Source organism: Aythya ferina (assembly GCF_964211825.1).
Source record: "Aythya ferina genome assembly, contig: HAP1_SCAFFOLD_115, whole genome shotgun sequence".
In the NCBI taxonomy this organism is placed as follows: domain Eukaryota; kingdom Metazoa; phylum Chordata; class Aves; order Anseriformes; family Anatidae; genus Aythya; species Aythya ferina.
The window spans coordinates 68,680-352,194 of record NW_028181406.1 but is presented as its reverse complement, the minus strand read 5'-3'; the positions used below and the strand labels follow the sequence as shown (position 1 = coordinate 352,194).

The following is a 283,515-nucleotide window of genomic DNA, read 5'->3' as shown; positions in this document are numbered from 1 at the left end:
GGCTCCCGCAGCTGCTATCCCAGCAGCGCAGCAGCCAGCTGACAATGTGCTCGCCTGGAGGACAGCTGCAATCTTGTCCCATGGCTCGCAGCTCGCCCAGGGATGGGGATCACCTGCTTCCTGCTGCTTTTCTATCTAATCTCCTTTCCAACAGCCTCCTGTGCCCTGGGATGGCCCTACCTTGGGGTAGGCTGCCTCGCCTTCCTCTTGCTCCTTCCTCTTCTTGGGAGGACTTTCTGCCCTTCCGAAACGAGATGACTTCTGCATGCATTCCTTCCCCTTGTGTGTATTGGTGCCTGAGACAGCAGCGGTGTCGTCCCCGGAGCCAGCTGTAGGGCCTGTGCCAGGCTTGGAGGGGCTGCAGGGAACATGCCAGGGGCTGGAGGGGCTGCAGGGAACATGCCAGGGGCTCGAGGGGCCGCAGGGTGTGTGACAAGGCTTTGAGGGGCCTCAGGTCCTGCCGCAGTGGTTGAAGTCGATGCAGGGAACATCAGAGTTGTTGGAGGGGCTGCAGGTAAAATGCCAGGGCTTGCAGCAGCTGCAGGCTGCGTCACAGCTTTGCATCAGGTCAAGACGCATTTTCCTAGAACCATACATTTCCTCCTGAAGGGGCTGAAGAGCATGGAATGGTCTTCAAAATGCACAGAGCAGACCCCAGCAAATGTAGAGCTGCTGCTAGCAAGTAGGTAACTTTATTGTTCCTGTTGTTAATTTTGTTTCACAACAACAGATGCAAATATGTATCTTGAATGAGGGCAAAGGTGACCTTGGATCTGAAGCACACAGGCGTTCGCTAGTGTCCCCCCATCCGGAGTGAATCCAGAACGACTCGGAAGGAAAAATAAAATCCAAACCAGTGCGTTGTGATAAAGAGAGTTTAATAGGGTAGAAAAGGAATAAAAACCAACAAAATAATAAATAATGATACTTACAGTTTATAAGATATTAATATATAAAAATATTTAATGCTATTAAATACTTATAATTTTATAATAATAAAACAATGCCGTACTGTACAACACAGTCAATAAAGTGGATTTAATTAAATAAATAAGAAAACCAATAAATTAAATGAAAATTTTAAAATTTAAATTTAATACAAATAAAACCCATTTGTCCCATTCCAATGAATTGCTATCCCCATCATCACTTCCCATCCCACTGATCATTTGCTATCCCAAAGACCTCCCAGTTCTTATCCCCTTGGCATGCCAGTGCAAGAAGAAGTGCTCTGCAGGCAGAGGCCTTGCTGAGTGACCACCTAAGGAGAGGAATTTAATCCAGAAGGCAGGAAAGAAGAGCAATGCCCCGAAAGAAGAAGCAAGTCTTGTCTCTCAGCCCTTTGGTGTCCCAAGCAGCAGTTGCCATGGCCAAGCTTTCCCAGCCCAGCTGCTGCCAGCATCTCCCCAGCTTGCCATTGCCACCTTCCTGGGTGAGGCGCGCGCGCATTTGCCATTGGCGCTGTTGCCATCCCTGTGAGTGGCAAGCCCATCCCCTAGCTCCAGCACGAGAGAGGGGAGAGGGCAAGCGAGAGGGGCAAGGGCTGAGGAGCGTGGCTGAAGCTGGAGCAGGTGCCTGCAGAGGTCTCTGTGCCTGCCTGGGTGCTGCGGGGGCCGTCGAGGAGAAGCCCGAGGTCGGTCACGGGTGGCTGTAATAGTAGGCTATGGCGTGGTCCTTCTGCCGCTGCACGAAGAATTGCACGGGGCCGATCTTGGTCTGGTGGGCCGCCCGCTGCCGCTCCTCCTGGGCCAGCTTCTTCAGGCGCTCCCGCTCGGGACGCTGCTGCGGCGTGATGGGCACCGACTCCTCCTGCTCCTCCAGCGGCGTGGGCGCTGCGTCGCGGCCCGCCCAGGGCCCCACGCAGGGCACGTAGTCCACGCGGGGCTGCGCCGGACGCTGCAGCGTGCGCGGCTGCGTGGGCAGAGCCGGACGCTGCGCTTGGCCCCCTGCGGCTGGCAGGCCCCACACTCTGGGCGCCTGCTCTGGGGGAGCTCTCTGTGCTCCTGTGCTGCCTGGTGGTGCCAGCAGCGCCTGGGCCTTGTGGCCAGCTGGGGGCCGGGGGGCAGCGGGCACAGCGCTGGAGCCTGGCAGCGTCGGCCGGGCCCTGGGCATGCCGCTGGAGGTGGGCTGCGGCTGCACACAGGGCGGCTGGCGCACTGGCCCCAGCGCCTTGGCCCTGGCCCCCAGCGGCTGCAAAGTCTCGCTGGGGGTCTTTGTCCCCGGCTGCTGGCGCTGCAGCGTCTTGGCCCCGCTGGCTTGGGGCCGGAGCCTGTCCTGGGGCCGCACGGCACGGGCACGGGCACGGGCACGGGCACGGGCATGGGCACGGGGCTTCATGGGGAGGGGCTCCGGCAGCAGCCGCGCTCTGCAGAGAGGCGGCGCCGCTGCTTCTTGCCCCCCAGCAGCCCCCGGGCTTCGCGCTCTCTTGCTGGGCGCCCTGGTGCTGTCGCTCGCTGGCTGCTGCCTGCCGCTGCCCGCTTGGCTGCTGCTGCCAGGCAGCGCGCTGTGGCCAGCCGTCTTGCCCTGGCGCAGCGTCTTGGGGCCTTGGCCAGCCTGGCCCAGCAGCAGCGTCTTCTCCTTGCCGGGGGTCTTGTCCGTCGTGGGCCTCCTGTGCTGGGAGCTCTGCGCTGTGCTGGGGGTGCTGGTGGGCGCGGGGCGCTTGGCCCCCCACTTGGTGCCGGTGGGCGCAGGGGCAGGCGGGGGGCTCTGGAGGGGACTGCGAGGGGGACTGGGCAGGGCTCTCCTCAGGGCTGGGAGAAGTTGAGGCCTCTTGAGGGGAGCCAAGGGAGGCTGGGGCAGGGTTCTCTTGCGGGCAGGGATGAATTCCTGCTGGGGGGGCCTTTTGGGGAGAGGCTTGGGCAGGGGTCTCCTGCGGGCAGGGTCGGGGGGGCTCTGGAGGGGACTCAGGTGAGGCTTGGGCAGGGCTCTCCTGAGGGCAGTGAGGAAGTCAGGGTCAGGGGGGCTCTGGACAGGAGCCGAGGGAGGCTTGGGCAGGGGTCTCCTGCGGGCAGGGTCGGGGGGGCTCTGGAGGGGACTCAGGCGAGGCTTGGGCAAGGCTCTCCTGAGGGCAGTGAGGAAGTCAGGGTCGGGGGGGCTCTGGACGGGAGCCGAGGGAGGCTGGTGCAGGGTTCTCCTGCGGGCAGGGATGAATTCCTGCTGGGGGGGCCTTTTGGGCAGGGCTCTCCTGAGCTGGGGCCGGGCTGCAGGCTTGAGGGGGGAGCTGAGTGGCGGCACAGCAGCTGCAGGGGGCTGCAGCGCCCGCCCAGCCTGCACCTTGTCGGGGCGCAGCCCAGGGGTTGAGGGGACCTCACCCAGCGCTCTGGTGGCTGCCAGTCCCTGTGTGCTCGGCTCCTCGATGTCCTCGCAGAGGTCGGGCAGCTGCGAGAGGAAGCGGCTGAGGGCAGGACTGCTGGGCAAATCGGGGAAGGCGTCCTGGGGCTCCACGGCATCCAGGCAGCTGAGCTGCGCCTCCAAGCCGGAGCTGTCCAGATCGGCCGGGAGCTGGTCCTGCACGTGCTGCAGCTGCTGGCTGTCCCCTGCCAGCTGGGGAAAGGCCTCAGTGAAGGCATCGGGTCCCAGCTCCAGCAGCTCCAGGGGCTCCTCAGGCACCTCTGCAAGTGTCGCCGCTGAGGAAAAAGCAAGCCAATGCAATCCCCCAGGCATCCCCCGATGCCAGCTTTGCCATGGCTCCTGGGTGTGGGGCGCCCAGCGGCCGGCTGGGCCAGCCCCAAACTCACCGTCGGGCGTCGCCGTCTGGGTGCTGGCGGTCCTTGGAGCCTGGGCAGACTCGGGGGCAGTGGGGCCAAGCAGCGGGGGCCCCTGGTCCTCGCTGAGCCCCACGGCGTGCAAGCAGGGCTCCGGCAGCTGCCCCCGGCTGCTGCTCAGGGTGCGGGGCGCGGGGAGCGCCTGCGCCCACAGCGGAGGCCCCGGCACGAGGAGTGGGGGGGGGCCGGGGTGGGCAGGAGCCTGCAGCAGGCAGGTGCCTGCGGGGTGCAGGAGCTCCCCTTGGAGCACGGCCCTGGGCCCCAAGCAGAGGGGATCCTGGGGCACCAGCGTCTCCGTCAGCAGGGGCTGTCCCCACTGGGAGACACTGGGGGCACAGGGAGGAGCGGTGTGGGGGAGCTGCCCCACAGCAGGGAGCTGCCCCCCGGCGGGGAGCTGCCCAAGCTGCAGGTGGTGCCCCTGGGCTGGGAGGTGCCCCCCAGGTGGCAGCTGCACCCCGGCGGGGAGCTGCAGCACCTGCCCCTGGACCCCCGGCACCACGTGCCAGACGGTGGCCTGGGGCAGCGCGGAGGGGAGGGTGGGTACCTGCGGGGGCTGCAAGGGCAGCGCCGTCGCTCCGGGGAGGGAGGGCAGCAGCCAGGCAGCCACCGTTGGCGGCACGGCTGGGACGACGAAGGGGGAGTTTTGCGTCTGCGCAAGCCGCGGAAGCCGTCTGGGGAAACCCTCTGTGGGAAAAAGGCCGCTGGGCTGAGCTCTGGGGCGCTGGGCTCGCCAGCAGGGCCGCAGCCCCGGGAGGAGCGGGAGCCGGCTGCTGGACCTGCCATGGTGGCTGGAGAGTGGGGCGGTTGCTTGGGGAACCCGGGCAACGGGGGTTCCGTCCCAACGGCTCACCAGCCCCTCGCCGACATCTTGGGGAGGACTGCAGGCTTTGGACCCAAGCAGGCTGCCCAGCGCAAGACTTGGCCATCCCCAGCAGGCTTGCCCTCCCACGCAGCACTTGCCATGCCCACCACGCTTCCACACCGCCTCTTTTCCCTGGCATTTCCCATGCCAGGACCAGCTTTCATCCTCATGGTCATTTCCCATCCTGACAAGTTCACATGAGAACAGATTCCCAGACAAAAGATTTCCCATCAACACGAAGCGTTTCTTCATCCAAAGAGATCTCGTCCCAAAGAATTTCCCTCTCTTGGATGACTTTTCCAAGTATTTCCTTCCTCAGCGAATGTTACCCACCCCTTTCAAGACTTCCCATCCCAATGTTTTCCCATCCCAGGAGCGATTGCTCATCCCAATGCTTTTGCTTCCCAGTGCTTTCAAAGCCCGGGAACATTTCCCACCTCTCTCATTTCCTAGCCCAATGCCTTTCCACGCCAAGGAAACCTTCCCATCCCAGCAAGGATTTCTCGGCCCACTCAGCCTTCCCCATCCCAAGCGTTTCCCAGCTTCACCATCCAACACACAGCTTGGCCAGCCTACAGCTCTAGAGAGGGATTTGGACGATGCTGATAGACACAAGGTCACGGGGATTTGCTGTGCTGATGATTGCTCTTTATTACAGATCAACACAGATCCCCAGTCCCAAGGGTGCTAGGATGAATCTGGCAAATATGTAGATACGAGGCTCTTCCATTTCTTACCGGGAAAGAAAGAGATCTGTGCGTTTCTCTCTCTCCACCTTAGGAAAAACATAGGAAGGGGAGAGTACTAATGAACAGGAGCATGCTCAGCTCAGCCACCACGAAGGAGGCTGCCCGCTCCTCAGCACCTCTAAGCAGCAGCACCTTCAAGTCTCCTCCTGCAGCAGCAGCACATCAGTGTCTCTTGTCCCACCAGCAGGACAGTGGCGTCTCCCATTGCACCATGCCGACCTCCACGCCTCGAGTGCCAGCACCAGTCCTCAATGCGAGCTGGACGCTCAGGGCACTTGCGGCCACCCACCTTTGTGAGCTCCAAGCTGACAGTGACTCTCTGCTGAGCTCCCATGGCTCTCGGGCATCCCGGTGACAGAGCATTCGGCGCTAAGCTGACTGCCAGGAGAAAAGGCTGCCGTGAAATGGCTGCTCCACAATGCCAGGAGCAAGGTCTGCTGGGCTGGGGGTTCGCAGGGGAGCTCAGCCTTGGGCCTGGCAACTGCGCCTGGAAGCCAGGGACGGCCTTGGTGTGCAGCTGGACACCTGGGCCTGAGAAAGCAAGGGCTCTTTCCAGACACTTGGCACCATCGTCACCCAGTGGCTGTCTCAGGGGGACGAGAGAAATGCACAGCATCTCTTGCTGCCCTGCAGTGCTGCTGTCCTACGCCCTTGGGGGTCTGCGGGATAGAAAAAGGGATGGATTTTGACCCAAAACCCAGCTCCTTTATATCAAAAGGATCACGTCCTCCTGTCTTTCTTGTATTTGGCTATGACTTTAGGAATCCCTGCATTCCCTGCAGCTGTGTCCCCTGCCAGCTTCTTGTGTGCCCCAAGCATCCTCGCTTGCAGGGCAGTAGAAGATGCAGAAAAGGCCTTGCCTTAGTGGAAGCACTGCCCTGCAGGAGCTCCAACATCCCTCTCAGCAGCACGCTGTAGCCCCCAGACTCCCAAGAAACGGCACATTACAGCTACCCGGGCAACGGGGGTTCCGTCCCAGCGGCTCACCAGCCCCTCGCCGACATCTTGGGGAGGACTGCAGGCTTTGGACCCAAGCAGGCTGCCCAGCGCAAGACTTGGCCATGTTCATTAGAACATTACTAGCCTCTAAGCCTCATGGCATCACCTTCCATCTTGACTGCTGAACCTCCTTGCTCCCTACTATCTTCTTTGCCAAGATACAGCTGTCCACATTTACTTTTCCTACTTGGCTGGACTGAATTTAAGAAGATCTTGCATCTAAGAAAGGGAACAAAAGCTGCTGCCCAGCAGCGTCTGGCTCAGGGAGGAGTGAGAAAGCTCTGTGCAGCCCCCAAGGTCCGTGCAGCAGGAGGCAGGAGGTGCTCCAGGCTCCCAGCAGCAGTTCCCCTGCAGCCTGTGCAGGGAGAGGCCCCTGGTGGAGCAGGCTGTCCCCCTGCAGCCCATGGGTCCCCCGTGGAGCAGATCTCCACGCTGCAGCCCCCCTGTGGCTGGAGGAGCCCCCGGTGGAGCAGGTGGATCTGCCCTAGAGGAGGCTGCGACCTGTGGAGGACGCCCCAGAGGAGCAGGGTGTTCAAGGACAGGTTGGAGCTGGTGCTTAGGAACATGGTTTATTGGGTGACATTGGTAGTACAGTGATGACTAGACCGGACAAATGTGAAGGTCTCCTCTAACAATTGTGATTCTATGATACCTCCAGCACGTCCTCCTCCACCACTTCCTCCTCATCATCCACGGCCTTTTTCTTGTCCACTGCCTCCTCCTCATTCGCTGCCTCCTCCTTGTCTACCGCATCCTCCTCGTCCCCCGCCTGCTAATCCTATTTCTCATTTTCCTCCTCCTTCTCCTCCTTCCCTGCCTCTTGCACCTCCAACACCTCCTCCACCTCCACTGCCTCTTCCTCCTTCTCCTTCTCCAGCCCTACGGACTATTCCTCCTCCACAGCCTCCTCCACCTCGGCAGAAACTTCCTGGCCAACTTCCTCTGCATGCTCCTTGCTAAGGCATGCTGGTAGCAATGATGGTGAGCCCAGAGATGTCAGGAAAAGTTGCCACGAACCAGGTGTGCCAAGGCGGCTTCTCTGGGAGGCTCTGGTTGTGAGCGCTGCCCAGCGCTCCTAATTCGAGTTCCATTTGTCACCCCACAGGACCATGGCACCGTGGCCCTGTAAGGTAGCAGCTGGCGGCTCCTATCATCTTGATGACGCTCTGTGATGCGTTGCTTGTCGCCTGGGTAGCGATTGTTAGCTCTTATGCAAATGGCTTGTCATCAATCAGGGGTGTGGCTGCTCCTCCCTATAAAAGGGCCAAAGGGGGGCAGTGGGAGCCAGAGTGCTGGAGAGGGGAGATGGGAGAAGATGGAAACAGAAAAGGAGGACGATGAGGAAGAGGCATAGGTGGAAAAGGGGGGGGGGGTAAGAGGGGAAGGGGGCAGTGGAGGTGGTGGCGGAGAAGATTGAGGAGGTGGCGGAGAAGATTGAGGAGGTGGCGGCATTTCTGGAAAAGGAGACGGATGAGTACGAAGCGGTGACAAAAGAGGAGGTGAGCAAGGACTAGGCAGAGGGACACGATGGAGGTGGAAGAGGAGAGAAGAAGGTGGAGGAGAAATAGTAGAATGTGAGAGAAGGAAGTGGCAGCAAAAAAAAAAAAACAAAAAGGAGGAGGTGGAGGAGGACTAGGAGGTGGTGGAGGAGGAGGCCAAAAAAAAACAAAAAACAAAAGAGAAGGAGTAGAAGGTGGAGGAGGAGAAGGAGGTGGAGGAGGAGGTGGTTGAGGAGGAGGAGGCGGAGGACTCCAAAACAAAACACCCTCTCTGGCGCTGAGCGTTGACCACCGCTCCTAATTCTAGTTCTGTTTGTAATCCCACAGGACCATGGCACCGTAGCCCTGTAAGGTAGCAGCTGGCGGCTCCTAGCAACTTGATGACGCTCTGTGATGCATTGCTTGTGGCCTGGTTGCCTGGGTAGCGATTGTTAGCTATTATGCAAATAGCCTGTCATCAACCGGGGATGTGGCTGCTCCTCCCTATAAATGGAGAGGAGGAGGAGGTAGTGGAGGAGGTGGTGGTGGTGGAGGAGGAGGAGGAGGAGGAGGAGGCGGTGGAGGAGGAGGAGGAGGCGGTGGAGGAGGAGGAGGAGGCGGTGGAGGAGGAGGAGGAGGAGGCGGTGGAGGAGGAGGAGGAGGCGGTGGAGGAAGAGGAGGAGGCGGTGGAGGAGGAGGAGGAGGAGGCGGTGGAGGAGGAGGAGGAGGAGGCGGTGGAGGAGGAGGAGGAGGAGGCGGTGGAGGAGGAGGAGGAGGAGGCGGTGGAGGAGGAGGAGGAGGAGGCGGTGGAGGAGGAGGAGGAGGAGGCGGTGGAGGAGGAGGAGGAGGAGGCGGTGGAGGAGGAGGAGGAGGAGGCGGTGGAGGAGGAGGAGGAGGAGGAGGAGGCGGTGGAGGAGGAGGAGGAGGAGGCGGTGGAGGAGGAGGAGGAGGCGGTGGAGGAGGAGGAGGAGGCGGTGGAGGAGGAGGAGGAGGCGGTGGAGGAGGAGGAGGAGGCGGTGGAGGAGGAGGAGGAGGCGGTGGAGGAGGAGGAGGAGGCGGTGGAGGAGGAGGAGGAGGCGGTGGAGGAGGAGGAGGAGGCGGTGGAGGAGGCGGAGGACTCCAAAACAAAACACCCTCTCTGGTGCTGAGCGTTGACCACCGCTCCTAATTCTAGTTCTGTTTGTAATCCCACAGGACCATGGCACCGTAGCCCTGTAAGGTAGCAGCTGGCGGCTCCTAGCAACTTGATGACGCTCTCTGATGCATTGCTTGTGGCCTGGTTGCCTAGGTAGCGATTGTTAGCTATGATGCAAATAGCTTGTCATCAACCGGGGGTGTGGCTGCTCCTCCCTATAAATGGGGGGGAGGAGGAGGAGGAGGCGGCGGTGGAGGAGGAGGCGGCGGTGGTGGAGGAGGAGGAGGTGGTGGAGGAGGCGGCGGTGGACGAGGAGGCAAAAAAAATCGAAAAAATAACAAAATAATAGTAGGAGGACGTTGCGGAAGGAAAGGTGTTTGAGGTTGAGGCCAAAAAAAAAGAATCCAAACAAAAGAAGCATAGGTGGAGGAGGTGGCGGAGGAGAAGGTTCTGGAGGAGGAGTCCAAAATAATAATAAATAAAAAAAAAATATATATATATATAGTAGTATGTGGTGGAGGAGGAGGAGGAAGTGGTGGAGGAGGAGTTGAAAAGGAGGAAGAGGCCAAAATGTAAAAGACAAAAAAAGAGGAGGAGGAGGACGTGGAGGAGGAGGAGGAGGTTGTGGAGAAGGAGGCCAAAAAAATCACAAATACAAAAAAAGTGTGTGAGGAGAAGGAGGTGGGAGAGGAGGAGGCCAAAAAATAAAAAACAGAAAAATCCTAGAAAATGAGGAGGAGGAGGATGTGTTGGAGGAAGTGATGGTGGAGGAGGAGGCCCCAAATAAAATATATGAAAATATTTTAATTTGAAAAATGGATGGATTTGGACCCCAAAGCGAGCTCCTTTCTCTCGGAAGCATCACGTCCTCCTGTCTTTCTTGTATTTGGCTATGACTTTAGGAATCCCTGCAATCCCTGCAGATGTGTCCCCTGCCAGCTTCTTGTGTGCCCCAAGCATCCTCGCTTGCAGGGCAGTAGAAGATGCAGAAAAGGCCTTGCCTTAGTGGAAGCACTGCCCTGAAGGAGCTCCAACATCCCTCTCAGCAGCACGCTGTAGTCCCCAAATGCCCCCGAAAGGGCACATTTCAGCTACTGGGAAGGAAATGAGCTCGCTCAAGGTGAGCTACCCGCTCAAGGCCCAGGTGTCTGTGAGGCGGTGTTGGCAAGGAGTCCTGTTGTGTGAGTCCGTTCTTTGTGGGTGCTCCGTCCCCACAAGGCTTGCTTTTCAAGGCCCTGGAGAGTCTTGTGGGCACTGGCCTGGGGTCCCAGGCTGAGCCAGCTGCTGGCTGGCAATCAGGGAGGCTCGCTCGGTGTCTTGGCTTGGGTTTGCGTGGCCAGGCTGTGGGAGCGGGGGGCTGCAGGGGTGTCCTCTGTGAGGAGAATGCAGCAGCTGCCCCATGGGAGCTCAGGGCCGCTGCCAGGAGGCTCCTTCCAGGAGGGACCCACCCGCTGCTGCCCAGAACGCAGAGCAAAAGGATGATGTTTGCGCCTGGGGGAGAGCCCATCTAAGAAAGGGAACAAAAGCTGCTGCCCAGCAGCGTCTGGCTCAGGGAGGAGTGAGAAAGCTCTGTGCAGCCCCCAAGGTCCGTGCAGCAGGAGGCAGGAGGTGCTCCAGGCTCCCAGCAGCAGTTCCCCTGCGGCCTGTGCAGGGAGAGGCCCCTGGTGGAGCAGGCTGTCCCCCTGCAGCCCATGGGTCCCCCGTGGAGCAGATCTCCACGCTGCAGCCCCCCTGTGGCTGGAGGAGCCCCCGGTGGAGCAGGTGGCTGTGGCCTGGAGGAGGCCGCGGCCTGTGGAGAGCCCCCGCAGGAGCAGGCCCCGGGCTGGACTGGAACAGGCTGTGCTGAGCCTGCTTTGCCCGTGACGCTCCTTGTGGAGTGATCTCCCTGTCCTTCTGGCAGCCCTTGAGCCCTTGCCAGCCTCTTTTCTCCCCTTGGCGTTGGAGGAGGGGCAGGGAGAGAGCGCTTGTGCTGGAGCTCAGCTGCCCAGCTGAGGAAAACCACCACGGCTCTGTCTTGCCGCTGCTGCAGCACGCTGGTAGCAGCCAGCACCGTCTGTTCTTCGAGCCTCAGCAAGCCCACAGCATCTTCCCAGAAGGGATCCCTTTCCTTCACGCCTCCAGAGGCTGAGGGCTTGTGCCCTGTTTTCAAGCGCTTTCTCAGTGCCCCCTTCCCCAGAGAAGGATCCCAGCTGCTTGGCTTCCCTGGCCTCTGCTGCCAGGCTCCCACAGCTGCTATCCCAGCAGCGCAGCAGCCAGCTGACAATGTGCTCGCCTGGAGGACAGCTGCAATCTTGTCCCATGGCTCGCAGCTCGCCCAGGGATGGGGATCACCTGCTTCCTGCTGCTTTTCTATCTAATCTCCTTTCCAACAGCCTCCTGTGCCCTGGGATGGCCCTACCTTGGGGTAGGCTGCCTCGCCTTCCTCTTGCTCCTTCCCCTTCTTGGGAGGACTTTCTGCCCTTCCGAAACGAGATGACTTCTGCATGCATTCCTTCCCCTTGTGTGTATTGGTGCGTGAGACAGCAACGGGGTCGTCCCCGGAGCCAGCTGTAGGGCCTGTGCCAGGCTTGGAGGGTCTGCAGGGAACATGCCAGGGGCTGGAGGGGCTGCAGGGAACATGCCAGGGGCTCGAGGGGCCGCAGGGTGTGTGACAAGGGTTTGAGGGGCCTCAGGTCCTGCCGCAGTGGTTGAAGTCGATGCAGGGAACATCAGAGTTGTTGGAGGGGCTGCAGGTAAAATGCCAGGGCTTGCAGCAGCTGCAGGCTGCGTCACAGCTTTGCATCAGGTCAAGACGCATTTTCCTAGAACCATACATTTCCTCCTGAAGGGGCTGAAGAGCATGGAATGGTCTTCAAAATGCACAGAGCAGACCCCAGCAAATGTAGAGCTGCTGCTAGCAAGTAGGTAACTTTATTGTTCCTGTTGTTAATTTTGTTTCACAACAACAGATGCAAATATGTATCTTGAATGAGGGCAAAGGTGACCTTGGATCTGAAGCACACAGGCGTTCGCTAGTGTCCCCCCATCCGGAGTGAATCCAGAACGACTCGGAAGGAAAAATAAAATCCAAACCAGTGCGTTGTGATAAAGAGAGTTTAATAGGGTAGAAAAGGAATAAAAACCAACAAAATAATAAATAATGATACTTACAGTTTATAAGATATTAATATATAAAAATATTTAATGCTATTAAATACTTATAATTTTATAATAATAAAACAATGCCATACCGTACAACACAGTCAATAAAGTGGATTTAATTAAATAAATAGGAAAACCAACAAATTAAATGAAAATTTAAAAATTTAAATTTAATACAAATAAAACCCATTTGTCCCATTCCAATGAATTGCTATCCCCATCATCACTTCCCATCCCACTGATCATTTGCTGTCCCCAAAACCTCCCAGTTCTTATCCCCTTGGCATGCCAGTGCAAGAAGAAGTGCTCTGCAGGCAGAGGCCTTGCTGAGTGACCACCTAAGGAGAGGAATTTAATCCAGAAGGCAGGAAAGAAGAGCAATGCCCCGAAAGAAGAAGCAAGTCTTGTCTCTCAGCCCTTTGGTGTCCCAAGCAGCAGTTGCCATGGCCAAGCTTTCCCAGCCCAGCTGCTGCCAGCATCTCCCCAGCTTGCCATTGCCACCTTCCTGGGTGAGGCGCGCGCGCATTTGCCATTGGCGCTGTTGCCATCCCTGTGAGTGGCAAGCCCATCCCCTAGCTCCAGCACGAGAGAGGGGAGAGGGCAAGCGAGAGGGGCAAGGGCTGAGGAGCGTGGCTGAAGCTGGAGCAGGTGCCTGCAGAGGTCTCTGTGCCTGCCTGGGTGCTGCGGGGGCCGTCGAGGAGAAGCCCGAGGTCGGTCACGGGTAGCTGGAGCCTGGCACTGTCGGCGGGGCGCTGGGCATGCTGCTGGGGCTGCTGGAGGTGGGCTGCGGCTTCACACAGGCCAGCTGGCACGCTGGCCCCAGCGCCTTGGCCCTGGCCCCCAGTGGCTGCAAAGTCTCACTGGGGGTCTTTGTCCCCGGCTGCTGGCGCTGCAGCGTCCTGGCCCCGCTGGCCTGGGGACAGAGCCTGTCCTGGGGCCGCACGGCACGGGGCTCCCCACTCGGAGTCTCCGGCAGCAGCCGCGCTCTGCGGGGAGGTGGCGCCGCTGCTCCTTGCCCCCCTGCAGCCCCCGGGCTTCGCGCTCTCTTGCTGGGTGCCGTGGTGCTGTTGATCGCCAGCTGCTGCCCGCTGCTGCCTGCTTCCCTGCTGCTGCCAGCCACCGTGCTGCTGCCACCCGTCTTCCCCTGGCACGGTCTCTTGCGGCCTTGGCCAGCCTGGCCCAGCAGCGTCTTCCTCTCCTTGCCGGGGGGGTTCTCTGTCGTCGGCCTCCTGTGCTGGCAGCTCTGCGCTGTCCCGGGGGTGCTGCTGGGCGCAGGGCGCTTGGCCCCCCGCTTGGTGCCGGTGGACGCAGGGGCAGGCGGGGGGCTCTTGAGGGGACCCAGGGGGCGTTTGGGCAGGGGTCTCCTATGGTCAGTGCGGCCCTTGGGGTTGGGGCGTTTCTTGGGGGAACTCGGGGGGGATTTGGGCTGGGGTCTACTAAGGGCACTGGGGACCTTGGGGTTGGGGCGGGTCTTGAGGGAACGCTGGGGGGGTTGGGGCAGGGGTCTACTAAGGGCACTGAGGAGCTGGGTGTCAGGGAGGCTCCTGGGGGGACTCAGGGGTGGACTGGGTAGGGGGCTCCTAAGCGCACTGGGCAGGGGACTGGCTGCAGGGCTGAGCGGGGGGCTCACTGCTGGCACGACGGGGGACTGCAGCGACAGCCCACCCTCAAGCTTCTCGGGGCGCAGCCCAGGGGTTGAGGGGACCTCACCGAGGGCTCCTGTGGCTTCCAGTCCCTGCGTGCTCGGCTCCTCAATGTCCTCGCAGAGGTCGGGCAGCTGCGAGAGGAAGCGGCTGAGGGCAGGACTGCTGGGCAAATCGGGGAAGGCGTCCTGGGGCTCCACGGCATCGAGCCAGCTGAGCAGCTCCTCCATGCCGGGGATGGGGATGTCCAGGTCGGCCAGGAGCTCGTCCTGCATGTGCTGCAGCTGCTGGCTGTCCCCTGCCAGCTCTGGAAAGGCCTCGGCAAAGGCATCAGGGCCCAGCTCGGGCAGCTGCGGGGGCTCCTCAGGCACCTGCGGGGCTGTCGCCGCTGAGGACGAAGCAAGAAAATCCCCCAAGACGGGCGATGTCAGCTTTCCCATGGCCCCTGGGTGTGGGGCGCCCAGCGGCCGGCTGTGCCAGCCCCAAACTCACCGTCAGGCGTCGCCGTCTGGGTGCTGGCGGTCCTTGGAGCCTGGGCAGGCTTGGGGGCAGTGGGGCTGGGCAGCGGGGGCCCCTGGTCCTCGCTGAGCCCCACGGCGTGCAAGCAGGGCTCCGGCAGCTGCCCCCGGCTGCTGCTCAGGGTGCGGGGCGTGGGGAGCGCCTGCCCCCGCAGCGGAGGCCCCGGGACGAGGGGTGGCGGGGGGTTGCGCTGGGCGGGGGCCTGCAACAGGCAGGTGCCTGCAGGGTGCAGGAGCTCCCCATGGAGCACGGACCTGGGCCCCAGCCCCAGCGCATGGTGGGGTACCAGTGTCCCCGTCACCATGGGCTGTCCCCACTGATGGACGGGGGCACAGGGAGGAGCGGTGTGGGGGAGCTGCCCCCCGGCGGGGAGCTGCACCAGCTGCAGCTGGTGCCCCATGGTTGGGAGCTGCACCAGCTGCAGGTTTTGCTCCACAGCGGGGAGCTGCACCAGCTGCAGGTTTTGCCCCACAGCGGGGAGCTGCACCAGCTGCAGCTGGTGCCCCCCGGTGGGGAGCTGCCCCACAGCAGGGAGCTGCCCCCCGGCGGGGAGCTGCCCAAGCTGCAGGTGGTGCCCCTGGGCTGGGAGGTGCCCCCCAGGTGGCAGCTGCACCCCGGCGGGGAGCTGCAGCACCTGCCCCTGGACCCCCGGCACCACGTGCCAGACGGTGGCCTGGGGCAGCGCGGAGGGGAGGGTGGGTACCTGCGGGGGCTGCAAGGGCAGCGCCGTCGCTCCGGGGAGGGAGGGCAGCAGCCAGGCAGCCACCGTTGGCGGCACGGCTGGGACGACGAAGGGGGAGTTTTGCGTCTGCGCAAGCCGCGGAAGCCGTCTGGGGAAACCCTCTGTGGGAAAAAGGCCGCTGGGCTGAGCTCTGGGGCGCTGGGCTCGCCAGCAGGGCCGCAGCCCCGGGAGGAGCGGGAGCCGGCTGCTGGACCTGCCATGGTGGCTGGAGAGTGGGGCGGTTGCTTGGGGAACCCGGGCAACGGGGGTTCCGTCCCAACGGCTCACCAGCCCCTCGCCGACATCTTGGGGAGGACTGCAGGCTTTGGACCCAAGCAGGCTGCCCAGCGCAAGACTTGGCCATGTTCATTAGAACATTACTAGCCTCTAAGCCTCATGGCATCACCTTCCATCTTGACTGCTGAACCTCCTTGCTCCCTACTATCTTCTTTGCCAAGATACAGCTGTCCGTCCACATTTACTTTTCCTACTTGGCTGGACTGAATTTAAGAAGGGAGCTTGCAACTCTTCCTCTTGTTTGCCACTTCATCATCAAACCAAATGAAAACCATTTGCCTTTAACCTCTTTATTTCAGGCCTTCTTTCCTAGTGGCCATTCAAAACTGGGAATAAAATAGTCTACCAAGTGGGGTTTTTTTTTGATTTGATAATAAATCTGCAGACTGTTAAGTCATCAAGCACTTCAAGACTGTTTGAAATAATCTCGAGATTAATATAAAAGGAATTCCTCACACACGCTGCGGCCGCTTACCTTTAGTATAGTCGTTGGATGCGATGGAGCAGTATTTCTTGCTTTCGCCTGCACTGGAAGTCTTCCCTTCCTTGTAAGGTTGTTTACTGCTCTCACTTCTGCATTATTCACATGAAGAGCCATCTGGAGGATGGGATTCTTCCTTCTCTTCACTGATCAACCTAACAACATGATCCCCAGCCAGCTGGTGCTATCTAAATAATTTAAAAACTACCAGAAAAAAAAAAAAAAAAAAAAAAAATAAGGAAGACATGAGAAGCACCCAGAAAAGAATTAGGATAAAAAATGCGGAGTATGCTGGAATCCTTGCTTACTTGGAATCCTTCTCTCCATCTTTATCCTTAGACTTCTTTTTCTTCCAGAACTTGTGATATTTTTGCATTTTTTTCACCACCTACAAGCTCCTTTTCTATCTTTCTGTCTTTCCTTTCTATTTCACTTTCACTACCTTCTGCATGGGTATATTTTCTTTTTCTGTTTCCTTCTGTTTCAGTTTTCTGGCGACAGTTCTCCAAATGAGCTGACACAGGTGGAAGCGCATGTCTTTCACGAGAATGTCTTCTGGAATGTTGCTGAGGTACCGAGCAACGATGCAAGTCTGCTCGGGGTGTGCTAAAGCGACGTACATCTTCCTCTCTCAAGAGGGAACCGTGAGGCCATCCGCTTTTGTAATGATAATGCTTATGTGACCTGCTGTAGTAAGTTGCAGTCAATCTGTCAAAGGCTGAATCGCCGTGAGAGAACTTTCTCTCTCTACTGTCTCCTGTCGCATGAGGTGAATAGTAATCCTTGTAATAGCCACATCTTTCCCATCTCCGTGCTTCGTCTCGATAGTATCTTTCTCTGCTCCAACTTCTTTCCCCTTTGGATCGGTAGTACCTATTGCTACCTTGTTCTGATCTTCCTCCGCTGCCAGATCTGTACTTTGAATATTTGACTGCTCTTCTGCCATTCTCAGGGCTGTTTCTTTCACGAGGGAAAGATCTGTACCTGCTTCCCTCCCAGTACTCCTGCTTGTGACTCTTTTGCTCAACAAATTCCACGCTCTGAGAACACCTCCTCTTGCTGGAAGGACCTGCTTTTTGACTCTCCTTCTCTTCACTAGGAGCATGTTCCCTCTTTCTTTGGTAATGCTCTTTCTCAGTGGTTTTAGTCTTGTCCTTTGTATCTTGGCGTCTATCTGCAATAGCTAAGGAAGAAAGATTGTTAGAGCTACATTCAGTGTCAGACTTGAGAGAGGAAGTTTGCCGCAATTTCTCACCAGGCTCACAAGACTCTTTGCCGGACAAAACATTTTCTTTTGAAATGAGGTCACGTTCTTTTGATCTTCTTGGTTTCTCCTTGTCTCCACAGTCATCACATTGGTACTGGGCGAGGTATTCATCATTCCCAGGAGATTTCGGAGGTTCCGCAACACTGCATAAAATAAAAACCCATTTCTCACTTCTGCTGAAGGACGTGAATATTAAGAGTAAAACCTTCCAACGTCGAGCAAACAAACAAAAACCTCCGGACTACAGGAACCCTCGCAAAGATATGCCATTTAGAAACCTCTCCTGTGATTAAGACACCTTCTTCAGCTCCCAGAGAAAGTGCTTTTTCCCCTCTTGCTTCTGAAGCCATTGCACTAAAAAAGCAAACGCATCTGTCTCCTTCCACCTGCTGCTCTGAGAAAAAAGGCATAGGGGCGAGCGGGGAACAGCCAGTGTTTCTCCAGACAGTGGAGAAAAATGGAAAAACATTCTATAAAGGAACACAAGTTCTCCTTGAGGCACCAACCTGCATCAGAGTGATATGCTCAGTGCTGATCATTAGTTCTGTTCGTGACACTGGACACACAGTATGGAATTGTACTAATTTAAATCCTTCCATTAAATACTATTAGTAGACAGATAAAACTGTAACGAACTTCCATAAAGTCTTGTCTTAATCAGACTGTGCTCATTTTACCTCATTTCCTCTGACAAGCTGTTCAGCTGGCTGGCTCTGAAGGACTCCGTGATGACTTCTCGATTGACTGAAGGCATAGCTTCAGGCATCTGCAATTAAAACGCACAAGTCAGCAGACAAAAAAATACTATTTGTAGTAGTACTGAGGACTAGTCTTGTCAGAATGTCTCCATTAAATGGTAAGCAAGACCGCTGTCAGTTGTATGCATTATCTACACTTCAAAGATAACCCCAACTCACCCCCCAAAATCTACTTTATGAAACTTAGGAATTTTTATCTCAGCTGAGCTTAAGTTGACAAGTTCTAATGTAAGCTCAGGTCTGCAAATTCTAAGGGGATAATACCACAAAGCCTTACGATCACATGTGTGCTGTGTTTTCTCAGTATTTCACCTGAATTAGGAACACAATAAACACTCCCGAATACATCGTAGGTGAGAAATTCTCGATGGAGCAAATCTATGTTTCAAGCGATCCATTTGTCTTAGAAAAGAACATCTCAGAAGGTTTAACAGGTTCAACTCGGCAAGTGGAATCATCAAGTTTCAGTCCGTTTTCTTTAGATTCATTAACTAACCTAATAGCACCATTTAGTGAATCTGTTTTTGGCAGCTCATGCTGGGATCTTCCTTTGTCAGCATTCTGACAGGAAGAATTGGAATGCTGCAATGTACGGACTACCTTTCCAACCAAAATTCCATTAGAGGACATTGCATTGCAATTCCTTTGAAATAAGCCCTTTGACTCCTCCTCAGATTTTCCTGAAGATTCTGCACCATAAGGGACTGTGTTATCAGAGCTGAGTTTAGGATTTTCATTCACTGTTGGCTCCACAAAAATTTCATCAGAAACTTTTTTGTTTGTTTGCATTTGCTTCATTTGCATTACCGAATTTGTAATTGTGGATGAAGGAACAGCCTGGTAGAGATCTTCATCCTCCACAGCACTGCTAAGACAGTCAGGCTGTGACACAGTCTGACGAGCAGGCAATTTATTGTGAATACTGATGGTGATCTTCTGTTTTCTTGACGTATCAGTCATTGAAGGCCTGGTAATTGCCTGGTTTTGAACACAGGCCATTGGTGGTGCTGAAGATGGCCTTTTTAGGGTGACACCAGTGGTCTTTGTGTCCTCTTTTATGGATCCATTTCCATTTAAACGGCTTGAATTCTGTATTTAAAAAGAAGAAATTGCAAGATGGATTAACGCAAACACTGCATGTAACATTTTGAAACACAAAACTCTCCTACTGAGTGTTTCTACAAATGGTCTTAACACCTAAAAAGATGCTTAAAACCAAACAAAAAACCCCACACCAAACCCCAAACCCACTAGCAGTTTGGTGCCGTTATCTGCCCTCCCGCTTCCCTGAATTACCTTAATCATATGAGGAAGAAGTCGTGGTCCCAGAAATCCAGCCTGCTTACTATTAGCCCCCTGCTGACCAGGAGGGAATGAACAGGGATAAGATGGTGCTGGCAAGTAAAACGCACGTTCTCCAAGTGTCAAATCATAGCGCCTTCAGAAAAGAGCAGTGATCGTAGTTTAGTTTTTCTTTCAGCCTACTCTTGGATTAAATCCCATCCTATCATTTTAGAGGAACAGCTCATACGATATGGAAGCCTTCTCTACAGAAGGCTTCGCCAAGACTACAGACTGAAAAGTAGAGAACAGTCTTCCTACTAAGACTATCACTTGCAGAGCAATAATTCATTCTTACACCACAGATGACCTTCATTTCTCTCCTTCTCTAAAGTAGCCAGCTACAGATAACACATAGATAGCAATTTACACAAGTGCTGCAGTTTAAGGCCAAGCAACAAAAGATAATAAACGACACAGAGAATTTCAGGTTAGACAGAACTGAATTAGACAAATAATAATCTTCTCCCGGGATAGCAAGAAAAACACTTGCAAAACAGAAAAATATCAATAACAGGAAAGGAAATCTCTTCTGAACACATTTTAAGATTTGTTATTACCTGATATAAAAAAGTATGTAAGCTTGCTGACCAAGAACTCTTTTAATGTCAGTACGCACTACTTTAGCATCATTCATCTGATACCAAAGTCCATTACCAGCCTGCAAATAAAGACAACGATTTCTTTAGGTGAATTGCACGTTTTCCACTTGAAATCACGGATAGGAACAAAATACACACATGTCAAATAAAAATATAATGAAATCTTTTTCCCTAGAAACAGTAGCTGCTAGTCATGCTTTAATTGGTTTGCCAGCACAACCTTTACCCTGTTAGAAATGCTGTTGACTTCTACCTTTACATAGCATATATAGTGTCCTGAGTGACAGCTGACACCGTGATGTACCAGCACCGCGTATAAGGCATAGAGCAGTGGTTCTCCCATTGACTGCGACATGTAGGCTCTCAGGTCCAAATACTCCGGATATTTCACCTCCTAAAGAGACATCAAGAAGATAGAAAAATTATCCCAGAGTACTTCATGGACTAGCCAGAGAAAAACACTTCCAAAAAACACAGACTAGAATTGATTTCTAGAATATATTTCTAGAATATATTTCTGATTCACTACAAATAAGTCTTCCCATAAACAACGGTTAAGACTAGAAGTTGCAGAGAACTGTTTCCTGATGAATCAGCCTTCTCAGAGGAAAGCATATGCTTCTTGTCAAGCGGGAACTTTATTGATATTAAGAGAAAGAATAAGCCATAGTCGTTAGTCTACAATTATTGTCTGAAAATATTAACAACTTTCAGCTTTGGGGGATGTCCCATTACACAATGATATAGTTGCATTACAGTGGTAAATATACCTTGTTGATCTTTCCACCTGTGAAATCTGCAAATCTTTTCAGTGATATTGTGAGAACCTTGGAAGAACGGTGTATGGTAAATCTCTTGGATGCAGGAACCATCTTTTTACACCTTAAAACCAAGCAGAGATAAGTGTTTGAAGGCATCTTCTTTTTTCGCCCCCAAAACAAACTCCTTTTAATGTCTCACGCATGCCTATGCTATTTGAATGATATTTACTTGCATAATAGGTTGGTCTTTTTTCTTTTCATAAACCCATGCACTGCGTGTCAGGTTTGTTAATACACAGAAGAAGGTCAATTTTCCCAACAACTCAGAGCATAGCGGGAACAGGAATCTCTCACAAAAGGGTATGACCAGGTTGGATGGCAAGGTACCATTTCTTGGTCTACAAAAGTGGCTATTTGAACTCCAATCCTGGAAACATTCTTTCAGCTTTCAAGGGGAATACAAATACTGAAAGCGGAACGAGAGAGCCTTGGTCCCCAGGGCTAGAAATTGCAAATAATCTCCAACATAGGTCGACTATCAACATCAAAAATACAACAGAAGCACATGGTCATTCTACAGGAGGGAGACATTTAACAGTAGGAAGTCTTCATGTACTGAGCTTGTCTGGAAAGACACTGAAACCATCTGCCATCCTTTGAAACAAAATAGTTCAGTTTGACACATTGCCCGCTCCAAGGTAGGACCTACGGTGTAAGCAGTGAAAATTAGCCACTAGCCCAGAGAACAACGGAAACTGGGCAGTTTACATCAAGAAAAGTACTGTCGAGAGCTAATAAATAGAAAGAACAAAAGTAGCCCTTTTTGAATTCTAATGGCAAAATAAGGCCAGAGAATTGCAAACCCATAGGGAATGCCTATGAACAAGACTTCCCCCTTCCAAAGAAACAAAAATCCAAGTCTTTTATAAACTTCCACAAAACTTGTAAGTAGATCCAAAGTTTAGAGGTAGTCCAACAGAGTCATGCAACATAGAAAACTGACATCTAGGATTAAGACCTAATTCATCAAAATCTTACTCGCTACATTTATAGCAATTCTCTCCATCCAGCTCTTCAGGTTTCACAAAGAGTTCCAGAGCTCTGCTAACAGACGAAACCGCCTAGAGCAGCGAGAAAGAAGAGCGCAAAGTCACCGTAATTCAGAATTCCAGAGACATACTAGTAGTTTATAAGAGAATCTTACTAACATACTCAAGCGATCTACTAGGAGCACTGTGAAGAAGGAGGCAGAAAGAGCATGCTCAGCATTGACCTCACCTGGAAGGCATTTGACTTTGGAACAAATACTTTTCCAGTAGCCTAGACAGCATCTACAGTGTGCTTTGTCATCAATACTGGGGACAAATTCATCAGTCTAACAATTAGATGTACATTGAGGTAGAACAACAAAGAAGTATGACAGCATTATAATTTTTGCAGAAAGAGAATTCTTTCCCCTTAAACCCAATGCAAATGTGGAGACTATTTACATGGGTTCCACGGAAGGACAAAGTCCAATCCACTTCCTTAGCACCACCAAGCTCTTACGTTTTAACATTATATGTGGTTTGGTTTTTTAAGTTAAACAAGTTTAATTTAGAAAGTTATGCATGTACTTAAACATCATGAATTATATTTAGAAAACATCTTACCTTTATATCCAAAGTGATATCAAGAAATGCCTCATACGTATCCGAAACTGCTTTGCAATTCAAGCACTTCACTGGAAACAAAATATAAATGCTTAACATTATGTGAAGGAGACTAACTGTCCAAATTCAAGTTGTTGACAGATACTAATTTAGACAAACTACAGACTGCTTTACTACCGACAAAAGTCACAGATCAGTTCTAAGGACAGGAATATTTTTTCAAGTACCTCTCGATCTTAGAAATCCTCCAAATATTTGATGAATGATGGTGGTAGCTTGAGAAGATCTGTCCAATCTGGAAATAAATTATAATCAGACCTCAGAAGATTTAAGGCACAGAATTAACTCTTCAAAGAGTTTGATGAAAACCAAGGATGATGTAGACTTGCGTTGCTGATAGTAAATAAGGCACTAAAAGGTGCTAGAGATCATTTTTGAGAGTAAATAAAGGACTAGAAGGTGCTAGAGAATGTATGAAAGTGAACTTGTTTATGCTTACTCGGTGCTTCCGTTCAAGCACGCTTCCTGCATAGCATCAACAGTATAGCGCAAGAACTCGTGTGCGTCTTCTTGACTGCCAAAACGGAAATGTTGTCCTATTCCTAAATAAGAAGATGATAGTATTGACCTCATTTAAAAATGAAATCATTCTTGTATTTCTAAAATCTCTCTTCATTGGAGTGTTAAAACCACTTAGACACATCAAATAATTATTTGAAGATTACAAGCTATCGAAAAGAAACACATCTGAAGCCACTTACGACTGAGATTACTGATAACATGCGTAGGCTCGATGGCATCAACAGTGCAACGCAGGGCCTGGTTAATGTGAGTCTCCATCGTGCACATCATGCAAAAATCTTGTTCATGACCTGAAGAGTGAAAGAGCAAAGCATCCCAGTCCAGCGAAATATCCAGAACTACAAACATCTAAGTACAATTTAAACTATAGATACAATATCCACTCTCCTTGCTACATTCTATTCTCCCAAGATGCCAATGTCCCAACAGTCTTGTAACATTTCATTTCACACAACTTGACAGAAGAAAAATATCCACTAAGCCTGTATTCAAATGCATGTTGTGATGAGAAATCTAAAAGACTACTGCAAAGTCGCAGTTGTAAAGGCTGACAGGAATGTGAACTCCACAGGCTGCAAAATGTATTACTCTCTAAAATTACTACCAAATGCATTACTGTCCAATGCACTTCATTATTCCCATGAAGCAATAAATGATCCTTTAATAAACAAACAAACAAACAAACAAACAAATAACTAAATAAATAAATAAAACATGGTGCATTAATTGCACTCCATATGCTATTCGGAGCCCACTGCTAATACAGTGCTCAAAGCCAGCTGCTACAGGTAAAATCAGGCAAATAAGCTTATCTCACAGAATCACTGCTGTTCTTTCACCTTCAGAGCTATCCAACAGATTCAAAATACTGTTAGAAAGTACTCACATGACTGGCTGTGCTCAAGAGAAAGCATGTAATTGGCAAGTCGGGGTGTGTAGGTCAAACACTGTAGAGTAGCATTAAGAAAACATGTGTTGCCAAGATTGTAGAGGCCAACTCCAACACTTCGTGTTTCTCGCCAATCCATACAAATCTTCTCAGGTGGAAAAAGAATGCTCTGTGGCGGAGCAATTCCATCATTAACGACTGCAAGAAAGTTAAATTTAAAAAGAGATCTTGTTTGTTTGTTTCGAAGAAAGGTATTTAAAAAAATACTATTCTGCAGGAGCACCTAGAGGAGCTAGCTACAATCCAAACCAGAAAAACTTATTGCAGACAGCTTTAATACCACCAAATTCAAATTGGCTGGTCAACACAATGTTTTGGGGGAAAAAAAAAAAAAAAAAAACAACTTTAGTCAACCATTTTAGTTTTTCTAAGGCAAGGCTAACTGCCATTCTGTTTGTAGCACCTAATGCCAAGTTCCTCTCCATCTATAATCTTTAACCTGATTAACTCAACTACTGTTTTTTTCCTTATTATAACTTAAACCACAAACTTAGACTTGAAATTATACGGTAAAAACGTAAAAACTAGGAACTAGGAATGACGGTACCCCTACAGATACCAGATTTTTTCCTGAGCAATGTTATCCTTCAAAAAACCTGTGAAAAATGGAAGCTGTGAATAGCAACAATCAAACACTTTTCTCTGCAAAACAGAAAAGACATGGAGGAATCTGTGCATTACAAAAAGCTCCCCGTATTTCTCTGTTGACTGTAAATATATCAAAATTAATTTCTGTAACATCAGTCACTTCAGTTGCCTTAGGGGATTCGCTTTTGAAGTCTTTCTTCACAGTAGTCCCCTTCTCTATCAGTGCAACAAGTAAGAACTGCATTTTCTACTTTTGCTTTGAAGACAATGGAGGCAGGATAGAACGCACACTTACTTAGATCTCTTGGGGCAAAAGCCTTAGATTTTTCAGATGATCTACAGTAAATAGCACCTCCACGTCCTTGGGCCACAGAGACTTGGCTTGAATCTTCTGCAGGCACTATCCGGCCCCAGTTGGCGGTGCGTGACATCAGTATTTTAGGACTTGGTTTCTTGGATTTGCCAGACCGCCTTGAAGAGGGCTTTTTAGGCTTTGAAGATTTGGGCTTCTTAGCTACGGTCATTGTTCACATCTGCGACAGAGACAGAAGTTCTGGTTGACGTAAGACTATCAAGAAGCACTCCAAGAAGAAAAGAGTAACAGAAGTCCTGTCACTTAATCTCAAAGAAACAGCCTTAAGAACTAAATCGCTGGTATGAATGATTTAAAAAGAATCCCCAAACTAAACACACAAAGTGAAAATTTCCATCTAAACTCTATCAGTATTACTTTTCGCTTCTGCAGAACTAGTGGCTGATGCCATTTCTTTCCCTTCCGTAGGATTTTAATCCATTACAACTCTGGAGTCTTTTTAATATAAAAATGTAGAAGACATTCTCTGAGGGGAATCAGTTATTTATTGATTTCCGGAGTTGCGCAATTATCTGTTAATTAGTACCTATGATCTAATAGATAATTGTTGCAATTATCTATTGCTGGCATTAGTAACGGAACACTATTACTTCACTGCCTGCGTTTTTCTGTTTCGTCTGCACAAAGGTACCCAGAACTCACTGCTACTTTTCTTCTGTCTTTCCAGGGCTCGCCCTCTACCTCACTGTCTACTGCACCAGTCATGAGGGGTTTGTTGTGATTCTATAATGAGCCTAGCTTTTAAATACAGCTTTCATGGGCGTCACTTGGTGACGGCAAGTTAATCTGTGAGGGCTCCTCAGTCTACATCATGCGGTCGCTTTTTCCAGGTGAAAAAGCGGAGCTGTAAGTGGCAGTACACCAAAGCCCTGGCATGCTGAGATCCAAGAGGAGAGATGTTTGGCCCTCCTTTTCACTCCTGGGAACCATATACCTCAAAACCCACAGAGGATGGGCTATATCTCAGAGAAATCTTCGGAAAGGAGAGCATGAAGAGCATGTTTGCAAATTTATTTCTCCCTGGGCTTCTTCTGCTTCTCCAAGAAAGACGAGTTTGAATATAACTTTGGCAGCAGTACTTCTGGTGTTTTACTCCTACCACATTTAAAACTCCTACGACAAACTGAAAAGTTAGACTAAAAAGCAGCTCTTTCCGTTCTACTTTGTCAAGTTGCACGCTTTCCTCATGCAAAACAACAGGGGAATGTAAGCTAGAAACGGAAATGCTGAATGTAAAACAAAACAAAACAAACCTCAGCCCTCCAGGACAAAAGCCAATAACTGCTACAAAGTCCTTTTTAAAATGCTGATTAGGTTTCAAGGTGATACCGCTTTAAATAAGCGTAGTTGTGTGTCCATAGGCAGAAGCTGAATAATGACAGGATGAACTTCTATACTTCATGTTTTGTTACTGTCTTACTGTAGCACACAGGGACTTGTTACCTTTAGGGAAACCACTAACCTCATGGAGGGTTTAAAACATAAGCTAGTTTGTTATACCAAAATGACGGAGAGAACAAAGCATAAAGTGCTTTCAGATTTCTAGCACGCCTTGATTGCTGTCCATTAAACTTCAGACACGTTAAACAAAACACAGTAAATAAGAAAACTCCTAGTCCCACAGCTGGCAAATTGTGTGCAGAGGTTGTAATTAGAACTTTTTTGCCTTGACGTTTTACATTTAAAATTGATTTTAAATCCATTCTATACACACTTTCCATTCCTGAAAAAACAATACGCAAACCTGACAAATGCATTTACATGAGAAATGAAGTCGTCCTTGTCCGACTGGAAGAATAAGGTGACAGCTCCTGGGCTCAGGGATAAGCTCCGATCTTCACCAGTGACAGCTCCTTTTTTAGGATTGAAAGGGAAAATGTTTCAGCAACACATTGGAAACATACTTAAGGGACAAGAAACAAAATCAAGACTGCAGTGAGAAGGAGAACAGAAAAACAATACTGGGGAAAATGGGAAGGGAAGGGAAGGGAAGGGAAGGGAAGGGAAGGGAAGGGAAGGGAAGGGAAGGGAAGGGAAGGGAAGGGAAGGGAAGGGAAGGGAAGGGAAGGGAAGGGAAGGGAAGGGAAGGGAAGGGAAGGGAAGGGAAGGGAAGGGAAGGGAAGGGAAGGGAAGGGAAGGGAAGGGAAGGGAAGGGAAGACCTTGATCTTTATACTGACCAATGAGATAAGCCTTACACATTTTTAAGTTTATTTTTGACAACTGATTGAGGTGTTACCAGCTATTAAGTACGATTCAAGAGCAAATATTAACACTAGAAAGAAGAAATCCGATCCACCACCACTGTTTCAAAATACATCCATTTCTCATTTGGAGATGACGTCTCTCTGGCAAGGTAGTAGAAAAACTGTAAATACCGATAGAGCTTCCTCTCCCGATGTTCCATATACATACCGATGCTGTTCCTACACCTACGCTCTGAGCATAAATTTATGTTGACATGAGTGACAAGAGAGGGTGTTACTCCTCTCTTTGTTTGCCTTGAGAGACACACCTCTTGTCCATTGAAAAGTAAATTCAAGATTCCAGATCACTTAAGACAGTTGCTATCCCCCCATTCAGAGTTCTGCAGCAGCACTCTTCAGATGTGTTTAGCAGTCTCTTTAGAAAATGTTATCACTTAGGACCTGCTTCTCAGTAGGTCCACGTTTGGCCTCCGCTTAGCAGAGAGTCAATCCCAGCTTAAGCTTTCGTACAAGAGCCCCTTCACGAAACGGAGTTGAACCCTGACATAACTGAGTTGAACCTTTAACCTTGAAGCTTCCTTAAAGAAGAAAGCAGCACCCAGGCCAGGAAATAGAAATTAATCGTCACTTTACCCTGAAACGCAGTGGGCTATTCTGTGCTGGCAGGATTGCTGCCGGGCTGGCCGACGAGGCGGCGGGCAGCTCCCCGGGGCCACAGGGCCTGGCACAGGGAGCCGCCGGGGGTCTCCAAGGTCCGGGAACAGCGGCAACAGCGGCAACAGCAGGGACAGAGGGGACAGCAGCGACAGCAGCAGCCACCTCAGCCGGGGCCGTCTCCACAACCGCCACAACGGCCTCGGAACGCCGCCGAACTCGGAGCTCCAGCGTGACGCCTTGTGAACCTGGCCGCGCAGCTCATGGCTAAAACCAGAGCGTTTCCTCCGGCGTGTGTTTACTGTCGGTGCCGGATCGGCCCTCACCCCGAGCTCTCCCTGCCGGGAGGGCTTTGGGGTTGGGGTTTCCCTCCCGCCGCCGCCGCGGGCAGGCCCCGCGCGCAAGGGGTCCGCGCTGGGGAGCAGCATCTCACCCGCGGCGAGAGACCGAGGGCACGACATGAAAAAGCCCCGACACAAAAATGCCACGACATGCGGCCGAGGCGGCGGGGAGACGGCTCTGAGGGAGCTGCCACTTCGCCCCGCCGTCCTCCCCTCCCGGGCCGCCCCGCCGAGCCCCGTGCGCCTCAGGTGCTGCGCTGAGGGGGTGGCTGGCTACTGAGACAGCTGCCCAGGGCACTGCTCATGGCACCGAGCCTGACGGAGGTCAACAAGTGTTGAACAATGCTCTCAGACATCGGGTCTCACTTTGGGGTGGTCCTGTGTGGAGCCACGAGTTGGACTTGGTGATTATTGGGAGTCCTTTCCACCTTGGGATGTTCTCTGATTCTAGGTCAGCAATCCAGTAGCTGATGAGAAGTGTGGAGTCATTCAAAGGGAAGAGAGAGCACAACACTTCTCGTTTGCAGAAGCGGCTATTTGGTAACCAAACCGATGATTCCTTTGCTTCTAGAGCAACTAACAGCAGGGATCCGCTTTACAATGGAGGGAAAAGAGTCGTTGGCATGTCATGTGAAGTAACCTTCAAATCCCAGAGGATGATTTTGTTGGAACTTTATTCAGCTGAAAACACGGAAGCCTTGCTTCTGCTTGTGTTAGTTACAGCTCCAGTTTATTTTGGTTGGGAGGGAAGGCATTCCAGGCTAATGTGCTGTACCTGTTCCTTCAGCTCATTGTCCATAAACGGAGGAGCAAATGAAATCAGTTTAATCTCCATTAAATGCAGCAGACAAAGCGGAGTAGAGGGCGATCTAGCACTTAATTTTTCCTGTAAGCAGGAAACCCAGAACTCAACAACACTTTTCAAATCTTGTCCTGCAGTAAATGACCAGCTGAGTGAAGCTTGCATTTAGAGGATGTGCTCCTCCAGTAGACGGAAATAGCTTTTCCTCTTCACAAGTGCAACTGAGTGGTGGACTGGCAGCTACGTGGTTAACTAGTTGTGCCAAAGGGGTTGTGTTGAATGCACAGAAAAATATGCAGGTCCCAACAGTAAAGGGTTGTCTGTAGGCATGACACCGAGTACAGATGTTGTCTGCAGGTTCGTGCAGAGTGCACCGCGCCAATAAGCACCCAGAGTCGGAATGCACACGAAGGTCTTTTAATTATATAATTACTTATAGAACTCTGCAGAGTCAGGTACTTGGCCATCTTTCGCAAAGCAAGCACACCTCTGACTCGAATCACCGTCATTTATACACAGGAAACTTGTGAAAACTCTCTCTTTGGCTCCTTTGGATTGGTTATTACAGCTCACCTAACTTATCTCCACTGAGCTTGTGCATTACAGAGGAATACCGGGGGGGAGGGGGAACAGGAGAGGGGGGACACACACCGAATCCCACATTAGCATAGATTAGCATTTTGACAGGTGTGATTTTTAATGTGCTAATGACCCTTAATGAGAAAAAGGTTACTATAGGTCAGTCTGGAGCTGGTGTTCTCCTTCCTGTTTTTTCCCTTTTAGCCCTTCTCTTCCTTGCTTCTGCTAGCTCAAGGCTACCTGTCTCTCTCCTTCTTTATTTTCTCAGCTAAAAGACTGCACAAGCTACACGCCTCCCTATTTGCTTCAACATTTCCTTGTTTTGTTTTTTTTTTTTCCCAGCTCTGGGACGACACAGGTGTGGTTTGATATTTGCCAGTATAGCTAAAACTCACGCCAGTCTGCTCACGCACAATAAGTAGTAAGATTTAAGGACTGGTTTCATCGGCTTCTTCCATACTAACATCCTTCTTATGTTTTAGATATGCTGGAGTTAAATCAACACTAAGTTACTACTTGTGGAGTAATCGCCTTAAGCGACTAGGCATCATAAGCACACCTCCATCCCAAAAGCTACCCGCCTCCAAGGTGCAACCACCCCTCACTGAGCACGCCCTCGGAATTTCTCAGAGCCTGTACCTTTAAACGCAAGTGAGATCATTTCTACCAAGCACAACCAAGATATGCATGACTAGAGTCACTCAAGCTCCACCTTAAAGATAGAAAATAATACCAATTGCTTTAAGAGAAAGGGGATGTTAGGGAAGATACTATCAGGAAGGATTCCTTCTGACATCACTCGACAGGCTGAGCCTCTCACTCCCCCACCCCCACTCCATTGGGACGCCGTGGGGTAAGATCTGAACGCTTGCTTATACCAGGCGTCTCTGTGGAATCTTAGAAATCTCTAGAGTTTTGATGCTTTTTAATGTCTTAATACCTAGGCTGTGTACCTGTGCATTTCATGCATGCTAGCTTGCTTTTGCAGACAGTGAATTTATCACTGACAATCCAAAGAACCTGTGTACCTGTCGCCGTAACAAATTGCACTTAATTGCATTCTTCCTAGCTGTGAGAGTTCTCCTTGAATGCGACTAGAGCGAGGCCGTACTGCGTTGTTGGTGAATCCGTGACCGTGATAGTTCAGCACCCTGAATCCGACGGGACCCATGACGGTCAATCGGCTACACCCCTTAACGCGACACTACTAGACGAAGAAGATGACAGGGCTTGCATGCACTGCATTAGGCTTTGCATGTGAAAACACCCCCAAATAATTTCACGTGCATTTAACGTTTTTAAAGGGAAAAAAACAGGAAGGTGTAGTCTCTCTGTAAGCTACAGCCCTACATAGTTAAGGCATCAGCATTCATTCCTTTGCTTGATAGCAAAGTATGAACATACAGAAGAGTTAAATATTTTCTTTGCATTCTTAAAGGCGATTTTTCAGACTTGGGCTTCAGTTGTTGGAGTTGAAGAGATCAGTAGACATCCTTACTTTTACGTTAAGACCAAAATCTTTATCTAAGATTGTGTTATCGAACGCAACTAAACTCCCACCCCCACATGTTTTTTTTTGTAACTTCGCAATGATCTTGCTGCAGTCCCACTCTGATGGTCTTTCAATAACATGCAAACTGCCGTGGCAGATTCTGTTACAGTGCTTTTCTATTGACAGTGTGCCTAACACTCAAGGTAAAGCCCCTCATTTCGCAGTGGGGACATAAAGTGTTTCTTTGGACCCTGCTGCTTCTGTTAGTACTCATTTTTTCACAAACTTGTTGAACCTGAGCCGTGCCTACTGAGCCAACGAATGCTTTGATGACACAGTATTTTGTCAAAGCAGTTTTGCTTCTTGGAGCTACAGAAGCAGCTCTGGCTACGTGATAGCGAATTGTGCTGCATTGGCAAAACCAGACTTAGCTACAGACTTACAACACTTGCTAACTCGATCTATTTCAAATCTCATTTTAACTTTAAAGGACAATCAGTTTTGTGGCTCCTGTCTTACTAATTTGCCTTGTTTTGCATGGAAGGGCAGCCTGTGAATGTTTTGCTTTATTGCATGCTTCAAAAAAAGGCTGAGGAAGAGACTGGAGGAACCTTTTCTATTCTATGGACTTTCCCCCGAGAGCGTGGAATTGCAGGCTACTTGGATGAATGTTCCAATGTGAGTAAGGGAGCAGACCTCAGCCAAAGGAGGTGGAATCCTTGCTTAATAGTAAGTATCAGTGTGGGGACATCTTTGCTTAACGGGAGCCATTTAAACTCTTCATAGAAACAAAATAAGCTGGACATCTTATGCTTGGAAAGCAGTATGGTTACACAGCGGCTAACATAATGACTTGAGTCTTCTGCTCTGCAACTTCAGGTTTTGTTTTCAAGCAGTGCATACATCAGTTTAAGCTTTGGACAAGGAGATTTGCAATGCAAATAGTGATAAACCAGAATCAGCGGCGCTGACGAGTGTAATGGTGAAATGCAGCAAATCAAGTATTCCTGGAGAAATGTGAGATTACAAAACTAGTAAGCCATGAAGCACTTTTGTTGTTGTTGTTGGTTGTTTTTTAAATCAATTCTTATATGCTGAAATAGCACCTTCAAGAAAATCTGTTTATCTAGCCAGGTAACGGTGTCTCCCTGTAAACAGGAAGGAAATGCCAGGAGCAGCCATACCTCTTTGCTGTCAAAATAAAGAGCAAGTCGAGGCCAACATCATGCCATAGTGCAAAGGCTTGCTAAGAAAGATCATTCTAAGAGGTCTGCAAGAAAAGATGACTTACTTTGTCATAAGTTTGTCAAATAGAATGGACGAGTTAGTAGTCGAGTACCGACTGTGTCCGACTCTACAGCTGCGGCGCAGCTCCAAGTCCCTGTTTTCTCCGTGGACTCGTCTCACAGTTTTTGCACCAGCTCTACTCCTCAATGTTCTGGTGACTGAAACGCAGAAACAAAGGATTTTGAAACAGTGAAGATGGGATTCTCCTTATTTCACCGTTGCTCTTGTAAAATGGAAACAGACAGACAAAAAAGGCACCCTGAAGTGGATTGAGTTTTCTTTACATTTCAGGTCAGAAGTTGGTGTCACAACCACTGCATTCCACTTCTTTATCGCTCTGCACGTTTAAACTGTCTACTTAAAACTGGGACCTGTAGGGAAATTTTTAAAGAGACTGAAAGCTAGCCAGACAAAAACAAACGTGCAACTTTTGTTCCATGCAGGAGGGAAATCTACTCCACTTATTTCTGTCTTGGAAAAGTGAGAACAATCAACACCTTTCTCTAAGGTGTTTTCACTCCATTCATGTCAAACTGTATCTAACAGTGCTCAAAACAAACACTAGGACATTGCAAGCCTCTTCCTAAGAGGTGTATGTTTGATTACTCTGTTTATGCATGCAGCACTTCCATTTCCTGCATTAGGATCTAACAGCTCAAGGAGGGAAGAATCGTTTCAAGAGAAACACCCAAACACCACATAACTCAAACTCGTGCTTTTTAGAAAAAAGCCTGCCCATTGTTTGCCATACAGCACCCTTTGGCACAGGTTGGTTGCTTGCACTGTCATTAAAAGAGCCAAGAGGACAAGGGGAAGGGAAGAGCTACACCGCTGTGCTGCTAGGATCACAGCTAAGGTTTACTTTTGTGCTTGCCAGCTATAAAACTGAGTTTGAACTTATCAAGTGTCGATTTACTTTGCACAATTAGAACAGTTTGCTTTGTGCCTACCAAGCTGCAATTCACACTGCTCCCTCCCCAAGGAATTCATAAAATCTCCTATTTGCACCTACCTCTCTTCACAGAAAAGTCACTGAGGAGTGAATTCAGCTGACTACAGAAGGCTTTGGGGCCAAATGAAAGCCATGGAGTGACCAAGTGCCATCCTCTTCAGTAACCTGCGCAAATAGGTATCCCGGGGACTTACAGCCACTTACCTGTGCTATATTCTTTTTTTCGTTCCAATTTTGGCTTTCTCAACTGCCTACATTAAGAAAGAGGACACGGCAGAGAAGGGAGAAAAGACTTGTTGTATTAGACCCATCAAGGATGGGAAATTTCACCATGTTTACAAGCCAGTGCTCCATGGTATACAAAGAGAAGCCTGTAGGCCTCACGCAGGATCCACATCCCAAGTCTGTTGCGTGCCATATACACGCGGTTCTGTATGTACCCACATTTCCTAGCTTGCTCATGTTGAATTCTCAAAATTATGAGCAATAGCACCCAAGTGGAAAAGATACATGTCCTGGTTTCAGTTAGGACAGCGTTAGTTCTCCTCCTAGTAGCGGGTAGGTTGCTATGTTTTGGCTTAGAATGTGTGAAAGGATGTTTAGAAGATTGCTGATACCACCCCGATGTTTCAATTGCTGCAGAGCAGTACTTACAACAAGCCAAGGACCTTTCGGTGTCTCACTGTCCTACTGGCGATCAGAATCGGCGCACAGCAACAGCTGCGAGGGGACAGACTCAGGATGGCCGACCCCAACTGGCCAAAGAATTCTATGCCTTATGGCAACACGCTGCACCATGGATAGGGCGGGGCAGCCGGGCTGCTAGGGGTTACGCTGGGCACTGGTCAGCGGGTAGTGAGCAACTGCATTGTACATCACTTGTTTTGTACACATTACTAGTAGCAGTACTATCATCATCACCATCATTATTATTATTTTCCTGTCTTAATAAACTGCCTTTATCTCAACTCGCGGGCTTCACTGTCCCGTTTCTCTCCCCCATCCCAGAGAGGGAGGTGGGAGGGTTGCAGAAGGGCTGTGTGGTGTTTAGCTGCCGGCCGGGTTAAACCACAACAACACCTCAAAGGGGTTGGGGAAAAAAAACAGGTTTTTTTAGAAAAGCAGAAGACTTTCACTGAGAAGAGGGATTCTAGTTTTAAGGTACTGGTACGCCATCAGCATGCTCATAGGCCTCTGCTGATTTTAGCCGGAGGTTTATCAGGCCACAACTCACTGCACATGCTTTCTCTCTTGCTTTTCAATCTACAAATCGAACAGAGATTGAACATATAGAAATACAGTACCTTGAAAAGCATCTTCTCTTGACATTTCCCCTCAGTATCGCCATACTTTCTTCAAAGCTGGAGACTGAACACCGCAGGATGCTTTTGCTCATTGATCTTAAACGGTGTCCGTTGAAACATTCAATACTGGGAGAAGAATAATCCTAGGGAAAGAAGGAAACAAGAATATATTTATGTGAACCATGTAGATTCAGATAAAGAAATTCTGCCTCACGCAAGTTTAATTGACCCTCCTGACTTGGTAGTGGGGCAACTAATGGCAGGCAGACACTGAAACGCTGCTGTGCTCAAGAAAAACCTGGAGAGAAAAACAAAAAAAAAGCTTTCAAAACTAAAGCTTCCCTTTCCCCACCGTTTTCTTGTGGATAACTTAAGCTTAATATCCTTGGCAAAAAGATATTGCAGCAAAACCTTTCACATAAACTTAGTGTTTCGTGAAAAACAACAACAACAAAAAAAAACTTTATATTCAATTGAATTTAAATTAAAAAAATAAACTAATTAATTTAAATTAAAAAAAATTGAATTCAATTGACTGTTCAGAGGAACAGTCAAGCTTGACATTATACATCCTAGAATTAAAATCTAGTTTGAGTTTTTCTCCCATCTCCAGACCTTGCTAAAGATGCTTATTAGGAGCTCTGTCAAAAAAAGTGTAAGGCTTGTTATATCAAAGCTTCGAACCCTTCTTACTGCCCTCGACCTTCTTCACATTGCTGCTCCTACAAGGGTGAGCACTATCATTTTTAGTACGGGAGGGAAGCTGTCATATCCTTGAGTGGGGGGTCGTTCTGTTTACAAAATGAAGTTCCAGTAAGAGTACATCAAATGAACCAACTTTCTTTGAACTTTAATTCATCACTATATTGAATGAATGACCTCTGGATTTCTCTCTCCCATTTGGAAGTCAATTTGAAAACAAAATACCTCTGCCATAAAGAGCCAGGCATCAGAGACACCTGTTGCGCCTCAAGAACGGAGAAGGTATGAACGACAAGTGCAGCTGAATAAAATGCAACTTGCCATTAGAAATGGGTGTACTGGCATCTACAGGTGCCGCTGGCATCTCCTCATTTTCATTACTCTCTTTATCTGGTTTCTCGTCTTCAGTAGCAGGGTTCTGCTGTGGTGACTTGGAGTTGTCGCATGGAGCACACGCTGCAGAGATGCGACCTTGCAAGAAAGAATAGATACCAAAGATCTTCGTCGTGCATTTTCAGTTACAAATGCAGAGACAAGTCTTCAAATCCTTAGCGTTAAAGCACGTACCTCTTTTCTCACGATATTCTTTAATTTGTTCACAAAGTCGTCCAAACTCTGTATCCATTTCGTTCCTCACCATTGAATATGCAGTGCCTTCCAAAACATAGGCGCTGTGACGATCTGAAATTTTACAGACTTTACCTGAATGTTGTCTACCAACCAATGAAACTGTTTTGATCACAGAAAAAAATTGCTTTCTTCATAGGTTGGTTCCGAAAGCTTATCTCAGTGAATATTTTCAGCATAACAACATCGAAGTTAATTAAAACAAAAGCACAAGTTCCTTGGGAACACTTATATCACAATTCCATGCCCAAGTAGCAAAATGATAAAATATTTACAGTCTGGACGTCCAAAATCATCTAATCCATCCGAAGTCTATTGTGCGCACACAGCATTTATCCATCTATATGTTTGACAGATTTTTTAAACTAGGGCTAAAAAGCACATCCTCACCTGTAGATCTTTGATCCGGGTAGTACTCTAAGGCATTGTTACAGATTAGATCGATGTCCTTCAGTTAGTCTCCTGCAGCGAGGTACTGGCGCGAGTCAATTTGAGTCAGAACTGTTGAAAGATCCATCGGCTCTTTAATCCTTGTGGCATAGTCAGGTACCTGCAGATCAAATACAAGCATTCAGAGGTTTTCTTAACCTTGCACACTGTCTACCAAAATTATTCTGAAGACTTTAAATAAACGACTTCCTAAAAACCCTGAACATTTGCGATGCATCAGAAGATGTTGAAATTAACCAGTTTGCTTCTCAAAAATGGAAGGGCTTTTTCATTTTTCATTAGAGCGGCCACGAGAGGACAACAAGAAGTAGGGAGGTCAGAAGCACGTGCATGGTAGAGAAGAAACACTGAGGGTGGGAGATTCATTTCACTTTGCTTCAGAAAATCACAACAGTGAAAGCTGAGCAAGCCATCCGGCATTCTCTTTGTTGTCGACATTGAGGAAAAGGTGCATGAATTGCACCTGTGAAGTACCTGTTGCAGGCATCTACTTTAGAATGAGATAACTGGACCCTGAGGTGTTCATTTCTTCCCTCAGACCAGAAGAGGAGACTAATGACCAGTTCAGATGAGGACATATGTATCTGTCTAGATTTTTCACAGCTCAAGAACCTAGGAGAAAAGGGGAAGAAAAGCCAGTGGAGGCCAACAAGAAGAGGACTTTGCTGATCCCCAGGTATATTCAAGTTACATCTGTCTTTGAAATATACGCCCCTAGTTTAGGCTTATCTCATAAATTAAGGAGAAAAAGACATCTAAGCAGCCAATTGGAGGAAAAAGAAAACACACTGCACTTATGGTTGATTCCTATTGAGAAGTTCCAGATGAAACAGAGAACAGGATCTCAAAACTTATTTTTACAAACTGCTGCTCCTATTCCTGTTCCCACAGGAACTGACAGTCCAATAAAGGGCTTTAGACTTCATTCAAGTAGTCCTGTAAATACTGTTTGTCATTATAAGGAAAGATCTCTGTGCTTTTCAGTGCTGTGACACGCCTACATATCAAAGCTTTTTCACGAGCAAACTGTGTTGGCATTTGGACTAGCCTTTTAGAATGAAACCAGGGCTTTCAGCGAATAATCCCATAAGACACATTTGAGAGTCAGCAGAAGTAAAAGCACTGCCTCTGCTTCTTGCAAAATCCTTACAGTGCAGCCCTAAAAACAAAGTTGAACCTTCCCCAAAACGCTGAGAAGTACGAACACTGAGAAGTTACAGACACACACGGATCAGCACTACTTTACCTTCTGTGGGTCAACGGGCTTTGCAAATTCCCTGAAACGTCTGTCAGTGGCAAGTCTGTGAGTAACGTCCCTCAAGAAAATTCTAAGGTCACGCAAGGTATCCTTCTCTTCCTCCTCCAGCATCTTTACTTCTTCCTCTTGTGGCTTCTGAGGCTCAGCTGGTGGTGCTACAGGCACAACTTCCAATGTCCGATCAACTTCAATTCATCAGGAAAAATTAGCCAATTTACAGTACTCAAATACAAGCATATGACAAATTACTGACAGAAAATGACCACCAAAGCAAAGACCAACAAGCTAGTAACTTCGATAGGAAAGTTTTAGATGTACTTCTCATATCCTCCTCACCTCTTTTCTTTACAGGAGGCTTAGCCACTTCATTTAGAATTAGGTCCTCAAAAAAAGGCTGCTCTCTCTGCCCTACCAGGCAACTCAATATTGCACACTTCTCCAAATTCCGTATTAAATCATTTTTGCATCTAAAGCAGAAGGAGGAGAGACATTTCAGATTTAAGGCCACAAAAAACTCATCTTCGATTCCAAAAAGACGAGTACCTTTTCAAATTAATTATAACCTGAAGAACACAAACTGAAAAAAGTTATCTTCCTGGCCTTAAAACGCTACATTTTCACAGGTTGGCACGGCAAATTCAAATATCACCTTTAAGAATCACCTGTAGAATTAAAGCTCGCTGAAGGGATTGTACGCTACACTGGTAAAGTAATGGCTTTCACCACATCCAACAGCGCCTCCTTTGTATTTACTTGCCTTGCTGCAGCCTTTACTTAGAACCTTTATGGCTATCGAGGGAAGAGACAGGCTTCAGCAGACAAGTGAGGGCTTTTTGCTGAGTTTTTATTTCTCTACCAAAAGGTGTCTGAAGTAGCTAGTACCTCTACGTCTTCCTCCATTTTCAAGTTCTAGTATTAAAAGGTAGGTGAGGAATTTCACTACTTATTTTAGAAGGAATTTACAGCCTGTACAAAAACTTCTGTGGGAACTCAAGCACTTTCAAAGCAGTTGATAATAAACACGTCTAGGTAAGACCCGTTCTCTTCCAGCATGCATAACAGCATGCATTTAAGAAAGCACAGCATTTTGATGCTGAAAGCATTCATAAATTACAAGACACTGAAGAAATAGTAAGGAAAGTATTGACAAATACCTCTTCTGGGAGATCTGAGTGACGTACATCAGACGGAGCAAGCAGAAAAACTGGCAAAAATGCTGGAATGTTAAGTAGTAGAGTTAGAAAAGTAAGTTTCAAGACAGGTCCAGCGTTGTCCCACCATAAATGGATATCTGGGACATAAATTGTGCTTGGTGCTGTCTTCTGAGCATTTCGGATCAGCTAGTGAAAAGGAAAGCTTGCGTAAGAAAACTAAAACACGTACAAGAACCTGTTAATACATAGCTACATAGCCATCTGACTGCCCCATGAAATGAAACTACGTGAACAGAGTGGCAAGCATCCTTTCACATAAGGAATTTCTCTGTGCACCCTTTCAGATTATCAGTATTCGGAGAACTCTAGTCAGAAGATGGGAAGGATATATTCAGGCAGTGGCTAGACACCGTAGCTATATGGCCACAGCCACAATCATCGCATAACAAAGAAAGGAAATGTCCCTCTTAAGGGACACATCAGTATTCAGTCGTGTAACATGTCTGTCCTTACTTGTATGGCTCTCAAACGTTTCCACTAAAGGTAAAAATATTTTAAGGTAGTGATGCCAAACAAGAAAATGGATTTCCTGCCTAAAAGTAAAAACACCAAATCTGGTCATTTTTTCTAGTTAAAACCACATCACTGTGCAAATGAAGTGTTTTCTGAATGTTAATGCTTTTATTGCACATACTGCAACAGCACAAGTTGTGTATGTCCGTGCGAAAACAAAATAAACAGAAGCCCCAAACCTCGGTTGCCTTACTAATATAATTTAGAAGAAGCCTACAAAAAGTAGCCGACATGCAGTCTGATACAGAGCCATCTACTGGGAGCACACAGTCTTAGGAGGCAATGAGAACTACTTTCTGGATCCCAGTGACATGAACAGCATTTCTTTCCACAAAGAGATGTTTATTAGCAACACCGCCCAGCTTCCTGAGCTGCTAGCAACAGCCTCACTGTAAAACTGGGTATGGAAAATGTGGACATGTACAACATCCAGATTGTTTGTGGTGCTGTCTAAAAGAAAAGGGGATTTTCAGACAGAAGCAAACATCCCAGCGCATTAAAACAAGGCCACCTCCATTACCAATTAATTTTGCTCACCTTACTTGCAACTCGATTGATCCTTTACATACAGTCAGTGAATCCGATGAGAAGAAAAAGAAAAAAAGGTACCTGTCCGCAGATTTCTTCTGGCGGTGCAACGTTTGTAAGCAGAACAGAAAGGTCCAGGGTGTGAACAGAAAACTTCTCCAAAGCGTGCAACACCACGGGTGCCACGTAAGAAACCTGGCCATACCCTTCTTTTCCTGCTATTAGCAGACGGGGCTGGCATGATGTTGGTTCGCAGAAAGCACTCCTAGAACAAGAGTTCAGAAAACAAGTTTATAAATGAGGTGCTGAATAGACACACAGATGTTCCAAGTAATTTTCCTATAGACTTTCTTTTCCCTCCCCAAATAATCCAAATGGCAGCGGTACATTAAATACATGTAAGATTTCCAGTTAAGTTATTCACTCATTCCAATTGTTTCACCTTCTTCCCTTTGTTTCATCTTCTCCCCTTGTTTTTCCTATTCTTAACTAAACCAAGACTGCAAATTAATATCCCTGCAATCTTGCTTTACTACTAGGAAATAAATTGGTGAGGAGCATTTGTTTCCCCACTACAATCAGGCTGTACCTCTGCTGGCTTAAATCAAAGATGCTAGAGACTTAGCCTTGCTCTAAAGCACAGAAAATCATCTGGACAGCACAGCAATAGAAACGGAGAAAAATAACTGATCCAGCTGTGACAACATGATCTAACTTTCCAACTGTGGGCTTGCATGACTTCCATACTAAAATATCACAAGATTAACACAACTTGGTGGCTTAACAAATAAAGACACCATTCAATTTTTTCTCAAGGTGTTTTAACAAGCCATTTCTCAGTTTTCTTTCTGCTACATAATTCACTACTGGTTTAACAATCCTGGAAAACAGAAGGGCAAAAGGTGGCAACACAAACCCATAAAGTTGGGGTATTTTTAGCTAAAAGGACAGACTGCACATTTATGTGGTCTTGAGTCTTTCAAAGAATGCCATGGATTAAGTCAACGTGTTCTGGTAGTCTACGGATCACTTTGGCTTACGAAGAGAAGCCTGGGCTTTTCAATTTGGTCATTCAGAGCAACTTCATTATAACTTTAGTCCCTCCACCCTTTCTTCTTGTGAATACCAAGCACCCCTTCAACACACAAACTTGATGTTACCCCTTCGTCTACCACCCCTCGCACTTTTAACAGCTGGAAATGTTTACAAAAACTCAGCAGACCTGAGAATTTAAACGTAACAGGGATCTATCTTTCTTTACCTGCTGAAACAGAGGCGTTTTTTCTCTGGTCCGTTAGGCATTCCATCTTTTAATTCATCTCCAGAAACCAAGGATGCATCGTCATCACTGTCAAACATATCATCTTGTAAAATAGGACTGAAATGCTCTGAAAGGCAAAAGAGGTTTGTTAACTTTCCTGAATAGCCTTTGTCTCTTTCTCTTCCATTAATACAGCTTCTAAATCAGTGCCAAAACCCTTTCTTCATTTGAGAGCACACACTGAAAGCTATTTCCTAGAGTTCAGCCCACCACAGATCTAAGGAGATGGCACAAGGCCCTACAAAGCTCTACTAAGTCCCACTGATGTGTACATATAAGGTATGCTACTCTTGGTGATTTTTTTCTCCCCCTTAGAATAAAGGAGATTACAAACACTTTCTGCAGTTGCTAAATAGCTAAAAAAGAAACAAACAAGACCATTTCTTTCTGGAGGAGGTTCCCACAATGAAAGCACGGGGATAAAGGATGTGATGGCCACAGAATTCCATTCATCTAGTAAGTATCAATGCTAATTGATCTCACGTGTATAGTACGATCCACAAACATTTAAATTAGGAGACTGGTTAAAAATGATGATAGCTAAAACAATATTTAGCTTAGACCAGTTATACTTGTATCCTGGTCCTGACATTCTTCAGAAAGGAATTAGAAACATTGACCTAGAAATGCTTCCCCTCCAAAGATCTGAGTTTTGATTTTTTAAAGAAAAATAGGTGCCTTATACTTCAAACCTCAAGTCAACCTCTACAAATGCTAATTATCTCAGCTGCCCTCAGAAGCAGCATGCTTCAGTAGAGAACGCATCATCCTTTACTGTGTATTGATCATTCAGAGCTTCCATTTGGCATTTCAGTTTCGAATCCACAATAAAACCTATGCGTTATATTCCAGACTTGCCCAAAAAAAAGACACGCACATGCAAATAATAAAATTCTACCACCATTATGTCTGAAAGGTTTAAGTTGATTGCACAAACCACAAGTTTTTGCTTTAGCAGAATTATAAAGAAGTGGATGCTGTGGTTATACCTTGCTGTCGGTCCTCCTTTAGTGCAAGCTGTGCATGCGGGAAGATCTTCTGCACAACTTGTAAAATATTCTCTACTGATCTTTGAAAAAGTGGCTTGAAAATGGGTGAGAGTGCTTGTACGGGCGAAGTCTCGATCCTGTTTGAAGCTGGAACAACCTTCTTCATAGCCATGAAAAAGTCCTTCGCTTTTATTTTAATAGAATTAACATCTAGCTGCAATTTCTCCCTACTTGCATAAATCTGAGGATAGCATCGGCGTAGAGAGCACAGCGCAGCTTCAGTACAGAGGGATTTGATATCTGCACCACAGTATCCTAACAAACAAAAATCAAACGTTACATCAGTCAAGGCCCAGGTTTACAACATGCAACATTTAAAGAATTTGTAAGGCCAAAACCAAACAGCTTAACAGGGAATTCAAAGTGCTACCGCTCTGCAGGGAAGTTTCATGTTGCTCACTGCCTGATATCCTGCGCTTATGCAGCTGAAGCAGACTCCTCATCAAAAACTATACTCTTGAGGAAGATGCCCCAGAATCATTTAACGTTCTTAGACAACAAGAGGAACGACAACAAAGAGTAAATAGATGAAAGCATCTCACTCTGATTGCTATGAAGGCGTGCCAGCTGCCTCGTTGACTAGTTGTGCAGCAAGGCACAAGAGCATGGGTACTGCCTGGTACAAGCTAAGGTTCTTTACAACTTGGTCACAAGCAAGAATCCGTTTCTGTTTCAGTCTTACCAATGCATTTCTCAGCAAGTTCATCAAGCAACATGTCCGGTGGCTGAGGGGTCCAGTCACGAGTATGAATCTTGACAATTTCTTTTCTAGCCTGGAAGCAAAATCATTGCATTTTAGCTTGTCCCAAGTTTTCCTTAAAAATACCAACAAGAAACAAACAAACCAAAAAGCAAACAAACAAACAACAAAAAACAAAACAGTCCTCCCTCAAAACCCCTCATCTATTAATACGCTTTTCTTACTTGCTCAACTTTCAAGTATTTTACAGTTATTTAATATACACTCTGCATTGTCAACCAGGAAATTGAATAGTTCTTATTTGTTATACTGAACTTTTTCTAGGAACCTACAGTGAAAGAAAAGGCATTTATAGCTTCAATAACAAGTTTCCAAACTACGAGACCTAAGGACCCAGAGGAAAATACTGTAATGAAAAATTTATCCAGAAACATTTCTTTGCTGTCCAAAAAACTTCTCTAAAACTTAGCAAGCTTTCATTGGGACAGTCTCATTACTTCATCACATTTGCTTTCCAGTCAGTAAATTCACAGAAAGCACTTCTGGCACAATGCTTCCAATTGCTACAATTACTATAAAGAAGAAAAGAATTATGACTCAAACTACTACCACCGAGCAGGGGCACAATCAAATGCAAACACGTCCCCTATTCATTCATAAGCGAAGGATTGAGACCAAAAACACAACTTCATGATGAAAACACCCAAGTGGACTAAATAATTAAGCAAACAGGTACACCTTGGGGAATGAAAGGTTTGATTATAGAACTAACTACTTGGTGGTATCATCCTGACCATATATATCCAGTACCAGATTTGCCCTCCATGGAACAACGCAGTGTCTCCACGTATCACTCTTTTGTTCAAGTTGTCAATTATTTTTTTCCTATAAAGTTGGACTTTGCCATGGTAGCACTTACATTGAATTTAAGTTCTCACCTCTTTATCTGGCAAGTTGAAGAGGAAGTGTCTGCCAAAGCGTCCTGGTCTTCGTAAAGCAGGATCTATAGAATCCAGTCTGTTAGTAGCTCCGATTACCACGATCTCCCCTCTGTTATCTATGCCATCCATAAGCGTCTGAAGAGTTGAAACAATGGAAATAATAGAAAAATATAAGTTTTACTTACTGGTTCAGTACATTTTGTTACATTCCACATGACTTTCTTGATGCCGGAATAACCTTCTTCCTAGTGGTCATTCAAAACTGGGAAAAAAATAGTCTACCAAGTCGGGGTTTTTTTGATTTGATAATAAATCTGCAGACTGTTAAGTCATCAAGCACTTCAAGACTGTTTGAAATAATCTCTACGTTAATATAAAAGGAGTACCGCACACTTCTGCTCAGGAAGAAAATCACGGAAAATGTCAACTTTGATTTTAGATGTTGAATTTGTTGCAGTGAGATCTTCCTCATCGCACGATTCTATTTGGATTTAAACCATATTATCTATGGAGAGACCAAGATTAGGACAAGAACAGCACAGAGTTCAGCATGAAGCCAATCAGGAGCTCAAGTTTGTATTCTTTGTATTCCACTTTATCCTTCTCTTGCTGGAAGGACCTGCTTTTTGAGTCTCCTTCTCTTCACTAGGAGCATGCTCCCTCTTGCTTTGGTAATGCTCTTTCTCAGTGGTTTTAGTCTTGTCCTCTGTATCTTGGCATCTCTCTGTAACAGCTGAGGAGGAAAGGTTTTTAGAGCTACATTCAGTGTCAGACTCGAGAGAGGAAGTATGCCGCAATTTCTCACCAGGCTCACAAGACTCTTTGCCGTACAAAACGCTTTCTTTTGAAATGAGGTCACGTTCTTTTGATCTTCTTGGTTTCTCCTTGTCTCCACCGTCATCACATTGGTACTATGCGAGGTATTCATCGTTCCCAGGAGATTTCGGAGGGTCCACGACACTGCACAAAATAAAATCACATTTCTCACCTCTGCTGAAGGACGTGAATATTAAGACTAAAACCTTCCAAAGGCAAACAAACAAACAAAAACGTCCGGACTACAGGAACCCTCGCAAAGATATGCCATTTAGAAACCTCTCCTGTGATTAGGACACCTTCTTCAGCTCCCAGAGAAAGTGCTTTTGCCCCTCTTGCTTCTGAAGCCATTGCACTAAAAAAGCAAACGCATCTGTCTCCCTCCACATGCTGCTCTGAATAAGAGCCAGAATATTCAAAACCACTCTATTTGTTCTCCCCACATAGCCGAAAAAACACCAGTTGAAACAGTTTTCTACCTCTCTCCACGAATTTACATTCACATATCCTATGACTGCAAAAATAGAAGGCAGGGCTCAGGGAACAGCAAATGTTGGAAATGAAAAAAAAGCAGCCTGTTTCTTCAGAGTCTTAAGCCTATGCTGCTAGGAAAACAAAACAAAACAAAACAAAACAAAACAAGAGGAGAGGAGAACAACAGCGGGAAATTCACCTATTCTCCAGGTGTTCAATTGCAAAGCCTCCTCTGGAGGATCAATAGCTGCGAATTCAGCGTGCTTAGGAGAAATCAGATCTACATCTGAATCATAACTATTTCAGTAGTATCACTAACTTCTGTTACTCTGAAGAAGCAGTCAGCACCATTTCTATGATAGCAAAGAGCTGGATAGAGTCTGTTATTCACATCAAGTAGTCAGGCAGGTTTCTTTAGGAAGGCTGGGTTTCACTAGAACATTACTAGCCTGTAAGCCTCATGGCATCACCTTCCATCTTGACTGCTGGACCTCCTTGCTCCCTACTATCTTCTTTGCCAAGATACAGCTGTCCACATTTACTTTTCCTACTTGGCTGGACTGAATTTAAGAAGATCTTGCATCTAAGAAAGGGAACAAAAGCTGCTGCCCAGCAGCGTGTGGCTCAGGGAGGAGTGAGAAAGCTCTGTGCAGCCCCCAAGGTCCGTGCAGCAGGAGGCAGGAGGTGCTCCAGGCTCCCAGCAGCAGTTCCCCTGCGGCCTGTGCAGGGAGAGGCCCCTGGTGGAGCAGGCTGTCCCCCTGCAGCCCATGGGTCCCCCGTGGAGCAGATCTCCACGCTGCAGCCCCCCTGTGGCTGGAGGAGCCCCCGGTGGAGCAGGTGGCTGTGGCCTGGAGGAGGCCGCGGCCTGTGGAGAGCCCCCGCAGGAGCAGGCCCCGGGCTGGACTGGAACAGGCTGTGCTGAGCCTGCTTTGCCCGTGACGCTCCTTGTGGAGTGATCTCCCTGTCCTTCTGGCAGCCCTTGAGCCCTTGCCAGCCTCTTTTCTCCCCTTGGCGTTGGAGGAGGGGCAGGGAGAGAGCGCTTGTGCTGGAGCTCAGCTGCCCAGCTGAGGAAAACCACCACGGCTCTGTCTTGCCGCTGCTGCAGCACGCTGGTAGCAGCCAGCACCGTCTGTTCTTCGAGCCTCAGCAAGCCCACAGCATCTTCCCAGAAGGGATCCCTTTCCTTCACGCCTCCAGAGGCTGAGGGCTTGTGCCCTGTTTTCAAGTGCTTTCTCAGTGCCCCCTTCCCCAGAGAAGGATCCCAGCTGCTTGGCTTCCCTGCCGTCTGCTGCCAGGCTCCCGCAGCTGCTATCCCAGCAGCGCAGCAGCCAGCTGACAATGTGCTCGCCTGGAGGACAGCTGCAATCTTGTCCCATGGCTCGCAGCTCGCCCAGGGATGGGGATCACCTGCTTCCTGCTGCTTTTCTATCTAATCTCCTTTCCAACAGCCTCCTGTGCCCTGGGATGGCCCTACCTTGGGATAGGCTGCCTCGCCTTCCTCTTGCTCCTTCCCCTTCTTGGGAGGACTTTCTGCCCTTCCGAAACGAGATGACTTCTGCATGCATTCCTTCCCCTTGTGTGTATTGGTGCCTGAGACAGCAACGGGGTCGTCCCCGGAGCCAGCTGTAGGGCCTGTGCCAGGCTTGGAGGTGCTGCAGGGAACATGCCAGGGGCTGGAGTGGCTGGATGTGAAGTACTATCAGTAAAGAATTTCTTCCTAACATATATCAGAAATCTAACTTTTCAGTGTAAAGCTATTAGTCCATGTCCTGTCACTCCAGGCCCTGATAAAGACCCCCTCCCCAGCTTTCCTATAGGTTGCCTTTAAGTACAGGAAGGCTCTCAGCCTGGCACACAGTAAAAGTGATGGCAGATCATTCACTATATTATTTGAATTTCACGGAAATAGAACAGACTATCAACTTACTTAGGAGAAGTAATACAATTTCAGAACTATTCAAAACCAAAGGCATTTCAAACTAAGTTTAAGTTCAGAGGAAATCCAAAGAAAAAAACTAATTTTGAAACTAATAATCAGAGACCATAATCTTCTTCAAATGATAGATTTTCCTCCTGTACTGGGTAATATTGGTCTGTGCTTAGAGATTCTCAACCAAGAGTGTTTTTTTTTGTTTGTTTGTTTGTTTGTTTGTTTGTTTTTGTCATGTTTGCTATATGGCAGTCAGGAGTTTGAAATAAACAATAAAACAACAAAACCCCATGTTCATGCACTGTTAACAGAAGAACTGAAAAAGTTAAGTGGTTATATGATGTGTATGGCTATTCTTTTTTTTTTTTTTCTCCAGTATAAATACACCTGACAGGGCAGCCCTGCCACACATTTAAGACATGAGGCAAAATTCTGCCACTTGTATTCACATTGAACTTAGGAGGAAGTGTTCAGAAGACAGAAGGAACAAGTTGCCTATTGTGTGGAAGGGAATTAAAGGACATCATTCTGCTCAGCCAGATGCCAGTTGAGAGAAAAATATGATGTCTCTGTGAAAATGCATTTCTTGAGTAAATATCAAGGAGAATTAGGAAATGTGTAAGTTGGGAGATACATCTGAAATGATGATTGCAGTTGGCTTATGAGGAACTTTGGACAGGAAATTGGTAGAAACTTCCCATTTTAAGAATAAAGTGCACCATAGATATGAAGTCAGCATTCACCTAAAGAGTAGAGGCCAACTCAAAGCCCCCACAACAAAGCAGTGGACAAACCAGAACACTAACATGTTGTGGTCTAGAGTCACACAGATATACATAAGTTTACTATACCTAAACATCTGAGGGGTTCCTTTGAGAGGCGGAGGGCTTGTGCCCCATTTCCATTTCCACTCTCAGTGTCCCCTGCCTCAGAGAAGGATCCCAGCTGCTTGGCTTCCCTGGCCTCTGATGCCAGGCTACCAGAGCAGGTATCCCAGCATCGCAGCAAACAGGTGACAATTTGAGTGCCACAGCAGTCCTCAATGCTAGCTGGACACTCAGGGCACTTGTGGCCACCCACCTTTGTGAGCTCCAAGGCTGACAGTGACTCTCTGCTGAGCTGCCACAACTCTCAGGCATCCCGGTGACAGAGCTTTCGGCGCTAAGCTGACTGCCAGGAGAAAAGGCTGCCGTGAAATGGCTGCTCCACAATGCCAGGAGCAAGGTCTGCTGGGTTGGGGGTTCGCAGGGGAGCTCAGCCTTGGGCCTGGCAACTGTGCCTGGAAGACAGGGATGGCCTTGGTGTGCAGCTGGACACCTGGGCCTGAGAAAGCAAGGTCTCTTTCCAGACACTTGGCACCATCGTCACCCAGTGGCTGTCTCAGGGGGATGAGAGAAATGCACAGAATCTCTTGCTTTCCTGAAAAAGGGATGCATTTTGACCTCAAAGTGAGCTCCTTTCTCTCGGAAGCATCACGTCCTCCTGTCTTTCTTGTATTTGGCTATGACTTTAGGAATCCCTGCAATCCCTGCAGCTGTGTCCCCTGCCAGCTTCTTGTGTGCCCCAAGCATCCTCGCTTGCAGGGCAGTAGAAGATGCAGAAAAGGCCTTGCCTTAGTGGAAGCACTGCCCTGCAGGAGCTCCAACATCCCTCTCAGCAGCACGCTGTAGCCCCCAAATGCCCTCGAAATGGCACATTTCAGCTACTGGGAAGGAAATGAGCTCGCTCAAGGTGAGCTACCCGCTCAAGGCCCAGGTGTCTGTGAGGCGGTGTTGGCAAGGAGTCCTGTTGTGTGAGTCCATTCTTTGTGGGTGCTCCGTCCCCACAAGGCTTGCTTTTCAAGGCCCAGGAGAGTCTTGTGGGCACTGGCCTGGGGTCCCAGGCTGAGCCAGCTGCTGCCTGGCAATCAGGGAGGCTCGCTTGGTGTCTTGGCTTGGGTTTGCGTGGCCAGGCTGTGGGAGCGGGGGGCTGCAAGGGGTGTCCTCTGTGAGGAGAATGCAGCAGCTGCCCCATGGGAGCTCAGGGCCGCTGCCAGGAGGCTCCTTCCAGGAGGGACCCACCCGCTGCTGCCCAGAACGCAGAGCAAAAGGATGATGTTTGCGCCTGGGGGAGAGCCCATCTAAGAAAGGGAACAAAAGCTGCTGCCCAGCAGCGTCTGGCTCAGGGAGGAGTGAGAAAGCTCTGTGCAGCCCCCAAGGTCCGTGCAGCAGGAGGTGCTCCAGGCTCCCAGCAGCAGTTCCCCTGCGGCCTGTGCAGGGAGAGGCCCCTGGTGGAGCAGGCTGTCCCCCTGCAGCCCATGGGTCCCCCGTGGAGCAGATCTCCACGCTGCAGCCCCCCTGTGGCTGGAGGAGGCCCCGGTGGAGCAGGTGGCTGTGGCCTGGAGGAGGCCGCGGCCTGTGGAGAGCCCCCGCAGGAGCAGGCCCCGGGCTGGACTGGAACAGGCTGTGCTGAGCCTGCTTTGCCCGTGACGCTCCTTGTGGAGTGATCTCCCTGTCCTTCTGGCAGCCCTTGAGCCCTTGCCAGCCTCTTTTCTCCCCTTGGCGTTGGAGGAGGGGCAGGGAGAGAGCGCTTGTGCTGGAGCTCAGCTGCCCAGCTGAGGAAAACCACCACGGCTCTGTCTTGCCGCTGCTGCAGCACGCTGGTAGCAGCCAGCACCGTCTGTTCTTCGAGCCTCAGCAAGCCCACAGCATCTTCCCAGAAGGGATCCCTTTCCTTCACGCCTCCAGAGGCTGAGGGCTTGTGCCCTGTTTTCAAGTGCTTTCTCAGTGCCCCCTTCCCCAGAGAAGGATCCCAGCTGCTTGGCTTCCCTGCCCTCTGCTGCCAGGCTCCCGCAGCTGCTATCCCAGCAGCGCAGCAGCCAGCTGACAATGTGCTCGCCTGGAGGACAGCTGCAATCTTGTCCCATGGCTCGCAGCTCGCCCAGGGATGGGGATCACCTGCTTCCTGCTGCTTTTCTATCTAATCTCCTTTCCAACAGCCTCCTGTGCCCTGGGATGGCCCTACCTTGGGGTAGGCTGCCTCGCCTTCCTCTTGCTCCTTCCTCTTCTTGGGAGGACTTTCTGCCCTTCCGAAACGAGATGACTTCTGCATGCATTCCTTCCCCTTGTGTGTATTGGTGCCTGAGACAGCAACGGGGTCGTCCCCGGAGCCAGCTGTAGGGCCTGTGCCAGGCTTGGAGGGGCTGCAGGGAACATGCCAGGGGCTGGAGGGGCTGCAGGGAACATGCCAGGGGCTCGAGGGGCTGCAGGGAACATGCCAGGGGCTCGAGGGGCCGCAGGGTGTGTGACAAGGCTTTGAGGGGCCTCAGGTCCTGCCGCAGTGGTTGAAGTCGATGCAGGGAACATCAGAGTTGTTGGAGGGGCTGCAGGTAAAATGCCAGGGCTTGCAGCAGCTGCAGGCTGCGTCACAGCTTTGCATCAGGTCAAGACGCATTTTCCTAGAACCATACATTTCCTCCTGAAGGGGCTGAAGAGCATGGAATGGTCTTCAAAATGCACAGAGCAGACCCCAGCAAATGTAGAGCTGCTGCTAGCAAGTAGGTAACTTTATTGTTCCTGTTGTTAATTTTGTTTCACAACAACAGATGCAAATATGTATCTTGAATGAGGGCAAAGGTGACCTTGGATCTGAAGCACACAGGCGTTCGCTAGTGTCCCCCCATCCGGAGTGAATCCAGAACGACTCGGAAGGAAAAATAAAATCCAAACCAGTGCGTTGTGATAAAGAGAGTTTAATAGGGTAGAAAAGGAATAAAAACCAACAAAATAATAAATAATGATACTTACAGTTTATAAGATATTAATATATAAAAATATTTAATGCTATTAAATACTTATAATTTTATAATAATAAAACAATGCCATACTGTACAACACAGTCAATAAAGTGGATTTAATTAAATAAATAAGAAAACCAATAAATTAAATGAAAATTTTAAAATTTAAATTTAATACAAATAAAACCCATTTGTCCCATTCCAATGAATTGCTATCCCCATCATCACTTCCCATCCCACTGATCATTTGCTGTCCCCAAAACCTCCCAGTTCTTATCCCCTTGGCATGCCAGTGCAAGAAGAAGTGCTCTGCAGGCAGAGGCCTTGCTGAGTGACCACCTAAGGAGAGGAATTTAATCCAGAAGGCAGGAAAGAAGAGCAATGCCCCGAAAGAAGAAGCAAGTCTTGTCTCTCAGCCCTTTGGTGTCCCAAGCAGCAGTTGCCATGGCCAAGCTTTCCCAGCCCAGCTGCTGCCAGCATCTCCCCAGCTTGCCATTGCCACCTTCCTGGGTGAGGCGCGCGCGCATTTGCCATTGGCGCTGTTGCCATCCCTGTGAGTGGCAAGCCCATCCCCTAGCTCCAGCACGAGAGAGGGGAGAGGGCAAGCGAGAGGGGCAAGGGCTGAGGAGCGTGGCTGAAGCTGGAGCAGGTGCCTGCAGAGGTCTCTGTGCCTGCCTGGGTGCTGCGGGGGCCGTCGAGGAGAAGCCCGAGGTCGGTCACGGGTAGCTGGAGCCTGGCACTGTCGGCGGGGCGCTGGGCATGCTGCTGGGGCTGCTGGAGGTGGGCTGCGGCTGCACACAGGCCAGCTGGCACGCTGGCCCCAGCGCCTTGGCCCTGGCCCCCAGCGGCTGCAAAGTCTCGCTGGGGGTCTTTGTCCCCGGCTGCTGGCGCTGCAGCGTCCTGGCCCCGCTGGCCTGGGGACAGAGCCTGTCCTGGGGCCGCACGGCACGGGGCTCCCCACTCGGAGTCTCCGGCAGCAGCCGCGCTCTGCGGGGAGGTGGCGCCGCTGCTCCTTGCCCCCCTGCAGCCCCCGGGCTTCGCGCTCTCTTGCTGGGTGCCGTGGTGCTGTTGATCGCCAGCTGCTGCCCGCTGCTGCCTGCTTCCCTGCTGCTGCCAGCCACCGTGCTGCTGCCACCCGTCTTCCCCTGGCACGGTCTCTTGCGGCCTTGGCCAGCCTGGCCCAGCAGCGTCTTCCTCTCCTTGCCGGGGGGGTTCTCTGTCGTCGGCCTCCTGTGCTGGCAGCTCTGCGCTGTCCCGGGGGTGCTGCTGGGCGCAGGGCGCTTGGCCCCCCGCTTGGTGCCGGTGGACGCAGGGGCAGGCGGGGGGCTCTTGAGGGGACCCAGGGGGCGTTTGGGCAGGGGTCTCCTATGGTCAGTGCGGCCCTTGGGGTTGGGGCGTTTCTTGGGGGAACTCGGGGGGGATTTGGGCTGGGGTCTACTAAGGGCACTGGGGACCTTGGGGTTGGGGCGGGTCTTGAGGGAACGCTGGGGGGGTTGGGGCAGGGGTCTACTAAGGGCACTGAGGAGCTGGGTGTCAGGGAGGCTCCTGGGGGGACTCAGGGGTGGACTGGGTAGGGGGCTCCTAAGCGCACTGGGCAGGGGACTGGCTGCAGGGCTGAGCGGGGGGCTCACTGCTGGCACGACGGGGGACTGCAGCGACAGCCCACCCTCAAGCTTCTCGGGGCGCAGCCCAGGGGTTGAGGGGACCTCACCGAGGGCTCCTGTGGCTTCCAGTCCCTGCGTGCTCGGCTCCTCGATGTCCTCGCAGAGGTCGGGCAGCTGCGAGAGGAAGCGGCTGAGGGCAGGACTGCTGGGCAAATCGGGGAAGGCGTCCTGGGGCTCCACGGCATCGAGCCAGCTGAGCAGCTCCTCCATGCCGGGGATGGGGATGTCCAGGTCGGCCAGGAGCTCGTCCTGCATGTGCTGCAGCTGCTGGCTGTCCCCTGCCAGCTCTGGAAAGGCCTCGGCAAAGGCATCAGGGCCCAGCTCGGGCAGCTGCGGGGGCTCCTCAGGCACCTGCGGGGCTGTCGCCGCTGAGGACGAAGCAAGAAAATCCCCCAAGACGGGCGATGTCAGCTTTCCCATGGCCCCTGGGTGTGGGGCGCCCAGCGGCCGGCTGTGCCAGCCCCAAACTCACCGTCAGGCGTCGCCGTCTGGGTGCTGGCGGTCCTTGGAGCCTGGGCAGGCTTGGGGGCAGTGGGGCCGGGCAGCGGGGGCCCCTGGTCCTCGCTGAGCCCCACGGCGTGCAAGCAGGGCTCCGGCAGCTGCCCCCGGCTGCTGCTCAGGGTGCGGGGCGTGGGGAGCGCCTGCCCCCGCAGCGGAGGCCCCGGGACGAGGGGTGGCGGGGGGTTGCGCTGGGCGGGGGCCTGCAACAGGCAGGTGCCTGCGGGGTGCAGGAGCTCCCCATGGAGCACGGCCCTGGGCCCCAGCCCCAGCGCATGGTGGGGTACCAGTGTCCCCGTCACCATGGGCTGTCCCCACTGATGGACGGGGGCACAGGGAGGAGCGGTGTGGGGGAGCTGCCCCCCGGCGGGGAGCTGCACCAGCTGCAGCTGGTGCCCCATGCTTGGGAGCTGCACCAGCTGCAGGTTTTGCCCCACAGCGGGGAGCTGCACCAGCTGCAGCTGGTGCCCCACGGCGGGGAGCTGCCCCACAGCAGGGAGCTGCCCCCCGGCGGGGAGCTGCCCAAGCTGCAGGTGGTGCCCCTGGGCTGGGAGGTGCCCCCCAGGTGGCAGCTGCACCCCGGCGGGGAGCTGCAGCACCTGCCCCTGGACCCCCGGCACCACGTGCCAGACGGTGGCCTGGGGCAGCGCGGAGGGGAGGGTGGGTACCTGCGGGGGCTGCAAGGGCAGCGCCGTCGCTCCGGGGAGGGAGGGCAGCAGCCAGGCAGCCACCGTTGGCGGCACGGCTGGGACGACGAAGGGGGAGTTTTGCGTCTGCGCAAGCCGCGGAAGCCGTCTGGGGAAACCCTCTGTGGGAAAAAGGCCGCTGGGCTGAGCTCTGGGGCGCTGGGCTCGCCAGCAGGGCCGCAGCCCCGGGAGGAGCGGGAGCCGGCTGCTGGACCTGCCATGGTGGCTGGAGAGTGGGGCGGTTGCTTGGGGAACCCGGGCAACGGGGGTTCCGTCCCAGCGGCTCACCAGCCCCTCGCCGACATCTGAACTGACTGGAGAAGGCGGCTTCCAAAGTCCTCCCATTAAACGGACTACATTTGAATTCTATGCTAAAATTGGTGAGCTGTACAGAATAGTAGGACCAAGCTACCTGCTTTGATAGCAAACGGTTGACCTTAGGTAAGTTACAGTCATATGAAGGTTTGACTGGACGGCATCCTTGGTTTACTAGTGATCAAAGCTGACCAAATCCTAGCCACAGAACAGAAGCGTTCACTAACTTGCTAGAGAGAGCACTTAGGAATGCAGGAATTTAACTGCTTTAATGCTGCTCTTTCTCTCACGTATCTGCAATTTCCTTAAATCACAAATTGTCACTAGCTATCCTTGTTCATTTATTCAAAGGAACATGATTCCGGTTTAAAAGGCACTCTAACAAGTCCTCCGTTGCTCCTAGTCTGTCCCTAGCTTCTTTAAGAGGTTCAATACAGTAGAAAATTAAAAATAATAAACCAGCAAATAATTAACGTGTGGAAGTGGTCTTTTTTCAGATTAGATTCCACCATTCAGAAAATCCTGCTTAAGAGACATTTTTTCTTTGCTTTGAAAGACTGACCTTCCCCAAAAGGAAACTAATTAGTATCTTCAGGCTTGACGAAATACTTGAATTCCTCAATTTAACAGAATTGCTTTGCACAGCCCTCCTATCCTGCTTACCTTGCAAGCAGTGTATCCAAGTGGGGCGGGTACTGCTGTATTTATCAACGAACATCTCTTTCACGTATATAGCCCAGGGATCCCCATGCCCCGCACTTGTGTAATGCATGCAAGACGTTGACTTTCTTCCTCTACTTTGGACTGGTTTAGAGAGAACGAGTTCGCCATCTGCTGGCCAGAGAATTCACTGAAGCCTGAAGAGCAGTAGAGCAGAGGCATTTTCTTCTGTGCTCTTCCTGATTTTTCAGCTAGAAGAGATACTTCCAGTCTAGTACAATCAGGATTCTTTTGACATTAGTATCGTAAAAAGTCCATTTTTGCAACACTGGAATTTGAAAGACCTCCGTTCAGTCCCTAATTTTGTTCTTGATAATGGGACAGATTGCATGAATGCAAAACCATTTGCCTTTAACCTCTTTATTTCAGGCCTTCTTTCCTAGTGGCCATTCAAAACTGGGAAAAAAATAGTCTACCAAGTGGGGTTTTTTTTTGATTTGATAATAAATCTGCAGACTGTTAAGTCATCAAGCACTTCAAGACTGTTTGAAATAATCTCGAGATTAATATAAAAGGAATTCCTCACACACGCTGCGGCCGCTTACCTTTAGTATAGTCGTTGGATGCGATGGAGCAGTATTTCTTGCTTTCGCCTGCACTGGAAGTCTTCCCTTCCTTGTAAGGTTGTTTACTGCTCTCACTTCTGCATTATTCACATGAAGAGCCATCTGGAGGATGGGATTCTTCCTTCTTCTCCCGCGTTATCTTCTGGAAACGAGGATCTAAGTGTTCCAAGGAGCCTTTCGCTTTCCTGGTGTTTCTCCTTTTTCTTCTTTTTCTTCTCCTTTTTCTTCTTTTTCTTACGCTTGCGATTGGCATTGTCAAAGCGGAGCGCACAGAAACACAAATCATGAAGTCTGAAAGAAACATGCAAGTTAAAAAGGGAAAAAAAGATGTGGCACTTGTTGCCTATATGAAACCTGATTTATTTTACCACAGGTGATGATTTGCAGCATGTCAGCTATTTTGTGGTGCTTTGTGCACACGCAACTTACTTTAGATGCAGCAAACTTAAGCCGTCAGATTGAAGGACCATAGGTCCTGGTTTGTACACAGATCATTAACAACGGCTAGCTCTGGAATACGTGCAAGCAGAAAAAATCTTTTAACCTAATCTGGAATGGTGTACGGATGTGATTCGAACTATGTGGTCCAAAGCTAGTGCTCTGACACAATTCAGCAAGAGCTTTCCTGTCTTCTCTGATCAACCTAACAACATGATCCCCAGCCAGCTGGTGCTATCTGAAGAACTTAGAAACTACCAGAAAAAAAAAAAAAAAAAAAAAAAAAAAAAGACATGAGAAGCACCCAGAAAAGAATTAGGATAAAAAATGCGGAGTATGCTGGAATCCTTGCTTACTTGGAATCCTTCTCTCCATCTTTATCCTTAGACTTCTTTTTCTTCCAGAACTTGTGATATTTTTGCATTTTTTTCACCACCTACAAGCTCCTTTTCTATCTTTCTGTCTTTCCTTTCTATTTCACTTTCACTACCTTCTGCACAGGTATATTTTCTTTTTCTGTTTCCTTCTGTTTCAGTTTTCTGGCGACAGTTCTCCAAATGAGCTGACACAGGTGGAAGCGCATGTCTTTCACGAGAATGTCTTCTGGAATGTTGCTGAGGTACCGAGCAACAATGCAAGTCTGCTCGGGGTGTGCCAAAGCGACGTACATCTTCCTCTCTCAAGAGGGAACCGTGAGGCCATCCGCTTTTGTAATGATAATGCTTATGTGACCTGCTGTAGTGAGTTGCAGTCGATCTGTCAAAGGCTGAATCGCCGTGAGAGAACTTTCTCTCTCTACTGTCTCCTGTCGCATGAGGTGAATAGTAATCCTTGTAATAGCCACATCTTTCCCATCTCCGTGCTTCGTCTCGATAGTATCTTTCTCTGCTCCAACTTCTTTCCCCTTTGGATCGGTAGTACCTATTGCTACCTTGTTCTGATCTTCCTCCGCTGCCAGATCTGTACTTTGAATATTTGACTGCTCTTCTGCCATTCTCAGGGCTGTTTCTTTCACGAGGGAAAGATCTGTACCTGCTTCCCTCCCAGTACTCCTGCTTGTGACTCTTTTGCTCAACAAATTCCACGCTCTGAGAACACCTCCTCTTGCTGGAAGGACCTGCTTTTTGACTCTCCTTCTCTTCACTAGGAGCATGTTCCCTCTTGCTTCGGTAATGCTCTTTCTCAGTGGTTTTAGTCTTGTCCTTTGTATCTTGGCGTCTATCTGCAATAGCTAAGGAAGAAAGATTGTTAGAGCTACATTCAGTGTCAGACTCGAGAGAGGAAGTTTGCCGCAATTTCTCACCAGGCTCAGAAGAGTCTTTGCCGTACAAAACATTTTCTTTTGAAATGAGGTCACGTTCTTTTGATCTTCTTGGTTTCTCCTTGTCTCCACGGTCATCACATTGGTACTGGGCGAGGTATTCATCATTCCCAGGAGATTTCGGAGGTTCCGCAACACTGCATAAAATAAAAACCCATTTCTCACTTCTGCTGAAGGACGTGAATATTAAGAGTAAAACCTTCCAACGTCGAGCAAACAAACAAAAACCTCCGGACTACAGGAACGCTCGCAAAGATATGCCATTTAGAAACCTCTCCTGTGATTAGGACACCTTCTTCAGCTCCCAGAGAAAGTGCTTTTTCCCCTCTTGCTTCTGAAGCCATTGCACTAAAAAAGCAAACTCATCTGTCTCCTTCCACCTGCTGCTCTGAGAAAAAAGGCATAGGGGCGAGCGGGGAACAGCCAGTGTTTCTCCAGACAGTGGAGAAAAATGGAAAAACATTCTATAAAGGAACACAAGTTCTCCTTGAGGCACCAACCTGCATCAGAGTGATATGCTCAGTGCTGATCATTAGTTCTGTTCGTGACACTGGACACACAGTATGGAATTGTACTAATTTAAATCCTTCCATTAAATACTATTAGTAGACAGATAAAACTGTAACGAACTTCCATAAAGTCTTGTCTTAATCAGACTGTGCTCATTTTACCTCATTTCCTCTGACAAGCTGTTCAGCTGGCTGGCTCTGAAGGACTCCGTGATGACTTCTCGATTGACTGAAGGCATAGCTCCAGGCATCTGCAATTAAAACGCACAAGTCAGCAGACAAAAAAATACTATTTGTAGTAGTACTGAGGACTAGTCTTGTCAGAATGTCTCCATTAAATGGTAAGCAAGACCGCTGTCAGTTGTATGCATTATCTACACTTCAAAGATAACCCCAACTCACCCCCCAAAATCTACTTTATGAAACTTAGGAATTTTTATCTCAGCTGAGCTTAAGTTGACAAGTTCTAATGTAAGCTCAGGTCTGCAAATTCTAAGGGGATAATACCACAAAGCCTTACGATCACATGTGTGCTGTGTTTTCTCAGTATTTCACCTGAATTAGGAACACAATAAACACTCCCGAATACATCGTAGGTGAGAAATTCTCGATGGAGCAAATCTATGTTTCAAGCGATCCATTTGTTTTAGAAAAGAACATCTCAGAAGGTTTAACAGGTTCAACTCGGCAAGTGGAATCATCAAGTTTCAGTCCGTTTTCTTTAGATTCATTAACTAACCTAATAGCACCATTTAGTGAATCTGTTTTTGGCAGCTCATGCTGGGATCTTCCTTTGTCAGCATTCTGACAGGAAGAATCGGAATGCTGCAATGTACGGACTACCTTTCCAACCAAAATTCCATTAGAGGACATTGCATTGCATTTCAAATTCCTTTGAAATAAGCCCTTTGACTCCTCCTCAGATTTTCCTGAAGATTCTGCACCATAAGGGACTGTGTTATCAGAGCTGAGTTTAGGATTTTCATTCACTGTTGGCTCCACAAAAATTTCATCAGAAACTTTTTTGTTTGTTTGCATTTGCTTCATTTGCATTACCGAATTTGTAATTGTGGATGAAGGAACAGCCTGGTAGAGATCTTCATCCTCCACAGCACTGCTAAGAAAGTCAGGCTGTGACACAGTCTGACGAGCAGGCAATTTATTGTGAATACTGATGGTGATCTTCTGTTTTCTTGACGTATCAGTCATTGAAGGCCTGGTAATTGCCTGGTTTTGAACACAGGCCATTGGTGGTGCTGAAGATGGCCTTTTTAGGGTGACACCAGTGGTCTTTGTGTCCTCTTTTATGGATCCATTTCCATTTAAACGGCTTGAATTCTGTATTTAAAAAGAAGAAATTGCAAGATGGATTAACGCAAACACTGCATGTAACATTTTGAAACACAAAACTCTCCTACTGAGTGTTTCTACAAATGGTCTTAACACCTAAAAAGATGCTTAAAACCAAACAAAAAACCCCACACCAAACCCCAAACCCACTAGCAGTTTGGTGCCGTTATCTGCCCTCCCGCTTCCCTGAATTACCTTAATCATATGAGGAAGAAGTCGTGGTCCCAGAAATCCAGCCTGCTTACTATTAGCCCCCTGCTGACCAGGAGGGAATGAACAGGGATAAGATGGTGCTGGCAAGTAAAACGCACGTTCTCCAAGTGTCAAATCATAGCGCCTTCAGAAAAGAGCAGTGATCGTAGTTTAGTTTTTCTTTCAGCCTACTCTTGGATTAAATCCCATCCTATCATTTTAGAGGAACAGCTCATACGATATGGAAGCCTTCTCTACAGAAGGCTTCGCCAAGACTACAGACTGAAAAGTAGAGAACAGTCTTCCTACTAAGACTATCACTTGCAGAGCAATAATTCATTCTTACACCACAGATGACCTTCATTTCTCTCCTTCTCTAAAGTAGCCAGCTACAGATAACACATAGATAGCAATTTACACAAGTTCTGCAGTTTAAGGCCAAGCAACAAAAGATAATAAACGACACAGAGAATTTCAGGTTAGACAGAACTGAATTAGACAAATAATAATCTTCTCCTGGGATAGCAAGAAAAACACTTGCAAAACAGAAAAATATCAATAACAGGAAAGGAAATCTCTTCTGAACACAATTTAAGATTTGTTATTACCTGATATAAAAAAGTATGTAAGCTTGCTGACCAAGAACTCTTTTAATGTCAGTACGCACTACTTTAGCATCATTCATCTGATACCAAAGTCCATTACCAGCCTGCAAATAAAGACAATGATTTCTTTAGGTGAATTGCACGTTTTCCACTTGAAATCACGGATAGGAACAAAATACACACATGTCAAATAAAAATATAATGAAATCTTTTTCCCTAGAAACAGTAGCTGCTAGTCATGCTTTAATTGGTTTGCCAGCACAACCTTTACCCTGTTAGAAATGCTGTTGACTTCTACCTTTACATAGCATATATAGTGTCCTGAGTGACAGCTGACACCGTGATGTACCAGCACCGCGTATAAGGCATAGAGCAGTGGTTCTCCCATTGACTGCGACATGTAGGCTCTCAGGTCCAAATACTCCGGATATTTCACCTCCTAAAGAGACATCAAGAAGATAGAAAAATTATCCCAGAGTACTTCGTGGACTAGCCAGAGAAAAACACTTCCAAAAAACACAGACTAGAATTGATTTCTAGAATATATTTCTCGAATATATTTCTTGATTCACTACAAATAAGTCTTCCCATAAACAACGGTTAAGACTAGAAGTTGCAGAGAACTGTTTCCTGATGAATCAGCCTTCTCAGAGGAAAGCATATGCTTCTTGTCAAGCGGGAACTTTATTGATATTAAGAGAAAGAATAAGCCATAGTCGTTAGTCTACAATTATTGTCTGAAAATATTAACAACTTTCAGCTTTGGGGGATGTCCCATTACACAATGATATAGTTGCATTACAGTGGTAAATATACCTTGTTGATCTTTCCACCTGTGAAATCTGCAAATCTTTTCAGTGATATTGTGAGAACCTTGGAAGAACGGTGTATGGTAAATCTCTTGGATGCAGGAACCATCTTTTTACACCTTAAAACCAAGCAGAGATAAGTGTTTGAAGGCATCTTCTTTTTTCGCCCCCAAAACAAACTCCTTTTAATGTCTCACGCATGCCTATGCTATTTGAATGATATTTACTTGCATAATAGGTTGGTCTTTTTTCTTTTCATAAACCCATGCACTGCGTGTCAGGTTTGTTAATACACAGAAGAAGGTCAATTTTCCCAACAACTCAGAGCATAGCGGGAACAGGAATCTCTCACAAAAGGGTATGACCAGGTTGGATGGCAAGGTACCATTTCTTGGTCTACAAAAGTGGCTATTTGAACTCCAATCCTGGATACATTCTTTCAGCTTTCAAGGGAAATACAAATACTGAAAGCGGAACGAGAGAGCCTTGGTCCCCAGGGCTAGAAATTGCAAATAATCTCCAACATAGGTCGACTATCAACATCAAAAATACAACAGAAGCACATGGTCATTCTACAGGAGGGAGACATTTAACAGTAGGAAGTCTTCATGTACTGAGCTTGTCTGGAAAGACACTGAAACCATCTGCCATCCTTTGAAACAAAATAGTTCAGTTTGACACATTGCCCGCTCCAAGGTAGGACCTACGGTGTAAGCAGTGAAAATTAGCCACTAGCCCAGAGAACAACGGAAACTGGGCAGTTTACATCAAGAAAAGTACTGTCGAGAGCTAATAAATAGAAAGAACAAAAGTAGCTCTTTTTGAATTCTGATGGCAAAATACAAGCCAGAGAATTGCAAACCCATAGGGAATGCCTATGAACAAGACTTCCCCCCTCCAAGGAAACAAAAATCCAAGTCTTTTATAAACTTCCACAAAACTTGTAAGTAGATCCAAAGTTTAGAGGTAGTCCAACAGAGTCATGCAACATAGAAAACTGACATCTAGGATTAAGACCTAATTCGTCAAAATCTTACTCGCTACATTTATAGCAATTCTCTCCATCCAGCTCTTCAGGTTTCACAAAGAGTTCCAGAGCTCTGCTAACAGACGAAACCGCCTAGAGCAGCGAGAAAGAAGAGCGCAAAGTCACCGTAATTCAGAATTCCAGAGACATACTAGTAGTTTATAAGAGAATCTTACTAACATACTCAAGCGATCTACTAGGAGCACTGTGAAGAAGGAGGCAGAAAGAGCATGCTCAGCATTGACCTCACCTGGAAGGCATTTGACTTTGGAACAAATACTTTTCCAGTAGCCTACACAGCATCTACAGTGTGCTTTGTCATCAATACTGGGGACAAATTCATCAGTCTAACAATTAGATGTATATTGAGGTAGAACAACAAAGAAGTATGACAGCATTATAATTTTTGCAGAAAGAGAATTCTTTCCCCTTAAACCCAATGCAAATGTGGAGACTATTTACATGGGTTCCACGGAAGGACAAAGTCCAATCCACTTCCTTAGCACCACCAAGCTCTTACGTTTTAACATTATATGTGGTTTGGTTTTTTAAGTTAAACAAGTTTAATTTAGAAAGTTATGCATGTACTTAAACATCATGAATTATATTTAGAAAACATCTTACCTTTATATCCAAAGTGATATCAAGAAATGCCTCATACGTATCCGAAACTGCTTTGCAATTCAAGCACTTCACTGGAAACAAAATATAAATGCTTAACATTATGTGAAGGAGACTAACTGTCCAAATTCAAGTTGTTGACAGATACTACTTTAGACAAACTACAGACTGCTTTACTACCGACAAAAGACACAGATCAGTTCTAAGGACAGGAATATTTTTTCAAGTACCTCTCGATCTTAGAAATCCTCCAAATATTTGATGAATGATGGTGGTAGCTTGAGAAGATCTGTCCAATCTGGAAATAAATTATAATCAGACCTCAGAAGATTTAAGGCACAGAATTAACTCTTCAAAGAGTTTGATGAAAACCAAGGATGATGTAGACTTGCGTTGCTGATAGTAAATAAGGCACTAAAAGGTGCTAGAGATCATTTCTGAGAGTAAATAAAGGACTAGAAGGTGCTAGAGAATGTATGAAAGTGAACTTGTTTATGCTTACTCGGTGCTTCCGTTCAAGCACGCTTCCTGCATAGCATCAACAGTATAGCGCAAGAACTCGTGTGCGTCTTCTTGACTGCCAAAACGGAAATGTTGTCCTATTCCTAAATAAGAAGATGATAGTATTGACCTCATTTAAAAATGAAATCATTCTTGTATTTCTAAAATCTCTCTTCATTGGAGTGTTAAAACCACTTAGACACATCAAATAATTATTTGAAGATTACAAGCTATCGAAAAGAAACACATCTGAAGCCACTTACGACTGAGATTACTGATAACATGCGTAGGCTCGATGGCATCAACAGTGCAACGCAGGGCCTGGTTAATGTGAGTCTCCATCGTGCACATCATGCAAAAATCTTGTTCACGACCTGAAGAGTGAAAGAGCAAAGCATCCCAGTCCAGCGAAATATCCAGAACTACAAACATCTAAGTACAATTTAAACTATAGATACAATATCCACTCTCCTTGCTACATTCTATTCTCCCAAGATGCCAATGTCCCAACAGTCTTGTAACATTTCATTTCACACAACTTGACAGAAGAAAAATATCCACTAAGCCTGTATTCAAATGCATGTTGTGATGAGAAATCTAAAAGACTACTGCAAAGTCGCAGTTGTAAAGGCTGACAGGAATGTGAACTCCACAGGCTGCAAAATGTATTACTCTCTAAAATTACTACCAAATGCATTACTGTCCAATGCACTTCATTATTCCCATGAAGCAATAAATAATCCTTTAATAAACAAACAAACAAACAAACAAACAAATAACTAACTAAATAAATAAAACATGGTGCATTAATTGCACTCCATATGCTATTCGGAGCCCACTGCTAATACAGTGCTCAAAGCCAGCTGCTACAGGTAAAATCAGGCAAATAAGCTTATCTCACAGAATCACTGCTGTTCTTTCACCTTCAGAGCTATCCAACAGATTCAAAATACTGTTAGAAAGTACTCACATGACTGGCTGTGCTCAAGAGAAAGCATGTAATTGGCAAGTGGGGGTGTGTAGGTCAAACACTGTAGAGTAGCATTAAGAAAACATGTGTTGCCAAGATTGTACAGGCCAACTCCAACACTTTGTGTTTCTCGCCAATCCATACAAATCTTCTCAGGTGGAAAAAGAATGCTCTGTGGCGGAGCAATTCCATCATTAACGACTGCAAGAAAGTTAAATTTAAAAAGAGATCTTGTTTGTTTGTTTCGAAGAAAGGTATTTAAAAAAATACTATTCTGCAGGAGCACCTAGAGGAGCTAGCTACAATCCAAACCAGAAAAACTTATTGCAGACAGCTTTAATACCACCAAATTCAAATTGGCTGGTCAACACAATGTTTTGGGGAAAAAAAAAAAAAAACAAAAACAACTTTAGTCAACCATTTTAATTTTTCTAAGGCAAGGCTAACTGCCATTCTGTTTGTAGCACCTAATGCCAAGTTCCTCTCCATCTATAATCTTTAACCTGATTAACTCAACTACTGTTTTTTTCCTTATTATAACTTAAACCACAAACTTAGACTTGAAATTATACGGTAAAAACGTAAAAACTAGGAACTAGGAATGACGGTACCCCTACAGATACCAGATCTTTTCCTGAGCAATGTTATCCTTCAAAAAACCTGTGAAAAATGGAAGCTGTGAATAGCAACAATCAAACACTTTTCTCTGCAAAACAGAAAAGACATGGAGGAATCTGTGCATTACAAAAAGCTCCCCGTATTTCTCTGTTGACTGTAAATATATCAAAATTAATTTCTGTAACATCAGTCACTTCAGTTGCCTTAGGGGATTCGCTTTTCAAGTCTTTCTTCACAGTAGTCCCCTTCTCTATCAGTGCAACAAGTAAGAACTGCATTTTCTACTTTTGCTTTGAAGACAATGGAGGCAGGATAGAACGCACACTTACTTAGATCTCTTGGGGCAAAAGCCTTAGATTTTTCAGATGATCTACAGTAAATAGCACCTCCACGTCCTTGGGCCACAGAGACTTGGCTTGAATCTTCTGCAGGCACTATCCGGCCCCAGTTGGCGGTGCGTGACATCAGTATTTTAGGACTTGGTTTCTTGGATTTGCCAGACCGCCTTGAAGAGGGCTTTTTAGGCTTTGAAGATTTGGGCTTCTTAGCTACGGTCATTGTTCACATCTGCGACAGAGACAGAAGTTCTGGTTGACGTAAGACTATCAAGAAGCACTCCAAGAAGAAAAGAGTAACAGAAGTCCTGTCACTTAATCTCAAAGAAACAGCCTTAAGAACTAAATCGCTGGTATGAATGATTTAAAAAGAATCCCCAAACTAAACACACAAAGTGAAAATTTCCATCTAAACTCTATCAGTATTACTTTTCGCTTCTGCAGAACTAGTGGCTGATGCCATTTCTTTCCCTTCCGTAGGATTTTAATCCATTACAACTCTGGAGTCTTTTTAATATAAAAATGTAGAAGACATTCTCTGAGGGGAATCAGTTATTTATTGATTTCCGGAGTTGCGCAATTATCTGTTAATTAGTACCTATGATCTAATAGATAATTGTTGCAATTATCTATTGCTGGCATTAGTAACGGAACACTATTACTTCACTGCCTGCGTTTTTCTGTTTCGTCTGCACAAAGGTACCCAGAACTCACTGCTACTTTTCTTCTGTCTTTCCAGGGCTCGCCCTCTACCTCACTGTCTACTGCACCAGTCATGAGGGGTTTGTTGTGATTCTATAATGAGCCTAGCTTTTAAATACACCTTTCATGGGCGTCACTTGGTGACGGCAAGTTAATCTGTGAGGGCTCCTCAGTCTACATCATGCGGTCGCTTTTTCCAGGTGAAAAAGCGGAGCTGTAAGTGGCAGTACACCAAAGCCCTGGCATGCTGAGATCCAAGAGGAGAGATGTTTGGCCCTCCTTTTCACTCCTGGGAACCATATACCTCAAAACCCACAGAGGATGGGCTATATCTCAGAGAAATCTTCGGAAAGGAGAGCATGAAGAGCATGTTTGCAAATTTATTTCTCCCTGGGCTTCTTCTGCTTCTCCAAGAAAGACGAGTTTGAATATAACTTTGGCAGCAGTACTTCTGGTGTTTTACTCCTACCACATTTAAAACTCCTACGACAAACTGAAAAGTTAGACTAAAAAGCAGCTCTTTCCGTTCTACTTTGTCAAGTTGCACGCTTTCCTCATGCAAAACAACAGGGGAATGTAAGCTAGAAACGGAAATGCTGAATGTAAAACAAAACAAAACAAACCTCAGCCCTCCAGGACAAAAGCCAATAACTGCTACAAAGTCCTTTTTAAAATGCTGATTAGGTTTCAAGGTGATACCGCTTTAAATAAGCGTAGTTGTGTGTCCATAGGCAGAAGCTGAATAATGACAGGATGAACTTCTATACTTCATGTTTTGTTACTGTCTTACTGTAGCACACAGGGACTTGTTACCTTTAGGGAAACCACTAACCTCATGGAGGGTTTAAAACATAAGCTAGTTTGTTATACCAAAATGACGGAGAGAACAAAGCATAAAGTGCTTTCAGATTTCTAGCACGCCTTGATTGCTGTCCATTAAACTTCAGACACGTTAAACAAAACACAGTAAATAAGAAAACTCCTAGTCCCACAGCTGGCAAATTGTGTGCAGAGGTTGTAATTAGAACTTTTTTGCCTTGACGTTTTACATTTAAAATTGATTTTAAATCCATTCTATACACACTTTCCATTCCTGAAAAAACAATACGCAAACCTGACAAATGCATTTACATGAGAAATGAAGTCGTCCTTGTCCGATTGGAAGACTAAGGTGACAGCTCCTGGGCTCAGGGATAAGCTCCGATCTTCACCAGTGACAGCTCCTTTTTTAGGATTGAAAGGGAAAATGTTTCAGCAACACATTGGAAACATACTTAAGGGACAAGAAACAAAATCAAGACTGCAGTGAGAAGGAGAACAGAAAAACAATACTGGGGAAAATGGGAAGGGAAGGGAAGGGAAGGGAAGGGAAGGGAAGGGAAGGGAAGGGAAGGGAAGGGAAGGGAAGGGAAGGGAAGGGAAGGGAAGGGAAGGGAAGGGAAGGGAAGGGAAGGGAAGGGAAGGGAAGGGAAGGGAAGGGAAGGGAAGGGAAGGGAAGGGAAGGGAAGGGAAGGGAAGGGAAGGGAAGGGAAGGGAAGGGAAGGGAAGGGAAGGGAAGGGAAGACCTTGATCTTTATACTGACCAATGAGATAAGCCTTACACATTTTTAAGTTTATTTTTGACAACTGATTGAGGTGTTACCAGCTATTAAGTACGATTCAAGAGCAAATATTAACACTAGAAAGAAGAAATCCGATCCACCACCACTGTTTCAAAATACATCCATTTCTCATTTGGAGATGACGTCTCTCTGGCAAGGTAGTAGAAAAACTGTAAATACCGATAGAGCTTCCTCTCCCGATGTTCCATATACATACCGATGCTGTTCCTACACCTACGCTCTGAGCATAAATTTATGTTGACATGAGTGACAAGAGAGGGTGTTACTCCTCTCTTTGTTTGCCTTGAGAGACACACCTCTTGTCCATTGAAAAGTAAATTCAAGATTCCAGATCACTTAAGACAGTTGCTATCCCCCCATTCAGAGTTCTGCAGCAGCACTCTTCAGATGTGTTTAGCAGTCTCTTTAGAAAATGTTATCACTTAGGACCTGCTTCTCAGTAGGTCCACGTTTGGCCTCCGCTTAGCAGAGAGTCAATCCCAGCTTAAGCTTTCGTACAAGAGCCCCTTCACGAAACGGAGTTGAACCCTGACATAACTGAGTTGAACCTTTAACCTTGAAGCTTCCTTAAAGAAGAAAGCAGCACCCAGGCCAGGAAATAGAAATTAATCGTCACTTTACCCTGAAACGCAGTGGGCTATTCTGTGCTGGCAGGATTGCTGCCGGGCTGGCCGACGAGGCGGCGGGCAGCTCCCCGGGGCCACAGGGCCTGGCACAGGGAGCCGCCGGGGGTCTCCAAGGTCCGGGAACAGCGGCAACAGCGGCAACAGCAGGGACAGAGGGGACAGCAGCGACAGCAGCAGCCACCTCAGCCGGGGCCGTCTCCACAACCGCCACAACGGCCTCGGAACGCCGCCGAACTCGGAGCTCCAGCGTGACGCCTTGTGAACCTGGCCGCGCTGCTCATGGCTAAAACCAGAGCGTTTCCTCCGGCGTGTGTTTACTGTCGGTGCCGGATCGGCCCTCACCCCGAGCTCTCCCTGCCGGGAGGGCTTTGGGGTTGGGGTTTCCCTCCCGCCGCCGCCGCGGGCAGGCCCCGCGCGCAAGGGGTCTGCGCTGGGGAGCAGCATCTCACCCACGGCGAGAGACCGAGGGCACGACATGAAAAAGCCCCGACACGAAAAAGCCACGACATGCGGCCGAGGCGGCGGGGAGACGGCTCTGAGGGAGCTGCCACTTCGCCCCGCCGTCCTCCCCTCCCGGGCTGCCCCGCCGAGCCCCGTGCGCCTCAGGTGCTGCGCTGAGGGGGTGGCTGGCTACTGAGACAGCTGCCCAGGGCACTGCTCATGGCACCGAGCCTGACGGAGGTCAACAAGTGTTGAACAATGCTCTCAGACATCGGGTCTCACTTTGGGGTGGTCCTGTGTGGAGCCACGAGTTGGACTTGGTGATTATTGGGAGTCCTTTCCACCTTGGGATGTTCTCTGATTCTAGGTCAGCAATCCAGTAGCTGATGAGAAGTGTGGAGTCATTCAAAGGGAAGAGAGAGCACAACACTTCTCGTTTGCAGAAGCGGCTATTTGGTAACCAAACCGATGATTCCTTTGCTTCTAGAGCAACTAACAGCAGGGATCCGCTTTACAATGGAGGGAAAAGAGTCGTTGGCATGTCATGTGAAGTAACCTTCAAATCCCAGAGGATGATTTTGTTGGAACTTTATTCAGCTGAAAACACGGAAGCCTTGCTTCTGCTTGTGTTAGTTACAGCTCCAGTTTACTTTGGTTGGGAGGGAAGGCATTCCAGGCTAATGTGCTGTACCTGTTCCTTCAGCTCATTGTCCATAAACGGAGGAGCAAACGAAATCAGTTTAATCTCCATAAAATGCAGCAGACAAAGCGGAGTAGAGGGCGATCTAGCACTTAATTTTTCCTGTAAGCAGGAAACCCAGAACTCAACAACACTTTTCAAATCTTGTCCTGCAGTAAATGACCAGCTGAGTGAAGCTTGCATTTAGAGGATGTGCTCCTCCAGTAGACGGAAATAGCTTTTCCTCTTCACAAGTGCAACTGAGTGGTGGACTGGCAGCTACGTGGTTAACTAGTTGTGCCAAAGGGGTTGTGTTGAATGCACAGAAAAATATGCAGGTCCCAACAGTAAAGGGTTGTCTGTAGTCATGACACCGAGTACAGATGTTGTCTGCAGGTTCGTGCAGAGTGCACCGCGCCAATAAGCACCCAGAGTCGGAATGCACACGAAGGTCTTTTAATTATATAATTACTTATAGAACTCTGCAGAGTCAGGCACTTGGCCATCTTTCGCAAAGCAAGCAAACCTCTGACTCGAATCACCGTCATTTATACACAGGAAACTTGTGAAAACTCTCTCTTTGGCTCCTTTGGATTGGTTATTACAGCTCACCTAACTTATCTCCACTGAGCTTGTGCATTACAGAGGAATACCGGGGGGGAGGGGGAACAGGAGAGGGGGGACACACACCGAATCCCACATTAGCATAGATTAGCATTTTGACAGGTGTGATTTTTAATGTGCTAATGACCCTTAATGAGAAAAAGGTTACTATAGGTCAGTCTGGAGCTGGTGTTCTCCTTCCTGTTTTTTCCCTTTTAGCCCTTCTCTTCCTTGCTTCTGCTAGCTCAAGGCTACCTGTCTCTCTCCTTCTTTATTTTCTCAGCTAAAAGACTGCACAAGCTACACGCCTCCCTATTTGCTTCAACATTTCCTTGGTTTTGTTTTTGTTTTTTTCCCAGCTTTGGGACGACACAGGTGTGGTTTGATATTTGCCAGTATAGCTAAAACTCACGCCAGTCTGCTCACGCACAGTAAGTAGTAAGATTTAAGGACTGGTTTCATCGGCTTCTTCCATACTAACATCCTTCTTATGTTTTAGATATGCTGGAGTTAAATCAACACTAAGTTACTACTTGTGGAGTAATCGCCTTAAGCGACTAGGCATCATAAGCACACCTCCATCCCAAAAGCTACCCGCCTCCAAGGTGCAACCACCCCTCACTGAGCACGCCCTCGGAATTTCTCAGAGCCTGTACCTTTAAACGCAAGTGAGATCATTTCTACCAAGCACAACCAAGATATGCATGACTAGAGTCACTCAAGCTCCACCTTAAAGATAGAAAATAATACCAATTGCTTTAAGAGAAAGGGGATGTTAGGGAAGATACTATCAGGAAGGATTCCTTCTGACATCACTCGACAGGCTGAGCCTCTCACTCCCCCACCCCCACTCCATTGGGACGCCGTGGGGTAAGATCTGAACGCTTGCTTATACCAGGCGTCTCTGTGGAATCTTAGAAATCTCTAGAGTTTTGATGCTTTTTAATGTCTTAATACCTAGGCTGTGTACCTGTGCATTTCATGCATGCTAGCTTGCTTTTGCAGACAGTGAATTTATCACTGACAATCCAAAGAACCTGTGTACCTGTCGCCGTAACAAATTGCACTTAATTGCATTCTTCCTAGCTGTGAGAGTTCTCCTTGAATGCGACTAGAGCGAGGCCGTACTGCGTTGTTGGTGAATCCGTGACCGTGATAGTTCAGCACCCTGAATCCGACGGGACCCATGACGGTCAATCGGCTACACCCCTTAACGCGACACTACTAGACGAAGAAGATGACAGGGCTTGCATGCACTGCATTAGGCTTTGCATGTGAAAACACCCCCAAATAATTTCACGTACATTTAACGTTTTTAAAGGGAAAAAAACAGGAAGGTGTAGTCTCTCTGTAAGCTACAGCCCTACATAGTTAAGGCATCAGCATTCATTCCTTTGCTTGATAGCAAAGTATGAACATACAGAAGAGTTAAATATTTTCTTTGCATTCTTAAAGGCGATTTTTCAGACTTGGGCTTCAGTTGTTGGAGTTGAAGAGATCAGTAGACATCCTTACTTTTACGTTAAGACCAAAATCTTTATCTAAGATTGTGTTATCGAACGCAACTAAACTCCCACCCCCACATGTTTTTTTTTGTAACTTCGCAATGATCTTGCTGCAGTCCCACTCTGATGGTCTTTCAATAACATGCAAACTGCCGTGGCAGATTCTGTTACAGTGCTTTTCTATTGACAGTGTGCCTAACACTCAAGGTAAAGCCCCTCATTTCGCAGTGGGGACATAAAGTGTTTCTTTGGACCCTGCTGCTTCTGTTAGTACTCATTTTTTCACAAACTTGTTGAACCTGAGCCGTGCCTACTGAGCCAACGAATGCTTTGATGACACAGTATTTTGTCAAAGCAGTTTTGCTTCTTGGAGCTACAGAAGCAGCTCTGGCTACGTGATAGCGAATTGTGCTGCATTGGCAAAACCAGACTTAGCTACAGACTTACAACACTTGCTAACTCGATCTATTTCAAATCTCATTTTAACTTTAAAGGACAATCAGTTTTGTGGCTCCTGTCTTACTAATTTGCCTTGTTTTGCATGGAAGGGCAGCCTGTGAATGTTTTGCTTTATTGCATGCTTCAAAAAAAGGCTGAGGAAGAGACTGGAGGAACCTTTTCTATTCTATGGACTTTCCCCCGAGAGTGTGGAATTGCAGGCTACTTGGATGAATGTTCCAATGTGAGTAAGGGAGCAGACCTCAGCCAAAGGAGGTGGAATCCTTGCTTAATAGTAAGTATCAGTGTGGGGACATCTTTGCTTAACGGGAGCCATTTAAACTCTTCATAGAAACAAAATAAGCTGGACATCTTATGCTTGGAAAGCAGTATGGTTACACAGCGGCTAACATAATGACTTGAGTCTTCTGCTCTGCAACTTCAGGTTTTGTTTTCAAGCAGTGCATACATCAGTTTAAGCTTTGGACAAGGAGATTTGCAATGCAAATAGTGATAAACCAGAATCAGCGGCGCTGACGAGTGTAATGGTGAAATGCAGCAAATCAAGTATTCCTGGAGAAATGTGAGATTACAAAACTAGTAAGCCATGAAGCACTTTTGTTGTTGTTGTTGGTTGTTTTTTAAATCAATTCTTATATGCTGAAATAGCACCTTCAAGAAAATCTGTTTATCTAGCCAGGTAACGCTGTCTCCCTGTAAACAGGAAGGAAATGCCAGGAGCAGCCATACCTCTTTGCTGTCAAAATAAAGAGCAAGTCGAGGCCAACATCATGCCATAGTGCAAAGGCTTGCTAAGAAAGATCATTCTAAGAGGTCTGCAAGAAAAGATGACTTACTTTGTCATAAGTTTGTCAAATAGAATGGACGAGTTAGTAGTCGAGTACCGACTGTGTCCGACTCTACAGCTGCGGCGCAGCTCCAAGTCCCTGTTTTCTCCGTGGACTCGTCTCACAGTTTTTGCACCAGCTCTACTCCTCAATGTTCTGGTGACTGAAACGCAGAAACAAAGTCTTTTGAAACAGTGAAGATGGGATTCTCCTTATTTCACCGTTGCTCTTGTAAAATGGAAACAGACAGACAAAAAAGGCACCCTGAAGTGGATTGAGTTTTCTTTACATTTCAGGTCAGAAGTTGGTGTCACAACCACTGCATTCCACTAATTTATCGCTCTGCACGTTTAAACTGTCTACTTAAAACTGGGACCTGTAGGGAAATTTTTAAAGAGACTGAAAGCTAGCCAGACAAAAACAAACGTGCAACTTTTGTTCCATGCAGGAGGGAAATCTACTCCACTTATTTCTGTCTTGGAAAAGTGAGAACAATCAACACCTTTCTCTAAGGTGTTTTCACTCCATTCATGTCAAACTGTATCTAACAGTGCTCAAAACAAACACTAGGACATTGCAAGCCTCTTCCTAAGAGGTGTATGTTTGATTACTCTGTTTATGCATGCAGCACTTCCATTTCCTGCATTAGGATCTAACAGCTCAAGGAGGGAAGAATCGTTTCAAGAGAAACACCCAAACACCACATAACTCAAACTCGTGCTTTTTAGAAAAAAGCCTGCCCATTGTTTGCCATACAGCACCCTTTGGCACAGGTTGGTTGCTTGCACTGTCATTAAAAGAGCCAAGAGGACAAGGGGAAGGGAAGAGCTACACCGCTGTGCTGCTAGGATCACAGCTAAGGTTTACTTTTGTGCTTGCCAGCTATAAAACTGAGTTTGAACTTATCAAGTGTCGATTTACTTTGCACAATTAGAACAGTTTGCTTTGTGCCTACCAAGCTGCAATTCACACTGCTCCCTCCCCAAGGAATTCATAAAATCTCCTATTTGCACCTACCTCTCTTCACAGAAAAGTCACTGAGGAGTGAATTCAGCTGACTACAGAAGGCTTTGGGGCCAAATGAAAGCCATGGAGTGACCAAGTGCCATCCTCTTCAGTAACCTGCGCAAATAGGTATCCCGGGGACTTACAGCCACTTACCTGTGCTATATTCTTTTTTTCGTTCCAATTTTGGCTTTCTCAACTGCCTACATTAAGAAAGAGGACACGGCAGAGAAGGGAGAAAAGACTTGTTGTATTAGACCCATCAAGGATGGGAAATTTCACCATGTTTACAAGCCAGTGCTCCATGGTATACAAAGAGAAGCCTGTAGGCCTCACGCAGGATCCACATCCCAAGTCTGTTGCGTGCCATATACACGCGGTTCTGTATGTACCCACATTTCCTAGCTTGCTCATGTTGAATTCTCAAAATTATGAGCAATAGCACCCAAGTGGAAAAGATACATGTCCTGGTTTCAGTTAGGACAGCGTTAGTTCTCCTCCTAGTAGCGGGTAGGTTGCTATGTTTTGGCTTAGAATGTGTGAAAGGATGTTTAGAAGAGTGCTGATACCACCCCGATGTTTCAATTGCTGCAGAGCAGTACTTACAACAAGCCAAGGACCTTTCGGTGTCTCACTGTCCTACTGGCGATCAGAATCGGCGCACAGCAACAGCTGCGAGGGGACAGACTCAGGATGGCCGACCCCAACTGGCCAAAGAATTCTATGCCTTATGGCAACACGCTGCACCATGGATAGGGCGGGGCAGCCGGGCTGCTAGGGGTTACGCTGGGCACTGGTCAGCGGGTAGTGAGCAACTGCATTGTACATCACTTGTTTTGTACACATTACTAGTAGCAGTACTATCATCATCATCATCATTATCATTATTATTTTCCTGTCTTAATAAACTGTCTTTATCTCAACTCGCGGGCTTCACTGTCCCGTTTCTCTCCCCCATCCCAGAGAGGGAGGTGGGAGGGTTGCAGAAGGGCTGTGTGGTGTTTAGCTGCCGGCCGGGTTAAACCACAACAACACCTCAAAGGAGTTGGGGAAAAAAACAGGTTTTTTTAGAAAAGCGGAAGACTTTCACTGAGAAGAGGGATGCTAGTTTTAAGGTACTGGTACGCCATCAGCATGCTCATAGGCCTCTGCTGATTTTAGCCGGAGGTTTATCAGGCCACAACTCACTGCACATGCTTTCTCTCTTGCTTTTCAATCTACAAATCGAACAGAGATTGAACATATAGAAATACAGTACCTTGAAAAGCATCTTCTCTTGACATTTCCCCTCAGTATCGCCATACTTTCTTCAAAGCTGGAGACTGAACACCGCAGGATGCTTTTGCTCATTGATCTTAAACGGTGTCCGTTGAAACATTCAATACTGGGAGAAGAATAATCCTAGGGAAAGAAGGAAACAAAAATATATTTATGTGAACCACGTAGATTCAGATAAAGAAATTCTGCCTCACGCAAGTTTAATTGACCCTCCTGACTTGGTAGTGGGGCAACTAATGGCAGGCAGACACTGAAACGCTGCTGTGCTCAAGAAAAACCTGGAGAGAAAAAAAAAAAAAGCTTTCAAAACTAAAGCTTCCCTTTCCCCACCGTTTTCTTGTGGATAACTTAAGCTTAATATCCTTGGAAAAAAGATATTGCAGCAAAACCTTTCACATAAACTTAGTGTTTCGTGAAAAACAACAACAACAAAAAAACCTTTAAATTCATTTGGAATTTTTTTCAATAAATTCAATTGGAATTTAAATTCAAAACTTTAAATTCAATTGAATTTAAATTAAAAAAACTAAACTAATTAATTTAAATTAAAAAAAATTAAATTCAATTGACTGTTCAGAGGAACAGTCAAGCTTGACATTCTACATCCTAGAATTAAAATCTAGTTTGAGTTTTTCTCCCATCTCCAGACCTTGCTAAAGATCCTTATTAGGAGCTCTGTCAAAAAAAGTGTAAGGCTTGTTATATCAAAGCTTCGAACCCTTCTTACTGCCCTTGACCTTCTTCACATTGCTGCTCCTACAAGGGTGAGTACTATCATTTTTAGTACGGGAGGGAAGCTGTGATATCCTTGAGTGAGGGGTCGTTCTGTTTACAAAATGAAGTTCCAGTAAGAGTACATCAAATGAACCAACTTTCTTTGAACTTTAATTCATCACTATATTGAATGAATGACCTCTGGATTTCTCTCTCCCATTTGGAAGTCAATTTGAAAACAAAATACCTCTGCCATAAAGAGCCAGGCATCAGAGACACCTGTTGCGCCTCAAGAACAGAGAAGGTATGAACGACAAGTGCAGCTGAATAAAATGCAACTTGCCATTAGAAATGGGTGTACTGGCATCTACAGGTGCCGCTGGCATCTCCTCATTTTCATTACTCTCTTCATCTGGTTTCTCGTCTTCAGTAGCAGGGTTCTGCTGTGGTGACTTGGAGTTGTCGCATGGAGCACACGCTGCAGAGGTGCGACCTTGCAAGAAAGAATAGATACCAAAGATCTTCGTCGTGCATTTTCAGTTACAAATGCAGAGACAAGTCTTCAAATCCTTAGCGTTAAAGCACGTACCTCTTTTCTCACGAGATTCTTTAATTTGTTCACAAAGTCGTCTAAACTCTGTATCCATTTCGTTCCTCACCATTGAATATGCAGTGTCTTGCAAAACATAGGCGCTGTGACGATCTGAAATTTTACACACTTTACCTGAATGTTGTCTACCAACCAATGAAACTGTTTTGATCACAGAAGAAAATTGCTTTCTTTATAGGTTGGTTCCGAAAGGTTCTCTCAGTGAATATTTTCAGCATAACAACATCGAAGTTAATTAAAACAAAAGCACAAGTTCCTTGGGAACACTTATATCACAATTCCATGCCCAAGTAGCAAAATGATAAAATATTTACAATTTGGTAAGAGATGTTCTCTGTGGATGTCCAAAATCATCTAATCCATCCGAAGTCTATTGTGCGCACACAGCATTTATCCATCTATACGTTCGACAGATTTTTTAAACTAGGGCTAAAAAGCACATCCTCACCTGTAGATCTTTGATCCGGGTAGTACTCTAAGGCATTGTTACAGATTAGATCGATGTCCTTCAGCTAGTCTCCTGCAGCGAGGTACTGGCGCGAGTCAATTTGAGTCAGAACTGTTGAAAGATCCATCGGCTCTTTAATCCTTGTGGCATAGTCAGGTACCTGCAGATCAAATACAAGCATTCAGAGGTTTTCTTAACCTTGCACACTGTCTACCAAAATTATTCTGAAGACTTTAAATAAACGACTTCCTAAAAACTCTGAACATTTGCGATGCATCAGAAGATGCTGAAATTAACCAGTTTGCTTCTCAAAAATGGAAGGGCTTTTTCATTTTTCATTAGAGCGGCCACAAGAGGACAACAAGAAGTAGGGAGGTCAGAAGCACGTGCATGGTAGAGAAGAAACACTGAGGGTGGGAGATTCATTTCACTTTGCTTCAGAAAATCACAACAGTGAAAGCTGAGCAAGCCATCCGGCATTCTCTTTGTTGTCGACATTGAGGAAAAGGTGCATGAATTGCACCTGTGAAGTACCTATTGCAGGCATCTACTTTAGAATGAGATAACTGGGCCCTGAGGTGCTCATTTCTTCCCTCAGACCAGAAGAGGAGCCTAATGACCAGTTCAGATGAGGACATATGTATCTGTCTAGATTTTTCACAGCTCAAGAACCTAGGAGAAAAGGGGAAGAAAAGCCAGTGGAGGCCCACATGAAGACGACTTTGCTGATCCCCAGGTATATTCAAGTTACACCTGTCTTTGAAATATACGCCCCTAGTTTAGGCTTATCTCATAAATTAAGGAGAAAAAGGCATCTAAGCAGCCAATTGGAGGAAAAAGAAAACACACTGCACTTATGGTTGATTCCTATTGAGGAGTTCCAGATGAAACAGAGAACAGGATCTCAAAACTTATTTTTACAAACTGCTGCTCCTATTCCTGTTCCCACAGGAACTGACAGTCCAATAAAGGGCTTCAGACTTCACTCAAGTAGTCCTGTAAATACTGTTTGTAATTATAAGGAAAGATCTCTGTGCTTTTCAGTGCTGTGACACGCCTACGTATCAAAGCCTTTTCACGAGCAAACTGTGTTGGCATTTGGACTGGCTTTTTAGAATGAAACCAGGGCTTTCAGCGAATAATCCCATAAGAGACATTTGAGAGTCAGCAGAAGTAAAAGCACTGCCTCTGCTTCTTGCAAAATCCTTACAGTGCAGCCCTAAAAACAAAGTTGAACCTTCCCCAAAACGCTGAGAAATACGAACACTGACAAGTTACAGACACACACGGATCAGCACTACTTTACCTTCTGTGGGTCAACGGGCTTTGCAAATTCCCTGAAACGTCTGTCAGTGGCAAGTCTGCGAGTAACGTCCCTCAAGAAAATTCAAAGGTCACGCAAGGTATCCTCCACTTCCTCCTCCAGCATCCCTACTTCTTCCTCTTGTGGCTTCTGAGGCTCAGCTGGTGGTGCTACAGGCACGACTTCCAATGTCCAATCAACTTCAATTAATCAGTACTCAAATACAAGCATATGACAAATTACTGACAGAAAATGACCAACAAAGCAAAGCCCAAAGAGCTAGTAACTTCGATAGGAAAGTTTTAGATGTACTTCTCATATCCTCCTCACCTCTTTTCTTTACAGGAGGCTTAGCCACTTCATTTAGAATTAGGTCCTCAAAAAAAGGCTGCTCTCTCTGCCCTACCAGGCAACTCAATATTGCACACTTCTCCAAATTCCGTATTAAATAATTTTTGCATCTAAAGCAGAAGGAGGAGAGACATTTCAGATTTAAGGCCACAAAAATTCATCTTCTATTCCAAAAAGAAGAGTACCTTTTCAAATTAATTATAACCTGAAGAACACAAACTGAAAAAAGTTATCTTCCTGGCCTTAAAACGCTACATTTTCACAGGCTGGCACGGCAAATTCAAATATCACCTTTAAGAATCACCTGTAGAATTAAAGCTCGCTGAAGGGATTGTACACTACACTGGTAAAGTAATGGCTTTCACCACATCCAACAGCGCCTCCTTTGTATTTACTTGCCTTGCTGCAGCCTTTACTTAGAACCTTTATGGCTATAGAGGGAAGAGACAGGCTTCAGCAGACAAGTGAGGGCTTTTTGCTGAGTTTTTATTTCTCTATCAAAAGGTGTCTGAAGTAGCTAGTACCTCTACGTCTTCCTCCATTTTCAAGTTCTAGTATTAAAAGGTAGGTGAGGAATTTCACTACTTATTTTAGAAGGAATTTACAGCCTGTACAAAAACTTCTGTGGGAACTCAAGCACTTTCAAAGCAGTTGATAATAAACACGTCTAGGTAAGACCCGTTCTCTTCCCCCGATGACTGAGACCAAATCATCAGAATGACAACAGCATGGTCCTGTTTTGGGCACCTTCCCTTAATGTAAACTCTCAGAAGTCAATGAAGTTCTGCACGTACTTTTACTACAGTTTATTTAGGATTACAACTAGAATTCGATTCCAAAGTTACTTTAGCAGAAATTGGAACTCAGCTTTCCAGCTTGGAAAGCTTTGGCCTATATGAAGAAAGAAAATGATTTATTTATTTATTTTTTAATCAAAGTGTTTCAATTCTCTACTAAATTGCATTATTAGCAGTTTACCCAACATAGCATGGAATGGCAGACAGTCAGAAGAAATCTCTTCAGTAAAAACATCCTCTTGTCATTTCAAGCACTGCATATTCTTGACTGAACCACTTTGTAGCAATCAGAATTATTGTATTAATTTATTATTTGCATGCGTGAGAAAGGGGTGAAAGTCACTTGCTTGACTCAGAAAAACCCTTAAGCAGATGCTTTCACAGTATTCTTTTTCTCTAAGCAAATTTTAAGTGATTTGTTAGGGTGACTGAGTAATAACAGCATGCATTTAAGAAAGCACAGCATTTTGATGCTGAAAGCATTCATAAATTACAAGACACTGAAGAAATAGTAAGGAAAGTATTGACAAATACCTCTTCTGGGAGATCTGAGTGACGTACATCAGACGGAGCAAGCAGCAAAACTGGCAAAAATGCTGGAATGTTACGTAGTAGAGTTAGAAAAGTAAGTTTCAAGGCAGGTCCAGCGTTGTCCCACCATAAATGGATATCTGGGACATAAATTGTGCTTGGTGCTGTCTTCTGAGCATTTCGGATCAGCTAGTGAAAAGGAAAGCTTGCGTAAGAAAACTAAAACACGTACAAGAACCTGTTAATACATAGCTACATAGCCATCTGACTGCCCCATGAAATGAAACTACGTGAACAGAGTGGCAAGCATCCTTTCACATAAGGAATTTCTCTGTGCACCCTTTCAGATTATCAGTATTCGGACAACTCTAGTCAGAAGATGGGAAGGATATATTCAGGCAGTGGCTAGAAACCGTAGCTATATGGCCACAGCCACAATCATCGCATAACAAAGAAAGGAAATGTCCCTCTTAAGGGACACATCAGTATTCAGTCGTGTAACATGTCTGTCCTTACTTGTTTGACTCTCAAACGTTTCCACTAAAGGTAAAAATATTTTAAGGTAGTGATGCCAAACAAGAAAATGGATTTCCTGCCTAAAAGTAAAAACACCAAATCTGGTCATTTTTTCTAGTTAAAACCACATCACCGTGCAAATGAAGTGTTTTCTGAATGTTAATGCTTTTATTGCACATACTGCAACAGCACAAGTTGTGTATGTCCGTGCGAAAGCAAAATAAACAGAAGCCCCAAACCTCGGTTGCCTTACTAATATAATTTAGAAGAAGCCTACAAAAAGTAGCCGACATGCAGTCTGATACAGAGCCATCTACTGGGAGCACACAGTCTTAGGAGGCAATGAGAACTACTTTCTGGATCCCAGTGACATGAACAGCATTTCTTTCCACAAAGAGATGTTTATTAGCAACACCGCCCAGCTTCCTGAGCTGCTAGCAACAGCCTCACTGTAAAACTGGGTATGGAAAATGTGGACATGTACAACATCCAGATTGTTTGTGGTGCTGTCTAAAAGAAAAGGGGATTTTCAGACAGAAGCAAACATCCCAGCGCATTAAAACAAGGCCACCTCCATTACCAATTAATTTTGCTCACCTTACTTGCAACTCCATTGATCCTTTACATACAGTCAGTGAATCCGATGAGAAGAAAAAGAAAAAAAGGTACCTGTCCGCAGATTTCTTCTGGCGATGCAACGTTTGTAAGCAGAACAGAAAGGTCCAGGGTGTGAACGGGAAACTTCTCCAAAGCGTGCAACACCACGGGTGCCACGTAAGAAACCTGGCCGTACCCTTCTTTTCCTACTATTAGCAGACGGGGCTGGCATGATGTTGGTTCGCAGAAAGCACTCCTAGAACAAGAGTTAAGAAAACAAGCTTATAAATGAGGTGCTGAATAGACACACAGATGTTCCAAGTAATTTTCCTATAGACTTTCTTTTCCCTCCCCAAATAATCCAAATGGCAGCGGTACATTAAATACGTGTAAGATTTCCAGTTAAGTTATTCACTCATTCCAATTGTTTCACCTTCTTCCCTTGTGTTTCCTATTCTTTACTAAACCAAGACTGCAAATTAATATCCCTGCAATCTTGCTTTACTTTATTATAAATTTATTATTTATTATATATTTATTATTTACTTTATTATAAATTTATTTTTATTTAAAAATAAATTGGTGAGGAGCATTTGTTTCCCCACTACAATCAGGCTGTACCTCTGCTGGCTTAAATCAAAGATGCTAGAGACTTAGCCTTGCTCTAAAGCACAGAAAATCTTCTGGACAGCACAGCAATAGAAACGGAGAAAAATAACTGATCCAGCTGTGACAACATGATCTAACTTTCCAACTGTGGGCTTGCATGACTTCCACACTAAAATATCACAAGATTAACACAACTTGGTGGCTTAACAAATAAAGACACCATTCAATTTTTTCTCAAGGTGTTTTAACAAGCCATTTCTCAGTTTTCTTTCTGCTACATAATTCACTACTGGTTTAACAATCCTGGAAAACAGAAGGGCAAAAGGTGGCAACACAAACCCATAAAGTTGGGGTATTTTTAGCTAAAAAGACAGACAGCACATTTATGTGGTCTTGAGTCTTTCAAAGAATGCCATGGATTAAGTCAACGTGTTCTGGTAGTCTACTAATCACTTTGGCTTACGAAGAGAAGCCTGGGCTTTTCAATTTGGTCATTCAGAGCAACTTCATTACAACTTTAGTCCCTCCACCCTTTCTTCTTGTGAATACCAAGCACCCCTTCAACACACAAACTTGATGTTGCCCCTTCGTCTACCACCCCTCGCACTTTTAACAGCTGGAACTGTTCACAAAGACTCGGCAGACCTGAGAATTTAAACGTAACAGGGATCTATCTTTCTTTACCTGCTGAAACAGAGGCATTTTTTCTCTGGTCCGTCAGGCATTCCATCTTTTAATTCATCTCCAGAAACCAAGGATGCATCGTCATCACTGTCAAACATATCATCTTGTAAAATCGGATTGAAATGCTCTGAAAGGCAAAAGAGGTTTGTTAACTTTCCTGAATAGCCTTTGTCTCTTTCTCTTCCATTAATACAGCTTCTAAATCAGTGCCAAAACCCTTTCTTCATTTGAGAGCACACACTGAAAGCTATTTCCTAGAGTTCAGCCCACCACAGATCTAAGGAGATGGCACAAGGCCCTACAAAGCTGTACTAAATCCCACTGAAATATACATGTAAGGTACGCTACTCTTGGTGATTTTTTTCTCCCCCTTAGAATAAAGAAGATTACGAACAATTTCTACAGTTGCTAAATACCTTAAAAAGAAAACAACAAACAAGACCATTTCTTTCTGGAGGAGGTTCCCACAATGAAAGCACGGGGATAAAGGATGTGATGGCCACAGAATTCCATTCATCTAGTAAGTATCAATGCTAATTGATCTCACGTGTATAGTACGATCCACAAACATTTAAATTAGGAGACTGGTTAAAAATGATGATAGCTAAAACAATATTTAGCTTAGACCAGTTATACTTGTATCCTGGTTCTGACATTCTTCAGAAAGGAATTAGAAACATTGACCTAGAAATGCTTCCCCTCCAAAGATCTGAGTTTTGATTTTTAAAAGAAAAATAGGTGCATTATACTTCAAACCTCAAGTCAACCTCTACAAATGCTAATTATCTTAGCTGCCCTCAGAAGCAGGATGCTTCAGTAGAGAACGCATCTTCCTTTACTGTGTATTGAGTCATTCAGAGCTTCCATTTGGCATTTCAGTTTTGAATCCACAATAAAACCTATGTGTTATATTCCAGACTTGCCCAAAAAAAAGACACGCACATGCAAATAATAAAATTCTACCACCATTATGTCTGAAAGGTTTAAGTTGATTGCACAAACCACAAGTTTTTGCTTTAGCAGAATTATAAAGAAGTGGATGCTGTGGTTATACCTTGCTGTCGGTCCTCCTTTAGTGCAAGCTGTGCATGCGGGAAGATCTTCTGCACAACTTGTAAAATATTCTCTACTGATCTTTGAAAAAGTGGCTTGAAAATGGGTGAGAGTGCTTGTACGGGTGAAGCCTTGATCCGGTTTGAAGCTGGAACAACCTTCTTCATAGCCATGAAAAAGTCCTTTGCTTTTATTTTAATAGAATTAACGTCTAGTAGCAACTTCTCCCTACTTGCATAAATCTGAGGATAGCATCGGCGTAGAGAGCACAGCGCAGCTTCAGTACAGAGGGATTTGATATCTGCACCACAGTCTCCTAACAAACAAAAATCAAACGTTACATCAGTCAAGGCCCAGGTTTACAACATGCAACATTTAAAGAATTTGTAAGGCCAAAACCAAACAGCTTAACAGGGAATTCAAAGTGCTACCGCTCTGCAGGGAAGTTTCATGTTGCTCACTGCCTGATATCCTGCGCTTATGCAGCTGAAGCAGACTCCTCATCAAAAACTATACTCTTGAGGAAGATGCCCCAGAACCATTTAACGTTCTTAGACAACAAGAGGAACGACAACAAAGAGTAAATAGATGAAAGCATCTCACTCTGATTGCTATGAAGGTGTGCCAGCTGCCTCGTTGACTACTTGTGCAGCAAGGCACAAGAGCATGGGTACTGCCTGGTACAAGCTAAGGTTCTTTACAACTTGGTCACAAGCAAGAATCCGTTTCTGTTTCAGTCTTACCAATGCATTTCTCAGCTAGTTCATCAAGCAACATGTCCGGTGGCTGAGGGGTCCAGTCACGAGTATGAATCTTGACAATTTCTTTTCTAGCCTGGAAGCAAAATCATTGCATTTTAGCTTGTCCCAAGTTTTCCTTAAAAATACCAACAAGAAACAAACAAACCAAAAAGCAAACAAACAAACAACAAAAAACAAAACAGTCCTCCCTCAAAACCCCTCATCTATTAATACGCTTTTCTTACTTGCTCAACTTTCAAGTATTTTACAGTTATTTAATATACACTCTGCATTTTCAACCAGGAAATTGAATATTTCTTATTTGTTATACTGAACTTTTTCTAGGAACCTACAGTGAAAGAAAAGGCATTTATAGCTTCAATAACAAGTTTCCAAACTACGAGACCTAAGGACCCAGAGGAAAATACTGTAATGAAAAATTTATCCAGAAACATTTCTTTGCTGTCCAAAAAACTTCTCTAAAACTTAGCAAGCTTTCATTGGGACAGTCTCATTACTTCATCACATTTGATTTTCAGTCAGTAAATTCACAGAAAGCACTTCTGGCACAATGCTTCCAATTGCTACAATTACTATAAAGAAGAAAAGAATTATGACTCAAACTACTACCACCGAGCAGGGGCACAATCAAATGCAAACACATCCCCTATTCATTCATAAGCGAAGGATTGAGACCAAAAACACAACTTCATGATGAAAACACCCAAGTGGACTAAATAATTAAGCAAACAGGTACAACTTGGGGAATGAAAGGTTTGATTATAGAACTAACTACTTGATGGTATCATCCTGACCATATATATCCAGTACCAGATTTGCCCTCCATGGAACAATGCAGTGTCTCCACATATCACTCGTTTGTTCAAGTTGTCAATTATTTTTTTCCTATAAAGTTGGACTTTGCCATGGTAGCACTAACGTTGAATTTAAGTTCTCACCTCTTTATTTGGCAAGTTGAAGAAGAACTCTCTGCCAAAGCGTCCTGGTCTTTGTAAAGCAGGATCTATAGAATCCAGTCTGTTGGTAGCTCCGATTACCACAATCTCCCCTCTGTTATCTATGCCATCCATAAGCATCTGAAGAGTTGAAACAATGGAAATAATAGAAAAATATAAGTTTTACTTACTGGTTCAGTACATTTTGTTACATTCCACATGACTTTCTTGATGCTGGAACTACCTTCTTCCTAGTGGTCATTCAAAACTGGTAAAAAAATAGTCTCCCAAGTCGGGGTTTTTTTTGATTTGATAATAAATCTGCAGACTGTTAAGTCATCAAGCACTTCAAGACTGTTTGAAATAATCTCTACGTTAATATAAAAGGAGTACCGCACACTTCTGCTCAGGAAGAAAATCACGGAAAATGTCAACTTTGATTTTAGATGTTGAATTTGTTGCAGTGAGATCTTCCTCATCGCATGATTCTATTTGGATTTAAACCATATTATGTATGGAGAGACCAAGATTAGGACAAGAACAGCACAGAGTTCAGCATGAAGCCAATCAGGAGCTCAAGTTTGTATTCTTTGTATTCAACTTTACCCTTCTCTTGCTCGAAGGATCTGCTTTTTGACTCTCCTTCTCTTCACTAGGAGCATGTTCCCTCTTGCTTCGGTAATGCTTTTTCTCAGTGGTTTTAGTCTCGTCCTTTGTATCTTGGCATCTCTCTGTAACAGCTGAGGAGGAAAGGTTTTTAGAGCTACATTCAGTGTCAGACTTGAGAGAGGAAGTTTGCCGCAATTTCTCACCAGGCTCACAAGACTCTTTGCCGTACAAAACGGTTTCTTTTGAAATGAGGCCACGTTCTTTTGATCTTCTTGGTTTCTCCTTGTCTCCACCGTCATCACATTGGTACTATGCGAGGTATTCATCGTTCCCAGGAGATTTCGGAAGGTCCACGACACTGCACAAAATAAAATCACATTTCTCACTTCTGCTGAAGGATGTGAATATTAAGAGTAAAACCTTCCAACGTCAAACAAACAAACAAAAACCTCCGGACTACAGGAACCCTCGCAAAGATATGCCATTTAGAAACCTCTCCTGTGATTAGGACACCTTCTTCAGCTCCCAGAGAAAGTGCTTTTTCCCCTCTTGCTTCTGAAGCCATTGCACTAAAAAAGCAAATGCATCTGTCTCCCTCCACATGCTGCTCTGAATAAGAGCCAGAATATTCAAAGCCACTCTATTTGTTCTCCCCACATAGCCGAAAAAACACCAGTTGAAAGAGTTTTCTACCTCTCTCCACGAATTTACATTCACATATCCTATGACTGCAAAAATAGAAGGCGGGGCTCAGGAGGAACAGCCAGTGCTGGAAATGAAAAAAAGCAGCCTGTTTCTTCAGAGTCTTAAGCCTATGCTACTAGGAACAAAACAAAACAAAACAAAACAAGAGGAGAGGAGAACAACAGCGGGAAATTTACCTATTCTCCAGGTGTTCAATTGCAAAGCCTCCTCTGGAGGATCAACAGTTGTGAATTCAGTGTGCTTAGGAGAAATCAGATCTACATCTGAACCACAACTATTTCAGTAGTATCACGAACTTCTGTTACTCTGAAGAAGCAGTCAGCACCGTTTCTATGTTAGGAAAGAGCTGAACAGAGTCTGTTATTCACATCAAGTAGTCAGGCAGGTTTCTTCTTCTTCAGGCTGGGTTTCACTAGAACATGACTAGCCTGTAAGCCTCATGGCATCACCTTCCATCTTGACTGCTGAACCTCCTTGCTCCCTACTATCTTCTTTGCCAAGATACAGCTGTCCACATTTACTTTTCCTACTTGGCTGGACTGAATTTAAGAAGATCTTGCATCTAAGAAAGGGAACAAAAGCTGCTGCCCAGCAGCGTGTGGCTCAGGGAGGAGTGAGAAAGCTCTGTGCAGCCCCCAAGGTCCGTGCAGCAGGAGGCAGGAGGTGCTCCAGGCTCCCAGCAGCAGTTCCCCTGCGGCCTGTGCAGGGAGAGGCCCCTGGTGGAGCAGGCTGTCCCCCTGCAGCCCATGGGTCCCCCGTGGAGCAGATCTCCACGCTGCAGCCCCCCTGTGGCTGGAGGAGCCCCCGGTGGAGCAGGTGGCTGTGGCCTGGAGGAGGCCGCGGCCTGTGGAGAGCCCCCGCAGGAGCAGGCCCCGGGCTGGACTGGAACAGGCTGTGCTGAGCCTGCTTTGCCCGTGACGCTCCTTGTGGAGTGATCTCCCTGTCCTTCTGGCAGCCCTTGAGCCCTTGCCAGCCTCTTTTCTCCCCTTGGCGTTGGAGGAGGGGCAGGGAGAGAGCGCTTGTGCTGGAGCTCAGCTGCCCAGCTGAGGAAAACCACCACGGCTCTGTCTTGCCGCTGCTGCAGCACGCTGGTAGCAGCCAGCACCGTCTGTTCTTCGAGCCTCAGCAAGCCCACAGCATCTTCCCAGAAGGGATCCCTTTCCTTCACGCCTGACAGGCGCCGCCTCCAGAGGCTGAGGGCTTGTGCCCCGTTTGCAAGCGCTTTCTCAGTGCCCCCTTCCCCAGAGAAGGATCCCAGCTGCTTGGCTTCCCTGCCCTCTGCTGCCAGGCTCCCGCAGCTGCTATCCCAGCAGCGCAGCAGCCAGCTGACAATGTGCTCGCCTGGAGGACAGCTGCAATCTTGTCCCATGGCTCGCAGCTCGCCCAGGGATGGGGATCACCTGCTTCCTGCTGCTTTTCTATCTAATCTCCTTTCCAACAGCCTCCTGTGCCCTGGGATGGCCCTACCTTGGGGTAGGCTGCCTCGCCTTCCTCTTGCTCCTTCCCCTTCTTGGGAGGACTTTCTGCCCTTCCGAAACGAGATGACTTCTGCATGCATTCCTTCCCCTTGTGTGTATTGGTGCCTGAGACAGCAACGGGGTCGTCCCCAGAGCCAGCTGTAGGGCCTGTGCCAGGCTTGGAGGGGCTGCAGGGAACATGCCAGGGGCTGGAGTGGCTGGATGTGAAGTACCATCAGTAAAGAATTTCTTCCTAACATATATCAGAAATCTAACTTTTCAGTGTAAAGCTATTAGTCCATGTCCTGTCACTCCAGGCCCTGATAAAGACCCCCTCCCCAGCTTTCCTATAGGTTGCCTTTAAGTACAGGAAGGCTCTCAGCCTGGCACACAGTAAAAGTGATGGCAGATCATTCACTATATTATTTGAATTTCACGTAAATAGAACAGACTATCAACTTACTTAGGAGAAGTAATACAATTTCAGAACTATTCAAAACCAAAGGCATTTCAAACTAAGTTTAAGTTCAGAGGAAATCCAAAGAAAAAAACTAATTTTGAAACTAATAATCAGAGACCATAATCTTCTTCAAATGATAGATTTTCCTCCTGTACTGGGTAATTTTGATCTGTCTTTAATGATCATCCAGACATGGCTTTGACACCGAGTATCTTGCTTTGCCTCTGCATTAAGTCTTCTTCTCATGTGAGGTAAATGTCCTACTCTTATGGGATGGGCCTAGGAGACATACGCGCTGTGTCTCATGATGCTTGGATATCATCTTAATTCTGGGTGAAGATGAAAGGTCTCACTGCTTCCTGAACAGGGAAGTGGATGTCTGCAGTTAAGAACCCTCTGTCTAATCTAGAAACATGAAGGAAGGAGTTTGCTGGATTGCAAGTGACAGTGAAGAAAGCCACAGATGACATATCAAACTGATTAAAATGTTATTTAGCTCAGGGCATGGCTAATGAAGTGGAGCTGGAATAGTTTGACGACTGTAATTACACTCACTATCACTGTGTCTTGTTTATAGGATGGTAATGCCTAAAGGTCCCACTGGAGCCTGAAACAAGGTTGTGCTGGGTGCTGCACGTGCATATCTCAGTAGCGCTTTGATAGCTAGTGATACAAACAGACAAAACAGAGATTGAAAGGAGAAACGGGGGGACAGAGATAAGAAGATCTTCCTGCAGGTCATTTAGGGTATGAGCCAGGACTTCAGTGCATCCAGCTCTCTAGTGCTCTGCTGGCCCAGTGAGATGAATGGAAAACATTGCAGCCTTGGAAAAATAGTGCTTCTTCTAATTCTTTGGCCAGTTTTGATGATTTAGGACTGCTCTATTTATTTATTTATTTATTTTACTTTCCCCATTTGTGCTGGAGAAGGTGAACTTTTTAAATACCTATTCTGAATTCAAATATCATTTTCATTGTTATGTTTCTGTTTTGTTGGCACTATTCATAATGACTTCTACCCTTCAGTGGAAGCAAAAGCTTATCATACCATAAAACTGATAAAACAAAACATAAAACAAAACCAGGCTTAAAACGAAATTTTTGAGGCTTACAAATGCAAACTTTGAAATCTAAGGAAATGAATCATTGAGTCTGACTAAGCATCTCTGAGACTGGAGTGCAGAGAAGGCAGAGTTAAAATTCAAAATTCAGATGGGAAAAATGCAATGAGAAAAGGTACATTTCAGAGGTTAAAAACTGCAAAAATAAAGTACGAATGACCCAAAACCTCCTTCACGTAGGAAATTAAACAATAATAGTAAATGATACTTAAGCCACAGAAACCAGGGGGAACAAAGAGAACAAATTAGGACAGTTGCATACTCGAGGCAAAAATAGATCAAAAGTTAATGATGTCTCAAATGCTGCAAATCTTATTTCCTGCATCTAACAGCAACAACAATGTGATATTAAGGGCAGTGACAGGATTCCCATTGCAAATGAGGGTAGGGCACTAGGCACAACATCATCTGAGGTGAAATAAAAATCTACAGTGATTCAAGTGAAAAATGACAAGCTGATATCTACCTAGCCTATTAACAGCATTGGCACACAGAACAAGTCAAGTAGGAAAAATACATTACAACTGTGCAAATCAGGGATAGTCCCCAGAATGGGAGAGTAACAAATATACTTCTGTCCAGGAGAATGTAAAGAGTGATCCAGACAAGTGCAGGCCTGTTAGTTTGACATCAACGCTGGGCAAAGTTTTGTAGCAAGAAGAGATAAGACTAGGGAAGTAGCGGGTAATGTGGAATTTACAAGATAATTTATTAAAGCTAATTTGTTTCCAGAGAATTTAGTAGCTTGCCTTTGTAGGACCAGTGCTCCCCTACACAGGGGATGAACTACATCTATTTCACTTTCTGTGAGCTTCTGATACCTTATCTATTGATTTGGGCTTTGGGGCTGCAAGTGAATCAAGGGAGTTTGCAATTGTTCACACTGTTCGAAGAGGGAATTACCGGCAAAGGAGAGGTTCCCTGTAGTGATTCTCAGAGACAGTTCTGAAACTGCAGCTGCTAAGGAGGCAAAGACTCATGGAGAAATGTAGGCTGGAAGGGAGCTCTGAAAACCCAACCTCCTATTCAGAGCAGAGATGACTTCAAATTTAGGTATGTTCATATGGACATGGTGGCCGAAGACTAAAAATTACATATGAGCTTTGAGATTTCCAGGTGACATAAAGTTGGGAAGTACTACCGAGCCTGACAGAAGGATATCCCTTGTGATTGAAATGGTTCAGGTGAAGTGACATTTGATAATACAAAGTAGAGCCATGCTTAGAGATTCTCAACCAAGGATGTTTTTTTTTTTTATTTTATTTTATTTTTTTTTTTTATTTTTTGTCATGTTTGCTATATGGCAGTCAGGAGTTTAAAACAAACAATAAAACAACAAAACCCCATGTTCATGCACTGTTAACAGAAGAACTGAAAAAGTTAAGTGGTTATATGGTGTGTATGGCTATTCTTTTTTTTTTTTTTTTTTTTTCTCCAGTATAAATATACCTGACAGGGCAGCCCTGCCACACATATAAGACATGAGGCAAAATTCTGCCACTTGCATTCACATTGAACTTAGGAGGAAGTGTTCAGAAGACAGAAGGAACAAGTTGCCTATTGTGTGGAAGGGAATTAAAGGACATCATTCTGCTCAGCCAGATGCCAGTTGAGAGAAAAATATGATGTCTCTGTGAAAATGCATTTCTTGAGTAAATATCAAGGAGAATTAGGAAATGTGTAAGTTGGGAGATACATCTGAAATGATGATTGCAGTTGGCTTATGAGGAACTTTGGACAGGAAATTGGTAGAAACTTCCCATTTTAAGAATAAAGTGCACCATAGATATGAAGTCAGCATTCACCTAAAGAGTAGAGGCCAACTCAAAGCCCCCACAACAAAGCAGTGGACAAACCAGAACACTAACATGTTGTGGTCTAGAGTCACACAGATATACATAAGTTTACTATACCTAAACATCTGAGGGGTTCCTTTGAGAGGCGGAGGGCTTGTGCCCCATTTCCATTTCCACTCTCAGTGTCCCCTGCCTCAGAGAAGGATCCCAGCTGCTTGGCTTCCCTGGCCTCTGATGCCAGGCTACCAGAGCAGGTATCCCAGCATCGCAGCAAACAGGTGACAATTTGAGTGCCACAGCAGTCCTCATTGCGAGCTGGACGCTCAGGGCACTTGCGGCCACCCACCTTTGTGAGCTCCAAGGCTGACAGTGACTCTCTGCTGAGCTGCCACAGCTCTCGGGCATCCCGGTGACAGAGCATTCGGCGCTAAGCTGACTGCCAGGAGAAAAGGCTGCCGTGAAATGGCTGCTCCACAATGCCAGGAGCAAGGTCTGCTGGGCTGGGAGTTCGCAGGGGAGCTCAGCCTTGAGCCTGGCAACTGCGCCTGGAAGCCAGGTATGGCCTTGGTGTGCAGCTGGACACCTGGGCCTGAGAAAGCAAGGTCTCTTTCCAGACACTTGGCACCATCGTCACCCAGTGGCTGTCTCAGGGGGACGAGAGAAATGCACAGCATCTCTTGCTGCCCTGCAGTGCTGCTGTCCTACGCCCTTGGGGGTCTGCGGGATAGAAAAAGGGATGGATTTTGACCCAAAACCCAGCTCCTTTATATCAAAAGGATCACGTCCTCCTGTCTTTCTTGTATTTGGCTATGACTTTAGGAATCCCTGCATTCCCTGCAGCTGTGTCCCCTGCCAGCTTCTTGTGTGCCCCAAGCATCCTCGCTTGCAGGGCAGTAGAAGATGCAGAAAAGGCCTTGCCTTAGTGGAAGCACTGCCCTGCAGGAGCTCCAACATCCCTCTCAGCAGCACGCTGTAGCCCCCAGATGCCCCTGAAACGGCACATTTCAGCTACTGGGAAGGAAATGAGCTCGCTCAAGGTGAGCTACCTGCTCAAGGCCCAGGTGTCTGTGAGGCGGTATTGGCAAGGAGTCCTGTTGTGTGAGTCCGTTCTTTGTGGGTGCTCCGTCCCCACAAGGCTTGCTTTTCAAGGCCCAGGAGAGTCTTGTGGGCACTGGCCTGGGGTCCCAGGCTGAGCCAGCTGCTGGCTGGCAATCAGGGAGGCTCGCTCGGTGTCTTGGCTTGGGTTTGCGTGGCCAGGCTGTGGGAGCGGGGGGCTGCAGGGGTGTCCTCTGTGAGGAGAATGCAGCAGCTGCCCCATGGGAGCTCAGGGCCGCTGCCAGGAGGCTCCTTCCAGGAGGGACCCACCCGCTGCTGCCCAGAACGCAGAGCAAAAGGATGATGTTTGCGCCTGGGGGAGAGCCCATCTAAGAAAGGGAACAAAAGCTGCTGCCCAGCAGCGTGTGGCTCAGGGAGGAGTGAGAAAGCTCTGTGCAGCCCCCAAGGTCCGTGCAGCAGGAGGCAGGAGGTGCTCCAGGCTCCCAGCAGCAGTTCCCCTGCGGCCTGTGCAGGGAGAGGCCCCTGGTGGAGCAGGCTGTCCCCCTGCAGCCCATGGGTCCCCCGTGGAGCAGATCTCCACGCTGCAGCCCCCCTGCGGGTGGAGGAGCCCCCGGTGGAGCAGGCCCCGGGCTGGACTGGAACAGGCTGTGCTGAGCCTGCTTTGCCCGTGACGCTCCTTGTGGAGTGATCTCCCTGTCCTTCTGGCAGCCCTTGAGCCCTTGCCAGCCTCTTTTCTCCCCTTGGCGTTGCAGGAGGGGCAGGGAGAGAGCGCTTGTGCTGGAGCTCAGCTGCCCAGCTGAGGAAAACCACCACGGCTCTGTCTTGCCGCTGCTGCAGCACGCTGGTAGCAGCCAGCACCGTCTGTTCTTCGAGCCTCAGCAAGCCCACAGCATCTTCCCAGAAGGGATCCCTTTCCTTCACGCCTGACAGGCGCCGCCTCCAGAGGCTGAGGGCTTGTGCCCCGTTTGCAAGCGCTTTCTCAGTGCCCCCTTCCCCAGAGAAGGATCCCAGCTGCTTGGCTTCCCTGCCCTCTGCTGCCAGGCTCCCGCAGCTGCTATCCCAGCAGCGCAGCAGCCAGCTGACAATGTGCTCGCCTGGAGGACAGCTGCAATCTTGTCCCATGGCTCGCAGCTCGCCCAGGGATGGGGATCACCTGCTTCCTGCTGCTTTTCTATCTAATCTCCTTTCCAACAGCCTCCTGTGCCCTGGGATGGCCCTACCTTGGGGTAGGCTGCCTCGCCTTCCTCTTGCTCCTTCCCCTTCTTGGGAGGACTTTCTGCCCTTCCGAAACGAGATGACTTCTGCATGCATTCCTTCCCCTTGTGTGTATTGGTGCCTGAGACAGCAGCGGGGTCGTCCCCAGAGCCAGCTGTAGGGCCTGTGCCAGGCTTGGAGGGGCTGCAGGGAACATGCCAGGGGCTGGAGGGGCTGCAGGGAACATGCCAGGGGCTCGAGGGGCCGCAGGGTGTGTGACAAGGCTTTGAGGGGCCTCAGGTCCTGCCGCAGTGGTTGAAGTCGATGCAGGGAACATCAGAGTTGTTGGAGGGGCTGCAGGTAAAATGCCAGGGCTTGCAGCAGCTGCAGGCTGCGTCACAGCTTTGCATCAGGTCAAGACGCATTTTCCTAGAACCATACATTTCCTCCTGAAGGGGCTGAAGAGCATGGAATGGTCTTCAAAATGCACAGAGCAGACCCCAGCAAATGTAGAGCTGCTGCTAGCAAGTAGGTAACTTTATTGTTCCTGTTGTTAATTTTGTTTCACAACAACAGATGCAAATATGTATCTTGAATGAGGGCAAAGGTGACCTTGGATCTGAAGCACACAGGCGTTCGCTAGTGTCCCCCCATCCGGAGTGAATCCAGAACGACTCGGAAGGAAAAATAAAATCCAAACCAGTGCGTTGTGATAAAGAGAGTTTAATAGGGTAGAAAAGGAATAAAAACCAACAAAATAATAAATAATGATACTTACAGTTTATAAGATATTAATATATAAAAATATTTAATGCTATTAAATACTTATAATTTTATAATAATAAAACAATGCCATACTGTACAACACAGTCAATAAAGTGGATTTAATTAAAGAAATAAGAAAACCAATAAATTAAATGAAAATTTTAAAATTTAAATTTAATACAAATAAAACCCATTTGTCCCATTCCAATGAATTGCTATCCCCATCATCACTTCCCATCCCACTGATCATTTGCTGTCCCCAAAACCTCCCAGTTCTTATCCCCTTGGCATGCCAGTGCAAGAAGAAGTGCTCTGCAGGCAGAGGCCTTGCTGAGTGACCACCTAAGGAGAGGAATTTAATCCAGAAGGCAGGAAAGAAGAGCAATGCCCCGAAAGAAGAAGCAAGTCTTGTCTCTCAGCCCTTTGGTGTCCCAAGCAGCAGTTGCCATGGCCAAGCTTTCCCAGCCCAGCTGCTGCCAGCATCTCCCCAGCTTGCCATTGCCACCTTCCTGGGTGAGGCGCGCGCGCATTTGCCATTGGCGCTGTTGCCATCCCTGTGAGTGGCAAGCCCATCCCCTAGCTCCAGCACGAGAGAGGGGAGAGGGCAAGCGAGAGGGGCAAGGGCTGAGGAGCGTGGCTGAAGCTGGAGCAGGTGCCTGCAGAGGTCTCTGTGCCTGCCTGGGTGCTGCGGGGGCCGTCGAGGAGAAGCCCGAGGTCGGTCACGGGTAGCTGGAGCCTGGCACTGTCGGCGGGGCGCTGGGCATGCTGCTGGGGCTGCTGGAGGTGGGCTGCGGCTGCACACAGGCCAGCTGGCACGCTGGCCCCAGCGCCTTGGCCCTGGCCCCCAGCGGCTGCAAAGTCTCGCTGGGGGTCTTTGTCCCCGGCTGCTGGCGCTGCAGCGTCCTGGCCCCGCTGGCCTGGGGACAGAGCCTGTCCTGGGGCCGCACGGCACGGGGCTCCCCACTCGGAGTCTCCGGCAGCAGCCGCGCTCTGCGGGGAGGTGGCGCCGCTGCTCCTTGCCCCCCTGCAGCCCCCGGGCTTCGCGCTCTCTTGCTGGGTGCCGTGGTGCTGTTGATCGCCAGCTGCTGCCCGCTGCTGCCTGCTTCCCTGCTGCTGCCAGCCACCGTGCTGCTGCCACCCGTCTTCCCCTGGCACGGTCTCTTGCGGCCTTGGCCAGCCTGGCCCAGCAGCGTCTTCCTCTCCTTGCCGGGGGGGTTCTCTGTCGTCGGCCTCCTGTGCTGGCAGCTCTGCGCTGTCCCGGGGGTGCTGCTGGGCGCAGGGCGCTTGGCCCCCCGCTTGGTGCCGGTGGACGCAGGGGCAGGCGGGGGGCTCTTGAGGGGACCCAGGGGGCGTTTGGGCAGGGGTCTCCTATGGTCAGTGCGGCCCTTGGGGTTGGGGCGTTTCTTGGGGGAACTCGGGGGGGATTTGGGCTGGGGTCTACTAAGGGCACTGGGGACCTTGGGGTTGGGGCGGGTCTTGAGGGAACGCTGGGGGGGTTGGGGCAGGGGTCTACTAAGGGCACTGAGGAGCTGGGTGTCAGGGAGGCTCCTGGGGGGACTCAGGGGTGGACTGGGTAGGGGGCTCCTAAGCGCACTGGGCAGGGGACTGGCTGCAGGGCTGAGCGGGGGGCTCACTGCTGGCACGACGGGGGACTGCAGCGACAGCCCACCCTCAAGCTTCTCGGGGCGCAGCCCAGGGGTTGAGGGGACCTCACCGAGGGCTCCTGTGGCTTCCAGTCCCTGCGTGCTCGGCTCCTCGATGTCCTCGCAGAGGTCGGGCAGCTGCGAGAGGAAGCGGCTGAGGGCAGGACTGCTGGGCAAATCGGGGAAGGCGTCCTGGGGCTCCACGGCATCGAGCCAGCTGAGCAGCTCCTCCATGCCGGGGATGGGGATGTCCAGGTCGGCCAGGAGCTCGTCCTGCATGTGCTGCAGCTGCTGGCTGTCCCCTGCCAGCTCTGGAAAGGCCTCGGCAAAGGCATCAGGGCCCAGCTCGGGCAGCTGCGGGGGCTCCTCAGGCACCTGCGGGGCTGTCGCCGCTGAGGACGAAGCAAGAAAATCCCCCAAGACGGGCGATGTCAGCTTTCCCATGGCCCCTGGGTGTGGGGCGCCCAGCGGCCGGCTGTGCCAGCCCCAAACTCACCGCCAGGCGTCGCCGTCTGGGTGCTGGCGGTCCTTGGAGCCTGGGCAGGCTTGGGGGCAGTGGGGCCGGGCAGCGGGGGCCCCTGGTCCTCGCTGAGCCCCACGGCGTGCAAGCAGGGCTCCGGCAGCTGCCCCCGGCTGCTGCTCAGGGTGCGGGGCGTGGGGAGCGCCTGCCCCCGCAGCGGAGGCCCCGGGACGAGGGGTGGCGGGGGGTTGCGCTGGGCGGGGGCCTGCAACAGGCAGGTGCCTGCGGGGTGCAGGAGCTCCCCATGGAGCACGGCCCTGGGCCCCAGCCCCAGCGCATGGTGGGGTACCAGTGTCCCCGTCACCATGGGCTGTCCCCACTGATGGACGGGGGCACAGGGAGGAGCGGTGTGGGGGAGCTGCCCCCCGGCGGGGAGCTGCACCAGCTGCAGCTGGTGCCCCATGCTTGGGAGCTGCACCAGCTGCAGGTTTTGCCCCACAGCGGGGAGCTGCACCAGCTGCAGCTGGTGCCCCACGGCGGGGAGCTGCCCCACAGCAGGGAGCTGCCCCCCGGCGGGGAGCTGCCCAAGCTGCAGGTGGTGCCCCTGGGCTGGGAGGTGCCCCCCAGGTGGCAGCTGCACCCCGGCGGGGAGCTGCAGCACCTGCCCCTGGACCCCCGGCACCACGTGCCAGACGGTGGCCTGGGGCAGCGCGGAGGGGAGGGTGGGTACCTGCGGGGGCTGCAAGGGCAGCGCCGTCGCTCCGGGGAGGGAGGGCAGCAGCCAGGCAGCCACCGTTGGCGGCACGGCTGGGACGACGAAGGGGGAGTTTTGCGTCTGCGCAAGCCGCGGAAGCCGTCTGGGGAAACCCTCTGTGGGAAAAAGGCCGCTGGGCTGAGCTCTGGGGCGCTGGGCTCGCCAGCAGGGCCGCAGCCCCGGGAGGAGCGGGAGCCGGCTGCTGGACCTGCCATGGTGGCTGGAGAGTGGGGCGGTTGCTTGGGGAACCCGGGCAACGGGGGTTCCGTCCCAACGGCTCACCAGCCCCTCGCCGACATCTTGGGGAGGACTGCAGGCTTTGGACCCAAGCAGGCTGCCCAGCGCAAGACTTGGCCATGTTCATTAGAACATTACTAGCCTCTAAGCCTCATGGCATCACCTTCCATCTTGACTGCTGAACCTCCTTGCTCCCTACTATCTTCTTTGCCAAGATACAGCTGTCCGTCCACATTTACTTTTCCTACTTGGCTGGACTGAATTTAAGAAGGGAGCTTGCAACTCTTCCTCTTGTTTGCCACTTCATCATCAAACCAAATGAAAACCATTTGCCTTTAACCTCTTTATTTCAGGCCTTCTTTCCTAGTGGCCATTCAAAACTGGGAAAAAAATAGTCTACCAAGTGGGGTTTTTTTTTGATTTGATAATAAATCTGCAGACTGTTAAGTCATCAAGCACTTCAAGACTGTTTGAAATAATCTCGAGATTAATATAAAAGGAATTCCTCACACACGCTGCGGCCGCTTACCTTTAGTATAGTCGTTGGATGCGATGGAGCAGTATTTCTTGCTTTCGCCTGCACTGGAAGTCTTCCCTTCCTTGTAAGGTTGTTTACTGCTCTCACTTCTGCATTACTGACATGAAGAGCCATCTGGAGGATGGCATTCTTCCTTCTTCTCCCGCGTTATCTTCTGGAAACGAGGATCTAAGTGTTCCAAGGAGCCTTTTGCTTTCCTGGTGTTTCTCCTTTTTCTTCTTTTTCTTCTCCTTTTTCTTCTTTTTCTTACGCTTGCGATTGGCATTGTCAAAGCGGAGCGCACAGAAACACAAATCATGAAGTCTGAAAGAAACATGCAAGTTAAAAAGGGAAAAAAAGATGTGGCACTTGTTGCCTATATGAAACCTGATTTATTTTACCACAGGTGATGATTTGCAGCATGTCAGCTATTTTGTGGTGCTTTGTGCACACGCAACTTACTTTAGATGCAGCAAACTTAAGCCATCAGATTGAAGGACCATAGGTCCTGGTTTGTACACAGATCATTAACAACGGCTAGCTCTGGAATACGTGCAAGCAGAAAAAATCTTTTAACCTAATCTGGAATGGTGTACGGATGTGATTCGAACTATGTGGTCCAAAGCTAGTGCTCTGACACAATTCAGCAAGAGCTTTCCTGTCTTCACTGATCAACCTAACAACATGATCCCCAGCCAGCTGGTGCTATCTAAAGAACTTAGAAACTACCAGAAAAAAAAAAATAAATAAATAAAACAAAAGGAAGACATGAGAAGCACCCAGAAAAGAATTAGGATAAAAAATGCGGAGTATGCTGGAATCCTTGCTTACTTGGAATCCTTCTCTCCATCTTTATCCTTAGACTTCTTTTTCTTCCAGAACTTGTGATATTTTTGCATTTTTTTCACCACCTACAAGCTCCTTTTCTATCTTTCTGTCTTTCCTTTCTATTTCACTTTCACTACCTTCTGCACGGGTATATTTTCTTTTTCTGTTTCCTTCTGTTTCAGTTTTCTGGCGACAGTTCTCCAGATGAGCTGACACAGGTGGAAGCGCATGTCTTTCACGAGAATGTCTTCTGGAATGTTGCTGAGGTACCGAGCAACGATGCAAGTCTGCTCGGGGTGTGCCAAAGCGACGTACATCTTCCTCTCTCAAGAGGGAACCGTGAGGCCATCCGCTTTTGTAATGATAATGCTTATGTGACCTGCTGTAGTAAGTTGCAGTCGATCTGTCAAAGGCTGAATCGCCGTGAGAGAACTTTCTCTCTCTACTGTCTCCTGTCGCATGAGGTGAATAGTAATCCTTGTAATAGCCACATCTTTCCCATCTCCGTGCTTCGTCTCGATAGTATCTTTCTCTGCTCCAACTTCTTTCCCCTTTGGATCGGTAGTACCTATTGCTACCTTGTTCTGATCTTCCTCCGCTGCCAGATCTGTACTTTGAATATTTGACTGCTCTTCTGCCATTCTCAGGGCTGTTTCTTTCACGAGGGAAAGATCTGTACCTGCTTCCCTCCCAGTACTCCTGCTTGTGACTCTTTTGCTCAACAAATTCCATGCTCTGAGAACACCTCCTCTTGCTGGAAGGACCTGCTTTTTGACTCTCCTTCTCTTCACTAGGAGCATGTTCCCTCTTGCTTCGGTAATGCTCTTTCTCAGTGGTTTTAGTCTTGTCCTTTGTATCTTGGCGTCTATCTGCAATAGCTAAGGAAGAAAGATTGTTAGAGCTACATTCAGTGTCAGACTCGAGAGAGGAAGTTTGCCGCAATTTCTCACCAGGCTCACAAGACTCTTTGCCGGACAAAACATTTTCTTTTGAAATGAGGTCACGTTCTTTTGATCTTCTTGGTTTCTCCTTGTCTCCACGGTCATCACATTGGTACTGGGCGAGGTATTCATCATTCCCAGGAGATTTCGGAGGTTCCGCAACACTGCATAAAATAAAAACCCATTTCTCACTTCTGCTGAAGGACGTGAATATTAAGAGTAAAACCTTCCAACGTCGAGCAAACAAACAAAAACCTCCGGACTACAGGAACGCTCGCAAAGATATGCCATTTAGAAACCTCTCCTGTGATTAGGACACCTTCTTCAGCTCCCAGAGAAAGTGCTTTTGCCCCTCTTGCTTCTGAAGCCATTGCACTAAAAAAGCAAACGCATCTGTCTCCTTCCACCTGCTGCTCTGAGAAAAAAGGCATAGGGGCGAGCGGGGAACAGCCAGTGTTTCTCCAGACAGTGGAGAAAAATGGAAAAACATTCTATAAAGGAACACAAGTTCTCCTTGAGGCACCAACCTGCATCAGAGTGATATGCTCAGTGCTGATCATTAGTTCTGTTCGTGACACTGGACACACAGTATGGAATTGTACTAATTTAAATCCTTCCATTAAATACTATTAGTAGACAGATAAAACTGTAACGAACTTCCATAAAGTCTTGTCTTAATCAGACTGTGCTCATTTTACCTCATTTCCTCTGACAAGCTGTTCAGCTGGCTGGCTCTGAAGGACTCCGTGATGACTTCTCGATTGACTGAAGGCATAGCTCCAGGCATCTGCAATTAAAACGCACAAGTCAGCAGACAAAAAAATACTATTTGTAGTAGTACTGAGGACTAGTCTTGTCAGAATGTCTCCATTAAATGGTAAGCAAGACCGCTGTCAGTTGTATGCATTATCTACACTTCAAAGATAACCCCAACTCACCCCCCAAAATCTACTTTATGAAACTTAGGAATTTTTATCTCAGCTGAGCTTAAGTTGACAAGTTCTAATGTAAGCTCAGGTCTGCAAATTCTAAGGGGATAATACCACAAAGCCTTACGATCACATGTGTGCTGTGTTTTCTCAGTATTTCACCTGAATTAGGAACACAATAAACACTCCCGAATACATCGTAGGTGAGAAATTCTCGATGGAGCAAATCTATGTTTCAAGCGATCCATTTGTTTTAGAAAAGAACATCTCAGAAGGTTTAACAGGTTCAACTCGGCAAGTGGAATCATCAAGTTTCAGTCCGTTTTCTTTAGATTCATTAACTAACCTAATAGCACCATTTAGTGAATCTGTTTTTGGCAGCTCATGCTGGGATCTTCCTTTGTCAGCATTCTGACAGGAAGAATTGGAATGCTGCAATGTACGGACTACCTTTCCAACCAAAATTCCATTAGAGGACATTGCATTGCATTTCAAATTCCTTTGAAATAAGCCCTTTGACTCCTCCTCAGATTTTCCTGAAGATTCTGCACCATAAGGGACTGTGTTATCAGAGCTGAGTTTAGGATTTTCATTCACTGTTGGCTCCACAAAAATTTCATCAGAAACTTTTTTGTTTGTTTGCATTTGCTTCATTTGCATTACTGAATTTGTAATTGTGGATGAAGGAACAGCCTGGTAGAGATCTTCATCCTCCACAGCACTGCTAAGAAAGTCAGGCTGTGACACAGTCTGACGAGCAGGCAATTTATTGTGAATACTGATGGTGATCTTCTGTTTTCTTGACGTATCAGTCATTGAAGGCCTGGTAATTGCCTGGTTTTGAACACAGGCCATTGGTGGTGCTGAAGATGGCCTTTTTAGGGTGACACCAGTGGTCTTTGTGTCCTCTTTTATGGATCCATTTCCATTTAAACGGCTTGAATTCTGTATTTAAAAGAAGAAATTGCAAGATGGATTAACGCAAACACTGCATGTAACATTTTGAAACACAAAACTCTCCTACTGAGTGTTTCTACAAATGGTCTTAACACCTAAAAAGATGCTTAAAACCAAACAAAAAACCCCACACCAAACCCCAAACCCACTAGCAGTTTGGTGCCGTTATCTGCCCTCCCGCTTCCCTGAATTACCTTAATCATATGAGGAAGAAGTCGTGGTCCCAGAAATCCAGCCTGCTTACTATTAGCCCCCTGCTGACCAGGAGGGAATGAACAGGGATAAGATGGTGCTGGCAAGTAAAACGCACGTTCTCCAAGTGTCAAATCATAGCGCCTTCAGAAAAGAGCAGTGATCGTAGTTTAGTTTTTCTTTCAGCCTACTCTTGGATTAAATCCCATCCTATCATTTTAGAGGAACAGCTCATACGATATGGAAGCCTTCTCTACAGAAGGCTTCGCCAAGACTACAGACTGAAAAGTAGAGAACAGTCTTCCTACTAAGACTATCACTTGCAGAGCAATAATTCATTCTTACACCACAGATGACCTTCATTTCTCTCCTTCTCTAAAGTAGCCAGCTACAGATAACACATAGATAGCAATTTACACAAGTGCTGCAGTTTAAGGCCAAGCAACAAAAGATAATAAACGACACAGAATTTCAGGTTAGACAGAACTGAATTAGACAAATAATAATCTTCTCCTGGGATAGCAAGAAAAACACTTGCAAAACAGAAAAATATCAATAACAGGAAAGGAAATCTCTTCTGAACACAATTTAAGATTTGTTATTACCTGATATAAAAAAGTATGTAAGCTTGCTGACCAAGAACTCTTTTAATGTCAGTACGCACTACTTTAGCATCATTCATCTGATACCAAAGTCCATTACCAGCCTGCAAATAAAGACAATGATTTCTTTAGGTGAATTGCACGTTTTCCAATTGAAATCACGGATAGGAACAAAATACACACATGTCAAATAAAAATATAATGAAATCTTTTTCCCTAGAAACAGTAGCTGCTAGTCATGCTTTAATTGGTTTGCCAGCACAACCTTTACCCTGTTAGAAATGCTGTTGACTTCTACCTTTACATAGCATATATAGTGTCCTGAGTGACAGCTGACACCGTGATGTACCAGCACCGCGTATAAGGCATAGAGCAGTGGTTCTCCCATTGACTGCGACATGTAGGCTCTCAGGTCCAAATACTCCGGATATTTCACCTCCTAAAGAGACATCAAGAAGATAGAAAAATTATCCCAGAGTACTTCGTGGACTAGCCAGAGAAAAACACTTCCAAAAAACACAGACTAGAATTGATTTCTAGAATATATTTCTCGAATATATTTCTTGATTCACTACAAATAAGTCTTCCCATAAACAACGGTTAAGACTAGAAGTTGCAGAGAACTGTTTCCTGATGAATCAGCCTTCTCAGAGGAAAGCATATGCTTCTTGTCAAGCGGGAACTTTATTGATATTAAGAGAAAGAATAAGCCATAGTCGTTAGTCTACAATTATTGTCTGAAAATATTAACAACTTTCAGCTTTGGGGGATGTCCCATTACACAATGATATAGTTGCATTACAGTGGTAAATATACCTTGTTGATCTTTCCACCTGTGAAATCTGCAAATCTTTTCAGTGATATTGTGAGAACCTTGGAAGAACGGTGTATGGTAAATCTCTTGGATGCAGGAACCATCTTTTTACACCTTAAAACCAAGCAGAGATAAGTGTTTGAAGGCATCTTCTTTTTTCGCCCCCAAAACAAACTCCTTTTAATGTCTCACGCATGCCTATGCTATTTGAATGATATTTACTTGCATAATAGGTTGGTCTTTTTTCTTTTCATAAACCCATGCACTGCGTGTCAGGTTTGTTAATACACAGAAGAAGGTCAATTTTCCCAACAACTCAGAGCATAGCGGGAACAGGAATCTCTCACAAAAGGGTATGACCAGGTTGGATGGCAAGGTACCATTTCTTGGTCTACAAAAGTGGCTATTTGAACTCCAATCCTGGATACATTCTTTCAGCTTTCAAGGGAAATACAAATACTGAAAGCGGAACGAGAGAGCCTTGGTCCCCAGGGCTAGAAATTGCAAATAATCTCCAACATAGGTCGACTATCAACATCAAAAATACAACAGAAGCACATGGTCATTCTACAGGAGGGAGACATTTAACAGTAGGAAGTCTTCATGTACTGAGCTTGTCTGGAAAGACACTGAAACCATCTGCCATCCTTTGAAACAAAATAGTTCAGTTTGACACATTGCCCGCTCCAAGGTAGGACCTACGGTGTAAGCAGTGAAAATTAGCCACTAGCCCAGAGAACAACAGAAACTGGGCAGTTTACATCAAGAAAAGTACTGTCGAGAGCTAATAAATAGAAAGAACAAAAGTAGCTCTTTTTGAATTCTGATGGCAAAATACAAGCCAGAGAATTGCAAACCCATAGGGAATGCCTATGAACAAGACTTCCCCCCTCCAAGGAAACAAAAATCCAAGTCTTTTATAAACTTCCACAAAACTTGTAAGTAGATCCAAAGTTTAGAGGTAGTCCAACAGAGTCATGCAACATAGAAAACTGACATCTAGGATTAAGACCTAATTCGTCAAAATCTTACTCGCTACATTTATAGCAATTCTCTCCATCCAGCTCTTCAGGTTTCACAAAGAGTTCCAGAGCTCTGCTAACAGACGAAACCGCCTAGAGCAGCGAGAAAGAAGAGCGCAAAGTCACCGTAATTCAGAATTCCAGAGACATACTAGTAGTTTATAAGAGAATCTTACTAACATACTCAAGCGATCTACTAGGAGCACTGTGAAGAAGGAGGCAGAAAGAGCATGCTCAGCATTGACCTCACCTGGAAGGCATTTGACTTTGGAACAAATACTTTTCCAGTAGCCTACACAGCATCTACAGTGTGCTTTGTCATCAATACTGGGGACAAATTCATCAGTCTAACAATTAGATGTATATTGAGGTAGAACAACAAAGAAGTATGACAGCATTATAATTTTTGCAGAAAGAGAATTCTTTCCCCTTAAACCCAATGCAAATGTGGAGACTATTTACATGGGTTCCACGGAAGGACAAAGTCCAATCCACTTCCTTAGCACCACCAAGCTCTTACGTTTTAACATTATATGTGGTTTGGTTTTTTAAGTTAAACAAGTTTAATTTAGAAAGTTATGCATGTACTTAAACATCATGAATTATATTTAGAAAACATCTTACCTTTATATCCAAAGTGATATCAAGAAATGCCTCATACGTATCCGAAACTGCTTTGCAATTCAAGCACTTCACTGGAAGCAAAATATAAATGCTTAACATTATGTGAAGGAGACTAACTGTCCAAATTCAAGTTGTTGACAGATACTACTTTAGACAAACTACAGACTGCTTTACTACCGACAAAAGTCACAGATCAGTTCTAAGGACAGGAATATTTTTTCAAGTACCTCTCGATCTTAGAAATCCTCCAAATATTTGATGAATGATGGTGGTAGCTTGAGAAGATCTGTCCAATCTGGAAATAAATTATAATCAGACCTCAGAAGATTTAAGGCACAGAATTAACTCTTCAAAGAGTTTGATGAAAAACAAGGATGATGTAGACTTGCGTTGCTGATAGTAAATAAGGCACTAAAAGGTGCTAGAGATCATTTTTGAGAGTAAATAAAGGACTAGAAGGTGCTAGAGAATGTATGAAAGTGAACTTGTTTATGCTTACTCGGTGCTTCCGTTCAAGCACGCTTCCTGCATAGCATCAACAGTATAGCGCAAGAACTCGTGTGCGTCTTCTTGACTGCCAAAACGGAAATGTTGTCCTATTCCTAAATAAGAAGATGATAGTATTGACCTCATTTAAAAATGAAATCATTCTTGTATTTCTAAAATCTCTCTTCATTGGAGTGTTAAAACCACTTAGACACATCAAATAATTATTTGAAGATTACAAGCTATCGAAAAGAAACACATCTGAAGCCACTTACGACTGAGATTACTGATAACATGCGTAGGCTCGATGGCATCAACAGTGCAACGCAGGGCCTGGTTAATGTGAGTCTCCATCGTGCACATCATGCAAAAATCTTGTTCACGACCTGAAGAGTGAAAGAGCAAAGCATCCCAGTCCAGCGAAATATCCAGAACTACAAACATCTAAGTACAATTTAAACTATAGATACAATATCCACTCTCCTTGCTACATTCTATTCTCCCAAGATGCCAATGTCCCAACAGTCTTGTAACATTTCATTTCACACAACTTGACAGAAGAAAAATATCCACTAAGCCTGTATTCAAATGCATGTTGTGATGAGAAATCTAAAAGACTACTGCAAAGTCGCAGTTGTAAAGGCTGACAGGAATGTGAACTCCACAGGCTGCAAAATGTATTACTCTCTAAAATTACTACCAAATGCATTACTGTCCAATGCACTTCATTATTCCCATGAAGCAATAAATGATCCTTTAATAAACAAACAAACAAACAAATAACTAAATAAATAAAACATGGTGCATTAATTGCACTCCATATGCTATTCGGAGCCCACTGCTAATACAGTGCTCAAAGCCAGCTGCTACAGGTAAAATCAGGCAAATAAGCTTATCTCACAGAATCACTGCTGTTCTTTCACCTTCAGAGCTATCCAACAGATTCAAAATACTGTTAGAAAGTACTCACATGACTGGCTGTGCTCAAGAGAAAGCATGTAATTGGCAAGTGGGGGTGTGTAGGTCAAACACTGTAGAGTAGCATTAAGAAAACATGTGTTGCCAAGATTGTAGAGGCCAACTCCAACACTTCGTGTTTCTCGCCAATCCATACAAATCTTCTCAGGTGGAAAAAGAATGCTCTGTGGCGGAGCAATTCCATCATTAACGACTGCAAGAAAGTTAAATTTAAAAAGAGATCTTGTTTGTTTGTTTCGAAGAAAGGTATTTAAAAAAATACTATTCTGCAGGAGCACCTAGAGGAGCTAGCTACAATCCAAACCAGAAAAACTTATTGCAGACAGCTTTAATACCACCAAATTCAAATTGGCTGGTCAACACAATGTTTTGGGGGAAAAAAAAAAAAAAAAAACAACTTTAGTCAACCATTTTAGTTTTTCTAAGGCAAGGCTAACTGCCATTCTGTTTGTAGCACCTAATGCCAAGTTCCTCTCCATCTATAATCTTTAACCTGATTAACTCAACTACTGTTTTTTTCCTTATTATAACTTAAACCACAAACTTAGACTTGAAATTATACGGTAAAAACGTAAAAACTAGGAACTAGGAATGACGGTACCCCTACAGATACCAGATTTTTTCCTGAGCAATGTTATCCTTCAAAAAACCTGTGAAAAATGGAAGCTGTGAATAGCAACAATCAAACACTTTTCTCTGCAAAACAGAAAAGACATGGAGGAATCTGTGCATTACAAAAAGCTCCCCGTATTTCTCTGTTGACTGTAAATATATCAAAATTAATTTCTGTAACATCAGTCACTTCAGTTGCCTTAGGGGATTCGCTTTTCAAGTCTTTCTTCACAGTAGTCCCCTTCTCTATCAGTGCAACAAGTAAGAACTGCATTTTCTACTTTTGCTTTGAAGACAATGGAGGCAGGATAGAACGCACACTTACTTAGATCTCTTGGGGCAAAAGCCTTAGATTTTTCAGATGATCTACAGTAAATAGCACCTCCACGTCCTTGGGCCACAGAGACTTGGCTTGAATCTTCTGCAGGCACTATCCGGCCCCAGTTGGCGGTGCGTGACATCAGTATTTTAGGACTTGGTTTCTTGGATTTGCCAGACCGCCTTGAAGAGGGCTTTTTAGGCTTTGAAGATTTGGGCTTCTTAGCTACGGTCATTGTTCACATCTGCGACAGAGACAGAAGTTCTGGTTGACGTAAGACTATCAAGAAGCACTCCAAGAAGAAAAGAGTAACAGAAGTCCTGTCACTTAATCTCAAAGAAACAGCCTTAAGAACTAAATCGCTGGTATGAATGATTTAAAAAGAATCCCCAAACTAAACACACAAAGTGAAAATTTCCATCTAAACTCTATCAGTATTACTTTTCGCTTCTGCAGAACTAGTGGCTGATGCCATTTCTTTCCCTTCCGTAGGATTTTAATCCATTACAACTCTGGAGTCTTTTTAATATAAAAATGTAGAAGACATTCTCTGAGGGGAATCAGTTATTTATTGATTTCCGGAGTTGCGCAATTATCTGTTAATTAGTACCTATGATCTAATAGATAATTGTTGCAATTATCTATTGCTGGCATTAGTAACAGAACACTATTACTTCACTGCCTGCGTTTTTCTGTTTCGTCTGCACAAAGGTACCCAGAACTCACTGCTACTTTTCTTCTGTCTTTCCAGGGCTCGCCCTCTACCTCACTGTCTACTGCACCAGTCATGAGGGGTTTGTTGTGATTCTATAATGAGCCTAGCTTTTAAATACACCTTTCATGGGCGTCACTTGGTGACGGCAAGTTAATCTGTGAGGGCTCCTCAGTCTACATCATGCGGTCGCTTTTTCCAGGTGAAAAAGCGGAGCTGTAAGTGGCAGTACACCAAAGCCCTGGCATGCTGAGATCCAAGAGGAGAGATGTTTGGCCCTCCTTTTCACTCCTGGGAACCATATACCTCAAAACCCACAGAGGATGGGCTATATCTCAGAGAAATCTTCGGAAAGGAGAGCATGAAGAGCATGTTTGCAAATTTATTTCTCCCTGGGCTTCTTCTGCTTCTCCAAGAAAGACGAGTTTGAATATAACTTTGGCAGCAGTACTTCTGGTGTTTTACTCCTACCACATTTAAAACTCCTACGACAAACTGAAAAGTTAGACTAAAAAGCAGCTCTTTCCGTTCTACTTTGTCAAGTTGCACGCTTTCCTCATGCAAAACAACAGGGGAATGTAAGCTAGAAACGGAAATGCTGAATGTAAAACAAAACAAAACAAACCTCAGCCCTCCAGGACAAAAGCCAATAACTGCTACAAAGTCCTTTTTAAAATGCTGATTAGGTTTCAAGGTGATACCGCTTTAAATAAGCGTAGTTGTGTGTCCATAGGCAGAAGCTGAATAATGACAGGATGAACTTCTATACTTCATGTTTTGTTACTGTCTTACTGTAGCACACAGGGACTTGTTACCTTTAGGGAAACCACTAACCTCATGGAGGGTTTAAAACATAAGCTAGTTTGTTATACCAAAATGACGGAGAGAACAAAGCATAAAGTGCTTTCAGATTTCTAGCACGCCTTGATTGCTGTCCATTAAACTTCAGACACGTTAAACAAAACACAGTAAATAAGAAAACTCCTAGTCCCACAGCTGGCAAATTGTGTGCAGAGGTTGTAATTAGAACTTTTTTGCCTTGACGTTTTACATTTAAAATTGATTTTAAATCCATTCTATACACACTTTCCATTCCTGAAAAAACAATACGCAAACCTGACAAATGCATTTACATGAGAAATGAAGTCGTCCTTGTCCGACTGGAAGAATAAGGTGACAGCTCCTGGGCTCAGGGATAAGCTCCGATCTTCACCAGTGACAGCTCCTTTTTTAGGATTGAAAGGGAAAATGTTTCAGCAACACATTGGAAACATACTTAAGGGACAAGAAACAAAATCAAGACTGCAGTGAGAAGGAGAGCAGAAAAACAATACTGGGGAAAATGGGAAGGGAAGGGAAGGGAAGGGAAGGGAAGGGAAGGGAAGGGAAGGGAAGGGAAGGGAAGGGAAGGGAAGGGAAGGGAAGGGAAGGGAAGGGAAGGGAAGGGAAGGGAAGGGAAGGGAAGGGAAGGGAAGGGAAGGGAAGGGAAGGGAAGGGAAGGGAAGGGAAGGGAAGGGAAGGGAAGGGAAGGGAAGACCTTGATCTTTATACTGACCAATGAGATAAGCCTTACACATTTTTAAGTTTATTTTTGACAACTGATTGAGGTGTTACCAGCTATTAAGTACGATTCAAGAGCAAATATTAACACTAGAAAGAAGAAATCCGATCCACCACCACTGTTTCAAAATACATCCATTTCTCATTTGGAGATGACGTCTCTCTGGCAAGGTAGTAGAAAAACTGTAAATACCGATAGAGCTTCCTCTCCCGATGTTCCATATACATACCGATGCTGTTCCTACACCTACGCTCTGAGCATAAATTTATGTTGACATGAGTGACAAGAGAGGGTGTTACTCCTCTCTTTGTTTGCCTTGAGAGACACACCTCTTGTCCATTGAAAAGTAAATTCAAGATTCCAGATCACTTAAGACAGTTGCTATCCCCCCATTCAGAGTTCTGCAGCAGCACTCTTCAGATGTGTTTAGCAGTCTCTTTAGAAAATGTTATCACTTAGGACCTGCTTCTCAGTAGGTCCACGTTTGGCCTCCGCTTAGCAGAGAGTCAATCCCAGCTTAAGCTTTCGTACAAGAGCCCCTTCACGAAACGGAGTTGAACCCTGACATAACTGAGTTGAACCTTTAACCTTGAAGCTTCCTTAAAGAAGAAAGCAGCACCCAGGCCAGGAAATAGAAATTAATCGTCACTTTACCCTGAAACGCAGTGGGCTATTCTGTGCTGGCAGGATTGCTGCCGGGCTGGCCGACGAGGCGGCGGGCAGCTCCCCGGGGCCACAGGGCCTGGCACAGGGAGCCGCCGGGGGTCTCCAAGGTCCGGGAACAGCGGCAACAGCGGCAACAGCAGGGACAGAGGGGACAGCAGCGACAGCAGCAGCCACCTCAGCCGGGGCCGTCTCCACAACCGCCACAACGGCCTCGGAACGCCGCTGAACTCGGAGCTCCAGCGTGACGCCTTGTGAACCTGGCCGCGCTGCTCATGGCTAAAACCAGAGCGTTTCCTCCGGCGTGTGTTTACTGTCGGTGCCGGATCGGCCCTCACCCCGAGCTCTCCCTGCCGGGAGGGCTTTGGGGTTGGGGTTTCCCTCCCGCCGCCGCCGCGGGCAGGCCCCGCGCGCAAGGGGTCCGCGCTGGGGAGCAGCATCTCACCCGCGGCGAGAGACCGAGGGCACGACATGAAAAAGCCCCGACACAAAAATGCCACGACATGCGGCCGAGGCGGCGGGGAGACGGCTCTGAGGGAGCTGCCACTTCGCCCCGCCGTCCTCCCCTCCCGGGCCGCCCCGCCGAGCCCCGTGCGCCTCAGGTGCTGCGCTGAGGGGGTGGCTGGCTACTGAGACAGCTGCCCAGGGCACTGCTCATGGCACCGAGCCTGACGGAGGTCAACAAGTGTTGAACAATGCTCTCAGACATCGGGTCTCACTTTGGGGTGGTCCTGTGTGGAGCCACGAGTTGGACTTGGTGATTATTGGGAGTCCTTTCCACCTTGGGATGTTCTCTGATTCTAGGTCAGCAATCCAGTAGCTGATGAGAAGTGTGGAGTCATTCAAAGGGAAGAGAGAGCACAACACTTCTCGTTTGCAGAAGCGGCTATTTGGTAACCAAACCGATGATTCCTTTGCTTCTAGAGCAACTAACAGCAGGGATCCGCTTTACAATGGAGGGAAAAGAGTCGTTGGCATGTCATGTGAAGTAACCTTCAAATCCCAGAGGATGATTTTGTTGGAACTTTATTCAGCTGAAAACACGGAAGCCTTGCTTCTGCTTGTGTTAGTTACAGCTCCAGTTTATTTTGGTTGGGAGGGAAGGCATTCCAGGCTAATGTGCTGTACCTGTTCCTTCAGCTCATTGTCCATAAACGGAGGAGCAAATGAAATCAGTTTAATCTCCATTAAATGCAGCAGACAAAGCGGAGTAGAGGGCGATCTAGCACTTAATTTTTCCTGTAAGCAGGAAACCCAGAACTCAACAACACTTTTCAAATCTTGTCCTGCAGTAAATGACCAGCTGAGTGAAGCTTGCATTTAGAGGATGTGCTCCTCCAGTAGACGGAAATAGCTTTTCCTCTTCACAAGTGCAACTGAGTGGTGGACTGGCAGCTACGTGGTTAACTAGTTGTGCCAAAGGGGTTGTGTTGAATGCACAGAAAAATATGCAGGTCCCAACAGTAAAGGGTTGTCTGTAGGCATGACACTGAGTACAGATGTTGTCTGCAGGTTCGTGCAGAGTGCACCGCGCCAATAAGCACCCAGAGTCGGAATGCACACGAAGGTCTTTTAATTATATAATTACTTATAGAACTCTGCAGAGTCAGGTACTTGGCCATCTTTCGCAAAGCAAGCACACCTCTGACTCGAATCACCGTCATTTATACACAGGAAACTTGTGAAAACTCTCTCTTTGGCTCCTTTGGATTGGTTATTACAGCTCACCTAACTTATCTCCACTGAGCTTGTGCATTACAGAGGAATACCGGGGGGGAGGGGGAACAGGAGAGGGGGGACACACACCGAATCCCACATTAGCATAGATTAGCATTTTGACAGGTGTGATTTTTAATGTGCTAATGACCCTTAATGAGAAAAAGGTTACTATAGGTCAGTCTGGAGCTGGTGTTCTCCTTCCTGTTTTTTCCCTTTTAGCCCTTCTCTTCCTTGCTTCTGCTAGCTCAAGGCTACCTGTCTCTCTCCTTCTTTATTTTCTCAGCTAAAAGACTGCACAAGCTACACGCCTCCCTATTTGCTTCAACATTTCCTTGGTTTTGTTTTTGTTTTTTTCCCAGCTTTGGGACGACACAGGTGTGGTTTGATATTTGCCAGTATAGCTAAAACTCACGCCAGTCTGCTCACGCACAGTAAGTAGTAAGATTTAAGGACTGGTTTCATCGGCTTCTTCCATACTAACATCCTTCTTATGTTTTAGATATGCTGGAGTTAAATCAACACTAAGTTACTACTTGTGGAGTAATCGCCTTAAGCGACTAGGCATCATAAGCACACCTCCATCCCAAAAGCTACCCGCCTCCAAGGTGCAACCACCCCTCACTGAGCACGCCCTCGGAATTTCTCAGAGCCTGTACCTTTAAACGCAAGTGAGATCATTTCTACCAAGCACAACCAAGATATGCATGACTAGAGTCACTCAAGCTCCACCTTAAAGATAGAAAATAATACCAATTGCTTTAAGAGAAAGGGGATGTTAGGGAAGATACTATCAGGAAGGATTCCTTCTGACATCACTCGACAGGCTGAGCCTCTCACTCCCCCACCCCCACTCCATTGGGACGCCGTGGGGTAAGATCTGAACGCTTGCTTATACCAGGCGTCTCTGTGGAATCTTAGAAATCTCTAGAGTTTTGATGCTTTTTAATGTCTTAATACCTAGGCTGTGTACCTGTGCATTTCATGCATGCTAGCTTGCTTTTGCAGACAGTGAATTTATCACTGACAATCCAAAGAACCTGTGTACCTGTCGCCGTAACAAATTGCACTTAATTGCATTCTTCCTAGCTGTGAGAGTTCTCCTTGAATGCGACTAGAGCGAGGCCGTACTGCGTTGTTGGTGAATCCGTGACCGTGATAGTTCAGCACCCTGAATCCGACGGGACCCATGACGGTCAATCGGCTACACCCCTTAACGCGACACTACTAGACGAAGAAGATGACAGGGCTTGCATGCACTGCATTAGGCTTTGCATGTGAAAACACCCCCAAATAATTTCACGTACATTTAACGTTTTTAAAGGGAAAAAAACAGGAAGGTGTAGTCTCTCTGTAAGCTACAGCCCTACATAGTTAAGGCATCAGCATTCATTCCTTTGCTTGATAGCAAAGTATGAACATACAGAAGAGTTAAATATTTTCTTTGCATTCTTAAAGGCGATTTTTCAGACTTGGGCTTCAGTTGTTGGAGTTGAAGAGATCAGTAGACATCCTTACTTTTACGTTAAGACCAAAATCTTTATCTAAGATTGTGTTATCGAACGCAACTAAACTCCCACCCCCACATGTTTTTTTTTGTAACTTCGCAATGATCTTGCTGCAGTCCCACTCTGATGGTCTTTCAATAACATGCAAACTGCCGTGGCAGATTCTGTTACAGTGCTTTTCTATTGACAGTGTGCCTAACACTCAAGGTAAAGCCCCTCATTTCGCAGTGGGGACATAAAGTGTTTCTTTGGACCCTGCTGCTTCTGTTAGTACTCATTTTTTCACAAACTTGTTGAACCTGAGCCGTGCCTACTGAGCCAACGAATGCTTTGATGACACAGTATTTTGTCAAAGCAGTTTTGCTTCTTGGAGCTACAGAAGCAGCTCTGGCTACGTGATAGCGAATTGTGCTGCATTGGCAAAACCAGACTTAGCTACAGACTTACAACACTTGCTAACTCGATCTATTTCAAATCTCATTTTAACTTTAAAGGACAATCAGTTTTGTGGCTCCTGTCTTACTAATTTGCCTTGTTTTGCATGGAAGGGCAGCCTGTGAATGTTTTGCTTTATTGCATGCTTCAAAAAAAGGCTGAGGAAGAGACTGGAGGAACCTTTTCTATTCTATGGACTTTCCCCCGAGAGCGTGGAATTGCAGGCTACTTGGATGAATGTTCCAATGTGAGTAAGGGAGCAGACCTCAGCCAAAGGAGGTGGAATCCTTGCTTAATAGTAAGTATCAGTGTGGGGACATCTTTGCTTAACGGGAGCCATTTAAACTCTTCATAGAAACAAAATAAGCTGGACATCTTATGCTTGGAAAGCAGTATGGTTACACAGCGGCTAACATAATGACTTGAGTCTTCTGCTCTGCAACTTCAGGTTTTGTTTTCAAGCAGTGCATACATCAGTTTAAGCTTTGGACAAGGAGATTTGCAATGCAAATAGTGATAAACCAGAATCAGCGGCGCTGACGAGTGTAATGGTGAAATGCAGCAAATCAAGTATTCCTGGAGAAATGTGAGATTACAAAACTAGTAAGCCATGAAGCACTTTTGTTGTTGTTGTTGGTTGTTTTTTAAATCAATTCTTATATGCTGAAATAGCACCTTCAAGAAAATCTGTTTATCTAGCCAGGTAACGGTGTCTCCCTGTAAACAGGAAGGAAATGCCAGGAGCAGCCATACCTCTTTGCTGTCAAAATAAAGAGCAAGTCGAGGCCAACATCATGCCATAGTGCAAAGGCTTGCTAAGAAAGATCATTCTAAGAGGTCTGCAAGAAAAGATGACTTACTTTGTCATAAGTTTGTCAAATAGAATGGACGAGTTAGTAGTCGAGTACCGACTGTGTCCGACTCTACAGCTGCGGCGCAGCTCCAAGTCCCTGTTTTCTCCGTGGACTCGTCTCACAGTTTTTGCACCAGCTCTACTCCTCAATGTTCTGGTGACTGAAACGCAGAAACAAAGGATTTTGAAACAGTGAAGATGGGATTCTCCTTATTTCACCGTTGCTCTTGTAAAATGGAAACAGACAGACAAAAAAGGCACCCTGAAGTGGATTGAGTTTTCTTTACATTTCAGGTCAGAAGTTGGTGTCACAACCACTGCATTCCACTAATTTATCGCTCTGCACGTTTAAACTGTCTACTTAAAACTGGGACCTGTAGGGAAATTTTTAAAGAGACTGAAAGCTAGCCAGACAAAAACAAACGTGCAACTTTTGTTCCATGCAGGAGGGAAATCTACTCCACTTATTTCTGTCTTGGAAAAGTGAGAACAATCAACACCTTTCTCTAAGGTGTTTTCACTCCATTCATGTCAAACTGTATCTAACAGTGCTCAAAACAAACACTAGGACATTGCAAGCCTCTTCCTAAGAGGTGTATGTTTGATTACTCTGTTTATGCATGCAGCACTTCCATTTCCTGCATTAGGATCTAACAGCTCAAGGAGGGAAGAATCGTTTCAAGAGAAACACCCAAACACCACATAACTCAAACTCGTGCTTTTTAGAAAAAAGCCTGCCCATTGTTTGCCATACAGCACCCTTTGGCACAGGTTGGTTGCTTGCACTGTCATTAAAAGAGCCAAGAGGACAAGGGGAAGGGAAGAGCTACACCGCTGTGCTGCTAGGATCACAGCTAAGGTTTACTTTTGTGCTTGCCAGCTATAAAACTGAGTTTGAACTTATCAAGTGTCGATTTACTTTGCACAATTAGAACAGTTTGCTTTGTGCCTACCAAGCTGCAATTCACACTGCTCCCTCCCCAAGGAATTCATAAAATCTCCTATTTGCACCTACCTCTCTTCACAGAAAAGTCACTGAGGAGTGAATTCAGCTGACTACAGAAGGCTTTGGGGCCAAATGAAAGCCATGGAGTGACCAAGTGCCATCCTCTTCAGTAACCTGCGCAAATAGGTATCCCGGGGACTTACAGCCACTTACCTGTGCTATATTCTTTTTTTCGTTCCAATTTTGGCTTTCTCAACTGCCTACATTAAGAAAGAGGACACGGCAGAGAAGGGAGAAAAGACTTGTTGTATTAGACCCATCAAGGATGGGAAATTTCACCATGTTTACAAGCCAGTGCTCCATGGTATACAAAGAGAAGCCTGTAGGCCTCACGCAGGATCCACATCCCAAGTCTGTTGCGTGCCATATACACGCGGTTCTGTATGTACCCACATTTCCTAGCTTGCTCATGTTGAATTCTCAAAATTATGAGCAATAGCACCCAAGTGGAAAAGATACATGTCCTGGTTTCAGTTAGGACAGCGTTAGTTCTCCTCCTAGTAGCGGGTAGGTTGCTATGTTTTGGCTTAGAATGTGTGAAAGGATGTTTAGAAGATTGCTGATACCACCCCGATGTTTCAATTGCTGCAGAGCAGTACTTACAACAAGCCAAGGACCTTTCGGTGTCTCACTGTCCTACTGGCGATCAGAATCGGCGCACAGCAACAGCTGCGAGGGGACAGACTCAGGATGGCCGACCCCAACTGGCCAAAGAATTCTATGCCTTATGGCAACACGCTGCACCATGGATAGGGCGGGGCAGCCGGGCTGCTAGGGGTTACGCTGGGCACTGGTCAGCGGGTAGTGAGCAACTGCATTGTACATCACTTGTTTTGTACACATTACTAGTAGCAGTACTATCATCATCATCATCATTATCATTATTATTTTCCTGTCTTAATAAACTGCCTTTATCTCAACTCGCGGGCTTCACTGTCCCGTTTCTCTCCCCCATCCCAGAGAGGGAGGTGGGAGGGTTGCAGAAGGGCTGTGTGGTGTTTAGCTGCCGGCCGGGTTAAACCACAACAACACCTCAAAGGGGTTGGGGAAAAAAACAGGTTTTTTTAGAAAAGCAGAAGACTTTCACTGAGAAGAGGGATTCTAGTTTTAAGGTACTGGTACGCCATCAGCATGCTCATAGGCCTCTGCTGATTTTAGCCGGAGGTTTATCAGGCCACAACTCACTGCACATGCTTTCTCTCTTGCTTTTCAATCTACAAATCGAACAGAGATTGAACATATAGAAATACAGTACCTTGAAAAGCATCTTCTCTTGACATTTCCCCTCAGTATCGCCATACTTTCTTCAAAGCTGGAGACTGAACACCGCAGGATGCTTTTGCTCATTGATCTTAAACGGTGTCCGTTGAAACATTCAATACTGGGAGAAGAATAATCCTAGGGAAAGAAGGAAACAAGAATATATTTATGTGAACCATGTAGATTCAGATAAAGAAATTCTGCCTCACGCAAGTTTAATTGACCCTCCTGACTTGGTAGTGGGGCAACTAATGGCAGGCAGACACTGAAACGCTGCTGTGCTCAAGAAAAACCTGGAGAGAAAAACAAAAAAAAAGCTTTCAAAACTAAAGCTTCCCTTTCCCCACCGTTTTCTTGTGGATAACTTAAGCTTAATATCCTTGGCAAAAAGATATTGCAGCAAAACCTTTCACATAAACTTAGTGTTTCGTGAAAAACAACAACAACAAAAAAAAACTTTATATTCAATTGAATTTAAATTAAAAAAATAAACTAATTAATTTAAATTAAAAAAAATTGAATTCAATTGACTGTTCAGAGGAACAGTCAAGCTTGACATTCTACAACCTAGAATTAAAATCTAGTTTGAGTTTTTCTCCCATCTCCAGACCTTGCTAAAGATGCTTATTAGGAGCTCTGTCAAAAAAAGTGTAAGGCTTGTTATATCAAAGCTTCGAACCCTTCTTACTGCCCTCGACCTTCTTCACATTGCTGCTCCTACAAGGGTGAGCACTATCATTTTTAGTACGGGAGGGAAGCTGTCATATCCTTGAGTGGGGGGTCGTTCTGTTTACAAAATGAAGTTCCAGTAAGAGTACATCAAATGAACCAACTTTCTTTGAACTTTAATTCATCACTATATTGAATGAATGACCTCTGGATTTCTCTCTCCCATTTGGAAGTCAATTTGAAAACAAAATACCTCTGCCATAAAGAGCCAGGCATCAGAGACACCTGTTGCGCCTCAAGAACGGAGAAGGTATGAACGACAAGTGCAGCTGAATAAAATGCAACTTGCCATTAGAAATGGGTGTACTGGCATCTACAGGTGCCGCTGGCATCTCCTCATTTTCATTACTCTCTTCATCTGGTTTCTCGTCTTCAGTAGCAGGGTTCTGCTGTGGTGACTTGGAGTTGTCGCATGGAGCACACGCTGCAGAGATGCGACCTTGCAAGAAAGAATAGATACCAAAGATCTTCGTCGTGCATTTTCAGTTACAAATGCAGAGACAAGTCTTCAAATCCTTAGCGTTAAAGCACGTACCTCTTTTCTCACGATATTCTTTAATTTGTTCACAAAGTCGTCCAAACTCTGTATCCATTTCGTTCCTCACCATTGAATATGCAGTGCCTTCCAAAACATAGGCGCTGTGACGATCTGAAATTTTACAGACTTTACCTGAATGTTGTCTACCAACCAATGAAACTGTTTTGATCACAGAAAAAAATTGCTTTCTTCATAGGTTGGTTCCGAAAGCTTATCTCAGTGAATATTTTCAGCATAACAACATCGAAGTTAATTAAAACAAAAGCACAAGTTCCTTGGGAACACTTATATCACAATTCCATGCCCAAGTAGCAAAATGATAAAATATTTACAGTCTGGACGTCCAAAATCATCTAATCCATCCGAAGTCTATTGTGCGCACACAGCATTTATCCATCTATATGTTTGACAGATTTTTTAAACTAGGGCTAAAAAGCACATCCTCACCTGTAGATCTTTGATCCGGGTAGTACTCTAAGGCATTGTTACAGATTAGATCGATGTCCTTCAGTTAGTCTCCTGCAGCGAGGTACTGGCGCGAGTCAATTTGAGTCAGAACTGTTGAAAGATCCATCGGCTCTTTAATCCTTGTGGCATAGTCAGGTACCTGCAGATCAAATACAAGCATTCAGAGGTTTTCTTAACCTTGCACACTGTCTACCAAAATTATTCTGAAGACTTTAAATAAACGACTTCCTAAAAACCCTGAACATTTGCGATGCATCAGAAGATGTTGAAATTAACCAGTTTGCTTCTCAAAAATGGAAGGGCTTTTTCATTTTTCATTAGAGCGGCCACGAGAGGACAACAAGAAGTAGGGAGGTCAGAAGCACGTGCATGGTAGAGAAGAAACACTGAGGGTGGGAGATTCATTTCACTTTGCTTCAGAAAATCACAACAGTGAAAGCTGAGCAAGCCATCCGGCATTCTCTTTGTTGTCGACATTGAGGAAAAGGTGCATGAATTGCACCTGTGAAGTACCTGTTGCAGGCATCTACTTTAGAATGAGATAACTGGACCCTGAGGTGTTCATTTCTTCCCTCAGACCAGAAGAGGAGCCTAATGACCAGTTCAGATGAGGACATATGTATCTGTCTAGATTTTTCACAGCTCAAGAACCTAGGAGAAAAGGGGAAGAAAAGCCAGTGGAGGCCAACAAGAAGAGGACTTTGCTGATCCCCAGGTATATTCAAGTTACATCTGTCTTTGAAATATACGCCCCTAGTTTAGGCTTATCTCATAAATTAAGGAGAAAAAGACATCTAAGCAGCCAATTGGAGGAAAAAGAAAACACACTGCACTTATGGTTGATTCCTATTGAGAAGTTCCAGATGAAACAGAGAACAGGATCTCAAAACTTATTTTTACAAACTGCTGCTCCTATTCCTGTTCCCACAGGAACTGACAGTCCAATAAAGGGCTTTAGACTTCATTCAAGTAGTCCTGTAAATACTGTTTGTCATTATAAGGAAAGATCTCTGTGCTTTTCAGTGCTGTGACACGCCTACATATCAAAGCTTTTTCACGAGCAAACTGTGTTGGCATTTGGACTAGCCTTTTAGAATGAAACCAGGGCTTTCAGCGAATAATCCCATAAGACACATTTGAGAGTCAGCAGAAGTAAAAGCACTGCCTCTGCTTCTTGCAAAATTCTAACAGTGCAGCCCTAAAAACAAAGTTGAACCTTCCCCAAAACGCTGAGAAGTACGAACACTGAGAAGTTACAGACACACACGGATCAGCACTACTTTACCTTCTGTGGGTCAACGGGCTTTGCAAATTCCCTGAAACGTCTGTCAGTGGCAAGTCTGTGAGTAACGTCCCTCAAGAAAATTCTAAGGTCACGCAAGGTATCCTTCTCTTCCTCCTCCAGCATCTTTACTTCTTCCTCTTGTGGCTTCTGAGGCTCAGCTGGTGGTGCTACAGGCACAACTTCCAATGTCCGATCAACTTCAATTCATCAGGAAAAATTAGCCAATTTACAGTACTCAAATACAAGCATATGACAAATTACTGACAGAAAATGACCACCAAAGCAAAGACCAACAAGCTAGTAACTTCGATAGGAAAGTTTTAGATGTACTTCTCATATCCTCCTCACCTCTTTTCTTTACAGGAGGCTTAGCCACTTCATTTAGAATTAGGTCCTCAGAAAAAGGCTGCTCTCTCTGCCCTACCAGGCAACTCAATATTGCACACTTCTCCAAATTCCGTATTAAATCATTTTTGCATCTAAAGCAGAAGGAGGAGAGACATTTCAGATTTAAGGCCACAAAAAACTCATCTTCTATTCCAAAAAGACGAGTACCTTTTCAAATTAATTATAACCTGAAGAACACAAACTGAAAAAAGTTATCTTCCTGGCCTTAAAAGGCTACATTTTCACAGGTTGGCACGGCAAATTCAAATATCACCTTTAAGAATCACCTGTAGAATTAAAGCTCGCTGAAGGGATTGTACGCTACACTGGTAAAGTAATGGCTTTCACCACATCCAACAGCGCCTCCTTTGTATTTACTTGCCTTGCTGCAGCCTTTACTTAGAACCTTTATGGCTATCGAGGGAAGAGACAGGCTTCAGCAGACAAGTGAGGGCTTTTTGCTGAGTTTTTATTTCTCTACCAAAAGGTGTCTGAAGTAGCTAGTACCTCTACGTCTTCCTCCATTTTCAAGTTCTAGTATTAAAAGGTAGGTGAGGAATTTCACTACTTATTTTAGAAGGAATTTACAGCCTGTACAAAAACTTCTGTGGGAACTCAAGCACTTTCAAAGCAGTTGATAATAAACACGTCTAGGTAAGACCCGTTCTCTTCCCCCAGTGACTGAGACCAAATCATCAGAATGAGAACAGTGTGGTCCTGTTTTGGGCACCTTCCCTTAATGTAAACTCTCAGAAGTCAATGAAGTTCTGCACCTACTTTTACTACAGTTTATTTAGGATTACAACTAGAATTCGATTCCAAAGTTACTTTAGCAGAAATTGGAACTCAGCTTTCCAGCTTGGAAAGCTTTGGCCTATATGAAGAAAGAAACTGATTTACTTATTTTTTTTTAATCAAAGTGTTTCAATTCTCTACTAAATTGCATTATTAGCAGTTTACCCAACGTAGCATGGAATGGCAGACTGTCAGAAGAAATCTCTTCAGTAAAAACATCCTCTTGTCATTTCAAGCACTTCATATTCTTGACTAAACCACTTTGTAGCCATCAGAATTATTGTATTAATTTATTATTTGCATGTGTGAGAAGGGGGTGAAAGTCACTTGCTTGACTCAGAAAAAACCTTAAGCAGATGCTTTCACAGTATTCTTTTTCTCTAAGCAAATTTTAAGTGATTTGTTAGGGTGCCTGAGTAATAACAGCATGCATTTAAGAAAGCACAGCATTTTGATGCTGAAAGCATTCATAAATTACAAGACACTGAAGAAATAGTAAGGAAAGTATTGACAAATACCTCTTCTGGGAGATCTGAGTGACGTACATCAGACGGAGCAAGCAGAAAAACTGGCAAAAATGCTGGAATGTTAAGTAGTAGAGTTAGAAAAGTAAGTTTCAAGACAGGTCCAGCGTTGTCCCACCATAAATGGATATCTGGGACATAAATTGTGCTTGGTGCTGTCTTCTGAGCATTTCGGATCAGCTAGTGAAAAGGAAAGCTTGCGTAAGAAAACTAAAACACGTACAAGAACCTCTTAATACATAGCTACATAGCCATCTGACTGCCCCATGAAATGAAACTACGTGAACAGAGTGGCAAGCATCCTTTCACATAAGGAATTTCTCTGTGCACCCTTTCAGATTATCAGTATTCGGAGAACTCTAGTCAGAAGATGGGAAGGATATATTCAGGCAGTGGCTAGACACCGTAGCTATATGGCCACAGCCACAATCATCGCATAACAAAGAAAGGAAATGTCCCTCTTAAGGGACACATCAGTATTCAGTCGTGTAACATGTCTGTCCTTACTTGTATGGCTCTCAAACGTTTCCACTAAAGGTAAAAATATTTTAAGGTAGTGATGCCAAACAAGAAAATGGATTTCCTGCCTAAAAGTAAAAACACCAAATCTGGTCATTTTTTCTAGTTAAAACCACATCACCGTGCAAATGAAGTGTTTTCTGAATGTTAATGCTTTTAGTGCACATACTGCAACAGCACAAGTTGTGTATGTCCGTGCGAAAGCAAAATAAACAGAAGCCCCAAACCTCGGTTGCCTTACTAATATAATTTAGAAGAAGCCTACAAAAAGTAGCCGACATGCAGTCTGATACAGAGCCATCTACTGGGAGCACACAGTCTTAGGAGGCAATGAGAACTACTTTCTGGATCCCAGTGACATGAACAGCATTTCTTTCCACAAAGAGATGTTTATTAGCAACACCGCCCAGCTTCCTGAGCTGCTAGCAACAGCCTCACTGTAAAACTGGGTATGGAAAATGTGGACATGTACAACATCCAGATTGTTTGTGGTGCTGTCTAAAAGAAAAGGGGATTTTCAGACAGAAGCAAACATCCCAGCGCATTAAAACAAGGCCACCTCCATTACCAATGAATTTTGCTCACCTTACTTGCAACTCGATTGATCCTTTACATACAGTCAGTGAATCCGATGAGAAGAAAAAGAAAAAAAGGTACCTGTCCGCAGATTTCTTCTGGCGATGCAACGTTTGTAAGCAGAACAGAAAGGTCCAGGGTGTGAACGGGAAACTTCTCCAAAGCGTGCAACACCACGGGTGCCACGTAAGAAACCTGGCCGTACCCTTCTTTTCCTACTATTAGCAGACGGGGCTGGCATGATGTTGGTTCGCAGAAAGCACTCCTAGAACAAGAGTTAAGAAAACAAGCTTATAAATGAGGTGCTGAATAGACACACAGATGTTCCAAGTAATTTTCCTATAGACTTTCTTTTCCCTCCCCAAATAATCCAAATGGCAGCGGTACATTAAATACATGTAAGATTTCCAGTTAAGTTATTCACTCATTCCAATTGTTTCACCTTCTTCCCTTGTGTTTCCTATTCTTTACTAAACCAAGACTGCAAATTAATATCCCTGCAATCTTGCTTTACTTTATTATAAATTTATTATTTATTATATATTTATTATTTACTTTATTATAAATTTATTTTTATTTAAAAATTAATTGGTGAGGAGCATTTGTTTCCCCACTACAATCAGGCTGTACCTCTGCTGGCTTAAATCAAAGATGCTAGAGACTTAGCCTTGCTCTAAAGCACAGAAAATCTTCTGGACAGCACAGCAATAGAAACGGAGAAAAATAACTGATCCAGCTGTGACAACATGATCTAACTTTCCAACTGTGGGCTTGCATGACTTCCATACTAAAATATCACAAGATTAACACAACTTGGTGGCTTAACAAATAAAGACACCATTCAATTTTTTCTCAAGGTGTTTTAACAAGCCATTTCTCAGTTTTCTTTCTGCTACATAATTCACTACTGGTTTAACAATCCTGGAAAACAGAAGGGCAAAAGGTGGCAACACAAACCCATAAAGTTGGGGTATTTTTAGCTAAAAGGACAGACAGCACATTTATGTGGTCTTGAGTCTTTCAAAGAATGCCATGGATTAAGTCAACGTGTTCTGGTAGTCTACTAATCACTTTGGCTTACAAAGAGAAGCCTGGGCTTTTCAATTTGGTCATTCAGAGCAACTTCGTTACAACTTTAGTCCCTCCACCCTTTCTTCTTGTGAATACCAAGCACCCCTTCAACACACAAACTTGATGTTGCCCCTTCCTCTACCACCCCTCGCACTTTTAACAGCTGGAACTGTTCACAAAGACTCAGCAGACCTGAGAATTTAAACGTAACAGGGATCTATCTTTCTTTACCTGCTGAAACAGAGGCGTTTTTTCTCTGGTCCGTCAGGCATTCCATCTTTTAATTCATCTCCAGAAACCAAGCATGCGTCGTCATCACTGTCAAACATATCATCTTGTAAAATAGGATTGAAATGCTCTGAAAGGCAAAAGAGGTTTGTTAACTTTCCTGAATAGCCTTTGTCTCTTTCTCTTCCATTAATACAGCTTCTAAATCAGTGCCAAAACCCTTTCTTCATTTGAGAGCACACACTGAAAGCTATTTCCTAGAGTTCAGCCCACCACAGATCTAAGGAGATGGCACAAGGCCCTACAAAGCTCTACTAAGTCCCACTGATGTGTACGTGTAAGGTACGCTACTCTTGGTGATTTTTTTCTCCCCCTTAGAATAAAGGAGATTACAAACACTTTCTGCAGTTGCTTAATAGCTAAAAAAGAAACAAACAAGACCATTTCTTTCTGGAGGAGGTTCCCACAATGAAAGCACAGGGATAAAGGATGTGATGGCCACAGAATTCCATTCATCTAGTAAGTATCAATGCTAATTGATCTCACGTGTATAGTACGATCCACAAACATTTAAATTAGGAGACTGGTTAAAAAGGACGATAGCTAAAACAATATTTAGCTTAGACCAGTTATACTTGTATCCTGGTTCTGACATTCTTCAGAAAGGAATTAGAAACATTGACCTAGAAATGCTTCCCCTCCAAAGATCTGAGTTTTGATTTTTTAAAGAAAAATAGGTGCATTATACTTCAAACCTCAAGTCAACCTCTACAAATGCTAATTATCTTAGCTGCCGTCAGAAGCAGCATGCTTCAGTAGAGAACGCATCGTCCTTTACTGTGTATTGAGTCATTCAGAGCTTCCATTTGGCATTTCAGTTTTGAATCCACAATAAAACCTATGTGTTATATTCCAGACTTGCCCAAAAAAAAGACACGCACATGCAAATAATAAAATTCTACCACCATTATGTCTGAAAGGTTTAAGTTGATTGCACAAACCACAAGTTTTTGCTTTAGCAGAATTATAAAGAAGTGGATGCTGTGGTTATACCTTGCTGTCGGTCCTCCTTTAGTGCAAGCTGTGCATGCGGGAAGATCTTCTGCACAACTTGTAAAATATTCTCTACTGATCTTTGAAAAAGTGGCTTGAAAATGGGTGAGAGTGCTTGTATGGGTGAAGCCTTGATCCTGTTTGAAGCTGGAACAACCTTCTTCATAGCCATGAAAAAGTCCTTTGCTTTTATTTTAATAGAATTAACGTCTAGTAGCAACTTCTCCCTACTTGCATAAATCTGAGGATAGCATCGGCGTAGAGAGCACAGCGCAGCTTCAGTACATAAAGATTTGATATCTGCACCACAGTATCCTAACAAACAAAAATCAAACGTTACATCAGACAAGGCCCAGGTTTACAACATGCAACATTTAAAGAATTTGTAAGGCCAAAACCAAACAGCTTAACAGGGAATTCAAAGTGCTACCGCTCTGCAGGGAAGTTTCATGTTGCTCACTGCCTGATATCCTGCGCTTATGCAGCTGAAGCAGACTCCTCATCAAAAACTATACTCTTGAGGAAGATGCCCCAGAACCATTTAACGTTCTTAGACAACAAGAGGAACGACAACAAAGAGTAAATAGATGAAAGCATCTCACTCTGATTGCTATGAAGGTGTGCCAGCTGCCTCGTTGACTACTTGTGCAGCAAGGCACAAGAGCATGGGTACTGCCTGGTACAAGCTAAGGTTCTTTACAACTTGGTCACAAGCAAGAATCCGTTTCTGTTTCAGTCTTACCAATGCATTTCTCAGCTAGTTCATCAAGCAACATGTCCGGTGGCTGAGGGGTCCAGTCACGAGTATGAATCTTGACAATTTCTTTTCTAGCCTGGAAGCAAAATCATTGCATTTTAGCTTGTCCCAAGTTTTCCTTAAAAATACCAACAAGAAACAAACAAACCAAAAGGCAAACAAGTAAACAAAAAACAAAACAGTCCTCCCTCAAAACCCCTCATCTATTAATACGCTTTTCTTACTTGCTCAACTTTCAAGTATTTTACAGTTATTTAATATACACTCTGCATTGTCAACCAGGAAATTGAATAGTTCTTATTTGTTATACTGAACTTTTTCTAGGAACCTACAGTGAAAGAAAAGGCATTTATAGCTTCAATAACAAGTTTCCAAACTACGAGACCTAAGGACCCAGAAGAAAATACTGTAATGAAAAATTTATCCAGAAACATTTCTTTGCTGTCCAAAAAACTTCTCTAAAACTTAGCAAGCTTTCATTGGGACAGTCTCATTACTTCATCACATTTGATTTTCAGTCAGTAAATTCACAGAAAGCACTTCTGGCACAATGCTTCCAATTGCTACAATTACTATAAAGAAGAAAAGAATTATGACTCAAACTACTACCACTGAGCAGGGGCACAATCAAATGCAAACACATCCCCTATTCATTCATAAGCGAAGGATTGAGACCAAAAACACAACTTCATGATGAAAACACCCAAGTGGACTAAATAATTAAGCAAACAGGTACAACTTGGGGAATTAAAGGTTTGATTATAGAACTAACTACTTGGTGGTATCATCCTGACCATATATATCCAGTACCAGATTTGCCCTCCATGGAACAATGCAGTGTCTCCACATATCACTCGTTTGTTCAAGTTGTCAATTATTTTTTTCCTATAAAGTTGGACTTTGCCATGGTAGCACTAACGTTGAATTTAAGTTCTCACCTCTTTATTTGGCAAGTTGAAGAAGAACTCTCTGCCAAAGCGTCCTGGTCTTTGTAAAGCAGGATCTACAGAATCCAGTCTGTTGGTAGCTCCGATTACCACGATCTCCCCTCTGTTATCTATGCCATCCATAAGCATCTGAAGAGTTGAAACAATGGAAATAATAGAAAAATATAAGTTTTACTTACTGGTTCAGTACATTTTGTTACATTCCACATGACTTTCTTGATGCCGGAATAACCTTCTTCCTAGTGGTCATTCAAAACTGGGAAAAAAATAGTCTACCAAGTCGGGGTTTTTTTTGATTTGATAATAAATCTGCAGACTGTTAAGTCATCAAGCACTTCAAGACTGTTTGAAATAATCTCTACGTTAATATAAAAGGAGTACCGCACACTTCTGCTCAGGAAGAAAAAATAATCTCTACGTTAATATAAAAGGAGTACCGCACACTTCTGCTCAGGAAGAAAATCACGGAAAATGTCAACTTTGATTTTAGATGTTGAATTTGTTGCAGTGAGATCTTCCTCATCGCATGATTCTATTTGGATTTAAACCATATTATGTATGGAGAGACCAAGATTAGGACAAGAACAGCACAGAGTTCAGCATGAAGCCAATCAGGAGTTCAAGTTTGTATTCTTTGTATTCAACTTTACCCTTCTCTTGCTCGAAGGATCTGCTTTTTGACTCTCCTTCTCTTCACTAGGAGCATGTTCCCTCTTGCTTCGGTAATGCTTTTTCTCAGTGGTTTTAGTCTCGTCCTTTGTATCTTGGCATCTCTCTGTAACAGCTGAGGAGGAAAGGTTTTTAGAGCTACATTCAGTGTCAGACTTGAGAGAGGAAGTATGCCGCAATTTCTCACCAGGCTCACAAGACTCTTTGCCGTACAAAACGGTTTCTTTTGAAATGAGGCCACGTTCTTTTGATCTTCTTGGTTTCTCCTTGTCTCTACCGTCATCACATTGGTACTGGGCGAGGTATTCATCATTCCCAGGAGATTTCGGAGGGTCCGCGACACTGCACAAAATAAAATCACATTTCTCACTTCTGCTGAAGGACATGAATATTACGAGTAAAATCTTCCAAAGGCAAACAAACAAACAAAAACCTCCGGACTAAAGGAACGCTCGCAAAGATATGCCATTTAGAAACCTCTCCGGTGATTAGGACACCTTCTTCAGCTCCCAGAGAAAGTGCTTTTGCCCCTCTTGCTTCTGAAGCCATTGCACTAAAAAAGCAAACGCATCTGTCTCCCTCCACATGCTGCTCTGAATAAGAGCCAGAATATTCAAAGCCACTCGATTTGTTCTCCCCACATAGCCAAAAAAACACCAGTTGAAAGAGTTTTCTACCTCTCTCCACGAATTTACATTCACATATCCTATGACTGCAAAAATAGAAGGCGGGGCTCAGGAGGAACAGCCAGTGCTGGAAATGAAAAAAAGCAGCCTGTTTCTTCAGAGTCTTAAGCCTATGCTACTAGGAACAAAACAAAACAAAACAAAACAAGAGGAGAGGAGAACAACAGCGGGAAATTTACCTATTCTCCACGTGTTCAATTGCAAAGCCTCCTCTGGAGGATCAACAGTTGTGAATTCAGTGTGCTTAGGAGAAATCAGATCTACATCTGAACCACAACTATTTCAGTAGTATCACGAACTTCTGTTACTCTGAAGAAGCAGTCAGCACCGTTTCTATGTTAGGAAAGAGCTGAACAGAGTCTGTTATTCACATCAAGTAGTCAGGCAGGTTTCTTCTTCTTCAGGCTGGGTTTCACTAGAACATGACTAGCCTGTAAGCCTCATGGCATCACCTTCCATCTTGACTGCTGAACCTCCTTGCTCCCTACTATCTTCTTTGCCAAGATACAGCTGTCCACATTTACTTTTCCTACTTGGCTGGACTGAATTTAAGAAGATCTTGCATCTAAGAAAGGGAACAAAAGCTGCTGCCCAGCAGCGTCTGGCTCAGGGAGGAGTGAGAAAGCTCTGTGCAGCCCCCAAGGTCCGTGCAGCAGGAGGCAGGAGGTGCTCCAGGCTCACAGCAGCAGTTCCCCTGCGGCCTGTGCAGGGAGAGGCCCCTGGTGGAGCAGGCTGTCCCCCTGCAGCCCATGGGTCCCCCGTGGAGCAGATCTCCACGCTGCAGCCCCCCTGTGGCTGGAGGAGCCCCCGGTGGAGCAGGTGGCTGTGGCCTGGAGGAGGCCGCGGCCTGTGGAGAGCCCCCGCAGGAGCAGGCCCCGGGCTGGACTGGAACAGGCTGTGCTGAGCCTGATTTGCCCGTGACGCTCCTTGTGGAGTGATCTCCCTGTCCTTCTGGCAGCCCTTGAGCCCTTGCCAGCCTCTTTTCTCCCCTTGGCGTTGGAGGAGGGGCAGGGAGAGAGCGCTTGTGCTGGAGCTCAGCTGCCCAGCTGAGGAAAACCACCACGGCTCTGTCTTGCCGCTGCTGCAGCACGCTGGTAGCAGCCAGCACCGTCTGTTCTTCGAGCCTCAGCAAGCCCACAGCATCTTCCCAGAAGGGATCCCTTTCCTTCACGCCTCCAGAGGCTGAGGGCTTGTGCCCTGTTTTCAAGCGCTTTCTCAGTGCCCCCTTCCCCAGAGAAGGATCCCAGCTGCTTGGCTTCCCTGCCCTCTGCTGCCAGGCTCCCGCAGCTGCTATCCCAGCAGCGCAGCAGCCAGCTGACAATGTGCTCACCTGGAGGACAGCTGCAATCTTGTCCCATGGCTCACAGCTCGCCCAGGGATGGGGATCACCTGCTTCCTGCTGCTTTTCTCTCTGCTCTCCTTTCCAACAGCTTCCTGTGCCCTGGGATGGCCCTACCTTGGGGTAGGCTGCCTCGCCTTCCTCTTGCTCCTTCCCCTTCTTGGGAGGACTTTCTGCCCTTCCGAAACGAGATGACTTCTGCATGCATTCCTTCCCCTTGTGTGTATTGGCGCCTGAGACAGCAATGGGGTCGTCCCTGGAGCCAGCTCTCAGGGCCTGTGCCAGGCTTGGAGGGGCTGCAGGGAACATGCCAGGGGCTGGAGGGGCTGCAGGGAACATGCCAGGGGCTGGAGGGGCTGGATGTGAAGTACTATCAGTAAAGAATTTCTTTCTAAAATATATTAGAAATCTAACTTTTCAGTGTAAAGCTATTAGTCCATGTCCTGTCACTCCAGGCCCTGATAAAGACCCCCTCCCCAGCTTTCCTATAGGTTGCCTTTAAGTACAGGAAGGCTCTCAGCCTGGCACAAAGTAAAAGTGATGGCAGATCATTCACTATATTATTTGAATTTCACGTAAATAGAACAGACTATCAACTTACTTAGGAGAAGTAATACAATTTCAGAACTATTCAAAACCAAAGGCATTCCAAACTAAGTTTAAGTTCAGAGGAAATCCAAAGAAAAAACTAATTTTGAAACTAATAATCAGAGACAATAATCTTCTTCAAATGATAGATTTTCCTCCTGTACTGGGTAATATTGGTCTGTCTTTAATGCTCATCCAGACATGGCTTTGACACCGAGTATCTTGCTTTGCCTCTGCATTAAGTCTTCTTCTCATGTGAGGTAAATGTCCTGCTCTTATGGGATGGGCTTAGGAGACATACGCGCTGTGTCTCATGATGCTTGGATATCATCTTAATTCTGTGTGAAGATGAAAGGTCTCACTGCTTCCTGAACAGGGAAGTGGATGTTTGCAGTTAAGAACCCTCTGTCTAATCTAGAAACATGAAGGAAGAAGTTTGCTGGATTGCAAGTGACAGTGAAGAAAGCCACAGGTGACATATCTGACTGATTAAAATGTTATTTAGCTCAGGGCATGGCTAATGATGTGGAGCTGGAATAGTTTGACGACTGTAATTACACTCACTATCACTGTTACTTGTTTATAGGATGGTAATGCCTAAAGGTCCCACTGGAGCCTGAAACAAGGTTGTGCTGGGTGCTGCACGTGCATATCTCAGTAGCGCTTTGATAGCTAGTGATACAAACAGACAAAACAGAGATTGAAAGGAGAAACGGGGGGACAGAGATAAGAAGATCTTCCTGCAGGTCATTTAGGGTATGAGCCAGGACTTCAGTGCATCCAGCTCTCTAGTGCTCTGCTGGCCCAGTGAGATGAATGGAAAACATTGCAGCCTAGGAAAAATAGTGCTTCTTCTAATTCTTTGGCCAGTTTTGATGATTTAGGACTGCTTTATTTATTTATTTATATATTTTATTTTTTCTTTTCCCCATTTGTGCTGGAGAAGGTGAACTTTTTAAATACCTATTCTGAATTCAAATATCATTTTCATTGTTATGTTTCTGTTTTGTTGGCACTATTCGTAATGACTTCTACCCTTCAGTGGAAGCAAAAGCTTATCATACCATAAAAGTGGAAAGGTCACAGAAAACTTCAGAGCTTTTGAAGAAAGCTGAGGAAAATCCATTCCCTGTTCTAGGCAGAGAGAGTGGCTGATTTCCAGACAGGTAAATGGGCAGGATAAGGCCACTTCATGTCCGCTGATGGCCAGTTGTATGGACCGCGAAGATAATGGACTAGCAGCACAAGAGACAGTGCCAATAATCTAATCCAATACAATCTATTTCAAGTGGTAGAGACCTGATACTCTACGACAATGTGAGGAAGACCAAACTGTCAGGCAAACTTTGAGATGATCATGTTCAGGATCTAAAACTCTTAAGACAAGTGTCAACACAGGAAGGGTGAAATAAAGGCATGAATGCCATACAAGTACTGATAAATCTCAGGAAGTCTGGAAACCAGGGCAAATGGATGGAATAAGATGGTGCTTTGTGTTAGCAAGAAGCAGAGGTTAGGGAAATGTTATGGGTCAGCAATAGAGTGGTTTTGTGCAAATCGCTGCTAAAGAAAGACAGCCTTGCTAGCCTGCTCTTTGCTCTTAGCTCCAGTCTACAGTTATCAGACACATAAACAATAATGGGAATTACGGGAGACTTCAACTTCCCAGCAAAAGACTGAAAGATGATTACCACTTATTCTCATACAGATATACTATGTGATGGATTTCTTCACAAAAGTGAAAAAATATAAGACCATTTTAGACTTGGCTCCTGTACGGGTTTAAATGTAGTAAGATTTGAATAAAGTCTGATCATGAGCTGACTTTTCTCATTTTACATTTCAAGACAGACAACACCAGGCTTAGAACGAAGGTTTTGAGGCTTACAAATGCAAACTTTGAAATCTAAGGAAATGAATCATTGAGTCTGACTAAGCATCTCTGGGACTGGAGTGCAGAGAAGGCAGAGTTAAAATTCAAAATTCAGATGGGAAAAAAGCAATGAGAAAAGGTACATTTCAGAGGTTAAAAACTGCAAAAATAAAGTACGAATGACCCAAAACCTCCTTCACGTAGGAAATTAAACAATAATAGTAAATGATACTTAAGCCACAGAAACCAGGGGGAACAAAGAGAACAAATTAGGACAGTTGCATACTCGAGGCAAAAATAGATCAAAAGTTAATGATGTCTCAAATGCTGCAAATCTTATTTCCTGCATCTAACAGCAACAACAATGTGATATTAAGGGCAGTGACAGGATTCCCATTGCAAATGAGGGTAGGGCACTAGGCACAACATCATCTGAGGTGAAATAAAAATCTACAGTGATTCAAGTGAAAAATGACAAGCTGATATCTACCTAGCCTATTAACAGCATTGGCACACAGAACAACAACTCAAGTAGGAAAAATACGTCACAACTGTGCAAATCAGGGATAGTCCCCAGAATGGGAGAGTAACAAATACACTTCTGTCCAGGAGAATGTAAAGAGTGATCCAGACAAGTGCAGGCCTGTTAGTTTGACATCAACGCTGGGCAAAGTTTTGTGGCAAGAAGAGATAAGACTAGGGAAGTAGCGGGTAATGTGGAATTTACAAGATAATTTATTAAAGCTAATTTGTTTCCAGAGAATTTAGTAGCTTGCCTTTGTAGGACCAGTGCTCCCCTACACAGGGGATGAACTACATCTATTTCACTTTCTGTGAGCTTCTGATACATTATCTATGGATTTGGGCTTTGGGGCTGCAAGTGAATCAAGGGAGTTTGCAATTGTTCACACTGTTCGAAGAGGGAATTACCGGCAAAGGAGAGGTTCCCTGTAGTGATTCTCAGAGACAGTTCTGAAACTGCAGCTACTAAGGAGGCAAAGACTCATGGAGAAATGTAGGCTGGAAGGGAGCTCTGAAAACCCAACCTCCTATTCAGAGCAGAGATGACTTCAAATTAAGGTATGTTCAGTATGGACATGGTGGCCGAAGACTAAAAATTTCATATGAGCTTTGAGATTTCCAGGTGACATAAAGTTGGGAAGTCCTACCGAGCCTGAGAGAAGGATATCCCTTGTGATTGAAATGGTTCAGGTGAAGTGACATTTGATAATACAAAGTAGAGCCATGCTTAGAGATTCTCAACCAAGGGTGTTTTTTTTTGTTTTTCTTTTTTTTTTTTTTTTGTCATGTTTGCTATATGGCAGTCAGGAGTTTAAAACAAACAATAAAACAACAAAACCCCATGTTCATACACTGTTAACAGAAGAACTGAAAAAGTTAAGTGGTTATATGGTGTGTATGGCTATTCTTTTTTTTTTTTTTTTTTTTTCTCCAGTATAAATACACCTGACAGGGCAGCCCTGCCACACATTTAAGACATGAGGCAAAATTCTGCCACTTGTATTCACATTGAACTTAGGAGGAAGTGTTCAGAAGACAGAAGGAACAAGTTGCCTATTGTGTGGAAGGGAATTAAAGGACATCATTCTGCTCAGCCAGATGCCAGTTGAGAGAAAAATATGATGTCTCTGTGAAAATGCATTTCTTGAGTAAATATCAAGGAGAATTAGGAAATGTGTAAGTTGGGAGATACATCTGAAATGATGATTGCAGTTGGCTTATGAGGAACTTTGGACAGGAAATTGGTAGAAACTTCCCATTTCAAGAATAAAGTGCACCATAGATATGAAGTCAGCATTCACCTAAAGAGTAGAGGCCAACTCAAAGCCCCCACAACAAAGCAGTGGACAAACCAGAACACTAACATGTTGTGGTCTAGAGTCACACAGATATACATAAGTTTACTATACCTAAACATCTGAGGGGTTCCTTTGAGAGGCGGAGGGCTTGTGCCCCATTTCCATTTCCACTCTCAGTGTCCCCTGCCTCAGAGAAGGATCCCAGCTGCTTGGCTTCCCTGGCCTCTGATGCCAGGCTACCAGAGCAGGTATCCCAGCATCGCAGCAAACAGGTGACAATTTGAGTGCCACAGCAGTCCTCATTGCGAGCTGGACGCTCAGGGCACTTGCGGCCACCCACCTTTGTGAGCTCCAAGGCTGACAGTGACTCTCTGCTGAGCTGCCACGGCTCTCGGGTGTCCCGGTGACAGAGCTTTCGGCGCTAAGCTGACTGCCAGGAGAAAAGGCTGCCGTGAAATGGCTGCTCCACAATGCCAGGAGCAAGGTCTGCTGGGCTGGGAGTTCACAGGGGAGCTCAGCCTTGGGCCTGGCAACTGCGCCTGGAAGCCAGGGACGGCCTTGGTGTGCAGCTGGACACCGGGGCCTGAGAAAGCAAGGTCTCTTTCCAGACACTTGGCACCATCGTCACCCAGTGGCTGTCTCAGGGGGATGAGAGAAATGCACAGAATCTCTTGCTTTCCTGAAAAAGGGATGCATTTTGACCTCAAAGCGAGCTCCTTTCTCTCGGAAGCATCACGTCCTCCTGTCTTTCTTGTATTTGGCTATGACTTTAGGAATCCCTGCAACCCCTGCAGCTGTGTCCCCTGCCAGCTTCTTGTGTGCCCCAAGCATCCTCGCTTGCAGGGCAGTAGAAGATGCAGAAAAGGCCTTGCCTTAGTGGAAGCACTGCCCTGCAGGAGCTCCAACATCCCTCTCAGCAGCACGCTGTAGCCCCCAAATGCCCCCGAAAGGGCACATTTCAGCTACTGGGAAGGAAATGAGCTCGCTCAAGGTGAGCTACCCGCTCAAGGCCCAGGTGTCTGTGAGGCAGTGTTGGCAAGGAGTCCTGTTGTGTGAGTCCGTTCTTTGTGGGTGCTCCGTCCCCACAAGGCTTGCTTTTCAAGGCCCAGGAGAGTCTTGTGGGCACTGGCCTGGGGTCCCAGGCTGAGCCAGCTGCTGGCTGGCAATCAGGGAGGCTCGCTCGGTGTCTTGGCTTGGGTTTGCGTGGCCAGGCTGTGGGAGCGGGGGGCTGCAGGGGTGTCCTCTGTGAGGAGAATGCAGCAGCTGCCCCATGGGAGCTCAGGGCCGCTGCCAGGAGGCTCCTTCCAGGAGGGACCCACCCGCTGCTGCCCAGAACGCAGAGCAAAAGGATGATGTTTGCGCCTGGGGGAGAGCCCATCTAAGAAAGGGAACAAAAGCTGCTGCCCAGCAGCGTCTGGCTCAGGGAGGAGTGAGAAAGCTCTGTGCAGCCCCCAAGGTCCGTGCAGCAGGAGGCAGGAGGTGCTCCAGGCTCCCAGCAGCAGTTCCCCTGCGGCCTGTGCAGGGAGAGGCCCCTGGTGGAGCAGGCTGTCCCCCTGCAGCCCATGGGTCCCCCGTGGAGCAGATCTCCACGCTGCAGCCCCCCTGCGGGTGGAGGAGCCCCCGGTGGAGCAGGCCCCGGGCTGGACTGGAACAGGCTGTGCTGAGCCTGCTTTGCCCGTGACGCTCCTTGTGGAGTGATCTCCCTGTCCTTCTGGCAGCCCTTGAGCCCTTGCCAGCCTCTTTTCTCCCCTTGGCGTTGGAGGAGGGGCAGGGAGAGAGCGCTTGTGCTGGAGCTCAGCTGCCCAGCTGAGGAAAACCACCACGGCTCTGTCTTGCCGCTGCTGCAGCACGCTGGTAGCAGCCAGCACCGTCTGTTCTTCGAGCCTCAGCAAGCCCACAGCATCTTCCCAGAAGGGATCCCTTTCCTTCACGCCTCCAGAGGCTGAGGGCTTGTGCCCTGTTTTCAAGCGCTTTCTCAGTGCCCCCTTCCCCAGAGAAGGATCCCAGCTGCTTGGCTTCCCTGCCCTCTGCTGCCAGGCTCCCGCAGCTGCTATCCCAGCAGCGCAGCAGCCAGCTGACAATGTGCTCGCCTGGAGGACAGCTGCAATCTTGTCCCATGGCTCGCAGCTCGCCCAGGGATGGGGATCACCTGCTTCCTGCTGCTTTTCTATCTAATCTCCTTTCCAACAGCCTCCTGTGCCCTGGGATGGCCCTACCTTGGGGTAGGCTGCCTCGCCTTCCTCTTGCTCCTTCCTCTTCTTGGGAGGACTTTCTGCCCTTCCGAAACGAGATGACTTCTGCATGCATTCCTTCCCCTTGTGTGTATTGGTGCCTGAGACAGCAGCGGGGTCGTCCCCGGAGCCAGCTGTAGGGCCTGTGCCAGGCTTGGAGGGGCTGCAGGGAACATGCCAGGGGCTGGAGGTGCTGCAGGGAACATGCCAGGGGCTGGAGGGTCTGCAGGGAACATGCCAGGGGCTCGAGGGGCCGCAGGGTGTGTGACAAGGCTTTGAGGGACCTCAGGTCCTGCCGCAGTGGTTGAAGTCGATGCAGGGAACATCAGAGTTGTTGGAGGGGCTGCAGGTAAAATGCCAGGGCTTGCAGCAGCTGCAGGCTGCGTCACAGCTTTGCATCAGGTCAAGACGCATTTTCCTAGAACCATACATTTCCTCCTGAAGGGGCTGAAGAGCATGGAATGGTCTTCAAAATGCACAGAGCAGACCCCAGCAAATGTAGAGCTGCTGCTAGCAAGTAGGTAACTTTATTGTTCCTGTTGTTAATTTTGTTTCACAACAACAGATGCAAATATGTATCTTGAATGAGGGCAAAGGTGACCTTGGATCTGAAGCACACAGGCGTTCGCTAGTGTCCCCCCATCCGGAGTGAATCCAGAACGACTCGGAAGGAAAAATAAAATCCAAACCAGTGCGTTGTGATAAAGAGAGTTTAATAGGGTAGAAAAGGAATAAAAACCAACAAAATAATAAATAATGATACTTACAGTTTATAAGATATTAATATATAAAAATATTTAATGCTATTAAATACTTATAATTTTATAATAATAAAACAATGCCATACTGTACAACACAGTCAATAAAGTGGATTTAATTAAAGAAATAAGAAAACCAATAAATTAAATGAAAATTTTAAAATTTAAATTTAATACAAATAAAACCCATTTGTCCCATTCCAATGAATTGCTATCCCCATCATCACTTCCCATCCCACTGATCATTTGCTGTCCCCAAAACCTCCCAGTTCTTATCCCCTTGGCATGCCAGTGCAAGAAGAAGTGCTCTGCAGGCAGAGGCCTTGCTGAGTGACCACCTAAGGAGAGGAATTTAATCCAGAAGGCAGGAAAGAAGAGCAATGCCCCGAAAGAAGAAGCAAGTCTTGTCTCTCAGCCCTTTGGTGTCCCAAGCAGCAGTTGCCATGGCCAAGCTTTCCCAGCCCAGCTGCTGCCAGCATCTCCCCAGCTTGCCATTGCCACCTTCCTGGGTGAGGCGCGCGCGCATTTGCCATTGGCGCTGTTGCCATCCCTGTGAGTGGCAAGCCCATCCCCTAGCTCCAGCACGAGAGAGGGGAGAGGGCAAGCGAGAGGGGCAAGGGCTGAGGAGCGTGGCTGAAGCTGGAGCAGGTGCCTGCAGAGGTCTCTGTGCCTGCCTGGGTGCTGCGGGGGCCGTCGAGGAGAAGCCCGAGGTCGGTCACGGGTAGCTGGAGCCTGGCACTGTCGGCGGGGCGCTGGGCATGCTGCTGGGGCTGCTGGAGGTGGGCTGCGGCTGCACACAGGCCAGCTGGCACGCTGGCCCCAGCGCCTTGGCCCTGGCCCCCAGCGGCTGCAAAGTCTCGCTGGGGGTCTTTGTCCCCGGCTGCTGGCGCTGCAGCGTCCTGGCCCCGCTGGCCTGGGGACAGAGCCTGTCCTGGGGCCGCACGGCACGGGGCTCCCCACTCGGAGTCTCCGGCAGCAGCCGCGCTCTGCGGGGAGGTGGCGCCGCTGCTCCTTGCCCCCCTGCAGCCCCCGGGCTTCGCGCTCTCTTGCTGGGTGCCGTGGTGCTGTTGATCGCCAGCTGCTGCCCGCTGCTGCCTGCTTCCCTGCTGCTGCCAGCCACCGTGCTGCTGCCACCCGTCTTCCCCTGGCACGGTCTCTTGCGGCCTTGGCCAGCCTGGCCCAGCAGCGTCTTCCTCTCCTTGCCGGGGGGGTTCTCTGTCGTCGGCCTCCTGTGCTGGCAGCTCTGCGCTGTCCCGGGGGTGCTGCTGGGCGCAGGGCGCTTGGCCCCCCGCTTGGTGCCGGTGGACGCAGGGGCAGGCGGGGGGCTCTTGAGGGGACCCATGGGGTGTTTGGGCAGGGGTCTCCTATGGTCAGTGCGGCCCTTGGGGTTGGGGCGTTTCTTGGGGGAACTCGGGGGGGATTTGGGCTGGGGTCTACTAAGGGCACTGGGGACCTTGGGGTTGGGGCGGGTCTTGAGGGAACGCTGGGGGGGTTGGGGCAGGGGTCTACTAAGGGCACTGAGGAGCTGGGTGTCAGGGAGGCTCCTGGGGGGACTCAGGGGTGGACTGGGTAGGGGGCTCCTAAGCGCACTGGGCAGGGGACTGGCTGCAGGGCTGAGCGGGGGGCTCACTGCTGGCACGACGGGGGACTGCAGCGACAGCCCACCCTCAAGCTTCTCGGGGCGCAGCCCAGGGGTTGAGGGGACCTCACCGAGGGCTCCTGTGGCTTCCAGTCCCTGCGTGCTCGGCTCCTCGATGTCCTCGCAGAGGTCGGGCAGCTGCGAGAGGAAGCGGCTGAGGGCAGGACTGCTGGGCAAATCGGGGAAGGCGTCCTGGGGCTCCACGGCATCGAGCCAGCTGAGCAGCTCCTCCATGCCGGGGATGGGGATGTCCAGGTCGGCCAGGAGCTCGTCCTGCATGTGCTGCAGCTGCTGGCTGTCCCCTGCCAGCTCTGGAAAGGCCTCGGCAAAGGCATCAGGGCCCAGCTCGGGCAGCTGCGGGGGCTCCTCAGGCACCTGCGGGGCTGTCGCCGCTGAGGACGAAGCAAGAAAATCCCCCAAGACGGGCGATGTCAGCTTTCCCATGGCCCCTGGGTGTGGGGCGCCCAGCGGCCGGCTGTGCCAGCCCCAAACTCACCGTCAGGCGTCGCCGTCTGGGTGCTGGCGGTCCTTGGAGCCTGGGCAGGCTTGGGGGCAGTGGGGCCGGGCAGCGGGGGCCCCTGGTCCTCGCTGAGCCCCACGGCGTGCAAGCAGGGCTCCGGCAGCTGCCCCCGGCTGCTGCTCAGGGTGCGGGGCGTGGGGAGCGCCTGCCCCCGCAGCGGAGGCCCCGGGACGAGGGGTGGCGGGGGGTTGCGCTGGGCGGGGGCCTGCAACAGGCAGGTGCCTGCGGGGTGCAGGAGCTCCCCATGGAGCACGGCCCTGGGCCCCAGCCCCAGCGCATGGTGGGGTACCAGTGTCCCCGTCACCATGGGCTGTCCCCACTGATGGACGGGGGCACAGGGAGGAGCGGTGTGGGGGAGCTGCCCCCCGGCAGGGAGCTGCACCAGCTGCAGCTGGTGCCCCATGGTTGGGAGCTGCACCAGCTGCAGGTTTTGCTCCACAGCGGGGAGCTGCACCAGCTGCAGGTTTTGCCCCACAGCGGGGAGCTGCACCAGCTGCAGCTGGTGCCCCACGGCGGGGAGCTGCCCCACAGCAGGGAGCTGCCCCCCGGCGGGGAGCTGCCCAAGCTGCAGGTGGTGCCCCTGGGCTGGGAGGTGCCCCCCAGGTGGCAGCTGCACCCCGGCGGGGAGCTGCAGCACCTGCCCCTGGACCCCCGGCACCACGTGCCAGACGGTGGCCTGGGGCAGCGCGGAGGGGAGGGTGGGTACCTGCGGGGGCTGCAAGGGCAGCGCCGTCGCTCCGGGGAGGGAGGGCAGCAGCCAGGCAGCCACCGTTGGCGGCACGGCTGGGACGACGAAGGGGGAGTTTTGCGTCTGCGCAAGCCGCGGAAGCCGTCTGGGGAAACCCTCTGTGGGAAAAAGGCCGCTGGGCTGAGCTCTGGGGCGCTGGGCTCGCCAGCAGGGCCGCAGCCCCGGGAGGAGCGGGAGCCGGCTGCTGGACCTGCCATGGTGGCTGGAGAGTGGGGCGGTTGCTTGGGGAACCCGGGCAACGGGGGTTCCGTCCCAACGGCTCACCAGCCCCTCGCCGACATCTTGGGGAGGACTGCAGGCTTTGGACCCAAGCAGGCTGCCCAGCGCAAGACTTGGCCATGTTCATTAGAACATTACTAGCCTCTAAGCCTCATGGCATCACCTTCCATCTTGACTGCTGAACCTCCTTGCTCCCTACTATCTTCTTTGCCAAGATACAGCTGTCCGTCCACATTTACTTTTCCTACTTGGCTGGACTGAATTTAAGAAGGGAGCTTGCAACTCTTCCTCTTGTTTGCCACTTCATCATCAAACCAAATGAAAACCATTTGCCTTTAACCTCTTTATTTCAGGCCTTCTTTCCTAGTGGCCATTCAAAACTGGGAAAAAAATAGTCTACCAAGTGGGGTTTTTTTTTGATTTGATAATAAATCTGCAGACTGTTAAGTCATCAAGCACTTCAAGACTGTTTGAAATAATCTCGAGATTAATATAAAAGGAATTCCTCACACACGCTGCGGCCGCTTACCTTTAGTATAGTCGTTGGATGCGATGGAGCAGTATTTCTTGCTTTCGCCTGCACTGGAAGTCTTCCCTTCCTTGTAAGGTTGTTTACTGCTCTCACTTCTGCATTATTCACATGAAGAGCCATCTGGAGGATGGGATTCTTCCTTCTTCTCCCGCGTTATCTTCTGGAAACGAGGATCTAAGTGTTCCAAGGAGCCTTTTGCTTTCCTGGTGTTTCTCCTTTTTCTTCTTTTTCTTCTCCTTTTTCTTCTTTTTCTTACGCTTGCGATTGGCATTGTCAAAGCGGAGCGCACAGAAACACAAATCATGAAGTCTGAAAGAAACATGCAAGTTAAAAAGGGAAAAAAAGATGTGGCACTTGTTGCCTATATGAAACCTGATTTATTTTACCACAGGTGATGATTTGCAGCATGTCAGCTATTTTGTGGTGCTTTGTGCACACGCAACTTACTTTAGATGCAGCAAACTTAAGCCGTCAGATTGAAGGACCATAGGTCCTGGTTTGTACACAGATCATTAACAACGGCTAGCTCTGGAATACGTGCAAGCAGAAAAAATCTTTTAACCTAATCTGGAATGGTGTACGGATGTGATTCGAACTATGTGGTCCAAAGCTAGTGCTCTGACACAATTCAGCAAGAGCTTTCCTGTCTTCACTGATCAACCTAACAACATGATCCCCAGCCAGCTGGTGCTATCTAAAGAACTTAGAAACTACCAGAAAAAAAAAATAAATAAATAAAACAAAAGGAAGACATGAGAAGCACCCAGAAAAGAATTAGGATAAAAAATGCGGAGTATGCTGGAATCCTTGCTTACTTGGAATCCTTCTCTCCATCTTTATCCTTAGACTTCTTTTTCTTCCAGAACTTGTGATATTTTTGCATTTTTTTCACCACCTACAAGCTCCTTTTCTATCTTTCTGTCTTTCCTTTCTATTTCACTTTCACTACCTTCTGCACGGGTATATTTTCTTTTTCTGTTTCCTTCTGTTTCAGTTTTCTGGCGACAGTTCTCCAAATGAGCTGACACAGGTGGAAGCGCATGTCTTTCACGAGAATGTCTTCTGGAATGTTGCTGAGGTACCGAGCAACGATGCAAGTCTGCTCGGGGTGTGCCAAAGCGACGTACATCTTCCTCTCTCAAGAGGGAACCGTGAGGCCATCCGCTTTTGTAATGATAATGCTTATGTGACCTGCTGTAGTAAGTTGCAGTCGATCTGTCAAAGGCTGAATCGCCGTGAGAGAACTTTCTCTCTCTACTGTCTCCTGTCGCATGAGGTGAATAGTAATCCTTGTAATAGCCACATCTTTCCCATCTCCGTGCTTCGTCTCGATAGTATCTTTCTCTGCTCCAACTTCTTTCCCCTTTGGATCGGTAGTACCTATTGCTACCTTGTTCTGATCTTCCTCCGCTGCCAGATCTGTACTTTGAATATTTGACTGCTCTTCTGCCATTCTCAGGGCTGTTTCTTTCACGAGGGAAAGATCTGTACCTGCTTCCCTCCCAGTACTCCTGCTTGTGACTCTTTTGCTCAACAAATTCCACGCTCTGAGAACACCTCCTCTTGCTGGAAGGACCTGCTTTTTGACTCTCCTTCTCTTCACTAGGAGCATGTTCCCTCTTGCTTCGGTAATGCTCTTTCTCAGTGGTTTTAGTCTTGTCCTTTGTATCTTGGCGTCTATCTGCAATAGCTAAGGAAGAAAGATTGTTAGAGCTACATTCAGTGTCAGACTTGAGAGAGGAAGTTTGCCGCAATTTCTCACCAGGCTCACAAGACTCTTTGCCGGACAAAACATTTTCTTTTGAAATGAGGTCACGTTCTTTTGATCTTCTTGGTTTCTCCTTGTCTCCACGGTCATCACATTGGTACTGGGCGAGGTATTCATCATTCCCAGGAGATTTCGGAGGTTCCGCAACACTGCATAAAATAAAAACCCATTTCTCACTTCTGCTGAAGGACGTGAATATTAAGAGTAAAACCTTCCAAAGGCAAACAAACAAACAAAAACCTCCGGACTACAGGAACGCTCGCAAAGATATGCCATTTAGAAACCTCTCCTGTGATTAGGACACCTTCTTCAGCTCCCAGAGAAAGTGCTTTTGCCCCTCTTGCTTCTGAAGCCATTGCACTAAAAAAGCAAACGCATCTGTCTCCTTCTACCTGCTGCTCTGAGAAAAAAGGCATAGGGGCGAGCGGGGAACAGCCAGTGTTTCTCCAGACAGTGGAGAAAAATGGAAAAACATTCTATAAAGGAACACAAGTTCTCCTTGAGGCACCAACCTGCATCAGAGTGATATGCTCAGTGCTGATCATTAGTTCTGTTCGTGACACTGGACACACAGTATGGAATTGTACTAATTTAAATCCTTCCATTAAATACTATTAGTAGACAGATAAAACTGTAACGAACTTCCATAAAGTCTTGTCTTAATCAGACTGTGCTCATTTTACCTCATTTCCTCTGACAAGCTGTTCAGCTGGCTGGCTCTGAAGGACTCCGTGATGACTTCTCGATTGACTGAAGGCATAGCTCCAGGCATCTGCAATTAAAACGCACAAGTCAGCAGACAAAAAAATACTATTTGTAGTAGTACTGAGGACTAGTCTTGTCAGAATGTCTCCATTAAATGGTAAGCAAGACCGCTGTCAGTTGTATGCATTATCTACACTTCAAAGATAACCCCAACTCACCCCCCAAAATCTACTTTATGAAACTTAGGAATTTTTATCTCAGCTGAGCTTAAGTTGACAAGTTCTAATGTAAGCTCAGGTCTGCAAATTCTAAGGGGATAATACCACAAAGTCTTACGATCACATGTGTGCTGTGTTTTCTCAGTATTTCACCTGAATTAGGAACACAATAAACACTCCCGAATACATCGTAGGTGAGAAATTCTCGATGGAGCAAATCTATGTTTCAAGCAATCCATTTGTTTTAGAAAAGAACATCTCAGAAGGTTTAACAGGTTCAACTCGGCAAGTGGAATCATCAAATTTCAGTCCGTTTTCTTTAGATTCAGTAACTAACCTAATAGCACCATTTAGTGAATCTGTTTTTGGCAGCTCATGCTGGGATCTTCCTTTGTCAGCATTCTGACAGGAAGAATTGGAATGCTGCAATGTACGGACTACCTTTCCAACCAAAATTCCATTAGAGGACATTGCATTGCATTTCAAATTCCTTTGAAATAAGCCCTTTGACTCCTCCTCAGATTTTCCTGAAGATTCTGCACCATAAGGGACTGTGTTATCAGAGCTGAGTTTAGGATTTTCATTCACTGTTGGCTCCACAAAAATTTCATCAGAAACTTTTTTGTTTGTTTGCATTTGCTTCATTTGCATTACTGAATTTGTAATTGTGGATGAAGGAACAGCCTGGTAGAGATCTTCATCCTCCACAGCACTGCTAAGACAGTCAGGCTGTGACACAGTCTGACGAGCAGGCAATTTATTGTGAATACTGATGGTGATCTTCTGTTTTCTTGACATATCAGTCATTGAAGGCCTGGTAATTGCCTGGTTTTGAACACAGGCCATTGGTGGTGCTGAAGATGGCCTTTTTAGGGTGACACCAGTGGTCTTTGTGTCCTCTTTTATGGATCCATTTCCATTTAAACGGCTTGAATTCTGTATTTAAAAAGAAGAAATTGCAAGATGGATTAACGCAAACACTGCATGTAACATTTTGAAACACAAAACTCTCCTACTGAGTGTTTCTACAAATGGTCTTAACACCTAAAAAGAAAAACACACTGCCCTTTAAGGATAAATGCAAGTCCAATAAGCGTATTCAATTCCTGCTTTTGGTTTACTGCAGATTGGTATCAAATTAACATCATCTTTGAAAAACAGCCAAGCAACTTAACATTACCTGCTGCTATTCCCAAATATATTTATTTTCCCCTTTAAACATACCCTGAAAAGCCTGAAGTAATCGTTCTGGTGCTCAGGAATAAGACATTTAGTTTTCCCTGTCTTAGCTAAAGTGACGAGGATAGGAAAAACAAGTCCTCTTTTAAATGATTTGAGGATTAGTACACTCTGCTTAAATAGTCAAAGAGCGTAGCTCTCTGTGCTTTAGAAAGCTGTCTTGGAGGTATAAAGTAATGGAGTCGCATGGCTGCACAATTTAGCAGTAACCACTGTTTGAATGACTCTGGCTGTAGCATGAGGGCTGTGAAGAAAGCTGCAGCGTGGGAAGGAAAACAAAACTAAGATGCCGAAAACCAAACAAAAAACCCCACACCAAACCCCAAACCCACTAGCAGTTTGGTGCCGTTATCTGCCCTCCCGCTTCCCTGAATTACCTTAATCATATGAGGAAGAAGTCGTGGTCCCAGAAATCCAGCCTGCTTACTATTAGCCCCCTGCTGACCAGGAGGGAATGAACAGGGATAAGATGGTGCTGGCAAGTAAAACGCACGTTCTCCAAGTGTCAAATCATAGCGCCTTCAGAAAAGAGCAGTGATCGTAGTTTAGTTTTTCTTTCAGCCTACTCTTGGATTAAATCCCATCCTATCATTTTAGAGGAACAGCTCATACGATATGGAAGCCTTCTCTACAGAAGGCTTCGCCAAGACTACAGACTGAAAAGTAGAGAACAGTCTTCCTACTAAGACTATCACTTGCAGAGCAATAATTCATTCTTACACCACAGATGACCTTCATTTCTCTCCTTCTCTAAATTAGCCAGCTACAGATAACACATAGATAGCAATTTACACAAGTGCTGCAGTTTAAGGCCAAGCAACAAAAGATAATAAACGACACAGAGAATTTCAGGTTAGACAGAACTGAATTAGACAAATAATAATCTTCTCCCGGGACAGCAAGAAAAACACTTGCAAAACAGAAAAATATCAATAACAGGAAAGTAAATCTCTTCTGAACACATTTTAAGATTTGTTATTACCTGATATAAAAAAGTATGTAAGCTTGCTGACCAAGAACTCTTTTAATGTCAGTATGCACTACTTTAGCATCATTCATCTGATACCAAAGTCCATTACCAGCCTGCAAATAAAGACAATGATTTCTTTAGGTGAATTGCACGTTTTCCAGTTGAAATCACGGATAGGAACAAAATACACATGTGTCAAATAAAAATATAATGAAATCTTTTTCCCTAGAAACAGTAGCTGCTAGTCATGCTTTAATTGGTTTGCCAGCACAACCTTTACCCTGTTAGAAATGCTGTTGACTTCTACCTTTACATAGCATATATAGTGTCCTGAGTGACAGCTGACACCGTGATGTACCAGCACCGCGTATAAGGCATAGAGCAGTGGTTCTCCCATTGACTGCGACATGTAGGCTCTCAGGTCCAAATACTCCGGATATTTCACCTCCTAAAGAGACATCAAGAAGATAGAAAAATTATCCCAGAGTACTTCGTGGACTAGCCAGAGAAAAACACTTCCAAAAAACACAGACTAGAATTGATTTCTAGAATATATTTCTCGAATATATTTCTTGATTCACTACAAATAAGTCTTCCCATAAACAACGGTTAAGACTAGAAGTTGCAGAGAACTGTTTCCTGATGAATCAGCCTTCTCAGAGGAAAGCATATGCTTCTTGTCAAGCGGGAACTTTATTGATATTAAGAGAAAGAATAAGCCATAGTCGTTAGTCTACAATTATTGTCTGAAAATATTAACAACTTTCAGCTTTGGGGGATGTCCCATTACACAATGATATAGTTGCATTTCAGTGGTAAATATACCTTGTTGATCTTTCCACCTGTGAAATCTGCAAATCTTTTCAGTGATATTGTGAGAACCTTGGAAGAACGGTGTATGGTAAATCTCTTGGATGCAGGAACCATCTTTTTACACCTTAAAACCAAGCAGAGATAAGTGTTTGAAGGCATCTTCTTTTTTCGCCCCCAAAACAAACTCCTTTTAATGTCTCACGCATGCCTATGCTATTTGAATGATATTTACTTGCATAATAGGTTGGTCTTTTTTCTTTTCATAAACCCATGCACTGCGTGTCAGGTTTGTTAATACACAGAAGAAGGTCAATTTTCCCAACAACTCAGAGCATAGCGGGAACAGGAATCTCTCACAAAAGGGTATGACCAGGTTGGATGGCAAGGTACCATTTCTTGGTCTACAAAAGTGGCTATTTGAACTCCAATCCTGGAAACATTCTTTCAGCTTTCAAGGGGAATACAAATACTGAAAGCGGAACGAGAGAGCCTTGGTCCCCAGGGCTAGAAATTGCAAATAATCTCCAACATAGGTCGACTATCAACATCAAAAATACAACAGAAGCACATGGTCATTCTACAGGAGGGAGACATTTAACAGTAGGAAGTCTTCATGTACTGAGCTTGTCTGGAAAGACACTGAAACCATCTGCCATCCTTTGAAACAAAATAGTTCAGTTTGACACATTGCCCGCTCCAAGGTAGGACCTACGGTGTAAGCAGTGAAAATTAGCCACTAGCCCAGAGAACAACGGAAACTGGGCAGTTTACATCAAGAAAAGTACTGTCGAGAGCTAATAAATAGAAAGAACAAAAGTAGCCCTTTTTGAATTCTGATGGCAAAATAAGGCCAGAGAATTGCAAACCCATAGGGAATGCCTATGAACAAGACTTCCCCCTTCCAAAGAAACAAAAATCCAAGTCTTTTATAAACTTCCACAAAACTTGTAAGTAGATCCAAAGTTTAGAGGTAGTCCAACAGAGTCATGCAACATAGAAAACTGACATCTAGGATTAAGACCTAATTCGTCAAAATCTTACTCGCTACATTTATAGCAATTCTCTCCATCCAGCTCTTCAGGTTTCACAAAGAGTTCCAGAGCTCTGCTAACAGACGAAACCGCCTAGAGCAGCGAGAAAGAAGAGCGCAAAGTCACCGTAATTCAGAATTCCAGAGACATACTAGTAGTTTATAAGAGAATCTTACTAACATACTCAAGCGATCTACTAGGAGCACTGTGAAGAAGGAGGCAGAAAGAGCATGCTCAGCATTGACCTCACCTGGAAGGCATTTGACTTTGGAACAAATACTTTTCCAGTAGCCTAGACAGCATCTACAGTGTACTTTGTCATCAATACTGGGGACAAATTCATCAGTCTAACAATTAGATGTACATTGAGGTAGAACAACAAAGAAGTATGACAGCATTATAATTTTTGCAGAAAGAGAATTCTTTCCCCTTAAACCCCATGCAAATGTGGAGACTATTTACATGGGTTCCACGGAAGGACAAAGTCCAATCCACTTCCTTAGCACCACCAAGCTCTTACGTTTTAACATTATATGTGGTTTGGTTTTTTAAGTTAAACAAGTTTAATTTAGAAAGTTATGCATGTACTTAAACATCATGAATTATATTTAGAAAACATCTTACCTTTATATCCAAAGTGATATCAAGAAATGCCTCATACGTATCCGAAACTGCTTTGCAATTCAAGCACTTCACTGGAAGCAAAATATAAATGCTTAACATTATGTGAAGGAGACTAACTGTCCAAATTCAAGTTGTTGACAGATACTACTTTAGACAAACTACAGACTGCTTTACTACCGACAAAAGTCACAGATCAGTTCTAAGGACAGGAATATTTTTTCAAGTACCTCTCGATCTTAGAAATCCTCCAAATATTTGATGAATGATGGTGGTAGCTTGAGAAGATCTGTCCAATCTGGAAATAAATTATAATCAGACCTCAGAAGATTTAAGGCACAGAGTCAACTCTTCAAAGAGTTTGATGAAAACCAATAATGATGTAGACTTGCGTTGCTGATAGTAAATAAGGCACTAAAAGGTGCTAGAGATCATTTCTGAGAGTACATAAAGGACTAGAAGGTGCTAGAGAATGTATGAAAGTGAACTTGTTTATGCTTACTCGGTGCTTCCGTTCAAGCACGCTTCCTGCATAGCATCAACAGTATAGCGCAAGAACTCGTGTGCGTCTTCTTGACTGCCAAAACGGAAATGTTGTCCTATTCCTAAATAAGAAGATGATAGTATTGACCTCATTTAAAAATGAAATCATTCTTGTATTTCTAAAATCTCTCTTCATTGGAGTGTTAAAACCACTTAGACACATCAAATAATTATTTGAAGATTACAAGCTATCGAAAAGAAACACATCTGAAGCCACTTACGACTGAGATTACTGATAACATGCGTAGGCTCGATGGCATCAACAGTGCAACGCAGGGCCTGGTTAATGTGAGTCTCCATCGTGCACATCATGCAAAAATCTTGTTCACGACCTGAAGAGTGAAAGAGCAAAGCATCCCAGTCCAGCGAAATATCCAGAACTACAAACATCTAAGTACAATTTAAACTATAGATACAATATCCACTCTCCTTGCTACATTCTATTCTCCCAAGATGCCAATGTCCCAACAGTCTTGTAACATTTCATTTCACACAACTTGACAGAAGAAAAATATCCACTAAGCCTGTATTCAAATGCATGTTGTGATGAGAAATCTAAAAGACTACTGCAAAGTCGCAGTTGTAAAGGCTGACAGGAATGTGAACTCCACAGGCTGCAAAATGTATTACTCTCTAAAATTACTACCAAATGCATTACTGTCCAATGCACTTCATTATTCCCATGAAGCAATAAATGATCCTTTAATAAACAAACAAACAAACAAATAACTAAATAAATAAAACATGGTGCATTAATTGCACTCCATATGCTATTCGGAGCCCACTGCTAATACAGTGCTCAAAGCCAGCTGCTACAGGTAAAATCAGGCAAATAAGCTTATCTCACAGAATCACTGCTGTTCTTTCACCTTCAGAGCTATCCAACAGATTCAAAATACTGTTAGAAAGTACTCACATGACTGGCTGTGCTCAAGAGAAAGCATGTAATTGGCAAGTGGGGGTGTGTAGGTCAAACACTGTAGAGTAGCATTAAGAAAACATGTGTTGCCAAGATTGTACAGGCCAACTCCAACACTTTGTGTTTCTCGCCAATCCATACAAATCTTCTCAGGTGGAAAAAGAATGCTCTGTGGCGGAGCAATTCCATCATTAACGACTGCAAGAAAGTTAAATTTAAAAAGAGATCTTGTTTGTTTGTTTCGAAGAAAGGTATTTAAAAAAATACTATTCTGCAGGAGCACCTAGAGGAGCTAGCTACAATCCAAACCAGAAAAACTTATTGCAGACAGCTTTAATACCACCAAATTCAAATTGGCTGGTCAACACAATGTTTTTGGGAAAAAAAAAAAAAAAAAAAAAAAAACAATTTTAGTCAACCATTTTAATTCTTCTAAGGCAAGGCTAACTGCCATTCTGTTTGTAGCACCTAATGCCAAGTTCCTCTCCATCTATAATCTTTAACCTGATTAACTCAACTACTGTTTTTTTCCTTATTATAACTTAAACCACAAACTTAGACTTGAAATTATACGGTAAAAACGTAAAAACTAGGAACTAGGAATGACGGTACCCCTACAGATACCAGATTTTTTCCTGAGCAATGTTATCCTTCAAAAAACCTGTGAAAAATGGAAGCTGTGAATAGCAACAATCAAACACTTTTCTCTGCAAAACAGAAAAGACATGGAGGAATCTGTGCATTACAAAAAGCTCCCCGTATTTCTCTGTTGACTGTAAATATATCAAAATTAATTTCTGTAACATCAGTCACTTCAGTTGCCTTAGGGGATTCGCTTTTCAAGTCTTTCTTCACAGTAGTCCCCTTCTCTATCAGTGCAACAAGTAAGAACTGCATTTTCTACTTTTGCTTTGAAGACAATGGAGGCAGGATAGAACGCACACTTACTTAGATCTCTTGGGGCAAAAGCCTTAGATTTTTCAGATGATCTACAGTAAATAGCACCTCCACGTCCTTGGGCCACAGAGACTTGGCTTGAATCTTCTGCAGGCACTATCCGGCCCCAGTTGGCGGTGCGTGACATCAGTATTTTAGGACTTGGTTTCTTGGATTTGCCAGACCGCCTTGAAGAGGGCTTTTTAGGCTTTGAAGATTTGGGCTTCTTAGCTACGGTCATTGTTCACATCTGCGACAGAGACAGAAGTTCTGGTTGACGTAAGACTATCAAGAAGCACTCCAAGAAGAAAAGAGTAACAGAAGTCCTGTCACTTAATCTCAAAGAAACAGCCTTAAGAACTAAATCGCTGGTATGAATGATTTAAAAAGAATCCCCAAACTAAACACACAAAGTGAAAATTTCCATCTAAACTCTATCAGTATTACTTTTCGCTTCTGCAGAACTAGTGGCTGATGCCATTTCTTTCCCTTCCGTAGGATTTTAATCCATTACAACTCTGGAGTCTTTTTAATATAAAAATGTAGAAGACATTCTCTGAGGGGAATCAGTTATTTATTGATTTCCGGAGTTGCGCAATTATCTGTTAATTAGTACCTATGATCTAATAGATAATTGTTGCAATTATCTATTGCTGGCATTAGTAACGGAACACTATTACTTCACTGCCTGCGTTTTTCTGTTTCGTCTGCACAAAGGTACCCAGAACTCACTGCTACTTTTCTTCTGTCTTTCCAGGGCTCGCCCTCTACCTCACTGTCTACTGCACCAGTCATGAGGGGTTTGTTGTGATTCTATAATGAGCCTAGCTTTTAAATACACCTTTTCTGGGCGTCACTTGGTGACGGCAAGTTAATCTGTGAGGGCTCCTCAGTATACATCATGCGGTCGCTTTTTCCAGGTGAAAAAGCGGAGCTGTAAGTGGCAGTACACCAAAGCCCTGGCATGCTGAGATCCAAGAGGAGAGATGTTTGGCCCTCCTTTTCACTCCTGGGAACCATATACCTCAAAACCCACAGAGGATGGGCTATATCTCAGAGAAATCTTCGGAAAGGAGAGCATGAAGAGCATGTTTGCAAATTTATTTCTCCCTGGGCTTCTTCTGCTTCTCCAAGAAAGACGAGTTTGAATATAACTTTGGCAGCAGTACTTCTGGTGTTTTACTCCTACCACATTTAAAACTCCTACGACAAACTGAAAAGTTAGACTAAAAAGCAGCTCTTTCCGTTCTCCTTTCTAAAGTTGCACGCTTTCCTCATGCAAAACAACAGGGGAATGTAAGCTAGAAACGGAAATGCTGAATGTAAAACAAAACAAAACAAACCTCAGCCCTCCAGGACAAAAGCCAATAACTGCTACAAAGTCCTTTTTAAAATGCTGATTAGGTTTCAAGGTGATACCGCTTTAAATAAGCGTAGTTGTGTGTCCATAGGCAGAAGCTGAATAATGACAGGATGAACTTCTATACTTCATGTTTTGTTACTGTCTTACTGTAGCACACAGGGACTTGTTACCTTTAGGGAAACCACTAACCTCATGGAGGGTTTAAAACATAAGCTAGTTTGTTATACCAAAATGACGGAGAGAACAAAGCATAAAGTGCTTTCAGATTTCTAGCACGCCTTGATTGCTGTCCATTAAACTTCAGACACGTTAAACAAAACACAGTAAATAAGAAAACTCCTAGTCCCACAGCTGGCAAATTGTGTGCAGAGGTTGTAATTAGAACTTTTTTGCCTTGACGTTTTACATTTAAAATTGATTTTAAATCCATTCTATACACACTTTCCATTCCTGAAAAAACAATACGCAAACCTGACAAATGCATTTACATGAGAAATGAAGTCGTCCTTGTCCGATTGGAAGACTAAGGTGACAGCTCCTGGGCTCAGGGATAAGCTCCGATCTTCACCAGTGACAGCTCCTTTTTTAGGATTGAAAGGGAAAATGTTTCAGCAACACATTGGAAACATACTTAAGGGACAAGAAACAAAATCAAGACTGCAGTGAGAAGGAGAACAGAAAAACAATACTGGGGGGAAAATGGGAAGGGAAGGGAAGGGAAGGGAAGGGAAGGGAAGGGAAGGGAAGGGAAGGGAAGGGAAGGGAAGGGAAGGGAAGGGAAGGGAAGGGAAGGGAAGGGAAGGGAAGGGAAGGGAAGGGAAGGGAAGGGAAGGGAAGGGAAGGGAAGGGAAGGGAAGGGAAGGGAAGGGAAGGGAAGGGAAGGGAAGGGAAGGGAAGGGAAGGGAAGGGAAGGGAAGGGAAGGGAAGACCTTGATCTTTATACTGACCAATGAGATAAGCCTTACACATTTTTAAGTTTATTTTTGACAACTGATTGAGGTGTTACCAGCTATTAAGTACGATTCAAGAGCAAATATTAACACTAGAAAGAAGAAATCCGATCCACCACCACTGTTTCAAAATACATCCATTTCTCATTTGGAGATGACGTCTCTCTGGCAAGGTAGTAGAAAAACTGTAAATACCGATAGAGCTTCCTCTCCCGATGTTCCATATACATACCGATGCTGTTCCTACACCTACGCTCTGAGCATAAATTTATGTTGACATGAGTGACAAGAGAGGGTGTTACTCCTCTCTTTGTTTGCCTTGAGAGACACACCTCTTGTCCATTGAAAAGTAAATTCAAGATTCCAGATCACTTAAGACAGTTGCTATGCCCCCATTCAGAGTTCTGCAGCAGCACTCTTCAGATGTGTTTAGCAGTCTCTTTAGAAAATGTTATCACTTAGGACCTGCTTCTCAGTAGGTCCACGTTTGGCCTCCGCTTAGCAGAGAGTCAATCCCAGCTTAAGCTTTCGTACAAGAGCCCCTTCACGAAACGGAGTTGAACCCTGACATAACTGAGTTGAACCTTTAACCTTGAAGCTTCCTTAAAGAAGAAAGCAGCACCCAGGCCAGGAAATAGAAATTAATCGTCACTTTACCCTGAAACGCAGTGGGCTATTCTGTGCTGGCAGGATTGCTGCCGGGCTGGCCGACGAGGCGGCGGGCAGCTCCCCGGGGCCACAGGGCCTGGCACAGGGAGCCGCCGGGGGTCTCCAAGGTCCGGGAACAGCGGCAACAGCGGCAACAGCAGGGACAGAGGGGACAGCAGCGACAGCAGCAGCCACCTCAGCCGGGGCCGTCTCCACAACCGCCACAACGGCCTCGGAACGCCGCCGAACTCGGAGCTCCAGCGTGACGCCTTGTGAACCTGGCCGCGCTGCTCATGGCTAAAACCAGAGCGTTTCCTCCGGCGTGTGTTTACTGTCGGTGCCGGATCGGCCCTCACCCCGAGCTCTCCCTGCAGGGAGGGCTTTGGGGTTGGGGTTTCCCTCCCGCCGCCGCCGCGGGCAGGCCCCGCGCGCAAGGGGTCCGCGCTGGGGAGCAGCATCTCACCCACGGCGAGAGACCGAGGGCACGACATGAAAAAGCCCCGACACGAAAAAGCCACGACATGCGGCCGAGGCGGCGGGGAGACGGCTCTGAGGGAGCTGCCACTTCGCCCCGCCGTCCTCCCCTCCCGGGCCGCCCCGCCGAGCCCCGTGCGCCTCAGGCGCTGCGCTGAGGGGGTGGCTGGCTACTGAGACAGCTGCCCAGGGCACTGCTCATGGCACCGAGCCTGACGGAGGTCAACAAGTGTTGAACAATGCTCTCAGACATCGGGTCTCACTTTGGGGTGGTCCTGTGTGGAGCCACGAGTTGGACTTGGTGATTATTGGGAGTCCTTTCCACCTTGGGATGTTCTCTGATTCTAGGTCAGCAATCCAGTAGCTGATGAGAAGTGTGGAGTCATTCAAAGGGAAGAGAGAGCACAACACTTCTCGTTTGCAGAAGCGGCTATTTGGTAACCAAACCGATGATTCCTTTGCTTCTAGAGCAACTAACAGCAGGGATCCGCTTTACAATGGAGGGAAAAGAGTCGTTGGCATGTCATGTGAAGTAACCTTCAAATCCCAGAGGATGATTTTGTTGGAACTTTATTCAGCTGAAAACACGGAAGCCTTGCTTCTGCTTGTGTTAGTTACAGCTCCAGTTTACTTTGGTTGGGAGGGAAGGCATTCCAGGCTAATGTGCTGTACCTGTTCCTTCAGCTCATTGTCCATAAACGGAGGAGCAAATGAAATCAGTTTAATCTCCATTAAATGCAGCAGACAAAGCGGAGTAGAGGGCGATCTAGCACTTAATTTTTCCTGTAAGCAGGAAACCCAGAACTCAACAACACTTTTCAAATCTTGTCCTGCAGTAAATGACCAGCTGAGTGAAGCTTGCATTTAGAGGATGTGCTCCTCCAGTAGACGGAAATAGCTTTTCCTCTTCACAAGTGCAACTGAGTGGTGGACTGGCAGCTACGTGGTTAACTAGTTGTGCCAAAGGGGTTGTGTTGAATGCACAGAAAAATATGCAGGAATAAATAAACAGCAGAGGGTTGTCTGTAGGCATGACACCGAGTACAGATGTTGTCTGCAGGTTCGTGCAGAGTGCACCGCGCCAATAAGCACCCAGAGTCGGAATGCACACGAAGGTCTTTTAATTATATAATTACTTATAGAACTCTGCAGAGTCAGGTACTTGGCCATCTTTCGCAAAGCAAGCACACCTCTGACTCGAATCACCGTCATTTATACACAGGAAACTTGTGAAAACTCTCTCTTTGGCTCCTTTGGATTGGTTATTACAGCTCACCTAACTTATCTCCACTGAGCTTGTGCATTACAGAGGAATACCGGGGGGGAGGGGGAACAGGAGAGGGGGGACACACACCGAATCCCACATTAGCATAGATTAGCATTTTGACAGGTGTGATTTTTAATGTGCTAATGACCCTTAATGAGAAAAAGGTTACTATAGGTCAGTCTGGAGCTGGTGTTCTCCTTCCTGTTTTTTCCCTTTTAGCCCTTCTCTTCCTTGCTTCTGCTAGCTCAAGGCTACCTGTCTCTCTCCTTCTTTATTTTCTCAGCTAAAAGACTGCACAAGCTACACGCCTCCCTATTTGCTTCAACATTTCCTTGTTTTGTTTTTTTTTTTTCCCAGCTCTGGGACGACACAGGTGTGGTTTGATATTTGCCAGTATAGCTAAAACTCACGCCAGTCTGCTCACGCACAATAAGTAGTAAGATTTAAGGACTGGTTTCATCGGCTTCTTCCATACTAACATCCTTCTTATGTTTTAGATATGCTGTAGTTAAATCAACACTAAGTTACTACTTGTGGAGTAATCGCCTTAAGCGACTAGGCATCATAAGCACACCTCCATCCCAAAAGCACCCCGCCTCCAAGGTGCAACCACCCCTCACTGAGCACGCCCTCGGAATTTCTCAGAGCCTGTACCTTTAAACGCAAGTGAGATAATTTCTACCAAGCACAACCAAGATATGCATGACTAGAGTCACTCAAGCTCCACCTTAAAGATAGAAAATAATACCAATTGGTTTAAGAGAAAGGGGATGTTAGGGAAGATACTATCAGGAAGGATTCCTTCTGACATCACTCGACAGGCTGAGCCTCTCACTCCCCCACCCCCACTCCATTGGGACGCCGTGGGGTAAGATCTGAACGCTTGCTTATACCAGGCGTCTCTGTGGAATCTTAGAAATCTCTAGAGTTTTGATGCTTTTTAATGTCTTAATACCTAGGCTGTGTACCTGTGCATTTCATGCATGCTAGCTTGCTTTTGCAGACAGTGAATTTATCACTGACAATCCAAAGAACCTGTGTACCTGTCGCCGTAACAAATTGCACTTAATTGCATTCTTCCTAGCTGTGAGAGTTCTCCTTGAATGCGACTAGAGCGAGGCCGTACTGCGTTGTTGGTGAATCCGTGACCGTGATAGTTCAGCACCCTGAATCCGACGGGACCCATGACGGTCAATCGGCTACACCCCTTAACGCGACACTACTAGACGAAGAAGATGACAGGGCTTGCATGCACTGCATTAGGCTTTGCATGTGAAAACACCCCCAAATAATTTCACGTGCATTTAACGTTTTTAAAGGGAAAAAAACAGGAAGGTGTAGTCTCTCTGTAAGCTACAGCCCTACATAGTTAAGGCATCAGCATTCATTCCTTTGCTTGATAGCAAAGTATGAACATACAGAAGAGTTAAATATTTTCTTTGCATTCTTAAAGGCGATTTTTCAGACTTGGGCTTCAGTTGTTGGAGTTGAAGAGATCAGTAGACATCCTTACTTTTACGTTAAGACCAAAATCTTTATCTAAGATTGTGTTATCGAACGCAACTAAACTCCCACCCCCACATGGTTTTTTTGTAACTTCGCAATGATCTTGCTGCAGTCCCACTCTGATGGTCTTTCAATAACATGCAAACTGCCGTGGCAGATTCTGTTACAGTGCTTTTCTATTGACAGTGTGCATAACACTCAAGGTAAAGCCCCTCATTTCGCAGTGGGGACATAAAGTGTTTCTTTGGACCCTGCTGCTTCTGTTAGTACTCATTTTTTCACAAACTTGTTGAACCTGAGCCGTGCCTACTGAGCCAACGAATGCTTTGATGACACAGTATTTTGTCAAAGCAGTTTTGCTTCTTGGAGCTACAGAAGCAGCTCTGGCTACGTGATAGCGAATTGTGCTGCATTGGCAAAACCAGACTTAGCTACAGACTTACAACACTTGCTAACTCGATCTATTTCAAATCTCATTTTAACTTTAAAGGACAATCAGTTTTGTGGCTCCTGTCTTATTAATTTGCCTTGTTTTGCATGGAAGGGCAGCCTGTGAATGTTTTGCTTTATTGCATGCTTCAAAAAAAGGCTGAGGAAGAGACTGGAGGAACCTTTTCTATTCTATGGACTTTCCCCCGAGAGTGTGGAATTGCAGGCTACTTGGATGAATGTTCCAATGTGAGTAAGGGAGCAGACCTCAGCCAAAGGAGGTGGAATCCTTGCTTAATAGTATCAGTGTGGGGACATCTTTGCTTAACGGGAGCCATTTAAACTCTTCATAGAAACAAAATAAGCTGGACATCTTATGCTTGGAAAGCAGTATGGTTACACAGCGGCTAACATAATGACTTGAGTCTTCTGCTCTGTAACTTCAGGTTTTGTTTTCAAGCAGTGCATACATCAGTTTAAGCTTTGGACAAGGAGATTTGCGATGCAAATAGTGATAAACCAGAATCGGCGGCGCTGACGAGTGTAATGGTGAAATGCAGCAAATCAAGTATTCCTGGAGAAATGTGAGATTACAAAACTAGCAAGCCATGAAGCACTTTTGTTGTTGTTGTTGTTGTTTTTTAAATCAATTTTTCTATGCTGAAATAGCACCTTCAAGAAAATCTGTTTATCTAGCCAGGTAACGGTGTCTCCCTGTAAACAGGAAGGAAATGCCAGGAGCAGCCATACCTCTTTGCTGTCAAAATAAAGAGCAAGTTGAGGCCAACATCATGCCATAGTGCAAAGGCTTGCTAAGAAAGATCATTCTACGAGGTCTGCAAGAAAAGATGACTTACTTTAAGTTTGTCAAATAGAATGGACGAGTTAGTAGTCGAGTACCGACTGTGTCCGACTCTACAGCTGCGGCACAGCTCCAAGTCCCTGTTTTCTCCGTGGACTCGTCTCACAGTTTTTGCACCAGCTCTACTCCTCAATGTTCTGGTGACTGAAACGCAGAAACAAAGGATTTTGAAACAGTGAAGATGGGATTCTCCTTATTTCACCGTTGCTCTTGTAAAATGGAAACAGACAAACAAAAAAGGCACCCTGAAGTGGATTGAGTTTTCTTTACATTTCAGATCAGAAGTTGGTGTCACAACCACTGCATTCCACTTCTTTATCGCTCTGCACGTTTAAACTGTCTACTTAAAACTGGGACCTGTAGGGAAATTTTTAAAGAGACTGAAAGCTAGCCAGACAAAAACAAACGTGCAACTTTTGTTCCATGCAGGAGGGAAATCTACTCCACTTATTTCTGTCTTGGAAAAGTGAGAACAATCAACATCTTTCTCTAAGGTGTTTTCACTCCATTCATGTCAAACTGTATCTAACAGTGCTCAAAACAAACACTAGGACATTGCAAGCCTCTTCCTAAGAGGTGTATGTTTGATTACTCTGTTTATGCATGCAGCACTTCCATTTCCTGCATTAGGATCTAACAGCTCAAGGAGGGAAGAATCGTTTCAAGAGAAACACCCAAACACCACATAACTCAAACTCGTGCTTTTTAGAAAAAAGCCTGCCCATTGTTTGCCATACAGCACCCTTTGGCACAGGTTGGTTGCTTGCACTGTCATTAAAAGAGCCAAGAGGACAAGGGGAAGGGAAGAGCTACACCGCTGTGCTGCTAGGATCACAGCTAAGGTTTACTTTTGTGCTTGCCAGCTATAAAACTGAGTTTGAACTTACCAAGTATCGATTTACTTTGCACAATTAGAACAGTTTGCTTTGTGCCTACCAAGCTGCAATTCACACTGCTCCCTCCCCAAGGAATTCATAAAATCTCCTATTTGCACCTACCTCTCTTCACAGAAAAGTCACTGAGGAGTGAATTCAGCTGACTACAGAAGGCTTTGGGGCCAAATGAAAGCCATGGAGTGACCAAGTGCCATCCTCTTCAGTAACCTGCGCAAATAGGTATCCCGGGGACTTACAGCCACTTACCTGTGCTATATTCTTTTTTTTCGTTCCAATTTTAGCTTTCTCAACTGCCTACATTAAGAAAGAGGACAGGGCAGAGAAGGGAGAAAAGACTTGTTGTATTAGACCCATCAAGGATGGGAAATTTCACCATGTTTACAAGCCAGTGCTCCATGGTATACAAAGAGAAGCCTGTAGGCCTCACGCAGGATCCACATCCCAAGTCTGTTGCGTGCCATATACACGCGGTTCTGTATGTACCCACATTTCCTAGCTTGCTCATGTTGAATTCTCAAAATTATGAGCAATAGCACCCAAGTGGAAAAGATACATGTCCTGGTTTCAGTTAGGACAGCGTTAGTTCTCCTCCTAGTAGCGGGTAGGTTGCTATGTTTTGGCTTAGAATGTGTGAAAGGATGTTTAGAAGAGTGCTGATACCACCCCGATGTTTCAATTGCTGCAGAGCAGTACTTACAACAAGCCAAGGACCTTTCGGTGTCTCACTGTCCTACTGGCGATCAGAATCGGCGCACAGCAACAGCTGCGAGGGGACAGACTCAGGATGGCCGACCCCAACTGGCCAAAGAATTCTATGCCTTATGGCAACACGCTGCACCATGGATAGGGCGGGGCAGCCGGGCTGCTAGGGGTTACGCTGGGCACTGGTCAGCGGGTAGTGAGCAACTGCATTGTACATCACTTGTTTTGTACACATTACTAGTAGCAGTACTATCATCATCATCATCATTATCATTATTATTTTCCTGTCTTAATAAACTGTCTTTATCTCAACTCGCGGGCTTCACTGTCCCGTTTCTCTCCCCCATCCCAGAGAGGGAGGTGGGAGGGTTGCAGAAGGGCTGTGTGGTGTTTAGCTGCCGGCCGGGTTAAACCACAACAACACCTCAAAGGAGTTGGGGAAAAAAACAGGTTTTTTTAGAAAAGCAGAAGACTTTCACTGAGAAGAGGGATGCTAGTTTTAAGGTACTGGTACGCCATCAGCATGCTCATAGGCCTCTGCTGATTTTAGCCGGAGGTTTATCAGGCCACAACTCACTGCACATGCTTTCTCTCTTGCTTTTCAATCTACAAATCGAACAGAGATTGAACATATAGAAATACAGTACCTTGAAAAGCATCTTCTCTTGACATTTCCCCTCAGTATCGCCATACTTTCTTCAAAGCTGGAGACTGAACACCGCAGGATGCTTTTGCTCATTGATCTTAAACGGTGTCCGTTGAAACATTCAATACTGGGAGAAGAATAATCCTAGGGAAAGAAGGAAACAAGAATGTATTTATGTGAACCACGTAGATTCAGATAAAGAAATTCTGCCTCACGCAAGTTTAATTGACCCTCCTGACTTGGTAGTGGGGCAACTAATGGCAGGCAGACATTGAAACGCTGCTGTGCTCAAGAAAAACCGGGAGAGAAAAAAAAAAAAGAAAAAAAAAAAAAAGCTTTCAAAACTAAAGCTTCCCTTTCCCCACCATTTTCTTGTGGATAACTTAAGCTTAATATCCTTGGCAAAAAGATATTGCAGCAAAACCTTTCACATAAAATTAGTGTTTCGTGAAAAACAACAACAACAAAAAAACCTTTAAATTCAATTGGAATTTTTTTCAATAAATTCAATTGGAATTTAAATTCAAAACTTTAAATTCAGTTGAATTTAAATTAAAAAAATAAACTAATTAATTTAAATTAAAAAAAATTAAATTCAATTGACTGTTCAGAGGAACAGTCAAGCTTGACATTATACATCCTAGAATTAAAATCTAGTTTGAGTTTTTCTCCCATCTCCAGACCTTGCTAAAGATGCTTATTAGGAGCTCTGTCAAAAAAAGTGAAAGGCTTGTTATATCAAAGCTTCGAACCCTTCTTACTGCCCATGACCTTCTTCACATTGCTGCTCCTACAAGGGTGAGCACTATCATTTTTAGTACGGGAGGGAAGCTGTGATATCCTTGAGTGGGGGGTCGTTCTGTTTACAAAATGAAGTTCCAGTAAGAGTACATCAAATGAACCAACTTTCTTTGAACTTTAATTCATCACTATATTGAATGAATGACCTCTGGATTTCTCTCTCCCATTTGGAAGTCAATTTGAAAACAAAATACCTCTGCCATAAAGAGCCAGGCATCAGAGACACCTGTTGCGCCTCAAGAACAGAGAAGGTATGAACGACAAGAGCAGCTGAATAAAATGCAACTTGCCATTAGAAATGGGTGTACTGGCATCTACAGGTGCCGCTGGCATCTCCTCATCTGGTTTCTCGTCTTCAGTAGCAGGGTTCTGCTGTGGTGACTTGGAGTTGTCGCATGGAGCACACGCTGCAGAGATGCGACCTTGCAAGAAAGAATAGATACCAAAGATCTTCGTCGTGCATTTTCAGTTACAAATGCAGAGACAAGTCTTCAAATCCTTAGCGTTAAAGCACGTACCTCTTTTCTCACGAGATTCTTTAATTTGTTCACAAAGTCGTCCAAACTCTGTATCCATTTCGTTCCTCACCATTGAATATGCAGTGCCTTCCAAAACATAGGCGCTGTGACGATCTGAAATTTTACAGACTTTACCTGAATGTTGTCTACCAACCAATGAAACTGTTTTGATCACAGAAAAAAATTGCTTTCTTCATAGGTTGGTTCCGAAAGCTTATCTCAGTGAATATTTTCAGCATAACAACATCGAAGTTAATTAAAACAAAAGCACAAGTTCCTTGGGAACACTTATATCACAATTCCATGCCCAAGTAGCAAAATGATAAAATATTTACAATTTGGTAAGAGATGTTCTCTGTGGATGTCCAAAATCATCTAATCCATCCGAAGTCTATTGTGCGCACACAGCATTTATCCATCTATACGTTCGACAGATTTTTTAAACTAGGGCTAAAAAGCACATCCTCACCTGTAGATCTTTGATCCGGGTAGTACTCTAAGGCATTGTTACAGATTAGATCGATGTCCTTCAGCTAGTCTCCTGCAGCGAGGTACTGGCGCGAGTCAATTTGAGTCAGAACTGTTGAAAGATCCATCGGCTCTTTAATCCTTGTGGCATAGTCAGGTACCTGCAGATCAAATACAAGCATTCAGAGGTTTTCTTAACCTTGCACACTGTCTACCAAAATTATTCTGAAGACTTTAAATAAACGACTTCCTAAAAACTCTGAACATTTGCGATGCATCAGAAGATGCTGAAATTAACCAGTTTGCTTCTCAAAAATGGAAGGGCTTTTTCATTTTTCATTAGAGCGGCCACAAGAGGACAACAAGAAGTAGGGAGGTCAGAAGCACGTGCATGGTAGAGAAGAAACACTGAGGGTGGGAGATTCATTTCACTTTGCTTCAGAAAATCACAACAGTGAAAGCTGAGCAAGCCATCCGGCATTCTCTTTGTTGTCGACATTGAGGAAAAGGTGCATGAATTGCACCTGTGAAGTACCTATTGCAGGCATCTACTTTAGAATGAGATAACTGGGCCCTGAGGTGCTCATTTCTTCCCTCAGACCAGAAGAGGAGCCTAATGACCAGTTCAGATGAGGACATATGTATCTGTCTAGATTTTTCACAGCTCAAGAACCTAGGAGAAAAGGGGAAGAAAAGCCAGTGGAGGCCCACATGAAGACGACTTTGCTGATCCCCAGGTATATTCAAGTTACACCTGTCTTTGAAATATACGCCCCTAGTTTAGGCTTATCTCATAAATTAAGGAGAAAAAGGCATCTAAGCAGCCAATTGGAGGAAAAAGAAAACACACTGCACTTATGGTTGATTCCTATTGAGAAGTTCCAGATGAAACAGAGAACAGGATCTCAAAACTTATTTTTACAAACTGCTGCTCCTATTCCTGTTCCCACAGGAACTGACAGTCCAAGAAAGGGCTTCAGACTTCACTCAAGTAGTCCTGTAAATACTGTTTGTCATTATAAGGAAAGATCTCTGTGCTTTTCAGTGCTGTGACACGCCTACGTATCAAAGCCTTTTCACGAGCAAACTGTGTTGGCATTTGGACTGGCTTTTTAGAATGAAACCAGGGCTTTCAGCGAATAATCCCATAAGAGACATTTGAGAGTCAGCAGAAGTAAAAGCACTGCCTCTGCTTCTTGCAAAATCCTTACAGTGCAGCCCTAAAAACAAAGTTGAACCTTCCCCAAAACGCTGAGAAATACGAACACTGACAAGTTACAGACACACACGGATCAGCACTACTTTACCTTCTGTGGGTCAACGGGCTTTGCAAATTCCCTGAAACATCTGTCAGTGGCAAGTCTGCGAGTAACGTCCCTCAAGAAAATTCAAAGGTCACGCAAGGTATCCTCCACTTCCTCCTCCAGCATCCCTACTTCTTCCTCTTGTGGCTTCTGAGGCTCAGCTGGTGGTGCTACAGGCACGACTTCCAATGTCCAATCAACTTCAATTAATCAGTACTCAAATACAAGCATATGACAAATTACTGACAGAAAATGACCAACAAAGCAAAGCCCAAAGAGCTAGTAACTTCGATAGGAAAGTTTTAGATGTACTTCTCATATCCTCCTCACCTCTTTTCTTTACAGGAGGCTTAGCCACTTCATTTAGAATTAGGTCCTCAAAAAAAGGCTGCTCTCTCTGCCCTACCAGGCAACTCAATATTGCACACTTCTCCAAATTCCGTATTAAATCATTTTTGCATCTAAAGCAGAAGGAGGAGAGACATTTCAGATTTAAGGCCACAAAAAACTCATCTTCGATTCCAAAAAGACGAGTACCTTTTCAAATTAAGAATAACCTGAAGAACACAAACTGAAAAAAGTTATCATCCTGGCCTTAAAACGCTACATTTTCACAGGCTGGCACAGCAAATTCAAATATCACCTTTAAGAATCACCTGTAGAATTAAAGCTTGCTGAAGGGATTGTACGCTACACTGGTAAAGTAATGGCTTTCACCACATCCAACAGCGCCTCCTTTGTATTTACTTGCCTTGCTGCAGCCTTTACTTAGAACCTTTATGGCTATAGAGGGAAGAGACAGGCTTCAGCAGACAAGTGAGGGCTTTTTGCTGAGTTTTTATTTCTCTACCAAAAGGTGTCTGAAGTAGCTAGTACCTCTACGTCTTCCTCCATTTTCAAGTTCTAGTAATAAAAGGTAGGTGAGGAATTTCACTACTTATTTTAGAAGGAATTTACAGCCTGTACAAAAACTTCTGTGGGAACTCAAGCACTTTCAAAGCAGTTGATAATAAACACGTCTAGGTAAGACCCGTTCTCTTCCCCCAGTGACTGAGACCAAATCATCAGAATGACAACAGCGTGGTCCTGTTTTGGGCACCTTCCCTTAATGTAAACTCTCAGAAGTCAATGAAGTTCTGCACCTACTTTTACTACAGTTTATTTAGGATTACAACTAGAATTCGATTCCAAAGTTACTTTAGCAGAAATTGGAACTCAGCTTTCCAGCTTGGAAAGCTTTGGCCTATATGAAGAAAGAAACTGATTTACTTATTTTTTTTTAATCAAAGTGTTTCAATTCTCTACTAAATTGCATTATTAGCAGTTTACCCAACATAGCATGGAATGGCAGACTGTCAGAAGAAATCTCTTCAGTAAAAACATCCTCTTGTCATTTCAAGCACTTCATATTCTTGACTGAACCACTTTGTAGCCACCAGAATTATTGTATTAATTTATTCTTTGCATGTGTGAGAAGGGGGTGAAAGTCACTTGCTTGACTCAGAAAAAACCTTAAGCAGATGCTTTCACAGTATTCTTTTTCTCTAAGCAAATTTTAAGTGATTTGTTAGGGTGCCTGAGTAATAACAGCATGCATTTAAGAAAGCACAGCATTTTGATGCTGAAAGCATTCATAAATTACAAGACACTGAAGAAATAGTAAGGAAAGTATTGACAAATACCTCTTCTGGGAGATCTGAGTGACGTACATCAGACGGAGCAAGCAGCAAAACTGGCAAAAATGCTGGAATGTTACGTAGTAGAGTTAGAAAAGTAAGTTTCAAGACAGGTCCAGCGTTGTCCCACCACAAATGGATATCTGGGACATAAATTGTGCTTGGTGCTGTCTTCTGAGCATTTCGGATCAGCTAGTGAAAAGGAAAGCTTGCGTAAGAAAACTAAAACACGTACAAGAACCTCTTAATACATAGCTACATAGCCATCTGACTGCCCCATGAAATGAAACTACGTGAACAGAGTGGCAAGCATCCTTTCACATAAGGAATTTCTCTGTGCACCCTTTCAGATTATCAGTATTCGGAGAACTCTAGTCAGAAGATGGGAAGGATATATTCAGGCAGTGGCTAGACACCGTAGCTATATGGCCACAGCCACAATCATCGCATAACAAAGAAAGGAAATGTCCCTCTTAAGGGACACATCAGTATTCAGTCGTGTAACATGTCTGTCCTTACTTGTATGGCTCTCAAACGTTTCCACTAAAGGTAAAAATATTTTAAGGTAGTGATGCCAAACAAGAAAATGGATTTCCTGCCTAAAAGTAAAAACACCAAATCTGTTCATTTTTTCTAGTTAAAACCACATCACTGTGCAAATGAAGTGTTTTCTGAATGTTAATGCTTTTATTGCACATACTGCAACAGCACAAGTTGTGTATGTCCGTGCGAAAGCAAAATAAACAGAAGCCCCAAACCTCGGTTGCCTTACTAATATAATTTAGAAGAAGCCTACAAAAAGTAGCCGACATGCAGTCTGATACAGAGCCATCTACTGGGAGCACACAGTCTTAGGAGGCAATGAGAACTACTTTCTGGATCCCAGTGACATGAACAGCATTTCTTTCCACAAAGAGATGTTTATTAGCAACACCGCCCAGCTTCCTGAGCTGCTAGCAACAGCCTCACTGTAAAACTGGGTATGGAAAATGTGGACATGTACAACATCCAGATTGTTTGTGGTGCTGTCTAAAAGAAAAGGGGATTTTCAGACAGAAGCAAACATCCCAGCGCATTAAAACAAGGCCACCTCCATTACCAATGAATTTTGCTCACCTTACTTGCAACTCGATTGATCCTTTACATACAGTCAGTGAATCCGATGAGAAGAAAAAGAAAAAAAGGTACCTGTCCGCAGATTTCTTCTGGCGATGCAACGTTTGTAAGCAGAACAGAAAGGTCCAGGGTGTGAACGGGAAACTTCTCCAAAGCGTGCAACACCACGGGTGCCACGTAAGAAACCTGGCCGTACCGTTCTTTTCCTACTATTAGCAGACGGGGCTGGCATGATGTTGGTTCGCAGAAAGCACTCCTAGAACAAGAGTTAAGAAAACAAGCTTATAAATGAGGTGCTGAATAGACACACAGATGTTCCAAGTAATTTTCCTATAGACTTTCTTTTCCCTCCCCAAATAATCCAAATGGCAGCGGTACATTAAATACATGTAAGATTTCCAGTTAAGTTATTCACTCATTCCAATTGTTTCACCTTCTTCCCTTGTGTTTCCTATTCTTTAGTAAACCAAGACTGCAAATTAATATCCCTGCAATCTTGCTTTACTTTATTATAAATTTATTATTTATTATATATTTATTATTTACTTTATTATAAATTTATTTTTATTTAAAAATAAATTGGTGAGGAGCATTTGTTTCCCCACTACAATCAGGCTGTACCTCTGCTGGCTTAAATCAAAGATGCTAGAGACTTAGCCTTGCTCTAAAGCACAGAAAATCTTCTGGACAGCACAGCAATAGAAACGGAGAAAAATAACTGATCCAGCTGTGACAACATGATCTAACTTTCCAACTGTGGGCTTGCATGACTTCCACACTAAAATATCACAAGATTAACACAACTTGGTGGCTTAACAAATAAAGACACCATTCAATTTTTTCTCAAGGTGTTTTAACAAGCCCTTTCTCTGTTTTCTTTCTGCTACATAATTCACTACTGGTTTAACAATCCTGGAAAACAGAAGGGCAAAAGGTGGCAACACAAACCCATTAAGTTGGGGTATTTTTAGCTAAAAGGACAGACTGCACATTTATGTGGTCTTGAGTCTTTCAAAGAATGCCATGGATTAAGTCAACGTGTTCTGGTAGTCTACGGATCACTTTGGCTTACGAAGAGAAGCCTGGGCTTTTCAATTTGGTCATTCAGAGCAACTTCATTATAACTTTAGTCCCTCCACCCTTTCTTCTTGTGAATACCAAGCACCCCTTCAACACACAAACTTGATGTTGCCCCTTCCTCTACCACCCCTCGCACTTTTAACAGCTGGAACTGTTTACAAAGACTCAGCAGACCTGAGAATTTAAATGTAACAGGGATCTACCTTTCTTTACCTGCTGAAACAGAGGCATTTTTTCTCTGGTCCGTCAGGCATTCCATCTTTTAATTCATCTCCAGAAACCAAGGATGCATCGTCATCACTGTCAAACATATCATCTTGTAAAATAGGATTGAAATGCTCTGAAAGGCAAAAGAGGTTTGTTAACTTTCCTGAATAGCCTTTGTCTCTTTCTCTTCCATTAATACAGCTTCTAAATCAGTGCCAAAACCCTTTCTTCATTTGAGAGCACACACTGAAAGCTATTTCCTAGAGTTCATCCCACCACAGATCTAAGGAGATGGCACAAGGCCCTACAAAGCTGTACTAAATCCCACTGATGTGTACGTGTAAGGTACGCTACTCTTGGTGATTTTTTTCTCCCCCTTAGAATAAAGGAGATTACGAACAATTTCTGCAGTTGCTAAATAGCTTAAAAAAAAAACAACAACAACAACAAACAAGACCATTTCTTTCTGGAGGAGGTTCCCACAATGAAAGCACAGGGATAAAGGATGTGATGGCCACAGAATTCCATTCATCTAGTAAGTATCAATGCTAATTGATCTCACGTGCACGTGTATAGTACGATCCACAAACATTTAAATTAGGAGACTGGTTAAAAATGATGATAGCTAAAACAATATTTAGCTTAGACCAGTTATACTTGTATCCTGGTCCTGACATTCTTCAGAAAGGAATTAGAAACATTGACCTAGAAATGCTTCCCCTCCAAAGATCTGAGTTTTGATTTTTTAAAGAAAAATAGGTGCCTTATACTTCAAACCTCAAGTCAACCTCTACAAATGCTAATTATCTTAGCTGCCGTCAGAAGCAGGATGCTTCAGTAGAGAACGCATCGTCCTTTACTGTGTATTGAGTCATTCAGAGCTTCCATTTGGCATTTCAGTTTCGAATCCACAATAAAACCTATGCGTTATATTCCAGACTTGCCCAAAAGAAAGACATGCACATGCAAATAATAAAATTCTACCACCATTATGTCTGAAAGCTATAAGTTGATTGCACAAACCACAAGTTTTTGCTTTAGCAGAATTATAAAGAAGTGGATGCTGTGGTTATACCTTGCTGTCGGTCCTCCTTTAGTGCAAGCTGTGCATGCGGGAAGATCTTCTGCACAACTTGTAAAATATTCTCTACTGATCTTTGAAAAAGTGGCTTGAAAATGGGTGAGAGTGCTTGTACGGGCGAAGTCTCGATCCTGTTTGAAGCTGGAACAACCTTCTTCATAGCCATGAAAAAGTCCTTTGCTTTTATTTTAATAGAATTAACGTCTAGTAGCAACTTCTCCCTACTTGCATAAATCTGAGGATAGCATCGGCGTAGAGAGCACAGCGCAGCTTCAGTACAGAGGGATTTGATATCTGCACCACAGTCTCCTAACAAACAAAAATCAAACGTTACATCAGTCAAGGCCCAGGTTTACAACATGCAACATTTAAAGAATTTGTAATGCCAAAACCAAACAGCTTAACAGGGAATTCAAAGTGCTACCGCTTGTGAGGAATGTTTTAACATTTCGTGTCCATAAAGAACAATTCTGTTTGAATCCTGTCTGCCTCTGGGCCCTGCACTGGCAATTTAATTCTTGAACCACAGATGCAGTGTGTCCCAGTCTCCCCCTCATTCTAGTCAATTTATCAAGTCTTCAGAAAATACTCCTTAAATTTATGAACCTGTTTGCTTTTGTTATTCCGGACTTCTATTTCTAACAGTTACAGCCTTTTTTTTCCTGTCTTCTTGGAGATTAACTTAACACTGCTATAGATGTGACTGTCCCTGTGAATGGCTGGGGAAGAATGTTTTAATTACTCGTGAAGTGTCAATAAGAAAGCTGTTTGTGTTTGATGTCTGGGAGTTTCATAACAACTGATAACAACTAGTGACTGTTATGGGATACTATGCAGACCTTTGGTATCTGGCCAGGGGGCCAAGAGATTAAGAGGAAGAAAAAAGAAGCTGAAGGACGGCTGGCAGACAAGACCTGCAGAAAATGTTCTATAAACTTGGTACAGTGCCAAAGGAGTACAAACAGGAAGGACTTGGAGAAGAAGACTACGAGCCTTCAGCATGAAAGACCCCTAGAGACCCCCAGAGGAGACTGATGCGCATGCTCCAGTAGGAGGGACTGGACCCCGGAGGCTAATTATAATAATCTAATTCTTCTGGAAGTAGTAATGAATATGTATTAGTCTAGGAGCATAAAAATCAGCTGCTTGATGTAACTGGTGTGTGCCCTGGTGGAGCGGAGACTCTCAGTGCACCCAGCACTGTTTGCTTACCTCTATTCTTTTATATTCTTCTAATAAATCCTATTTTTTTATTTAATCCTAATTTGAATCCTGAGCCATTTATACCACTCTCTGCAGGGAAGTTTCATGTTGCTCACTGCCTGATATCCTGCGCTTATGCAGCTGAAGCAGACTCCTCATCAAAAACTATACTCTTGAGGAAGATGCCCCAGAACCATTTAATGTTCTCAGACAACAAGAGGAACGACAATAAAGAGTAAATAGATGAAAGCATCTCACTCAGATTGCTATGAAGGTGTGCCAGCTGCTTCGTTGACTAGTTGTGCAACAAGGCACAAGAGCATGGGTACTGCCTGGTACAAGCTAGGTTCTTTACAACTTGGTCACAAGCAAGAATCCATTTTAATTTCAGTCTTACCAATGCATTTCTCAGCTAGTTCATCAAGCAACATGTCCAGTGGCTGAGGGGTCCAGTCACGAGTATGAATCTTGACAATTTCTTTTCTAGCCTGGAAGCAAAATCATTGCATTTTAGCTTGTCCCAAGTTTTCCTTAAAAATACCAACAAGAAACAAACAAACCAAAAGGCAAACAAGTAAACAAAAAACAAAACAGTCCTCCCTCAAAACCCCTCATCTAATAATACACTTTTCTTACTTGCTCAACTTTCAAGTATTTTACAGTTATTTAATATACACTCTGCATTGTCAACCAGGAAATTGAATAGTTCTTATTTGTTATACTGAACTTTTTCTAGGAACCTACAGTGAAAGAAAAGGCATTTATAGCTTCAATAACAAGTTTCCAAACTACGAGACCTAAGGACCCAGAGGAAAATACTGTAATGAAAAATTTATCCAGAAACATTTCTTTGCTGTCCAAAAAACTTCTCTAAAACTTAGCAAGCTTTCATTGGGACAGTCTCATTACTTCATCACATTTGCTTTCCAGTCAGTAAATTCACAGAAAGCACTTCTGGCACAATGCTTCCAATTGCTACAATTACTATAAAGAAGAAAAGAATTATGACTCAAACTACTACCACCGAGCAGGGGCACAATCAAATGCAAACACGTCCCCTATTCATTCATAAGCGAAGGATTGAGACCAAAAACACAACTTCATGATGAAAACACCCAAGTGGACTAAATAATTAAGCAAACAGGTACAACTTTGGGAATGAAAGGTTTGATTATAGAACTAACTACTTGGTGGTATCATCCTGACCATATATATCCAGTACCAGATTTGTCCTCCATGGAACAACGCAGTGTCTCCACGTATCACTCTTTTGTTCAAGTTGTCATTTTTTTTTTTTCCTATAAAGTTGGACTTTGCCATGGTAGCACTAACGTTGAATTTAAGTTCTCACCTCTTTATCTGGCAAGTTGAAGAGGAAGTGTCTGCCAAAGCGTCCTGGTCTTCGTAAAGCAGGATCTATAGAATCCAGTCTGTTAGTAGCTCCGATTACCACGATCTCCCCTCTGTTATCTATGCCGTCCAGAAGGATCAGAAGAGTTGAAACAATGGAACTAACAGAAAAATATAAGTTTTACTTACTGGTTCAGTAAATTTTGTTACATTCCACATGACTTTCTTGATGCCGGAATAACCTTCTTCCTAGTGGTCATTCAAAACTGGGAAAAAAATAGTCTACCAAGTCGGGGTTTTTTTGATTTGATAATAAATCTGCAGACTGTTAAGTCATCAAGCACTTCAAGACTGTTTGAAATAATCTCTACGTTAATATAAAAGGAGTACCGCACACTTCTGCTCAGGAAGAAAATCACGGAAAATGTCAACTTTGATTTTAGATGTTGAATTTGTTGCAGTGAGATCTTCCTCATCGCACGATTCTATTTGGATTTAAACCATATTATCTATGGAGAGACCAAGATTAGGACAAGAACAGCACAGAGTTCAGCATGAAGCCAATCAGGAGCTCAAGTTTGTATTCTTTGTATTCCACTTTATCCTTCTCTTGCTGGAAGGACCTGCTTTTTGACTCTCCTTCTCTTCACTAGGAGCATGCTCCCTCTTGCTTTGGTAATGCTCTTTCTCAGTGGTTTTAGTCTTGTCCTCTGTATCTTGGCATCTCTCTGTAACAGCTGAGGAGGAAAGGTTTTTAGAGCTACATTCAGTGTCAGACTCGAGAGAGGAAGTATGCTGCAATTTCTCACCAGGCTCACAAGACTCTTTGCCGTACAAAACGGTTTCTTTTGAAATGAGGTCACGTTCTTTTGATCATCTTGCTTTCTCCTTGTCTCCACCGTCATCACATTGGTACTATGCGAGGTATTCATCGTTCCCAGGAGAGTTCGGAGGGTCCACGACACTGCACAAAATAAAATCACATTTCTCACTTCTGCTGAAGAACGTGAATATTAAGAGTAAAACCTTCCAAAGGCAAACAAACAAACAAAAACCTCCGGACTACAGGAACCCTCGCAAAGATATGCCATTTAGAAACCTCTCCGGTGATTAGGACACCTTCTTCAGCTCCCAGAGAAAGTGCTTTTTCCCCTCTTGCTTCTGAAGCCATTGCACTAAAAAAGCAAACGCATCTGTCTCCCTCCACATGCTGCTCTGATTAAGAGCCAGAATATTCAAAGCCACTCGATTTGTTCTCCCCACATAGCCGAAAAAACACCAGTTGAAACAGTTTTCTACCTCTCTCCACGAATTTACATTCACATATCCTATGACTGCAAAAATAGAAGGCGGGGCTCAGGAGGAACAGCCAGTGCTGGAATTAAAAAAAAGCAGCCTGTTTCTTCAGAGTCTTAAGCCTATGCTACTAGGAACAAAACAAAACAAAACAAAACAAGAGGAGAGGAGAACAACAGCGGGAAATTTACCTATTCTCCACGTGTTCAATTGCAAAGCCTCCTCTGGAGGATCAACAGTTGTGAATTCAGTGTGCTTAGGAGAAATCAGATCTACATCTGAACCGCAACTATTTCAGTAGTATCACGAACTTCTGTTACTCTGAAGAAGCAGTCAGCACCGTTTCTATGTTAGGAAAGAGCTGAACAGAGTCTGTTATTCACATCAAGTAGTCAGGCAGGTTTCTTTAGGAAGGCTGGGTTTCACTAGAACATTACTAGCCTGTAAGCCTCATGGCATCACCTTCCATCTTGACTGCTGAACCTCCTTGATCCCTACTATCTTTGCCAAGATACAGCTGTCCACATTTACTTTTCCTACTAGGCTGGACTGAATTTAAGAAGATCTTGCATCTAAGAAAGGGAACAAAAGCTGCTGCCCAGCAGCGTCTGGCTCAGGGAGGAGTGAGAAAGCTCTGTGCAGCCCCCAAGGTCTTGTGTGCCCCAAGCATCCTTGCTTGCAGGGCAGTAGAAGATGCAGAAAAGGCCTTACCTTAGTGGAAGCACTGCCCTGCAGGAGCTCCAACATCCCTCTCAGCAGCACACTGTAGCCCCCAAATGCCCCCGAAAGGGCACATTTCAGCTACTGGGAAGGAAATGAGCTCGCTATAGGTGAGCTACCCGCTCAAGGCCCAGGTGTCTGTGAGGCGGTGTTGGCAAGGAGTCCTGTTGTGTGAGTCCATTCTTTGTGGGTGCTCCGTCCCCACAAGGCTTGCTTTTCAAGGCCCAGGAGAGTCTTGTGGGCACTGGCCTGGGGTCCCAGGCTGAGCCAGCTGCTGCCTGGCAATCAGGGAGGCTCGCTCGGTGTCTTGGCTTGGGTTTGCGTGGCCAGGCTGTGGGAGCGGGGGGCTGCAGGGGTGTCCTCTGTGAGGAGAATGCAGCAGCTGCCCCATGGGAGCTCAGGGCCGCTTCCGGGAGGCTCCTTCCAGGAGGGACCCACCCGCTGCTGCCCAGAACGCAGAGCAAAAGGATGATGTTTGCGCCTGGGGGAGAACCCATCTAAGAAAGGGAACAAAAGCTGCTGCCCAGCAGCGTGTGGCTCAGGGAGGAGTGAGAAAGCTCTGTGCAGCCCCCAAGGTCCGTGCAGCAGGAGGCAGGAGGTGCTCCAGGCTCACAGCAGCAGTTCCCCTGCGGCCTGTGCAGGGAGAGGCCCCTGGTGGAGCAGGCTGTCCCCCTGCAGCCCATGGGTCCCCCGTGGAGCAGATCTCCACGCTGCAGCCCCCCTGTGGCTGGAGGAGCCCCCAGTGGAGCAGGTGGCTGTGGCCTGGAGGAGGCCGCGGCCTGTGGAGAGCCCCCACAGGAGCAGGCCCCGGGCTGGACTGGAACAGGCTGTGCTGAGCCTGCTTTGCCCGTGACGCTCCTTGTGGAGTGATCTCCCTGTCCTTCTGGCAGCCCTTGAGCCCTTGCCAGCCTCTTTTCTCCCCTTGGCGTTGGAGGAGGGGCAGGGAGAGAGCGCTTGTGCTGGAGCTCAGCTGGCCGGCTGAGGAAAACCACCACGGCTCTGTCTTGCCGCTGCTGCAGCACGCTGGTAGCAGCCAGCACCGTCTGTTCTTCGAGCCTCAGCAAGCCCACAGCATCTTCCCAGAAGGGATCCCTTTCCTTCACGCCTCCAGAGGCTGAGGGCTTGTGCCCCGTTTGCAAGCGCTTTCTCAGTGCCCCCTTCCCCAGAGAAGGATCCCAGCTGCTTGGCTTCCCTGCCCTCTGCTGCCAGGCTCCCGCAGCTGCTATCCCAGCAGCGCAGCAGCCAGCTGACAATGTGCTCACCTGGAGGACAGCTGCAATCTTGTCCCATGGCTCGCAGCTCGCCCAGGGATGGGGATCACCTGCTTCCTGCTGCTTTTCTCTCTGCTCTCCTTTCCAACAGCTTCCTGTGCCCTGGGATGGCCCTACCTTGGGGTAGGCTGCCTCGCCTTCCTCTTGCTCCTTCCCCTTCTTGGGAGGACTTTCTGCCCTTCCGAAACGAGATGACTTCTGCATGCATTCCTTCCCTTTGTGTATTGGCGCCTGAGACAGCAATGGGGTCGTCCCCGGAGCCAGCTCTCAGGGCCTGTGCCAGGCTTGGAGGGGCTGCAGGGAACATGCCAGGGGCTGGAGGGGCTGCAGGGAACATGCCAGGGGCTGGAGGGGCTGGATGTGAAGTACTATCAGTAAAGAATTTCTTTCTAAAATATATTAGAAATCTAACTTTTCAGTGTAAAGCTATTAGTCCATGTCCTGTCACTCCAGGCCCTGATAAAGACCCCCTCCCCAGCTTTCCTATAGGTTGCCTTTAAGTACAGGAAGGCTCTCAGCCTGGCACACAGTAAAAGTGATGGCAGATCCTTCACTATATTATTTGAATTTCACGTAAATAGAACAGACTATCAACTTACTTAGGAGAAGTAATACAATTTCAGAACTATTCAAAACCAAAGGCATTCCAAACTAAGTTTAAGTTCAGAGGAAATCCAAAGAAAAAACTAATTTTGAAACTAATAATCAGAGACCATAATCTTCTTCAAATGATAGATTTTCCTCCTGTACTGGGTAATTTTGATCTGTCTTTAATGATCATCCAGACATGGCTTTGACACCGAGTATCTTGCTTTGCCTCTGCATTAAGTCTTCTTCTCATGTGAGGTAAATGTCCTGCTCTTATGGGATGGGCCTAGGAGACATACGCGCTGTGTCTCATGATGCTTGGATATCATCTTAATTCTGGGTGAAGATGAAAGGTCTCACTGCTTCCTGAACAGGGAAGTGGATGTCTGCAGTTAAGAACCCTCTGTCTAATCTAGAAACATGAAGGAAGGAGTTTGCTGGATTGCAAGTGACAGTGAAGAAAGCCACAGGTGACATATCAGACTGATTAAAATGTTATTTAGCTCAGGGCATGGCAAATGAAGTGGAGCTGGAATAGTTTGACGACTGTAATTACGCTCACTATCACTGTGACTTGTTTATAGGATGGTAATGCCTAAAGGTCCCGCTGGAGCCTGAAACAAGGTTGTGCTGGGTGCTGCACGTGCATATCTCAGTAGCGCTTTGATAGCTAGTGATACAAACAGACAAAACAGAGATTGAAAGGAGAAACGGGGGGACAGAGATAAGAAGATCTTCCTGCAGGTCATTTAGGGTATGAGCCAGGACTTCAGTGCATCCAGCTCTCTAGTGCTCTGCTGGCCCAGTGAGATGAATGGAAAACATTGCAGCCTAGGAAAAATAGTGCTTCTTCTAATTCTTTGGCCAGTTTTGATGATTTAGGACTGCTCTATTTATTTATTTATTTATTTTACTTTCCCCACTTGTGCTGGAGAAGGTGAACTTTTTAAATACCTATTCTGAATTCAAATATCATTTTCATTGTTATGTTTCTGTTTTGTTGGCACTATTCGTAATGACTTCTACCCTTCAGTGGAAGCAAAAGCTTATCATACCATAAAAGTGGAAAGGTCACAGAAAACTTCAGAGCTTTTGAAGAAAGCTGAGGAAAATCCATTCCCTGTTCTAGGCAGAGAGAGTGGCTGATTTCCAGACAGGTAAATGGGCAGGATAAGGCCACTTCATGTCCGCTGATGGCCAGTTGTATGGACCGCGAAGATAATGGACTAGCAGCACAAGAGACAGTGCCAATAATCTAATCCAATACAATCTATTTCAAGTGGTAGAGACCTGATACTCTACGACAATGTGAGGAAGACCAAACTGTCAGGCAAACTTTGAGATGATCATGTTCAGGATCTAAAACTCTTAAGACAAGTGTCAACACAGGAAGGGTGAAATAAAGGCATGAATGCCATACAAGTACTGATAAATCCAGGAAGTCTGGAAACCAGGGCAGATGGATGGAATAAGATGGTGCTTTGTGTTAGCAAGAAGCAGAGGTTAGGGAAATGTTATGGGTCAGCAATAGAGTGGTTTTGTGCAAATCGCTGCTAAAGAAAGACAGCCTTGCTAGCCTGCTCTTTGCTCTTAGCTCCAGTCTACAGTTATCAGACACATAAACAATAATGGGAATTACGGGAGACTTCAACTTCCCAGCAAAAGACTGAAAGATGATTACCACTTATTCTCATACAGATATACTATGTGATGGATTTCTTCACAAAAGTGAAAAAATATAAGACCATTTTAGACTTGGCTCCTGTACGGGTTTAAATGTAGTAAGATTTGAATAAAGTCTGATCATGAGCTGACTTTTCTCATTTTACATTTCAAGACAGACAACACCAGGCTTAGAACGAAGGTTTTGAGGCTTACAAATGCAAACTTTGAAATCTAAGGAAATGAATCATTGAGTCTGACTAAGCATCTCTGGGACTGGAGTGCAGAGAAGGCAGAGTTAAAATTCAAAATTCAGATGGGAAAAAAGCAATGAGAAAAGGTACATTTCAGAGGTTAAAAACTGCAAAAATAAAGTACGAATGACCCAAAACCTCCTTCACGTAGGAAATTAAACAATAATAGTAAATGATACTTAAGCCACAGAAACCAGGGGGAACAAAGAGAACAAATTAGGACAGTTGCATACTCGAGGCAAAAATAGATCAAAAGTTAATGATGTCTCAAATGCTGCAAATCTTATTTCCTGCATCTAACAGCAACAACAATGTGATATTAAGGGCAGTGACAGGATTCCCATTGCAAATGAGGGTAGGGCACTAGGCACAACATCATCTGAGGTGAAATAAAAATCTACAGTGATTCAAGTGAAAAATGACAAGCTGATATCTACCTAGCCTATTAACAGCATTGGCACACAGAACAACAAGTCATGTAGGAAAAATACATCACAACTGTGCAAATCAGGGATAGTCCCCAGAATGGGAGAGTAACAAATATACTTCTGTCCAGGAGAATGTAAAGAGTGATCCAGACAAGTGCAGGCCTGTTAGTTTGACATCAACGCTGAGCAAAGTTTTGTAGCAAGAAGAGATAAGACTAGGAAAGTAGCGGGTAATGTGGAATTTACAAGATAATTTATTAAAGCTAATTTGTTTCCAGAGAATTTAGTAGCTTGCCTTTGTAGGACCAGTGCTCCCCTACACAGGGGATGAACTACATCTATTTCACTTTCTGTGAGCTTCTGATACATTATCTATGGATTTGGGCTTTGGGGCTGCAAGTGAATCAAGGGAGTTTGCAATTGTTCACACTGTTCGAAGAGGGAATTACCGGCAAAGGAGAGGTTCCCTGTAGTGATTCTCAGAGACAGTTCTGAAACTGCAGCTGCTAAGGAGGCAAAGACTCATGGAGAAATGTAGGCTGGAAGGGACCTCTGAAAACCCAACCTCCTATTCAGAGCAGAGATGACTTCAAATTTAGGTATGTTCAGTATGGACATGGTGGCCGAAGACTAAAAATTACATATGAGCTTTGAGATTTCCAGGTGACATAAAGTTGGGAAGTACTACCGAGCCTGACAGGAGGATATCCCTTGTGATTGAAATGGTTCAGGTGAAGTGACATTTGATAATACAAAGCAGAGCCATGCTAAGAGATTCTCAACCAAGGGTGGTTTTTTTTTTTTTTCTTTTTTTTTTTTTTTTTTTTGTCATGTTTGCTATATGGCAGTCAGGAGTTTAAAACAAACAATAAAACAACAAAACCCCATGTTCATGCACTGTTAACAGAAGAACTGAAAAAGTTAAGTGGTTATATGGTGTGTATGGCTATTCTTTTTTTTTTTTTTTTCTCCAGTATAAATACACCTGACAGGGCAGCCCTGCCACACATTTAAGACATGAGGCAAAATTCTGCCACTTGTATTCACATTGAACTTAGGAGGAAGTGTTCAGAAGACAGAAGGAACAAGTTGCCTATTGTGTGGAAGGGAATTAAAGGACATCATTCTGCTCAGCCAGATGCCAGTTGAGAGAAAAATATGATGTCTCTGTGAAAATGCATTTCTTGAGTAAATATCAAGGAGAATTAGGAAATGTGTAAGTTGGGAGATACATCTGAAATGATGATTGCAGTTGGCTTATGAGGAACTTTGGACAGGAAATTGGTAGAAACTTCCCATTTTAAGAATAAAGTGCACCATAGATATGAAGTCAGCATTCACCTAAAGAGTAGAGGCCAACTCAAAGCCCCCACAACAAAGCAGTGGACAAACCAGAACACTAACATGTTGTGGTCTAGAGTCACACAGATATACATAAGTTTACTATACCTAAACATCTGAGGGGTTCCTTTGAGAGGCGGAGGGCTTGTGCCCCATTTCCATTTCCACTCTCAGTGTCCCCTGCCTCAGAGAAGGATCCCAGCTGCTTGGCTTCCCGGGCCTCTGATGCCAGGCTACCAGAGCAGGTATCCCAGCATCGCAGCAAACAGGTGACAATTTGAGTGCCACAGCAGTCCTCATTGCGAGCTGGACGCTCAGGGCACTTGCGGCCACCCACCTTTGTGAGCTCCAAGGCTGACAGTGACTCTCTGCTGAGCTGCCACGGCTCTCGGGTGTCCCGGTGACAGAGCTTTCGGCGCTAAGCTGACTGCCAGGAGAAAAGGCTGCCGTGAAATGGCTGCTCCACAATGCCAGGAGCAAGGTCTGCTGGGCTGGGGGTTCGCAGGGGAGCTCAGCCTTGGGCCTGGCAACTGCGCCTGGAAGCCAGGGACGGCCTTGGTGTGCAGCTGGACACCTGGGCCTGAGAAAGCAAGGTCTCTTTCCAGACACTTGGCACCATCGTCACCCAGTGGCTGTCTGAGGGGGACGAGAGAAATGCACAGCATCTCTTGCTTTCCTGAAAAAGGGATGGATTTTGACCCCAAAGCGAGCTCCTTTCTCTCGGAAGCATCACGTCCTCCTGTCTTTCTTGTATTTGGCTATGACTTTAGGAATCCCTGCAATCCCTGCAGCTGTGTCCCCTGCCAGCTTCTTGTGTGCCCCAAGCATCCTCGCTTGCAGGGCAGTAGAAGATGCAGAAAAGGCCTTGCCTTAGTGGAAGCACTGCCCTGCAGGAGCTCCAACATCCCTCTCAGCAGCACGCTGTAGCCCCCAAATGCCCTCGAAATGGCACATTTCAGCTACTGGGAAGGAAATGAGCTCGCTCAAGGTGAGCTACCCGCTCAAGGCCCAGGTGTCTGTGAGGCGGTGTTGGCAAGGAGTCCTGTTGTGTGAGTCCATTCTTTGTGGGTGCTCCGTCCCCACAAGGCTTGCTTTTCAAGGCCCAGGAGAGTCTTGTGGGCACTGGCCTGGGGTCCCAGGCTGAGCCAGCTGCTGCCTGGCAATCAGGGAGGCTCGCTCGTCTTGGCTTGGGTTTGCGTGGCCAGGCTGTGGGAGCGGGGGGCTGCAGGGGTGTCCTCTGTGAGGAGAATGCAGCAGCTGCCCCATGGGAGCTCAGGGCCGCTGCCAGGAGGCTCCTTCCAGGAGGGACCCACCCGCTGCTGCCCAGAACGCAGAGCAAAAGGATGATGTTTGCGCCTGGGGGAGAGCCCATCTAAGAAAGGGAACAAAAGCTGCTGCCCAGCAGCGTCTGGCTCAGGGAGGAGTGAGAAAGCTCTGTGCAGCCCCCAAGGTCCGTGCAGCAGGAGGCAGGAGGTGCTCCAGGCTCCCAGCAGCAGTTCCCCTGCGGCCTGTGCAGGGAGAGGCCCCTGGTGGAGCAGGCTGTCCCCCTGCAGCCCATGGGTCCCCCGTGGAGCAGATCTCCACGCTGCAGCCCCCCTGTGGCTGGAGGAGCCCCCGGTGGAGCAGGTGGCTGTGGCCTGGAGGAGGCCGCGGCCTGTGGAGAGCCCCCGCAGGAGCAGGCCCCGGGCTGGACTGGAACAGGCTGTGCTGAGCCTGCTTTGCCCGTGACGCTCCTTGTGGAGTGATCTCCCTGTCCTTCTGGCAGCCCTTGAGCCCTTGCCAGCCTCTTTTCTCCCCTTGGCGTTGGAGGAGGGGCAGGGAGAGAGCGCTTGTGCTGGAGCTCAGCTGCCCAGCTGAGGAAAACCACCACGGCTCTGTCTTGCCGCTGCTGCAGCACGCTGGTAGCAGCCAGCACCGTCTGTTCTTCGAGCCTCAGCAAGCCCACAGCATCTTCCCAGAAGGGATCCCTTTCCTTCACGCCTCCAGAGGCTGAGGGCTTGTGCCCTGTTTTCAAGCGCTTTCTCAGTGCCCCCTTCCCCAGAGAAGGATCCCAGCTGCTTGGCTTCCCTGCCCTCTGCTGCCAGGCTCCCGCAGCTGCTATCCCAGCAGCGCAGCAGCCAGCTGACAATGTGCTCGCCTGGAGGACAGCTGCAATCTTGTCCCATGGCTCGCAGCTCACCCAGGGATGGGGATCACCTGCTTCCTGCTGCTTTTCTATCTAATCTCCTTTCCAACAGCCTCCTGTGCCCTGGGATGGCCCTACCTTGGGGTAGGCTGCCTCGCCTTCCTCTTGCTCCTTCTTCTTCTTGGGAGGACTTTCTGCCCTTCCGAAACGAGATGACTTCTGCATGCATTCCTTCCCCTTGTGTGTATTGGTGCCTGAGACAGCAGCGGGGTCGTCCCCGGAGCCAGCTGTAGGGCCTGTGCCAGGCTTGGAGGGGCTGCAGGGAACATGCCAGGGGCTGGAGGGGCTGCAGGGAACATGCCAGGGGCTCGAGGGGCTGCAGGGAACATGCCAGGGGCTCGAGGGGCCGCAGGGTGTGTGACAAGGCTTTGAGGGGCCTCAGGTCCTGCCGCAGTGGTTGAAGTCGATGCAGGGAACATCAGAGTTGTTGGAGGGGCTGCAGGTAAAATGCCAGGGCTTGCAGCAGCTGCAGGCTGCGTCACAGCTTTGCATCAGGTCAAGACGCATTTTCCTAGAACCATACATTTCCTCCTGAAGGGGCTGAAGAGCATGGAATGGTCTTCAAAATGCACAGAGCAGACCCCAGCAAATGTAGAGCTGCTGCTAGCAAGTAGGTAACTTTATTGTTCCTGTTGTTAATTTTGTTTCACAACAACAGATGCAAATATGTATCTTGAATGAGGGCAAAGGTGACCTTGGATCTGAAGCACACAGGCGTTCGCTAGTGTCCCCCCATCCGGAGTGAATCCAGAACGACTCGGAAGGAAAAATAAAATCCAAACCAGGGCGTTGTGATAAAGAGAGTTTAATAGGGTAGAAAAGGAATAAAAACCAACAAAATAATAAATAATGATACTTACAGTTTATAAGATATTAATATATAAAAATATTTAATGCTATTAAATACTTATAATTTTATAATAATAAAACAATGCCGTACTGTACAACACAGTCAATAAAGTGGATTTAATTAAATAAATAAGAAAACCAATAAATTAAATGAAAATTTAAAAATTTAAATTTAATACAAATAAAACCCATTTGTCCCATTCCAATGAATTGCTATCCCCATCATCACTTCCCATCCCACTGATCATTTGCTATCCCAAAGACCTCCCAGTTCTTATCCCCTTGGCATGCCAGTGCAAGAAGAAGTGCTCTGCAGGCAGAGGCCTTGCTGAGTGACCACCTAAGGAGAGGAATTTAATCCAGAAGGCAGGAAAGAAGAGCAATGCCCCGAAAGAAGAAGCAAGTCTTGTCTCTCAGCCCTTTGGTGTCCCAAGCAGCAGTTGCCATGGCCAAGCTTTCCCAGCCCAGCTGCTGCCAGCATCTCCCCAGCTTGCCATTGCCACCTTCCTGGGTGAGGCGCGCGCGCATTTGCCATTGGCGCTGTTGCCATCCCTGTGAGTGGCAAGCCCATCCCCTAGCTCCAGCACGAGAGAGGGGAGAGGGCAAGCGAGAGGGGCAAGGGCTGAGGAGCGTGGCTGAAGCTGGAGCAGGTGCCTGCAGAGGTCTCTGTGCCTGCCTGGGTGCTGCGGGGGCCGTCGAGGAGAAGCCCGAGGTCGGTCACGGGTGGCTGTAATAGTAGGCTATGGCGTGGTCCTTCTGCCGCTGCACGAAGAATTGCACGGGGCCGATCTTGGTCTGGTGGGCCGCCCGCTGCCGCTCCTCCTGGGCCAGCTTCTTCAGGCGCTCCCGCTCGGGACGCTGCTGCGGCGTGATGGGCACCGACTCCTCCTGCTCCTCCAGCGGCGTGGGCGCTGCGTCGCGGCCCGCCCAGGGCCCCACGCAGGGCACGTAGTCCACGCGGGGCTGCGCCGGACGCTGCAGCGTGCGCGGCTGCGTGGGCAGAGCCGGACGCTGCGCTTGGCCCCCTGCGGCTGGCAGGCCCCACACTCTGGGCGCCTGCTCTGGGGGAGCTCTCTGTGCTCCTGTGCTGCCTGGTGGTGCCAGCAGCGCCTGGGCCTTGTGGCCAGCTGGGGGCCGGGGGGCAGCGGGCACAGCGCTGGAGCCTGGCAGCGTCGGCCGGGCCCTGGGCATGCCGCTGGAGGTGGGCTGCGGCTGCACACAGGGCGGCTGGCGCACTGGCCCCAGCGCCTTGGCCCTGGCCCCCAGCGGCTGCAAAGTCTCGCTGGGGGTCTTTGTCCCCGGCTGCTGGCGCTGCAGCGTCTTGGCCCCGCTGGCTTGGGGCCGGAGCCTGTCCTGGGGCCGCACGGCACGGGCACGGGCACGGGCACGGGCACGGGCATGGGCACGGGGCTTCATGGGGAGGGGCTCCGGCAGCAGCCGCGCTCTGCAGAGAGGCGGCGCCGCTGCTTCTTGCCCCCCAGCAGCCCCCGGGCTTCGCGCTCTCTTGCTGGGCGCCCTGGTGCTGTCGCTCGCTGGCTGCTGCCTGCCGCTGCCCGCTTGGCTGCTGCTGCCAGGCAGCGCGCTGTGGCCAGCCGTCTTGCCCTGGCGCAGCGTCTTGGGGCCTTGGCCAGCCTGGCCCAGCAGCAGCGTCTTCTCCTTGCCGGGGGTCTTGTCCGTCGTGGGCCTCCTGTGCTGGGAGCTCTGCGCTGTGCTGGGGGTGCTGGTGGGCGCGGGGCGCTTGGCCCCCCACTTGGTGCCGGTGGGCGCAGGGGCAGGCGGGGGGCTCTGGAGGGGACTGCGAGGGGGACTGGGCAGGGCTCTCCTCAGGGCTGGGAGAAGTTGAGGCCTCTTGAGGGGAGCCAAGGGAGGCTGGGGCAGGGTTCTCTTGCGGGCAGGGATGAATTCCTGCTGGGGGGGCCTTTTGGGGAGAGGCTTGGGCAGGGGTCTCCTGCGGGCAGGGTCGGGGGGGCTCTGGAGGGGACTCAGGTGAGGCTTGGGCAGGGCTCTCCTGAGGGCAGTGAGGAAGTCAGGGTCAGGGGGGCTCTGGACAGGAGCCGAGGGAGGCTTGGGCAGGGGTCTCCTGCGGGCAGGGTCAGGGGGGCTCTGGAGGGGACTCAGGCGAGGCTTGGGCAAGGCTCTCCTGAGGGCAGTGAGGAAGTCAGGGTCGGGGGGGCTCTGGACGGGAGCCGAGGGAGGCTGGGGCAGGGTTCTCCTGCGGGCAGGGATGAATTCCTGCTGGGGGGGCCTTTTGGGCAGGGCTCTCCTGAGCTGGGGCCGGGCTGCAGGCTTGAGGGGGGAGCTGAGTGGCGGCACAGCAGCTGCAGGGGGCTGCAGCGCCCGCCCAGCCTGCACCTTGTCGGGGCGCAGCCCAGGGGTTGAGGGGACCTCACCCAGCGCTCTGGTGGCTGCCAGTCCCTGTGTGCTCGGCTCCTCGATGTCCTCGCAGAGGTCGGGCAGCTGCGAGAGGAAGCGGCTGAGGGCAGGACTGCTGGGCAAATCGGGGAAGGCGTCCTGGGGCTCCACGGCATCCAGGCAGCTGAGCTGCGCCTCCAAGCCGGAGCTGTCCAGATCGGCCGGAAGCTGGTCCTGCACGTGCTGCAGCTGCTGGCTGTCCCCTGCCAGCTGGGGAAAGGCCTCAGTGAAGGCATCGGGTCCCAGCTCCAGCAGCTCCAGGGGCTCCTCAGGCACCTCTGCAAGTGTCGCCGCTGAGGAAAAAGCAAGCCAATGCAATCCCCCAGGCATCCCCCGATGCCAGCTTTGCCATGGCTCCTGGGTGTGGGGCGCCCAGCGGCCGGCTGGGCCAGCCCCAAACTCACCGTCGGGCGTCGCCGTCTGGGTGCTGGCGGTCCTTGGAGCCTGGGCAGACTCGGGGGCAGTGGGGCCAAGCAGCGGGGGCCCCTGGTCCTCGCTGAGCCCCACGGCGTGCAAGCAGGGCTCCGGCAGCTGCCCCCGGCTGCTGCTCAGGGTGCGGGGCGCGGGGAGCGCCTGCGCCCACAGCGGAGGCCCCGGCACGAGGAGTGGGGGGGGGCCGGGGTGGGCAGGAGCCTGCAGCAGGCAGGTGCCTGCGGGGTGCAGGAGCTCCCCTTGGAGCACGGCCCTGGGCCCCAAGCAGAGGGGATCCTGGGGCACCAGCGTCTCCGTCAGCAGGGGCTGTCCCCACTGGGAGACACTGGGGGCACAGGGAGGAGCGGTGTGGGGGAGCTGCCCCACAGCAGGGAGCTGCCCCCCGGCGGGGAGCTGCCCAAGCTGCAGGTGGTGCCCCTGGGCTGGGAGGTGCCCCCCAGGTGGCAGCTGCACCCCGGCGGGGAGCTGCAGCACCTGCCCCTGGACCCCCGGCACCACGTGCCAGACGGTGGCCTGGGGCAGCGCGGAGGGGAGGGTGGGTACCTGCGGGGGCTGCAAGGGCAGCGCCGTCGCTCCGGGGAGGGAGGGCAGCAGCCAGGCAGCCACCGTTGGCGGCACGGCTGGGACGACGAAGGGGGAGTTTTGCGTCTGCGCAAGCCGCGGAAGCCGTCTGGGGAAACCCTCTGTGGGAAAAAGGCCGCTGGGCTGAGCTCTGGGGCACTGGGCTCGCCAGCAGGGCCGCAGCCCCGGGAGGAGCGGGAGCCGGCTGCTGGACCTGCCATGGTGGCTGGAGAGTGGGGCGGTTGCTTGGGGAACCCGGGCAACGGGGGTTCCGTCCCAACGGCTCACCAGCCCCTCGCCGACATCTTGGGGAGGACTGCAGGCTTTGGACCCAAGCAGGCTGCCCAGCGCAAGACTTGGCCATCCCCAGCAGGCTTGCCCTCCCACGCAGCACTTGCCATGCCCACCACGCTTCCACACCGCCTCTTTTCCCTGGCATTTCCCATGCCAGGACCAGCTTTCATCCTCATGGTCATTTCCCATCCTGACAAGTTCACATGAGAACAGATTCCCAGACAAAAGATTTCCCATCAACACGAAGCGTTTCTTCATCCAAAGAGATCTCGTCCCAAAGAATTTCCCTCTCTTGGATGACTTTTCCAAGTATTTCCTTCCTCAGCGAATGTTACCCACCCCTTTCAAGACTTCCCATCCCAATGTTTTCCCATCCCAGGAGCGATTGCTCATCCCAATGCTTTTGCTTCCCAGTGCTTTCAAAGCCCGGGAACATTTCCCACCTCTCTCATTTCCTAGCCCAATGCCTTTCCACGCCAAGGAAACCTTCCCATCCCAGCAAGGATTTCTCGGCCCACTCAGCCTTCCCCATCCCAAGCGTTTCCCAGCTTCACCATCCAACACACAGCTTGGCCAGCCTACAGCTCTAGAGAGGGATTTGGACGATGCTGATAGACACAAGGTCACGGGGATTTGCTGTGCTGATGATTGCTCTTTATTACAGATCAACACAGATCCCCAGTCCCAAGGATGCTAGGATGAATCTGGCAAATATGTAGATACGAGGCTCTTCCATTTCTTACCGGGAAAGAAAGAGATCTGTGCGTTTCTCTCTCTCCACCTTAGGAAAAACATAGGAAGGGGAGAGTACTAATGAACAGGAGCATGCTCAGCTCAGCCACCACGAAGGAGGCTGCCCGCTCCTCAGCACCTCTAAGCAGCAGCACCTTCAAGTCTCCTCCTGCAGCAGCAGCACATCAGTGTCTCTTGTCCCACCAGCAGGACAGTGGCGTCTCCCATTGCACCATGCCGACCTCCACGCCTCGAGTGCCAGCACCAGTCCTCAATGCGAGCTGGACGCTCAGGGCACTTGCGGCCACCCACCTTTGTGAGCTCCAAGCTGACAGTGACTCTCTGCTGAGCTCCCATGGCTCTCAGGCGTCCCAGTGACAGAGCATTCGGCGCTAAGCTGACTGCCAGGAGAAAAGGCTGCCGTGAAATGGCTGCTCCACAATGCCAGGAGCAAGGTCTGCTGGGCTGGGGGTTCGCAGGGGAGCTCGGCCTTGGGCCTGGCAACCGCGCCTGGAAGCCAGGGACGGCCTTGGTGTGCAGCTGGACACCTGGGCCTGAGAAAGCAAGGTCTCTTTCCAGAAACTTGGCACCATCGTCACCCAGTGGCTGTCTGAGGGGGACGAGAGAAATGCACAGCATCTCTTGCTGCCCTGCAGTGCTGCTGTCCTACGCCCTTGGGGGTCTGCGGGATAGAAAAAGGGATGGATTTTGACCCAAAACCCAGCTCCTTTATATCAAAAGGATCACGTCCTCCTGTCTTTCTTGTATTTGGCTATGACTTTAGGAATCCCTGCATTCCCTGCAGCTGTGTCCCCTGCCAGCTTCTTGTGTGCCCCAAGCATCCTCGCTTGCAGGGCAGTAGAAGATGCAGAAAAGGCCTTGCCTTAGTGGAAGCACTGCCCTGCAGGAGCTCCAACATCCCTCTCAGCAGCACGCTGTAGCCCCCAAATGCCCTCGAAATGGCACATTTCAGCTACTGGGAAGGAAATGAGCTCGCTCAAGGTGAGCTACCCGCTCAAGGCCCAGGTGTCTGTGAGGCGGTGTTGGCAAGGAGTCCTGTTGTGTGAGTCCGTTCTTTGTGGGTGCTCCGTCCCCACAAGGCTTGCTTTTCAAGGCCCAGGAGAGTCTTGTGGGCACTGGCCTGGGGTCCCAGGCTGAGCCAGCTGCTGCCTGGCAATCAGGGAGGCTCGCTCGGTGTCTTGGCTTGGGTTTGCGTGGCCAGGCTGTGGGAGCGGGGGGCTGCAGGGGTGTCCTCTGTGAGGAGAATGCAGCAGCTGCCCCATGGGAGCTCAGGGCCGCTTCCAGGAGGCTCCTTCCAGGAGGGACCCACCCGCTGCTGCCCAGAACGCAGAGCAAAAGGATGATGTTTGCGCCTGGGGGAGAGCCCATCTAAGAAAGGGAACAAAAGCTGCTGCCCAGCAGCGTGTGGCTCAGGGAGGAGTGAGAAAGCTCTGTGCAGCCCCCAAGGTCCGTGCAGCAGGAGGCAGGAGGTGCTCCAGGCTCCCAGCAGCAGTTCCCCTGCGGCCTGTGCAGGGAGAGGCCCCTGGTGGAGCAGGCTGTCCCCCTGCAGCCCATGGGTCCCCCGTGGAGCAGATCTCCACGCTGCAGCCCCCCTGTGGCTGGAGGAGCCCCCAGTGGAGCAGGTGGATCTGCCCTAGAGGAGGCTGCGACCTGTGGAGGACGCCCCAGAGGAGCAGGGTGTTCAAGGACAGGTTGGAGCTGGTGCTTAGGAACATGGTTTATTGGGTGACATTGGTAGTACAGTGATGACTAGACCGGACAAATGTGAAGGTCTCCTCTAACAATTGTGATTCTATGATACCTCCAGCACGTCCTCCTCCACCACTTCCTCCTCATCATCCACGGCCTTTTTCTTGTCCACTGCCTCCTCCTCATTCGCTGCCTCCTCCTTGTCTACCGCATCCTCCTCGTCCCCCGCCTGCTAATCCTATTTCTCATTTTCCTCCTCCTTCTCCTCCTTCCCTGCCTCTTGCACCTCCAACACCTCCTCCACCTCCACTGCCTCTTCCTCCTTCTCCTTCTCCAGCCCTACGGACTATTCCTCCTCCACAGCCTCCTCCACCTCGGCAGAAACTTCCTGGCCAACTTCCTCTGCATGCTCCTTGCTGAGGCATGCTGGTAGCAATGATGGTGAGCCCAGAGATGTCAGGAAAAGTTGCCACGAACCAGGTGTGCCAAGGCGGCTTCTCTGGGAGGCTCTGGTTGTGAGCGCTGCCCACCGCTCCTAATTCTAGTTCCATTTGTCACCCCACAGGACCGTGGCACCGTGGCCCTGTAAGGTAGCAGCTGGCGGCTCCTATCATCTTGATGACGCTCTGTGATGCGTTGCTTGTTGCCTGGGTAGCGATTGTTAGCTCTTATGCAAATGGCTTGTCATCAATCAGGGGTGTGGCTGCTCCTCCCTATAAAAGGGCCAAAGGGGGGCAGTGGGAGCCAGAGTGCTGGAGAGGGGAGATGGGAGAAGATGGAAACAGAAAAGGAGGACGATGAGGAAGAGGCATAGGTGGAAAAGGGGGGGGGGGTAAGAGGGGAAGGGGGCAGTGGAGGTGGTGACGGAGAAGATTGAGGAGGTGGCGGAGAAGATTGAGGAGGTGGCAGCATTTCTGGAAAAGGAGACGGATGAGTACGAAGCGGTGACAAAAGAGGAGGTGAGCAAGGGCTAGGCAGAGGGACACGATGGAGGTGGAAGAGGAGAGAAGAAGGTGGAGGAGAAATAGTAGAATGTGAGAGAAGGAAGTGGCAGCAAAAAAAAAAAAAACAAAAAGGAGGAGGTGGAGGAGGACTAGGAGGTGGTGGAGGAGGAGGCCAAAAAAAAACAAAAAACAAAAGAGAAGGAGTAGAAGGTGGAGGAGGAGAAGGAGGTGGAGGAGGAGGTGGTTGAGGAGGAGGAGGCGGAGGACTCCAAAACAAAACACCCTCTCTGGCGCTGAGCGTTGACCACCGCTCCTAATTCTAGTTCTGTTTGTAATCCCACAGGACCATGGCACCGTAGCCCTGTAAGGTAGCAGCTGGCGGCTCCTAGCAACTTGATGACGCTCTGTGATGCATTGCTTGTGGCCTGGTTGCCTAGGTAGCGATTGTTAGCTATTATGCAAATAGCTTGTCATCAACCGGGGGTGTGGCTGCTCCTCCCTATAAATGGGGGGGGGGAGGAGGAGGAGGAGGCGGCGGCGGTGGAGGAGGAGGCGGTGGAGGAGGAGGAGGAGGAGGAGGAGGAGGCGGTGGAGGAGGAGGAGGAGGAGGAGGCGGCGGTGGAGGAGGAGGAGGAGGAGGCGGAGGAGGAGGAGGAGGCGGTGGAGGAGGAGGAGGAGGCGGTGGAGGAGGAGGAGGAGGCGGTGGAGGAGGAGGCGGTGGAGGAGGAGGCGGTGGAGGAGAGGAGGCGGTGGAGGAGGAGGAGGAGGAGGAGGCGGTGGAGGAGGAGGAGGAGGCGGTGGAGGAGGAGGAGGAGGCGGTGGAGGAGGAGGAGGAGGCGGTGGAGGAGGAGGAGGAGGCGGTGGAGGAGGAGGCGGTGGAGGAGGAGGAGGAGGCGGTGGAGGAGGAGGAGGAGGCGGTGGAGGAGGAGGCGGTGGAGGAGGAGGCGGTGGAGGAGGAGGCGGTGGAGGAGGCGGTGGAGGAGGAGGAGGAGGCGGTGGAGGAGGAGGAGGAGGCGGTGGAGGAGGAGGAGGAGGCGGTGGAGGAGGAGGCGGCGGAGGAGGAGGAGGCGGCGGAGGAGAGGAGGCGGCGGAGGAGGAGGAGGCGGCGGAGGAGAGGAGGCGGCGGAGGAGGAGGAGGCGGCGGAGGAGAGGAGGCGGCGGAAGAGGAGGCGGCGGAGGAGGAGGAGGCGGCGGAGGAGGAGGCGGCGGAGGAGGAGGAGGCGGTGGAGGAGGAGGCGGTGGAGGAGGAGGCGGTGGAGGAGGAGGCGGTGGAGGAGGAGGCGGTGGAGGAGGAGGCGGTGGAGGAGGAGGCGGTGGAGGAGGAGGCGGTGGAGGAGGAGGCGGTGGAGGAGGAGGCGGTGGAGGAGGAGGCGGTGGAGGAGGAGGCGGTGGAGGAGGAGGCGGTGGAGGAGGAGGCGGTGGAGGAGGAGGCGGTGGAGGAGGAGGCGGTGGAGGAGGAGGCGGTGGAGGAGGAGGCGGTGGACGAGGAGGCGGTGGACGAGGAGGCGGTGGACGAGGAGGCGGTGGACGAGGAGGCGGTGGACGAGGAGGCGGTGGACGAGGAGGCGGTGGACGAGGAGGCGGTGGACGAGGAGGCAAAAAAAATCGAAAAAATAACAAAATAATAGTAGGAGGACGTTGCGGAAGGAAAGGTGTTTGAGGTTGAGGCCAAAAAAAAAGAATCCAAACAAAAGAAGCATAGGTGGAGGAGGTGGCGGAGGAGAAGGTTGTGGAGGAGGAGTCCAAAATAATAATAAATAAAAAAAAATATATATATATATATATAGTAGTATGTGGTGGAGGAGGAGGAGGAAGTGGTGGAGGAGGAGTTGAAAAGGAGGAAGAGGCCAAAATGTAAAAGACAAAAAAAGAGGAGGAGGAGGACGTGGAGGAGGAGGAGGTTGTGGAGAAGGAGGCCAAAAAAATCACAAATACAAAAAAAGTGGGTGAGGAGAAGGAGGTGGGAGAGGAGGAGGCCAAAAAATAAAAAACAGAAAAATCCTAGAAAATGAGGAGGAGGAGGATGTGTTGGAGGAAGTGAAGGTGGAGGAGGAGGCCCCAAATAAAATATATGAAAATATTTTAATTTGAAAAATGGATGGATTTGGACCCCAAAGCAAGCTCCTTTCTCTCGGAAGCATCACGTCCTCCTGTCTTTCTTGTATTTGGCTATGACTTTAGGAATCCCTGCAATCCCTGCAGCTGTGTCCCCTGCCAGCTTCTTGTGTGCCCCAAGCATCCTCGCTTGCAGGGCAGTAGAAGATGCAGAAAAGGCCTTGCCTTAGTGGAAGCACTGCCCTGAAGGAGCTCCAACATCCCTCTCAGCAGCACGCTGTAGTCCCCAAATGCCCCCGAAAGGGCACATTTCAGCTACTGGGAAGGAAATGAGCTCGCTCAAGGTGAGCTACCCGCTCAAGGCCCAGGTGTCTGTGAGGCGGTGTTGGCAAGGAGTCCTGTTGTGTGAGTCCGTTCTTTGTGGGTGCTCCGTCCCCACAAGGCTTGCTTTTCAAGGCCCAGGAGAGTCTTGTGGGCACTGGCCTGGGGTCCCAGGCTGAGCCAGCTGCTGCCTGGCAATCAGGGAGGCTCGCTCGTCTTGGCTTGGGTTTGCGTGGCCAGGCTGTGGGAGCGGGGGGCTGCAGGGGTGTCCTCTGTGAGGAGAATGCAGCAGCTGCCCCATGGGAGCTCAGGGCCGCTGCCAGGAGGCTCCTTCCAGGAGGGACCCACCCGCTGCTGCCCAGAACGCAGAGCAAAAGGATGATGTTTGCGCCTGGGGGAGAGCCCATCTAAGAAAGGGAACAAAAGCTGCTGCCCAGCAGCGTGTGGCTCAGGGAGGAGTGAGAAAGCTCTGTGCAGCCCCCAAGGTCCGTGCAGCAGGAGGCAGGAGGTGCTCCAGGCTCCCAGCAGCAGTTCCCCTGCGGCCTGTGCAGGGAGAGGCCCCTGGTGGAGCAGGCTGTCCCCCTGCAGCCCATGGGTCCCCCGTGGAGCAGATCTCCACGCTGCAGCCCCCCTGTGGCTGGAGGAGCCCCCGGTGGAGCAGGTGGCTGTGGCCTGGAGGAGGCCGCGGCCTGTGGAGAGCCCCCACAGGAGCAGGCCCCGGGCTGGACTGGAACAGGCTGTGCTGAGCCTGCTTTGCCCGTGACGCTCCTTGTGGAGTGATCTCCCTGTCCTTCTGGCAGCCCTTGAGCCCTTGCCAGCCTCTTTTCTCCCCTTGGCGTTGGAGGAGGGGCAGGGAGAGAGCGCTTGTGCTGGAGCTCAGCTGCCCAGCTGAGGAAAACCACCACGGCTCTGTCTTGCCGCTGCTGCAGCACGCTGGTAGCAGCCAGCACCGTCTGTTCTTCGAGCCTCAGCAAGCCCACAGCATCTTCCCAGAAGGGATCCCTTTCCTTCACGCCTCCAGAGGCTGAGGGCTTGTGCCCTGTTTTCAAGCGCTTTCTCAGTGCCCCCTTCCCCAGAGAAGGATCCCAGCTGCTTGGCTTCCCTGGCCTCTGCTGCCAGGCTCCCACAGCTGCTATCCCAGCAGCGCAGCAGCCAGCTGACAATGTGCTCGCCTGGAGGATAGCTGCAATCTTGTCCCATGGCTTGCAGCTCGCCCAGGGATGGGGATCACCTGCTTCCTGCTGCTTTTCTATCTAATCTCCTTTCCAACAGCCTCCTGTGCCCTGGGATGGCCCTACCTTGGGGTAGGCTGCCTCGCCTTCCTCTTGCTCCTTCCTCTTCTTGGGAGGACTTTCTGCCCTTCCGAAACGAGATGACTTCTGCATGCATTCCTTCCCCTTGTGTGTATTGGTGCGTGAGACAGCAACGGGGTCGTCCCCGGAGCCAGCTGTAGGGCCTGTGCCAGGCTTGGAGGGGCTGCAGGGAACATGCCAGGGGCTGGAGGGGCTACAGGGAACATGCCAGGGGCTCGAGGGGCCGCAGGGTGTGTGACAAGGGTTTGAGGGGCCTCAGGTCCTGCCGCAGTGGTTGAAGTCGATGCAGGGAACATCAGAGTTGTTGGAGGGGCTGCAGGTAAAATGCCAGGGCTTGCAGCAGCTGCAGGCTGCGTCACAGCTTTGCATCAGGTCAAGACGCATTTTCCTAGAACCATACATTTCCTCCTGAAGGGGCTGAAGAGCATGGAATGGTCTTCAAAATGCACAGAGCAGACCCCAGCAAATGTAGAGCTGCTGCTAGCAAGTAGGTAACTTTATTGTTCCTGTTGTTAATTTTGTTTCACAACAACAGATGCAAATATGTATCTTGAATGAGGGCAAAGGTGACCTTGGATCTGAAGCACACAGGCGTTCGCTAGTGTCCCCCCATCCGGAGTGAATCCAGAACGACTCGGAAGGAAAAATAAAATCCAAACCAGTGCGTTGTGATAAAGAGAGTTTAATAGGGTAGAAAAGGAATAAAAACCAACAAAATAATAAATAATGATACTTACAGTTTATAAGATATTAATATATAAAAATATTTAATGCTATTAAATACTTATAATTTTATAATAATAAAACAATGCCATACCGTACAACACAGTCAATAAAGTGGATTTAATTAAATAAATAGGAAAACCAACAAATTAAATGAAAATTTAAAAATTTAAATTTAATACAAATAAAACCCATTTGTCCCATTCCAATGAATTGCTATCCCCATCATCACTTCCCATCCCACTGATCATTTGCTATCCCAAAGACCTCCCAGTTCTTATCCCCTTGGCATGCCAGTGCAAGAAGAAGTGCTCTGCAGGCAGAGGCCTTGCTGAGTGACCACCTAAGGAGAGGAATTTAATCCAGAAGGCAGGAAAGAAGAGCAATGCCCCGAAAGAAGAAGCAAGTCTTGTCTCTCAGCCCTTTGGTGTCCCAAGCAGCAGTTGCCATGGCCAAGCTTTCCCAGCCCAGCTGCTGCCAGCATCTCCCCAGCTTGCCATTGTCACCTTCCTGGGTGAGGCGCGTGCGCATTTGCCATTGGCGCTGTTGCCATCCCTGTGAGTGGCAAGCCCATCCCCTAGCTCCAGCACGAGAGAGGGGAGAGGGCAAGCGAGAGGGGCAAGGGCTGAGGAGCGTGGCTGAAGCTGGAGCAGGTGCCTGCAGAGGTCTCTGTGCCTGCCTGGGTGCTGCGGGGGCCGTTGAGGAGAAGCCCGAGGTCGGTCACGGGTAGCTGGAGCCTGGCACTGTCGGCGGGGCGCTGGGCATGCTGCTGGGGCTGCTGGAGGTGGGCTGCGGCTGCACACAGGCCAGCTGGCACGCTGGCCCCAGCGCGTTGGCCCTGGCCCCCAGCGGCTGCAAAGTCTCGCTGGGGGTCTTTGTCCCCGGCTGCTGGCGCTGCAGCGTCTTGGCCCCGCTGGCCTGGGGACAGAGCCTGTCCTGGGGCCGCACGGCACGGGGCTCCCCACTCGGAGTCTCCGGCAGCAGCCGCGCTCTGCGGGGAGGTGGCGCCGCTGCTCCTTGCCCCCCTGCAGCCCCCGGGCTTCGCGCTCTCTTGCTGGGTGCCGTGGTGCTGTTGATCGCCAGCTGCTGCCCGCTGCTGCCTGCTTCCCTGCTGCTGCCAGCCACCGTGCTGCTGCCACCCGTCTTCCCCTGGCACGGTCTCTTGCGGCCTTGGCCAGCCTGGCCCAGCAGCGTCTTCCTCTCCTTGCCGGGGGGGTTCTCTGTCGTCGGCCTCCTGTGCTGGCAGCTCTGCGCTGTCCCGGGGGTGCTGCTGGGCGCAGGGCGCTTGGCCCCCCGCTTGGTGCCGGTGGACGCAGGGGCAGGCGGGGGGCTCTTGAGGGGACCCAGGGGGCGTTTGGGCAGGGGTCTCCTATGGTCAGTGCGGCCCTTGGGGTTGGGGCGTTTCTTGGGGGAACTCGGGGGGGATTTGGGCTGGGGTCTACTAAGGGCACTGGGGACCTTGGGGTTGGGGCGTTTCTTGGGGGACCTCGGTGGGGATTTGGGCTGGGGTCTACTAAGGGCACTGCGACCCTTGGGGTTGGGGCGTTTCTTGGGAGAACTCGGGGGGGATTTGGGCTGGGGTCTACTAAGGGCACTGGGGACCTTGGGGTTGGGGCGGGTCTTGAGGGAACGCTGGGGGGGTTGGGGCAGGGGTCTACTAAGGGCACTGAGGAGCTGGGTGTCAGGGAGGCTCCTGGGGGGACTCAGGGGTGGACTGGGTAGGGGGCTCCTAAGCGCACTGGGCAGGGGACTGGCTGCAGGGCTGAGCGGGGGGCTCACTGCTGGCACGACGGGGGACTGCAGCGACAGCCCACCCTCAAGCTTCTCGGGGCGCAGCCCAGGGGTTGAGGGGACCTCACCGAGGGCTCCTGTGGCTTCCAGTCCCTGCGTGCTCGGCTCCTCGATGTCCTCGCAGAGGTCGGGCAGCTGCGAGAGGAAGCGGCTGAGGGCAGGACTGCTGGGCAAATCGGGGAAGGCGTCCTGGGGCTCCACGGCATCGAGCCAGCTGAGCAGCTCCTCCATGCCGGGGATGGGGATGTCCAGGTCGGCCAGGAGCTCGTCCTGCATGTGCTGCAGCTGCTGGCTGTCCCCTGCCAGCTCTGGAAAGGCCTCGGCAAAGGCATCAGGGCCCAGCTCGGGCAGCTGCGGGGGCTCCTCAGGCACCTGCGGGGCTGTCGCCGCTGAGGACGAAGCAAGAAAATCCCCCAAGACGGGCGATGTCAGCTTTCCCATGGCCCCTGGGTGTGGGGCGCCCAGCGGCCGGCTGTGCCAGCCCCAAACTCACCGTCAGGCGTCGCCGTCTGGGTGCTGGCGGTCCTTGGAGCCTGGGCAGGCTTGGGGGCAGTGGGGCCGGGCAGCGGGGGCCCCTGGTCCTCACTGAGCCCCACGGCGTGCAAGCAGGGCTCCGGCAGCTGCCCCCGGCTGCTGCTCAGGGTGCGGGGCGTGGGGAGCGCCTGCCCCCGCAGCGGAGGCCCCGGGACGAGGGGTGGCGGGGGGTTGCGCTGGGCGGGGGCCTGCAACAGGCAGGTGCCTGCGGGGTGCAGGAGCTCCCCATGGAGCACGGCCCTGGGCCCCAGCCCCAGCGCATGGTGGGGTACCAGTGTCCCCGTCACCATGGGCTGTCCCCACTGATGGACGGGGGCACAGGGAGGAGCGGTGTGGGGGAGCTGCCCCCCGGCGGGGAGCTGCACCAGCTGCAGCTGGTGCCCCATGGTTGGGAGCTGCACCAGCTGCAGGTTTTACTCCACAGCGGGGAGCTGCACCAGCTGCAGGTTTTGCCCCACAGCGGGGAGCTGCACCAGCTGCAGCTGGTGCCCCACGGCGGGGAGCTGCCCCACAGCAGGGAGCTGCCCCCCGGCGGGGAGCTGCCCAAGCTGCAGGTGGTGCCCCTGGGCTGGGAGGTGCCCCCCAGGTGGCAGCTGCACCCCGGCGGGGAGCTGCAGCACCTGCCCCTGGACCCCCGGCACCACGTGCCAGACGGTGGCCTGGGGCAGCGCGGAGGGGAGGGTGGGTACCTGCGGGGGCTGCAAGGGCAGCGCCGTCGCTCCGGGGAGGGAGGGCAGCAGCCAGGCAGCCACCGTTGGCGGCACGGCTGGGACGACGAAGGGGGAGTTTTGCGTCTGCGCAAGCCGCGGAAGCCGTCTGGGGAAACCCTCTGTGGGAAAAAGGCCGCTGGGCTGAGCTCTGGGGCGCTGGGCTCGCCAGCAGGGCCGCAGCCCCGGGAGGAGCGGGAGCCGGCTGCTGGACCTGCCATGGTGGCTGGAGAGTGGGGCGGTTGCTTGGGGAACCCGGGCAACGGGGGTTCCGTCCCAACGGCTCACCAGCCCCTCGCCGACATCTTGGGGAGGACTGCAGGCTTTGGACCCAAGCAGGCTGCCCAGCGCAAGACTTGGCCATGTTCATTAGAACATTACTAGCCTCTAAGCCTCATGGCATCACCTTCCATCTTGACTGCTGAACCTCCTTGCTCCCTACTATCTTCTTTGCCAAGATACAGCTGTCCGTCCACATTTACTTTTCCTACTTGGCTGGACTGAATTTAAGAAGGGAGCTTGCAACTCTTCCTCTTGTTTGCCACTTCATCATCAAACCAAATGAAAACCATTTGCCTTTAACCTCTTTATTTCAGGCCTTCTTTCCTAGTGGCCATTCAAAACTGGGAAAAAAATAGTCTACCAAGTGGGGTTTTTTTTTGATTTGATAATAAATCTGCAGACTGTTAAGTCATCAAGCACTTCAAGACTGTTTGAAATAATCTCGAGATTAATATAAAAGGAATTCCTCACACACGCTGCGGCCGCTTACCTTTAGTATAGTCGTTGGATGCGATGGAGCAGTATTTCTTGCTTTCGCCTGCACTGGAAGTCTTCCCTTCCTTGTAAGGTTGTTTACTGCTCTCACTTCTGCATTACTGACATGAAGAGCCATCTGGAGGATGGCATTCTTCCTTCTTCTCCCGCGTTATCTTCTGGAAACGAGGATCTAAGTGTTTCAAGGAGCCTTTTGCTTTCCTGGTGTTTCTCCTTTTTCTTCTTTTTCTTCTCCTTTTTCTTCTTTTTCTTACGCTTGCGATTGGCATTGTCAAAGCGGAGCGCACAGAAACACAAATCATGAAGTCTGAAAGAAACATGCAAGTTAAAAAGGGAAAAAAAGATGTGGCACTTGTTGCCTATATGAAACCTGATTTATTTTACCACAGGTGATGATTTGCAGCATGTCAGCTATTTTGTGGTGCTTTGTGCACACGCAACTTACTTTAGATGCAGCAAACTTAAGCCGTCAGATTGAAGGACCATAGGTCCTGGCTTGTACACAGATCATTAACAACGGCTAGCTCTGGAATACGTGCAAGCAGAAAAAATCTTTTAACCTAATCTGGAATGGTGTACGGATGTGATTCGAACTATGTGGTCCAAAGCTAGTGCTCTGACACAATTCAGCAAGAGCTTTCCTGTCTTCACTGATCAACCTAACAACATGATCCCCAGCCAGCTGGTGCTATCTGAAGAACTTAGAAACTACCAGAAAAAAAAAAAAAAAAAAAAAAAAAAAAAGACATGAGAAGCACCCAGAAAAGAATTAGGATAAAAAATGCGGAGTATGCTGGAATCCTTGCTTACTTGGAATCCTTCTCTCCATCTTTATCCTTAGACTTCTTTTTCTTCCAGAACTTGTGATATTTTTGCATTTTTTTCACCACCTACAAGCTCCTTTTCTATCTTTCTGTCTTTCCTTTCTATTTCACTTTCACTACCTTCTGCACGGGTATATTTTCTTTTTCTGTTTCCTTCTGTTTCAGTTTTCTGGCGACAGTTCTCCAAATGAGCTGACACAGGTGGAAGCGCATGTCTTTCACGAGAATGTCTTCTGGAATGTTGCTGAGGTACCGAGCAACGATGCAAGTCTGCTCGGGGTGTGCTAAAGCGACGTACATCTTCCTCTCTCAAGAGGGAACCGTGAGGCCATCCGCTTTTGTAATGATAATGCTTATGTGACCTGCTGTAGTAAGTTGCAGTCGATCTGTCAAAGGCTGAATCGCCGTGAGAGAACTTTCTCTCTCTACTGTCTCCTGTCGCATGAGGTGAATAGTAATCCTTGTAATAGCCACATCTTTCCCATCTCCGTGCTTCGTCTCGATAGTATCTTTCTCTGCTCCAACTTCTTTCCCCTTTGGATCGGTAGTACCTATTGCTACCTTGTTCTGATCTTCCTCCGCTGCCAGATCTGTACTTTGAATATTTGACTGCTCTTCTGCCATTCTCAGGGCTGTTTCTTTCACGAGGGAAAGATCTGTACCTGCTTCCCTCCCAGTACTCCTGCTTTTGACTCTTTTGCTCAACAAATTCCACGCTCTGAGAACACCTCCTCTTGCTGGAAGGACCTGCTTTTTGACTCTCCTTCTCTTCACTAGGAGCATGTTCCCTCTTGCTTCGGTAATGCTCTTTCTCAGTGGTTTTAGTCTTGTCCTTTGTATCTTGGCGTCTATCTGCAATAGCTAAGGAAGAAAGATTGTTAGAGCTACATTCAGTGTCAGACTTGAGAGAGGAAGTTTGCCGCAATTTCTCACCAGGCTCACAAGACTCTTTGCCGGACAAAACATTTTCTTTTGAAATGAGGTCACGTTCTTTTGATCTTCTTGGTTTCTCCTTGTCTCCACGGTCATCACATTGGTACTGGGCGAGGTATTCATCATTCCCAGGAGATTTCGGAGGTTCCGCAACACTGCATAAAATAAAAACCCATTTCTCACTTCTGCTGAAGGACGTGAATATTAAGAGTAAAACCTTCCAAAGGCAAACAAACAAACAAAAACCTCCGGACTACAGGAACGCTCGCAAAGATATGCCATTTAGAAACCTCTCCTGTGATTAGGACACCTTCTTCAGCTCCCAGAGAAAGTGCTTTTGCCCCTCTTGCTTCTGAAGCCATTGCACTAAAAAAGCAAACGCATCTGTCTCCTTCCACCTGCTGCTCTGAGAAAAAAGGCATAGGGGCGAGCGGGGAACAGCCAGTGTTTCTCCAGACAGTGGAGAAAAATGGAAAAACATTCTATAAAGGAACACAAGTTCTCCTTGAGGCACCAACCTGCATCAGAGTGATATGCTCAGTGCTGATCATTAGTTCTGTTCGTGACACTGGACACACAGTATGGAATTGTACTAATTTAAATCCTTCCATTAAATACTATTAGTAGACAGATAAAACTGTAACGAACTTCCATAAAGTCTTGTCTTAATCAGACTGTGCTCATTTTACCTCATTTCCTCTGACAAGCTGTTCAGCTGGCTGGCTCTGAAGGACTCCGTGATGACTTCTCGATTGACTGAAGGCATAGCTCCAGGCATCTGCAATTAAAACGCACAAGTCAGCAGACAAAAAAATACTATTTGTAGTAGTACTGAGGACTAGTCTTGTCAGAATGTCTCCATTAAATGGTAAGCAAGACCGCTGTGAGTTGTATGCATTATCTACACTTCAAAGATAACCCCAACTCACCCCCCAAAATCTACTTTATGAAACTTAGGAATTTTTATCTCAGCTGAGCTTAAGTTGACAAGTTCTAATGTAAGCTCAGGTCTGCAAATTCTAAGGGGATAATACCACAAAGCCTTACGATCACATGTGTGCTGTGTTTTCTCAGTATTTCACCTGAATTAGGAACACAATAAACACTCCCGAATACATCGTAGGTGAGAAATTCTCGATGGAGCAAATCTATGTTTCAAGCGATCCATTTGTTTTAGAAAAGAACATCTCAGAAGGTTTAACAGGTTCAACTCGGCAAGTGGAATCATCAAGTTTCAGTCCGTTTTCTTTAGATTCAGTAACTAACCTAATAGCACCATTTAGTGAATCTGTTTTTGGCAGCTCATGCTGGGATCTTCCTTTGTCAGCATTCTGACAGGAAGAATTGGAATGCTGCAATGTACGGACTACCTTTCCAACCAAAATTCCATTAGAGGACATTGCATTGCAATTCCTTTGAAATAAGCCCTTTGACTCCTCCTCAGATTTTCCTGAAGATTCTGCACCATAAGGGACTGTGTTATCAGAGCTGAGTTTAGGATTTTCATTCACTGTTGGCTCCACAAAAATTTCATCAGAAACTTTTTTGTTTGTTTGCATTTGCTTCATTTGCATTACCGAATTTGTAATTGTGGATGAAGGAACAGCCTGGTAGAGATCTTCATCCTCCACAGCACTGCTAAGAAAGTCAGGCTGTGACACAGTCTGACGAGCAGGCAATTTATTGTGAATACTGATGGTGATCTTCTGTTTTCTTGACATATCAGTCATTGAAGGCCTGGTAATTGCCTGGTTTTGAACACAGGCCATTGGTGGTGCTGAAGATGGCCTTTTTAGGGTGACACCAGTGGTCTTTGTGTCCTCTTTTATGGATCCATTTCCATTTAAACGGCTTGAATTCTGTATTTAAAAAGAAGAAATTGCAAGATGGATTAACGCAAACACTGCATGTAACATTTTGAAACACAAAACTCTCCTACTGAGTGTTTCTACAAATGGTCTTAACACCTAAAAAGAAAAACACACTGCCCTTTAAGGATAAATGCAAGTCCAATAAGCGTATTCAATTCCTGCTTTTGGTTTACTGCAGATTGGTATCAAATTAACATCATCTTTGAAAAACAGCCAAGCAACTTAACATTACCTGCTGCTATTCCCAAATATATTTATTTTCCCCTTTAAACATACCCTGAAAAGCCTGAAGTAATCGTTCTGGTGCTCAGGAATAAGACATTTAGTTTTCCCTGTCTTAGTTAAAGTGACGAGGATAGGAAAAACAAGTCCTCTTTTAAATGATTTGAGGATTAGTACACTCTGCTTAAATAGTCAAAGAGCGTAGCTCTCTGTGCTTTAGAAAGCTGTCTTGGAGGTATAAAGTAATGGAGTCGCATGGCTGCACAATTTAGCAGTAACCACTGTTTGAATGACTCTGGCTGTAGCATGAGGGCTGTGAAGAAAGCTGCAGCGTGGGAAGGAAAACAAAACTAAGATGCTGAAAACCAAACAAAAAACCCCACACCAAACCCCAAACCCACTAGCAGTTTGGTGCCGTTATCTGCCCTCCCGCTTCCCTGAATTACCTTAATCATATGAGGAAGAAGTCGTGGTCCCAGAAATCCAGCCTGCTTACTATTAGCCCCCTGCTGACCAGGAGGGAATGAACAGGGATAAGATGGTGCTGGCAAGTAAAACGCACGTTCTCCAAGTGTCAAATCATAGCGCCTTCAGAAAAGAGCAGTGATCGTAGTTTAGTTTTTCTTTCAGCCTACTCTTGGATTAAATCCCATCCTATCATTTTAGAGGAACAGCTCATACGATATGGAAGCCTTCTCTACAGAAGGCTTCGCCAAGACTACAGACTGAAAAGTAGAGAACAGTCTTCCTACTAAGACTATCACTTGCAGAGCAATAATTCATTCTTACACCACAGATGACCTTCATTTCTCTCCTTCTCTAAAGTAGCCAGCTACAGATAACACATAGATAGCAATTTACACGAGTGCTGCAGTTTAAGGCCAAGCAACAAAAGATAATAAACGACACAGAGAATTTCAGGTTAGACAGAACTGAATTAGACAAATAATAATCTTCTCCCGGGATAGCAAGAAAAACACTTGCAAAACAGAAAAATATCAATAACAGGAAAGTAAATCTCTTCTGAACACATTTTAAGATTTGTTATTACCTGATATAAAAAAGTATGTAAGCTTGCTGACCAAGAACTCTTTTAATGTCAGTATGCACTACTTTAGCATCATTCATCTGATACCAAAGTCCATTACCAGCCTGCAAATAAAGACAACGATTTCTTTAGGTGAATTGCACGTTTTCCAATTGAAATCACGGATAGGAACAAAATACACACATGTCAAATAAAAATATAATGAAATCTTTTTCCCTAGAAACAGTAGCTGCTAGTCATGCTTTAATTGGTTTGCCAGCACAACCTTTACCCTGTTAGAAATGCTGTTGACTTCTACCTTTACATAGCATATATAGTGTCCTGAGTGACAGCTGACACCGTGATGTACCAGCACCGCGTATAAGGCATAGAGCAGTGGTTCTCCCATTGACTGCGACATGTAGGCTCTCAGGTCCAAATACTCCGGATATTTCACCTCCTAAAGAGACATCAAGAAGATAGAAAAATTATCCCAGAGTACTTCGTGGACTAGCCAGAGAAAAACACTTCCAAAAAACACAGACTAGAATTGATTTCTAGAATATATTTCTCAAATATATTCCTTGATTCACTACAAATAAGTCTTCCCATAAACAATGTTTAAGACTAGAAGTTGCAGAGAACTGTTTCCTGATGAATCAGCCTTCTCAGAGGAAAGCATATGCTTCTTGTCAAGCGGGAACTTTATTGATATTAAGAGAAAGAATAAGCCATAGTCGTTAGTCTACAATTATTGTCTGAAAATATTAACAACTTTCAGCTTTGGGGGATGTCCCATTACACAATGATATAGTTGCATTTCAGTGGTAAATATACCTTGTTGATCTTTCCACCTGTGAAATCTGCAAATCTTTTCAGTGATATTGTGAGAACCTTGGAATAACGGTGTATGGTAAATCTCTTGGACGCAGGAACCATCTTTTTACACCTTAAAAACAAGCAGAGATAAGTGTTTGAAGGCATCTTCAAACACAAACAAACTCCTTTTAATGTCTCACGCACGCCTATGCTATTTGAATGATATTTACTTGCATAATAGGTTGGTCTTTTTTCTTTTCATAAACCCATGCACTGCGTGTCAGGTTTGTTAATACACAGAAGAAGGTCAATTTTCCCAACAACTCAGAGCATAGCGGGAACAGGAATCTCTCACAAAAGGGTATGACCAGGTTGGATGGCAAGGTACCATTTCTTGGTCTACAAAAGTGGCTATTTGAACTCCAATCCTGGATACATTCTTTCAGCTTTCAAGGGAAATACAAATACTGAAAGCGGAACGAGAGAGCCTTGGTCCCCAGGGCTAGAAATTGCAAATAATCTCCAACATAGGTCGACTATCAACATCAAAAATACAACAGAAGCACATGGTCATTCTACAGGAGGGAGACATTTAACAGTAGGAAGTCTTCATGTACTGAGCTTGTCTGGAAAGACACTGAAACCATCTGCCATCCTTTGAAACAAAATAGTTCAGTTTGACACATTGCCCGCTCCAAGGTAGGACCTACGGTGTAAGCAGTGAAAATTAGCCACTAGCCCAGAGAACAACGGAAACTGGGCAGTTTACATCAAGAAAAGTACTGTCGAGAGCTAATAAATAGAAAGAACAAAAGTAGCTCTTTTTGAATTCTGATGGCAAAATACAAGCCAGAGAATTGCAAACCCATAGGGAATGCCTATGAACAAGACTTCCCCCCTCCAAGGAAACAAAAATCCAAGTCTTTTATAAACTTCCACAAAACTTGTAAGTAGATCCAAAGTTTAGAGGTAGTCCAACAGAGTCATGCAACATAGAAAACTGACGTCAAAATCTTACTCGCTACATTTATAGCAATTCTCTCCATCCAGCTCTTCAGGTTTCACAAAGAGTTCCAGAGCTCTGCTAACAGACGAAACCGCCTAGAGCAGCGAGAAAGAAGAGCGCAAAGTCACCGTAATTCAGAATTCCAGAGACATACTAGTAGTTTATAAGAGAATCTTACTAACATACTCAAGCGATCTACTAGGAGCACTGTGAAGAAGGAGGCAGAAAGAGCATGCTCAGCATTGACCTCACCTGGAAGGCATTTGACTTTGGAACAAATACTTTTCCAGTAGCCTAGACAGCATCTACAGTGTACTTTGTCATCAATACTGGGGACAAATTCATCAGTCTAACAATTAGATGTATATTGAGGTAGAACAACAAAGAAGTATGACAGCATTATAATTTTTGCAGAAAGAGAATTCTTTCCCCTTAAACCCAATGCAAATGTGGAGACTATTTACATGGGTTCCACGGAAGGACAAAGTCCAATCCACTTCCTTAGCACCACCAAGCTCTTACGTTTTAACATTATATGTGGTTTGGTTTTTTAAGTTAAACAAGTTTAATTTAGAAAGTTATGCATGTACTTAAACATCATGAATTATATTTAGAAAACATCTTACCTTTATATCCAAAGTGATATCAAGAAATGCCTCATACGTATCCGAAACTGCTTTGCAATTCAAGCACTTCACTGGAAGCAAAATATAAATGCTTAACATTATGTGAAGGAGACTAACTGTCCAAATTCAAGTTGTTGACAGATACTACTTTAGACAAACTACAGACTGCTTTACTACCGACAAAAGACACAGATCAGTTCTAAGGACAGGAATATTTTTTCAAGTACCTCTCGATCTTAGAAATCCTCCAAATATTTGATGAATGATGGTGGTAGCTTGAGAAGATCTGTCCAATCTGGAAATAAATTATAATCAGACCTCAGAAGATTTAAGGCACAGAGTTAACTCTTCAAAGAGTTTGATGAAAACCAAGGATGATGTAGACTTTCGTTGCTGATAGTAAATAAGGCACTAAAAGGTGCTAGAGATCATTTCTGAGAGTAAATAAAGGACTAGAAGGTGCTAGAGAATGTATGAAAGTGAACTTGTTTATGCTTACTCGGTGCTTCCGTTCAAGCACGCTTCCTGCATAGCATCAACAGTATAGCGCAAGAACTCGTGTGCGTCTTCTTGACTGCCAAAACGGAAATGTTGTCCTATTCCTAAATAAGAAGATGATAGTATTGACCTCATTTAAAAATGAAATCATTCTTGTATTTCTAAAATCTCTCTTCATTGGAGTGTTAAAACCACTTAGACACATCAAATAATTATTTGAAGATTACAAGCTATCGAAAAGAAACACATCTGAAGCCACTTACGACTGAGATTACTGATAACATGCGTAGGCTCGATGGCATCAACAGTGCAACGCAGGGCCTGGTTAATGTGAGTCTCCATCGTGCACATCATGCAAAAATCTTGTTCACGACCTGAAGAGTGAAAGAACAAAGCATCCCAGTCCAGCGAAATATCCAGAACTACAAACATCTAAGTACAATTTAAACTATAGATACAATATCCACTCTCCTTGCTACATTCTATTCTCCCAAGATGCCAATGTCCCAACAGTCTTGTAACATTTCATTTCACACAACTTGACAGAAGAAAAATATCCACTAAGCCTGTATTCAAATGCATGTTGTGATGAGAAATCTAAAAGACTACTGCAAAGTCGCAGTTGTAAAGGCTGACAGGAATGTGAACTCCACAGGCTGCAAAATGTATTACTCTCTAAAATTACTACCAAATGCATTACTGTCCAATGCACTTCATTATTCCCATGAAGCAATAAATAATCCTTTAATAAACAAACAAACAAACAAACAAACAAATAACTAACTAAATAAATAAAACATGGTGCATTAATTGCACTCCATATGCTATTCGGAGCCCACTGCTAATACAGTGCTCAAAGCCAGCTGCTACAGGTAAAATCAGGCAAATAAGCTTATCTCACAGAATCACTGCTGTTCTTTCACCTTCAGAGCTATCCAACAGATTCAAAATACTGTTAGAAAGTACTCACATGACTGGCTGTGCTCAAGAGAAAGCATGTAATTGGCAAGTGGGGGTGTGTAGGTCAAACACTGTAGAGTAGCATTAAGAAAACATGTGTTGCCAAGATTGTACAGGCCAACTCCAACACTTTGTGTTTCTCGCCAATCCATACAAATCTTCTCAGGTGGAAAAAGAATGCTCTGTGGCGGAGCAATTCCATCATTAACGACTGCAAGAAAGTTAAATTTAAAAAGAGATCTTGTTTGTTTGTTTCGAAGAAAGGTATTTAAAAAAATACTATTCTGCAGGAGCACCTAGAGGAGCTAGCTACAATCCAAACCAGAAAAACTTATTGCAGACAGCTTTAATACCACCAAATTCAAATTGGCTGGTCAACACAATGTTTTGGGGAAAAAAAAAAAAAAAAACAATTTTAGTCAACCATTTTAATTCTTCTAAGGCAAGGCTAACTGCCATTCTGTTTGTAGCACCTAACGCCAAGTTCCTCTCCATCTATAATCTTTAACCTGATTAACTCAACTACTGTTTTTTTCCTTATTATAACTTAAACCACAAACTTAGACTTGAAATTATACGGTAAAAACGTAAAAACTAGGAACTAGGAATGACGGTACCCCTACAGATACCAGATTTTTTCCTGAGCAATGTTATCCTTCAAAAAACCTGTGAAAAATGGAAGCTGTGAATAGCAACAATCAAACACTTTTCTCTGCAAAACAGAAAAGACATGGAGGAATCTGTGCATTACAAAAAGCTCCCCGTATTTCTCTGTTGACTGTAAATATATCAAAATTAATTTCTGTAACATCAGTCACTTCAGTTGCCTTAGGGGATTCGCTTTTCAAGTCTTTCTTCACAGTAGTCCCCTTCTCTATCAGTGCAACAAGTAAGAACTGCATTTTCTACTTTTGCTTTGAAGACAATGGAGGCAGGATAAAACGCACACTTACTTAGATCTCTTGGGGCAAAAGCCTTAGATTTTTCAGATGACCTACAGTAAATAGCACCTCCACGTCCTTGGGCCACAGAGACTTGGCTTGAATCTTCTGCAGGCACTATCCGGCCCCAGTTGGCGGTGCGTGACATCAGTATTTTAGGACTTGGTTTCTTGGATTTGCCAGACCGCCTTGAAGAGGGCTTTTTAGGCTTTGAAGATTTGGGCTTCTTAGCTACGGTCATTGTTCACATCTGCGACAGAGACAGAAGTTCTGGTTGACGTAAGACTATCAAGAAGCACTCCAAGAAGAAAGGAGTAACAGAAGTCCTGTCACTTAATCTCAAAGAAACAGCCTTAAGAACTAAATCGCTGGTATGAATGATTTAAAAAGAATCCCCAAACTAAACACACAAAGTGAAAATTTCCATCTAAACTCTATCAGTATTACTTTTCGCTTCTGCAGAACTAGTGGCTGATGCCATTTCTTTCCCTTCCGTAGGATTTTAATCCATTACAACTCTGGAGTCTTTTTAATATAAAAATGTAGAAGACATTCTCTGAGGGGAATCAGTTATTTATTGATTTCCGGAGTTGCGCAATTATCTGTTAATTAGTACCTATGATCTAATAGATAATTGTTGCAATTATCTATTGCTGGCATTAGTAACGGAACACTATTACTTCACTGCCTGCGTTTTTCTGTTTCGTCTGCACAAAGGTACCCAGAACTCACTGCTACTTTTCTTCTGTCTTTCCAGGGCTCGCCCTCTACCTCACTGTCTACTGCACCAGTCATGAGGGGTTTGTTGTGATTCTATAATGAGCCTAGCTTTTAAATACACCTTTCATGGGCGTCACTTGGTGATAGCAAGTTAATCTGTGAGGGCTCCTCAGTCTACATCATGCGGTCGCTTTTTCCAGGTGAAAAAGCGGAGCTGTAAGTGGCAGTACACCAAAGCCCTGGCATGCTGAGATCCAAGAGGAGAGATGTTTGGCCCTCCTTTTCACTCCTGGGAACCATATACCTCAAAACCCACAGAGGATGGGCTATATCTCAGAGAAATCTTCGGAAAGGAGAGCATGAAGAGCATGTTTGCAAATTCATTTCTCCCTGGGCTTCTTCTGCTTCTCCAAGAAAGACGAGTTTGAATATAACTTTGGCAGCAGTACTTCTGGTGTTTTACTCCTACCACATTTAAAACTCCTACGACAAACTGAAAAGTTAGACTAAAAAGCAGCTCTTTCCGTTCTCCTTTCTAAAGTTGCACGCTTTCCTCATGCAAAACAACAGGGGAATGTAAGCTAGAAACGGAAATGCTGAATGTAAAACAAAACAAAACAAACCTCAGCCCTCCAGGACAAAAGCCAATAACTGCTACAAAGTCCTTTTTAAAATGCTGATTAGGTTTCAAGGTGATACTGCTTTAAATAAGCGTAGTTGTGTGTCCATAGGCAGAAGCTGAATAATGACAGGATGAACTTCTATACTTCATGTTTTGTTACTGTCTTACTGTAGCACACAGGGACTTGTTACCTTTAGGGAAACCACTAACCTCATGGAGGGTTTAAAACATAAGCTAGTTTGTTATACCAAAATGACGGAGAGAACAAAGCATAAAGTGCTTTCAGATTTCTAGCACGCCTTGATTGCTGTCCATTAAACTTCAGACACGTTAAACAAAACACAGTAAATAAGAAAACTCCTAGTCCCACAGCTGGCAAATTGTGTGCAGAGGTTGTAATTAGAACTTTTTTGCCTTGACGTTTTACATTTAAAATTGATTTTAAATCCATTCTATACACACTTTCCATTCCTGAAAAAACAATACGCAAACCTGACAAATGCATTTACATGAGAAATGAAGTCGTCCTTGTCCGACTGGAAGAATAAGGTGACAGCTCCTGGGCTCAGGGATAAGCTCCGATCTTCACCAGTGACAGCTCCTTTTTTAGGATTGAAAGGGAAAATGTTTCAGCAACACATTGGAAACATACTTAAGGGACAAGAACAAAATCAAGACTGCAGTGAGAAGGAGAACAGAAAAACAATACTGCGGGGAAAGAAAGGAAAGGAAAGGAAAGGAAAGGAAAGGAAAGGAAAGGAAAGGAAAGGAAAGGAAAGGAAAGGAAAGGAAAGGAAAGGAAAGGAAAGGAAAGGAAAGGAAAGGAAAGGAAAGGAAAGGAAAGGAAAGGAAAGGAAAGGAAAAAAGAAAAAAAGGGAAGGGAAGGGAAGGGAAGGGAAGGGAAGGGAAGGGAAGGGAAGGGAAGGGAAGGGAAGGGAAGGGAAGGGAAGGGAAGGGAAGGGAAGGGAAGGGAAGGGAAGGGAAGGGAAGGGAAGGGAAGGGAAGGGAAGGGAAGGGAAGGGAAGGGAAGGGAAGGGAAGGGAAGGGAAGGGAAGGGAAGGGAAGGGAAGGGAAGACCTTGATCTTTATACTGACCAATGAGATAAGCCTTACACATTTTTAAGTTTATTTTTGACAACTGATTGAGGTGTTACCAGCTATTAAGTACGATTCAAGAGCAAATATTAACACTAGAAAGAAGAAATCCAATCCACCACCACTGTTTCAAAATACATCCATTTCTCATTTGGAGATGACGTCTCTCTGGCAAGGTAGTAGAAAAACTGTAAATACCGATAGAGCTTCCTCTCCCGATGTTCCATATACATACCGATGCTGTTCCTACACCTACGCTCTGAGCATAAATTTATGTTGACATGAGTGACAAGAGAGGGTGTTACTCCTCTCTTTGTTTGCCTTGAGAGACACACCTCTTGTCCATTGAAAAGTAAATTCAAGATTCCAGATCACTTAAGACAGTTGCTATCCCCCCATTCAGAGTTCTGCAGCAGCACTCTTCAGATGTGTTTAGCAGTCTCTTTAGAAAATGTTATCACTTAGGACCTGCTTCTCAGTAGGTCCACGTTTGGCCTCCGCTTAGCAGAGAGTCAATCCCAGCTTAAGCTTTCGTACAAGAGCCCCTTCACGAAACGGAGTTGAACCCTGACATAACTGAGTTGAACCTTTAACCTTGAAGCTTCCTTAAAGAAGAAAGCAGCACCCAGGCCAGGAAATAGAAATTAATCGTCACTTTACCCTGAAACGCAGTGGGCTATTCTGTGCTGGCAGGATTGCTGCCGGGCTGGCCGACGAGGCGGCGGGCAGCTCCCCGGGGCCACAGGGCCTGGCACAGGGAGCCGCCGGGGGTCTCCAAGGTCCGGGAACAGCGGCAACAGCGGCAACAGCAGGGACAGAGGGGACAGCAGCGACAGCAGCAGCCACCTCAGCCGGGGCCGTCTCCACAACCGCCACAACGGCCTCGGAACGCCGCCGAACTCGGAGCTCCAGCGTGACGCCTTGTGAACCTGGCCGCGCAGCTCATGGCTAAAACCAGAGCGTTTACTCCGGCGTGTGTTTACTGTCGGTGCCGGATCGGCCCTCACCCCGAGCTCTCCCTGCAGGGAGGGCTTTGGGGTTGGGGTTTCCCTCCCGCCGCCGCCGCGGGCAGGCCCCGCGCGCAAGGGGTCCGCGCTGGGGAGCAGCATCTCACCCACGGCGAGAGACCGAGGGCACGACATGAAAAAGCCCCGACACGAAAAAGCCACGACATGCGGCCGAGGCGGCGGGGAGACGGCTCTGAGGGAGCTGCCACTTCGCCCCGCCGTCCTCCCCTCCCGGGCCGCCCCGCCGAGCCCCGTGCGCCTCAGGCGCTGCGCTGAGGGGGTGGCTGGCTACTGAGACAGCTGCCCAGGGCACTGCTCATGGCACCGAGCCTGACGGAGGTCAACAAGTGTTGAACAATGCTCTCAGACATCGGGTCTCACTTTGGGGTGGTCCTGTGTGGAGCCACGAGTTGGACTTGGTGATTATTGGGAGTCCTTTCCACCTTGGGATGTTCTCTGATTCTAGGTCAGCAATCCAGTAGCTGATGAGAAGTGTGGAGTCATTCAAAGGGAAGAGAGAGCACAACACTTCTCGTTTGCAGAAGCGGCTATTTGGTAACCAAACCGATGATTCCTTTGCTTCTAGAGCAACTAACAGCAGGGATCCGCTTTACAATGGAGGGAAAAGAGTCGTTGGCATGTCATGTGAAGTAACCTTCAAATCCCAGAGGATGATTTTGTTGGAACTTTATTCAGCTGAAAACACGGAAGCCTTGCTTCTGCTTGTGTTAGTTACAGCTCCAGTTTACTTTGGTTGGGAGGGAAGGCATTCCAGGCTAATGTGCTGTACCTGTTCCTTCAGCTCATTGTCCATAAACGGAGGAGCAAATGAAATCAGTTTAATCTCCATTAAATGCAGCAGACAAAGCGGAGTAGAGGGCGATCTAGCACTTAATTTTTCCTGTAAGCAGGAAACCCAGAACTCAACAACACTTTTCAAATCTTGTCCTGCAGTAAATGACCAGCTGAGTGAAGCTTGCATTTAGAGGATGTGCTCCTCCAGTAGACGGAAATAGCTTTTCCTCTTCACAAGTGCAACTGAGTGGTGGACTGGCAGCTACGTGGTTAACTAGTTGTGCCAAAGGGGTTGTGTTGAATGCACAGAAAAATATGCAGGAATAAATAAACAGCAGAGGGTTGTCTGTAGGCATGACACCGAGTACAGATGTTGTCTGCAGGTTCGTGCAGAGTGCACCGCGCCAATAAGCACCCAGAGTCGGAATGCACACGAAGGTCTTTTAATTATATAATTACTTATAGAACTCTGCAGAGTCAGGTACTTGGCCATCTTTCGCAAAGCAAGCACACCTCTGACTCGAATCACCGTCATTTATACACAGGAAACTTGTGAAAACTCTCTCTTTGGCTCCTTTGGATTGGTTATTACAGCTCACCTAACTTATCTCCACTGAGCTTGTGCATTACAGAGGAATACCGGGGGGGAGGGGGAACAGGAGAGGGGGGACACACACCGAATCCCACATTAGCATAGATTAGCATTTTGACAGGTGTGATTTTTAATGTGCTAATGACCCTTAATGAGAAAAAGGTTACTATAGGTCAGTCTGGAGCTGGTGTTCTCCTTCCTGTTTTTTCCCTTTTAGCCCTTCTCTTCCTTGCTTCTGCTAGCTCAAGGCTACCTGTCTCTCTCCTTCTTTATTTTCTCAGCTAAAAGACTGCACAAGCTACACGCCTCCCTATTTGCTTCAACATTTCCTTGTTTTGTTTTTTTTTTTCCCAGCTCTGGGACGACACAGGTGTGGTTTGATATTTGCCAGTATAGCTAAAACTCACGCCAGTCTGCTCACGCACAGTAAGTAGTAAGATTTAAGGACTGGTTTCATCGGCTTCTTCCATACTAACATCCTTCTTATGTTTTAGATATGCTGTAGTTAAATCAACACTAAGTTACTACTTGTGGAGTAATCACCTTAAGCGACTAGGCATCATAAGCACACCTCCATTCCAAAAGCACCCCGCCTCCAAGGTGCAACCACCCCTCACTGAGCACGCCCTCGGAATTTCTCAGAGTCTGTACCTTTAAACGCAAGTGAGATCATTTCTACCAAGCACAACCAAGATATGCACGACTAGAGTCACTCAAGCTCCACCTTAAAGATAGAAAATAATACCAATTGGTTTAAGAGAAAGGGGATGTTAGGGAAGATACTATCAGGAAGGATTCCTTCTGACATCACTCGACAGGCTGAGCCTCTCACTCCCCCACCCCCACTCCATTGGGACGCCGTGGGGTAAGATCTGAACGCTTGCTTATACCAGGCGTCTCTGTGGAATCTTAGAAATCTCTAGAGTTTTGATGCTTTTTAATGTCTTAATACCTAGGCTGTGTACCTGTGCATTTCATGCATGCTAGCTTGCTTTTGCAGACAGTGAATTTATCACTGACAATCCAAAGAACCTGTGTACCTGTCGCCGTAACAAATTGCACTTAATTGCATTCTTCCTAGCTGTGAGAGTTCTCCTTGAATGCGACTAGAGCGAGGCCGTACTGCGTTGTTGGTGAATCCGTGACCGTGATAGTTCAGCACCCTGAATCCGACGGGACCCATGACGGTCAATCGGCTACACCCCTTAACGCGACACTACTAGACGAAGAAGATGACAGGGCTTGCATGCACTGCATTAGGCTTTGCATGTGAAAACACCCCCAAATAATTTCACGTACATTTAACGTTTTTAAAGGGAAAAAAACAGGAAGGTGTAGTCTCTCTGTAAGCTACAGCCCTACATAGTTAAGGCATCAGCATTCATTCCTTTGCTTGATAGCAAAGTATGAACATACAGAAGAGTTAAATATTTTCTTTGCATTCTTAAAGGCGATTTTTCAGACTTGGGCTTCAGTTGTTGGAGTTGAAGAGATCAGTAGACATCCTTACTTTTACGTTAAGACCAAAATCTTTATCTAAGATTGTGTTATCGAACGCAACTAAACTCCCACCCCCACATGGTTTTTTTTGTAACTTCGCAATGATCTTGCTGCAGTCCTACTCTGATGGTCTTTCAATAACATGCAAACTGCCGTGGCAGATTCTGTTACAGTGCTTTTCTATTGACAGTGTGCCTAACACTCAAGGTAAAGCCCCTCATTTCGCAGTGGGGACATAAAGTGTTTCTTTGGACCCTGCTGCTTCTGTTAGTACTCATTTTTTCACAAACTTGTTGAACCTGAGCCGTGCCTACTGAGCCAACGAATGCTTTGATGACACAGTATTTTGTCAAAGCAGTTTTGCTTCTTGGAGCTACAGAAGCAGCTCTGGCTACGTGATAGCGAATTGTGCTGCATTGGCAAAACCAGACTTAGCTACAGACTTACAACACTTGCTAACTCGATCTATTTCAAATCTCATTTTAACTTTAAAGGACAATCAGTTTTGTGGCTCCTGTCTTACTAATTTGCCTTGTTTTGCATGGAAGGGCAGCCTGTGAATGTTTTGCTTTATTGCATGCTTCAAAAAAAGGCTGAGGAAGAGACTGGAGGAACCTTTTCTATTCTATGGACTTTCCCCCGAGAGTGTGGAATTGCAGGCTACTTGGATGAATGTTCCAATGTGAGTAAGGGAGCAGACCTCAGCCAAAGGAGGTGGAATCCTTGCTTAATAGTAAGTATCAGTGTGGGGACATCTTTGCTTAACGGGAGCCATTTAAACTCTTCATAGAAACAAAATAAGCTGGACATCTTATGCTTGGAAAGCAGTATGGTTACACAGCGGCTAACATAATGACTTGAGTCTTCTGCTCTGCAACTTCAGGTTTTGTTTTCAAGCAGTGCATACATCAGTTTAAGCTTTGGACAAGGAGATTTGCAATGCAAATAGTGATAAACCAGAATCAGCGGCGCTGACGAGTGTAATGGTGAAATGCAGCAAATCAAGTATTCCTGGAGAAATGTGAGATTACAAAACTAGTAAGCCATGAAGCACTTTTGTTGTTGTTGTTGGTTGTTTTTTAAATCAATTCTTATATGCTGAAATAGCACCTTCAAGAAAATCTGTTTATCTAGCCAGGTAACGGTGTCTCCCTGTAAACAGGAAGGAAATGCCAGGAGCAGCCATACCTCTTTGCTGTCAAAATAAAGAGCAAGTCGAGGCCAACATCATGCCATAGTGCAAAGGCTTGCGAAGAAAGATCATTCTACGAGGTCTGCAAGAAAAGATGACTTACTTTGTCATAAGTTTGTCAAATAGAATGGACGAGTTAGTAGTCGAGTACCGACTGTGTCCGACTCTACAGCTGCGGCGCAGCTCCAAGTCCCTGTTTTCTCCGTGGACTCGTCTCACAGTTTTTGCACCAGCTCTACTCCTCAATGTTCTGGTGACTGAAACGCAGAAACAAAGGATTTTGAAACAGTGAAGATGGGATTCTCCTTATTTCACCGTTGCTCTTGTAAAATGGAAACAGACAAACAAAAAAGGCACCCTGAAGTGGATTGAGTTTTCTTTACATTTCAGGTCAGAAGTTGGTGTCACAACCACTGCATTCCACTTCTTTATCGCTCTGCACGTTTAAACTGTCTACTTAAAACTGGGACCTGTAGGGAAATTTTTAAAGAGACTGAAAGCTAGCCAGACAAAAACAAACGTGCAACTTTTGTTCCATGCAGGAGGGAAATCTACTCCACTTATTTCTGTCTTGGAAAAGTGAGAACAATCAACACCTTTCTCTAAGGTGTTTTCACTCCATTCATGTCAAACTGTATCTAACAGTGCTCAAAACAAACACTAGGACATTGCAAGCCTCTTCCTAAGAGGTGTATGTTTGATTACTCTGTTTATGCATGCAGCACTTCCATTTCCTGCATTAGGATCTAACAGCTCAAGGAGGGAAGAATCGTTTCAAGAGAAACACCCAAACACCACATAACTCAAACTCGTGCTTTTTAGAAAAAAGCCTGCCCATTGTTTGCCATACAGCACCCTTTGGCACAGGTTGGTTGCTTGCACTGTCATTAAAAGAGCCAAGAGGACAAGGGGAAGGGAAGAGCTACACCGCTGTGCTGCTAGGATCACAGCTAAGGTTTACTTTTGTGCTTGCCAGCTATAAAACTGAGTTTGAACTTACCAAGTATCGATTTACTTTGCACAATTAGAACAGTTTGCTTTGTGCCTACCAAGCTGCAATTCACACTGCTCCCTCCCCAAGGAATTCATAAAATCTCCTATTTGCACCTACCTCTCTTCACAGAAAAGTCACTGAGGAGTGAATTCAGCTGACTACAGAAGGCTTTGGGGCCAAATGAAAGCCATGGAGTGACCAAGTGCCATCCTCTTCAGTAACCTGCGCAAATAGGTATCCCGGGGACTTACAGCCACTTACCTGTGCTATATTCTTTTTTTCGTTCCAATTTTGGCTTTCTCAACTGCCTACATTAAGAAAGAGGACACGGCAGAGAAGGGAGAAAAGACTTGTTGTATTAGACCCATCAAGGATGGGAAATTTCACCATGTTTACAAGCCAGTGCTCCATGGTATACAAAGAGAAGCCTGTAGGCCTCACGCAGGATCCACATCCCAAGTCTGTTGCGTGCCATATACACGCGGTTCTGTATGTACCCACATTTCCTAGCTTGCTCATGTTGAATTCTCAAAATTATGAGCAATAGCACCCAAGTGGAAAAGATACATGTCCTGGTTTCAGTTAGGACAGCGTTAGTTCTCCTCCTAGTAGCGGGTAGGTTGCTATGTTTTGGCTTAGAATGTGTGAAAGGATGTTTAGAAGAGTGCTGATACCACCCCGATGTTTCAATTGCTGCAGAGCAGTACTTACAACAAGCCAAGGACCTTTCGGTGTCTCACTGTCCTACTGGCGATCAGAATCGGCGCACAGCAACAGCTGCGAGGGGACAGACTCAGGATGGCCGACCCCAACTGGCCAAAGAATTCTATGCCTTATGGCAACACGCTGCACCATGGATAGGGCGGGGCAGCCGGGCTGCTAGGGGTTACGCTGGGCACTGGTCAGCGGGTAGTGAGCAACTGCATTGTACATCACTTGTTTTGTACACATTACTAGTAGCAGTACTATCATCATCACCATCATTATTATTATTTTCCTGTCTTAATAAACTGTCTTTATCTCAACTCGCGGGCTTCACTGTCCCGTTTCTCTCCCCCATCCCAGAGAGGGAGGTGGGAGGGTTGCAGAAGGGCTGTGTGGTGTTTAGCTGCCGGCCGGGTTAAACCACAACAACACCTCAAAGGGGTTGGGGAAAAAAACATGTTTTTTTTAGAAAAGCAGAAGACTTTCACCGAGAAGAGGGATTCTAGTTTTAAGGCACTGGTACGCCATCAGCATGCTCATAGGCCTCTGCTGATTTTAGCCGGAGGTTTATCAGGCCACAACTCACTGCACATGCTTTCTCTCTTGCTTTTCAATCTACAAATCGAACAGAGATTGAACATATAGAAATACAGTACCTTGAAAAGCATCTTCTCTTGACATTTCCCCTCAGTACCGCCATACTTTCTTCAAAGCTGGAGACAGAACACCGCAGGATGCTTTTGCTCATTGATCTTAAACGGTGTCCGTTGAAACATTCAATACTGGGAGAAGAATAATCCTAGGGAAAGAAGGAAACAAGAATATATTTATGTGAACCATGTAGATTCAGATAAAGAAATTCTGCCTCACGCAAGTTTAATTGACCCTCCTGACTTGGTAGTGGGGCAACTAATGGCAGGCAGACACTGAAACGCTGCTGTGCTCAAGAAAAACCTGGAGAGAAAAAAAAAAAAAAGCTTTCAAAACTAAAGCTTCCCTTTCCCCACCGTTTTCTTGTGGATAACTTAAGCTTAATATCCTTGGAAAAAAGATATTGCAGCAAAACCTTTCACATAAACTTAGTGTTTTGTGAAAAACAACAACAACAAAAAAAAACTTTATATTCAATTGAATTTAAATTAAAAAAAATAAACTAATTAATTTAAATTAAAAAAAATTGAATTCAATTGACTGTTCAGAGGAACAGTCAAGCTTGACATTATACATCCTAGAATTAAAATCTAGTTTGAGTTTTTCTCCCATCTCCAGACCTTGCTAAAGATGCTTATTAGGAGCTCTGTCAAAAAAAGTGTAAGGCTTGTTATATCAAAGCTTCGAACCCTTCTTACTGCCCTCGACCTTCTTCACATTGCTGCTCCTACAAGGGTGAGCACTATCATTTTTAGTACGGGAGGGAAGCTGTGATATCCTTGAGTGGGGGGTCGTTCTGTTTACAAAATGAAGTTCCAGTAAGAGTACATCAAATGAACCAACTTTCTTTGAACTTTAATTCATCACTATATTGAATGAATGACCTCTGGATTTCTCTCTCCCATTTGGAAGTCAATTTGAAAACAAAATACCTCTGCCATAAAGAGCCAGGCATCAGAGACACCTGTTGCGCCTCAAGAACGGAGAAGATATGAACGACAAGTGCAGCTGAATAAAATGCAACTTGCCATTAGAAATGGGTGTACTGGCATCTACAGGTGCCGCTGGCATCTCCTCATTTTCATTACTCTCTTCATCTGGTTTCTCGTCTTCAGTAGCAGGGTTCTGCTGTGGTGACTTGGAGTTGTCGCATGGAGCACACGCTGCAGAGGTGCAACCTTGCAAGAAAGAACAGATACCAAAGATCTTCGTCGTGCATTTTCAGTTACAAATGCAGAGACAAGTCTTCAAATCCTTAGCGTTAAAGCACGTACCTCTTTTCTCACGAGATTCTTTAATTTGTTCACAAAGTTGTCCAAACTCTGTATCCGTTTCGTTCCTCACCATTGAATATGCAATGCCTTCCAAAACATAGGCGCTGTGACGATCTGAAATTTTACACACTTTAACTGACTGTTGTCTACCAACCAATGAAACTGTTTTGATCACAGAAAAAAATTGCTTTCTTCATAGGTTGGTTCCGAAAGGTTCTCTCAGTGAATATTTTCAGCATAACAACATCGAAGTTAATTAAAACAAAAGCACAAGTTCCTTGGGAACACTTATATCACAATTCCATGCCCAAGTAGCAAAATGATAAAATATTTACAATTTGGTAAGAGATGTTCTCTGTGGATGTCCAAAATCATCTAATCCATCCGAAGTCTATTGTGCGCACACAGCATTTATCCATCTATACGTTCGACAGATTTTTTAAACTAGGGCTAAAAAGCACATCCTCACCTGTAGATCTTTGATCCGGGTAGTACTCTAAGGCATTGTTACAGATTAGATCGATGTCCTTCAGCTAGTCTCCTGCAGCGAGGTACTGGCGCGAGTCAATTTGAGTCAGAACTGTTGAAAGATCCATCGGCTCTTTAATCCTTGTGGCATAGTCAGGTACCTGCAGATCAAATACAAGCATTCAGAGGTTTTCTTAACCTTGCACACTGTCTACCAAAATTATTCTGAAGACTTTAAATAAACGACTTCCTAAAAACTCTGAACATTTGCGATGCATCAGAAGATGCTGAAATTAACCAGTTTGCTTCTCAAAAATGGAAGGGCTTTTTCATTTTTCATTAGAGCGGCCACAAGAGGACAACAAGAAGTAGGGAGGTCAGAAGCACGTGCATGGTAGAGAAGAAACACTGAGGGTGGGAGATTCATTTCACTTTGCTTCAGAAAATCACAACAGTGAAAGCTGAGCAAGCCATCCGGCATTCTCTTTGTTGTCGACATTGAGGAAAAGGTGCATGAATTGCACCTGTGAAGTACCTATTGCAGGCATCTACTTTAGAATGAGATAACTGGGCCCTGAGGTGCTCATTTCTTCCCTCAGACCAGAAGAGGAGCCTAATGACCAGTTCAGATGAGGACATATGTATCTGTCTAGATTTTTCACAGCTCAAGAACCTAGGAGAAAAGGGGAAGAAAAGCCAGTGGAGGCCCACATGAAGACGACTTTGCTGATCCCCAGGTATATTCAAGTTACACCTGTCTTTGAAATATACGCCCCTAGTTTAGGCTTATCTCATAAATTAAGGAGAAAAAGGCATCTAAGCAGCCAGTTGGAGGAAAAAGAAAACACACTGCACTTATGGTTGATTCCTATTGAGGAGTTCCAGATGAAACAGAGAACAGGATCTCAAAACTTATTTTTACAAACTGCTGCTCCTATTCCTGTTCCCACAGGAACTGACAGTCCAAGAAAGGGCTTCAGACTTCACTCAAGTAGTCCTGTAAATACTGTTTGTCATTATAAGGAAAGATCTCTGTGCTTTTCAGTGCTGTGACACGCCTACATATCAAAGCCTTTTCACGAGCAAACTGTGTTGGCATTTGGACTGGCTTTTTAGAATGAAACCAGGGCTTTCAGCGAATAATCCCATAAGAGACATTTGAGAGTCAGCAGAAGTAAAAGCACTGCCTCTGCTTCTTGCAAAATCCTAACAGTGCAGCCCTAAAAACAAAGTTGAACCTTCCCCAAAACGCTGAGAAGTACGAACACTGAGAAGTTACAGACACACACGGATCAGCACTACTTTACCTTCTGTGGGTCAACGGGCTTTGCAAATTCCCTGAAACGTCTGTCAGTGGCAAGTCTGTGAGTAACGTCCCTCAAGAAAATTCTAAGGTCACGCAAGGTATCCTTCTCTTCCTCCTCCAGCATCTTTACTTCTTCCTCTTGTGGCTTCTGAGGCTCAGCTGGTGGTGCTACAGGCACAACTTCCAATGTCCGATCAACTTCAATTCATCAGGAAAAATTAGCCAATTTACAGTACTCAAATACAAGCATATGACAAATTACTGACAGAAAATGACCACCAAAGCAAAGACCAACAAGCTAGTAACTTCGATAGGAAAGTTTTAGATGTACTTCTCATATCCTCCTCACCTCTTTTCTTTACAGGAGGCTTAGCCACTTCATTTAGAATTAGGTCCTCAAAAAAAGGCTGCTCTCTCTGCCCTACCAGGCAACTCAATATTGCACACTTCTCCAAATTCCGTATTAAATCATTTTTGCATCTAAAGCAGAAGGAGGAGAGACATTTCAGATTTAAGGCCACAAAAAACTCATCTTCTATTCCAAAAAGACGAGTACCTTTTCAAATTAAGAATAACCTGAAGAACACAAACTGAAAAAAGTTATCATCCTGGCCTTAAAACGCTACATTTTCACAGGCTGGCACGGCAAATTCAAATATCACCTTTAAGAATCACCTGTAGAATTAAAGCTCGCTGAAGGGATTGTACACTACACTGGTAAAGTAATGGCTTTCACCACATCCAACAGCGCCTCCTTTGTATTTACTTGCCTTGCTGCAGCCTTTACTTAGAACCTTTATGGCTATCGAGGGAAGAGAAAGACTTCAGCAGACAAGTGAGGGCTTTTTGCTGAGTTTTTATTTCTCTCCCAAAAGGTGTCTGAAGTAGCTAGTACCTCTACGTCTTCCTCCATTTTCAAGTTCTAGTATTAAAAGGTAGGTGAGGAATTTCACTACTTATTTTAGAAGGAATTTACAGCCTGTACAAAAACTTCTGTGGGAACTCAAGCACTTTCAAAGCAGTTGATAATAAACACGTCTAGGTAAGACCCGTTCTCTTCCCCCAATGACTGAGACCAAATCATCAGAATGAGAACAGTGTGGTCCTGTTTTGGGCACCTTCCCTTAATGTAAACTCTCAGAAGTCAATGAAGTTCTGCACGTACTTTTACTACAGTTTATTTAGGAATACAACTAGAATTCAATTCCAAAGTTACTTTAGCAGAAATTGGAACTCAGCTTTCCAGCTTGGAAAGCTTTGGCCTATATGAAGAAAGAAACTGATTTATTTATTTTTTTTTTAATCAAAGTGTTTCAATTCTCTACTAAATTGCATTATTAGCAGTTTACCCAACATAGCATGGAATGGCAGACTGTCAGAAGAAATCTCTTCAGTAAAAACATCCTCTTGTCATTTCAAGCACTTCATATTCTTGACTGAACCACTTTGTAGCCACCAGAATTATTGTATTAATTTATTATTTGCATGTGTGAGAAGGGGGTGAAAGTCACTTGCTTGACTCAGAAAAAACCTTAAGCAGATGCTTTCACAGTATTCTTTTTCTCTAAGCAAATTTTAAGTGATTTGTTAGGGTGTCTGAGTAAAACAGTATGCATTTAAGAAAGCACACCAGTTTGATGTTGAAAGCATTCATAAATTACAAGACACTGAAGAAATAGTAAGAAAAGTATTGACAAATACCTCTTCTGGGAGATCTGAGTGACGTACATCAGACGGAGCAAGCAGCAAAACTGGCAAAAGTGCTGGAATGTTAAGTAGTAGAGTTAGAACAGTAAGTTTCAAGGCAGGTCCAGCGTTGTCCCACCATAAATGGATATCTGGGACATAAATTGTGCTTGGTGCTGTCTTCTGAGCATTTCGGATCAGCTAGTGAAATGGAAAGCTTGCGTAAGAAAACTAAAACACGTACAAGAACCTGTTAATACATAGCTACATAGCCATCTGACTGCCCCATGAAATGAAACTACGTGAACAGAGTGGCAAGCATCCTTTCACATAAGGAATTTCTCTGTGCACCCTTTCAGATTATCAGTATTCGGAGAACTCTAGTCAGAAGATGGGAAGGATATATTCAGGCAGTGGCTAGACACCGTAGCTATATGGCCACAGCCACAATCATCGCATAACAAAGAAAGGAAATGTCCCTCTTAAGGGACACATCAGTATTCAGTCGTGTAACATGTCTGTCCTTACTTGTATGACTCTCAAACGTTTCCACTAAAGGTAAAAATATTTTAAGGTAGTGATGCCAAACAAGAAAATGGATTTCCTGCCTAAAAGTAAAAACACCAAATCTGGTCATTTTTTCTAGTTAAAACCACATCACCGTGCAAATGAAGTGTTTTCTGAATGTTAATGCTTTTAGTGCACATACTGCAACAGCACAAGTTGTGTATGTCCGTGCGAAAACAAAATAAACAGAAGCCCCAAACCTTGGTTGCCTTACTAATATAATCTAGAAGAAGGCTACAAAAAGTAGCCGACATGCAGTCTGATACAGAGCCATCTACTGGGAGCACACAGTCCTAGGAGGCAATGAGAACTACTTTCTGGATCCCAGTGAAATGAGCAGCATTTCTTTCCACAAAGAGATGTTTATTAGCAACACCGCCCAGCTTCCTGAGCTGCTAGAAACAGCCTCACTGTAAAATTGGGTATGGAAAATGTGGACATGTACAACATCCAGATTGTTTGTGGTGCTGTCTAAAAGAAAAGGGGATTTTCAGACAGAAGCAAACATCCCAGCACATTAAAACAAGGCCACCTCCATTACCAATTAATTTTGCTCACCTTACTTGCAACTCGATTGATCCTTTACATACAGTCAGTGAATCCGATGAGAAGAAAAAGAAAAAAGGTACCTGTCCGCAGATTTCTTCTGGCGGTGCAACGTTTGTAAGCAGAACAGAAAGGTCCAGGGTGTGAACAGAAAACTTCTCCAAAGCGTGCAACACCACGGGTGCCACGTAAGAAACCTGGCCATACCCTTCTTTTCCTGCTATTAGCAGACGGGGCTGGCATGATGTTGGTTCGCAGAAAGCACTCCTAGAACAAGAGTTCAGAAAACAAGTTTATAAATGAGGTGCTGAATAGACACACAGATGTTCCAAGTAATTTTCCTATAGACTTTCTTTTCCCTCCCCAAATAATCCAAATGGCAGCGGTACATTAAATACATGTAAGATTTCCAGTTAAGTTATTCACTCATTCCAATTGTTTCACCTTCTTCCCTTTGTTTCATCTTCTCCCCTTGTTTTTCCTATTCTTAACTAAACCAAGACTGCAAATTAATATCCCTGCAATCTTGCTTTACTACTAGGAAATAAATTGGTGAGGAGCATTTGTTTCCCCACTACAATCAGGCTGTACCTCTGCTGGCTTAAATCAAAGATGCTAGAGACTTAGCCTTGCTCTAAAGCACAGAAAATCATCTGGACAGCACAGCAATAGAAACGGAGAAAAATAACTGATCCAGCTGTGACAACATGATCTAACTTTCCAACTGTGGGCTTGCATGACTTCCATACTAAAATATCACAAGATTAACACAACTTGGTGGCTTAACAAATAAAGACACCATTCAATTTTTTCTCAAGGTGTTTTAACAAGCCATTTCTCAGTTTTCTTTCTGCTACATAATTCACTACTGGTTTAACAATCCTGGAAAACAGAAGGGCAAAAGGTGGCAACACAAACCCATAAAGTTGGGGTATTTTTAGCTAAAAGGACAGACTGCACATTTATGTGGTCTTGAGTCTTTCAAAGAATGCCATGGATTAAGTCAACGTGTTCTGGTAGTCTACGGATCACTTTGGCTTACGAAGAGAAGCCTGGGCTTTTCAATTTGGTCATTCAGAGCAACTTCATTACAACTTTAGTCCCTCCACCCTTTCTTCTTGTGAATACCAAGCACCCCTTCAACACACAAACTTGATGTTACCCCTTCGTCTACCACCCCTCGCACTTTTAACAGCTGGAAATGTTTACAAAAACTCAGCAGACCTGAGAATTTAAACGTAACAGGGATCTATCTTTCTTTACCTGCTGAAACAGAGGCGTTTTTTCTCTGGTCCGTTAGGCATTCCATCTTTTAATTCATCTCCAGAAACCAAGGATGCATCGTCATCACTGTCAAACATATCATCTTGTAAAATAGGACTGAAATGCTCTGAAAGGCAAAAGAGGTTTGTTAACTTTCCTGAATAGCCTTTGTCTCTTTCTCTTCCATTAATACAGCTTCTAAATCAGTGCCAAAACCCTTTCTTCATTTGAGAGCACACACTGAAAGCTATTTCCTAGAGTTCAGCCCACCACAGATCTAAGGAGATGGCACAAGGCCCTACAAAGCTCTACTAAGTCCCACTGATGTGTACGTGTAAGGTACGCTACTCTTGGTGATTTTTTTCTCCCCCTTAGAATAAAGGAGATTACAAACACTTTCTGCAGTTGCTAAATAGCTAAAAAAGAAACAAACAAGACCATTTCTTTCTGGAGGAGGTTCCCACAATGAAAGCACGGGGATAAAGGATGTGATGGCCACAGAATTCCATTCATCTAGTAAATATCAATGCTAATTGATCTCACGTGTATAGTACGATCCACAAACATTTAAATTAGGAGACTGGTTAAAAAGGACGATAGCTAAAACAATATTTAGCTTAGACCAGGTATACTTGTATCCTGGTCCTGACATTCTTCAGAAAGGAATTAGAAACATTGACCTAGAAATGCTTCCCCTCCAAAGATCTGAGTTTTGATTTTTTAAAGAAAAATAGGTGCCTTATACTTCAAACCTCAAGTCAACCTCTACAAATGCTAATTATCTTAGCTGCCGTCAGAAGCAGGATGCTTCAGTAGAGAACGCATCATCCTTTACTGTGTATTGATCATTCAGAGCTTCCATTTGGCATTTCAGTTTCGAATCCACAATAAAACCTATGCGTTATATTCCAGACTTGCCCAAAAACAAGACACGCACATGCAAATAATAAAATTCTACCACCATTATGTCTGAAAGGTTTAAGTTGATTGCACAAACCACAAGTTTTTGCTTTAGCAGAATTATAAAGAAGTGGATGCTGTGGTTATACCTTGCTGTCGGTCCTCCTTTAGTGCAAGCTGTGCATGCGGGAAGATCTTCTGCACAACTTGTAAAATATTCTCTACTGATCTTTGAAAAAGTGGCTTGAAAATGGGTGAGAGTGCTTGTACGGGCGAAGTCTCGATCCTGTTTGAAGCTGGAACAACCTTCTTCATAGCCATGAAAAAGTCCTTCGCTTTTATTTTAATAGAATTAACATCTAGCTGCAATTTCTCCCTACTTGCATAAATCTGAGGATAGCATCGGCGTAGAGAGCACAGCGCAGCTTCAGTACATAAAGATTTGATATCTGCACCACAGTCTCCTAACAAACAAAAATCAAACGTTACATCAGTCAAGGCCCAGGTTTACAACATGCAACATTTAAAGAATTTGTAAGGCCAAAACCAAACAGCTTAACAGGGAATTCAAAGTGCTACCGCTCTGCAGGGAAGTTTCATGTTGCTCACTGCCTGATATCCTGCGCTTATGCAGCTGAAGCAGACTCCTCATCAAAAACTATACTCTTGAGGAAGATGCCCCAGAACCATTTAACGTTCTTAGACAACAAGAGGAACGACAACAAAGAGTAAATAGATGAAAGCATCTCACTCTGATTGCTATGAAGGCGTGCCAGCTGCCTCGTTGACTAGTTGTGCAGCAAGGCACAAGAGCATGGGTACTGCCTGGTACAAGCTAAGGTTCTTTACAACTTGGTCACAAGCAAGAATCCGTTTCTGTTTCAGTCTTACCAATGCATTTCTCAGCTAGTTCATCAAGCAACATGTCCGGTGGCTGAGGGGTCCAGTCACAAGTATGAATCTTGACAATTTCTTTTCTAGCCTGGAAGCAAAATCATTGCATTTTAGCTTGTCCCAAGTTTTCCTTAAAAATACCAACAAGAAACAAACAAACCAAAAAGCAAACAAACAAACAACAAAAAACAAAACAGTCCTCCCTCAAAACCCCTCATCTATTAATACGCTTTTCTTACTTGCTCAACTTTCAAGTATTTTACAGTTATTTAATATACACTCTGCATTGTCAACCAGGAAATTGAATAGTTCTTATTTGTTATACTGAACTTTTTCTAGGAACCTACAGTGAAAGAAAAGGCATTTATAGCTTCAATAACAAGTTTCCAAACTACGAGACCTAAGGACCCAGAGGAAAATACTGTAATGAAAAATTTATCCAGAAACATTTCTTTGCTGTCCAAAAAACTTCTCTAAAACTTAGCAAGCTTTCATTGGGACAGTCTCATTACTTCATCACATTTGCTTTCCAGTCAGTAAATTCACAGAAAGCACTTCTGGCACAATGCTTCCAATTGCTACAATTACTATAAAGAAGAAAAGAATTATGACTCAAACTACTACCACTGAGCAGGGGCACAATCAAATGCAAACACGTCCCCTATTCATTCATAAGCGAAGGATTGAGACCAAAAACACAACTTCATGATGAAAACACCCAAGTGGACTAAATAATTAAGCAAACAGGTACACCTTGGGGAATGAAAGGTTTGATTATAGAACTAACTACTTGGTGGTATCATCCTGACCATATATATCCAGTACCAGATTTGCCCTCCATGGAACAACGCAGTGTCTCCACGTATCACTCTTTTGTTCAAGTTGTCAATTATTTTTTTCCTATAAAGTTGGACTTTGCCATGGTAGCACTTACATTGAATTTAAGTTCTCACCTCTTTATCTGGCAAGTTGAAGAGGAAGTGTCTGCCAAAGCGTCCTGGTCTTCGTAAAGCAGGATCTATAGAATCCAGTCTGTTAGTAGCTCCGATTACCACGATCTCCCCTCTGTTATCTATGCCATCCATAAGCGTCTGAAGAGTTGAAACAATGGAAATAATAGAAAAATATAAGTTTTACTTACTGGTTCAGTACATTTTGTTACATTCCACATGACTTTCTTGATGCCGGAATAACCTTCTTCCTAGTGGTCATTCAAAACTGGGAAAAAAATAGTCTACCAAGTCGGGGTTTTTTTGATTTGATAATAAATCTGCAGACTGTTAAGTCATCAAGCACTTCAAGACTGTTTGAAATAATCTCTACGTTAATATAAAAGGAGTACCGCACACTTCTGCTCAGGAAGAAAATCACGGAAAATGTCAACTTTGATTTTAGATGTTGAATTTGTTGCAGTGAGATCTTCCTCATCGCACGATTCTATTTGGATTTAAACCATATTATCTATGGAGAGACCAAGATTAGGACAAGAACAGCACAGAGTTCAGCATGAAGCCAATCAGGAGCTCAAGTTTGTATTCTTTGTATTCCACTTTATCCTTCTCTTGCTGGAAGGACCTGCTTTTTGACTCTCCTTCTCTTCACTAGGAGCATGCTCCCTCTTGCTTTGGTAATGCTCTTTCTCAGTGGTTTTAGTCTTGTCCTTTGTATCTTGGCATCTCTCTGTAACAGCTGAGGAGGAAAGGTTTTTAGAGCTACATTCAGTGTCAGACTCGAGAGAGGAAGTATGCCGCAATTTCTCACCAGGCTCACAAGACTCTTTGCCGTACAAAACGCTTTCTTTTGAAATGAGGTCACGTTCTTTTGATCTTCTTGGTTTCTCCTTGTCTCCACCGTCATCACATTGGTACTATGCGAGGTATTCATCGTTCCCAGGAGATTTCGGAGGGTCCACGACACTGCACAAAATAAAATCACATTTCTCACCTCTGCTGAAGGACGTGAATATTAAGAGTAAAACCTTCCAAAGGCAAACAAACAAACAAAAACGTCCGGACTACAGGAACCCTCGCAAAGATATGCCATTTAGAAACCTCTCCTGTGATTAGGACACCTTCTTCAGCTCCCAGAGAAAGTGCTTTTTCCCCTCTTGCTTCTGAAGCCATTGCACTAAAAAAGCAAACGCATCTGTCTCCCTCCACATGCTGCTCTGAATAAGAGCCAGAATATTCAAAACCACTCTATTTGTTCTCCCCACATAGCCGAAAAAACACCAGTTGAAACAGTTTTCTACCTCTCTCCACGAATTTACATTCACATATCCTATGACTGCAAAAATAGAAGGCAGGGCTCAGGGAACAGCAAATGTTGGAAATGAAAAAAAGCAGCCTGTTTCTTCAGAGTCTTAAGCCTATGCTGCTAGGAAAACAAAACAAAACAAAACAAAACAAAACAAGAGGAGAGGAGAACAACAGCGGGAAATTTACCTATTCTCCAGGTGTTCAATTGCAAAGCCTCCTCTGGAGGATCAATAGCTGCGAATTCAGCGTGCTTAGGAGAAATCAGATCTACATCTGAATCATAACTATTTCAGTAGTATCACTAACTTCTGTTACTCTGAAGAAGCAGTCAGCACCATTTCTATGATAGCAAAGAGCTGGATAGAGTCTGTTATTCACATCAAGTAGTCAGGCAGGTTTCTTTAGGAAGGCTGGGTTTCACTAGAACATTACTAGCCTGTAAGCCTCATGGCATCACCTTCCATCTTGACTGCTGGACCTCCTTGCTCCCTACTATCTTCTTTGCCAAGATACAGCTGTCCACATTTACTTTTCCTACTTGGCTGGACTGAATTTAAGAAGATCTTGCATCTAAGAAAGGGAACAAAAGCTGCTGCCCAGCAGCGTGTGGCTCAGGGAGGAGTGAGAAAGCTCTGTGCAGCCCCCAAGGTCCGTGCAGCAGGAGGCAGGAGGTGCTCCAGGCTCCCAGCAGCAGTTCCCCTGCGGCCTGTGCAGGGAGAGGCCCCTGGTGGAGCAGGCTGTCCCCCTGCAGCCCATGGGTCCCCCGTGGAGCAGATCTCCACGCTGCAGCCCCCCTGTGGCTGGAGGAGCCCCCGGTGGAGCAGGTGGCTGTGGCCTGGAGGAGGCCGCGGCCTGTGGAGAGCCCCCGCAGGAGCAGGCCCCGGGCTGGACTGGAACAGGCTGTGCTGAGCCTGCTTTGCCCGTGACGCTCCTTGTGGAGTGATCTCCCTGTCCTTCTGGCAGCCCTTGAGCCCTTGCCAGCCTCTTTTCTCCCCTTGGCGTTGGAGGAGGGGCAGGGAGAGAGCGCTTGTGCTGGAGCTCAGCTGCCCAGCTGAGGAAAACCACCACGGCTCTGTCTTGCCGCTGCTGCAGCACGCTGGTAGCAGCCAGCACCGTCTGTTCTTCGAGCCTCAGCAAGCCCACAGCATCTTCCCAGAAGGGATCCCTTTCCTTCACGCCTGACAGGCGCCGCCTCCAGAGGCTGAGGGCTTGTGCCCTGTTTGCAAGCGCTTTCTCAGTGCCCCCTTCCCCAGAGAAGGATCCCAGCTGCTTGGCTTCCCTGCCCTCTGCTGCCAGGCTCCCACAGCTGCTATCCCAGCAGCGCAGCAGCCAGCTGACAATGTGCTCGCCTGGAGGACAGCTGCAATCTTGTCCCATGGCTCGCAGCTCACCCAGGGATGGGGATCACCTGCTTCCTGCTGCTTTTCTCTCTGCTCTCCTTTCCAACAGCCTCCTGTGCCCTGGGATGGCCCTACCTTGGGGTAGGCTGCCTCGCCTTCCTCTTGCTCCTTCCCCTTCTTGGGAGGACTTTCTGCCCTTCCGAAACGAGATGACTTCTGCATGCATTCCTTCCCCTTGTGTGTATTGGTGCCTGAGACAGCAACGGGGTCGTCCCCGGAGCCAGCGGTAGGGCCTGTGCCAGGCTTGGAGGGGCTGCAGGGAACATGCCAGGGGCTGGAGTGGCTGGATGTGAAGTACTATCAGTAAAGAATTTCTTCCTAACATATATCAGAAATCTAACTTTTCAGTGTAAAGCTATTAGTCCATGTCCTGTCACTCCAGGCCCTGATAAAGACCCCCTCCCCAGCTTTCCTATAGGTTGCCTTTAAGTACAGGAAGGCTCTCAGCCTGGCACACAGTAAAAGTGATGGCAGATCCTTCACTATATTATTTGAATTTCACGTAAATAGAACAGACTATCAACTTACTTAGGAGAAGTAATACAATTTCAGAACTATTCAAAACCAAAGGCATTCCAAACTAAGTTTAAGTTCAGAGGAAATCCAAAGAAAAAAACTAATTTTGAAACTAATAATCAGAGACCATAATCTTTTTCAAATGATAGATTTTCCTCCTGTACTAGGTAATATTGGTCTGTGCTTAGAGATTCTCAACCAAGAGTGTTTTTTTTTTTTTTTTTTTTTTTTTTTTTTTTTTTTTTTTGTCATGTTTGCTATATGGCAGTCAGGAGTTTGAAACAAACAATAAAACAACAAAACCCCATGTTCATGCACTGTTAACAGAAGAACTGAAAAAGTTAAGTGGTTATATGATGTGTATGGCTATTCTTTTTTTTTTTTTCTCCAGTATAAATACACCTGACAGGGCAGCCCTGCCACACATTTAAGACATGAGGCAAAATTCTGCCACTTGTATTCACATTGAACTTAGGAGGAAGTGTTCAGAAGACAGAAGGAACAAGTTGCCTATTGTGTGGAAGGGAATTAAAGGACATCATTCTGCTCAGCCAGATGCCAGTTGAGAGAAAAATATGATGTCTCTGTGAAAATGCATTTCTTGAGTAAATATCAAGGAGAATTAGGAAATGTGTAAGTTGGGAGATACATCTGAAATGATGATTGCAGTTGGCTTATGAGGAACTTTGGACAGGAAATTGGTAGAAACTTCCCATTTTAAGAATAAAGTGCACCATAGATATGAAGTCAGCATTCACCTAAAGAGTAGAGGCCAACTCAAAGCCCCCACAACAAAGCAGTGGACAAACCAGAACACTAACATGTTGTGGTCTAGAGTCACACAGATATACATAAGTTTACTATACCTAAACATCTGAGGGGTTCCTTTGAGAGGCGGAGGGCTTGTGCCCCATTTCCATTTCCACTCTCAGTGTCCCCTGCCTCAGAGAAGGATCCCAGCTGCTTGGCTTCCCTGGCCTCTGATGCCAGGCTACCAGAGCAGGTATCCCAGCATCGCAGCAAACAGGTGACAATTTGAGTGCCACAGCAGTCCTCAATGCTAGCTGGACACTCAGGGCACTTGTGGCCACCCACCTTTGTGAGCTCCAAGGCTGACAGTGACTCTCTGCTGAGCTGCCACGGCTCTCGGGTGTCCCGGTGACAGAGCTTTCGGCGCTAAGCTGACTGCCAGGAGAAAAGGCTGCCGTGAAATGGCTGCTCCACAATGCCAGGAGCAAGGTCTGCTGGGTTGGGGGTTCGCAGGGGAGCTCAGCCTTGGGCCTGGCAACTGTGCCTGGAAGACAGGGATGGCCTTGGTGTGCAGCTGGACACCTGGGCCTGAGAAAGCAAGGTCTCTTTCCAGACACTTGGCACCATCGTCACCCAGTGGCTGTCTCAGGGGGATGAGAGAAATGCACAGAATCTCTTGCTTTCCTGAAAAAGGGATGCATTTTGACCTCAAAGTGAGCTCCTTTCTCTCGGAAGCATCACGTCCTCCTGTCTTTCTTGTATTTGGCTATGACTTTAGGAATCCCTGCAATCCCTGCAGCTGTGTCCCCTGCCAGCTTCTTGTGTGCCCCAAGCATCCTCGCTTGCAGGGCAGTAGAAGATGCAGAAAAGGCCTTGCCTTAGTGGAAGCACTGCCCTGCAGGAGCTCCAACATCCCTCTCAGCAGCACGCTGTAGCCCCCAAATGCCCCCGAAAGGGCACATTTCAGCTACTGGGAAGGAAATGAGCTCGCTCAAGGTGAGCTACCCGCTCAAGGCCCAGGTGTCTGTGAGGCGGTGTTGGCAAGGAGTCCTGTTGTGTGAGTCCGTTCTTTGTGGGTGCTCCGTCCCCACAAGGCTTGCTTTTCAAGGCCCAGGAGAGTCTTGTGGGCACTGGCCTGGGGTCCCAGGCTGAGCCAGCTGCTGCCTGGCAATCAGGGAGGCTCGCTCGGTGTCTTGGCTTGGGTTTGCGTGGCCAGGCTGTGGGAGCGGGGGGCTGCAGGGGTGTCCTCTGTGAGGAGAATGCAGCAGCTGCCCCATGGGAGCTCAGGGCCGCTTCCAGGAGGCTCCTTCCAGGAGGGACCCACCCGCTGCTGCCCAGAACGCAGAGCAAAAGGATGATGTTTGCGCCTGGGGGAGAGCCCATCTAAGAAAGGGAACAAAAGGTGCTGCCCAGCAGCGTCTGGCTCAGGGAGGAGTGAGAAAGCTCTGTGCAGCCCCCAAGGTCCGTGCAGCAGGAGGTGCTCCAGGCTCACAGCAGCAGTTCCCCTGCGGCCTGTGCAGGGAGAGGCCCCTGGTGGAGCAGGCTGTCCCCCTGCAGCCCATGGGTCCCCCGTGGAGCAGATCTCCACGCTGCAGCCCTCCTGCGGGTGGAGGAGCCCCCGGTGGAGCAGGTGGCTGTGGCCTGGAGGAGGCCGTGGCCTGTGGAGAGCCCCCGCAGGAGCAGGCCCCGGGCTGGACTGGAACAGGCTGTGCTGAGCCTGCTTTGCCCGTGACGCTCCTTGTGGAGTGATCTCCCTGTCCTTCTGGCAGCCCTTGAGCCCTTGCCAGCCTCTTTTCTCCCCTTGGCGTTGGAGGAGGGGCAGGGAGAGAGCGCTTGTGCTGGAGCTCAGCTGCCCAGCTGAGGAAAACCACCACGGCTCTGTCTTGCCGCTGCTGCAGCACGCTGGTAGCAGCCAGCACCGTCTGTTCTTCGAGCCTCAGCAAGCCCACAGCATCTTCCCAGAAGGGATCCCTTTCCTTCACGCCTCCAGAGGCTGAGGGCTTGTGCCCTGTTTTCAAGCGCTTTCTCAGTGCCCCCTTCCCCAGAGAAGGATCCCAGCTGCTTGGCTTCCCTGCCCTCTGCTGCCAGGCTCCCGCAGCTGCTATCCCAGCAGCGCAGCAGCCAGCTGACAATGTGCTCGCCTGGAGGACAGCTGCAATCTTGTCCCATGGCTCGCAGCTCACCCAGGGATGGGGATCACCTGCTTCCTGCTGCTTTTCTATCTAATCTCCTTTCCAACAGCCTCCTGTGCCCTGGGATGGCCCTACCTTGGGGTAGGCTGCCTCGCCTTCCTCTTGCTCCTTCTTCTTCTTGGGAGGACTTTCTGCCCTTCCGAAACGAGATGACTTCTGCATGCATTCCTTCCCCTTGTGTGTATTGGTGCCTGAGACAGCAACGGGGTCGTCCCCGGAGCCAGCTGTAGGGCCTGTGCCAGGCTTGGAGGGGCTGCAGGGAACATGCCAGGGGCTGGAGGTGCTGCAGGGAACATGCCAGGGGCTGGAGGGTCTGCAGGGAACATGCCAGGGGCTCGAGGGGCCGCAGGGTGTGTGACAAGGCTTTGAGGGGCCTCAGGTCCTGCCGCAGTGGTTGAAGTCGATGCAGGGAACATCAGAGTTGTTGGAGGGGCTGCAGGTAAAATGCCAGGGCTTGCAGCAGCTGCAGGCTGCGTCACAGCTTTGCATCAGGTCAAGACGCATTTTCCTAGAACCATACATTTCCTCCTGAAGGGGCTGAAGAGCATGGAATGGTCTTCAAAATGCACAGAGCAGACCCCAGCAAATGTAGAGCTGCTGCTAGCAAGTAGGTAACTTTATTGTTCCTGTTGTTAATTTTGTTTCACAACAACAGATGCAAATATGTATCTTGAATGAGGGCAAAGGTGACCTTGGATCTGAAGCACACAGGCGTTCGCTAGTGTCCCCCCATCCGGAGTGAATCCAGAACGACTCGGAAGGAAAAATAAAATCCAAACCAGTGCGTTGTGATAAAGAGAGTTTAATAGGGTAGAAAAGGAATAAAAACCAACAAAATAATAAATAATGATACTTACAGTTTATAAGATATTAATATATAAAAATATTTAATGCTATTAAATACTTATAATTTTATAATAATAAAACAATGCCATACTGTACAACACAGTCAATAAAGTGGATTTAATTAAAGAAATAAGAAAACCAATAAATTAAATGAAAATTTTAAAATTTAAATTTAATACAAATAAAACCCATTTGTCCCATTCCAATGAATTGCTATCCCCATCATCACTTCCCATCCCACTGATCATTTGCTGTCCCCAAAACCTCCCAGTTCTTATCCCCTTGGCATGCCAGTGCAAGAAGAAGTGCTCTGCAGGCAGAGGCCTTGCTGAGTGACCACCTAAGGAGAGGAATTTAATCCAGAAGGCAGGAAAGAAGAGCAATGCCCCGAAAGAAGAAGCAAGTCTTGTCTCTCAGCCCTTTGGTGTCCCAAGCAGCAGTTGCCATGGCCAAGCTTTCCCAGCCCAGCTGCTGCCAGCATCTCCCCAGCTTGCCATTGCCACCTTCCTGGGTGAGGCGCGCGCGCATTTGCCATTGGCGCTGTTGCCATCCCTGTGAGTGGCAAGCCCATCCCCTAGCTCCAGCACGAGAGAGGGGAGAGGGCAAGCGAGAGGGGCAAGGGCTGAGGAGCGTGGCTGAAGCTGGAGCAGGTGCCTGCAGAGGTCTCTGTGCCTGCCTGGGTGCTGCGGGGGCCGTCGAGGAGAAGCCCGAGGTCGGTCACGGGTAGCTGGAGCCTGGCACTGTCGGCGGGGCGCTGGGCATGCTGCTGGGGCTGCTGGAGGTGGGCTGCGGCTGCACACAGGCCAGCTGGCACGCTGGCCCCAGCGCCTTGGCCCTGGCCCCCAGCGGCTGCAAAGTCTCGCTGGGGGTCTTTGTCCCCGGCTGCTGGCGCTGCAGCGTCCTGGCCCCGCTGGCCTGGGGACAGAGCCTGTCCTGGGGCCGCACGGCACGGGGCTCCCCACTCGGAGTCTCCGGCAGCAGCCGCGCTCTGCGGGGAGGTGGCGCCGCTGCTCCTTGCCCCCCTGCAGCCCCCGGGCTTCGCGCTCTCTTGCTGGGTGCCGTGGTGCTGTTGATCGCCAGCTGCTGCCCGCTGCTGCCTGCTTCCCTGCTGCTGCCAGCCACCGTGCTGCTGCCACCCGTCTTCCCCTGGCACGGTCTCTTGCGGCCTTGGCCAGCCTGGCCCAGCAGCGTCTTCCTCTCCTTGCCGGGGGGGTTCTCTGTCGTCGGCCTCCTGTGCTGGCAGCTCTGCGCTGTCCCGGGGGTGCTGCTGGGCGCAGGGCGCTTGGCCCCCCGCTTGGTGCCGGTGGACGCAGGGGCAGGCGGGGGGCTCTTGAGGGGACCCAGGGGGCGTTTGGGCAGGGGTCTCCTATGGTCAGTGCGGCCCTTGGGGTTGGGGCGTTTCTTGGGGGAACTCGGGGGGGATTTGGGCTGGGGTCTACTAAGGGCACTGGGGACCTTGGGGTTGGGGCGGGTCTTGAGGGAACGCTGGGGGGGTTGGGGCAGGGGTCTACTAAGGGCACTGAGGAGCTGGGTGTCAGGGAGGCTCCTGGGGGGACTCAGGGGTGGACTGGGTAGGGGGCTCCTAAGCGCACTGGGCAGGGGACTGGCTGCAGGGCTGAGCGGGGGGCTCACTGCTGGCACGACGGGGGACTGCAGCGACAGCCCACCCTCAAGCTTCTCGGGGCGCAGCCCAGGGGTTGAGGGGACCTCACCGAGGGCTCCTGTGGCTTCCAGTCCCTGCGTGCTCGGCTCCTCGATGTCCTCGCAGAGGTCGGGCAGCTGCGAGAGGAAGCGGCTGAGGGCAGGACTGCTGGGCAAATCGGGGAAGGCGTCCTGGGGCTCCACGGCATCGAGCCAGCTGAGCAGCTCCTCCATGCCGGGGATGGGGATGTCCAGGTCGGCCAGGAGCTCGTCCTGCATGTGCTGCAGCTGCTGGCTGTCCCCTGCCAGCTCTGGAAAGGCCTCGGCAAAGGCATCAGGGCCCAGCTCGGGCAGCTGCGGGGGCTCCTCAGGCACCTGCGGGGCTGTCGCCGCTGAGGACGAAGCAAGAAAATCCCCCAAGACGGGCGATGTCAGCTTTCCCATGGCCCCTGGGTGTGGGGCGCCCAGCGGCCGGCTGTGCCAGCCCCAAACTCACCGTCAGGCGTCGCCGTCTGGGTGCTGGCGGTCCTTGGAGCCTGGGCAGGCTTGGGGGCAGTGGGGCCGGGCAGCGGGGGCCCCTGGTCCTCGCTGAGCCCCACGGCGTGCAAGCAGGGCTCCGGCAGCTGCCCCCGGCTGCTGCTCAGGGTGCGGGGCGTGGGGAGCGCCTGCCCCCGCAGCGGAGGCCCCGGGACGAGGGGTGGCGGGGGGTTGCGCTGGGCGGGGGCCTGCAACAGGCAGGTGCCTGCGGGGTGCAGGAGCTCCCCATGGAGCACGGCCCTGGGCCCCAGCCCCAGCGCATGGTGGGGTACCAGTGTCCCCGTCACCATGGGCTGTCCCCACTGATGGACGGGGGCACAGGGAGGAGCGGTGTGGGGGAGCTGCCCCCCGGCGGGGAGCTGCACCAGCTGCAGCTGGTGCCCCATGGTTGGGAGCTGCACCAGCTGCAGGTTTTGCTCCACAGCGGGGAGCTGCACCAGCTGCAGGTTTTGCCCCACAGCGGGGAGCTGCACCAGCTGCAGCTGGTGCCCCACGGCGGGGAGCTGCCCCACAGCAGGGAGCTGCCCCCCGGCGGGGAGCTGCCCAAGCTGCAGGTGGTGCCCCTGGGCTGGGAGGTGCCCCCCAGGTGGCAGCTGCACCCCGGCGGGGAGCTGCAGCACCTGCCCCTGGACCCCCGGCACCACGTGCCAGACGGTGGCCTGGGGCAGCGCGGAGGGGAGGGTGGGTACCTGCGGGGGCTGCAAGGGCAGCGCCGTCGCTCCGGGGAGGGAGGGCAGCAGCCAGGCAGCCACCGTTGGCGGCACGGCTGGGACGACGAAGGGGGAGTTTTGCGTCTGCGCAAGCCGCGGAAGCCGTCTGGGGAAACCCTCTGTGGGAAAAAGGCCGCTGGGCTGAGCTCTGGGGCGCTGGGCTCGCCAGCAGGGCCGCAGCCCCGGGAGGAGCGGGAGCCGGCTGCTGGACCTGCCATGGTGGCTGGAGAGTGGGGCGGTTGCTTGGGGAACCCGGGCAACGGGGGTTCCGTCCCAGCGGCTCACCAGCCCCTCGCCGACATCTGAACTGACTGGAGAAGGCGGCTTCCAAAGTCCTCCCATTAAACGGACTACATTTGAATTCTATGCTAAAATTGGTGAGCTGTACAGAATAGTAGGACCAAGCTACCTGCTTTGATAGCAAACGGTTGACCTTAGGTAAGTTACAGTCATATGAAGGTTTGACTGGACGGCATCCTTGGTTTACTAGTGATCAAAGCTGACCAAATCCTAGCCACAGAACAGAAGCATTCACTAACTTGCTAGAGAGAGCACTTAGGAATGCAGGAATTTAACTGCTTTAATGCTGCTCTTTCTCTCACGTATCTGCAATTTCCTTAAATCACAAATTGTCACTAGCTATCCTTGTTCATTTATTCAAAGGAACATGATTCCGGTTTAAAAGGCACTCTAACAAGTCCTCCGTTGTTCCTAGTCTGTCCCTAGCTTCTTTGAGAGGTTCAATACAGTAGAAAATTAAAAATAATAAACCAGCAAATAATTAACGTGTGGAAGTGGTCTTTTTTCAGATTAGATTCCACCATTCAGAAAATCCTGCTTAAAAGACATTTTTTCTTTGCTTTGAAAGACTGACCTTCCCCAAAAGGAAACTAATTAGTATCTTCAGGCTTGACGAAATACTTGAATTCCTCAATTTAACAGAATTGCTTTGCACAGCCCTCCTATCCTGCTTACCTTGCAAGCAGTGTATCCAAGTGGGGCGGGTACTGCTGTATTTATCAACGAACATCTCTTTCACGTATATAGCCCAGGGATCCCCATGCCCCGCACTTGTGTAATGCATGCAAGACGTTGACTTTCTTCCTCTACTTTGGACTGGTTTAGAGAGAACGAGTTCGCCATCTGCTGGCCAGAGAATTCACTGAAGCCCGAAGAGCAGTAGAGCAGAGGCATTTTCTTCTGTGCTCTTCCTGATTTTTCAGCTAGAAGAGATACTTCCAGTCTAGTACAATCAGGATTCTTTTGACATTAGTATCGTAAAAAGTCCATTTTTGCAACACTGGAATTTGAAAGACCTCCGTTCAGTCCCTAATTTTGTTCTTGATAATGGGACAGATTGCATGAATGCAAAACCATTTGCCTTTAACCTCTTTATTTCAGGCCTTCTTTCCTAGTGGCCATTCAAAACTGGGAAAAAAATAGTCTACCAAGTGGGGTTTTTTTTTGATTTGATAATAAATCTGCAGACTGTTAAGTCATCAAGCACTTCAAGACTGTTTGAAATAATCTCGAGATTAATATAAAAGGAATTCCTCACACACGCTGCGGCCGCTTACCTTTAGTATAGTCGTTGGATGCGATGGAGCAGTATTTCTTGCTTTCGCCTGCACTGGAAGTCTTCCCTTCCTTGTAAGGTTGTTTACTGCTCTCACTTCTGCATTACTGACATGAAGAGCCATCTGGAGGATGGCATTCTTCCTTCTTCTCCCGCGTTATCTTCTGGAAACGAGGATCTAAGTGTTCCAAGGAGCCTTTTGCTTTCCTGGTGTTTCTCCTTTTTCTTCTTTTTCTTCTCCTTTTTCTTCTTTTTCTTACGCTTGCGATTGGCATTGTCAAAGCGGAGCGCACAGAAACACAAATCATGAAGTCTGAAAGAAACATGCAAGTTAAAAAGGGAAAAAAAGATGTGGCACTTGTTGCCTATATGAAACCTGATTTATTTTACCACAGGTGATGATTTGCAGCATGTCAGCTATTTTGTGGTGCTTTGTGCACACGCAACTTACTTTAGATGCAGCAAACTTAAGCCGTCAGATTGAAGGACCATAGGTCCTGGTTTGTACACAGATCATTAACAACGGCTAGCTCTGGAATACGTGCAAGCAGAAAAAATCTTTTAACCTAATCTGGAATGGTGTACGGATGTGATTCGAACTATGTGGTCCAAAGCTAGTGCTCTGACACAATTCAGCAAGAGCTTTCCTGTCTTCACTGATCAACCTAACAACATGATCCCCAGCCAGCTGGTGCTATCTGAAGAACTTAGAAACTACCAGAAAAAAAAAAATAAATAAATAAAATAAAAGGAAGACATGAGAAGCACCCAGAAAAGAATTAGGATAAAAAATGCGGAGTATGCTGGAATCCTTGCTTACTTGGAATCCTTCTCTCCATCTTTATCCTTAGACTTCTTTTTCTTCCAGAACTTGTGATATTTTTGCATTTTTTTCACCACCTACAAGCTCCTTTTCTATCTTTCTGTCTTTCCTTTCTATTTCACTTTCACTACCTTCTGCACGGGTATATTTTCTTTTTCTGTTTCCTTCTGTTTCAGTTTTCTGGCGACAGTTCTCCAAATGAGCTGACACAGGTGGAAGCGCATGTCTTTCACGAGAATGTCTTCTGGAATGTTGCTGAGGTACCGAGCAACGATGCAAGTCTGCTCGGGGTGTGCCAAAGCGACGTACATCTTCCTCTCTCAAGAGGGAACCGTGAGGCCATCCGCTTTTGTAATGATAATGCTTATGTGACCTGCTGTAGTAAGTTGCAGTCGATCTGTCAAAGGCTGAATCGCCGTGAGAGAACTTTCTCTCTCTACTGTCTCCTGTCGCATGAGGTGAATAGTAATCCTTGTAATAGCCACATCTTTCCCATCTCTGTGCTTCGTCTCGATAGTATCTTTCTCTGCTCCAACTTCTTTCCCCTTTGGATCGGTAGTACCTATTGCTACCTTGTTCTGATCTTCCTCCGCTGCCAGATCTGTACTTTGAATATTTGACTGCTCTTCTGCCATTCTCAGGGCTGTTTCTTTCACGAGGGAAAGATCTGTACCTGCTTCCCTCCCAGTACTCCTGCTTGTGACTCTTTTGCTCAACAAATTCCACGCTCTGAGAACACCTCCTCTTGCTGGAAGGACCTGCTTTTTGACTCTCCTTCTCTTCACTAGGAGCATGTTCCCTCTTGCTTCGGTAATGCTCTTTCTCAGTGGTTTTAGTCTTGTCCTTTGTATCTTGGCTTCTATCTGCAATAGCTAAGGAAGAAAGATTGTTAGAGCTACATTCAGTGTCAGACTCGAGAGAGGAAGTTTGCCGCAATTTCTCACCAGGCTCAGAAGAGTCTTTGCCGTACAAAACATTTTCTTTTGAAATGAGGTCACGTTCTTTTGATCTTCTTGCTTTCTCCTTGTCTCCACCGTCATCACATTGGTACTGGGCGAGGTATTCATCATTCCCAGGAGATTTCGGAGGTTCCGCAACACTGCATAAAATAAAAACCCATTTCTCACTTCTGCTGAAGGACGTGAATATTAAGAGTAAAACCTTCCAAAGGCAAACAAACAAACAAAAACCTCCGGACTACAGGAACGCTCGCAAAGATATGCCATTTAGAAACCTCTCCTGTGATTAGGACACCTTCTTCAGCTCCCAGAGAAAGTGCTTTTGCCCCTCTTGCTTCTGAAGCCATTGCACTAAAAAAGCAAACGCATCTGTCTCCTTCCACCTGCTGCTCTGAGAAAAAAGGCATAGGGGCGAGCGGGGAACAGCCAGTGTTTCTCCAGACAGTGGAGAAAAATGGAAAAACATTCTATAAAGGAACACAAGTTCTCCTTGAGGCACCAACCTGCATCAGAGTGATATGCTCAGTGCTGATCATTAGTTCTGTTCGTGACACTGGACACACAGTATGGAATTGTACTAATTTAAATCCTTCCATTAAATACTATTAGTAGACAGATAAAACTGTAACGAACTTCCATAAAGTCTTGTCTTAATCAGACTGTGCTCATTTTACCTCATTTCCTCTGACAAGCTGTTCAGCTGGCTGGCTCTGAAGGACTCCGTGATGACTTCTCGATTGACTGAAGGCATAGCTCCAGGCATCTGCAATTAAAACGCACAAGTCAGCAGACAAAAAAATACTATTTGTAGTAGTACTGAGGACTAGTCTTGTCAGAATGTCTCCATTAAATGGTAAGCAAGACCGCTGTCAGTTGTATGCATTATCTACACTTCAAAGATAACCCCAACTCACCCCCCAAAATCTACTTTATGAAACTTAGGAATTTTTATCTCAGCTGAGCTTAAGTTGACAAGTTCTAATGTAAGCTCAGGTCTGCAAATTCTAAGGGGATAATACCACAAAGCCTTACGATCACATGTGTGCTGTGTTTTCTCAGTATTTCACCTGAATTAGGAACACAATAAACACTCCCGAATACATCGTAGGTGAGAAATTCTCGATGGAGCAAATCTATGTTTCAAGCGATCCATTTGTTTTAGAAAAGAACATCTCAGAAGGTTTAACAGGTTCAACTCGGCAAGTGGAATCATCAAGTTTCAGTCCGTTTTCTTTAGATTCATTAACTAACCTAATAGCACCATTTAGTGAATCTGTTTTTGGCAGCTCATGCTGGGATCTTCCTTTGTCAGCATTCTGACAGGAAGAATTGGAATGCTGCAATGTACGGACTACCTTTCCAACCAAAATTCCATTAGAGGACATTGCATTGCATTTCAAATTCCTTTGAAATAAGCCCTTTGACTCCTCCTCAGATTTTCCTGAAGATTCTGCACCATAAGGGACTGTGTTATCAGAGCTGAGTTTAGGATTTTCATTCACTGTTGGCTCCACAAAAATTTCATCAGAAACTTTTTTGTTTGTTTGCATTTGCTTCATTTGCATTACCGAATTTGTAATTGTGGATGAAGGAACAGCCTGGTAGAGATCTTCATCCTCCACAGCACTGCTAAGAAAGTCAGGCTGTGACACAGTCTGACGAGCAGGCAATTTATTGTGAATACTGATGGTGATCTTCTGTTTTCCTGACGTATCAGTAATTGAAGGCCTGGTAATTGCCTGGTTTTGAACACAGGCCATTGGTGGTGCTGAAGATGGCCTTTTTAGGGTGACACCAGTGGTCTTTGTGTCCTCTTTTATGGATCCATTTCCATTTAAACGGCTTGAATTCTGTATTTAAAAAGAAGAAATTGCAAGATGGATTAACGCAAACACTGCATGTAACATTTTGAAACACAAAACTCTCCTACTGAGTGTTTCTACAAATGGTCTTAACACCTAAAAAGAAAAACACACTGCCCTTTAAGGATAAATGCAAGTCCAATAAGCGTATTCAATTCCTGCTTTTGGTTTACTGCAGATTGGTATCAAATTAACATCATCTTTGAAAAACAGCCAAGCAACTTAACATTACCTGCTGCTATTCCCAAATATATTTATTTTCCCCTTTAAACATACCCTGAAAAGCCTGAAGTAATCGTTCTGGTGCTCAGGAATAAGACATTTAGTTTTCCCTGTCTTAGCTAAAGTGACGAGGATAGGAAAAACAAGTCCTCTTTTAAATGATTTGAGGATTAGTACACTCTGCTTAAATAGTCAAAGAGCGTAGCTCTCTGTGCTTTAGAAAGCTGTCTTGGAGGTATAAAGTAATGGAGTCGCATGGCTGCACAATTTAGCAGTAACCACTGTTTGAATGACTCTGGCTGTAGCATGAGGGCTGTGAAGAAAGCTGCAGCGTGGGAAGGAAAACAAAACTAAGATGCCGAAAACCAAACAAAAAACCCCACACCAAACCCCAAACCCACTAGCAGTTTGGTGCCGTTATCTGCCCTCCCGCTTCCCTGAATTACCTTAATCATATGAGGAAGAAGTCGTGGTCCCAGAAATCCAGCCTGCTTACTATTAGCCCCCTGCTGACCAGGAGGGAATGAACAGGGATAAGATGGTGCTGGCAAGTAAAACGCATGTTCTCCAAGTGTCAAATCATAGCGCCTTCAGAAAAGAGCAGTGATCGTAGTTTAGTTTTTCTTTCAGCCTACTCTTGGATTAAATCCCATCCTATCATTTTAGAGGAACAGCTCATACGATATGGAAGCCTTCTCTACAGAAGGCTTCGCCAAGACTACAGACTGAAAAGTAGAGAACAGTCTTCCTACTAAGACTATCACTTGCAGAGCAATAATTCATTCTTACACCACAGATGACCTTCATTTCTCTCCTTCTCTAAAGTAGCCAGCTACAGATAACACATAGATAGCAATTTACACGAGTGCTGCAGTTTAAGGCCAAGCAACAAAAGATAATAAACGACACAGAGAATTTCAGGTTAGACAGAACTGAATTAGACAAATAATAATCTTCTCCCGGGATAGCAAGAAAAACACTTGCAAAACAGAAAAATATCAATAACAGGAAAGTAAATCTCTTCTGAACACATTTTAAGATTTGTTATTACCTGATATAAAAAAGTATGTAAGCTTGCTGACCAAGAACTCTTTTAATGTCAGTATGCACTACTTTAGCATCATTCATCTGATACCAAAGTCCATTACCAGCCTGCAAATAAAGACAACGATTTCTTTAGGTGAATTGCACGTTTTCCAATTGAAATCACGGATAGGAACAAAATACACACATGTCAAATAAAAATATAATGAAATCTTTTTCCCTAGAAACAGTAGCTGCTAGTCATGCTTTAATTGGTTTGCCAGCACAACCTTTACCCTGTTAGAAATGCTGTTGACTTCTACCTTTACATAGCATATATAGTGTCCTGAGTGACAGCTGACACCGTGATGTACCAGCACCGCGTATAAGGCATAGAGCAGTGGTTCTCCCATTGACTGCGACATGTAGGCTCTCAGGTCCAAATACTCCGGATATTTCACCTCCTAAAGAGACATCAAGAAGATAGAAAAATTATCCCAGAGTACTTCGTGGACTAGCCAGAGAAAAACACTTCCAAAAAACACAGACTAGAATTGATTTCTAGAATATATTTCTCAAATATATTCCTTGATTCACTACAAATAAGTCTTCCCATAAACAATGTTTAAGACTAGAAGTTGCAGAGAACTGTTTCCTGATGAATCAGCCTTCTCAGAGGAAAGCATATGCTTCTTGTCAAGCGGGAACTTTATTGATATTAAGAGAAAGAATAAGCCATAGTCGTTAGTCTACAATTATTGTCTGAAAATATTAACAACTTTCAGCTTTGGGGGATGTCCCATTACACAATGATATAGTTGCATTACAGTGGTAAATATACCTTGTTGATCTTTCCACCTGTGAAATCTGCAAATCTTTTCAGTGATATTGTGAGAACCTTGGAATAACGGTGTATGGTAAATCTCTTGGACGCAGGAACCATCTTTTTACACCTTAAAAACAAGCAGAGATAAGTGTTTGAAGGCATCTTCAAACACAAACAAACTCCTTTTAATGTCTCACGCACGCCTATGCTATTTGAATGATATTTACTTGCATAATAGGTTGGTCTTTTTTCTTTTCATAAACCCATGCACTGCGTGTCAGGTTTGTTAATACACAGAAGAAGGTCAATTTTCCCAACAACTCAGAGCATAGCGGGAACAGGAATCTCTCACAAAAGGGTATGACCAGGTTGGATGGCAAGGTACCATTTCTTGGTCTACAAAAGTGGCTATTTGAACTCCAATCCTGGATACATTCTTTCAGCTTTCAAGGGAAATACAAATACTGAAAGCGGAACGAGAGAGCCTTGGTCCCCAGGGCTAGAAATTGCAAATAATCTCCAACATAGGTCGACTATCAACATCAAAAATACAACAGAAGCACATGGTCATTCTACAGGAGGGAGACATTTAACAGTAGGAAGTCTTCATGTACTGAGCTTGTCTGGAAAGACACTGAAACCATCTGCCATCCTTTGAAACAAAATAGTTCAGTTTGACACATTGCCCGCTCCAAGGTAGGACCTACGGTGTAAGCAGTGAAAATTAGCCACTAGCCCAGAGAACAACGGAAACTGGGCAGTTTACATCAAGAAAAGTACTGTCGAGAGCTAATAAATAGAAAGAACAAAAGTAGCTCTTTTTGAATTCTGATGGCAAAATACAAGCCAGAGAATTGCAAACCCATAGGGAATGCCTATGAACAAGACTTCCCCCCTCCAAGGAAACAAAAATCCAAGTCTTTTATAAACTTCCACAAAACTTGTAAGTAGATCCAAAGTTTAGAGGTAGTCCAACAGAGTCATGCAACATAGAAAACTGACGTCAAAATCTTACTCGCTACATTTATAGCAATTCTCTCCATCCAGCTCTTCAGGTTTCACAAAGAGTTCCAGAGCTCTGCTAACAGACGAAACCGCCTAGAGCAGCGAGAAAGAAGAGCGCAAAGTCACCGTAATTCAGAATTCCAGAGACATACTAGTAGTTTATAAGAGAATCTTACTAACATACTCAAGCGATCTACTAGGAGCACTGTGAAGAAGGAGGCAGAAAGAGCATGCTCAGCATTGACCTCACCTGGAAGGCATTTGACTTTGGAACAAATACTTTTCCAGTAGCCTACACAGCATCTACAGTGTACTTTGTCATCAATACTGGGGACAAATTCATCAGTCTAACAATTAGATGTATATTGAGGTAGAACAACAAAGAAGTATGACAGCATTATAATTTTTGCAGAAAGAGAATTCTTTCCCCTTAAACCCAATGCAAATGTGGAGACTATTTACATGGGTTCCACGGAAGGACAAAGTCCAATCCACTTCCTTAGCACCACCAAGCTCTTACGTTTTAACATTATATGTGGTTTGGTTTTTTAAGTTAAACAAGTTTAATTTAGAAAGTTATGCATGTACTTAAACATCATGAATTATATTTAGAAAACATCTTACCTTTATATCCAAAGTGATATCAAGAAATGCCTCATACGTATCCGAAACTGCTTTGCAATTCAAGCACTTCACTGGAAGCAAAATATAAATGCTTAACATTATGTGAAGGAGACTAACTGTCCAAATTCAAGTTGTTGACAGATACTACTTTAGACAAACTACAGACTGCTTTACTACCGACAAAAGACACAGATCAGTTCTAAGGACAGGAATATTTTTTCAAGTACCTCTCGATCTTAGAAATCCTCCAAATATTTGATGAATGATGGTGGTAGCTTGAGAAGATCTGTCCAATCTGGAAATAAATTATAATCAGACCTCAGAAGATTTAAGGCACAGAGTTAACTCTTCAAAGAGTTTGATGAAAACCAAGGATGATGTAGACTTTCGTTGCTGATAGTAAATAAGGCACTAAAAGGTGCTAGAGATCATTTCTGAGAGTAAATAAAGGACTAGAAGGTGCTAGAGAATGTATGAAAGTGAACTTGTTTATGCTTACTCGGTGCTTCCGTTCAAGCACGCTTCCTGCATAGCATCAACAGTATAGCGCAAGAACTCGTGTGCGTCTTCTTGACTGCCAAAACGGAAATGTTGTCCTATTCCTAAATAAGAAGATGATAGTATTGACCTCATTTAAAAATGAAATCATTCTTGTATTTCTAAAATCTCTCTTCATTGGAGTGTTAAAACCACTTAGACACATCAAATAATTATTTGAAGATTACAAGCTATCGAAAAGAAACACATCTGAAGCCACTTACGACTGAGATTACTGATAACATGCGTAGGCTCGATGGCATCAACAGTGCAACGCAGGGCCTGGTTAATGTGAGTCTCCATCGTGCACATCATGCAAAAATCTTGTTCACGACCTGAAGAGTGAAAGAACAAAGCATCCCAGTCCAGCGAAATATCCAGAACTACAAACATCTAAGTACAATTTAAACTATAGATACAATATCCACTCTCCTTGCTACATTCTATTCTCCCAAGATGCCAATGTCCCAACAGTCTTGTAACATTTCATTTCACACAACTTGACAGAAGAAAAATATCCACTAAGCCTGTATTCAAATGCATGTTGTGATGAGAAATCTAAAAGACTACTGCAAAGTCGCAGTTGTAAAGGCTGACAGGAATGTGAACTCCACAGGCTGCAAAATGTATTACTCTCTAAAATTACTACCAAATGCATTACTGTCCAATGCACTTCATTATTCCCATGAAGCAATAAATAATCCTTTAATAAACAAACAAACAAACAAACAAACAAATAACTAACTAAATAAATAAAACATGGTGCATTAATTGCACTCCATATGCTATTCGGAGCCCACTGCTAATACAGTGCTCAAAGCCAGCTGCTACAGGTAAAATCAGGCAAATAAGCTTATCTCACAGAATCACTGCTGTTCTTTCACCTTCAGAGCTATCCAACAGATTCAAAATACTGTTAGAAAGTACTCACATGACTGGCTGTGCTCAAGAGAAAGCATGTAATTGGCAAGTGGGGGTGTGTAGGTCAAACACTGTAGAGTAGCATTAAGAAAACATGTGTTGCCAAGATTGTACAGGCCAACTCCAACACTTTGTGTTTCTCGCCAATCCATACAAATCTTCTCAGGTGGAAAAAGAATGCTCTGTGGCGGAGCAATTCCATCATTAACGACTGCAAGAAAGTTAAATTTAAAAAGAGATCTTGTTTGTTTGTTTCGAAGAAAGGTATTTAAAAAAATACTATTCTGCAGGAGCACCTAGAGGAGCTAGCTACAATCCAAACCAGAAAAACTTATTGCAGACAGCTTTAATACCACCAAATTCAAATTGGCTGGTCAACACAATGTTTTGGGGAAAAAAAAAAAAAAAAACAATTTTAGTCAACCATTTTAATTCTTCTAAGGCAAGGCTAACTGCCATTCTGTTTGTAGCACCTAACGCCAAGTTCCTCTCCATCTATAATCTTTAACCTGATTAACTCAACTACTGTTTTTTTCCTTATTATAACTTAAACCACAAACTTAGACTTGAAATTATACGGTAAAAACGTAAAAACTAGGAACTAGGAATGACGGTACCCCTACAGATACCAGATTTTTTCCTGAGCAATGTTATCCTTCAAAAAACCTGTGAAAAATGGAAGCTGTGAATAGCAACAATCAAACACTTTTCTCTGCAAAACAGAAAAGACATGGAGGAATCTGTGCATTACAAAAAGCTCCCCGTATTTCTCTGTTGACTGTAAATATATCAAAATTAATTTCTGTAACATCAGTCACTTCAGTTGCCTTAGGGGATTCGCTTTTCAAGTCTTTCTTCACAGTAGTCCCCTTCTCTATCAGTGCAACAAGTAAGAACTGCATTTTCTACTTTTGCTTTGAAGACAATGGAGGCAGGATAAAACGCACACTTACTTAGATCTCTTGGGGCAAAAGCCTTAGATTTTTCAGATGACCTACAGTAAATAGCACCTCCACGTCCTTGGGCCACAGAGACTTGGCTTGAATCTTCTGCAGGCACTATCCGGCCCCAGTTGGCGGTGCGTGACATCAGTATTTTAGGACTTGGTTTCTTGGATTTGCCAGACCGCCTTGAAGAGGGCTTTTTAGGCTTTGAAGATTTGGGCTTCTTAGCTACGGTCATTGTTCACATCTGCGACAGAGACAGAAGTTCTGGTTGACGTAAGACTATCAAGAAGCACTCCAAGAAGAAAGGAGTAACAGAAGTCCTGTCACTTAATCTCAAAGAAACAGCCTTAAGAACTAAATCGCTGGTATGAATGATTTAAAAAGAATCCCCAAACTAAACACACAAAGTGAAAATTTCCATCTAAACTCTATCAGTATTACTTTTCGCTTCTGCAGAACTAGTGGCTGATGCCATTTCTTTCCCTTCCGTAGGATTTTAATCCATTACAACTCTGGAGTCTTTTTAATATAAAAATGTAGAAGACATTCTCTGAGGGGAATCAGTTATTTATTGATTTCCGGAGTTGCGCAATTATCTGTTAATTAGTACCTATGATCTAATAGATAATTGTTGCAATTATCTATTGCTGGCATTAGTAACGGAACACTATTACTTCACTGCCTGCGTTTTTCTGTTTCGTCTGCACAAAGGTACCCAGAACTCACTGCTACTTTTCTTCTGTCTTTCCAGGGCTCGCCCTCTACCTCACTGTCTACTGCACCAGTCATGAGGGGTTTGTTGTGATTCTATAATGAGCCTAGCTTTTAAATACACCTTTCATGGGCGTCACTTGGTGATAGCAAGTTAATCTGTGAGGGCTCCTCAGTCTACATCATGCGGTCGCTTTTTCCAGGTGAAAAAGCGGAGCTGTAAGTGGCAGTACACCAAAGCCCTGGCATGCTGAGATCCAAGAGGAGAGATGTTTGGCCCTCCTTTTCACTCCTGGGAACCATATACCTCAAAACCCACAGAGGATGGGCTATATCTCAGAGAAATCTTCGGAAAGGAGAGCATGAAGAGCATATTTGCAAATTCATTTCTCCCTGGGCTTCTTCTGCTTCTCCAAGAAAGACGAGTTTGAATATAACTTTGGCAGCAGTACTTCTGGTGTTTTACTCCTACCACATTTAAAACTCCTACGACAAACTGAAAAGTTAGACTAAAAAGCAGCTCTTTCCGTTCTCCTTTCTAAAGTTGCACGCTTTCCTCATGCAAAACAACAGGGGAATGTAAGCTAGAAACGGAAATGCTGAATGTAAAACAAAACAAAACAAACCTCAGCCCTCCAGGACAAAAGCCAATAACTGCTACAAAGTCCTTTTTAAAATGCTGATTAGGTTTCAAGGTGATACTGCTTTAAATAAGCGTAGTTGTGTGTCCATAGGCAGAAGCTGAATAATGACAGGATGAACTTCTATACTTCATGTTTTGTTACTGTCTTACTGTAGCACACAGGGACTTGTTACCTTTAGGGAAACCACTAACCTCATGGAGGGTTTAAAACATAAGCTAGTTTGTTATACCAAAATGACGGAGAGAACAAAGCATAAAGTGCTTTCAGATTTCTAGCACGCCTTGATTGCTGTCCATTAAACTTCAGACACGTTAAACAAAACACAGTAAATAAGAAAACTCCTAGTCCCACAGCTGGCAAATTGTGTGCAGAGGTTGTAATTAGAACTTTTTTGCCTTGACGTTTTACATTTAAAATTGATTTTAAATCCATTCTATACACACTTTCCATTCCTGAAAAAACAATACGCAAACCTGACAAATGCATTTACATGAGAAATGAAGTCGTCCTTGTCCGACTGGAAGAATAAGGTGACAGCTCCTGGGCTCAGGGATAAGCTCCGATCTTCACCAGTGACAGCTCCTTTTTTAGGATTGAAAGGGAAAATGTTTCAGCAACACATTGGAAACATACTTAAGGGACAAGAACAAAATCAAGACTGCAGTGAGAAGGAGAACAGAAAAACAATACTGCGGGGAAAGAAAGGAAAGGAAAGGAAAGGAAAGGAAAGGAAAGGAAAGGAAAGGAAAGGAAAGGAAAGGAAAGGAAAGGAAAGGAAAGGAAAGGAAAGGAAAGGAAAGGAAAGGAAAGGAAAGGAAAGGAAAGGAAAGGAAAGGAAAGGAAAGGAAAGGAAAGGAAAGGAAAGGAAAGGAAAAAAGAAAAAAAGGGAAGGGAAGGGAAGGGAAGGGAAGGGAAGGGAAGGGAAGGGAAGGGAAGGGAAGGGAAGGGAAGGGAAGGGAAGGGAAGGGAAGGGAAGGGAAGGGAAGGGAAGGGAAGGGAAGGGAAGGGAAGGGAAGGGAAGGGAAGGGAAGGGAAGGGAAGGGAAGGGAAGGGAAGGGAAGGGAAGGGAAGGGAAGGGAAGGGAAGGGAAGACCTTGATCTTTATACTGACCAATGAGATAAGCCTTACACATTTTTAAGTTTATTTTTGACAACTGATTGAGGTGTTACCAGCTATTAAGTACGATTCAAGAGCAAATATTAACACTAGAAAGAAGAAATCCAATCCACCACCACTGTTTCAAAATACATCCATTTCTCATTTGGAGATGACGTCTCTCTGGCAAGGTAGTAGAAAAACTGTAAATACCGATAGAGCTTCCTCTCCCGATGTTCCATATACATACCGATGCTGTTCCTACACCTACGCTCTGAGCATAAATTTATGTTGACATGAGTGACAAGAGAGGGTGTTACTCCTCTCTTTGTTTGCCTTGAGAGACACACCTCTTGTCCATTGAAAAGTAAATTCAAGATTCCAGATCACTTAAGACAGTTGCTATCCCCCCATTCAGAGTTCTGCAGCAGCACTCTTCAGATGTGTTTAGCAGTCTCTTTAGAAAATGTTATCACTTAGGACCTGCTTCTCAGTAGGTCCACGTTTGGCCTCCGCTTAGCAGAGAGTCAATCCCAGCTTAAGCTTTCGTACAAGAGCCCCTTCACGAAACGGAGTTGAACCCTGACATAACTGAGTTGAACCTTTAACCTTGAAGCTTCCTTAAAGAAGAAAGCAGCACCCAGGCCAGGAAATAGAAATTAATCGTCACTTTACCCTGAAACGCAGTGGGCTATTCTGTGCTGGCAGGATTGCCGCCGGGCTGGCCGACGAGGCGGCGGGCAGCTCCCCGGGGCCACAGGGCCTGGCACAGGGAGCCGCCGGGGGTCTCCAAGGTCCGGGAACAGCGGCAACAGCGGCAACAGCAGGGACAGAGGGGACAGCAGCGACAGCAGCAGCCACCTCAGCCGGGGCCGTCTCCACAACCGCCACAACGGCCTCGGAACGCCGCCGAACTCGGAGCTCCAGCGTGACGCCTTGTGAACCTGGCCGCGCTGCTCATGGCTAAAACCAGAGCGTTTCCTCCGGCGTGTGTTTACTGTCGGTGCCGGATCGGCCCTCACCCCGAGCTCTCCCTGCAGGGAGGGCTTTGGGGTTGGGGTTTCCCTCCCGCCGCCGCCGCGGGCAGGCCCCGCGCGCAAGGGGTCCGCGCTGGGGAGCAGCATCTCACCCACGGCGAGAGACCGAGGGCACGACATGAAAAAGCCCCGACACGAAAAAGCCACGACATGCGGCCGAGGCGGCGGGGAGACGGCTCTGAGGGAGCTGCCACTTCGCCCCGCCGTCCTCCCCTCCCGGGCCGCCCCGCCGAGCCCCGTGCGCCTCAGGCGCTGCGCTGAGGGGGTGGCTGGCTACTGAGACAGCTGCCCAGGGCACTGCTCATGGCACCGAGCCTGACGGAGGTCAACAAGTGTTGAACAATGCTCTCAGACATCGGGTCTCACTTTGGGGTGGTCCTGTGTGGAGCCACGAGTTGGACTTGGTGATTATTGGGAGTCCTTTCCACCTTGGGATGTTCTCTGATTCTAGGTCAGCAATCCAGTAGCTGATGAGAAGTGTGGAGTCATTCAAAGGGAAGAGAGAGCACAACACTTCTCGTTTGCAGAAGCGGCTATTTGGTAACCAAACCGATGATTCCTTTGCTTCTAGAGCAACTAACAGCAGGGATCCGCTTTACAATGGAGGGAAAAGAGTCGTTGGCATGTCATGTGAAGTAACCTTCAAATCCCAGAGGATGATTTTGTTGGAACTTTATTCAGCTGAAAACACGGAAGCCTTGCTTCTGCTTGTGTTAGTTACAGCTCCAGTTTACTTTGGTTGGGAGGGAAGGCATTCCAGGCTAATGTGCTGTACCTGTTCCTTCAGCTCATTGTCCATAAACGGAGGAGCAAATGAAATCAGTTTAATCTCCATTAAATGCAGCAGACAAAGCGGAGTAGAGGGCGATCTAGCACTTAATTTTTCCTGTAAGCAGGAAACCCAGAACTCAACAACACTTTTCAAATCTTGTCCTGCAGTAAATGACCAGCTGAGTGAAGCTTGCATTTAGAGGATGTGCTCCTCCAGTAGACGGAAATAGCTTTTCCTCTTCACAAGTGCAACTGAGTGGTGGACTGGCAGCTACGTGGTTAACTAGTTGTGCCAAAGGGGTTGTGTTGAATGCACAGAAAAATATGCAGGAATAAATAAACAGCAGAGGGTTGTCTGTAGGCATGACACCGAGTACAGATGTTGTCTGCAGGTTCGTGCAGAGTGCACCGCGCCAATAAGCACCCAGAGTCGGAATGCACACGAAGGTCTTTTAATTATATAATTACTTATAGAACTCTGCAGAGTCAGGTACTTGGCCATCTTTCGCAAAGCAAGCACACCTCTGACTCGAATCACCGTCATTTATACACAGGAAACTTGTGAAAACTCTCTCTTTGGCTCCTTTGGATTGGTTATTACAGCTCACCTAACTTATCTCCACTGAGCTTGTGCATTACAGAGGAATACCGGGGGGGAGGGGGAACAGGAGAGGGGGGACACACACCGAATCCCACATTAGCATAGATTAGCATTTTGACAGGTGTGATTTTTAATGTGCTAATGACCCTTAATGAGAAAAAGGTTACTATAGGTCAGTCTGGAGCTGGTGTTCTCCTTCCTGTTTTTTCCCTTTTAGCCCTTCTCTTCCTTGCTTCTGCTAGCTCAAGGCTACCTGTCTCTCTCCTTCTTTATTTTCTCAGCTAAAAGACTGCACAAGCTACACGCCTCCCTATTTGCTTCAACATTTCCTTGTTTTGTTTTTTTTTTTCCCAGCTCTGGGACGACACAGGTGTGGTTTGATATTTGCCAGTATAGCTAAAACTCACGCCAGTCTGCTCACGCACAATAAGTAGTAAGATTTAAGGACTGGTTTCATCGGCTTCTTCCATACTAACATCCTTCTTATGTTTTAGATATGCTGTAGTTAAATCAACACTAAGTTACTACTTGTGGAGTAATCACCTTAAGCGACTAGGCATCATAAGCACACCTCCATTCCAAAAGCACCCCGCCTCCAAGGTGCAACCACCCCTCACTGAGCACGCCCTCGGAATTTCTCAGAGTCTGTACCTTTAAACGCAAGTGAGATCATTTCTACCAAGCACAACCAAGATATGCACGACTAGAGTCACTCAAGCTCCACCTTAAAGATAGAAAATAATACCAATTGGTTTAAGAGAAAGGGGATGTTAGGGAAGATACTATCAGGAAGGATTCCTTCTGACATCACTCGACAGGCTGAGCCTCTCACTCCCCCACCCCCACTCCATTGGGACGCCGTGGGGTAAGATCTGAACGCTTGCTTATACCAGGCGTCTCTGTGGAATCTTAGAAATCTCTAGAGTTTTGATGCTTTTTAATGTCTTAATACCTAGGCTGTGTACCTGTGCATTTCATGCATGCTAGCTTGCTTTTGCAGACAGTGAATTTATCACTGACAATCCAAAGAACCTGTGTACCTGTCGCCGTAACAAATTGCACTTAATTGCATTCTTCCTAGCTGTGAGAGTTCTCCTTGAATGCGACTAGAGCGAGGCCATACTGCGTTGTTGGTGAATCCGTGACCGTGATAGTTCAGCACCCTGAATCCGACGGGACCCATGACGGTCAATCGGCTACACCCCTTAACGCGACACTACTAGACGAAGAAGATGACAGGGCTTGCATGCACTGCATTAGGCTTTGCATGTGAAAACACCCCCAAATAATTTCACGTACATTTAACGTTTTTAAAGGGAAAAAAACAGGAAGGTGTAGTCTCTCTGTAAGCTACAGCCCTACATAGTTAAGGCATCAGCATTCATTCCTTTGCTTGATAGCAAAGTATGAACATACAGAAGAGTTAAATATTTTCTTTGCATTCTTAAAGGCGATTTTTCAGACTTGGGCTTCAGTTGTTGGAGTTGAAGAGATCAGTAGACATCCTTACTTTTACGTTAAGACCAAAATCTTTATCTAAGATTGTGTTATCGAACGCAACTAAACTCCCACCCCCACATGGTTTTTTTTGTAACTTCGCAATGATCTTGCTGCAGTCCTACTCTGATGGTCTTTCAATAACATGCAAACTGCCGTGGCAGATTCTGTTACAGTGCTTTTCTATTGACAGTGTGCCTAACACTCAAGGTAAAGCCCCTCATTTCGCAGTGGGGACATAAAGTGTTTCTTTGGACCCTGCTGCTTCTGTTAGTACTCATTTTTTCACAAACTTCTTGAACCTGAGCCGTGCCTACTGAGCCAACGAATGCTTTGATGACACAGTATTTTGTCAAAGCAGTTTTGCTTCTTGGAGCTACAGAAGCAGCTCTGGCTACGTGATAGCGAATTGTGCTGCATTGGCAAAACCAGACTTAGCTACAGACTTACAACACTTGCTAACTCGATCTATTTCAAATCTCATTTTAACTTTAAAGGACAATCAGTTTTGTGGCTCCTGTCTTACTAATTTGCCTTGTTTTGCATGGAAGGGCAGCCTGTGAATGTTTTGCTTTATTGCATGCTTCAAAAAAAGGCTGAGGAAGAGACTGGAGGAACCTTTTCTATTCTATGGACTTTCCCCCGAGAGTGTGGAATTGCAGGCTACTTGGATGAATGTTCCAATGTGAGTAAGGGAGCAGACCTCAGCCAAAGGAGGTGGAATCCTTGCTTAATAGTAAGTATCAGTGTGGGGACATCTTTGCTTAACGGGAGCCATTTAAACTCTTCATAGAAACAAAATAAGCTGGACATCTTATGCTTGGAAAGCAGTATGGTTACACAGCGGCTAACATAATGACTTGAGTCTTCTGCTCTGCAACTTCAGGTTTTGTTTTCAAGCAGTGCATACATCAGTTTAAGCTTTGGACAAGGAGATTTGCAATGCAAATAGTGATAAACCAGAATCAGCGGCGCTGACGAGTGTAATGGTGAAATGCAGCAAATCAAGTATTCCTGGAGAAATGTGAGATTACAAAACTAGTAAGCCATGAAGCACTTTTGTTGTTGTTGTTGGTTGTTTTTTAAATCAATTCTTATATGCTGAAATAGCACCTTCAAGAAAATCTGTTTATCTAGCCAGGTAACGCTGTCTCCCTGTAAACAGGAAGGAAATGCCAGGAGCAGCCATACCTCTTTGCTGTCAAAATAAAGAGCAAGTCGAGGCCAACATCATGCCATAGTGCAAAGGCTTGCGAAGAAAGATCATTCTAAGAGGTCTGCAAGAAAAGATGACTTACTTTGTCATAAGTTTGTCAAATAGAATGGACGAGTTAGTAGTCGAGTACCGACTGTGTCCGACTCTACAGCTGCGGCGCAGCTCCAAGTCCCTGTTTTCTCCGTGGACTCGTCTCACAGTTTTTGCACCAGCTCTACTCCTCAATGTTCTGGTGACTGAAACGCAGAAACAAAGGATTTTGAAACAGTGAAGATGGGATTCTCCTTATTTCACCGTTGCTCTTGTAAAATGGAAACAGACAAACAAAAAAGGCACCCTGAAGTGGATTGAGTTTTCTTTACATTTCAGGTCAGAAGTTGGTGTCACAACCACTGCATTCCACTTCTTTATCGCTCTGCACGTTTAAACTGTCTACTTAAAACTGGGACCTGTAGGGAAATTTTTAAAGAGACTGAAAGCTAGCCAGACAAAAACAAACGTGCAACTTTTGTTCCATGCAGGAGGGAAATCTACTCCACTTATTTCTGTCTTGGAAAAGTGAGAACAATCAACACCTTTCTCTAAGGTGTTTTCACTCCATTCATGTCAAACTGTATCTAACAGTGCTCAAAACAAACACTAGGACATTGCAAGCCTCTTCCTAAGAGGTGTATGTTTGATTACTCTGTTTATGCATGCAGCACTTCCATTTCCTGCATTAGGATCTAACAGCTCAAGGAGGGAAGAATCGTTTCAAGAGAAACACCCAAACACCACATAACTCAAACTCGTGCTTTTTAGAAAAAAGCCTGCCCATTGTTTGCCATACAGCACCCTTTGGCACAGGTTGGTTGCTTGCACTGTCATTAAAAGAGCCAAGAGGACAAGGGGAAGGGAAGAGCTACACCGCTGTGCTGCTAGGATCACAGCTAAGGTTTACTTTTGTGCTTGCCAGCTATAAAACTGAGTTTGAACTTACCAAGTATCGATTTACTTTGCACAATTAGAACAGTTTGCTTTGTGCCTACCAAGCTGCAATTCACACTGCTCCCTCCCCAAGGAATTCATAAAATCTCCTATTTGCACCTACCTCTCTTCACAGAAAAGTCACTGAGGAGTGAATTCAGCTGACTACAGAAGGCTTTGGGGCCAAATGAAAGCCATGGAGTGACCAAGTGCCATCCTCTTCAGTAACCTGCGCAAATAGGTATCCCGGGGACTTACAGCCACTTACCTGTGCTATATTCTTTTTTTCGTTCCAATTTTGGCTTTCTCAACTGCCTACATTAAGAAAGAGGACACGGCAGAGAAGGGAGAAAAGACTTGTTGTATTAGACCCATCAAGGATGGGAAATTTCACCATGTTTACAAGCCAGTGCTCCATGGTATACAAAGAGAAGCCTGTAGGCCTCACGCAGGATCCACATCCCAAGTCTGTTGCGTGCCATATACACGCGGTTCTGTATGTACCCACATTTCCTAGCTTGCTCATGTTGAATTCTCAAAATTATGAGCAATAGCACCCAAGTGGAAAAGATACATGTCCTGGTTTCAGTTAGGACAGCGTTAGTTCTCCTCCTAGTAGCGGGTAGGTTGCTATGTTTTGGCTTAGAATGTGTGAAAGGATGTTTAGAAGAGTGCTGATACCACCCCGATGTTTCAATTGCTGCAGAGCAGTACTTACAACAAGCCAAGGACCTTTCGGTGTCTCACTGTCCTACTGGCGATCAGAATCGGCGCACAGCAACAGCTGCGAGGGGACAGACTCAGGATGGCCGACCCCAACTGGCCAAAGAATTCTATGCCTTATGGCAACACGCTGCACCATGGATAGGGCGGGGCAGCCGGGCTGCTAGGGGTTACGCTGGGCACTGGTCAGCGGGTAGTGAGCAACTGCATTGTACATCACTTGTTTTGTACACATTACTAGTAGCAGTACTATCATCATCACCATCATTATTATTATTTTCCTGTCTTAATAAACTGTCTTTATCTCAACTCGCGGGCTTCACTGTCCCGTTTCTCTCCCCCATCCCAGAGAGGGAGGTGGGAGGGTTGCAGAAGGGCTGTGTGGTGTTTAGCTGCCGGCCGGGTTAAACCACAACAACACCTCAAAGGGGTTGGGGAAAAAAACATGTTTTTTTTAGAAAAGCAGAAGACTTTCACCGAGAAGAGGGATTCTAGTTTTAAGGCACTGGTACGCCATCAGCATGCTCATAGGCCTCTGCTGATTTTAGCCGGAGGTTTATCAGGCCACAACTCACTGCACATGCTTTCTCTCTTGCTTTTCAATCTACAAATCGAACAGAGATTGAACATATAGAAATACAGTACCTTGAAAAGCATCTTCTCTTGACATTTCCCCTCAGTATCGCCATACTTTCTTCAAAGCTGGAGACTGAACACCGCAGGATGCTTTTGCTCATTGATCTTAAACGGTGTCCGTTGAAACATTCAATACTGGGAGAAGAATAATCCTAGGGAAAGAAGGAAACAAGAATATATTTATGTGAACCATGTAGATTCAGATAAAGAAATTCTGCCTCACGCAAGTTTAATTGACCCTCCTGACTTGGTAGTGGGGCAACTAATGGCAGGCAGACACTGAAACGCTGCTGTGCTCAAGAAAAACCTGGAGAGAAAAAAAAAAAAAAGCTTTCAAAACTAAAGCTTCCCTTTCCCCACCGTTTTCTTGTGGATAACTTAAGCTTAATATCCTTGGAAAAAAGATATTGCAGCAAAACCTTTCACATAAACTTAGTGTTTCGTGAAAAACAACAACAACAAAAAAAAACTTTATATTCAATTGAATTTAAATTAAAAAAAATAAACTAATTAATTTAAATTAAAAAAAATTGAATTCAATTGACTGTTCAGAGGAACAGTCAAGCTTGACATTATACATCCTAGAATTAAAATCTAGTTTGAGTTTTTCTCCCATCTCCAGACCTTGCTAAAGATGCTTATTAGGAGCTCTGTCAAAAAAAGTGTAAGGCTTGTTATATCAAAGCTTCGAACCCTTCTTACTGCCCTCGACCTTCTTCACATTGCTGCTCCTACAAGGGTGAGCACTATCATTTTTAGTACGGGAGGGAAGCTGTGATATCCTTGAGTGGGGGGTCGTTCTGTTTACAAAATGAAGTTCCAGTAAGAGTACATCAAATGAACCAACTTTCTTTGAACTTTAATTCATCACTATATTGAATGAATGACCTCTGGATTTCTCTCTCCCATTTGGAAGTCAATTTGAAAACAAAATACCTCTGCCATAAAGAGCCAGGCATCAGAGACACCTGTTGCGCCTCAAGAACGGAGAAGATATGAACGACAAGTGCAGCTGAATAAAATGCAACTTGCCATTAGAAATGGGTGTACTGGCATCTACAGGTGCCGCTGGCATCTCCTCATTTTCATTACTCTCTTCATCTGGTTTCTCGTCTTCAGTAGCAGGGTTCTGCTGTGGTGACTTGGAGTTGTCGCATGGAGCACACGCTGCAGAGATGCGACCTTGCAAGAAAGAATAGATACCAAAGATCTTCGTCGTGCATTTTCAGTTACAAATGCAGAGACAAGTCTTCAAATCCTTAGCGTTAAAGCACGTACCTCTTTTCTCACGAGATTCTTTAATTTGTTCACAAAGTTGTCCAAACTCTGTATCCGTTTCGTTCCTCACCATTGAATATGCAATGCCTTCCAAAACATAGGCGCTGTGACGATCTGAAATTTTACACACTTTAACTGACTGTTGTCTACCAACCAATGAAACTGTTTTGATCACAGAAAAAAATTGCTTTCTTCATAGGTTGGTTCCGAAAGGTTCTCTCAGTGAATATTTTCAGCATAACAACATCGAAGTTAATTAAAACAAAAGCACAAGTTCCTTGGGAACACTTATATCACAATTCCATGCCCAAGTAGCAAAATGATAAAATATTTACAATTTGGTAAGAGATGTTCTCTGTGGATGTCCAAAATCATCTAATCCATCCGAAGTCTATTGTGCGCACACAGCATTTATCCATCTATACGTTCGACAGATTTTTTAAACTAGGGCTAAAAAGCACATCCTCACCTGTAGATCTTTGATCCGGGTAGTACTCTAAGGCATTGTTACAGATTAGATCGATGTCCTTCAGCTAGTCTCCTGCAGCGAGGTACTGGCGCGAGTCAATTTGAGTCAGAACTGTTGAAAGATCCATCGGCTCTTTAATCCTTGTGGCATAGTCAGGTACCTGCAGATCAAATACAAGCATTCAGAGGTTTTCTTAACCTTGCACACTGTCTACCAAAATTATTCTGAAGACTTTAAATAAACGACTTCCTAAAAACTCTGAACATTTGCGATGCATCAGAAGATGCTGAAATTAACCAGTTTGCTTCTCAAAAATGGAAGGGCTTTTTCATTTTTCATTAGAGCGGCCACAAGAGGACAACAAGAAGTAGGGAGGTCAGAAGCACGTGCATGGTAGAGAAGAAACACTGAGGGTGGGAGATTCATTTCACTTTGCTTCAGAAAATCACAACAGTGAAAGCTGAGCAAGCCATCCGGCATTCTCTTTGTTGTCGACATTGAGGAAAAGGTGCATGAATTGCACCTGTGAAGTACCTATTGCAGGCATCTACTTTAGAATGAGATAACTGGGCCCTGAGGTGCTCATTTCTTCCCTCAGACCAGAAGAGGAGCCTAATGACCAGTTCAGATGAGGACATATGTATCTGTCTAGATTTTTCACAGCTCAAGAACCTAGGAGAAAAGGGGAAGAAAAGCCAGTGGAGGCCCACATGAAGACGACTTTGCTGATCCCCAGGTATATTCAAGTTACACCTGTCTTTGAAATATACGCCCCTAGTTTAGGCTTATCTCATAAATTAAGGAGAAAAAGGCATCTAAGCAGCCAGTTGGAGGAAAAAGAAAACACACTGCACTTATGGTTGATTCCTATTGAGGAGTTCCAGATGAAACAGAGAACAGGATCTCAAAACTTATTTTTACAAACTGCTGCTCCTATTCCTGTTCCCACAGGAACTGACAGTCCAAGAAAGGGCTTCAGACTTCACTCAAGTAGTCCTGTAAATACTGTTTGTCATTATAAGGAAAGATCTCTGTGCTTTTCAGTGCTGTGACACGCCTACATATCAAAGCCTTTTCACGAGCAAACTGTGTTGGCATTTGGACTGGCTTTTTAGAATGAAACCAGGGCTTTCAGCGAATAATCCCATAAGAGACATTTGAGAGTCAGCAGAAGTAAAAGCACTGCCTCTGCTTCTTGCAAAATCCTAACAGTGCAGCCCTAAAAACAAAGTTGAACCTTCCCCAAAACGCTGAGAAGTACGAACACTGAGAAGTTACAGACACACACGGATCAGCACTACTTTACCTTCTGTGGGTCAACGGGCTTTGCAAATTCCCTGAAACGTCTGTCAGTGGCAAGTCTGTGAGTAACGTCCCTCAAGAAAATTCTAAGGTCACGCAAGGTATCCTTCTCTTCCTCCTCCAGCATCTTTACTTCTTCCTCTTGTGGCTTCTGAGGCTCAGCTGGTGGTGCTACAGGCACAACTTCCAATGTCCGATCAACTTCAATTCATCAGGAAAAATTAGCCAATTTACAGTACTCAAATACAAGCATATGACAAATTACTGACAGAAAATGACCACCAAAGCAAAGACCAACAAGCTAGTAACTTCGATAGGAAAGTTTTAGATGTACTTCTCATATCCTCCTCACCTCTTTTCTTTACAGGAGGCTTAGCCACTTCATTTAGAATTAGGTCCTCAAAAAAAGGCTGCTCTCTCTGCCCTACCAGGCAACTCAATATTGCACACTTCTCCAAATTCCGTATTAAATCATTTTTGCATCTAAAGCAGAAGGAGGAGAGACATTTCAGATTTAAGGCCACAAAAAACTCATCTTCTATTCCAAAAAGACGAGTACCTTTTCAAATTAAGAATAACCTGAAGAACACAAACTGAAAAAAGTTATCATCCTGGCCTTAAAACGCTACATTTTCACAGGCTGGCACGGCAAATTCAAATATCACCTTTAAGAATCACCTGTAGAATTAAAGCTCGCTGAAGGGATTGTACACTACACTGGTAAAGTAATGGCTTTCACCACATCCAACAGCGCCTCCTTTGTATTTACTTGCCTTGCTGCAGCCTTTACTTAGAACCTTTATGGCTATCGAGGGAAGAGAAAGACTTCAGCAGACAAGTGAGGGCTTTTTGCTGAGTTTTTATTTCTCTCCCAAAAGGTGTCTGAAGTAGCTAGTACCTCTACGTCTTCCTCCATTTTCAAGTTCTAGTATTAAAAGGTAGGTGAGGAATTTCACTACTTATTTTAGAAGGAATTTACAGCCTGTACAAAAACTTCTGTGCGAACTCAAGCACTTTCAAAGCAGTTGATAATAAACACGTTTAGGTAAGACCCGTTCTCTTCCCCCAATGACTGAGACCAAATCATCAGAATGAGAACAGTGTGGTCCTGTTTTGGGCACCTTCCCTTAATGTAAACTCTCAGAAGTCAATGAAGTTCTGCACGTACTTTTACTACAGTTTATTTAGGAATACAACTAGAATTCAATTCCAAAGTTACTTTAGCAGAAATTGGAACTCAGCTTTCCAGCTTGGAAAGCTTTGGCCTCTATGAAGAAAGAAACTGATTTATTTATTTTTTTTTTAATCAAAGTGTTTCAATTCTCTACTAAATTGCATTATTAGCAGTTTACCCAACATAGCATGGAATGGCAGACTGTCAGAAGAAATCTCTTCAGTAAAAACATCCTCTTGTCATTTCAAGCACTTCATATTCTTGACTGAACCACTTTGTAGCCACCAGAATTATTGTATTAATTTATTATTTGCATGTGTGAGAAGGGGGTGAAAGTCACTTGCTTGACTCAGAAAAAACCTTAAGCAGATGCTTTCACAGTATTCTTTTTCTCTAAGCAAATTTTAAGTGATTTGTTAGGGTGTCTGAGTAAAACAGTATGCATTTAAGAAAGCACACCAGTTTGATGTTGAAAGCATTCATAAATTACAAGACACTGAAGAAATAGTAAGGAAAGTATTGACAAATACCTCTTCTGGGAGATCTGAGTGACGTACATCAGACGGAGCAAGCAGCAAAACTGGCAAAAGTGCTGGAATGTTACGTAGTAGAGTTAGAACAGTAAGTTTCAAGGCAGGTCCAGCGTTGTCCCACCATAAATGGATATCTGGGACATAAATTGTGCTTGGTGCTGTCTTCTGAGCATTTCGGATCAGCTAGTGAAATGGAAAGCTTGCGTAAGAAAACTAAAACACGTACAAGAACCTGTTAATACATAGCTACATAGCCATCTGACTGCCCCATGAAATGAAACTACGTGAACAGAGTGGCAAGCATCCTTTCACATAAGGAATTTCTCTGTGCACCCTTTCAGATTATCAGTATTCGGAGAACTCTAGTCAGAAGATGGGAAGGATATATTCAGGCAGTGGCTAGACACCGTAGCTATATGGCCACAGCCACAATCATCGCATAACAAAGAAAGGAAATGTCCCTCTTAAGGGACACATCAGTATTCAGTCGTGTAACATGTCTGTCCTTACTTGTATGACTCTCAAACGTTTCCACTAAAGGTAAAAATATTTTAAGGTAGTGATGCCAAACAAGAAAATGGATTTCCTGCCTAAAAGTAAAAACACCAAATCTGGTCATTTTTTCTAGTTAAAACCACATCACCGTGCAAATGAAGTGTTTTCTGAATGTTAATGCTTTTAGTGCACATACTGCAACAGCACAAGTTGTGTATGTCCGTGCGAAAACAAAATAAACAGAAGCCCCAAACCTTGGTTGCCTTACTAATATAATCTAGAAGAAGGCTACAAAAAGTAGCCGACATGCAGTCTGATACAGAGCCATCTACTGGGAGCACACAGTCCTAGGAGGCAATGAGAACTACTTTCTGGATCCCAGTGAAATGAGCAGCATTTCTTTCCACAAAGAGATGTTTATTAGCAACACCGCCCAGCTTCCTGAGCTGCTAGAAACAGCCTCACTGTAAAATTGGGTATGGAAAATGTGGACATGTACAACATCCAGATTGTTTGTGGTGCTGTCTAAAAGAAAAGGGGATTTTCAGACAGAAGCAAACATCCCAGCACATTAAAACAAGGCCACCTCCATTACCAATTAATTTTGCTCACCTTACTTGCAACTCGATTGATCCTTTACATACAGTCAGTGAATCCGATGAGAAGAAAAAGAAAAAAGGTACCTGTCCGCAGATTTCTTCTGGCGGTGCAACGTTTGTAAGCAGAACAGAAAGGTCCAGGGTGTGAACAGAAAACTTCTCCAAAGCGTGCAACACCACGGGTGCCACGTAAGAAACCTGGCCATACCCTTCTTTTCCTGCTATTAGCAGACGGGGCTGGCATGATGTTGGTTCGCAGAAAGCACTCCTAGAACAAGAGTTCAGAAAACAAGTTTATAAATGAGGTGCTGAATAGACACACAGATGTTCCAAGTAATTTTCCTATAGACTTTCTTTTCCCTCCCCAAATAATCCAAATGGCAGCGGTACATTAAATACATGTAAGATTTCCAGTTAAGTTATTCACTCATTCCAATTGTTTCACCTTCTTCCCTTGTGTTTCCTATTCTTTAGTAAACCAAGACTGCAAATTAATATCCCTGCAATCTTGCTTTACTTTATTATAAATTTATTATTTATTATATATTTATTATTTACTTTATTATAAATTTATTTTTATTTAAAAATAAATTGGTGAGGAGCATTTGTTTCCCCACTACAATCAGGCTGTACCTCTGCTGGCTTAAATCAAAGATGCTAGAGACTTAGCCTTGCTCTAAAGCACAGAAAATCTTCTGGACAGCACAGCAATAGAAACGGAGAAAAATAACTGATCCAGCTGTGACAACATGATCTAACTTTCCAACTGTGGGCTTGCATGACTTCCATACTAAAATATCACAAGATTAACACAACTTGGTGGCTTAACAAATAAAGACACCATTCAATTTTTTCTCAAGGTGTTTTAACAAGCCATTTCTCAGTTTTCTTTCTGCTACATAATTCACTACTGGTTTAACAATCCTGGAAAACAGAAGGGCAAGAGGTGGCAACACAAACCCATAAAGTTGGGGTATTTTTAGCTAAAAGGACAGACAGCACATTTATGTGGTCTTGAGTCTTTCAAAGAATGCCATGGATTAAGTCAACGTGTTCTGGTAGTCTACTAATCACTTTGGCTTACAAAGAGAAGCCTGGGCTTTTCAATTTGGTCATTCAGAGCAACTTCGTTACAACTTTAGTCCCTCCACCCTTTCTTCTTGTGAATACCAAGCACCCCTTCAACACACAAACTTGATGTTGCCCCTTCCTCTACCACCCCTCGCACTTTTAACAGCTGGAACTGTTCACAAAGACTCAGCAGACCTGAGAATTTAAACGTAACAGGGATCTATCTTTCTTTACCTGCTGAAACAGAGGCGTTTTTTCTCTGGTCCGTCAGGCATTCCATCTTTTAATTCATCTCCAGAAACCAAGCATGCATCGTCATCACTGTCAAACATATCATCTTGTAAAATACGATTGAAATGCTCTGAAAGGCAAAAGAGGTTTGTTAACTTTCCTGAATAGCCTTTGTCTCTTTCTCTTCCATTAATACAGCTTCTAAATCAGTGCCAAAACCCTTTCTTCATTTGAGAGCACACACTGAAAGCTATTTCCTAGAGTTCAGCCCACCACAGATCTAAGGAGATGGCACAAGGCCCTACAAAGCTCTACTAAGTCCCACTGATGTGTACGTGTAAGGTACGCTACTCTTGGTGATTTTTTTCTCCCCCTTAGAATAAAGGAGATTACAAACACTTTCTGCAGTTGCTAAATAGCTAAAAAAGAAACAAACAAGACCATTTCTTTCTGGAGGAGGTTCCCACAATGAAAGCACGGGGATAAAGGATGTGATGGCCACAGAATTCCATTCATCTAGTAAGTATCAATGCTAATTGATCTCACGTGTATAGTACGATCCACAAACATTTAAATTAGGAGACTGGTTAAAAAGGACGATAGCTAAAACAATATTTAGCTTAGACCAGTTATACTTGTATCCTGGTTCTGACATTCTTCAGAAAGGAATTAGAAACATTGACCTAGAAATGCTTCCCCTCCAAAGATCTGAGTTTTGATTTTTTAAAGAAAAATAGGTGCCTTATACTTCAAACCTCAAGTCAACCTCTACAAATGCTAATTATCTTAGCTGCCCTCAGAAGCAGGATGCTTCAGTAGAGAACGCATCTTCCTTTACTGTGTATTGAGTCATTCAGAGCTTCCATTTGGCATTTCAGTTTTGAATCCACAATAAAACCTATGTGTTATATTCCAGACTTGCCCAAAAAAAAGACACGCACATGCAAATAATAAAATTCTACCACCATTATGTCTGAAAGGTTTAAGTTGATTGCACAAACCACAAGTTTTTGCTTTAGCAGAATTATAAAGAAGTGGATGCTGTGGTTATACCTTGCTGTCGGTCCTCCTTTAGTGCAAGCTGTGCATGCGGGAAGATCTTCTGCACAACTTGTAAAATATTCTCTACTGATCTTTGAAAAAGTGGCTTGAAAATGGGTGAGAGTGCTTGTATGGGTGAAGCCTTGATCCTGTTTGAAGCTGGAACAACCTTCTTCATAGCCATGAAAAAGTCCTTTGCTTTTATTTTAATAGAATTAACGTCTAGTAGCAACTTCTCCCTACTTGCATAAATCTGAGGATAGCATCGGCGTAGAGAGCACAGCGCAGCTTCAGTACATAAAGATTTGATATCTGCACCACAGTATCCTAACAAACAAAAATCAAACGTTACATCAGACAAGGCCCAGGTTTACAACATGCAACATTTAAAGAATTTGTAATGCCAAAACCAAACAGCATAACAGGGAATTCAAAGTGCTACCGCTCTGCAGGGAAGTTTCATGTTGCTCACTGCCTGATATCCTGCGCTTATGCAGCTGAAGCAGACTCCTCATCAAAAACTATACTCTTGAGGAAGATGCCCCAGAACCATTTAACGTTCTTAGACAACAAGAGGAACGACAACAAAGAGTAAATAGATGAAAGCATCTCACTCTGATTGCTATGAAGGTGTGCCAGCTGCCTCGTTGACTACTTGTGCAGCAAGGCACAAGAGCATGGGTACTGCCTGGTACAAGCTAAGGTTCTTTACAACTTGGTCACAAGCAAGAATCCGTTTCTGTTTCAGTCTTACCAATGCATTTCTCAGCTAGTTCATCAAGCAACATGTCCGGTGGCTGAGGGGTCCAGTCACGAGTATGAATCTTGACAATTTCTTTTCTAGCCTGGAAGCAAAATCATTGCATTTTAGCTTGTCCCAAGTTTTCCTTAAAAATACCAACAAGAAACAAACAAACCAAAAGGCAAACAAGTAAACAAAAAACAAAACAGTCCTCCCTCAAAACCCCTCATCTATTAATACGCTTTTCTTACTTGCTCAACTTTCAAGTATTTTACAGTTATTTAATATACACTCTGCATTGTCAACCAGGAAATTGAATAGTTCTTATTTGTTATACTGAACTTTTTCTAGGAACCTACAGTGAAAGAAAAGGCATTTATAGCTTCAATAACAAGTTTCCAAACTACGAGACCTAAGGACCCAGAAGAAAATACTGTAATGAAAAATTTATCCAGAAACATTTCTTTGCTGTCCAAAAAACTTCTCTAAAACCTAGCAAGCTTTCATTGGGACAGTCTCATTACTTCATCACATTTGATTTTCAGTCAGTAAATTCACAGAAAGCACTTCTGGCACAATGCTTCCAATTGCTACAATTACTATAAAGAAGAAAAGAATTATGACTCAAACTACTACCACTGATCCGGGGCACAATCAAATGCAAACACGTCCCCTATTCATTCATAAGCGAAGGATTGAGACCAAAAACACAACTTCATGATGAAAACACCCAAGTGGACTAAATAATTAAGCAAACAGGTACAACTTGGGGAATTAAAGGTTTGATTATAGAACTAACTACTTAGTGGTATCATCCTGACCATATATATCCAGTACCAGATTTGCCCTCCATGGAACAATGCAGTGTCTCCACATATCACTCGTTTGTTCAAGTTGTCAATTATTTTTTTCCTATAAAGTTGGACTTTGCCATGGTAGCACTAACGTTGAATTTAAGTTCTCACCTCTTTATTTGGCAAGTTGAAGAAGAACTCTCTGCCAAAGCGTCCTGGTCTTTGTAAAGCAGGATCTACAGAATCCAGTCTGTTGGTAGCTCCGATTACCACGATCTCCCCTCTGTTATCTATGCCATCCATAATCATAGAATCATAGAATCATAGAATCATAGAATATCCTGAGTTGGAAGGGACCCTTAAGGATCATCAAGTCCAACTCTCGACACCGCACAGGTCTACCCAAAAGTTCAGACCATGTGCCTAAGTTCACAGTCCAATCTCTTCTTAAATTCAGACAGGCTCGGTGCAGTGACCACTTCCCTGGGGAGCCTGTTCCAGTGTGCAACCACCCTCTCTGTGAAGAACCCCCTCCTGACGTCCAGCCTAAATTTCCCCTGCCTCAGCTTAACCCCGTTCCCGCGGGTCCTGTCACTAGTGTTAATGGAGAAAAGGTCTCCTGCCTCTTGACAACCCCTTACGAGGAAGTTGTAGACTGCGATGAGGTCTCCCCTCAGCCTCCTCTTCTCCAGGCTGAACAGGCCCAGTGACCTCAGCCGTTCCTCGTACGTCTTCCCCTCAAGGCCTTTCACCATAAGCATCTGAAGAGTTGAAACAATGGAAATAATAGAAAAATATAAGTTTTACTTACTGGTTCAGTACATTTTGTTACATTCCACATGACTTTCTTGATGCCGGAATAACCTTCTTCCTAGTGGTCATTCAAAACTGGGAAAAAAATAGTCTACCAAGTCGGGGTTTTTTTTGATTTGATAATAAATCTGCAGACTGTTAAGTCATCAAGCACTTCAAGACTGTTTGAAATAATCTCTACGTTAATATAAAAGGAGTACCGCACACTTCTGCTCAGGAAGAAAATCACGGAAAATGTCAACTTTGATTTTAGATGTTGAATTTGTTGCAGTGAGATCTTCCTCATCGCATGATTCTATTTGGATTTAAACCATATTATCTATGGAGAGACCAAGATTAGGACAAGAACAGCACAGAGTTCAGCATGAAGCCAATCAGGAGCTCAAGTTTGTATTCTTTGTATTCAACTTTACCCTTCTCTTGCTCGAAGGATCTGCTTTTTGAGTCTCCTTCTCTTCACTAGGAGCATGTTCCCTCTTGCTTCGGTAATGCTTTTTCTCAGTGGTTTTAGTCTCGTCCTTTGTATCTTGGCATCTCTCTGTAACAGCTGAGGAGGAAAGGTTTTTAGAGCTACATTCAGTGTCAGACTCGAGAGAGGAAGTATGCCGCAATTTCTCACCAGGCTCACAAGACTCTTTGCCGGACAAAACGGTTTCTTTTGAAATGAGGTCACGTTCTTTTGATCTTCTTGGTTTCTCCTTGTCTCTACCGTCATCACATTGGTACTGGGCGAGGTATTCATCATTCCCAGGAGATTTCGGAGGGTCCGCGACACTGCACAAAATAAAATCACATTTCTCACTTCTGCTGAAGGACATGAATATTACGAGTAAAATCTTCCAAAGGCAAACAAACAAACAAAAACCTCCGGACTAAAGGAACGCTCGCAAAGATATGCCATTTAGAAACCTCTCCTGTGATTAGGACACCTTCTTCAGCTCCCAGAGAAAGTGCTTTTGCCCCTCTTGCTTCTGAAGCCATTGCACTAAAAAAGCAAACGCATCTGTCTCCCTCCACATGCTGCTCTGAATAAGAGCCAGAATATTCAAAGCCACTCTATTTGTTCTCCCCACATAGCCAAAAAAACACCAGTTGAAAGAGTTTTCTACCTCTCTCCACGAATTTACATTCACATATCCTATGACTGCAAAAATAGAAGGCGGGGCTCAGGAGGAACAGCCAGTGCTGGAAATGAAAAAAAGCAGCCTGTTTCTTCAGAGTCTTAAGCCTATGCTACTAGGAACAAAACAAAACAAAACAAAACAAGAGGAGAGGAGAACAACAGCGGGAAATTTACCTATTCTCCAGGTGTTCAATTGCAAAGCCTCCTCTGGAGGATCAACAGTTGTGAATTCAGTGTGCTTAGGAGAAATCAGATCTACATCTGAACCACAACTATTTCAGTAGTATCACGAACTTCTGTTACTCTGAAGAAGCAGTCAGCACCGTTTCTATGTTAGGAAAGAGCTGAACAGAGTCTGTTATTCACATCAAGTAGTCAGGCAGGTTTCTTCTTCTTCAGGCTGGGTTTCACTAGAACATGACTAGCCTGTAAGCCTCATGGCATCACCTTCCATCTTGACTGCTGAACCTCCTTGCTCCCTACTATCTTCTTTGCCAAGATACAGCTGTCCACATTTACTTTTCCTACTTGGCTGGACTGAATTTAAGAAGATCTTGCATCTAAGAAAGGGAACAAAAGCTGCTGCCCAGCAGCGTCTGGCTCAGGGAGGAGTGAGAAAGCTCTGTGCAGCCCCCAAGGTCCGTGCAGCAGGAGGCAGGAGGTGCTCCAGGCTCCCAGCAGCAGTTCCCCTGCGGCCTGTGCAGGGAGAGGCCCCTGGTGGAGCAGGCTGTCCCCCTGCAGCCCATGGGTCCCCCGTGGAGCAGATCTCCACGCTGCAGCCCCCCTGTGGCTGGAGGAGCCCCCGGTGGAGCAGGTGGCTGTGGCCTGGAGGAGGCCGCGGCCTGTGGAGAGCCCCCTCAGGAGCAGGCCCCGGGCTGGACTGGAACAGGCTGTGCTGAGCCTGCTTTGCCCGTGACGCTCCTTGTGGAGTGATCTCCCTGTCCTTCTGGCAGCCCTTGAGCCCTTGCCAGCCTCTTTTCTCCCCTTGGCGTTGGAGGAGGGGCAGGGAGAGAGCGCTTGTGCTGGAGCTCAGCTGCCCAGCTGAGGAAAACCACCACGGCTCTGTCTTGCCGCTGCTGCAGCACGCTGGTAGCAGCCAGCACCGTCTGTTCTTCGAGCCTCAGCAAGCCCACAGCATCTTCCCAGAAGGGATCCCTTTCCTTCACGCCTCCAGAGGCTGAGGGCTTGTGCCCCGTTTGCAAGCGCTTTCTCAGTGCCCCCTTCCCCAGAGAAGGATCCCAGCTGCTTGGCTTCCCTGCCCTCTGCTGCCAGGCTCCCGCAGCTGCTATCCCAGCAGCGCAGCAGCCAGCTGACAATGTGCTCACCTGGAGGACAGCTGCAATCTTGTCCCATGGCTCGCAGCTCGCCCAGGGATGGGGATCACCTGCTTCCTGCTGCTTTTCTCTCTGCTCTCCTTTCCAACAGCTTCCTGTGCCCTGGGATGGCCCTACCTTGGGGTAGGCTGCCTCGCCTTCCTCTTGCTCCTTCCCCTTCTTGGGAGGACTTTCTGCCCTTCCGAAACGAGATGACTTCTGCATGCATTCCTTCCCCTTGTGTGTATTGGTGCCTGAGACAGCAACGGGGTCGTCCCCGGAGCAAGCTGTAGGGCCTGTGCCAGGCTTGGAGGGGCTGCAGGGAACATGCCAGGGGCTGGAGTGGCTGGATGTGAAGTACTATCAGTAAAGAATTTCTTCCTAACATATATCAGAAATCTAACTTTTCAGTGTAAAGCTATTAGTCCATGTCCTGTCACTCCAGGCCCTGATAAAGACCCCCTCCCCAGCTTTCCTATAGGTTGCCTTTAAGTACAGGAAGGCTCTCAGCCTGGCACACAGTAAAAGTGATGGCAGATCCTTCACTATATTATTTGAATTTCACGTAAATAGAACAGACTATCAACTTACTTAGGAGAAGTAATACAATTTCAGAACTATTCAAAACCAAAGGCATTCCAAACTAAGTTTAAGTTCAGAGGAAATCCAAAGAAAAAACTAATTTTGAAACTAATAATCAGAGACAATAATCTTCTTCAAATGATAGATTTTCCTCCTGTACTGGGTAATATTGGTCTGTCTTTAATGCTCATCCAGACATGGCTTTGACACCGAGTATCTTGCTTTGCCTCTGCATTAAGTCTTCTTCTCATGTGAGGTAAATGTCCTGCTCTTATGGGATGGGCTTAGGAGACATACGCGCTGTGTCTCATGATGCTTGGATATCATCTTAATTCTGTGTGAAGATGAAAGGTCTCACTGCTTCCTGAACAGGGAAGTGGATGTCTGCAGTTAAGAACCCTCTGTCTAATCTAGAAACATGAAGGAAGAAGTTTGCTGGATTGCAAGTGACAGTGAAGAAAGCCACAGGTGACATATCTGACTGATTAAAATGTTATTTAGCTCAGGGCATGGCTAATGATGTGGAGCTGGAATAGTTTGACGACTGTAATTACACTCACTATCACTGTGACTTGTTTATAGGATGGTAATGCCTAAAGGTCCCACTGGAGCCTGAAACAAGGTTGTGCTGGGTGCTGCACGTGCATATCTCAGTAGCGCTTTGATAGCTAGTGATACAAACAGACAAAACAGAGATTGAAAGGAGAAACGGGGGGACAGAGATAAGAAGATCTTCCTGCAGGTCATTTAGGGTATGAGCCAGGACTTCAGTGCATCCAGCTCTCTAGTGCTCTGCTGGCCCAGTGAGATGAATGGAAAACATTGCAGCCTTGGAAAAATAGTGCTTCTTCTAATTCTTTGGCCAGTTTTGATGATTTAGGACTGCTTTATTTATTTATTTATATATTTTATTTTTTCTTTTCCCCATTTGTGCTGGAGAAGGTGAACTTTTTAAATACCTATTCTGAATTCAAATATCATTTTCATTGTTATGTTTCTGTTTTGTTGGCACTATTCGTAATGACTTCTACCCTTCAGTGGAAGCAAAAGCTTATCATACCATAAAAGTGGAAAGGTCACAGAAAACTTCAGAGCTTTTGAAGAAAGCTGAGGAAAATCCATTCCCTGTTCTAGGCAGAGAGAGTGGCTGATTTCCAGACAGGTAAATGGGCAGGATAAGGCCACTTCATGTCCGCTGATGGCCAGTTGTATGGACCGCGAAGATAATGGACTAGCAGCACAAGAGACAGTGCCAATAATCTAATCCAATACAATCTATTTCAAGTGGTAGAGACCTGATACTCTACGACAATGTGAGGAAGACCAAACTGTCAGGCAAACTTTGAGATGATCATGTTCAGGATCTAAAACTCTTAAGACAAGTGTCAACACAGGAAGGGTGAAATAAAGGCATGAATGCCATACAAGTACTGATAAATCTCAGGAAGTCTGGAAACCAGGGCAAATGGATGGAATAAGATGGTGCTTTGTGTTAGCAAGAAGCAGAGGTTAGGGAAATGTTATGGGTCAGCAATAGAGTGGTTTTGTGCAAATCGCTGCTAAAGAAAGACAGCCTTGCTAGCCTGCTCTTTGCTCTTAGCTCCAGTCTACAGTTATCAGACACATAAACAATAATGGGAATTACGGGAGACTTCAACTTCCCAGCAAAAGACTGAAAGATGATTACCACTTATTCTCATACAGATATACTATGTGATGGATTTCTTCACAAAAGTGAAAAAATATAAGACCATTTTAGACTTGGCTCCTGTACGGGTTTAAATGTAGTAAGATTTGAATAAAGTCTGATCATGAGCTGACTTTTCTCATTTTACATTTCAAGACAGACAACACCAGGCTTAGAACGAAGGTTTTGAGGCTTACAAATGCAAACTTTGAAATCTAAGGAAATGAATCATTGAGTCTGACTAAGCATCTCTGGGACTGGAGTGCAGAGAAGGCAGAGTTAAAATTCAAAATTCAGATGGGAAAAAAGCAATGAGAAAAGGTACATTTCAGAGGTTAAAAACTGCAAAAATAAAGTACGAATGACCCAAAACCTCCTTCACGTAGGAAATTAAACAATAATAGTAAATGATACTTAAGCCACAGAAACCAGGGGGAACAAAGAGAACAAATTAGGACAGTTGCATACTCGAGGCAAAAATAGATCAAAAGTTAATGATGTCTCAAATGCTGCAAATCTTATTTCCTGCATCTAACAGCAACAACAATGTGATATTAAGGGCAGTGACAGGATTCCCATTGCAAATGAGGGTAGGGCACTAGGCACAACATCATCTGAGGTGAAATAAAAATCTACAGTGATTCAAGTGAAAAATGACAAGCTGATATCTACCTAGCCTATTAACAGCATTGGCACACAGAACAACAACTCAAGTAGGAAAAATACGTCACAACTGTGCAAATCAGGGATAGTCCCCAGAATGGGAGAGTAACAAATATACTTCTGTCCAGGAGAATGTAAAGAGTGATCCAGACAAGTGCAGGCCTGTTAGTTTGACATCAACGCTGGGCAAAGTTTTGTGGCAAGAAGAGATAAGACTAGGGAAGTAGCGGGTAATGTGGAATTTACAAGATAATTTATTAAAGCTAATTTGTTTCCAGAGAATTTAGTAGCTTGCCTTTGTAGGACCAGTGCTCCCCTACACAGGGGATGAACTACATCTATTTCACTTTCTGTGAGCTTCTGATACATTATCTATGGATTTGGGCTTTGGGGCTGCAAGTGAATCAAGGGAGTTTGCAATTGTTCACACTGTTCGAAGAGGGAATTACCGGCAAAGGAGAGGTTCCCTGTAGTGATTCTCAGAGACAGTTCTGAAACTGCAGCTACTAAGGAGGCAAAGACTCATGGAGAAATGTAGGCTGGAAGGGAGCTCTGAAAACCCAACCTCCTATTCAGAGCAGAGATGACTTCAAATTAAGGTATGTTCAGTATGGACATGGTGGCCGAAGACTAAAAATTTCATATGAGCTTTGAGATTTCCAGGTGACATAAAGTTGGGTAGTCCTACCGAGCCTGAGAGAAGGATATCCCTTGTGATTGAAATGGTTCAGGTGAAGTGACATTTGATAATACAAAGTAGAGCCATGCTTAGAGATTCTCAACCAAGGGTGTTTTTTTTTGTTTTTCTTTTTTTTTTTTTTTTTGTCATGTTTGCTATATGGCAGTCAGGAGTTTAAAACAAACAATAAAACAACAAAACCCCATGTTCATACACTGTTAACAGAAGAACTGAAAAAGTTAAGTGGTTATATGGTGTGTATGGCTATTCTTTTTTTTTTTTTTTTTTTTTCTCCAGTATAAATACACCTGACAGGGCAGCCCTGCCACACATTTAAGACATGAGGCAAAATTCTGCCACTTGTATTCACATTGAACTTAGGAGGAAGTGTTCAGAAGACAGAAGGAACAAGTTGCCTATTGTGTGGAAGGGAATTAAAGGACATCATTCTGCTCAGCCAGATGCCAGTTGAGAGAAAAATATGATGTCTCTGTGAAAATGCATTTCTTGAGTAAATATCAAGGAGAATTAGGAAATGTGTAAGTTGGGAGATACATCTGAAATGATGATTGCAGTTGGCTTATGAGGAACTTTGGACAGGAAATTGGTAGAAACTTCCCATTTTAAGAATAAAGTGCACCATAGATATGAAGTCAGCATTCACCTAAAGAGTAGAGGCCAACTCAAAGCCCCCACAACAAAGCAGTGGACAAACCAGAACACTAACATGTTGTGGTCTAGAGTCACACAGATATACATAAGTTTACTATACCTAAACATCTGAGGGGTTCCTTTGAGAGGCGGAGGGCTTGTGCCCCATTTCCATTTCCACTCTCAGTGTCCCCTGCCTCAGAGAAGGATCCCAGCTGCTTGGCTTCCCTGGCCTCTGATGCCAGGCTACCAGAGCAGGTATCCCAGCATCGCAGCAAACAGGTGACAATTTGAGTGCCACAGCAGTCCTCAATGCTAGCTGGACACTCAGGGCATTTGTGGCCACCCACCTTTGTGAGCTCCAAGGCTGACAGTGACTCTCTGCTGAGCTGCCACAGCTCTCAGGCGTCCCGGTGACAGAGCTTTCGGCGCTAAGCTGACTGCCAGGAGAAAAGGCTGCCGTGAAATGGCTGCTCCACAATGCCAGGAGCAAGGTCTGCTGGGCTGGGGGTTCGCAGGGGAGCTCAGCCTTGGGCCTGGCAACTGCGCCTGGAAGCCAGGGACGGCCTTGGTGTGCAGCTGGACACCTGGGCCTGAGAAAGCAAGGTCTCTTTCCAGACACTTGGCACCATCGTCACCCAGTGGCTGTCTCAGGGGGACGAGAGAAATGCACAACATCTCTTCCTTCCCTGAAAAAGGGACGGATTTGGACCCCAAAGCAAGCTCCTTTCTATCAAAAGCATCACGTCCTCCTGTCTTTCTTGTATTTGGCTATGACTTTAGGAATCCCTGCAATCCCTGCAGCTGTGTCCCCTGCCAGCTTCTTGTGTGCCCCAAGCATCCTCGCTTGCAGGGCAGTAGAAGATGCAGAAAAGGCCTTGCCTTAGTGGAAGCACTGCCCTGCAGGAGCTCCAACATCCCTCTCAGCAGCACGCTGTAGCCCCCAAATGCCCTCGAAATGGCACATTTCAGCTACTGGGAAGGAAATGAGCTCGCTCAAGGTGAGCTACCCGCTCAAGGCCCAGGTGTCTGTGAGGCGGTGTTGGCAAGGAGTCCTGTTGTGTGAGTCCATTCTTTGTGGGTGCTCCGTCCCCACAAGGCTTGCTTTTCAAGGCCCAGGAGAGTCTTGTGGGCACTGGCCTGGGGTCCCAGGCTGAGCCAGCTGCTGGCTGGCAATCAGGGAGGCTCGCTCGGTGTCTTGGCTTGGGTTTGCGTGGCCAGGCTGTGGGAGCGGGGGGCTGCAGGGGTGTCCTCTGTGAGGAGAATGCAGCAGCTGCCCCATGGGAGCTCAGGGCCGCTGCCAGGAGGCTCCTTCCAGGAGGGACCCACCCGCTGCTGCCCAGAACGCAGAGCAAACGGATGATGTTTGCGCCTGGGGGAGAGCCCATCTAAGAAAGGGAACAAAAGGTGCTGCCCAGCAGCGTCTGGCTCAGGGAGGAGTGAGAAAGCTCTGTGCAGCCCCCAAGGTCCGTGCAGCAGGAGGCAGGAGGTGCTCCAGGCTCACAGCAGCAGTTCCCCTGCGGCCTGTGCAGGGAGAGGCCCCTGGTGGAGCAGGCTGTCCCCCTGCAGCCCATGGGTCCCCCGTGGAGCAGATCTCCACGCTGCAGCCCCCCTGTGGCTGGAGGAGCCCCCGGTGGAGCAGGTGGCTGTGGCCTGGAGGAGGCTGCGGCCTGTGGAGAGCCCCCGCAGGAGCAGGCCCCGGGCTGGACTGGAACAGGCTGTGCTGAGCCTGCTTTGCCCGTGACGCTCCTTGTGGAGTGATCTCCCTGTCCTTCTGGCAGCCCTTGAGCCCTTGCCAGCCTCTTTTCTCCCCTTGGTGTTGGAGGAGGGGCAGGGAGAGAGCGCTTGTGCTGGAGCTCAGCTGCCCAGCTGAGGAAAACCACCACGGCTCTGTCTTGCCGCTGCTGCAGCACGCTGGTAGCAGCCAGCACCGTCTGTTCTTCGAGCCTCAGCAAGCCCACAGCATCTTCCCAGAAGGGATCCCTTTCCTTCACGCCTCCAGAGGCTGAGGGCTTGTGCCCTGTTTTCAAGCGCTTTCTCAGTGCCCCCTTCCCCAGAGAAGGATCCCAGCTGCTTGGCTTCCCTGCCCTCTGCTGCCAGGCTCCCGCAGCTGCTATCCCAGCAGCGCAGCAGCCAGCTGACAATGTGCTCGCCTGGAGGACAGCTGCAATCTTGTCCCATGGCTCGCAGCTCGCCCAGGGATGGGGATCACCTGCTTCCTGCTGCTTTTCTATCTAATCTCCTTTCCAACAGCCTCCTGTGCCCTGGGATGGCCCTACCTTGGGGTAGGCTGCCTCGCCTTCCTCTTGCTCCTTCTCCTTCTTGGGAGGACTTTCTGCCCTTCCGAAACGAGATGACTTCTGCATGCATTCCTTCCCCTTGTGTGTATTGGTGCCTGAGACAGCAGCGGTGTCGTCCCCGGAGCCAGCTGTAGGGCCTGTGCCAGGCTTGGAGGGGCTGCAGGGAACATGCCAGGGGCTGGAGGGGCTGCAGGGAACATGCCAGGGGCTCGAGGGGCCGCAGGGTGTGTGACAAGGCTTTGAGGGGCCTCAGGTCCTGCCGCAGTGGTTGAAGTCGATGCAGGGAACATCAGAGTTGTTGGAGGGGCTGCAGGTAAAATGCCAGGGCTTGCAGCAGCTGCAGGCTGCGTCACAGCTTTGCATCAGGTCAAGACGCATTTTCCTAGAACCATACATTTCCTCCTGAAGGGGCTGAAGAGCATGGAATGGTCTTCAAAATGCACAGAGCAGACCCCAGCAAATGTAGAGCTGCTGCTAGCAAGTAGGTAACTTTATTGTTCCTGTTGTTAATTTTGTTTCACAACAACAGATGCAAATATGTATCTTGAATGAGGGCAAAGGTGACCTTGGATCTGAAGCACACAGGCGTTCGCTAGTGTCCCCCCATCCGGAGTGAATCCAGAACGACTCGGAAGGAAAAATAAAATCCAAACCAGTGCGTTGTGATAAAGAGAGTTTAATAGGGTAGAAAAGGAATAAAAACCAACAAAATAATAAATAATGATACTTACAGTTTATAAGATATTAATATATAAAAATATTTAATGCTATTAAATACTTATAATTTTATAATAATAAAACAATGCCATACTGTACAACACAGTCAATAAAGTGGATTTAATTAAATAAATAAGAAAACCAATAAATTAAATGAAAATTTAAAAATTTAAATTTAATACAAATAAAACCCATTTGTCCCATTCCAATGAATTGCTATCCCCATCATCACTTCCCATCCCACTGATCATTTGCTATCCCAAAGACCTCCCAGTTCTTATCCCCTTGGCATGCCAGTGCAAGAAGAAGTGCTCTGCAGGCAGAGGCCTTGCTGAGTGACCACCTAAGGAGAGGAATTTAATCCAGAAGGCAGGAAAGAAGAGCAATGCCCCGAAAGAAGAAGCAAGTCTTGTCTCTCAGCCCTTTGGTGTCCCAAGCAGCAGTTGCCATGGCCAAGCTTTCCCAGCCCAGCTGCTGCCAGCATCTCCCCAGCTTGCCATTGCCACCTTCCTGGGTGAGGCGCGCGCGCATTTGCCATTGGCGCTGTTGCCATCCCTGTGAGTGGCAAGCCCATCCCCTAGCTCCAGCACGAGAGAGGGGAGAGGGCAAGCGAGAGGGGCAAGGGCTGAGGAGCGTGGCTGAAGCTGGAGCAGGTGCCTGCAGAGGTCTCTGTGCCTGCCTGGGTGCTGCGGGGGCCGTCGAGGAGAAGCCCGAGGTCGGTCACGGGTAGCTGGAGCCTGGCACTGTCGGCGGGGCGCTGGGCATGCTGCTGGGGCTGCTGGAGGTGGGCTGCGGCTGCACACAGGCCAGCTGGCACGCTGGCCCCAGCGCCTTGGCCCTGGCCCCCAGCGGCTGCAAAGTCTCGCTGGGGGTCTTTGTCCCCGGCTGCTGGCGCTGCAGCGTCCTGGCCCCGCTGGCCTGGGGACAGAGCCTGTCCTGGGGCCGCACGGCACGGGGCTCCCCACTCGGAGTCTCCGGCAGCAGCCGCGCTCTGCGGGGAGGTGGCGCCGCTGCTCCTTGCCCCCCTGCAGCCCCCGGGCTTCGCGCTCTCTTGCTGGGTGCCGTGGTGCTGTTGATCGCCAGCTGCTGCCCGCTGCTGCCTGCTTCCCTGCTGCTGCCAGCCACCGTGCTGCTGCCACCCGTCTTCCCCTGGCACGGTCTCTTGCGGCCTTGGCCAGCCTGGCCCAGCAGCGTCTTCCTCTCCTTGCCGGGGGGGTTCTCTGTCGTCGGCCTCCTGTGCTGGCAGCTCTGCGCTGTCCCGGGGGTGCTGCTGGGCGCAGGGCGCTTGGCCCCCCGCTTGGTGCCGGTGGACGCAGGGGCAGGCGGGGGGCTCTTGAGGGGACCCAGGGGGCGTTTGGGCAGGGGTCTCCTATGGTCAGTGCGGCCCTTGGGGTTGGGGCGTTTCTTGGGGGAACTCGGGGGGGATTTGGGCTGGGGTCTACTAAGGGCACTGGGGACCTTGGGGTTGGGGCGGGTCTTGAGGGAACGCTGGGGGGGTTGGGGCAGGGGTCTACTAAGGGCACTGAGGAGCTGGGTGTCAGGGAGGCTCCTGGGGGGACTCAGGGGTGGACTGGGTAGGGGGCTCCTAAGCGCACTGGGCAGGGGACTGGCTGCAGGGCTGAGCGGGGGGCTCACTGCTGGCACGACGGGGGACTGCAGCGACAGCCCACCCTCAAGCTTCTCGGGGCGCAGCCCAGGGGTTGAGGGGACCTCACCGAGGGCTCCTGTGGCTTCCAGTCCCTGCGTGCTCGGCTCCTCGATGTCCTCGCAGAGGTCGGGCAGCTGCGAGAGGAAGCGGCTGAGGGCAGGACTGCTGGGCAAATCGGGGAAGGCGTCCTGGGGCTCCACGGCATCGAGCCAGCTGAGCAGCTCCTCCATGCCGGGGATGGGGATGTCCAGGTCGGCCAGGAGCTCGTCCTGCATGTGCTGCAGCTGCTGGCTGTCCCCTGCCAGCTCTGGAAAGGCCTCGGCAAAGGCATCAGGGCCCAGCTCGGGCAGCTGCGGGGGCTCCTCAGGCACCTGCGGGGCTGTCGCCGCTGAGGACGAAGCAAGAAAATCCCCCAAGACGGGCGATGTCAGCTTTCCCATGGCCCCTGGGTGTGGGGCGCCCAGCGGCCGGCTGTGCCAGCCCCAAACTCACCGTCAGGCGTCGCCGTCTGGGTGCTGGCGGTCCTTGGAGCCTGGGCAGGCTTGGGGGCAGTGGGGCCGGGCAGCGGGGGCCCCTGGTCCTCGCTGAGCCCCACGGCGTGCAAGCAGGGCTCCGGCAGCTGCCCCCGGCTGCTGCTCAGGGTGCGGGGCGTGGGGAGCGCCTGCCCCCGCAGCGGAGGCCCCGGGACGAGGGGTGGCGGGGGGTTGCGCTGGGCGGGGGCCTGCAACAGGCAGGTGCCTGCGGGGTGCAGGAGCTCCCCATGGAGCACGGCCCTGGGCCCCAGCCCCAGCGCATGGTGGGGTACCAGTGTCCCCGTCACCATGGGCTGTCCCCACTGATGGACGGGGGCACAGGGAGGAACGGTGTGGGGGAGCTGCCCCCCAGCGGGGAGCTGCACCAGCTGCAGCTGGTGCCCCATGGTTGGGAGCTGCACCAGCTGCAGGTTTTGCTCCACAGCGGGGAGCTGCACCAGCTGCAGGTTTTGCCCCACAGCGGGGAGCTGCACCAGCTGCAGCTGGTGCCCCTGGGCTGGGAGGTGCCCCCCAGGTGGCAGCTGCACCCCGGCGGGGAGCTGCAGCACCTGCCCCTGGACCCCCGGCACCACGTGCCAGACGGTGGCCTGGGGCAGCGCGGAGGGGAGGGTGGGTACCTGCGGGGGCTGCAAGGGCAGCGCCGTCGCTCCGGGGAGGGAGGGCAGCAGCCAGGCAGCCACCGTTGGCGGCACGGCTGGGACGACGAAGGGGGAGTTTTGCATCTGCGCAAGCCGCGGAAGCCGTCTGGGGAAACCCTCTGTGGGAAAAAGGCCGCTGGGCTGAGCTCTGGGGCGCTGGGCTCGCCAGCAGGGCCGCAGCCCCGGGAGGAGCGGGAGCCGGCTGCTGGACCTGCCATGGTGGCTGGAGAGTGGGGCGGTTGCTTGGGGAACCCGGGCAACGGGGGTTCCGTCCCAGCGGCTCACCAGCCCCTCGCCGACATCTTGGGGAGGACTGCAGGCTTTGGACCCAAGCAGGCTGCCCAGCGCAAGACTTGGCCATGTTCATTAGAACATTACTAGCCTCTAAGCCTCATGGCATCACCTTCCATCTTGACTGCTGAACCTCCTTACTCCCTACTATCTTCTTTGCCAAGCTACAGCTGTCCGTCCACATTTACTTTTCCTACTTGGCTGGACTGAATTTAAGAAGGGAGCTTGCAACTCTTCCTCTTGTTTGCCACTTCATCATCAAACCAAATGAAAACCATTTGCCTTTAACCTCTTTATTTCAGGCCTTCTTTCCTAGTGGCCATTCAAAACTGGGAAAAAAATAGTCTACCAAGTGGGGTTTTTTTTTGATTTGATAATAAATCTGCAGACTGTTAAGTCATCAAGCACTTCAAGACTGTTTGAAATAATCTCGAGATTAATATAAAAGGAATTCCTCACACACGCTGCGGCCGCTTACCTTTAGTATAGTCGTTGGATGCGATGGAGCAGTATTTCTTGCTTTCGCCTGCACTGGAAGTCTTCCCTTCCTTGTAAGGTTGTTTACTGCTCTCACTTCTGCATTACTGACATGAAGAGCCATCTGGAGGATGGCATTCTTCCTTCTTCTCCCGCATTATCTTCTGGAAACGAGGATCTAAGTGTTCCAAGGAGCCTTTTGCTTTCCTGGTGTTTCTCCTTTTTCTTCTTTTTCTTCTCCTTTTACTTCTTTTTCTTACGCTTGCGATTGGCATTGTCAAAGCGGAGCGCACAGAAACACAAATCATGAAGTCTGAAAGAAACATGCAAGTTAAAAAGGGAAAAAAAGATGTGGCACTTGTTGCCTATATGAAACCTGATTTATTTTACCACAGGTGATGATTTGCAGCATGTCAGCTATTTTGTGGTGCTTTGTGCACACGCAACTTACTTTAGATGCAGCAAACTTAAGCCGTCAGATTGAAGGACCATAGGTCCTGGTTTGTACACAGATCATTAACAACGGCTAGCTCTGGAATACGTGCAAGCAGAAAAAATCTTTTAACCTAATCTGGAATGGTGTACGGATGTGATTCGAACTATGTGGTCTAAAGCTAGTGCTCTGACACAATTCAGCAAGAGCTTTCCTGTCTTCACTGATCAACCTAACAACATGATCCCCAGCCAGCTGGTGCTATCTGAAGAACTTAGAAACTACCAGAAAAAAAAAAAAATAAATAAAATAAAAGGAAGACATGAGAAGCACCCAGAAAAGAATTAGGATAAAAAATGCGGAGTATGCTGGAATCCTTGCTTACTTGGAATCCTTCTCTCCATCTTTATCCTTAGACTTCTTTTTCTTCCAGAACTTGTGATATTTTTGCATTTTTTTCACCACCTACAAGCTCCTTTTCTATCTTTCTGTCTTTCCTTTCTATTTCACTTTCACTACCTTCTGCACGGGTATATTTTCTTTTTCTGTTTCCTTCTGTTTCAGTTTTCTGGCGACAGTTCTCCAAATGAGCTGACACAGGTGGAAGCACATGTCTTTCACGAGAATGTCTTCTGGAATGTTGCTGAGGTACCGAGCAACGATGCAAGTCTGCTCGGGGTGTGCCAAAGCGACGTACATCTTCCTCTCTCAAGAGGGAACCGTGAGGCCATCCGCTTTTGTAATGATAATGCTTATGTGACCTGCTGTAGTAAGTTGCAGTCGATCTGTCAAAGGCTGAATCGCCGTGAGAGAACTTTCTCTCTCTACTGTCTCCTGTCGCATGAGGTGAATAGTAATCCTTGTAATAGCCACATCTTTCCCATCTCTGTGCTTCGTCTCGATAGTATCTTTCTCTGCTCCAACTTCTTTCCCCTTTGGATCGGTAGTACCTATTGCTACCTTGTTCTGATCTTCCTCCGCTGCCAGATCTGTACTTTGAATATTTGACTGCTCTTCTGCCATTCTCAGGGCTGTTTCTTTCACGAGGGAAAGATCTGTACCTGCTTCCCTCCCAGTACTCCTGCTTGTGACTCTTTTGCTCAACAAATTCCACGCTCTGAGAACACCTCCTCTTGCTGGAAGGACCTGCTTTTTGACTCTCCTTCTCTTCACTAGGAGCATGTTCCCTCTTGCTTCGGTAATGCTCTTTCTCAGTGGTTTTAGTCTTGTCCTTTGTATCTTGGCGTCTATCTGCAATAGCTAAGGAAGAAAGATTGTTAGAGCTACATTCAGTGTCAGACTTGAGAGAGGAAGTTTGCCGCAATTTCTCACCAGGCTCAGAAGAGTCTTTGCCGGACAAAACATTTTCTTTTGAAATGAGGTCACGTTCTTTTGATCTTCTTGGTTTCTCCTTGTCTCCACGGTCATCACATTGGTACTGGGCGAGGTATTCATCATTCCCAGGAGATTTCGGAGGTTCCGCAACACTGCATAAAATAAAAACCCATTTCTCACTTCTGCTGAAGGACGTGAATATTAAGAGTAAAACCTTCCAAAGGCAAACAAACAAACAAAAACCTCCGGACTACAGGAACGCTCGCAAAGATATGCCATTTAGAAACCTCTCCTGTGATTAGGACACCTTCTTCAGCTCCCAGAGAAAGTGCTTTTTCCCCTCTTGCTTCTGAAGCCATTGCACTAAAAAAGCAAACGCATCTGTCTCCTTCCACCTGCTGCTCTGAGAAAAAAGGCATAGGGGCGAGCGGGGAACAGCCAGTGTTTCTCCAGACAGTGGAGAAAAATGGAAAAACATTCTATAAAGGAACACAAGTTCTCCTTGAGGCACCAACCTGCATCAGAGTGATATGCTCAGTGCTGATCATTAGTTCTGTTCGTGACACTGGACACACAGTATGGAATTGTACTAATTTAAATCCTTCCATTAAATACTATTAGTAGACAGATAAAACTGTAACGAACTTCCATAAAGTCTTGTCTTAATCAGACTGTGCTCATTTTACCTCATTTCCTCTGACAAGCTGTTCAGCTGGCTGGCTCTGAAGGACTCCGTGATGACTTCTCGATTGACTGAAGGCATAGCTCCAGGCATCTGCAATTAAAACGCACAAGTCAGCAGACAAAAAAATACTATTTGTAGTAGTACTGAGGACTAGTCTTGTCAGAATGTCTCCATTAAATGGTAAGCAAGACCGCTGTCAGTTGTATGCATTATCTACACTTCAAAGATAACCCCAACTCACCCCCCAAAATCTACTTTATGAAACTTAGGAATTTTTATCTCAGCTGAGCTTAAGTTGACAAGTTCTAATGTAAGCTCAGGTCTGCAAATTCTAAGGGGATAATACCACAAAGCCTTACGATCACATGTGTGCTGTGTTTTCTCAGTATTTCACCTGAATTAGGAACACAATAAACACTCCCGAATACATCGTAGGTGAGAAATTCTCGATGGAGCAAATCTATGTTTCAAGCAATCCATTTGTTTTAGAAAAGAACATCTCAGAAGGTTTAACAGGTTCAACTCGGCAAGTGGAATCATCAAGTTTCAGTCCGTTTTCTTTAGATTCAGTAACTAACCTAATAGCACCATTTAGTGAATCTGTTTTTGGCAGCTCATGCTGGGATCTTCCTTTGTCAGCATTCTGACAGGAAGAATTGGAATGCTGCAATGTACGGACTACCTTTCCAACCAAAATTCCATTAGAGGACATTGCATTGCATTTCAAATTCCTTTGAAATAAGCCCTTTGACTCCTCCTCAGATTTTCCTGAAGATTCTGCACCATAAGGGACTGTGTTATCAGAGCTGAGTTTAGGATTTTCATTCACTGTTGGCTCCACAAAAATTTCATCAGAAACTTTTTTGTTTGTTTGCATTTGCTTCATTTGCATTACCGAATTTGTAATTGTGGATGAAGGAACAGCCTGGTAGAGATCTTCATCCTCCACAGCACTGCTAAGACAGTCAGGCTGTGACACAGTCTGACGAGCAGGCAATTTATTGTGAATACTGATGGTGATCTTCTGTTTTCCTGACGTATCAGTAATTGAAGGCCTGGTAATTGCCTGGTTTTGAACACAGGCCATTGGTGGTGCTGAAGATGGCCTTTTTAGGGTGACACCAGTGGTCTTTGTGTCCTCTTTTATGGATCCATTTCCATTT

The 283,515-nt window shown here is 46.5% G+C and overlaps 7 protein-coding genes, 2 long non-coding RNA genes and 2 pseudogenes across 11 annotated transcripts; all 11 read right to left on the bottom strand.

The window, feature by feature from the left end:
• Nucleotides 1-12,985: 12,985 nt before the first annotated feature.
• Nucleotides 12,986-14,450, bottom strand: LOC311428697 (uncharacterized protein; the record flags this gene model as incomplete). Its single annotated transcript, XM_084540027.1, has 3 exons — nucleotides 14,264-14,450; nucleotides 13,638-14,159; nucleotides 12,986-13,011 (listed from the first exon to the last, which is right to left on the bottom strand). The coding sequence occupies exons 2-3, from the start codon at nucleotides 14,044-14,046 to the stop codon at nucleotides 12,986-12,988; spliced, it is 435 nt and encodes a 144-aa protein (XP_084396153.1). The 5' UTR covers nucleotides 14,047-14,159; nucleotides 14,264-14,450.
• A 4,096-nt stretch (nucleotides 14,451-18,546) lies between these two features.
• LOC311428687 lies at nucleotides 18,547-19,825 on the bottom strand. Its single transcript, XR_014687823.1, has 3 exons — nucleotides 19,716-19,825; nucleotides 19,111-19,252; nucleotides 18,547-18,903 (listed from the first exon to the last, which is right to left on the bottom strand). It is a non-coding gene; the product is annotated as an uncharacterized lncRNA (long non-coding RNA).
• A 2,840-nt stretch (nucleotides 19,826-22,665) lies between these two features.
• Nucleotides 22,666-32,223, bottom strand: LOC311428696 (ubiquitin carboxyl-terminal hydrolase 42-like; the record flags this gene model as incomplete). Its single annotated transcript, XM_084540026.1, has 6 exons — nucleotides 32,027-32,223; nucleotides 26,424-26,515; nucleotides 24,585-24,822; nucleotides 23,639-23,839; nucleotides 22,932-23,042; nucleotides 22,666-22,772 (listed from the first exon to the last, which is right to left on the bottom strand). Exons 3-6 carry the CDS (start codon nucleotides 24,811-24,813, stop codon nucleotides 22,666-22,668), a joined length of 648 nt encoding a protein of 215 aa, XP_084396152.1. The 5' UTR covers nucleotides 24,814-24,822; nucleotides 26,424-26,515; nucleotides 32,027-32,223.
• Nucleotides 32,224-53,568: 21,345 nt separating this feature from the next.
• LOC311428695 (ubiquitin carboxyl-terminal hydrolase 42-like) lies at nucleotides 53,569-78,922 on the bottom strand (annotated as a pseudogene). Its single transcript has 26 exons — nucleotides 78,826-78,922; nucleotides 77,474-77,604; nucleotides 77,147-77,359; nucleotides 75,841-76,000; nucleotides 75,372-75,485; nucleotides 75,126-75,275; nucleotides 74,049-74,191; nucleotides 71,795-71,948; nucleotides 66,155-66,246; nucleotides 64,316-64,553; nucleotides 63,369-63,569; nucleotides 62,662-62,772; nucleotides 62,400-62,502; nucleotides 62,128-62,195; nucleotides 61,901-61,971; nucleotides 61,287-61,369; nucleotides 60,257-60,368; nucleotides 59,739-59,879; nucleotides 59,444-59,544; nucleotides 58,839-58,980; nucleotides 58,350-58,631; nucleotides 57,476-57,544; nucleotides 56,767-56,881; nucleotides 55,820-56,694; nucleotides 55,005-55,316; nucleotides 53,569-54,650 (listed from the first exon to the last, which is right to left on the bottom strand). The product of its transcript is annotated as a ubiquitin carboxyl-terminal hydrolase 42-like (transcript).
• Nucleotides 78,923-95,497: 16,575 nt separating this feature from the next.
• Nucleotides 95,498-116,903, bottom strand: LOC311428694 (ubiquitin carboxyl-terminal hydrolase 42-like; annotated as a pseudogene). Its single transcript has 20 exons — nucleotides 116,788-116,903; nucleotides 115,765-115,907; nucleotides 113,511-113,664; nucleotides 107,901-107,992; nucleotides 106,062-106,299; nucleotides 105,117-105,317; nucleotides 104,422-104,532; nucleotides 104,160-104,262; nucleotides 103,888-103,955; nucleotides 103,661-103,731; nucleotides 103,047-103,129; nucleotides 102,017-102,128; nucleotides 101,499-101,639; nucleotides 101,204-101,304; nucleotides 100,601-100,742; nucleotides 99,687-100,394; nucleotides 98,530-98,644; nucleotides 97,583-98,457; nucleotides 96,764-97,075; nucleotides 95,498-96,113 (listed from the first exon to the last, which is right to left on the bottom strand). The product of its transcript is annotated as a ubiquitin carboxyl-terminal hydrolase 42-like (transcript).
• Nucleotides 116,904-139,281: 22,378 nt separating this feature from the next.
• Nucleotides 139,282-161,916, bottom strand: LOC311428683 (ubiquitin carboxyl-terminal hydrolase 42-like). The gene is made up of 25 exons (XM_084540020.1): nucleotides 161,869-161,916; nucleotides 160,563-160,722; nucleotides 160,094-160,207; nucleotides 159,866-159,997; nucleotides 158,776-158,918; nucleotides 158,124-158,189; nucleotides 157,673-157,720; nucleotides 156,526-156,674; nucleotides 150,883-150,974; nucleotides 149,044-149,281; nucleotides 148,093-148,293; nucleotides 147,398-147,508; nucleotides 147,136-147,238; nucleotides 146,864-146,931; nucleotides 146,637-146,707; nucleotides 146,023-146,105; nucleotides 144,994-145,105; nucleotides 144,476-144,616; nucleotides 144,181-144,281; nucleotides 143,576-143,717; nucleotides 142,614-142,895; nucleotides 141,720-141,808; nucleotides 141,031-141,185; nucleotides 140,084-140,958; nucleotides 139,282-139,577 (listed from the first exon to the last, which is right to left on the bottom strand). The coding sequence occupies exons 10-24, from the start codon at nucleotides 149,270-149,272 to the stop codon at nucleotides 140,111-140,113; spliced, it is 2,736 nt and encodes a 911-aa protein (XP_084396146.1). The 5' UTR covers nucleotides 149,273-149,281; nucleotides 150,883-150,974; nucleotides 156,526-156,674; nucleotides 157,673-157,720; nucleotides 158,124-158,189; nucleotides 158,776-158,918; nucleotides 159,866-159,997; nucleotides 160,094-160,207; nucleotides 160,563-160,722; nucleotides 161,869-161,916; the 3' UTR covers nucleotides 139,282-139,577; nucleotides 140,084-140,110.
• LOC311428684 lies at nucleotides 161,913-163,747 on the bottom strand. The gene is made up of 3 exons (XR_014687820.1): nucleotides 163,548-163,747; nucleotides 162,196-162,326; nucleotides 161,913-162,081 (listed from the first exon to the last, which is right to left on the bottom strand). It is a non-coding gene; the product is annotated as an uncharacterized lncRNA (long non-coding RNA).
• A 31,901-nt stretch (nucleotides 163,748-195,648) lies between these two features.
• On the bottom strand, nucleotides 195,649-242,240 carry LOC311428693 (uncharacterized protein; the record flags this gene model as incomplete). Its single annotated transcript, XM_084540025.1, has 9 exons — nucleotides 195,649-195,785; nucleotides 196,289-197,163; nucleotides 238,176-238,330; nucleotides 238,865-238,953; nucleotides 239,759-240,040; nucleotides 240,721-240,862; nucleotides 241,326-241,426; nucleotides 241,621-241,761; nucleotides 242,139-242,240. The coding sequence occupies 8 exons, from the start codon at nucleotides 242,238-242,240 to the stop codon at nucleotides 196,316-196,318; spliced, it is 1,860 nt and encodes a 619-aa protein (XP_084396151.1). The 3' UTR covers nucleotides 195,649-195,785; nucleotides 196,289-196,315.
• LOC311428691 (ubiquitin carboxyl-terminal hydrolase 42-like) lies at nucleotides 200,609-215,151 on the bottom strand (the record flags this gene model as incomplete). Its single annotated transcript, XM_084540023.1, has 12 exons — nucleotides 215,084-215,151; nucleotides 212,832-212,985; nucleotides 207,057-207,148; nucleotides 205,218-205,455; nucleotides 204,275-204,475; nucleotides 203,568-203,678; nucleotides 203,306-203,408; nucleotides 203,034-203,101; nucleotides 202,807-202,877; nucleotides 202,193-202,275; nucleotides 201,193-201,304; nucleotides 200,609-200,815 (listed from the first exon to the last, which is right to left on the bottom strand). Exons 4-12 carry the CDS (start codon nucleotides 205,444-205,446, stop codon nucleotides 200,609-200,611), a joined length of 1,185 nt encoding a protein of 394 aa, XP_084396149.1. The 5' UTR covers nucleotides 205,447-205,455; nucleotides 207,057-207,148; nucleotides 212,832-212,985; nucleotides 215,084-215,151.
• LOC311428688 (ATPase family AAA domain-containing protein 2-like) lies at nucleotides 223,090-268,665 on the bottom strand (the record flags this gene model as incomplete). Its single annotated transcript, XM_084540021.1, has 6 exons — nucleotides 267,895-268,665; nucleotides 225,744-225,898; nucleotides 224,936-225,073; nucleotides 223,980-224,070; nucleotides 223,446-223,552; nucleotides 223,090-223,101 (listed from the first exon to the last, which is right to left on the bottom strand). The coding sequence occupies exons 2-6, from the start codon at nucleotides 225,864-225,866 to the stop codon at nucleotides 223,090-223,092; spliced, it is 471 nt and encodes a 156-aa protein (XP_084396147.1). The 5' UTR covers nucleotides 225,867-225,898; nucleotides 267,895-268,665.
• Nucleotides 244,521-257,444, bottom strand: LOC311428690 (ATPase family AAA domain-containing protein 2-like). The gene is made up of 9 exons (XM_084540022.1): nucleotides 257,334-257,444; nucleotides 257,088-257,237; nucleotides 256,065-256,207; nucleotides 254,965-255,011; nucleotides 253,813-253,966; nucleotides 248,003-248,094; nucleotides 246,164-246,401; nucleotides 245,221-245,421; nucleotides 244,521-244,624 (listed from the first exon to the last, which is right to left on the bottom strand). Exons 2-6 carry the CDS (start codon nucleotides 257,109-257,111, stop codon nucleotides 248,079-248,081), a joined length of 384 nt encoding a protein of 127 aa, XP_084396148.1. The 5' UTR covers nucleotides 257,112-257,237; nucleotides 257,334-257,444; the 3' UTR covers nucleotides 244,521-244,624; nucleotides 245,221-245,421; nucleotides 246,164-246,401; nucleotides 248,003-248,078.
• Nucleotides 268,666-283,515: the final 14,850 nt, after the last annotated feature.

Excerpts from the sequence above, each read along its gene's own strand:
- LOC311428683 (XM_084540020.1), bottom strand. The coding sequence starts at position 149,272 with ATGACCGTAGCTAAGAAGCCCAAATCTTCAAAGCCTAAAAAGCCCTCT. Across the intron at positions 144,282-144,475 it reads ACTATATATGCTATGTAAAG|GCTGGTAATGGACTTTGGTA; the intron begins GTAGAAGTCAAC and ends CTTTATTTGCAG. Across the intron at positions 142,896-143,575 it reads TTCTTCCTCATATGATTAAG|AATTCAAGCCGTTTAAATGG; the intron begins GTAATTCAGGGA and ends TTTTAAATACAG.
- LOC311428690 (XM_084540022.1), bottom strand. The coding sequence starts at position 257,111 with ATGCCAGTACACCCATTTCTAATG. Across the intron at positions 255,012-256,064 it reads AAGAGAAGATGCTTTTCAAG|GCAGTTGAGAAAGCCAAAAT; the intron begins GTACTGTATTTC and ends TTCTTAATGTAG. Across the intron at positions 253,967-254,964 it reads AAAAAAAGAATATAGCACAG|TCACCAGAACATTGAGGAGT; the intron begins GTAAGTGGCTGT and ends TCTGCGTTTCAG.